Consider the following 288,358-nt stretch of genomic DNA (forward strand, 5'->3'; position numbering starts at 1 on the left):
ACAGAGAAAACATACAAGGAGTTGTGTACATTGTGTACGGGAGCACCTCAAGCCAGACGACGGCATCATCATCTTGAGATACAAGTTTTATACGCACGTTCGATTGGAGGGCCAGTGTGCGGCGGAATTCGTTGCCGACCTGAGACGTCTAGCGGGACCGTGCAAGTTCGGGACGGGATTGGCAGACATGCTGTGGAACTTCTTTGTTATCGGTAATCCTGTGTAAACTTCTGGCAGTGGAGGAGTTGGATTTAAAAAGGGCCATCCAGATCGCTCAATCATGTATGATGACGAACAGGAGTTTAAAGCAAATGTCGGTGAAGAACCGAACCTTGGCAAGTACTATAAATGCGATTGATTCGGCGTTCGGCAGAGCAGCACATGGCAGGGACTATCCAGCTGCGTTCGCGAAACCCGTGGCTGCCCAAAGTCCACCAGCGGGAATGTATCCGACTTCTCCGTGTTGACCTTGTGGGGGAAATCATCGGCACCAGCAGTGCCGATTTAAGCAAAATAGTTGCAAAGGCTGTCTGAGAGTGGGCCATCTCCAGTTCAAGAGTCCGCAGATGAGCAAGCGAGCTGCGACACACCACATGGAGGATGAGAGTCAGATTAGCGCGGATCCGGATACGCAATCCGAGATGCCAGAGGAGGAAGTGTGTGGGCTGTACTCTTTCATAACCAAAAGTAAACCAATTTTGATAAACGTGAAGTTTAACGGGATACTGGTATCGATGGAACTGGACACAGGGGTGAGTCAATCGATGATGAACGAGAGGGCATTTAATAAGCTGTGGGTTACTAAGACTGTGAGGCCCAGGCTGAGTCCTGTTAACACCAAGCTGCGCATATACATCAAAGAACAGATAATGGTGAGTGGCAGTGCACAAATTAATGTGTCACATAATGGTGCGGTTCACGAGATACTGCTGTGGATTGTTCCAGGCAATGGCCCAACACTGCTCGGCAGGAGCTGCTTGGAGAAAATCAGATGCGATTGGAATGACATAAAGGCGTTGTTGTCGGAGGAAGTTACATGTGCCCAAATATTGAGCAACTTCCCCTCGCTGTTCGAACCAGATATCAGCACCTTCACAGGAGCCGAGGTGCCGATCCATGTGGACTCAGATGCAAGACCCGTCCATCATAAAGCTCGGGCAGTGCCGTATATGAGGAGGGAGAAGGTCGAAATTGAACAGGACAGACTCCAGCATGAAGGGATCATATCACCGGTCAAGTTTAATGAATGGGCCAACCCCATTGTTCCTGTGCTGAAAAGTGATGGCACAGTCAGAATCTATGGAGACTACAAGGCTATGATCAACAGGGTTTCGAAACAAGATCAGTACCTGTTACCAAAGGATGATGACTTGTTTGCGACTCTAGCCAGAGGGAAGTCGTTCACAAAACTGGATTGACGTCGGCCTATATGACGCAGGAGTTGGTCGAGACGTCGAAGAGACTTACGTGCATTAACACGCACAAATGACTGTTTATTTACCACAGGTTCCCATTTGGAATTCGCTCGGCTGCAGCAATAATGCAGAGAAATATGGAAAGTCTACTGAAGACGGTTCCCAGACTGTCGTGTTCCAAGATGACATCCTGATCACCGGTCATGACTCCAAGGAACATCTGAACAACCTGGAAGAGGTTCCACTGTGCTTGGACAGAGTGGGACTCAGACTTAAATGCCCGAGGTGCGTCTTCATGGCACTGGAGGTCGAATTCATCGGGAGAAAAATCACCGCTGATGACATCAGACATACTGATGTGAAAACCAAAACCATCAAGAATGCACCCAAGCCGCAGAACATGACGGAGCTGCATTCATTCCTGGGTCCACTCAACTACTTTGGTAACTTCCGACCTAAATTGAGCACCTTACTTGAACCACTGCACATGCTATTGAGAAAAGGCAACAACTGGGTGTGGGGCTCATTGCAAGACAGAGCTTTCCAGAAAGCTAGCAATCTGCTTTGCTCAAACAAGCTGCTGGTACATTATGACCCATGTAAACGTTTAGTTTTGGCCTGTGGCACATCGTCATATGGAATTAGTTGCTATTTACAACAAGCCAATGAGTCGGGGAAACTTCAACCTGTCGCGTATGCATCTAAAAGTTTGTCTAAAGCAGAAAGAGCCGACAGTATGGTAGAAAAAGAAGCTTTAGCGTGTGTGTACGGTGTTAAAAAGATGCATCAATACCTGTTCGGTCTGAGGTTTGAATTAGAGACTGATCACAAGCCGCTCATTTCGTTCTTTTCCGAGAGCAAAGGTATCAATACCAATGCTTCATCCCGCATCCAAAGGTGGACGCTGACATTATCTGCCTATGATTATGTCATTCGCCACAGATCTGGCACAGAGAATTGTGCCGACGCTTTGAGCCGGTTGCCATTGCCCACACCGGAGGTGGAAACGCCACAACCGGAAGATTTAATGTTAACCATGGATGCTTTTGAGAGTGAAGGTACCCCTGTCACGGCTCAACAAGTTAAGACCTGGACCAGCCAGGACCAGATAATATCGGTGGTAAAGGGTTGCATGCTCAAAGGGGATTGGTCTGCCATACCTTAGCAAATGTGCGAGGAAGCCAAACCGTACATTCGTCGCCAGGACGAACTGTCTATTCAAGCAGATTGTATATTGTGGGGCCATCAAGTTGTAATGCCTAAGAAAGAGAGAGAGAAGTTTGTGCATGAGTTACACAGCACACATCCTGGTATAGTGATGATGAAGGCCATTGCCAGGCCCACATATGGTAGCCAGGAATTGATTCTGAGCTGGAAACATGCGTGCATCAGTGCAACACCTGCATGCAGCTCAGTAACGCACCAGCGGAATCGCTGCTGAGTCTGTGGTCATGGCCATCCAAGCCTTGATCCAGGATCCATGTAGATTTTGCAGGTCCCTTCCTGGGCAAGATGATTTTAGTGGTGGTGGATGCTTATACGAAGTGGATAGAATGCATAATCATGTCATCCAATACGTCCACGGCAACCATAGAGAATCTCAATGTCATGTTCGCGACACATGGTCTGCCTGACATAGTGTTGAGCGACAATGACTCGTGCTTCACCAGTCAGGAGTTTCAGGAGTTTGTAAAACTTAACGGCATAAAACATGTAAGTTCAGCACCATTCAAGCCTACGTCCAACGGGCAAGCAGAACACGCAGTACAAATCATCAAGCAAAGCATGAGGAGAGTAACACAAGGGTCACTGCAGACTCGCTTGTCCTGCATACTGCTGAGTTACAGGACAAGACCCCACACACTCACAGGGGTCTCGCCTGCTGAACTCATGATGAAAAGAGTTTTCCAGACCAAGTTATCGCTTGTACACCCGGATTTAAGTAATCATGTTGAATACAGAAGACAGAGTCAACAAGGGTACCACGATCGCGCAATTGTATCACGCAAGATTTCTGTTAATGATCCTGTATATGTGTTGAATTATGGTCAGGGTCCCAAATGGATTGCTGGCACAGTCATGGCCAAGGAGGACAACAGAGTATTTGTTATTAAGCTCAAGAATGGGAAAGCTTGCAAGAAACATTTGGAACAAAAAAAGCTGAGGCATACAGAGGAGCCAGAGCAGTCGGATGAAGAAACCATCGATGACCAACCAACCTACCAGTAGCCTTCAGTAGACTCAAGGGTCATCAGTGAACCCGGAATTTCCATCACGGACTTGTTCAATAAAAATGGACTTGCAATTCCTAACATGGCCACTGCCACCCCCAACAAGTCAGCCATCCAGCCACCAGCCACAACAGACTCCGCACACTCACCCAAGGCCGGAACTGAACTGAGACGGTCAACACGGGAGCATAAATCTGTGAAAGACTGTGATGAGATCTCAGAGGAGGGTATTGTCATGTATGTACATGCTGTTTGTAGCCACCAGATGGTGTCATTGTTGGAGGCCACTGAGCAGCATGCACATGGTGCTGCTCTGGTATAACAGGCCAGCCATTTTGTGAGTCAGACACTTTGGGACTAAATAAAGCACAGCCAAGGTCATACCTTGCTTAGTTAAACAGTACTCAGTTTGAACCTTTATTGCATACATAACATAGGGAACGACAGGCCAGTTAGCTTGACATCAGTCATCGGGAAAATGCTGGCATCCATTGTCAAGGAATTGGTATCAGGGCACTTAGAAAATCATAACATGAATAGGCAGAGTCAATATGGTTTTATGAAAGGGAAATCATGTTTGACAAATTTATTAGAGATTTTGAGGATGTAACTATCAGGGTAGATAATGGGGAATCAGTGGATGTAGTATATTTGGATTTCCAAAAGGCTTTCGATAAGGTGCAACATAAAAGGTTCTTACACAAGATAAGGGATCATGGGATTGGAGGTAATAAATTAGCATGGATAGAGGATTGGTTAACAGACAGAAAACAGAGAGTAGTGATGAACAAGTCTTATTCAGGTTGGCAGGCTGTAACTCATAGGGTGCTGCAAGGATCAGTGCTGGGCCTCAACTTTTTACAATCTATATTAATGATCTAGAGGAAGGGACTGAGTATAATGTATCCATGTTTGCTGATGATCCAAAGCTAGGTGGACAGTAAGCTGTGAGGAGAACACAAAGCATCTGCAAAGGTATATAGATAGACTTAATGAGTCGGCAGTAAGGTGGCAGATGGAGTATAATGTAGGGAAATGAGAGGTTATTCACTTTGGTCGGAAGAATAGAAAGCAGAATATTTTTTAAATGGTGAGAAAATTTTAAACGTTGGTGTTCAGAGAGATTTGGATGTCCTTGTGCAAGAAACACAGAAAGCTAGCATACAGGTACAGCAAGCAATAAAGAAGGCTAATGGCACATTGTCCATTATTGCAAGGGCGTTGGAGTACAAGAGTAAGGAAGTCTTGTGACAATTGTACAAGGCCTTGGCGAGACCACACTTGGCGTACTGTGCACAGTTTTGGTCTCCTTATCTAATGAAGGATATACTTGCCTTGGAGATGGTGCAACAGAGGTTCATTAGATTGATTCCTGGGATGAGAGGGCTCTCTTATGATGACAGATTGTGTAGAATGGGCCTATACACACTGGACTTTAGAAGAATGAGAGGTGATCTCATTGAAACATACAAGATTATGAAGTAGATTGACAGGGTAGATGCTGAGAGGTTGTTTCCCCTGGCTGAAGTGTCTAGAACTAGGGGCACAGTCTCAGGATAAGAGGTAGGCCATTTAAGACAGAGATGAGGAGAAATTTCTTCATCCAGCTAGTTGTGAATTTTTGGAATTCTCTGCCTGTGGATGCTAAGTCTCTGAATATATTCAAGGTTGAGATAGTTAGATTTTTGGAGTCTAGGGGAATCAAGGGATATGGAAGTTGGGCCGGAAACTAGAGTTGAGGTCGATGATCTTATTTAAATGGCGGAGCAGGCTTGAGGGGCCATATGGCCTACTCCTGCTCCTATTTCTTATATTCTTATGTGACTTGTATGGAAAGTGGCTGTGCATATCTAGGTTTTGGACCCACCACAGTACCTAGGCCTTGTTAAATATAGTGCATATTGCAGGAAGTGATTCCACACTGCAGCTGTAATGGTTATCTTTTAAAAACATACTCACTGTGGTCTGCACTCCATATAGCTCAGTCAGAGCACTCAACATACTTGACATCTGCTTTCTTCTAACTAGACATTCAACAATCACCAGTGACACTATATCAACAACAGCTTGCATTTATGTAGCACCTTTAATGTAGTATAAGCATCCTAAGGCTCTTCACATGGGAGGAGTATCAAACAAAATTAGACACTGAGGCATATAAGGAGACATTAGGACAGATGACCAAAAGCTTGGTCAAAAAAATAGGTTTTAAGGAGCAACTTAAAGGAGAAGGGAGAGTTAGAGAGGAGGTGAAGTTTAGGGAGGTAATCCTTGAGCTGAGGCCCTATGCAGCTGAAGGCACGGTTGCCAAAGGTCGAGCGATGAAAACCGGGGATACGCAAGAGGCCCGAATTGGAGGAGCGCAAAGATCTCAGAGTGTTGTAGGGCTGGAGGAGGTTACAGAGATAGGGAGTGGGTGAGACCGTGGAGGCAATGGCATGAACTTTCAAAATTATATTGGATAGGTGGATGAAAGAAAAGGGGTTGGAATTAGGATGGGTAAATGTGATTAGAACTATTTGCTTGCATGGAGGGTAAATGCCAACATTTGCTGGTTGGGGCAAATTGCCTGTTTCCATGTTGGAATTTCTTTGTAAAAAGTGGTGCAATAAGAATTGATAAACAGGCTATCACCATTTAATATCACTTTCAGGATTCTTACCCTCCAAAAGAAGCAGGAAAGGCTAGAACAAATAAGAATACTAATGTTTCCTCATTAAAGCCTCATTAAAGTAATTAGATGGAATTGTGCAGCATTCTGCAGCTGTAATGTCAACTCATGAAACAAGTATTTTATACCAAATCAGTCCTCCAAACTGCTCAGCTGTTCCAGTCAATTCCTGTTGGAAGTCTGGTGCATGTCCCTGGAGATGGAGCACGCGGTGTCCACCGGTACGCTGGCGATCTTCCGTGAGAGGTGGGCGCCAGAGGAACTGGAGTGCATCATCACCCCCAGCAACCAAATTTTAATTTGATCATTTAAGTTTAAAGTTTAATTTGCCAGTTTTAGTGCCCCACCCTCCTTTCAGCCAGGGGGCACTTGTATAATTTCTGTTTTTAGTGCCCTAACAACCCCCCCCCCCCCCAAAAAAGGGCATTGGAAAAAATATAGATTTTGTAGTGTGCAGGGGGCATTTGTTTAAAGTGCACAACTAAAACAGTTGGAAATCTGGTGCAAGTCACAAACACCAGACCCCAGACTCCAGCTAGAGTTTCCAGTGGCTTTGTTTGGGGTTGGAGCTTCTGCCCACCAATATGGAGGGGGAGGGGCATAAGGTGGGGATTCACTGCACAGCTATTAAAAAAAAACTGAATAGTGCAGAGAGCTTTCTGTTTGAAAGTATGAGTGTAGCATGAGCTATATTGCAGTGATCAGCAAGTGCTGCAGTAGAAGTACTAGGGAGGAGTAGGATCACAGGAGCAGAAAAATAAAATACTACGTTCAAAGATCAGCTAATCTAGTTTCACCAAAATGGCAACCTAGCTTTAAATGAACAGCTTGAAAGCTTCGCATTTTCAGCTAATCAAATGTTAGACTACAAATTAATTAATTTATATGAATTGCACAAATTTGTTGAGTGCAGTGCAGCCAGCACATGCACAGAACTCTGTCTCCGAATCTTTCAGTCCTACAGAATTCAGAGTTGAATGCAAAGTCAGCTGTGGCCTACATTTTTGATTCCATGGGTACTGCTGGAGATGAGCTGTACCACACAGAATTAGTCCTTCTGTGTTGAATGTAGATAGCACCCACTGTTAAATCCTTCTCCAGTTGATGGAATATTGCTGGTGGCTGGGCTGCAGGAAACATTCCTATGTTTGTCAGTAACTATCCTTGACATATCTGTATCAGTGCCAGAAGCCTTCTCCTGTGGTTTCATTGCTTTCAGAAGGAACGCCTCCTAGAACTGTTGCTGACAGCTATAATATAATATTTCACAGATTTGCCACTGCTGGAAGGCAACTCCTTCTGATATAACACTGTGGTTGGAAGCTCATTTCTGGGTCAAATAGGACGCCAAAGTTGTAAACAGTCTGGTTCAACCCCAGACATTGGCCAGGGAAAGGGATGGAATTGGTGATGAGGGACTAGAGTTCATGGTGGGGACTAAAGACAATGGATTCGGTCTTCCCAATATTTAATTGGAAGACATTTCTGCTCATTCAATACTGGATGTTGGGCATTCAGCGTGACAAATCAGAGACAGTGGAGGGATAGAGAGTTGAGGTGGTGAGGTAAAGCTGGGTGTCACCAGCGTACATGTGGAACCTGATGTTGTGTAGTCTATCTGACTTCTTCTGTTAATCCCTTCATTCACCATAGGCTTCGCGCCTTCCAGATTTTCCCTTATAAGACCATAACATAAGAATATAAGAATTAGAGCAGGAGTAGGCCATTTGCAGTACTATCTCCACCTTAAATATATTCAATGACCCAGCCTCAACAGCTCTCTGAGGTAGTGAATTCCAAAGAATCACGACCCTCTGAGTGAACAATTTCCTCCACATCTCCATTTTAAATGGGCGACCCCTTATTCTGAAACTATGCCCCCTAGTTCTAGATTCCCACACAAGGGGAAACATCTTATCTGCATCTACCCCATACAGCCCCCTCAGAATCTTATACGATTCAATAAGATCACCTCTCATTCTTCTAAATTTCAATGAATATAGGCCCAATCTGCTTAACCTTTCTTCATAAGACTACCCCTTCATCTCAGGAATCAACCTAGTGAACCTTCTCTGAACTGCCTCCAAAGCAAGTATATCTCTCCTTAAATAAGGAGACCAAAACTTTACATAAGAACATAAGAAATAGGAGCAGGAGTAGGCCATTTGGCCCCTCGAGCCTGCTCTGCCATTCAATAAGATCATGGCTGATCTGATCTTGGCCTCAACTTTACTTCTCTGCCTGCTCCCCATAACCCTTGACTCCCTTATCTTTCAAAAATCTGTCTGGAGCAGTACCCCAGAAATGACCTCACCAACACCCTGTACAGTTGTAGCAAGACTTCCCTACTTTAATACTCCATCCTCCTTGCAATAAAGGCCAACATTCCATTTGCCTTCAAAATTACTTGCTATACTTAAATGCCAACTTTTTGTGTTTCATGTACAAGGACCCCCAGATCCCTCTGGACCGCAGCATTTTGTAGTGTCTCTCCATTTAAATAATAATTTGTTTTATTATTTTTCCTACCAAAGCGGATAACCTCACATTTTCCCACATTATACTCCATCTGCCAATTTTTTGCCCACTCACTAAACTAATCTATATCCCTTTGCAGATTCTTTGTGTTCTCTTCACAACTTGCTTTCCAAACTATCTTGTATCATCAGCAAATGTGGCTATGTTACACACAGGAGGAACTTCTCTCAGAGGGTCGTAAATCTGTGGCGTTCTCTACGCCAGAGAGCTGTGGAGGCTGGGCCATTGAACATATTTCATAATAGGCAGTCCCTCAGAATCAAGGAAGACTTGCTTCCACTCTTAACATGAGTTCTTAGCTGGCTGTACAGACCAATACGAGAACCACAGTCCCTGTCACAGGTGGGACAGATAGTCGTTGAGGGAAGGGGTGGGTGGGACTGATTTGCCACATGCTCTTTCCGCTGCCTGCACTTGATTTCTGCACGCTCTCGGCAATGAGACTTGAGGAGTTTAGCACTCTCCCGGATGCACTTCCTCCACTTAGGGCGGTCTTTGGCCAGGGACTCCCAGGTGTCAATGGGGATGTTGCACTTTATCAGGGAGGCTTTGAGGGTGTCCTTGTAATGTTTCCACTGCCTACCTTTGGCTCGTTTGCCTTGAAGGAATTCCGAGTAGAGCGCTCGCTTTGGGAGCCTCGTGTCTGGCATGCAAACTATGTGGCCAGCCCAGCAGAGTTGATCAAGTGTGGTCAGTGCTTCAATGCTGGGGATGTTGGCCTGGTCGAGGACGCTAACGTCGGTGCGTCTGTCCTCCTAGTGGATTTGTAGGATCTTGCGAAGACATCGTTGGTGGTATTTCTCCAGCGACGTGAGGTATCTACTGTACATGGTTCATGTTTCTGAGCCATACAGGAGGGTAGGTATTACTACAGCCCTATAGACCATGAGCTTGGTAACAGTTTTGAAGTCCGGGTCTTCAATCACGCTTTTCTTCAGGCAGCCGAAGGCTGCACTTGCGCAGTGGAGACGGTGTTGGATCTCGTCATCAATGCCTGCTCATATTGATAGAAGGCTACCGAGGTAAGGGAAGTGGTCCACATTGTCCAGGGCTGCGCCGTGGATCTTGATGACTGGGGGGCAATGTTGTGTGGCGAGGACAGGCTGGTGGAGGACCTTTGTCTTATGGATGGCTAGCGTAAGGCCTTATGCTTTCGTATGCCTCAGTAAATACGTCAACTATGTCCTGGAGTTCAGCCTGTGTGTGCGCAGATGCAGGCATCATCCGCTACTGTAGCTCGACGACAGAGGTTAGGGTGATCTTGGGCCTGGCCTGGAGACGGCGAAGGTTGAACATATTCCCACTGGTTCTGTAGTTTAGTTCCACTCCAGCGGGGAGCTTGTTGACTGTGAGGTGGAGCATGGCAGCGAGGAAGATTGAGGAGAGGTTTGGGGCGATGGCACAGCCCTGCTTGACCCCGGTCTGGACGTGGATTGGGTCTATGATGGATCCGTTGGTAAGGATCATGGCCTGCATGATGTTGTGGAGCAGGCGGAGGATGGTAACGTACTTTTGGGTGCATCAGAAACATATAGATTTTTGAGCGATGTGGGAGTGAAGGGTTATGGGGAGCAGGCAGGGAAGTGGAGCTGAGCCCAAAATCAGATCAATCATAATCTTATTAAATGGCGGAGCAGGCTTGGGGGCCAAATGGCCTACTCCTGCTCCTATTTCTTATGTTCTTATGTTCATCCAATTCATTAATATAGATTGTAAATAGTTGAGGCCCCAGCCCTGATCCCTCTGGTACCCCGCTAGTTACAGTTTGCCAACCTGAAAATTACCCATTTATCCCGACTCTCTGTTTTCTGTTAGTTAGCTAATCCTCTATCAGTGCTAAAATATTACCCCCATCTCTGTGAGCTCTTATCTTGTGCAGTTACCTTTTATGTGGCATCTTTTCAAATGCCTTCTGGAAATCCAAATAAGCTACATCTACTGTTACCCCTTTATCCGCCCTGCTCATTGCATTCTCAAAGAACTCAAGCAAATTTATCAAACATGATTTCCCTTTCATAAAACCATGCTGACTCTGTTTGATTGTATTATGATTTTCTAAATGTCCTGCTATTGCTTCCTTAATAATGGACTCCAGCATTTTCCCAGTGACAGATATTAGGGTAAATGGTCTATAGTTTCCTGCTTTCTGTCTCCCTCCATTCTTGAATAGGTACGTTACATTTGCGGTTTTTCAATTCGCTGGGACCTCCAGGGAATTTTGGTAAATTACAACCAATGCAACCACTATCTAAGCAGCCACTTCTTTTAAGACCCTAGGTTGCAGGACATCATGTCCAAGGGACTTGTCCAACTTTAGTCCCATTAGTTTACCTAGTACTTTTTCTCTAGTGATAGGTTTAAGATCCCCCTTCCTATAGTCCCTTGATTATCTATTATTATTGTGCTACAGTAAACTCCTCAAAGCACTGGAGAAGTACTACCAGCGATGCCACCGCAAGATCCTGGAAATCCATTGGGAGGATAGACACACCAACATCAGTGTTCTTGCTCAGGCCAACATCCCCAGCATTGAAGCACTGACCACACTCGACCAGCTTCGTTGGGTGGGCCACATCGTCAGCATGCACGACATGAGACTCCCTAAGCAAGCGCTCTCCTCGGAACTCCTACACGGCAAGCGAGCTCCAGGTGGGCAGAGGAAACGTTTCAAGGACACCCTCAAATCCTCCTTGATAAATTGCAACATCCCCACTGGGACTGCCCAAAGTGGAGGAAGAGAATCCAGGAGAGCATTGAGCACCTTGGGTCTCGTCGCCGAGAGCATACAGAAACAAAGCGCAGATAGCGGAAGGAGTGTGCGGCAAACCAGACTTCCCACTCATTCTTTCCTTCAACCACTGTCTGCCCCATCTGTTACAGAAATTGTAATTACCGCATTGGACTGTACAGTCACCTGAGAACTCACTTTTAGAGTGGAAGCAAGTCTTTCTCAATTTCGAGGGACTGTCTATGATGATGATGATGATTATTGGGATGCTTTTAGTATCTTCCACCATGAAGACTAATACAAAATACTTGTTGAATGTCTCTGCCATTTCCCTGTTCCCCCTTATTAATTCCCCAGTCTCAACCTCTAAGAGACCAACGTTTACTTTAGTTACTTTCTTCCTTTCTATACACCTGTAGAAGCTCTTACAATCTGTTTTTATATTTCTTGCTAGGTTACACTCATAATCTATCTTCTCCCTTTCTATTTTTTTTGTCATCCTTTGCTGGTTTCTAAAAATTTCCCAATCCTCTGGCCTACCACTAATCTTCACAACATTGTATGCCTTTGTTTCCAATTTGATACCATTCTTAACTTCCACATTTAGCCACGGATGCTTTATCCTTCTCTTAGAGTCTTTCTTCCTCACTAGAATATAACTTTGCTGAGAGTTATGAAATACCTCCTTAAATGTCTGCCACTGCTTTTCTACCATCTTACCATTTAATTTATTTTCCCAGTCCATTTTAGCCAACTCTGTTTTCATATGTGTATAATTGCCTTTATTTAAGTTCAGGACAGTAGTTTGAGATCTGAGTTTCTCACCCTCAAACTGAATCTGAACTTCTATCAAAAGAACATATGAAATAGGACCTGGAGTAGGCCAGTTGGTCCCTCGAGCCTGTTTTTCCATTTAATACGATCATGGCTCATCTGATCCTGGCCTCAACTCCACTTCCTCTCCCGCTCCCCATAACCCTTGACTCCCTTGTCGTTCCAAAATCTTTCATCTCCACCTTCAATATATTCAATGATGCAGCCACCACAGCTATCTGGGGTAGAGAATTTCAGAGATGCACGACCCTCAGTTGAAATTCCTCCTCATTTCAGTTTTAAATGGGTGACCCCTTATTCTGAAACTATGCCCCCTAGTTATAGATTCCCCCAAGAGTGGAAACATCCACTCTGCATTTAACCTGTCAAGCCCCTTCATTATCTTATATGTTTCAATAAGATCACCTCTCACTCTTCTAACCTTCAATGAGTATAGGCCCAACCTGCTCAACATGTCTTCATATGACAACCCCTTCATCTCAGGAATTAACCTTGTAAACCTTCGCTGAACTGCCTCCAATGCAAGTATATCCCTCCTTAAATAAGGAGACTAAAACTGTACAAAATACTTCAGGTGTGGTCTTTACAACACACTGCACATTTGTAGCAGGACTTCCCTACTTTTATACTCCATCCCCCTTATAATAAAGATCAGCATTCCATTTGTCTTCCTGATTACTGGTGCCGATGAATGTCAGATCGCGTGATCGTGAGTCTTCTTCGACTTCATTCTCAACTTGGTCAGGGACAGGCTAGACAGCTGGCAGTTCGAATATCTGAAAGGAGAAATGCAAAATGATTGGGTTGTGGTAAGAGGAGTTGTGAGTGGTGGGAGTGGGTAGAGGGGTGCGGGGTTTGGTGGGGAAGCAAGATATCCATGCATACACCATCAGTAGCTTGTAGGTCAGAAGAGATTGTGGGATAAGGAGAAAGTGGGATGTGAAAAGAAGAATTATGTACGAGCATACTATCATCACCAGCAATGCTTTCCACTTCCCCGCTTGCCACAAACTCTGCCACTGCCCCTCCAATTATTATGAGCCCTGCTTCTGAAATATTTTCTATCAGTCTTTACGGTAGAGGACACTAACAATATTCCAACAGTGGATTGTCAAGGGGCAATAGGGGGGGGAGAGGAACTAAACACAATAACAATCACTAAGGAGGTGGTACTCAGTAAGATAATGGGACTAAAGGCAGATAAATCCCCTGGACCTGATGGCTTGCATCTTAGGGTCTTAAGAGAAGTAACGGCAGGGATTGTGGATGCATTGCATTTTTCCAACATTTCCTGGATTCTGGGGAAGTCCCAACAGATTGGAAAACTGCAAATGTAATGCTCCTGTTTAAAAAAGGAGGCAGACAAAAATTAGGAAACTATTGACCAGTTAGCCCAACATCTGTGGTTGGGAAAATGTTGGAGTCCATTATTAAAGAAGCAGTAGCAGGACATTTGTAAAAGCAAAATTCGGTCAGGCAGAGTCAGCAGGGATTTATGAAGGGGAAGTCATGTTTGACAAATTTGCTGGAGTTCTTTGAGGATGTAACGAACAGGGTGGATAAAGGGGAACCAGTGGATGTGTTGTATTTGGACTTCCAAAAGGCATTTGACAAGGTGCCACATAAAAGGTTACTGCACAAGATAAAAGTTCACGGGGTTGGGGGTAATATTTTAGCATGGATAGAGGATTGACTAACTAACAGAGAACAGAGAGTCGGGATAATTGGTTCATTCTCTGGTTGGCAACCAGTAACCAGTGGGGTGCCGCAGGGATCAGTGCTGGGACCCCAACTATTTACAATGTATATTAACGACTTGGAAGAAGGGACTGAGTGTAACGTAGCCAAGTTTGCTGACGATACAAAGATGGGAGGAAAAGCAATGAGTGAGGAGGACACAAAAAATCTGCAAAAGGACATAGACAGGCTAAGTGAGTGTGCAAAAATTTGGCAGATGGAGTATAATGTTGGAAAGTGTGAGGTCATGCACTTTTGCAGAAAAAAATCAAAGAGCAAGTTATTATTTAAATAGAGAAAGATTGCAAAGTGCCACAGTACAGCGGGACCTGGGGTTCTTGTGCATGAAATACAAAAGGATAGTATGCAGGTACAGCAAGTGATCAGGAAGGCCAATGGTATCTTGGCCTTTATTGCAAAGGAGATGGAGTATAAAAGCAGGGAAGTCTTACTACAGCTATATAAGGTATTGGTGAGGCCACACCTGGAATACTGCGTGCAGTTTTGGTTTCCATATTTATGTAAGGATATACTTGCTTTGGAGGCAATTCAGAGAAGATTCACTAGGTTGATTCCGGGGATGAGGGAGTTGACTTATGATGAAAGGTTGAGTAGGTTGGGCCTCTACTCATTGGAATTCAGAAGAATGAGAGGTGATCTTATCGAGATTTATAAAATTATGAGGGGGCTTGACAGGGTGGATGCAGAGAGGATGTTTCCACTGATGGCGGAGACTAGAACTAGAGGGCATGATCTTAGAATAAGGGGCCGCCCATTTAAAACAGAGATGAGGAGAAATTTCTTCTCTCAGAGGGTTGTCAATCTGTGGAATTCGCTGCCTCAGAGAGTTGTGGACGCTGGAACATTGAACAAATTTAAGACATAAATAAATGGTTTCTTAATCGATAAGGAGATAAGGGGTTATGGGGAGCGGGCAGGGAAGTAGAGCTGAGTCCATGATCAGATCAGCCATGATCTTATTGAATGGCGGAGCAGGCTCGAGGTACCGTATGGTTTACTCCTGTTCCTATTTCTTATGTTCTTGTGTTCTTATGTTCCTCTCGGTCCATGAGGTTGTCAATTCTGATGCCCTCCACCCGTCTGCTGGTGCTTCTCGTGGTTGTGCACCACTTTGGCTGCAAGAGAAAGGAAGGTGTGTGAATGAGTGTGGTGCAATGTGTTTGGGTGATGTACCTGCCATGGTTGAATAGTTGCCAGTGTGCAGATGTGCGATCTGGGCGTGAGTTTTGCAGCAGTGGCAAGTATGTGAGGGTGAAGTGAAACTATGATTGTGAGGTATGAGTGGTGATTGCTGGAATTTGTTGGTTGGTGTGTTATGGGAGTGTGGTGCAATGAGCTGTGTGTGAGACTTGTGGTGCAGATTTTTTTTAATATTCACTCCGGGATGCAGGCATCGCTGGCAAGACCAGCATTTATTGCTCATCCCTAACTGTCCCTGAGAAGGTAGTGGTGAGCTGCCTTCTTGAACCGCTGCAGTCCTTTTGGTGAAGGTAGTCCCACAGTGCTTTTCGGGAGGGAGTTCCAGAATTTTGATCCAGTAATGATGAAGGAATAGCGAAATATTTGCAAGTCAGGATGGTATGTAACTTGGAGAGCAACTTGTAGGGATAGTGTCTCATGCGTCTTCTGCCCTTGTCCTAGTCGTTAGAGTTCGAGGATTTGGGAGTTGCTGCCGAAGAAACAGCAGTAGTAGATGGTGCACACTGCGGGATCATGGGATATGTCATGTAATGATGCATTCAGTCAACTTGACTACTTCTGTGAGGTCATTAAACCTTTCTCAGCATTGGATCCATGTCACTGGGATCATTGCAGTGATGGCTTGAGCAATCTCCTCTCAGATCCTTCTTGTGTTCTGGCTGGAAGCCTCCTGCCGCCCTTTGGATAGAGGACATCATGGTGTCTGTGAACCCCTAGGGCCAAGTCCTCCAGTGCCACATAAGGAAATCTTCTTGCCCCTTCCCTCAGCAGTTGGACCATAGCTGGGAGCAGGTCGGGGAGCGGAAGGAGCAGCACGGTGGCCTTGCCCAGCAGGCTGAGCGGCCCCCGGCCTTCGAGCACCATCGGAGCAGGCCGGGGAGCGGAAGGAGCAGCACGGTGGCCTTGCCTACCAGGCTGAGCGGCCCCCGGCCTGCGAGCACCATCGGAGCAAGCCGGGGAGCGGAAGGAGCAGCACGGTGGCCTTGCCCAGCAGGCTGAGCGGCCCCCGGCCTGCGAGCACCATCGGAGCAGGCCGGGGAGCGGAAGGAGCAGCACGGTGGCCTTGCCCAGCAGGCTGAGCGGCCCCCGGCCTGCGAGCACCATCGGAGCAGGCCGGGGAGCGGAAGGAGCAATGTGGAGGCCCACCACTCCAGGGAGAAGCACATGCTGGAGCAGGAAAACAACAGCAGTGAGAAGGGACGTCATCAAGGTTCAGGTCGGTGATTGGAGCGTGGGCAGAAACAGCAGGAGCGGCAACGTCGGGGTGAAGGAGCGACGAGAGATTGTAGAGGGATGTGATCGGAGCCCAGGAGAGGTGTGAGTTTGGTGCCCAGAAGAGGCGAGGGCCCAGGGGCAGCACGAGCCAGCCCACACTGCGATATGTGTGCGTGCTCGGTCTGTGCAGCAGAGCTGGTCTCCAGTCGTCTTGGCTAATCCTTGCTACTGGGCCAAGACCTAGCTCTGTCAAGCCCGTGTAGTGGCTGGTGTGCAACGGTCACCACACGTTAAAAAAATCCAATCACAGGCATCTTCCACCCTTCAAGATTTAGTTTGGACCTGGAATTTTAAGTCCTTCTTTGAAACACCTGTGAACTTTTTGACGTGGACGCAAGTCATCCTCGATTCGAGGGACTGCCTATGATGATGATGGATGATAGCTTTGTTTAGAATGAAAATTAGGTGCTTCTGCAACAAAGCACCTCTCCTTAAAGTAGCATAGAAAGTTTAGGCCAAACTTTATTGGCTACTAGTTTGCACCCAATATTGGCCCCTCTGTAGATTGTTAAGCAAATCAGCAGTGCTATTTGCGCTGAGATCAGTGCTGAAATCATGTAAATGAGCCAGCAGCATGAATTTTGAGTGCTGTCTGCATCACTTTGAAAGGGTGCAGGCAAAAAGCGCTGGATGATGACCCTGCCTGTTTTCAGGCCTTATCTATACTCTAGACCTCTGTATAAGTACAGAAATTTGGAAATAGCTTCAACAATTAGAACATAAGAATGTAAGAATTAAGGAGTAGGCCATATATGTCATGTATCTTACATTATTATATATAACTATTTCCTAACATGCTATACATGACTGTAATAAGATATGACCTGTAACCACCAGCATACCTTACCACCAGGGGTGCACTTGCAAGAGACAGGTATACAAGGACAGGTCTCAGGCAAGTGCAGCATTCCAGAGCTGTGAAATAAAGGTGCAGGTCCAGAGTGACCTTGACTTCACTACATGCCTGGTGGGAATCTGTACTGAGGGGACAGGACTTTACAGTGGCGACGAGTTACGGGATTACAGAATCCACAGAATGGCGAACAACAGATCAGATGAAAAGTACAATGCGGGAGACAATTGGGAGGACTTTATAGAAAGGCTCCAGCAAAGCTTTGTAACCAAAGACTGGTTAGGTGACGATAAGGCAGACAAGAAAAGAGCCCATCTCTTGATCAGCTGTGGCTCGAAAACATACGCTTTAATGAAGGATCTGTTGGCACCCGAGAAACCAGCAAGCAAGCCGTTTGAAGAATTGAGCACAATGGTAAGAGACCACCTGAAGCCAGCGAGCAGCCTACACATGGCCAGACACAGGTTCTACAACTGCAGACGCTGTGTGGGCCAGAGCATACCCGACTTTGTGGCGGAACTTCGGAGATTGGCTAGTTCATGTGAGTTCTCTGATGAACTGAGGAGAGAAATGCTGAGAGACTTTTTCATTGAAGGAATAGGCCACACAGGCATATTCTGAAAGCTCATAGAGTCCAAGAACCTGACCTTAGAGGCAGCAGCACTGGTTGCACAGACATTCTTGGTAGGGGAAGAAGAAACGAGGTTGATTTACAATGCAGGTACGACAACGAACGAAATATCGGAACAAGAAGTTCACAGCACTAAACAAGCTGCTACCACCACACATAGACAAACCCGGGAGAACAGGCTCTCGACAGCAGGCAGAAGCCATCAAGGGCCACAGGAACGGCCGTTCACACCTCATCAACCCACAATGCGAGCAATCAACTACAAACTGAGAGAAGCTCAAGAGAGATCAGCCAGACGCAGCTCATTTTTTGGGAACACTTTGAACAATGGAACAGGTTTGTGCTGGAGGTGTGGGGGTGGGCACTCATCAAGGGGATGTCGATTTCAGCAGGCTGTTTGCAGAAATTGTGAATATACAGTGCATTTGGCCCGCATGTGCAAAAAAACGGCAGCTCGGCTGGTATACGAATCGGATGGGTTGGAAAGTGGACCAGAGATGGTGGGGACAGTACCCGGGACACCGATGTACAGTGGGTCAACATGATCAATGGCTGCAGCTCCGACAACAGGATCCCTCCTATAATGATGAGGGTCCTACTCAACGGGATATCTGTCAACATGGAGCTGGATACGGGAGCGAGTCAATCTCTCATGGGCGCTCAACAATTTGAACAACTGTGGCCGCATAAAAGAGACAGACCAAAACTCACAAGGGTCGACACCAAACTAAGGATCTATACCAAAGAAATCGTACCAGTCCTCGGCAGCGCCATGCTCTCTGTCACACACAAAGGGACAGTGAACCGACTTCCCCTGTGGATTGTCACCGGAGAACCCCCAGCACTGCTGGGGAGAAGCTGGCTGGCAAAACTAAACTGGAAATGGGATGATGTCCATGCCATGTCATTAGAGGAACGGACCTCCTGCTCAACAGTTATAAAGCGATTTGAACATCTCTTTCAGCCAGGTGTGGGCACTTTCAAAGGGGCCAAAGTCAAAATCTACATCACACAGGATGCTAGATCGGTCCATCACAAGGCCAGAGCTGTACCCTATGTGATGAGGGAAAAGATTGAACATGAACTAGACAGGCTTCTGCGGGAAGGCATTATATCACCTGTGGAATTTAGCGACTGGGCAAGTCCCATCGTCCCAGTCATGAAGCCTGATGGATCCGTACGAATCTGTGGGGACTACAAATTTACCATAAACAGAGTCTCCCTACAGGACCAGTACCCGCTGCCCAGAGCAGAGGACTTATTTGCCACATTGGCTGGAGGTAAACTTTTCTCAAAACTAGACCTCACATCTGTGCATATGACTCATGAATTGACCGAGGAATCCAAGCTACTCACCATCAACACACATCGAGGGCTTTTCATGTACAATCGATGCCCATTCAGCATCAGGTCGGCAGCTGCCATATTCCAGCACAACATGGAGAGTCTGCTCAAGTCCATCCCGGGGACAGTTGTATTTCAAGACGACATACTTATCACGGGCAGGGACACCGACTCCCATCCCCGTAATTTGGAGGAAGTACTAAAGCGGTTGGATCGGGTAGGCCTACGAGTCAAGAAATCCAAGTGCCTGTTTCTCGCACCCGAGGTTGAATTTTTGGGCAGAAGGATTGCCGCTGATGGAATCCGCCCAACAGAGTCCAAAACAGAAGCAATTCGCCTGGCACCTAGGCCCCGGAATGTCTCAGAACTGCGCGCCTTTCTCGGGCTACTCAATTACTTTGGGAACTTTATGCAGAACTTAAGCACGCTGCTGGAGCCTCTCCATGTGCTACTCAGGAAGGGTGCGATTGGTTTTGGGGGGACGCCCAGGAACGTGCCTTCAATAAGGCATGCAACCTTCTGTGTTCCAAAAGTGTTTTGACTTTATTTGACCCAGGTAAAAAGCTCGTTCTCACATGCGATGCGTCAGCGTATGGGGTCAGGTGCGTTTTGCAACAGGTCAATAGTGCAGGCAAATTACAAATTATGCCTCCAGGTCACTTTCGCGGGCGGAGCGTGGGTATGGAATGGTAGAGAAGGAGGCTCTCGCGTGCGAGTACGGTGTCAAAAAGATGCAGCAATACCTTTTCTGGGCCAAGTTCGCATTATAAACTGACCACAAGCCCCTCACATCCCTCCTATCCGAGAGCAAGGGAATAAACGGCAACGCCTCGGCGCGAATTCAACATTGGGCACTCATGCTGGTGTCCTACGACTATACCATAAGGCACAGACCGGGCACAGACAACTGTGCCGACACGCTCAGCAGGCTACCCCTGGCGACCACGGAAGGGTCTGACGAACAGGACTGTGAGATAGTCATGGCAATCAATGCCTTTGAGTCCACAGCTTCACCCATGACGGCTGGCCAAATCAGAGCCTGGACGGCCAGTGACCCCATGTTATCCTAAGTAAAAAGATGTGTCCTAACCGATGACTGGGCAGAGGCTCGCAATGCCTGCCCCGAGGAATTAAAACCCTTTCACAGGCGCATGCATGAGCTATCACTACAAGCAGACTGCCTGATGTGGAGCAGCCGAGTAGTCATGCCTCTGCGAGGCAGAGAGGCATTTGTCCGGGAGCTCCACCGCGAGCACCCGGGGATCGTTCTCATGAAGGCCATAGCCAGATCTCACATCTGGTGGCCTGGTATTGACGCGGACTTGGAGCTCTGCATCCGAAAGTGCACCATTTGTGCCCAACTCAGCAATGCCCCCAGGGAGGCTCCATTGAGCCCCTGGGCCTGGCCTACCAAACCGTGGTCGCGGGTGCATGTAGACTATTCGGGCCCATTCATAGGCAAAATGTTCCTCGTAGTTGTAGATGCATTTTCGAAGTGGATCGAATGCACCATTTTAAACTCGAGCACAACCTCCACCACTGTGGAGAACCTCGCAACCATGTTTGCAATGCACGGAATCCCTGACATATTGGTCAGTGACAATGGTCCATGCTTCACCAGCGCAGAATTCCAAGACTTTATAATTGTCCACGCCATAAATCGCACCGTTCAAGCCGGCCTCCAACGGCCAGGCAGAGAGAGCAGTGCAAATCATTAAAAAAGGCATGCTTAAATCCAAGGTCCCACGCTGCAGGGTCGCCTGTCGCAACTGCTGCTGGCATACAGATCTCGTCTGCATTCATTGACTGGGATCCCCCCCGCGCAACTGTTGATGAAAAGGACTTTAAAAACAAGGCACTCATTAATCCTCCCAGACATGCACAAAATCGTTGAGGCAAAGCGCCGTAAGCTGACTGAGTACCATGACAGAAATTCGAGGGGGAGATGGAATGAGATAGGGGACAAAGTGTTTGTACTAAACTATGGCAGGGGTCCCAAATGGCTTGCAGGGACAGTAACGGGCAAGGAAGGAAACAGGCTACTGGTAGTACAAATGGACAATGGCAAAACCTGCCGGAGGCATGTAGACCAAGTCAAAAGCAGATTTACCAACAACACTGCGGAACCAGAGGCAGACTACAATGTGGAACTCGCACCACACCTGGTGGACAGACAGAGGGAACAACCTGAGGAAAGGGCAATCCTAACAGACAGCCCAGGCGAGTCAACAACAATCACACCAATCTAAACAGACAGCCCAGGCGAGATACCAGCAACCACACTCAAAGAAAAACAGACACCAAGGCAAACAACTGAACCACAACTCAGACGCTCCACGCGAGAGCGTAGACCACCTGAGAGACTGAACCTATAAAGACAATAAAACCTTGGGGGTGGGTGATGTCATGTATCTTACATTATTATATATAACTGTATCCTAACATGCTATACATGACTGTAATAAGATATGACCTGTAACCACCAGCATATCTTACCACCAGGGGTGCACTTGCAAGAGACAGGTATATAAGGACAGGTCTCAGGCAAGTGCAGCATTCCAGTGCTGTGAAATAAAGGTGCAGGTCCAGAGTGACCTTGACTTCACTACATTTACCTCATGTGAATCTGTACTGAGGGGACAGGATTTTACAATATAGCGCATCAAGCCTGTTCCATGATTCAGTAAGATCGTGCCTGAACTTCTACATCAGCTTTACTTTCCTGCCCTGTCCCATATCCCTTTATCCCCGAGAGTCCAAAAATCTATTGATCTCAAGGGGAGAAATTCTCTAGCTTAGCACTACCCGTTAGCATGGCATAATGTCAAGAAAGCTTCCTCCATTTGGGACTTTTTAATAATTTTTTTTGAGAGGCAGTACGGGCTGCAAACTGCAATTTTTCACCGAATTTTGTCTTTAATAGTTCTGAATGCATTTACCCTTTAATTCATAACCTTTTTAATTGCCCACCAGTCATTGCGAACTCCACAGCCTTGCTCCCAGAATCTCTGAGAAGTTGCAATGCCACTCCTGGACAGGAACTTCAGGTCAGATGCCTCCACTAATGCCACCAGGAGGGTGTTACATGGTAAGTTAGTGCTGCACTACAAATCTCCAGCTCCCAGCACAAACTTTTGCCTGCTAGTCCTGCAGCCATTTTCAGCAGCTGTAAGCTTTGTTGCACACCCTCCAAGTCGAGTATAACCTTCCTTACGGAAGGAGACCAAAACTGTACACAATACTCCACCTGTGGCCTCACCAAAGCATTATATAATTGCAGTAAGACTTTCTTACTTTTATACTCCCTCGCAATAACATACCATTTGCCTTCCTAACTGCTTGCTGTACCTGCATGTTAACTTTCTATGATTTGCATACAAGGACACCCAAATCCGTCTGAACACCAACATTTATTAGTCTCTCACCTTCTAAAAAATATTTTGCTTTTCCAATCTTCCTACCAAAGTGGCGAAATTCACATTTCCCCAGCTACAACTTTCTTTCGTGCTCATGTATCTGCCTTGTGCTGCAATTTTACCATATATGCCTTGCTTTTGGTTGCTTCTCATTCCAGACTTTTAGCCAGGTCCTTGGAGTTTTTGAGGCTGACATCACTTTATGATTGACATTGTCGTATGGGCTCCAGCATCATAGTGGTTATGTTACTGTACTATTAATCCAGATGCCTGTATTAATGATTGAGAGACATATGTTCAAATCCAATTACATCATCTGGTGAATTTAAATTCATTTAATTAAATAAGTCTGGAATTAAAAAGCTAGTTTCAGTAGACCATGAAACTACCGTATTATTTGAAAAACCCAACTGGTTCACTAATATCCTTTAGGGAAGGAAAAGCAATGTGGTTGACTCTTAACTGGCCTCTGCAGTTCAAGAAGGTGGCTCACCACTACTTTCTCAAAGGCAATTAGGGATGGGCAAAAAATGTTGGCCTTGCCAATGACACCTACATCCCATGAATAATAAAAAAACAATTGCCATGATTGGCTTCTCGATTCCATGCTTTGGGCGTTGTTTTCAGCTAACAAAAATCTGCACAAGTTTCTTTAGAGGTTAACAGAATTTGCAGGTCTTAAAATTGCACCATCCACCTTTGATTTTAAGAACCTTTTAATATTTGTGAAAATAACTCCAGTGCGCATCCCACGTACATGTGAGTAGCATTCATACAACAAAATAGCAGCGAGTAAACTATTGGCATGCTGAAGTAACGAGATTTGTGGTGTCCTGTTGCATGCTGCACAATCTCACTATCATGAGGGCACAGCCCTTGTCACCAGTCATACAATGACCAACTGAGGAGCAGAAAGAGGAGGAGAAAGAGAAAGAGGAGGAGGAAGAGGTCACCCAAACAGACCTTATCTGGCCAGGCTTTCCATAATCGACTCATCCAGCTGTGATACAAGTAAATGCAACCCCAATTCCACATTCACCAACAGTCCCACACTTTACCTTCCTTTTTGTTACTGACCATCACAGTGTCCACTTGGCCACAATACAAAAATAAAAGCGAACAGGAAATGGGTGAGGTATCTGTGGGCTTGGGGAGTGGGGGGGGCGGGAGGAGGCGAGAAGCGGCCCTGATGGCACTGGGCAATTTAAAGCCAGCAGTTAAAATGGCGGTAGGCACAAACCTATCGTGAATGCAATGGGAAGTGCCAAACCGCCATTTTAACCACTCAGCCACTCCATTTCTACTGGGCCGGCAGGCTTATAATCGGAATTGTGTTTCAAAGCCAAGCAACCCCTTGATTTTGTAAATGGACCTTTATTTGTGATGAAAACGGGCTTTTTTCTAATAAATGAAGAATGTCAGGCTTAAGGGAGGAATAGTCCATTAACCAGAAAAAATAAATGTCGACTGTTTCTCCCTTACTTTATGCTCTCTTTGTTGCCTGAGGTGATCGTTTATATCCAGAAACTTATCCAGAGATGATTTGCAGGCGGCAACCTCAATCAATAATCTGTCGAGGAGCCTTACATTAAGGATGGTGTTTTAACAATGGTGCATTTCTGGGAGATTTTAAATACTGTTCTGGTACAAATGCTTTAAAGTCATTTTGAAATATTAAATCAGGCATCATTGCCTTTAACAGCGGGAACGTTAATTAGAGAAACAATCCATCATACAGTAAATAAAAGACACTTCATAACACCAAAGCCTTGTACAGTAATATTGAAAACACTGGTAATCAAGATACTCAAAAGCTGGGCAAAGATCCAGGCCTGGTCAGTCCTTGACAGAAAATTCATAATTAATAATTGCTTATTCTGAATGTATGAAACCCGTAGCACGAATGAACAGATTCATAAATCTGTTGCTAAATGAGTTGTAACCCTTTCAGTGAATGCTAGTTTCTTCAGCTAAGCTGTAGACCACACTGAGAAATGCAATACAGGTAGTTTCTGTGATGTATCACATGTCAAGTAATTACATTCAAAGGCAAGATAATTCAATTTTATCACACTGAGATAAGATTTGTAGATTCAGAATAAATAGATGATATTTATCATATCTCATTGCTGGCTGTAACATCTGCACAATTGTGCTTACCAGAAAACTCACAAGAAATTAAAATGGGAAATGATTAATGATTATAAAGAAATATATTTGTCCAGTCTGAATGTTAATCATTACATATTCTCTTCAAAGCACATTTAAAAGTTAATTTTTAAATACATTTTTGTGCCTTCTGGAATTTAAATTTTGATACCTTCCAGAAGCCTGTAGATATCAGTAGCCATTGATATATGTGTAGGACACTACTTTGGTAAAAGCTCAAGGACTTTAAGCAATAGCGTAAAACAAGCGATATAGGATCAACCACTCATTATACATCTCAACCGATTTTGATTACGGTTAACTTCAATGGAATTGAAAATCGATAGAGATATACACAGGTAGCTGATTCAATATTGCCCGTTTTACAGTATTACCCACAGTCAAATTTACCCAAAGCTTTCTGTTAGACAAACAATCATACAATGCAGCTCAAAACCTCACTAGTTTCAATAGTTTCAGTCCAATCCCTCAATCATTCACCCGATGGGAATGTACACCTGTACAACATTTCAGGAAAGGACAACATCCATTATCCAAATGTTGCTAGTTTGCTGTAAGATAAGAGGTACAACTCATTTACAGCAGTTCCAGATGAGAAACACCTAGTTTAATTTGAGTAAATCTGGAAAAAGACTTACAACATCCTAGTTTGTGAATCTCAAGATGCTAGAAATCAGTGGAGAATGTGAAAGGGTGCAAAAATGAGTTGTTCAACCAAAAGAGGGAGTTAAGAATCGTTGTGCAGTTGGACAGCAGTGTTATTCTATAATTAATACTTGTGTGATATGAGTATGTGAATTTTGATCCATGTGAAAGTTTGGTACTATTGGAAGTTCAGGCTAATTCCATCTACATTTTTTCAGTTTGACATAAAGGGATGACAATGCCGGTATTCCACATATTGGGCCCAAATTTGGCCAGGAGTTGCTCCGTTTTTTTTGGAGCAACTTAATTATTTTGGAGTATCTTAAAAATCGCAATTCTGCCCATTTAATTTGCGCCAGTATAAGTGAGTTAGTTAGGATTTTTTTTTGTTTAGTTTTTTTTTCAAAAGGGGGCATACCAGCCACCAACGCCTGTTTTGGCCATTTAAGCTAGTTTGGACAGCTAATAATTGCTCCAAATTAACTTAGGCCAGTGTATGTGGTCACTTGTGGCCCACACAGAAAACCCTTGTGGAGAGTTAAGAAATCAGTGCAGGTAAGTACATTTAAAGCACCAAGCACTAAAGCACAAAAATAAGCATTCAATAACAAATAAAAAAAACAAGGAAGCTGAGTGGACCTGCACCTAGCACCAAGACTTACAAAGCACTAAACAAAGCACAAAAAGTAATAAGCAATTGATTAACAAATAAAAAATAGAAGGAAGCCTGCACCTAAAGCACCAAGACCAAAGTAATAAACAATCAATCAAATCAATAACAAATAAAAAATAGAAGTCCTACCAAAACACGGCCTGCTACGTTGATATAATTTGCACTTTCATGGGCAATTTAATCTACAATTGCAATAAAATCAAGCAGATTTGCCCTCAATTATGGAAATGCCAGCATGCTGATAAAACACCTTAATGGCCAACCCTCAAGTACTTTACAATATGTCAACATAATTTCAATTTTACTTACAAATACAGATATTCTGGCAGCTAATCTGGCCGCCGATGAGGGAGCCCATTCGGCCAGGGATAGGGGCAGTGTGCTTCCCACAGCCTGCAGAGCACACTCACAGATTCCGGGGATGAGGAGCTACTGCGCATGCGCGCACACTCTAGAGCGAATGTGCAGAGGTCGCCTCACTCTTTTCAGCGCCGGGACCTGGCTCCGCCCCCGAATCCAGTTGCCACACTGCGCCACCATCGAGAGAGGCTGGGGAGTGACCAAACTCGGCCTGAAGATTTTTGGTGCCCTAATTGTTCTACAAAAGCGCTGCACCTCTGGTGAGTGCGCCAGAAATATGTACTGGCCAAATTTGGGCCCAATGAGTGTAGAGTGCAAAATGTGGACCATCATGGATCCATTGCACTAGGTGTTAGAAAATTGAGCCTCTAAAGCAGAGGAGCCCCATGCTCGTCCAACAATTAGCCACACTTTGCAGCATCGGAGAGGATGAGGGTTTTTGGATCGTACTCTCCAGAATGCAATCATTCAAGACGCAGTGCTCAGCAATTCAGCACATGGATAATTTACAAAGAGCAAAGTGAGTTTGTAGAGTCAGTAGAGGCAAACAAGACTCATTGGTGCAGGGAACACTTGTGTCACCTTAACTGCTCAATAAATACTCAGGGGATGAACTTCCACAGGATTTCTAATGTTTTTCTGCAGTAACTTGGTGGAAAAGCCCTAAATACCCTGGGAAAATGGCATCAATACCATTTATGTCATATTTCCAGAGATTCCGCTGCTCTTCCACTGAAATTACAGCAAATGAGCTCCAAATACCAATTGGTTAATTATGAGGTGCACAGTGACAGCAGCTCAGAGGAGAGCAATATTGCAACTCCATGGGGCAAGGAACTACTCAAGATTCCCGGGGGGGGTGGGTGGGTGATGGTGGTGGTGGTGGGGTGGGGGAGGGGGGAGGTTGGAGAGAGAGAGGCAGAAAGCACAAATAGTGAAGTGATAGTTGTGGGAGATTCTGAGAGGGTGGTAGACAGCACAAATAGGGAAGTGATAGTCATGGGAGATTCTATAGTCAGGGGTATAGATAGATTAAGAGGATTAGAAAATTCAATGTGTCGCTGGTTATATTTTTTGTGACCAGGAGTCCTGAATAGTTTGTTGCCAGCATCAAAAGCACCATGAATGAGTAAAAATAACTACTGGAGAAATGATGGAATACAGCCAAGTGTCATAGTCCGTGTTGGAACCAATAACACAGATAAAGATATGTTTGCGATCTTAGAGAGGGAACTTAGCAATTTATGTGCCAGATTGAAAAACAAGAAATCAAGGCAGATAATCTTCAAATTGCTTCCTGTGCAAAGATATAAAGGATATAGTACAGTTAGGGATATGCCCTAAGAACTGGCACTGTGTGAAACCTGTATAAGCAGCCATGCAGAAAAGGATCTAATGGTTAAAACTTCAGTACCACCCCGTTTTGGAGAGGTAACACTCACAAGGCGTGAAACTTTGTGCCAGGTGCAGAAATCTCGCCTCTCACAAGAAATTGGGGTTACTGCCCCAAAAATGAAGTGGAGCACTAAATCAAGCGGATAGCAGTTTTTTTTTAACAGCAGCACACTTCCCTTTTAACTTTTGCCCCATATGCCTCCAGCCGGCCGCCAAGTATGCATCCCCTGAAGCTGTTGCTGTCATTGCCTGGCACAGCTTCATGGCCAATACCCAATTTAGGGTCCAGAGCGCTAATGGGGCACTGCGCAAGGTGTTGATGTCAGCATCACTGGCGCAGCGGAGTGGGTGCTGTGGGTTATCGCCACTGCTAAATTTAGCGGGAGGCATGAGCGGTGCCGCACCCAGTCACAAAGTGGTTTGCACCCCGTTAGCACCTGCCATGAGACACTAACGGGAGGCACCAATGCCCCGAATTTCTGCGCCTAAGAATTTGGCTATTTGATTTGTAGGGATGCTGGAGGTGGTTGAGCTTTCTGAAATGGTGAATGAATTGGATAAGTTGTTGTGATAGTGAGATTGCAGGGCACTAAAGTAGCACTAAAATCCTTGTGCGGTGATTTGGGTTGGAAATCAGGGGGTGTTTTTTAAATTTTTTTTTTAAAGAATTTAAAAAAATATTTTACAGAGTTATTGCCCTCTGAAGCAGATTTTCTGAGCATTGTGCATGTGGACATGCTGCTGTCCTTTTGAAGAGGGAGCTTATCAGCTTCCTGGGGAAGGACAGAATATTCTGCTTGCAGATGGTGAGTTACTGATTGGTTGAGATATTGGGAGCTTGCGAGTGTTTTGGCCCGCTATCATTGCAGGTCTATGTCCTTTTCCCAAGTGTTGGGTCTGCCTGTGCTTTACAGACCCGACACCAATCGATGGAGAAGCCAAATGAAATTGTTAAGAGCTTGTTAAAAGGTACTTAAACAGCAATTTACCGTGTACTTACAATTTTTTCAGCTTGTTCACGAGGTTCCCTGCGCTCAGGGATCACTTCAGGTTGGGTTTTCAAAGACTCTCCATTAATAGTTGACAGCTGCAAAAGTGGTACAAAAGCTACCATTTGACAGCTGTTCACTTCCCAATCTTAGAAGTTGGAGCCTTCAGGATTTGGAATACACTTTTTAGATTTATGGCGGTTTGAAGTGTTTAGAATAAATATTCACTGTCACCTCCTTAGAACAACCTGTCTCACCATTGACAGATCGCTTCTGTCATCTCAACTTCATCTGCCATCTAGTCTATCAGCTTTGGTTCACTTGAAAAAAATCTCACCTTGGTCCTCAGAATCCCACCACGATCAGCCCCACCACCATCACCACCAGGCACACCAGCAGCACCAACAACATCAACCTTCTCTGCAATCACCTGCTGCTGCTCGGGAAGCCATGGATGGCCTCAGCATGGACAGATTTAGTTCACTTGATGTTGTACACCCTAGCTGCCACAAGATGCGCTAGGTTAGCACCACCCCACACCAACACCATAAAATATTCCTGCAATGCCCAACCCATTCTTTTCACACTCATCACCATTGTGGGGAATACTGTTATGTTGACCATTCATTACAACTCACTAAGCCATTTCCAAAGTTGACAACAAATCTGTTCAAGAAGGCAAAGTGTTGAAAACAAATATTTCAATGTTTGACAACACATCAATAGAAACTTTACATGCCCATTGGCTAAAAGATCCAAGTGCCTACCTTTGTGTGTTGTTAGTTGGGATGATTGGACAAAGATGAGGTTAAGTGTGAGAGGTGGCTAGTGAAAAGGGAAGTTGATAAGGTAGATAGAGAACGAGGGATGGGTGGAGGTACAAGGTATGTTGGTGTGAGTACAGATGTATTACGGAAGGCAGAGTAATGGGGATGTGATGAGTAGTGCAGCAGGATGAGGTTGAGTTTGGCTTTCATTTTGTGATCTACTGAGGTCATTGAATGGCCACCAACCTGACCCCGCCATGCAGCACTGCCCCAAGTCATCAAGATCCACGTCGCGGCCCTGGACAACGTGAACCACTTTCCATACCTCGGGAGCCTATTATCAGCAAGGGCAGACATCAACGACGAGGTTCAACACCACCTCCATGTGCGCCAGCGCAGCCTTCGGACGCCTGAGGAAGAGAGTGTTCGAAGATCAGACACTCAAATCTGGCACCATGCTTATGGTCTACAGGGCTGTAGTGATATTACCCTGCTGTGCGGCTCAGAGACGTGGACCATATACAGTAGACACCTCAAATCGCTGGAGAAATACCACCAATGATGTCTCCGCAACATCCTGCAAATCCATTGGGAGGACAGATGCACCAACGTTAGCGTCCTCAACCAGGCCAACATACCTAGCATCAAAGCACTGACCACACTCGACCAGCTCCGTTGGGCAGGCCAATTTGTTCGCGTGCTTGATACAAGACTCCCAAAGCAAGCGCTCTACTCGGAACTCCTACACGGCAAGCGAGCCCCAGGTGGGAAGAGAAAACGTTGCAAGGACGCTCTCAAAGCCTCTTTGGTATAATGCAACATCCCCACCGACACCTGGAACTCCCTGGCCAAAGACCGCCCTAAGTGGGGGAAGAGCATCCGGAAGGGTGCTGAGTACCTCAAGTCTCGTCGCCGACAGCATGCAGAAAGCAGGGGCAGGCAGTGGAAGGAGCGTGCGGCAAATCAGACTCCCACCCCGCCTTTCCTTTAACGACTGTGTGTCCCATCTGTGACAGGGACTGTAATTCCCGTATTAGACTGTTCAGTCACCTAAGAACTCACTTTTAAAGTGGAAGCAAGTCTTCCTCAATTTCGAGGGACTGCCTATGATGATGATGAATGGTTTGCGCCACTGCAGCCAGGACCTCCTGATGACATCACTGCTTGTGCCCTCCTGTGCAACATGCAAACAGGCAGTTTTGATCTCTTGGGGAGGTCTCTTCCGCCTATTGGAAGGCAAGACAACCTCCCTGCATGCTGTGACTCCCACTATAAGCATATGGAGCGAGTCATGGGAGAGCCTGGGTGCAGCCATGCATCTCTGCGCAGTGCTTGTCAATGTTTGCAGCACCTCAATGCTGCAGAACACTGACAACATAACTGTCAAAATGAATGTGGACATGGTCCCTTTAAGAAAACATCATCAAATCATGTCACCATACCTGCTTCCTTTTAATTTGCCGGAAACCTTGCAGGCCGAGCTTATCAAGCTCCATCAAAGAGTGGGATGGTGCGAGGAGAGGGGTCATCATCTGCCATCTACCTCAGCCGCACTGAGCCCGCCAGGTTATGCTCCCGAGTTTCACCCCAAAATCCGACTTTGAAAATTACACCCCATGCAAAGCATAACATGATTCGGCAGGGTTATGGTTTTATGAAAGGGACATTGTGCTTCGAAATGTATGAGTTTTTTTTAAAGAAGTAACTAGTGTAGATAAAGGGGAACGAGCAGATATTGTATATTTGGATTCCCAAAAGGCATTCGATAAGGTACCACATAAAAGGTTATTACACAAGATAAGGGATCATGGGATTGTAGGTAATGTATTAACATAAGAATATAAGAAATAGGAGCAGGAGTAGGCCACCTGGCCCCTCAAGCCTGCTTCGTCATTTAATAAGATCATGGCTGAACTGGTCAGGGACACAGCTCCACTTCCCTGCCGCTTCCCATAACTCTTTATTCCCTTATCGCTCCAAAATCTGTCTATCTCCACCTTAAATATATTCAATGACCCAGCCTCCACAGCTCTCTGGGGCAGAGAATTCTACAGATTTACAACCCTCAGAAAATAAATTTCTCCTCATCTCCGTTTTAAATGGGTGGCCCCTTATTCTGAGACTATGTCCCCCAGTTTTAATTTCCCCTATGAGTGGAAATATTCTCTCTGCATCCACCTTGTCGAGCCCCCTCATTATCATATATGTTTCGATAAGATCATCTCTCATTCTTCTGAACTCCAATGTATATAGGTCCAACCTACTCAACCTATCTTCATAAGTCAACCCTCTCATCTTCGGAATGAACCTATTGAACCTTTTCTGAACTTCCTCCAATGCAAGTATATCCTTCCTTAAATATGGAGACCAAAACGGAATGCAGTACTCTAGGTGTGGCCTCACCAATACCCTGTACAGTTGTAGCAGGACTTCTCTGCTTTTATACTCTAACCCCCTTGCAATAAAGACCAATATTTTATTTGCCTTCCTGATTACTTGCTGTACCTGCATACAAACTTTTTGTGTTTAATGCACAACGAGCCCCAGGGCCCTCTGTACTGCAGCATTTTGCAATTTTTCTCCATTTAAATTATAATTTGCTTTACTATTTTGTCTGCCAGTGGATAACCTCACATTTTGCCACATTATACTCCATCTGCCAAATTTTTGCTTACTCACTTAGCCTGTCAATATCACTTTGCAGATTTTTTGTGTCCTCCTCACAATTTGCTTTCCCACCCATCTTTGTATCATCAGCAAACTTAGCTACATTACACTCGATCCCTTCATCCAAGTCATTAATATAGATTGTAAATATTTGAGGACCCAGCAACGATCCCTGCGGCACCCCACTAGTCACTGCTTGCCAACTGGAAAATTACCCATTTATCCCGACTCTCTGTTTTCTGTTAGTTCGCCAATCCTCTATCCATGCTAATATATTACCCCCAAACCCGTGAATTTTATCTTGTGCAGTAATCTTTTATGTGGAAGCTTATCGCATGCCTTCTGGAAATCCAAATACATCACATCCACTGGTTCTCCCTTATTCACCCTATTCGTTACATTCTCAACGAACTCCAGCAAATTTGTCAAACATGATTTCCCTTTCATAAAACTCTGCTTGACTCTATTATGCTTTTCCAAATTTGTCAAACATGATTTCATAAGAACATAAGAAATAGGAACAGGAGCAGGCCATAGGGCCCTTCAAGCCTGCTCCACTGTTCAATATCATAGCTGATCTGATCATGGACTCAGCTCCACTTCCTCGCCCACTCCCGATAACCCCTTATTCCCCTTATCATTTAAGAAACTGTCTATGTCTGTCTTAAATTTATTCAATGTCCCAGTTTCAACAGCTCTCTGAGGCAGCGAATTCCACAGATTTACAACCCTCTGAGAGAAGAAATTTCTCCTCATCTCTGTTTTAAATGGGCGGCCCCTTATTCTACGATCATGCCCTCTAGTTCTAGTCTCCCCTCTCAGTGGAAACATCCTCTCTACATCCACCTTGTCAAACCCCCTCATAATCTTATACGTTTTGATAAGATCACCTCTCATTCTTCTTAATTCCAATGAGTAGAGGCCCAACCTACTCAAACTTTCCTCATAAGTCAACCTCCTCATCCCTGGAATCAACCTAATGAACCTTCTCTGAACTGCCTCCAAAGCAAGTATATCCTTTCGTAAATATGGAAACCAAAACTGCATGCAGTATTCCAGGTGTGGCTTCACCAATACCTGATTTCACTTTCATAAAACCACGCCGACTCTGCTTGATTGAATTATGCTTTTCCAAACGTTCCACTACTGCTTCCTTAATAATGGACTCCAGCATTTTCCCAACAACAGATGTTAGACTAACTTGTCTATTGTTTCTTGCTTTTAGTCTGCCTCCTTTTTTAAATAGGGGCGTTACATTTGCCGTTTTCCAATCCGCTGGGACCGCCCCAGAATCCAGGGAATTTTGGTAGATTACAACCAATACATCCAATATCTCTGCAGCCACTTCTTTAAAGACCCTAGAATGTAAGCCATCATGTCCAGGGGGCTTGTCCACCTTTAGTCCTATTATTTTACCGAGTACTACTTCATTAGTGATAGTGATTGTTTCCTCCCTCCCTATAGCCCTTTGATTATCCACTATTGGGATGTTTTTAGTGTCTTCTACTGTGAAATCCGATACGAAATATTTTTTCAACGTCTCTGCTATTTCCCTGTTCTCCATTATTAATTTCCCAATCTCATCCTCTCGGGGACCAACATTTACTTTAGCCACTCTCTTCCTTTTTATGTATTTTAAAGACCCAGCTTAGAGAGCCCTATATAGCCAACGCCACACAGTCAATCTGGCATGCCTTGATGACCCTGAGATGCTCAATGCCCACAGCGCTTGGTCTGCCCTCCAGGCCTGCATAACCAGCGCCTGTGAAAAGACACTTGGATACTCAACCAGAAAACAGCAGGACTGGTTTGATGAAAACAATCAGGAGATCCAAGAGCTAATAGATCGTAAGTGCAGAGCATTTTTGAGCCTCAAGCAAGAACAAAATTCGGGAGCTACAAAGCAATTATACAGACGGCTCAAGACTGAGGTCCAACAAAAAACCCAGGACCAAAAGAACAGGTGGTGAATGGAGAAAGCACATGTGATACAACAACTAGCCAACAGCCACGACATAGGAGGATTCTTCACAGCAGTCAAGGCCACCTACGGTCCAAACTCCCAAGGCCCCACCCCACTCCTGGCAAAGAATGGGAAAACACTCATCAAGGACACAGAGGTTGACAGGGCCCGCTGGAAGGAGCACGTTGAAAATCTCCTCAACCTAGACTCTGCTTTTGACTCGAGTGTTCTGAACTCCATCCCGCAGCATGCAACCCGCCACCACCTCAGTGAAACTCCAACGCTGCACGAGGTAGGTGTAAGTGGTTTTGATCCTCGCACAATTGCTAGACAGACGGTTCGAATCGCCCCTGCCTTACGAAAGTTCTAGACCCGGGAATTATTATTCAGAGTGTAAATGAAATGAGTCACCAACAGCAAAATCATACTTATATTTATTTGGTCTAACATACACTGGCTAAAACATGCACTACGAAATAAAATCACTGTCTCGGTGGGGAATAAAATCCAGGTTACAAACAACATATATACAGTACAGAAATGAGATCTAGTAATTCCCTGGTGGATTCTAACTCCACCACTACCAATGAATTACCCAGTCGAAGCTTTCTCCCTAGAATAGCCCTGAAAAAACCCTGAGCCCTTAGTCTCACCCAGCTTGGGACACTCACGATCATGCTCATCACCACATGCAGCCGGTCTCGATCGCTCTTCTCCTGCGGAACTACGGCTTCCTTCTTGGTGGCGTGAGAGCGAGAAGAAGCCGCTCTCTCTCTTTCTTCCTTTCTTCTTCTTCTCGGACATCGATCTTGGTGGAGTGAGAGCGAGAGGGAGAGACGGCTCTCTCTAGATACAAGCTGCCAGCTACATGCTTCACTCCAAGCTCCAAGCTAAAAATAAAGTTGAAAAGACCCTGTCTCTATGGGAGTCCTGTAACCCCCATCTTTCCCGCCAGTCTTTAAAATCCCTTTGTTTCTAAGCACGGGTACTTAGTCAGTGATGAGCCATCCAACCCATGTGTATTGGGCTTATGGCCCTTAATCAGGGCATTTCTCTCAGTCTTTGCGTTGGGAAACACCCGGTTCCTCCTTGGCTGGCCAGGCTAGTGGGTTCATTGTTCTGCTCTTCTTCTGAGGTGGAGGTGAGAAGTGCTTTTGCATATTAGAGTGGCTTTGTCAGTGCCCCCCCCCCCCTTTCCTGGCCGACAGCTCTTTTGTCAATGGATAACTGACAGTACTTTTGTCACAGCTAACTGCCATGCGTTCTCTGGAGTTTTAACAAAAATAAAATATATAAAATATTCGACAAAGTCCATTCTTTAAACAGAAACTTTCCAATCTCTTCAGTCACCCGTTTGATGCTTTTTCTTTCCCTAAAGCATTACTCGATGAGAGAGCAAAGGCCAAAGTATCCCACAAGTGAAGCTGTTTCCCTATACGTTTTAAAAACTCCAGAACTGTACCCCTTACTGCGTGTCACAGTTTCCTTCTACAGAGTCAAGACAGCAGTGAAAACAGCTTTTTAACACATGGTTGGGTTCCACTCCATGAGACGTTCAAACAAAACACCGCACACATCGCACCGTACAGCATTGACAGGTGGTAAAACATTTCAAAAATTACAACAGCGCACATCGCGCAATACAGAGTGTAAAACTATAACCAGAATATACAATACACTTGCTTACAGAACTTTGGTATGTTACAAGCTTTAGCAGGGAGAAACCATCATCAACATTGTGATGTCTGCAAGTGCTGTAAGCTTGTAATGCTGTAGCTCCATACTGTGGATGTGGACGTATTGTGGACTGCAGTTGCAGAGCTATAATAAACAGACAGGCAGCTTCCAGCAGCTTCCAGACAGAGAGCCTGCTACCTTAAGAGCTGTGTGTGTGTGCTCTGTGAAGATATCACAGTTTGGTGGCGAGATGGGAGATTTTTTGGATGTTTAAAGCTTAAATTTTTGTTGGTGAAGGATTCAGCCAGCCGACAGAAGACTTTGGAAGTTTCTGTCTTTGAAAAAAAAAAGCTACAAAATCCGAGGTAAAAAACAGCACATGGTGTGAACAGTTAGAGATTAAAAATGGCAGGTGTAATCGGATACTTGGGTGAATATAGACACAACCAGGAACGTTTTAAAGTGTTTGTGGATTGGCTAGAAATGTATTTCACTGCAAATAATATAATTGAAGTTCCAGACAATGCAGTCCAGAACAAGGCTGTATTGGAATGGAACAAAGTGATTTTCTTATCAGTGGCAGGTCCGACATTATACAAAACCCTTGTAAATCTGCTTGCACCTGACGAGCCAAAGGACACAATGCTTAAAGAGATTTTAATGAAGCTGGTGCAGCACTATAACCCCAAACCATTAGAAATTGCTGAAAGCTATCGTTTTGGGATACGGAATCAAAAGTTTGATGAAAGTATCAATGATTATAGCATAGCATTAAAAAAACTATCGATGCACTGTAATTTTGTAAACTTAAAAAAACGCGCATTACAGGATTGTTTTGTTTGTGGGGTGAAAAATGATGCGATCAGAAGGAAGTTATTGACAACGGATGACTTGACTTTTGAGATTGCTTGTCAGACAGCGAGGTCGATGAGCATGGCTGAACAATATTCCCGAGAATTAAATAATGATTACGGTCGTCAGTCAACCAAGGTAAATCACCTGCAGGTTCAAAGTAAAAGACGGCCAGGGCAGAAAGACTCAGAAACTGGAAATTCTACCTGAGCGTCGAAGTCGAGCTATAGGTGCCTGGGACAATACATTGCTAAAAGTTGTCCATACGTGAAGGTAGAGTCTTTCTTCTGCAGAAAGACTGGGCATCGTGTGAAGGCATGCCGACTGAAGGGTAAACCAGCTTTTAAAGCTATGAGTCCATCTTTCAAAGCTATGAGCAGTAATCCAAAGAGACTACATGGCTTGGAAGAACAACAACAGGACGAGGAGATGTTAGAATTACACGTCATCAGGAGCACGAGGTTAATGGACAGCGATTCGGAAAGCATCAAAATCCACATAGATGTTGCGGGATTCAAGATACCAATGGACATTGACACGGGTGCCTTCGTGAGTGTAATACCGGAGTCACTGTACCGCGACAAATTGCGTGATTTCGAACTGGAGAAATCCAAGATAGAGCTGCGAGGCTACTCAGGAGAGAAAATTCCTGTAGTAGGCCGTATCACCGTACCGGTGATATATAAAGGTCAATTTCAGAACTTCAGAAGTGAAAGGAGACAAGACTGCTTTCCTAGGAAGAAATTGGTTAAGCTCACTGAAGCTCGATTGGAGTAAGATCTTCTCTGTGGAAGCGAGATTTTCATCAACGGAGGAGGTTATCAAACAGTATCTGAAGGTGTTCTTCGAAACGGGCATTCCGATCCAAGACTTCAAGGTGAGTATCAGGGTACAGAAGGATGCTAGATCAGTTTACCACAAGCCACATTCTGTACCATATGCACTCAAGGAGAAAGTTGAGCAAGAACGAAAAAGACTAGAGACTAAGAACATTATTTGTAAGATAGATGTAATTGGGCTACACCCATTTTGTTGTACCTATGTCTGATGGTAAAGTAAGATTGTGTGGTGATTATAAGGTAACCGTAAACCAGATTCTATAGGGTAATGTCCCAAATACAGAAGATTTGTTCACAACACTGACAGGTGGTCATATCTTCGCAAAACTGGATCTTGCGAATGCCTACTTACAGCTTGAACTAGATGAGGAGTCCAAGTCAAGTTTGACTATAAACACTCATCTAGGCCTATATCAATTTAATAGGCTACCGTTTGGAGTGTCTTCTGCCCCTGCCATATTCCAAGGGGTGATGAACCAGATTTTGCAAGGTATTGAAGGGGTAGCATTATTTGGATGAAATACTAATTTCAGCACTAAATAGGCAAATTCATAATAAGATATTGAATGAAGTCCTCAAACAGCTAGAGAGGTAGAGAGTACAAGTGTCTGCTCATAAGTTTGAGTTATTTAAAAACTCAGTGGAGTACTTAGGATACAGAGTAGACAAAGATGGTTTACATCCAACCATGGAAAATTTGGATGCAATTCGAAATGCACCCACTCCCAGGAATGTCACTGAACTTCATTCATTCTTGGGTCTTTTGAACTATTATGGGAAGTTCCTACCAAATTTGGCTACAGTATTATCCACTGAACGAACTATGAACACTGAAAAAACAGGTCCAGTGGAAGTGGTCAAAAGAATGTGAAACAGCATTCAAGGAGTGTAAAAACAAATTGGTAGAGAGCACCATGTTAGTTCACTATGACATATCGAAAGAGATTAAGCTAGCATGTGATGCCTCTCCGTATGGAGTTGGGGCAGTAATCTCTCATGTATCAAGTAGTGGAGAGGAGAGACCAATTATTTTTGCTTCACGCACTCTCAGTGCCAGTGAAAGAAATTATGCGCAAATTGAAAGGGAAGCTTTGGCATTAATTTTTGGGGTCAAGAAGTTTCACAAATACTTGCATGGTCATAAATTTACCATTGTTACAGAACATAAGCCCCTAACAGCAATCCTCCATCCAAAGTCCCCAGTTCCAACATTAGCTGCAGCCCGAATGCAGAGATGAGCTTTGATTTTGTCAGCATATACATATGATATTGAATACAGGCGATCAGCTGATCACAGTAATGCTGCTGCAATGTCTAGATTGCCTTCCCCATCACAGGTTACACCCAATTGGGAAGAAGTGTTTTATTTTTCATACATTGATGAACTGCCAGTCACTACTGGGGAGATTGGTAGAGCAACCAAACGTGACCCCATGATGTCAAAGGTGTATGAGTGTATTGCAACTGGATGGCCAAACCAGGTAACAGACAAAGATACACATCCATTCTTCATTCGTAGGAATGAATTATCAGTAGATAAAGATTGTATCATGTGGGGTGCAAGAGTGGTTATACCAAAGAAATTCAGGTCCAAATTATTAGAAGACCTCCATGAGCAGCACCTGGGAATGTGCTTGACCAAGAGTTTTGCACACAGTTATTTATGATGGCCAGGTCTTAATAAAGATATAGAGTACATCGTGAGTCATTGTATGACATGTCAATCAGTAAGCAAGCAACCACTACCAATACCATTACAGCCATGGAAATGGCCTCCCAGAGTGTAGCAAAGGCTACATATTGATTTTGCTGAGTTAGATGGACAACAATTGTTCATTGTAATTGATAGCCATTCAAAGTGGGTTGAGGTGTTTCCAATGTGGAAAATAACAACAAGTAAAACATTGGACATTTTACGGAAAATATTTTCTGCTTTTGGTCTCCCTGAAGAAATTGTTTTGGATAATGGACCACAATTTTGTTCCGAAGAATTTGCACAATTCACAAGCAAAAATGGTGTGAAACATACCAAGGTTCCACCATACCACCCTCCTTTGAATGGTGCAGCAGAGCGCACTGTACAAATTGTCAAACAAATGTTAGATCCAAATCCAAGAAACCGACAGTTGTCATTGGATCACAAATTGGTTAATTTTTTGATTACATATTGAAATACTCCTCATACAACTACTGGTAGAACGCCAGCGGAGTTGTTTCTCAAAAGACAGCCACGAACCAGATTCTCATTGTTAAAGCCAAATTTGGCACAGTCTGCAGAAGAGACACAAATTAGACAAAAATAGAATCATGATAAAGGGAGACTAAAAGCGAGAAGAGTGAAATTAAACCAGAAGGTGAGAGTGAAGAACCATCACCATATATGGTTAAAGTGGTTACCCGGAAGAGTGGTGAAGATATGTGGTCCTCGCACATATTTGGTAAAGATGTTTGATAATGGACAGGTTAGGTTTGTTCATATTGATCATATTTTACCTACAGACATGGAAGGAGTTGAAGGTGGGAATGATTCAATTATTTCTGACTCATCAGATAGTTTTTGATATACCAATAGCAAATCCTAAATCCAATGTACTGGAAACAAATTCAGGAGAGAATCAGAATGAAAGTCTGAGTCCAAGTCAGGGAAACAAAGAGCCTGAAGTTAGAGTGAGTGCAAATGAAAATCAAGGAAATTCCATGGAGGAAAATATTCCTGAGGATGAGTCTCAAATGAGTGTGAAAACAACACCATGTTTGGAAGGTTCTGTTCGAAAGCGAAGGTATCCTCTTCAAAACAGAAAACAAGTGGTAAAGTTAAATTTGTAAATATGTATAAAATGAAGTTATTTATGATGTTTGTTATGATGGCTTTTTCATTAAGGAGGGAGAAGTGTGATGTCTGTAAGTGCTGTAAGCTTGTAGTGCTTGTAGCTCCATACTGTGGATGTGGACGTATTGTGTACTGCAGATGCAGAGTTATAATAAACAGACAGGCAGCTTCCGGCAGCTTCCGAGCAGAGAGCCTGCCATCTTAAGAGCTGTGTGTGTGTGCTCTGTGAAGATATCACAAATATAAATCAATTACACCTCTCCGGGTCGATCTAACACCACTTGCCACTGCGCTTGGAGCATCTGGTTCTGTCGCCTGCAGCTGATGTAAAATAAGTAGCCTGCAAGCAACAATTGTATGATAACCAATGCATGGGAACAGACGTGGATCCAGGGAGGAGTCTCTACAGTCAGACCGATGTCCCACCACGGTGGCGAGACTATTCCCTTGATCTCCTCCCTCGTCTCTACTATTTTTTCCTCTAAAATGTAAAATGTTTCTGGGAGAGCTTGACTGCCTTTATTAGCTCAGTGAGTTGTTCCGGCAGAAAAGGAATTGGGTACCTGAAATGCTCCACATAGTCCTGGAGATGCGTGAAGGTGCTGTTCACAGTGAGGTGAATGGTCGAGGGTTCGGGGATGGGAGTAATTCGCTCTTGACCCTCAGCCTTAAATTTGAAACAAAAGCTGCAGTCACTCACCGGACACCACATGTCCTGGCTGTATCGGTAGCGGAGCGCACTTATGGTGACACAGTATGTCCCACCCCCCACGTATGCTACCTGTGGAGGTATGTGATCTGGTGCCATCACTTGCATGATGCAATTGATAGGTTCTGTGCCTGCAGAAGCAAATCTACATTCTGATCGGGCAAAGGCAGTCAAGCGTTGGAGACACAGTATCCGGAGAGGTCAGTGCCTGTCACATGCACTCCTCCACGAATGACCCCGATATTCTCAACCAGTGCTGGCTGGGGTGACCCGCCCATTATCAGCATCCTTACTACAATTCCCATCACTGTATGGTTGGATTGCCCGCAATCTACAGAGACAGGGTAGGCTTCAGAGAATAAACGAAGCTGGCACGGGCTCAACGAATTGCTATACCAGTGCAGCGCGGTGAGATGCTTGTTGCTTATCCATGAAGAGACGCGACCTTGCCTCAGGACCTCCAGGTTGCTGCAGCCCTCGCCCAGCAATCCTGCTCCATACAGCATGCACACCTCATTCCATGCAGCCTGCTCCGAGGCGTTCCTGTCCTCCTGTATTAAATCATTAATAGCTTTAGCATGCCTCTCCAGCTCCGCAATGATCTCCTTTAAATGAATGGCCATTGCCTGGTCCTCATGAAGCTCTGAACTCACCACTGTGTTCTCTTCCCCTACAATCTTACGCAGTTGGTTCTTTAACCCAGTGATCTGCATCTGGAGTTGTACATCATCCATACTATTAACAATACCCATTCCTGTACTGAACGCTGTGGCTACATCATTCCGGGTCCCTCTGCTCTGGCTCCCGGATCCCACACTATTCCCAACATTCAGATCATAAAGCTGTTCTTTATATACATTTCCATCATCCAGTTTATAAAATTCCTGAAACATCACTTTTAACAGAGCTTCACAAAGCTTCTCCGTCTTCTTCGGGCACCACACAGACAGGTAGACTTCAGTCAGGTTCAGGATCACTGATGCCACGGAGTAGTACACGTTGTGAAACAAAGCTTTGTCAGTAGGGATTAACACCAACCCATTCCCTGGACCCCTGGTGGTGGTGGAACACCTATCTACAGTCGTCTGTACCGTTGGGGCTCTGGGCGGGGGCTTCCTGGTGTATGAGATGAGTGCTGTGGCATTGATGGTGTTTGGTGGATTTGAGATCAAACAGACATTTGGACTGAAACCCACACAGAAACAATGTACACTGGGCCTCGAACCCACATAGACGCCGGGCCTCAAACTCATGCAAACAAGACATTGGGCCTCAAACCCATATAGATGCTGGGCCTCGAACCCATGCAGACATGACATGACATGGATCCCTTGTTTCTCCTTCCATCACTTTTCCCAACACAATCTTGCATCTTTGTTACACTCCACGAAATCCTCCTCCACTGAACTGCTACCAGTTTGGTTAGCCCAATCGAAATGTAGATTAAAGTCACCCATGAAAACTGCTGTACCTCGATTGCACGTATCCCTAATTACTTGTTTGACGCTGTCCCCAACCTCACTACTACTGTTTGGTGGACTGTTCACAACTCCCACTAGTGTTTTCTGCCCTTTGGTATTCTGCAGCTCTACCCATACAAAATCCTCATCATCGAAGTTAATGTCCTTCCTTACTATTGCGTTAATTATTAAAGATGACATACTAGCGCATTTGGAAAGCAGTGACAGGATTGGTCCAAGTCAGCATGGATTTATGAAGGGGAAATTATGCTTGACAAGTCTTCTAGAATTTTTTGAGGATGTAACTAGTAGAGTGGACAAGGGAGAACCAGTGGATGTGGTGTATTTGGACTTTCAAAAGGCTTTTGACAAGGTCCCACACAAGAGATTGTTGTACAAAATTAAAGCACATGGCATTGGGATAATGTATTGACGTGAATAGAGAACTGGTTGGCAGATAGGAAGCAGAGAGTCGGGATAAACAGGTTCTTTTCAGAATGGCAGGCAGTGACTTCCTGGTGTATGCCGCAGGGCTCAGTGCTGGGACCCCAGCTATTTACAATATACATCAATGATTTAGAGGAAGGAATTGAGAGTAATATCTCCACTTTTGCAGATGACACTAAGCTAGGTGGTGATGTGAGCTGTGAGGAGGATGCTAAGAGGTTGCAGGGTGACTTGGACAGGTTAGGCGAGTGGGCAAATGCATGGCAGATGCAGTATAATGTGGATAAATGTGAGGTTATCCACTTTGGTGGCAAAAACATGAGGGCAGAATATTATCTGAATGGCCGCAGATTAGGAAAAGGGAAGGTGCAACGAGACCTGGGTGTCATGATACATCAGTCATTGAAAGTTAGCACGCAGGTGCAGCAGACGGTGAAGAAGACCAATGGTATGTTGGCCTTCTTAGCTGGTGGATTTGAGTATAGGAGCAGGAAGGTCTTACTGCAGTTGTACAGGGCCTTGGTGCGACCTCAGCTGGAATATTGTGTTCAGTTTTGGTCTCCTAATCTGAGGAAGGACATTCTTGCTATTGAGGGAGTGCAGCGAAGGTTCACCAGACTGATTCCAGGATGACAGGACTGACGTATGAGGAGAGACTGGATCGACTGGGCCTGTATTCACTGGAGTTTCGAAGAATGAGAGGGGATCATATAAAATTCTGACGGGACTGGACAGGTTAGATGCAGTAAGAATGTTCCCGATGTTGGGGGAGTCCAGAACCAGGGGATCACAGTCTAAGGATAAGGGGTAAGCCATTTAGGACCGAGATGAGGAGAAACTTCTTCACTCAGAGAGTTGTTAACCTGTGGAATTCTCTACCCAGAGAATTGTTGATGCCAGTTTGTTAAATATATTCAAGAGGGAGTTAGATATGGCCCTTATAGCTAAAGGGATCAAAGGGTATGGAGAGAAAGCAGGAAAGGGGTACTGAGGTGAATCATCATCCATGATCTTATTGAATGGTGGTGCAGGCTCGAAGAGCCGATTACTGGAGTTCACACAGCACTGTCCCATGCAGGTGCAAGTTCAGCTACACCTTGAAGTCATTTACCCACCCTGTGCAGAGGGGAGCGGGTAGGTCCGAGGGCCTCCTCGTAGGACTGCTCCTGGGCACGGCCAAGGGTGCCATCAGCCGATCCAGGCAGCGGGTGGTCGAGGGGGTCATTCAGCCTGACTGCCTGCCTCTCTTCTGTGCTTACATCCGGGCCAGGGTGTCCCTAGAGATGGAGCACGCGGTGTCCACTGGTACGCTCGCGGTCTTCCGCGAGAGTTGGGCGCCGGAGGGACTGGAGTGCATTATCACCCCCGGTAACCAAATTTTAATTTGATTTTACATGTTTTAAAGTTTAATTAGTTTTAATTGCCGGGTTTTTAGTGTCCCCCTCCCCTTTTATAGGGGGCACTTGTAAAATATATAATTTTAATGCCCCCCCCAAATATTTTTTAAAAAACACAAAAAAAAACCAAAAAAAAAATTAAAGAGAGGGCAGTTAAAAGTGTCTGAGTGTCCACCAGATTGGGGGGGGGCACTTGATCTAAAGTTTATTTTGTTCGCCCCCCAAAAGAGTTGAAGTCATTTACCAATAAATCAATGACACCTCTCTGGTAATTGCCTACTCCTGCACCTGTTTTCTATGTTTCTATGTTTCTATTGGCTCGAGTCGATCCGATTAAGACAAAAAATGAAAGAAGAATCTTTTGCTCTGTAGGGGCCACCCCCTCACAGGTCCTTCTCCAGTTAATCACATATTTTTCACCTTCAAATCAATTTAGCTCAGTCAACTGTCCTGCCTTTGTGACCTAGATTACTGGAGTTCACACAGCACTGTCCCCATGCAGGTTCAAGTTCAGCTACACCTTGAGGTCATTTACCAAGAAATCAATTACACCTCTCTGGTAATTTCCTGCTTGAAAGAGAAAGAAAAAGAAAAGAACATCCATTGTGGCTTTTCTGTCTGCCCAATGGGTTAATTCATTTTGCTGATTTTCCCTTACTGTTACTGAGGGAAAACAACCACTCAAATATAACTTAAAATATAACTTCAAAATTTTATGAATGCTCAGAATAATTATTTCACTCTTGACAAGTTGTAGCTTTCTGCTTGTACAGAGAGTTACCTTTTTTTTTTAAAAGTTCGACAAACATGCATACTAATACATGGTACCACACATACCAATAGCTTACACATTACAATGGTTCTCACTTTCATGCATAATAGTAGCCTTTTCTCCACTGGTTATATTCTTGAATTGGTCGGAAAATTTTTATATTAAAATACCAAATATATGAGATTGCCTCATGTTTAGAACTAGAGCTTTTTCACCAAATTTAAACCAACCAAAATTCCACCATGGCCATAATGAAAGTTTTGGTTTTCCCAGGCTAATTAACCTCAATAATTCCAAATTAATGCAAACCAATTTCAAAATAACCAGTGCCAGTTGAAAAAAAACTATACAGATACACACACACTTAAAGACAAGTGACAAACCATCCACATGCTTTTAACTTTACCATTCACACTGAAACATCAGAGGTTTTTAGTCCAGCATTCCTCCACCCGTGCCCATAACCTGCTGTAAGGCGGCCACTAAAATTTGTACTGGGTCATCGGCTGTCTTCCTGTGGCTCTGTTTTGCCTCAGCACCCTCGTAACCTGGCTTCCCTCCTTGCAGGAGCCTACGATTCTTGCTCCAGTCTCCCAAATTCCCACAGTTATAACACTCTTGGGATTGACCTGCATTACCTTCCTCTTGTCTCCATTCTTTCTTTTGCCTAACCTCTCCTTTAACTTCATGCACTCTGCTCCCTACTACTACCCCAGCGTCTGACTGTGCCTCGAACTCCCTGAGCTCTGCCTCTAACTTACCAACTTTCTCATCTAGCAATTGGACTTGTCTTTGTTGACAGACGAGCTATATCGCCTTTTCAAAGCTGCGCCTATGCTCCTTGCCCTTTGTCCATTCTGCCGCTGCGTCCATTGGACGCTCAGCACGCAACAAGCCTAGCACACATTTCTTAGTGATGTTAACATTCTTAAATACATATGAAGAAATCCCTTCCTCCATTTGGGATCTTTCACCAGAAGCGCTGTCCATGACAGATTTACACTCCTTTAACCCGTGTCCTGCCGCGGTCACCAGAGATGTAAGCGGTTTTGATCCTCGCCCAATTGCTAGATGGACGGTTCGAATCGCCCCCGCCTTACGAAAGTTCTAGACCTGGGAATTATTATTCAGAGTATAAATGAAATGAGTCACGGTCAGGAATGCTTCGGTGAAAAATCGTACTTAGATTTATTTGGTCTAACATACACTGGCTAAAACATGCACGACTAAACAAAATCACTGTCTCTGTGGAGAAAAAGATCCAGGTTACAAACAACATACATGCAGTACAGAAATGAGATCTAGTAACATGCAGTAATTCCCTGATGGATTCTAACTCCACCCCTACCAATGAATTGCCCAATCAAAGCTTCCTCCCCAGAATAGCCCTGAAAAGTTTCACTTCTGAGAAAACCCTGAGCCCTTAGTCTCACCCAGCTTGGGACACTCGCGACCATGCTCATCACCACATGCAGCCGGTCTCGATCGCTCTTCTCCTGTGGAACTGCGGCTTCCTCCTTGGTGGCTCAAGAGCGAGAGGGAAAAGTAGCAGCTCTCTCTCTCTTCCTTCCTTTCTTACTTTCTTCTCGGACATCGATCTTGGTGGAGCGAGAGCGAGAGGGAGAGACGGCTCTCTCTAGATACAAGCTGCAAGCTACAAGCTTCACTCTAAGCTAAAAATAAAGTGGAAAGTCCCTGTCTTTATGGGAGTCCTGCTACCCCTATCTTTCCCGCCAGTCTTTAAAATCCCTTTGTTTCTAAGCACGGGTACTTAGTCAGTGATGGGCCATCCAACCCATGTGTATTGTGCTGATGGCCCTTAATCTGGGCATCTCTCTCAGTCTTTGTTTTGGGAAAAACCCGGCTCCTCTTTGGCTGGCCAGGCTAGTGGGTTCATTGTTCTGCTCTTCTTCTGAGGTGGAGGTGAGAAATGCTTTTGCATATTAGAGTGGCTTTGTCAGTGGCCCCCCTTCCTGGCCGACAGCTTTTTTGTCAATGGATGACTGACAGTACTTTTGTCACAGCTAACTGCCATGAGTTCTCTGGAGTTTTAACAAAAATAAAATCCACGCAATATTCTCGACTCAGTCTATTCTTTAAATAGAAACTTTGCGAGCTTCTCACAGACAAAGCCATAAAACAGCTCAATAACAAGGCTATGGGTGCAGATGGAATTCCTGCTGAGGCGCTGAAATTTGGCGGAGAGGCACTGTTGGCGCAGATACATGATCTCATCTCTCTCATTTGGAGGGAGGAGAACATGCTGGGAGATCTAAGAGATACAGTGATCGTGACCATTTTTAAAAAGGGGAACAAATCCGACTGCGGTTACTACAGGGGAATCTCCCTGCTATCAACCACTGGGAAGGGTGTCGCTCAAGTCCTCCTCAACCGTCTTCTCCCTGTGGCCGAGGAGCTCCTTGCGGAGTCACAGTGCCGGTTTTGTCCCCTACGAAGAACAACGGACATGATCTTTGCAGCACAACAACTGCAGGAAAAATGCAGGGAGCAGCGCCAGCCCTTATACATGGTCTTTTTTGATCTTACAAAGGCCTTTGACACTGTCGACCGTGAGGGCTTATGGAGCATCCTCCTCCATTTTGGGTGCCCCAAAAAGTTTGTCAACATCCTTTGCCTGCTCCATGACGACACGCAGGCGGTGATCCTTACCAGCGGATCCGTTACAGACCCATTCCACATCCGAACTGGGGTCAGCGCGCCAATCCTTTTCTCAATCTCCCTCGCTGCCATGCTCCACCTCAGTGTCAACAAGCTCGCCGTTGGAGTGGAACTAAATTACAGAACCAGTGGGAAACTGTTTAACTATGCTGTCTCCAGACCAGGTCCAAGATCACCCAAACCTCTGTCGTTGAACTGCAGTACGTGGACGACGCCGGCATCTGCACATTCTGAGGCTGAACTTCAAGATGTATTCACCGAGGCATATGAAAGCATGGGCCTTTCGCTTAATGTTGTGTCCTTAGATGCTCTAGTAATGACTCCACGAGGCAGTGTGTTGTACTTGAACTGTAGTGACCTTAGTCCTTTATTCGTTAACTCCAGAGTGAGGATCACACCTGGTGGCCAGCCTTTTATACTAGGCCAGACACACCTGTACAGGTAAGCTACAAGTCTCCTACTGCTGTGCCTTCTGGTGGCACACCTTGAGTTAGTACCAACAGTAGTCATGTAGGATACATTTACATCACTTTCCCCTGAGCTTTTCGTGCAAATTGCCTCTGCATTGATTATGCTCTGGGCTTAGCTCTATCTGGGCTCTATCTGATTGACCTTTGGCAGGTCATTTCAATCTTGCGTGAGTGGTTGGTGCAGTAGAGTGCTGTTTGTGTGTGTCCCCGACCACTCCATTCTCCACACACCCGCCCCCGCTCCCCCACATATAGATTATGCTGGAGGCTCATAGCATTCATTTACATTCAAGTTCAGGGAAAACGTTACATTTGTGGTTCCGTTGTGAGACCAGTACATTAGACTGGTGAGATGCCTCATTGATGCAGTGACCAGTGCTTGAGGACAAACTAGTTCCAGGGCTGCTGGATTGAGTCCCTGCAGTCTGGTGGCGGCTCAGTGCCTAGTGTTGGCAGTGGGAAACCAACCGGTTGGTTCGAGTTGCCTGCTCTTGGGGCTGTTGCCATGGTCCTTAGTTTCAGGCAGGTTCACAGATGCTGTGACCTTCCTGTCCTTTCTTTGCGACCTGGGTCACTGCTATTTCCTGAGGAGTTATCGCCTAGCAGTGCACAGGGGACTGCTGACTCGCTGGCTTGGGCGTTATTTGGTTTGGGATCTTGGCTAATCCCAGTCCCCTTTGGGGGGACTGTCGCGGGTGACCCTTCATTTCCGGGTCTGGCCTTGGTGGCGATGGGGTCTGGGGACTACGCCTTAACACAGTCTGCTGTTTCAGGCTTGTGGAAGTTGGTGACATTGGGTGTCTGAGAGGTGGAGTCGATCAGGGGCAGGGTATCGATACCGGTGCTGTTGCCCTGCTGAGGTCGCTTGCTCTGCAGTTCGTATGTGTTGGCTGCTTGTAGCCACACTCCATGGTGCATGGCTCTGGTCCCCGGGTCGCAGGCTACAGCATTGGGTAGCTCGCTGGACCTGTGTGCTCCTGATGGGTGCCTGCCCACTGCATTGGCTGTGTGCAGTTGAAATCCTGCATCGCACAACTTTTCCTTACCTATGATGGACGCTCTCTGGGTCCGATCGCGATCGCGATCGTGCGACTTTTCCTCACTGGTTGCATGTGCACAATTCAGATCATCAATTACACATTTTACATAATCACACGCCTTTTCCTCGCTGGTTGCATGGACACAATTCAGATTATCAGTTACATATTTTACATGATCAGTTACACATTTTATCTCTGACTTAGTTACTATTACGTTGCTTGAGTGTGTGGAACTGTCTCTTTAATTGTAGTGGGTTGTAGGCCTCCTTTAAGAGAGCCTTGTTTTCTTTACCCCAATCCACTTCTCCGTTTCGTGCCACGTGTTGCTCCATCAGCGCTGCACCTCGTGGTCTGGCCATGGCCATCTTTTTCTTCAGCGCCTCACCTCGTTGTTTAGGCGCCATCTTTCCTCCTCCTCCGGAGTCCAGCCACTGGAGCCTGGAAGGTGCGTTTGGGTCATCTAGGCTGGATCAGCTCCATGCAGTCATGCTGAGCGGTCTGTGCCTCAGGTGCTGTAAGAGAAATTTGGCATTAGGGGTACCAGCGGGACAAGGGTTAAAGTGCTGGTTCCTGCAATGGCCCATAAGGAGGTAAAAGGCCTCTCTTCGGCCTTGTACCAAGGCTCCAGAAGTTATCAATTCAATAATATTCCGACAGGATACGATGTGAGAACCTAAACAGACATTGATAAGACCTTGCGAAGAGGCTCGAGGTGACTCACAGGCACCAAGGAAATGTATAACAAATTCCGACCTAATGAAGTCATTCTAGTCACGGCCTAAGGTGGTCACGAGGGTCTTGGCCTGTCAATCCAAAGTAGCACTAATAAGGTAGTCCAATTAGAGAAGTAGCACTGATAAGGTAGTTCAATTAGAAATCTAGGGAGGTTTTGTCCGGAAACAGGGGTTTTGAAATGTATAAAAGTTGTATGATTGCGCTGTTCGGGGAGCATCTCCACTCACAGGCGACTGTGATAAGAGGTGTTCCCGGACGTTCGGAATAAAGACCATTATACTTTGCCATCTGTCTCTGTCTGCTAACTTCGAGAATTGCTACGTGGGCTGGGGCGAGCGTCGACTCTCTATATCAGTGGGCCCGCTCATGGGAGAGGAAGCCTTCCCATCTCCCCCTTACAGGTGCCATGCTGGTCTGGTCTCTGGTGCCAGGTCCACCCTCAGGTGAGGGCTTGCTTTGCCTCTGAGCGCAGAGGATATCAATCACTGGAGGGGTGAAGTTTTCCCACTTCCAATGGATCTTCTACATCCACCTGCCAAGCAGCGTTAATCCATCACCTGCAACAATCCACAGAGGTAACATGTGCACCATACCTTTATATTCGCGCTACCAACAACTGGGATGATTTCATCGGTGTAGGTGCTCAGCTTTGCCTGAACCGGGACGAACTTGGGTTGTTCAGCTTGATTGTCCCATAGCCTCTCAAAAGCTTCTTGATTCAATTCATCCCTGACTGGCTCGCCCCCATGTCCACTTCCATGAACACTGGAATGCCATCTCTCTCGACTTCCATCTTCAGTGGGGAACACTTGGTGGTGCAGGTGAACATGCTATGTACCTCCCCGTGGGGCTGAGCTGCCTCTCTGCCTATCGATTCATAATCCGCGCTGGATTCCTAGCCATCTGCAGACTCTTCATCGACACAATGAGTCATATTTTTCTTAAACTTTCACTGGAGGTGGCCCTTTGAGCTGCCGCCTTTGCATACATCGTCTTTAAAGCGGCACTGGTGAGCCCTGTGATTCCCTCCGCAATGCCAGCATGGTGCTACTCGATTAGCCCCCCTCGGCGGACTCTGAGTTAAGGGACTTGTGGGTTTTTAGTCTCGCTTCATTGGGAGGGTTTGCGGTCAACAGTCCAACCTCTAAACGGTGCCACTCTGTGCCCAATACCTGCCGGGTTTGAGTCCTGAGGGTGAATCATCTGCCTGGAGCCGCAGGTCAAGTTCATGAATGACTGGCTCACAGAGATGGCCTTCTGCAGTGTGACTGTGGTATCCGCCAACAGTAGCTTATGAAGAAGGCCCTCATGGCCAATTCCAATGACAAAAATGTCCCACAGTGCTTTGTTGAGGTGGGTGCCGAACTCACATGGTGCCGCCAGCCTCCTGAGGTCTGCGGCGTACTTCGCAATTTCCTGGCCTTCGGACCCTCGGTGGGTATAGAACCGGTGTCTGACTGTGAGGATGCTCTCCTTGGGCTTGAGTTGCTCATGGATCAGGGTTACGAGCTCCTTGTACGTCTTGGTTTTATGTCTTCGCTGGCGCCAGCAAGTCCCTGACGAGGCGATAGACGGTGGGCCCACAACTGGTTAGCAGGATAGCTCTGCGTTTATCATCCAATGTGGCCGGGTCATCTCCTGTCAGGTCATTTGCTGTGAAGAAATGTTCAAGCCTCTCCACAAAGGTGTCCCAATCATCACCATCGACGAACTGCTGCAATGCACCAAGGGTAGCCATTTCCATGTGAAAGTTCGTAATATCATTGCCAATTGTAGTGTCCTTAGCTGCTCCAGTAATGACTCCACGAGGCAGTGTGTTGTCCTTGAACTGTAGTGACCTTAGTCCTTTATTTGTTAACTCCAGAGTGAGGATCACATCTGGTGGCCTGCCTTTTATACCAGGTCAGGCAGACCTGCACAGGTAACCTACGAGTCTCCCACTGCTGTGCCCTCTGTGGCACACCTTGAGATAGTACCAACAGTAGCCATGTAGGATACATGACACTTAACATCCGAAAGAAAAAGGTCCTCTACCAGCTTGTCCTCGCCGCATAGCACTGCCCCCCAGTCATCAAGATTCATGGCACGGCCCTCAACAACGTGGACCACTTCCCATACCTCGGGAGTGTCCTGTCAACAAAGGCAGACATTGATGCGGAGATTCAACATCACCTCCAGTGCGCCAGTGCAGCCTTCGGCCGTCTGTGGAAAAGAGTGTTTGAAGACCAGGCCCTCAAACCTATCAGCAAGCTCATGGTCTACAGGGCTGTAGTACTACCCCACCCTGTATGGATCAGAGGCATGGACGACTTACAGAAGACACATCAAGTCACTGGAGATATATCACCAACGATGTCTCCGCAAGATCCTGCAAAACCCTGTGGAGGACAGACGCATCAACATCAGTGTCCTCACCCAGGCTAACATCCCCAACACTGAAGCACTAAACATACTCGATCAGCTTCGCTGGGCAGGCCACATAGTCCGCATGCCAGACACGAGACTTCGTAAGCAAGCGCTCTATGCGGAGCTCCTTCATGGCAAACGAGCCAAAGGTGGGCAGCGGAAATGTTACAAGGACATCCTTAAAGCCTCCCTGAGGAAGTGCAACATCACCACTGACGCCTGCGTGACCCTGGCCAGAGACTGCCCTAGGTGGAGAAAGTGCATCGGGAGGGGTTGAGCTCTTCAAATCTCAATGCTGCAAGCATGAAGAGATCAGGTGCAGGCAGCGGAAGGAGCGTATGGTAAATCACTGCCACACCCCCCTTCCCCTGACAAATATCTGTTGCACCTGTGACAGGATCTGTGGCTCTCGTGTTAGACTGCTCAGCTAGCAAATAACTCACTTTAGGAGTGGAAGCAAGTCTTCCTCGATTCCAAGGGACTGCCTATGATGAGAAACTCTTACTATCTGTTTTTATATTTCATGCTAGTTTACTTTCATAATCTATCTTTCCTCTCATCATTTTTTTCGTTGTTCTTTGCTGGCTTTTAAAAGTTTCCCAATCGTCTGACCTCCCACTAGTCATGGCCACATTGTATGCCCATATTTTCAATTTGATACCATCCCTTATTTCCTTAGTTAGCCATGGATGGTTATCCCTTCTCTTACAGTCTTTCCTTCTCATTGGGATATATTTTTGTTGCGAGTAATGAAATATCTCCTTAAATGTCTACTACTGTTCATCAACCATAGCATACTTTAATCTATTTTCCCAGTCCACTTTAGCAAACTCCGCCTTCATACCTTTATAGTCTCCTTTATTTAAGCTTAGGACACTGGTTTGAGAACCAACTTTCTCACCCTCAATTCCACCAAGTTATGGTCACTCATTCCTATAGGATCATTTACTATGAGATCATTTTTTAATCTTGTCTCATTACACAGTATCAGATCTAAGATAGCCTGCTCCCTGGTTGATTCCGCAATGTACTTTTCAAGGAAACTACCCCGGATATACTCTATGAACTCTTCCTCAAGGCTACCCTGGCTAATTTTCTTTTTTCCAATCAATATGAAGGTTAAAATCGCCCATGATTATTTCCGTTCCTTTATTTCAAGCCTCCATTATTTCTTGATTTATACTCCGTCCAACAGTGTAGTCACTGTTAGGGGGTCAATAGACTACGCCCACCAGCGACATTTTCTCATTATTCCTCGACTTGGATAGAGGATTGTTTAACAGACAGAAAACTGAGAGTCGGGCTAAACGGGACTTTTTCAAGTTGGCAGACTGTAATTAGTGGGGTACCTGTGAGGAGAACATAAAGCATCTGGAAAGGGATATAGATAGAGTAAATGAGTGAGCAGAAAGGTGGCAGATGGTGGATAATGTAGGGAAATGTGAGGTTATTCACCTTGGTATGAAGAATAGAACAACAGAATGCGCTGATTTTCGGTTGCCTATAGGCTCAGTTAGTGGCCAGAGGGGGTGTTAATGTGAGCTTTAGAGCTTAGGGACCAGGCGCGCAGCTTTTAAGGCCCTGATGGAAATTTAATTAGAGGCCAATTGGAGGCGCAAACCATTAGTGCCTGGCTGCTGCTGATCACTACACTCATGAAGTAATTTTGGTGCAACGTGCACACTTGCACCCCGGTCGCTAAATTCGGTGCTTGTGCCTCGTTGAACGCCAGCCAACAACATCTGGAAAAAAATGCAGGCTTGCTGAGACGTTAACTGGTGGCTTCTTAACGAGATTAGGAAGCCCTCGGTTCAGAGGTCACAGTGAGTGCAATGTTTACAGAAAGCATATTGTGTGAGCTTTCGAGTTTGCAGCAGCAGACAGGTTGAAAATAAGTGATTTTAAAAACTTTAATGGGTGCATTACTATTCCGCACTTTTAAGACTCGTCTTTTCCAGGGATCTGATTCAGAATTCTGTGTATGCGCAATGGTCCACAAAATGTACCGACCAAACTTTCGTTATCGCCCCCCAGCCCCCGCAGTTCTGGTGTGCAATGGCTGATTTATCACCCATTTCAGCTCTTTGAACGATTCTGACAAATTTCTGGGCGGCAGTTCAAACTTTTTCAAGGTGCTAAAAGTACCGCTCCGTCTGGATTAACGCCGCAACAGAGGCGTGACCGAATTTTGTCATGTATTTAACTATCATTGTAACTCATGTATAAGCTGACCTAAGTTGTACACCTTGAGAACATTGACCACAAGGGGGTGAACTTGTGGGAGACACTCCTAACCTGGACTTTCCGGTATAAAAGGGGAAGCTCCACCCACCTTCATCACTTGAGGTCTTGGTAATAAAGGTAACTGATCACAGAGTGACCTTCTCTCAAGTATGGTACTCATGTGCATTTATACTGTATAGTAAGGACATACCATTAGCGATGAGAAACTAGAATTTAAACCACGCGAGCATGGCCACTAGCAGCACAGAAGAGAGGTACTGTGTTAGTGATGACTGGGATGACTTTATTGAGAGACAACAGCAAAGTTTTGTCACTAAGGAATGGTTGGGACAGGATTCGGCCGACAAACGCAGGGCTCATCTCCTGACGGTTTGTGGATCCAGAACGTACTCCCTGATGAAGGACCTTCTAGCGCCAGAGAAGCCGGCGGACAAGACATTCGAAGAGCTCAGTAAGTTGATCGGGGAACACCTTAAACCGGTGAGCAGCATGCACATGGCGAGACACCGGTTTTGCACGCACCGGCGGTGAGAAGGACTAAGCGTTCCAGACTTCATGGTAGATCTCCGGTGACTGGCGAGCCTATGTAAGTTCCCAGATGCATGAAGAGCGGAGATGCTGTGAGACTTTTTTATTGAGGGCACCGGGCATGATGGGGTTTTCAGGAAACTGATTGAGACCAAAGACTTGAGCTTGGAAGCGACGGCTCTGATAGCCCAGACATTTATCTCAGGGGAGGAAGAGGCCAGAACGATGTATGATAAAATATCTTGGCTCAAATGCGGCAAACGACCAGGGAGTCAACATTGGTAACGCGGCACACAGTTCTCTAGGCAGATTATGGCAATCAGACATGCGCCAGCATGTAGTCGAACCCAAAGGGGGAATTCAGTAGAGACAATGACTAGCTGAATGGCGATTCATGCCATCACAATGGACAATGCAGCCAGTAATGGGGCTATCAACACCTGTTAATTGTGCACTTAAGGACAGTTACAGAGACAGTCAGAGACGATCGACTGGTAATGGACCTTTTGTTTCCAACAACGGGGCCTCCAGTTCATGCTGGAGGTGTGGAGGTAAACACCCAGCCAGAGCTTGCAGGTATCAGCAATACACCTGCAGAAATGCAATATAAGCGGTCACTTGGCGCATATGTGCAGGAAGCCTGCAGCCAGGTTGATGTACGAGGAATACAGGCCCGATGTAAGCCCTATGAGGCCATATGAATAATGAGGGAAATCGCTGGAAGCTGTAGTTCAGCGAGTTCATGTGGAGCACATATACAGTTCATATACCAGGACGCCACCGATAATGATGAAAGTGCTCCTCAATGGCATCCCAGTATTAATGGAGCTAGATATGGGGGCCAGACAGTCCCTGATGAGTATCAAATAGTTCAAAAAGTTGTGGGTGTCCAAGGCCAGGAGACCAAAATTATTCCCGATTGATGCACATCTACAGACATATACAAAGGAGATCATTCCGGTGCTAGGCAGCGCCACGGTAGTCATGACCCACAAAGATTCTGAGAACAGGTTGCCACTCTGGATTGTCCCGGGGGACGGTCCCGCACTCCTGGGGAAGAGTTGGCTTGCTGTCATGAAATGGAAATGGGGCGATTTCAATGCAATTTCTTTTGTGGAGTGAGTATATTGCTCACAGGTCCTGGAAAAATTTGACTCATTATTTCAACCTGACATCGGCACTTTCATGGGGGCCAAGGTAGTGATTCACATAAACCCAGACGCCAGGCCAGTGCAGTTCGTGATGCGGGAAAAGATAGATTGCGAGTTGGACCGCCTGCTGAGGGAAGACATCATCTCGCCAGTCGAATTCAGTGATTGGGCGAGCCCGATCGTGCCAGTGCTCAAGGCAGATGGGTTGGTCAGGATATGTGGCGATTACAAACCACCATCAATCACGTGTCACGCCAAGACCAGTACCCATTACTGAGAGTGGAGGACCTCTTTACGACCCTATCCGGTGGCAACATTTTTTTCAAATTGAACCTGACCTCAGCTTACATGACCCAGGAGTTGGCGAGTGAGTTGAAGAAGCTGACCATCATCACAACACACAAGGGGTTGGTTGTTTGAGTATAGCACAAATCCGTTCAGGATTCGTTCGGCCCCCGCGATCTTTCAGCGAAATATGGAAAGCCTCCTCAAATCGATTCCAAAGACGGTGGTTTTTGAAGCCAACATCTTCATCACGGGTCGTGATACTGAAAAACACCTTCACAACCTGGAGGAGGTGCTACGCAGACTGAACCGGATAGGGCTGCAACTGAAAAAGGCGAAATGCGTCTGCTTAGCTCCAGTGGTAGAATTCCTGGGGAGGAGGGTAGCAGCAGACGGGACCAGACCCACTGCATCCAAAACGGAAGCAATCCAGAGAGCACCCAGACCCCGTAACATAACGGAGCTGCATTCGTTCCTGGGGCTCCTGAACTATTTTGGTAACTTTCTTCCTAAATTGAGCACGCTGTTCGAGCTGCTACACATGCTCCTACCGCAAAGGTCACGATTGGGTCTGGGGGGACAGCCAGGAAAGGGCTTTTGATAGAGCACGCAACTTGTTATGCTCCAACAAACTGTTAACGTTATATGACCCGTGTAAGAAACTTGTTCTAATGTGCGATGCGTCGTCCTATGGGGTCGGGTGTGTGTGGCAGCGTGTGAATGCCAATGGTGAGTTATAGCCAGTAGCTTATGCCTCCAGAAGTCTGTCCCAGGCAGAAAGGGGCTACGGGATGGTAGAAAACAAAGCGCTAGCATGTGTATATGCAGTAAAAAAAATGCACAAGTATATGTTTGGCAGGAAATTTTAGCTGGAGACAGATCACAAACCCCTAACATCCCTTTTGGCCGACAACAAAGCCATAAATGCGAATGCATCGGCCCGCATACAGAGGTGGGCACTTACGTTAGCCACCTATGACTACACAATTCGGCACAGACCGGGCACTGAAAACTGCGCTGATGCACTCAGCAGGCTCCCACTCGCCACCACTGATGGGGCAACTGAGCATGATGCTGAGATGGTCATGGCTGTTGAAGCTTTCGAAAACGAAGGCTCACCTGTGACAGCCCGTCAGATTAAAGTCTGGACAAATAAAGACCCGCTACTGTCTTTAGTTAAGAAATGTGTCCTGAATGGGGACTGGGTAGCCACGTACGGGGCATGTCCTGAGGAATTTAAAGCGTTTCATAGGCACAAGGATGAACTCTCGATTCAGGCCGATTGCCTACTGTGGGGAAACCGATTAGTCATGCCCCAGAGGGGCAGAGAGGTGTTTTTCAGAGAACTTCACAATGAGCATGATGAAGGCAATTACCAGGTCACACGTTTGGTGGCTAGGGATAGATGCAGACCTGGAACTTTGTGTTCACAGGTGCAACACGTGTGCTCAGCTGGGCAACGCACCCAGGGAAGCCCCCCTTAGCCCCTGGTCCTGGCCTGCCAAGCCATGGTCATGCATCCATGTGGACTATGCAGGTCCTTTCATGGGAAAAATATTTTTGGTTGTAGTAGACGCCTACTCCAAATGGATTGAGTGTGCCATTTTAAATTCAAGCACATCCTCTGACATGGTAGAACGTCTACTGGCAATGTTCGCCGCCCATGGTCTACCAGATGTCAGCGACAATGACCCGTGCTTCACAAGCACTGAATTCCAGGACTTCATGGCAGACAATGGAATCAACTATATCAGAATGGCACTGTTCAAGCCAGCCTCAAATGGCCAGGCGGAACAAGCAGTGCAGATAATCAAACAGGGCATGCTCAGCATCCAAGGGGGTTCCCTATAAAGCCGCTTATCATGCCTCCTGTTGACCAAAAATCCCGACCACACTTGCTCACAGGAGTTCCACCCGCAGAGCTGCTAATGAAAAGGATGCTCAAAACCAGGTTATCCCTTATACACTCTACTATGAAAGAAATTGTTGAGAGCAGGCATCAGTCACAATGTGCCTACCATGACAGGGCGCGATGTATTGATGTCAATGACCCTGTTTTGTGCTTAATTACACTGCAGGGCCCAAATGGCTTGCAGGCACTGTGATTGCCAAAGAGGTGAATAGGGTTTTGGTAGTTAAACTTACCAATGGACAAATCTGCCGCAAACATGTGGATCAAACTAAAAAGAAAGTTCAGCAACCCCATAGAAGAAGCAGAGGAAGAACACGACGTAGAGTTTACTCCACCACAGGTGACCGAACACCGGAACCAAGTGGAGGAGAGCCCAGTAACTGTGGGCAGTCCGGATAGGCCTGAGGCACCGCAAACAGCAGACACTCAGGCCAGCGCCCAACAACTGGCGTCCCAACTCAGGCGCTCTACAAGGGAGCGTAAACCACCAGAGAGACTTAACCTGTGATCCCAATAAGACTTTGGGGGGGAGGTGATGTCATGTATTCAACTATCATTGTAACCCATGTATAAGCTGACCTAAGTTGTACACCTTGAGAACATTGACCACAAGGGGGTGAACTTGTGGGAGACACTTCTAACCTGGACTTTCAGGTATAAAAGGGGAAGCTCCACCCACCTTCACCACTTGAGGTCTTGGTAATAAAGGTAACTGATCACAGAGTGATCTTCTCTCAAGTGTGGGCCTCGTGTGCATTTATACTGTATCGTAAGGACATATCAAATTTCTCCCACAATATTTATTAAATGTTGGTGTTCAGAGAGATTTGGGTGTCCTTGTGCAAGAAACACAGAAAGCTAGCATACAGTTATTATTCTCTTCTTTTTAGGAAGTCCCCCGGAGTTGAGGATGGCTTTCTTGATTTGTCATATGCTCCTTCTGCTGTTCGTACTTAGCTTCCGTGTCTTCCTGGCAAAGAGATTCGAAGTGTTCGGAGCATTCACGGATGCTTTTCATCCACTTTGAGCAGTCTTGGATCAGGGATTCCCAAGAGTCGGTTGAGGGTGTTACATTTTTTCAAGGAGGCTTTGAGGGTGTCCTTGAAGCATTTTCGCTACCCTCCTGGGGCTCGCCTTCCGTGACATAGCTCAGATTAGAGTGCTTGTTTTGGTGTCTCCTATCAGGCATCATCATCATAGGCAGTCTCTATGATGTTCTCAGGTGATGGTACAGTCCAATACAGGAATTACAGTCTCTGTCACAGGAGGGGCAGACAGTGGTTGAAGGAAGGTGTGGGTGGGGAGTCTGGTTTGCCGCACATTCCTTCCGCTGTCTGCGTTTGATTTCTGCATGCTCTCAGCCTTAAAAGGAGGCTTTGAGGGTGTCCTTGAAATGTTTCCTTTGCCCAATTGGGGCATGCTTGCCATATAGAAGTTCCGAGTAGAGCGCTTGCTTTGGGAGTCTCATGTCGGGCATGCGGTCAATGTGTCCCATCCATCGGAGCTGATCGAGCGTGGTCAATGCCTTGATGCTGGAGATGTTGGCCTGAGAGAGAGTGCTGACAATGGTGCAGAATTTTGTGGAGGTAGCGTTGGTGGTACTTCTCCAGTGCTTTGAGGTGCCTACTATGCATAGTCCATGACTGTGAAGCTTATATGAGGGCAGGTATCACTACTGCTCTGTAGACCATGAGCTTGATGTCGGGTTTGAGATCCTGGTCTTCGAACATTCTTTTCGACAGGCGGCTGAAGGCTTCACTGGCATACTGAAGGTGGTGTTGGACTTCATCATTGATATCTGCTCTTGCTGATAGTAGGCTCCCAAGGTAGGAGAAGTGGTTCACATTGTCTAAGCTCTCATCATCGATCTTGATAATAGGGGAGCAGTACTGTGTGGTGGGGGCAGGTTGGTACAGAATCTTTGTCTTACTGATGTTTAAGATAAGGCCCAGACTGTCTCATGCTTCAGTGAAGGTGTCAACGATGGTTTAGAGTTGGGACTCCGACCTCTCATTCTTCTTAGCTCCAATCATTATAGGCCCATTCTACTCAAACTCTTCTCCTTTGACAACACTCTCATCCCAGGAATCCGTCTAGTGAACCTTTGTTGCAACCCCATTAGGTAAATTTATCTTTCCTTACTCCAACCTCCTTCCAATAAAGGTCAACATATATTTGCCTTCCTAATTTGCTTGATATACCTGCATGCTAACTTTGTTTTTCGTGTAACGAGGACAACCAAATTCTTCTGAACACCAACTCATTGTTTAAATAATAATCAGTTTTTCTATTGTTCCAAACAAAGTGAATGATCTCATATTTCCCCACATTATAATCCAGCTGTCAACTTCTTGCCCACTCAGTTAATTCTGTCTGTCTTCATCTATTTTTAAAGTATGATTGATAAATTCTGTCAAGGATTACAAAAATTCTAGCTCCAATGTCAATTAAGTTATTTTCAACTATTGGGAAATTTGCTGCGTTGCAAATAACTGTTTTTATTATTTAATACATTTTTGAAGTGTGACAGAAATGTATGTTTCGCTTGAAATGCAATGGACTTGAAGTGCATGGTGGATACACCAGTTTTATAACAGAATAGCTAAGCAGATAGAAAGCTGGTTGTTTATTATTTCAATACCTTTTCTTTTGCCCACAATGGCAACAGCCATCAATATTCTTCGACTGGACCATCTAATTTAAACTGAAGTGCAATTGTACATTGGATCTTGAAATGTCGTGTCATTCGATGTAATAAGAACATAAGAACATAAAAAATAGGAGCAGGAGTAGGCCACATGGCACCTCGAGCCTGCTCCATCATTTAAAATGATCACGGCTGATCTGATCATGGACTCGGATCCACTTCACTGTGCACTCCCCATAACCCCTTATTCCCTTATCGGTTAAGAAGCTGTCTATCTCTGTGTTAAATTTATTCAATGACCCAGCTTCCACACCTCTCTGAGGCAGTGAATTCTACAGATTCACAACCCTCTGAATGAAGAAATTCCTTCTCATCTCAGCAGTAAATGGGCAGCCCCTTATTCTAAGATTATGCCCCCTAGTTCTAGTCTCCCCATCAGTGGAAACATCCTCTCTGCATCCACCTTGTCAAGCCCCCTCATAACCTTATATGTTTTGATACGATCACCTCTCATTCTTCTGAATTCCAATGAGTAGAGGCCCAACCTACTCAACCTGTTTTCATAAGTCAACCACCTCATCTCCAGAATCAACCAAGTGAACCTTCTCTGAACTGCCTCCAAAGTATATACTTTTGTAAATATGGAAACCAAAGCTGCACGCAGTAATCCAGGTGTGGCCTCACCAATATTCTGTATAACTGCAGCAAGACTTCCCTGCTTTTATACTCCATCCCCTTTGCAATAAAGGCCAAGATTCCATTGGCCTTCCTGATCATTTGCTGTACCTGCACACTAAGCTTTTATGTTTCATGCACAAATACCCCCAGGTCCCGTTGTACTGCAGCATTTTGCAATTTTTCTCCATTTAAATAATAAATTACTCTTTGATTTTTCCTGCCAAAGTGCATGACCTCACACGTTTCAACATTATACTCCATCTGCCAAATTCTTGCCCATTCACTTTGCCTGTCTATGTCTTTTTGCAGGTTTTGTGTGGCCTCCTCACACATTGCTTTTCCTCCCATCTTTGTATCATCTGCAAACTTAGCTATGTTACACTCGGTCCTTTCTTCAAGTTGTTAATATAGATTGTAAATAGTTCGGGTCCCAGCACTGATCCCTGCGGCACCCCACTAGTTACTGATTGCCAACCCGAGAATGAAAGATTTATCCCTTCTCTCTGTTTTCTGTTAGTTAGCCAATCCTCTACCCATGCTAATATATTACCCCCAACCCCAAACTTTTATCTTGCTCGGTAACCTTTTATGTGGCACCTTGTCAAATGCCTTCTGGAAGTCCAGATACACCACATCCACTAGTTCCCCTTTAACCACTCTGTTCGTTACATCCTCAAAGAATTCCAGCAAATTAGTCAAACATGACTTCCCCTTCATAAATCCATGCTGACTCTGCCTGACCGAATTATGCTTTTCCAAATGTCCTGCTACTGCTTCTTTAATAATGGACTCCAACATTTTCCCAACCACAGATGTTAGGCTAACTTGTCTATAGATTCCTGCTTTTTGTCTGCCTCCTTTTTTAAATAGGGGCATTACATTTGCAGTTTTCCAATCTGCTGGGACCTCCCCAGAATCCAGGGAATTTTGGTAAATTACAACCAATGCATCTACTATCCTGTCGCTACTTCTCTTAAGACCCTAAGATGCAAGCCAGGGGATTTATCTGCCTTTAGTTCAATTATCTTACTGAGTACCACCTCCTTAGTGATTGTGATTGTGTTAATTTCCTACCCCCCTATAGCCCTTTGACTATCCACTGTTGGAATATTGTTATTGTCCTCTACCGTAAAGACTGATACAAAATATTTGTTCAGAGTTTCTGCCATCTCCATGTCCCCCATTACTAATTTCCCGGTCTCGTTCTCTCAGCGACTAACATTTACTTTAGCCACTCTTTTCCTTTTTATATAGCTATAGAAACTCTTGCTATCTGTTTTTATATTTCATGCTAGTTAACTTTCATAGTCTATCTTCCCTTTCTTAATCATTTTTTTTAGTCATTCTTTGCTAGCTTTTAAAAGCTTCCAATCTTCTGTCCTCCCACTAGTTTTGGCCATCTTGCATGCCCTTGTTTTTAATTGGATACCGTCCTTTATTTCTTTAGTTAGCCACGGATGGCTACCTTATCTTTTACACCCTTTCCTTCTCACTGGAATATATTTTTCTTGAGAGATGTGAAATATTTCCTTATTGTACGCCACTGTTCATCCACAGTCCTACACTTTAATATATTTTCCCAGTCCACTTTAGCCAACTCTGCCCTCATACCTTCATAGTCTCCTTTATTTAAGGTTAGTACGCTGGCTTGAAATCTAACTTTCTCACCCTCCATCTGAATTTGAAATTCAACCATGTTATGGTCACTCATTCCAAGGGAATCCTTTACTCGGAGATTGTTTATTAATCCTGTCTCATTACACAGGACCAGATCCAAGATAGCCTGCCCCCTGGTTGGTTCCATTACATACTGCTCAAGGAACCTTTACCTTTCAACAGAGTACATGGAAGTTTCTTTTTTTTTTACTCACGCCACCACCGAATGTCTTCAAGCAGGGCTGGAGGGTCATAGCATCGGCTGTCAGAATCAGCCCTGAGCCTGGACACACCCGGGGAGTGGGAAGGGAGGTGGCCATCGGAAGGCCTCTGCACTGATCCCGGGAAGGGAGATAGCGATCGGAAGACTGCTGCACTGAGCCTGATTAGGGAGGTGACCATCAGAAGGCTTTTGCACTGAGCCCAGCAAGGGAGCTGGTGATTGGAAGGCTTCTGCACTGAGTCTGGGGAAGGAGGAGGCGATCAGAAGGCCTCTGCACTAGGCACAAAACTGCAATGAATTGGGGGCGCGGGGGGTGGGGGGAGGAAAGAAGTCACAATACTGTATCTTGTGTTGCTGCAGATCCGATTTTTCCAATGCTCTCACACAGCACTCCTTCTCACACAACTAGCTCTTTAAAAATGGCCGATTGCCAACCCGAAGCTGTGCTGCACATGCGCGTCCATTGAAATAACGTCAAAAATGCCACTTCTTTTTGTCATGCATGCGTAGAAGATGTGGCATCGCTTTTTCAGCGCAGACAGTAGGCTCCACCCTCCGAGGCGACTGGACATGCTGCGCAGCATCAAATTTGAATTATACATCGGGGAAACTTTGTCAAAATATTTCAGACGCATTTCTGGCCTAGAAAAACGGGTGTAACACTGGCAATACACCAGAAAACGGACTTGAGGAAAATTGAGCCCAGAGTGTGGTACTGTGTCTTATAGTTGAGTGTGCATCATGCCTATGCCAGCTCTCTGAAAGAGCTGCCAAATAAGCCCACTCTCCTACTCTTTCCCCATAGTTCTGAAAATTTTTCCTTTTAAAATATCTACCCAATTCACTTTTGAAAGTTAGTATTTAATCCACCACTCTGTTAGGCAGTGCAATCCAAATCAAAACAACTCACTCAGTAAAAAAAATGTTTTAACCAACTCCACCTGAATTTTTTTCCAATTATTTTACATCTGTGTCCTCTGGTTACCGACCCTCCTGCTAGTGGAAAAAGTTTCTCCCTATCCAATCCATCAAAAGCCCTCATAATTTTGAACACTTCTAATAAATCTCCCCTTAACCTTCTCATTTCCTAGTAGTTGAAAATTACCTCGGGTGCCAAAGCCTTGGTATTTGCAGAGAAGAATTTTGGTAAATGGTTTGTGGAAACAGAATGTACACTGGCACACTGCATTTCTCGTGATCAGAAACTCTACTCTATGTATTTCTCAGTTGTTTGGTTTGGAGATTGGTTTCTGGATGTGTCAGAGACCAAATGTACCAAAAGCAAATACACAAGCATACAGATCAGGAAGGGTCTCGGTTCAATACATCATCTATGCTCAGTTTGCTCATATACCCAAGGCTGGGGAGAAGAAAAATCAACCAAAGGTATGGCTTCTGATTAGTGATCCCAGCTGCAATCTGTTCATGTGTGGGCATCGGATGAGAACAGGATTGCCCTCAGCTGCAATGCCTCAGTGTCATATAGCGTGCCAGCATTCCTTGCCTAATCTCACACATGAATAATGACCACTTGAGTAAGGTATTAATTTCCATGTTGTCCAGTCTGTTAATGGTCAGTGTAATTACATAGTATGAAATGAAAGCAATTATGCACAGTGTTTACTGCTGGTGCATAATTATAAAGTAATTATCTGTACACCTGCGGAGCTATCGCTCCTGTTTTTATGGCATTCCATAATTCATTGACTAATAAACTGGAAAATTTGCTTTGCTGCAATCTAGTACTTGCAGTTTTGCTGATGTAAGGGATTGTGTACAAATAAATGTTTAGCTATTTATGCCGTTGCTGTGGAAACAATCATATTAGGCATGATAACCTGCAGCTCTTACAAGCAAGCTTCATTACATGGTTTGATTAAAATAAGAAGAGCATATTTTTGCTGAAATCCCTGCTGCCAATGTCTATATGTTGGGTATTGCAGGTTTTTCTTCTCTTTGGATACCTTATTCTTTTAACAGCTAAAATAATATCACTAGAGAACTGATGATTCCTTTTCTTTTGTAAAATTAAATTACCCAGCTCTGTGCCATTATTCTTCAGAGATCTTTTGTCCACCGGCTGCTTTCATTTGATGCTCTAGGTTTTTCTTGTAATCTTAGACCTGGCGCTGACAGAGCAGACATTATCTCAACAATTACTCTGTCTTCTATTGTGTAATAAACAGTATTCTTCAACAATAACTTATATTTATATAGCATCTTTTAACATGGTAAAATGTTCGAAAGCGCTTCACAGGAGCATTATAAAACAAAATTTGACACCGAGCACATAAGGAAAGATTATGGCAGATGGCCAACAGCTTGGTCAAAGAGCTGGGTTTTAATGAGTGTCTTAAAGAAGGAAAGAGAGGTAGAGAGGTGGAAAGGTTTAGGGAGAGAATTCCAAAGCGTAGGGCCTTGGCAGCTGAAAGCATGGCTGCCAATGGTTGAGCGATTAAAATCAGGGATTAGAGGAACGCAGATACCTCGGGGGTTTGTGGGGCTGGAGGACATTACAAAGATAGGGAGAGGCGAGGCCACAGTACTTCCGCCACAGCTGACTGACCCTTTAACACACAAAATGGAAAATAGAGCTTATATAATCATAGCTCAATTGCCGAGCCTGCAACAGCACTACTAGTTAGCAAACACCAACTGATACTAATGTTTAGGGCAATTCTGAGTGCCATGGAGCGAATATTAATATTTTTATTAATTCTATGAGCAGTTGATTATAGCCCTGTTGGCAGAGTATCTAAATCTTGATGAAAGTTTGTTTTTATTCAGCATTCGGATTTCCTTATTCCATTGGGAGAAAATGTTCCGTATACAGTGACTATTTAAACAGCTGCTTCTCACCAAAGGTTTGGACATCCAGAGAAAAAAGACAGAAAATCTAAAAGTCCATTCAATGCCAGTCGCAATCAGAATGGAATGATGACATTTTAATAAATGGGTAAACAGCTCCAATCTCTGCCTGGCAAACTCCTATCCCGTCCTTTTCTGCCTGACCCAAGATCCTGTCAAGGAACGATCAGTGTTAATACCAACCAAATGTGCTGAGCTGCATGAAACCCTCAATGTATGTACTTTCAAGTTAAATGCACGATGCAATGTAGCAAGCATTCTGTATTGTATCTTGACCTGATGAAATCTGAAAAATTTGTACAGTGTAAATATATACAGTTACAGAGTTGAAACTCTGCTGTGTGATTTTTGTAATACACTGTTGCTTGAAATATTTATTTTAATTGATCAACAGTTCAATTAAAAGACTAAGAAGAACATTTGAAGGAAACACACTAAAGGGTAGAAATTGACTTGGTTTGCACCTCCCGTTAGCACCTGCGGGGGGCGGTAATGAGGTGCTAAGCAGTTACCGACTGGGTACGGCAAAATCAATGACGCCTGTGAACTTCCCTGGCGGTTTTGCGCTAGCGCTAAGACTTACCACCTCGATCTCTTGCACCCCGTAGATCATGATATCATCTGGTGCGCAGCACCCCGGTAAAGCCCCATATGTAAAGTTCGCTTCTGCCCCCTGTAGCATCGCCTGACATCAAGAACGGCAGCTGCAGGAGGTGTTGTCACCTCGGCTGGCCGCTTGGGGAGTGCTTATTAAAGGCAGTGATGATCAGGTAGGGCAAAATGTATTTATGTCGCCATTCTGGTCCCTCCTGACGTCTTTTGCCCCCGCGATTGCTCAGCCCTGCTTGGGGCTGCTATGCACACAGCATAGGTGCCTTCGCCCAACAGACAGCCTGAAGATTCCTTCAATACAGCATTGGCCTTTCCCTTTATGGGAGGGAAGGAGCCTGTAAAGACAGCAACACTGCACCAAATATTGCTCAGCGCTCTGCTGTTACCGGCCCTCTCACTCCCTTTCCTGCTCTAAGGGAAGTGGTAGCGCTTTATTTAGCGCTCCACTTCCCTCTTGGAGTGCGAAAGCAAAAATACACGGCTGAATCAAATCTTTACTGCCCGGCGATATTTTTGTGCTCCCTGAAAAGTTAGCGCCCCAAATGGGGTGTTATACAATTTCTAGCCCTTTAAAAATGTACAACAGAATTTCAACCACAAAAGAGGCTTTCACACATTTACGGATGAGTGGAGTGTGGTTGGTCGCCCAAGGTGTCAATAAGCCAAATTCACTTATCCCAACAGAATTGTGGTCCAACCAAAGTGTGGTCCTATGATTCTGTCATCAAAAAAGGGGATTGGTTATAATGTACATTCGACTCTAGTGACACAAGCTTAGACATAGAAACATAGAAAATAGGTGCAGGAGTAGGCCATTCGGCCCTTCTAGCCTACACCGCCATTCAATGAGTTCATGGCTGAACATGCAACTTCAGTACCCCATTCCTGCTTTCTCGCCATACCCCTTGATCCCCCTAGTAGTAAGGACTACATCTAACTCCTTTTTGAATATATTTAGTGAATTGGCCTCAACAACTTTCTGTGGTAGAGAATTCCACAAGCTTAAGAAACCCCTATAAAGAAATGCCAAATATAAAAATCCAGTGGGTAAATTTTCAATCCGCTTTGCTTGTCCCATCATCGCAGATTGGGAAATTGGGTGACAACAACTTCGGCCTAATTCTTGCCTAATTCTAATTAGCTCTATTTTGTAGCTGGCAACATGGGTAAGACTGCATTTCTGCACAGTGTGAGGGAGCCTCATTTGAGATCACAGAAATATGTAATTGATTGATGGTGAAATTATCCAGCTTTTCCAACAGGAATTTTGCTGTTTTCTTTGGGTGCTCAATTCAACTGGGTCTAAAGGAAGCTCCATGTATGATGCAGCTCTGTACACAATGTTAAGCTAGCTGTCTTCTAGGTGCCTTAGTACATCGCCCAGGGCAACCATCTTTGAACCCACTTAATGCAGCAGTGCCTCCACATTTTTATACATCAAACACGACTGTATCATTGTTTTAGTTGTGCACTGTTTCCTGTCAACATATTTGCTTGACATTCCATTAGTTTTTGCCAGGCATTTCTTTCTACTTTTAGGAAGGCTAACAGATATTTAACAACTATTTACAACCTTTAGAAAGGCTGGAGCCATTTCTATTGCCTATGTGAACTGTTTCCTTTAAATCTTGGATGCAACTGTGAAGGACTGCCTGTACATGTCGTTGTCAGCATTCCTTTTGTTACGCTCTTGTTTGCAGATACAAACTAGGCCAGAAGCAGCCTGTGCAGCAAAATTAGGGAAATTGTTTACTTGTACCCAAGATCTACACTTTCTATTGATTGCTCATATTCCAGCACATTGAAATAAATTTGCCTGTCCCCAAAGCATTCTTAATGGTACAAAAATAAGGAAGCAACTGCTAAAGGGGTGTTAAATATACAGCTTTGTTTGCATGTCACTAATTACTGATAATACTGCATGTTACAGAACAAGATTATTTATCAATAGCACAAAGGTAATCAAATTCTGCCCTTTGAGTTTTCCATTATTCAGCTTTAAAATGTCATCCCTATCTAAGTCATTGCTACTAAATGTTGCTTTTATTTATTGCTGGGGATCTGCACAAATTGTACATGTGTAAATTCTGTGGTTTATATTTTCTAACAGAAGAATTCAATTAATTACTCTCATTTTGACAATTCAAAGTATATATTTCCTTTCAGAATTTAAATGCAGAAGAAACTTGTTATTGGTAAGATTTGAGATAAAATTAAGCCAAGGTACACAATTTAATGCTGTAATCACAAATGATATGTTATATGGCAGTTCTCTCCTGTGGAATATTTGATGAAAATAGAATACATCAAGAAATCATTGCAAATTAGTCATACTGCTAATTTTATAAAAGCATAAGGCTGGTTTATATTTCAATGAAGTAACATTAAAATGACCAAGGACTTAGGTGTGTTCCACTGGAAATTTTTAGAACTTAATTGAAGTTTAACATTTCATGGTTCACAAACAATATCAAATGTTAAAATATTACCACAAACTATATTTAAGGCAATAAACATTTAAAAATAGTATTAATGCATGCAAGGAAATTGATGCACATGTATAATGTTGTACTTCAAATTTAGGAAAAAGAAGAGACAAAAATAACACCAATGTGAGCTGTGCCTTGCATGACCGGAGACACTTTTATTTTGATTTTACATAATTTTCCCATTTTGTCTTGATTTTGTTGATTTAGTTATTTGCTCTGGTCCTGTGTTTGAGTTATTAGGTCTGAAATTGCTGGAAAGATGGAGAGTTGGTGCAATGCCCAGCACAAAGCCAGAACCTAGTTTCACTGCAATTGCATCCCCTGTAACAAGCTTTACAAATTCTCATTGAATGACAGTGAGCAAATCTTCCATTCATAAATTGGGTTCCTGGAGGAGTTCCAAAATATTCCAATTTTTATGCCCTTGTAATGACTCAAATTGAACTTTCAGTGGCTAAGAGCATAGGCATAGGTTTTGTGGAGGCTCTTGGAAAGGCCCCAGAACTTGCCACTGCAATTTGATTCAAGAGGGAATCAATTACCTATAATGAAAATGCATAATGGCTTCAGAGCTGAAGAAGAATGTATTTTTTTTCTTTGGCCTGTGAAGAACTATGAGATCTTTTTAGTGGAGCAACTGTGGGCTACTCTGTAGTGTGTCAATGAATCAGGGTGTGCATCTCTGATGTGCCCTGAAAGGCGAGCGCTGTCTACCCTACCTACATTAATGACCAAATCCCCACAATTTGGGAATTGACATCTGTATCCTTTGCTGTGGGCAGATGGAAGTTTTGCTCTGCCACATTTCTGCCAGTAGAGCTTGATATGGCCAGGATTTCAACCGCATTGTAATACGACGATAGTTTAAATATGCCGGTAAGCATTTACTGCGTCAATATAAGCCAGATTTTGTCTCACACAAGCTGGCAGAGCAGGAGGATCACAATCACCTGCACCCAGCCCTGAGTCAGATGCAAAGGCCAACAAGTTACAACCAGTCCTTAATGAAAGAGTAGCACACACAAAGGCTTAGTGTGTCCAGGGAGGCAGTAACTGACATATAGCACTTCAGTGATAGCTACAGAGACAGTCTTTAATCAGCACTCCTTTGCTATGACAGTGATTAAACAGATGGCTGATACACTGTTTGGTCGTGTTCATTCCTGCAGCAACATTTTCACAAAGCAGTGCCTAAAATCCCAATGTTAATACTTGTTTTTTAATTGCTTGTTTGATACTCTTATGTTCATTGCCAGTTCTTCTTGTGATAGTTCAATACATTCACTGCATACATATTATAATGTTTGCAAGCTTCAGGAATACAACAACAGATGATGTTTTGATGTCCTGAGCAATCAAACTACAATTTACCTTTACATAGTGCCTTTAACATAGTAAATTGTCCCCAAGCGCTTCACAGGAACATAAACCAAGATTGAGCCAAAGAGGGAGATATTAGGGCAGGTAACCAAAAGCTAGATCAAAGAGGTAGGTTTTAAGGAGTACACACAGGTAGAGAAGTCACAAGGTTTAGGGAGGGAATTCCAAAATTTAGGGTCTTGACAGCTGTAGGCACAACTTCCATCAGTGGAGCGACAAAAATCAGGGATGCGCAAGAGGCTAGAATTGGAGGAGCGCATAGGTCTCGGAGGGTTGTAGGGCTGGAGGAAATTACAGGGATAGGGAGGGGCGAGGCCATGGAAGAACTTGAAAATAAGGATGAGAGTTTTAAAATTGAGGCATTGCCAGTCCTGGATCCAATATTCCACACTGGGTTACATTTGACTTTTGGGCGATCCACTGACAGCTGCAATTTTCCAGCACAAGCCTCATTTATATTGGGCCAATGAACAGTGGAGTAAATAGGTATCCAAATGCAGCTCATCATATTAAAGCTGGCCAATACCATCCACCATCAAGGTAAATGCGGGGCGAGGTCCACAATCATGGTGAGGGCGGGACCTGGGGTGGTGGCAGGGGCCCAGAGGAGCACACCTGCTCTTTCGCCTGTGGAAATTATTGAAATAAGCACAGTATATGCTACAACCATTTCATACTTAAATGACAATCCCAGGATCCCTATTTACATATTAAACAGCTAGGTACTTTGGGCACCCAGTGGTTGGCCCTTTCAAAATGGCACCAGCTGCATCATCAAAGTTAATTGGTCAGGCTGGGGACCCCACTGGAGGTCATTACCATCCTGTTAACACCAGGCAAAACAAGGTCAAATTGTCCCCCACAACAGCAAATGCTAAACGTTATTTACAAAGAATATTAATCAATAAAGAACCAGATAAAACTAATGGATCACAGAAAAAAAGAATAAATATAAAGAGATCTATTGCACTTACATCACACTTTTTTCGACTTCTATAATATTTTTTAATTATGTGATAAATTTGTCATGAGTGTGACCAATTGCAACATGTATAAAACTGTTTTCAAGCCTTTAGCTGTGTGATAGGTACCCAATTTTGTATTATTAATACCATGCCCAGTTTACAGTTGGTTTTGATATACATAAATAGAAATTCCAGTTTGCTTAAGGCATAGAATTAGCATGATGTGTGTAGGCAGGAGGGAGAAATTTGGGCCAGGAATTGATTCCATTGGGGTCCTGCCCATCCCTGACATCATTGAGGAATTCTGATGGAGGGGCTGCAAATATTTCTTCCACCACACTACGCCCACTCCCCAATCACCTACCATCAATGTACCATCACATTTAGAAATGGGCCTCATCAACAAGCCGCTGGCCAGCTGGCTGCCACATACATGCATCTTGAGGCAGCGCACCAGCTTTGGGCCTACAGAGATTGGGAGACCCAGAGACAACCAGGCTGGTACAGGAGGGTGGGGGCATTTTGTGGACACTAAAGGAGGCAGCAGCCATCCAGACTATCTTTGTAGAGCCTGGAGGAGCACCACTGCTCCTCTAGGCCTCACAACACTATGTTTTAAACTTACTTGACAGCTGTGTGACTGTGGGAGGCGACAAGCTCAGTAGCCAGTTTGAATGTCATAGCAGTCCCATCTAATTGATAGGACCTCAATTTGCATATTTCTGGGAGGTTCCTGCCTGAGTAAAGTGGGTGACTCAGCCATCAAGGAAACAGCAATGTTAAAATAGTGACATGGTGGGAAATGTACCATTTGGATTTTAACTCCAATTCCTCATGGTTTTCATCAGGGAGAGGGAGTTAAATATATCCCTATATTTTACAATGAAAAATACTTTGTGGATCCAATAAAATATATGGATGATCTGTAGGAAGACTTAGTGACCTTGGATAAATTTATAAAAATGTTTCTTTGCTTCATTGTGTACTATCAATCAATATATAAACTTCAGTACAACATTAATGTTTAAAAACACACTTTACTCACTCAGCCATAATGTTCAAAAGCATCAATCATCTATTCCTGAAAACAAGTGCTGAGTGCTTCCTTTGTATAATTCAGTTACTCTTTTACTATTTTGCCATTATTGCAATGTTCATATGGCTCCATTACCTTTAATTAAAATATCTCTTGCTTAACTGTTGTGTGTATATTCTGGAAATCAGAGAATTCATTTTGTAAATTATTTCCTATATGATACTTTCTGTATAGTAGTCTCATTGTTTAATAGACAAAATAATGCAATCATTGATATGTAATGTAGCATAATTCCTGGTAAGATGATAGTAGAACATAAGACTCCTCAATGACTGGTATAATGCAAGTGAACTGCCCAGAAAATCTTTCCAATCATTTTTCAGAAAAAGTTTGAAATCTTAGGAAATAAACTCTTTACTCCAAAAGTTGTTATCAATTTAACAACAAGCTCATGTTAACAATAAATCATTAAAAACTTAAGATGAAGATACTGTTTAATTACTGTGATACTTTGGTTAGTGTAGCCACTTCTAATGACAGACTATTCATTTTGATCCCAGCTATTTTTCAAAGTCAGTACCTTCAATAAACAATGGGGGTTAAATTGACTAATCCCCGAAAACAATTAACCCACACCCAATCATTGCGATGCAGGTAGCACATTAAATTTGTGCTATCTGCTGTTTTAAATGATAGCTGCATGCAGACAACTCTACTCACCCTGCTTATTGGCGGCTCGCATCAGAAGGGGGCCCGAAAACACGAGAGGCTAGCACTACTTAAAAACAGCATGCAGCTCCTAAGTTGTATCTTCAAGAAGTGATGTGAGTTTTTTAAAATGAAAATCGGTGCTATGATGCTTTGAGGAATGGCTCAACATGCGAGAGAGTGTGCACCAAGGTATTCTGACAATGCACCGGAGATGCAAGACATGGAGAGAAGGACAGGTATCCTGTGTCCGCCAGGCTGAGGGAAGCAGGAGGCCCTCCAAACATATCTTCAGGAGGTAGTACAAAGAAGTAAGGGAAGAGGTCAATGCCAGGAGTGTTTCTCCAAGATCATGGATGCAGTGCAGGAAGAAGTTTAACTATCTTATACGAGTTATCAAGGTTAGTGGCTTCATCTTCAAATGCCATATATTACCATCTGTACCACTAGCCTCAACCACTGCTCAATTCTCTACATGCCCATCATCCACCTACCAACAATCTTTATCAATCAGTACTCAACCTTTCAAATCATATCATTAAAAGTTGTTGTTCTTTTATATACTTTACCTTACCCTCGCACACTTTGCACAGTTGCAAGCCTTGCACTCACAAGTCACTGCTCACACACATTGGCAGCTATTCAAACTTGTGGGTGTCACTGGCAAGACCAGTATTAATTGCCCATCCTGAATTGCCCTTGAGTGGTGGTGAGCTGCCTTCTTGAACCGCTGCAGTCCGTGTGGTGAAGGGACTCCTACAGTGCTGTTAGTTAGGGACTTCCTGATTTTGACCCAGCGACTATAAAGAAACTCCGATGTATTTCCAAGTCAAGTGGTGTGTAACTTGGAGGGGAATTTCCAGGTGATGGTGTTCCAATGCACCTGCTACCCGTGTCCTTCTAGGTGGTAGAGGTTACGCGTTTGCTAGGTGCTGCTGAAGAAGCCTTGGCGAGTTGCTGCAGTGCATCTTGTAGATGGTACCGCAGCCACGGTGCGTCGGTGGTGGAGGGAGTGAATGTTGAAGGTGGTGGATGGGGTGCCAATCAATCGGGCAGCTTTATCCTGGATGGTATTGAGCTTCTTGAGTGTTGTTGGAGCTGCATTCATCCAGACAAATGAAGCATATTCCATCAGCATTGACTTGTGCCGTGTCATGGTGGAAAGGCTTTGGGAAGTTTGGAGGTGAGACACTCAGCACAGAATACCCAGTCTCTGACCTGCTCTTGTAGCCACAGTATTTATGTGGCTGGTCCAGTTAAGTTTCTGGTGAATGGTGACCCCCCAGGATGTTGATGGTGGGGAATTTGATGATGGTAATTCAACTTTCTCTTGTTGGAGATGGTCATTGCTTGGCACTTATGTGGCACGATTTAGCATTCAATTTCACACCGTAGCCAGAATTTTTGTAATTCTGAGACTGATTTGTTCATTGATTGCAGTCATACTCAACTATAGTCCTCTCAGTTGAACAGGCAGGAGTTTGGTTTAATCTCCTTCCTCTACAAAGCTCAGTTATTTTTACTTGGGTTGCTATCAGCACAATGACATTTCAGAAAGTCTTGTACATTGGGAATGACCCTGAAAGTGAAATGAAAAAATACTTGCTGGGATTTGAATTGGTTCTTTCTAAATGTATTCTTGAAAACTCAGTTTTAGCTAGATTAGTTTTTCCTTTCAAAACAAATGGGTCACGCATGCACTGAGGAACAAAATGTGCTGCACCATCTATGGGGAGGGAGAATTCTTCTGACTTTTCCTCTGTGCCCTCTTCATTATAAACTAATTTGATATTTTGTATTCCATGGCGCAGAGAGGAACTCTTGCGCATTGCGACACCAACGTTCTATCTCCAGCCAACGTGCTTCCCATAAAGACAGAGATTAAATAATGTTCTGTGTGTGTGTAAAATCATTAACTCTGTCCTGGCATGTTATCTGCCATGATGTTAGACGGAGGCTGTGAATTGTTGCTGTTGCTGTTGGGTACAGTTTAAAAAATGGAGAATTTTATAAGAAACCAAAAGGTTTTAAAAGCATGTCCTGATGGAGCTGAAAAGTCTAATCAAATCCAAGGCAGGCTTAACAAAATTATTTGGCATCAATATAATGTATGAGTCAAGGCCAAACAGAGGGTACTATAAGCAAATGTTCTTAATCACAGCATGTTAGTCCAATCTATTCATTACTGAGATCTGGCTCTGCTGACCACTTATCACTTGTTCTGTTCATACTTGCCAATAATGAAAAATATTTACTTGCAAGTGTTTGACACAAAAATAGCATTTTTATTCACTCAATTCTTGAATTACAATTCAGACTTCTTCACAATTCTTTTGACTCATGCTTAAAGTAAACAAAACTTTCATAGGCAAGTCTATGAGCCTAAACCAACCATATCATTGAAGTATGTGAGATAGGTAACACTTAAATCACTGCCATATTTTCCAGAAATAGTATTAGCCACCTGCCCATTGTATCCTCCAGATTTCTGCAAGTCAGTGGAAAATACCACCCTGACACCAGATGAATATTTATTCATTGAGATTCTAGTAAGGATTAAAATTGAACAGAATTAAGGACAAATCAGCAAATTAGGTAGCAATACATCAATTAACTTTCACTGATTTTCTGTGTCTAATGAAACAAATGGTTATCAGATTGTTAAATCTTTTCCAGAATCCTTAAAAGTTTTTTTTTAGAAATGGGTGTTGCTTCATCTATGGGAAATGAAATTGGGTTCAGATCAAAATCTCCTCTACTAAGTCAACTATAAAACATAAAATAACCACATAACTATCATAAACTTTTGCCATAATTATGGCTAACCCCCAAATCCCTACCCCAGCCCTTCAATATTTCTCTACATTCCCACTCTCTTGCCACCACCCCAAACTTGACTCCCTGTTGGATAAGTCAACAACTTTCCTCTGTGCCTCTCTCAGTATTCTTTGAATGGAATGTGTAAGCACTCGATGCTGCCTTCTTAAGAAACATTGGGCTCAAGTTTCGGACTCCCACGAGAACGGCGCACACCGGAGAGCCCCGCCTAATTTGTAGAACAAAAATTGCACCGAATACTTACCTCGCGATTCTCCGATAGCTGTAGGCCCATTTCTAGCTCGGCGCTGCGCAGCAAGAGCTGCTGGAGGTGGAGCTACAGCCCTGCGTCAAAAACAGTGCCGGTAGCTGAGCGCATGCGCAGTGGAGGCTGCGTGCGTGTGCAGTAGCTATCCGCGTCCTGTCTCCGGGCGACGACCCTATCCCTGTCCGAAGGGACGTCGCCCCTATCCCTGGCCGAGTGGCCGGACACATCTTACCTCGTCAGCGGCGGGGCCCGCCTGCCCAGCATCGCGCTGGGGGCTGGCTCCGCCCAAAGAGTTGGCGGCAGCGGTGGCCCGGCATCAACTGCGTGCGGGCCCTGCCCGAAGTCCTCGGCGGGGCCCGGCTTCATCGGCGGCGGTGGGTCCCGCCCACCCTGTCTCTCGCTGGGGGCGGGCCCTGCCCGAAGAGGAGTCATCATCGGCCGGCATCGGCTGCGTGCGGGCCCCGCCCAAAGACCTCGGTGGGGCCCGTTCAGCTTCTTCTCTCCCCCCCGCCCTGTGTTCATCATATTCTCTCCCTCCCCGCCCCGTTCAATTTCTCTCCTCCCCAACCCGTTCATCTTCCTCCCTCCCCCCGTTTATCTTCCCCCTCCCCCTGTTCATCTTCCCCCCTCTGCCCCCCCGTTTATCTTCCCCCTCCCCCGCCATTCATCTTCCCCCCTATCACCTGTTCATCTTCCCCCTCCCCCCCGTTCATCTTCCCTCTCCCCCTTATTCTCTTCCCCCTCCGATCTACTCTGTCCACCCCTCCTCTCTTCTCTCTCCCACCCCCTCCTCTCTTTTGTCTGACCCCCTCCTCTCTTCTCTCTCCAACCCCCTCCTCGCTTCTTTCTCCAACCCCCTCCTCTCATCTCTCTCCCCCCCTCTTCTCTTCTCTCTCCCCTCCTCTCTCTTCTCTCTCCCCCCTCCTCTCTTCTCTCTCCCCCCTCCTCTCTTCTCTCTCCCCCCTCCTCTCTTCTCTCTCCCCCTCCTCTCTTCTCTCTCTCCCACTCCTCTCTTCTCTTTCTCCCCCTCCTCTTTTCTCTCTCCCCCCTCCTCTCTTCTCTCTCCCCCACTCCTCTCTTCTCTCTCCCTCCCCTCCTCTCTTCTCTCTCCCACCCCCTCCTCTCTTCTCTCTCCCACCCCCTCCTCTCTTCTCTCTCCCACCCCCTCCTCTCTTCTCTCTCCCACCCCCTCCTCTCTTCTCTCCCCCACTCTCTTCCCGCCTGCCTCTCATCTCCCTGGTGCTGCAGTAGGTGAGTAGAAATATTTTTTTATTTATTGAGTGATTTTTTATTATGTTTTTTATTTTTGTGATTGATTTATTGGTTGATTAATTGATTTATTTATCATTGATTATTGATGATGGCTCTTTATTTGTAAAAGTGAAGTGTTTATGTTTGTAAACTCACCTTCCCCCCGCCCCCATCCATCTCTCGATCCCTACGCCTGATTTCTAAGTGTAGGCAAGGTTTTTCTAAGCGTAAAAAATCTACACTTACTCTATTCTGAGTTAGTTTGGAGTAAGTTTTCGCTGCCTAAACTTGCAAAACAGGTGTAAGTGGCTGGACATGTCCCTTTTTTGAAAAAGAAAATCTGTTCTAAAATGAAACTATTCAAACTCACTAGAACTAGGGCAAACTAAATGCCGAGAATTGCAATTTCTAAGATGCTCCATTCTAAACTAGTTGCTCCAAAAAATTAGGAGCAAGTCAGGCTGAACCTTGAGATCATAGAAACATAGAAAATAGGAGCAGTAGTAAGCCATTTAGCCCTTCGGGTCTGCATCACCATTCAATATGATCATGGCTGATCCTCCATTTCAACACCATATTCCCGCTTTTTCCCTATATCCCTTGATTCCTTTTGTTTCTAGAAATCTATCGATCTCCCTCTTAAATATACTCAGTGACTTGGCCTCCATAGCCTTCTGTGGTAGAAAATTCCAAAGGTTCACCACATTCTGAGTGAAAAAATTTCTCCTCATAGAAACATAGAAACATAGAAAATAAGTGCAGGAGTAGGCCATTCGGCCCTTCGAGCCTGCACCACCATTCAATATGATCATGGCTGATCATGCAACTTCAGTACCCCATTCCTGCTTTCTCTCCATACCCCTTGATCCCTTTAGCCGTAAGGGCTACATCTAACTCCCTTTTGAATATATCTAACAAACTGGCCTCAACAACTTTCTGTCATAGAGAATTCCACAAGTCGGTCCTAAATTTCCTACCCCGTATCCTGAGACTGTGACCCCTTGTTCTAGACTTCCCAGCCAGGGAAAACGTCTTCCCCACATCCAGTCTATCCAACCCAGTCAGAATTTTATATGTTTCAATGAGATCCCCTCTCATTCTTCTAAACTCTAGTGAATACAGGCCTAGTCGACCCAAACTCTCCCCATATGAGAGTCCTGCCATCCCAGGAATCAGTCTGGTGAACCTTCGCTGCACTCCCTCTATGGTAAGTATATCCTTTCTTAGATAAGGAGACCAAAACTGTACACAATACTCCAGGTGCAGTCTCATCAAGGCCCTGTATAACTGAAGTAAGACATCCTTGCTCCTATACTCAAATCCTCTTACAATGAAGGCCAACATACCATTTGCCTTCCTAACTGTTTGCTGCACCTGCATGTTTGCTTTCAATGACTGGTGTACAAGGACACCCAGGTCCCTCTGTACATTGACACTTTCCAAGCCATCACCATTTAAATAATACGTTGTCCTTATGTTTTTCCTACCAAAGTGGATAACTTCACATTATTCCACATTATACTGCATCTGCCATGTGTTTGCCCACTCACTCAATCTATCTCAATCGCCTTGCAGAATCTTTGCATCCTTCTCACAACTCACAATTCCACCTAGTTTTGTGTCGTCAGCAAACTTGGAAATATTACATTTGGTTCCCTCATCCAAATCATTTATATATATTGTGAATAGCTGGGGCCCAAGCATTGATCCCTGTGGTACCCCACTAGTCACTGCCCGCCACCCCAAAAAAGACCCATTTATTCCCAATCTTTGTTTCCTGTCAGGTAACCAATTTTCAATACATGCCAATATATTTCCCCCAATCCTATGTGCTTTAATTTTGCTCACTAACCTCTTAAAGCACATAGGATTGGGGGAAATATATTGGCATGGATTGAAAATCCAAATACACTACATCCACTGCTTTTCTCTTATCTATTCTATTAGTTATATCTTCAAAAAAACTCCAGTCGGTTTGTCAAACATGATTTTCCTTTCATAAATCCATGTTGACTTTGTTTAATCCCATTGTCAATCTAAGTATTCCGTTATCACATTCTTTATAATCGACTCCAGCATTTTCCCTATGATGTTAGGCTAACCAGTCTGTAGTTCCCTGTTTTCTCTCTCCATCCTTTTTTAAATAATGGGGTTACATTTGCCAATCTCTAATCTGCAGGAACTGTTTCATAATCTATAGAATTTTGGAAAATGACAACCAATGCATCTACTATTTCCATGGCTACCTCTTTTAGTATTCTGGGATGCAGATCATCAGACCCTGGGGATTTATTTGCCTTCAGTCCCATTCATTTCTCCAACACTATTTTCTTACTAATTATAATTTCCTTTAATTCCTCTTGCTCACTAGACCCTTAGTTCGCTAGGATTTCTGGGATGTTATTTGTGTCCTCTTCCATGAAGACAGAACAGAAGTATTTATTTAATTGTTCTGCCATTTCCTTGTTCCACATTACAAATTCACCCATTTCTGTCTATAAAGGACTTACATTTGTCTTCACTAATCTTTTTCTTTTTACATACTTGTGGAAACTTTTGCAGTTGGTTGTTATGTCACTTGCAAGTTTACTCTCATACTCTATTTTGCTCCTCTTAATCAATCTCTTGTTCCTTTTTTGCTGAATTCTAAACTGCTCCCAATCCTCAGGCTTGCTACTTTTTCTGGCAACTTTGTATAACTCCACTTCGGATCTAATACTATCCTTAATTTCTTTTATTAGCCATGGTTGGCCCATTTTTCCTTTTTTTTTATGCCAGAAAGGAATCTATAACTGTTGCAATTCATGCATTTGTTCCTTAAATATTAGCCATTGCCTATTCACTGTCATGCCTTTTAATGAATCTTTCCAATTTATCATAGCCAATTCATTCCTCATACCTTCGTAGTTTCCTTTGTTTAGATTTAGGACCGTAGTTTCAGATTGGACCACTTCACTTTCCATTTTAATAAGAAATTCAATCATGTTATGGTCACTCTTCCCTAAAGGACCCCGCACAACAAGACTGTTAATTAACCACTTCTCATTACACAATACGCAATCTAGGATAGCCAATTCCCGAGTAGGTTCCTCAACATACTGGTCTAAAAAACACACTCCAGAAATTCATCTGCCACAGTATTATTACTAATTTGGTTTGGCCAGCCTATATGTAGATTAAAGTCTCCTATGATTACTGTAGTAGCCACAAAGCCAACTGCCCTATCCTCCTCACCTTAAAATGTATTTATTTGATCAAGCTTTCAGACATCCCTCCTAATATCTTCTTTTTTGGCTTGGTATCAATTTTACACTGCTCTGCAGCACCTTGGTACATGTTCCTATATTAGAGACACTATATAAATGCAAGTTGTTGTTATTATTGATTATCCTGCTCACTGCCCACCACAAAATCGGTTCTCTAGTCACTGATTTCCTCCTCCTCCTTGGCCATTCTCTTGGGCTTAATCAGACTGTTCACAACCTCGATGTCTTTTTTGATCCTGAGCTGATCTTCTGAACCAAAATGCTCTCCGTCACAACTACCACTTGCACCTCAATAATATTTCTCATTTCTACCCCTGTCTGAGCCCATCTGTTGCTCAAACCCTCATTTATGCTTTTGTTGCCTTCAAACTGGCTGCAGGTGTGGTGCCAGAGGATTGGAGGACTGCTAATATTGTACCTTTGTGTAAAAAGGGAGAATGGGATAGTTCGAGTAATTACAGGCCAGTCAGCCTCATCTCGGTGCTGGGAAAGTTATTGAAAAAAGTCCTGAGGGACAGGATAAATCTTCATGGATTAATCAAGGATAGTCAGCATAGATTTGTCAAGGGAAGATCATGTCTGACTAACTTGATTGAATTTTTCGAGGAGGTAACCAGGAGGGTTGATGAGGGCAGCGTGTATGATGTAATGTATATGGATTTTAGCAAAGCTTTTGATTAGGTCCCACTTGGAAGGCTGTTCACAAAAGTAATAGCCCAGGACAAAGTGCCAAGTTGGATGCAAAATTGCCTCAAAGCCAGGAAGCAAAGGGTAATGGTTGATGGATGTTTTTGTAACTGGAAGGCTGTATCCAGCAGAGTTCCGCAGGGTTCAATGCTGGGCCCCTTGCTTTTTGTGATATATATCAATGACTTGGACTTAAAGATTGGGGGTATGATTAAGAAGTTTGCAGATGACACTAAAACAGGCTGTGTGGTAGATAATGAAGAAGAAAGCTGCGGCCTGCAGAAAGATACCAATGTACTGGTCAGGTGGGTAAAACAGTGGCAAATAGAATTTAATCCGGATAAGTGTGAGTTAATGCATTTGGAGAGGTCAAACAAGGCAAGTGACTACACATTAAAAAGTGTAGAGGAACAAAGGGACCTTGGAGTGTAAGTCCACAGATCCCTGAAGGTAGCAGGCCAGGTAGATAAGGTGGTTAAGAAGGCATATGGAATACTTGCCTTTATTATTCAAGGCATGGAATACAAGAGCAAGGAGGTTATGCTTGAACTGCATAAAATATTGGTTAGGCTGCAGCTGGAATACTGTGTGCAGTTCTGGTCACTACATTACAGGAAAAATTTGATTGCTTTGGAAAGGGTGTAGAGGAGATTTACAAGAATGTTGCCAGGACTGGAGAATTTTGGCTATGAGGAAAGATTGAAAATGCTGGGTCTGTTTTCTTTGGAACAGATGAGGCTAAGGGAAGGCCTGATTGAGGTGTATATGATTATGAGTGACCTGGATAGAGCAGATAGGAAGGACCTGTTTCTCTTAGCAGAGGGGTCAACAACCAGGGGGCATAGATTTTAAGTACTTGGGCTGGTTTAGAGGAGATATGAAGCAACATTTCTTCACCCAGAATGTAGTGGGGGCCTGGAACTCACTGACTGAAAGGGTGGTCGAGGCAGGAATCCTCACCACATTTAGAAGATACTTGGATGTGTACTTAAAGTGCCATAACCTCCAGGGCTATGGACCAAGAGCTGGAAACTGGGATTAGGCTGTATGTATTGTGTCTATAAACACTCTAGTAATGACTCCATGACACAAGATATTATACTTGAACTGTGGTGACCTTAGTCCAATTATTACAGCTCCTGAGTGAGGTTACAGCATGGTGAGCTCCCTTTTATACCTGGTTACCTGTCGTGTACAGGTGACCCCTAGGTCTCCACCAGTTGCACCCTCTGGTGGTACAAGCATAGTGTATACAGTGTGAAGGTACATCCAGTAATGTTATGTGACTGTACATTGAGTGTACAGGGTATCAACTTATGTTATACATACACAAAATCACTCTCCCCTTAGTCTTGTACCACTGGCCTTTGCATTGTGTGCTCTGGCCCTAGACTTGAGTGACCAAAGCCCTTGCACCCTGTCTATGCTTTGGCTTGGCTCTCTCCCTGTTGACCCCTGTCCTCATTGCCACAACATTGGGAAGTGGTCAGCAGTGGACGGTTTGAGGTTGCAGTGGGGGTTGCGGGTTCTGGGTGTGATCCATATGTGTCCATGGCTACATACATCTATTTCCCCCCCCCCCCCAATACATAGACCATGTGTGTGGCTCAACACTTGCATACATGTACAGACTGAAGGAACAGAAAAAAAACACATATGATTAATTACATCACTGTTTTGGTTCTGCAGTAGTAGAACAAGTACATTTTTTAGGTAAGGTACATACGTGGTATCACAGTCTTGCCCCTCGGTTGTGTAGGTGCAGGTGGGTGAGGACGCTAGTTCCAGAGTGACCGGACTGTGTCCAGGTTGTCTGATGGCTGCACTGCGCCCCCTGCCAGCTGGGTGGGCTCGGATCGCTCACCTGGCTGAGTCTCAGGGCCGTTGCCGTTGCCTAGTGGTGGGCAGAGCCACAGGAGTGTGTGGTCTACCTTTTCTCCTTTGAGGCGGGAGTTGAGAGAGGCAGTGGCCTATAAAAGGCTCAGCAGTCCGGGGAGCGTCGAGAGACGCGGGAGTCGAGAGAGGCAGCGGCCTATAAAAGGCTCAGCAGTCCGGGGAGCGTCGAGAGAGGCGGGAGTCGAGAGAGGCAGCGGCCTATAAAAGGCTCAGCAGTCCGGGGAGCGTCGAGAGAGGCGGGAGTTGAGAGAGGCAGCGGCCTATAAAAGGCTCAGCAGTCCGGGGAGCGTCGAGAGAGGCGGGAGTTGAGAGAGGCAGCGGCCTATAAAAGGCTCAGCAGTCCGGGGAGCGTCGAGAGAGGCGGGAGTTGAGAGAGGCAGCGGCCTATAAAAGGCTCAGCAGTCCGGGGAGCGTCGAGAGAGGCGGGAGTTGAGAGAGGCAGCGGCCTATAAAAGGCTCAGCAGTCCGGGGAGCGTCGAGAGAGGCGGGAGTTGAGAGAGGCAGCGGCCTATAAAAGGCTCAGCAGTCCGGGGAGCGTCGAGAGAGGCGGGAGTTGAGAGAGGCAGCGGCCTATAAAAGGCTCAGCAGTCCGGGGAGCGTCGAGAGAGGCGGGAGTTGAGAGAGGCAGCGGCCTATAAAAGGCTCAGCAGTCCAGGGAGCGACGAGAGACGCGGGAGTTGAGAGAGGCAGCGGCCTATAAAAGGCTCAGCAGTCCGGGGAGCGTCGAGAGAGGCGTACCGGTGCAGCTCCAGCTGAGAGAAGTCAAAAAAGAAGTAGAAAGAAATCAAAAGGTGACGTCACAGCCAACGTGGTAAGTGATTGGCTGCTGATTGGTGAGTAGTTTTTTTTTTCTTTATTAGTCAGTAACTTTTAACATTGTTGTCGGCAATTTAAGTGTATCTAAGGGTTAAGTCATGGCAGGACAGCTCGGTCACGTGATATGCTCCTCCTGTACCATGTGGGAACACGGGGACAACACCAGTGTCCCTGACGACTACATGTGCGGGAAGTGTGTCCACCTCCTGCTACTGACGGTCCGCGTTGCGGAGTTGGAGCTGAAGGTGGATTCACGCTGGAGCATCCACGATGCTGAGAATGACGTGAGTATCACGTGTAGCGAGTTGGTCTTACCGCAGGAGAAGGGTCCACAGCCAGCGAGGGAATGGAAGACCAGCAGGAAGAGTAGTGCAAGGAAGGTAGTGCAGGGGTCCCCTGTGGTCATCCCACTGCAAAACAGATACACTGCTTTGAGTGCTGTTGAGGGGGATGACTCATCATGTTGAGGGGGATGACTCATCAGGAGTGGGCAGCAGCAGCCAAGTTCATGGCACCGTGGCTGGCTCTGTTGCACAGGAGGGCAGGAAAAAGAGTGGGCGAGCGATAGTGATAGGGGATTCAATTGTAAGGGGAATAGATAGGCGTTTCTGCGGCCGCAGGATGGTATGTTGCCTCCCTGGTGCAAGGGTCAAGGATGTCTCGGAGCGGGTGCAGGACATTCTCAAAAGGGAGGGAGAACAGCCAGTTGTCGTGGTGCACGTTGGTACCAATGACATAGGTAAAAAAAGGGATGAGTTCCTACGAAATGAATTTAAGGAGCTAGGAGCTAAATTAAAAAGTAGGACCTCAAAAGTAGTAATCTCGGGATTGCTACCAGTGCCACGTGCTAGTCAGAGTAGGAATCGCAGGATAGCTCAGATGAATACGTGGCTTGAGCAATGGTGCAGCAGGGAGCGATTCAAATTCCTGGGGCATTGGAACCGGTTCTGGGGGAGGTGGGACCAGTACAATCCGGACGGTCTGCACCTGGGCAGAATCGGAACCAATGTCCTCGGGGGAGTGTTTGCTAGTGCTGTTGGGGAGGAGTTAAACTAATATGGCAGGGGGATGGGAACCAATGCAGGGAGATAGAGGGAAACAAAAAGGAGGCAAAAACAAAAGACAGAAAGCAGATGAGGAAAAGTGGAGGGCAGAGAAACCCAAGGCAAAGAACAAAAAGGGCCATTGTACAGCAAAATTCTAAAAGGACAGAGGGTGTTAAAAAAACAAGCCTAAAGGCTTTGTGTCTTAATGCAAGGAGTATCCGCAATAAGGTGGATGAATTAACTGTGCAAATAGATGTTCACAAATATGATGTGATTGGGATTACGGAGACGTGGCTCCAGGATGATCAGGGCTGGGAACTCAACATCCAGGGGTATTCAACATTCAGGAAGGATAGAATAAAAGGAAAAGGAGGTGGGGTAGCATTGCTTGTTAAGGAGGAGATTAAGGCAATAGTTAGGAAGGACATTAGCTTGGATGATGTGGAATCTATATGGGTAGAGCTGCAGAACACCAAAGGGCAAAAAACGTTAGTGGGATTTGTGTACAGACCTCCAAACAGTAGTAGTGATGTTGGGGAGGGCATCAAACAGGAAATTAGGGGTGCGTGCAATAAAGGTGCAGCAGTTATAATGGGTGACTTTAATATGCACATAGATTGGGCTAACCAAACTGGAAGCAATACGGTGGAGGAGGATTTTCTGGAGTGCATAAGGGATGGTTTTTTAGAGCAATATGTCGAGGAACCAACTAGGGGGGAGGCCATCTTAGACTGGGTGTTATGTAATGAGAGAGGATTAATTAGCAATCTCGTTGTGCGAGGCCCTTTGAGGAAGAGTGACCATAATATGGTGGAATTCTGCATTGGGATGGAGAATGAAACAATTAATTCAGAGACCATGGTCCAGAACTTAAAGAAGGCCAACTTTGAAGGTATGAGGCGTGAATTGGCTGGGATGGATTGGTGAATGATACTTAAGGGGTTGACTGTGGATGGGCAATGGCAAACATTTAGAGACCGCATGGATGAACGACAACAATTGTACATTCCTGCCTGGCATAGAAATAAAAAAGGGAAGGTGGCTCAACCGTGGCTATCAAGGGAAATCTGGGATAGTATTAAAGCCAAGGAAGTGGCATACAAATTGGCCAGAAATAGCAGCGAACCTGGGGACTGGGATAAATTTAGAACTCAGCAGAGGAGGACAAAGGGTTTGATTAGGGCAGGGAAAATGGAGTATGAGAAGAAGCTTGCAGGGAACATTAAGACGGATTGCAAAAGTTTCTATAGATATGTAAAGAGAAAAAGGTTAGTAAAGACAAACGTAGGTCCCCTGCAGTCAGAATCAGGGGAAGTCATAACGGGGAACAAAGAAATGGCGGACCAATTGAACGAGTACTTTGGTTCGGTATTCACGAAGGAGGACACGAACAACCTTTCGGTTATAAAAGGGGTCGTGGGGTCTAGTAAGGAGGAGGAACTGAGGGAAATCCTTATTAGCCGGGAAATTGTGTTGGGGAAATTGATGGGATTGAAGGCCGATAAATCCCCAGGGCCTGATGGACTGCATCCCAGAGTACTTAAGGAGGTTGTGGAAATAGTGGATGCGTTGACAGTCATTTTCCAACATTCCATTTACTCTGGATCAGTTCCTATGGAGTGGAGGGTAGCCAATGTAACCCCACTTTTTAAAAAAGGAGGGAGAGAGAAAACAGGGAATTATAGACCGGTCAGCCTGACATCGGTAGTGGGTAAAATGATGGAATCAATTATTAAGGATGTCATAGCAGTGCATTTGGAAAGAGGTGACATGATAGGTCCAAGTCAGCATGGATTTGTGAAAGGGAAATCATGCTTGACAAATCTTCTGGAATTTTTTGAGGATGTTTCCAGTAGAGTGGATAAGGGAGAACCAGTTGATGTGGTATATTTGGACTTTCAGAAGGCGTTCGACAAGGTCCCACACAAGAGATTGATGTGCAAAGTTAGAGCACATGGGATTGGGGGTAGTGTACTGACATGGATTGAGAACTGGTTGTCATACAGGAAGCCAAGAGTAGGAGTAAATGGGTACTTTTCAGAATGGCAGGCAGTGACTAGTGGGGTACCGCAAGGTTCTGTGCTGGGGCCCCAGCTGTTTACACTGTACATTAATGATTTAGATGAGGGGATTAAATGTAGTATCTCCAAATTTGCGGATGACACTAAGTTGGGTGGCAGTGTGAGCTGCGAGGAGGATGCTGTGAGGCTGCAGAGCGACTTGGATAGGTTAGGTGAGTGGGCAAATGCATGGCAGATGAAGTATAATGTGGATAAATGTGAGGTTATCCACTTTGGTGGTAAAAACAGAGAGACAGACTATTATCTGAATGGTGACAGATTTGGAAAAGGGGAGGTGCAAAGAGACCTGGGTGTCATGGTACATCAGTCATTGAAGGTTGGCATGCAGGTGCAGCAGGCGGTTAAGAAAGCAAATGGCATGTTGGCCTTCATAGCAAGGGGATTTGAGTACAGGGGCAGGGAGGTGTTGCTACAGTTGTACAGGGCATTGGTGAGGCCACACCTGGAGTATTGTGTACAGTTTTGGTCTCCTAACCTGAGGAAGGACATTCTTGCTATTGAGGGAGTGCAGCGAAGGTTCACCAGACTGATTCCCGGGATGGTGGGACTGACCTATCAAGAAAGACTGGATCAACTGGGCTTGTATTCACTGGAGTTCAGAAGAATGAGAGGGGACCTCATAGAAACATTTAAAATCCTGACGGGGTTAGACAGGTTAGATGCAGGAAGAATGTTCCCAATGTTGGGGAAGTCCAGAACCAGAGGTCACAGTCTAAGGATAAGGGGTAAGCCATTTAGGACCGAGATGCGGAGGAACTTCTTCACCCAGAGAGTGGTGAACCTGTGGAATTCTCTACCACAGAAAGTTGTTGAGGCCAATTCACTAAATATATTCAAAAAGGAGTTAGATGAGGTCCTTACTACTAGGGGGATCAAGGGGTATGGCGAGAAAGCAGGAATGGGGTACTGAAGTTGAATGTTCAGCCATGAACTCATTGAATGGCGGTGCAGGCTAGAAGGGCCGAATGGCCTACTCCTGCACCTATTTTCTATGTTTCTATGTTTCTATGTGTCTCCCTGCTGCCCTTCAGTTGTAGTGGGAGCCTGGTCATCCCAGGTCCCATTGGGAGGGCTGGAGGGTGCTAGCCTCTTGCTCCGGTACTGGTCCTGGTGACCAGAGAGGTAGAGCCGATCTGGGGCAGGGTACCAGTAGTGGTGCCTTTGCCATCCACTGATCATTGGCCCTGCAGTTGGTATGCTCCCTCTGTTTGTGGCCACACTCCCTGGGGCACATTGGTCCCAGAGGCACAGGCTACATGATCGGGTAGCCCGCTGGACCTGACTGCTTCCGACGGGAGGTTGCCCTTGGTCTTGTCGGCATACATGTAGAACCCGGCATCGCACATCATTTCTTCATTTACTGTTACAATACATTGGCTCCGACCGCAATCGCCCGACTCAACACGGTTCGTTACATTTACATACATGCATTTGTCAACTACATATTTTCCATGTGTATTACCGGCATTGCTGTACAAAGAGTGAAACTGTCCCTTTAATTTCAATGGGTAGCCGATCCCTTTTAAGAGGGCCTTGCAGTCTTTACCCCAATCCGGTTCACTGCTCAGCGTCATATGTTGTTCCCTCAACGCTGCCCCTTGTGGTCCGGCCGCTGCCATCTGTACTTCAGGCGCTTCATTCACCTCGTGGTGCGGGCGACATCTTCTTTCTCTCCACGAGGTAGGCTGCCGTGATCCTTTTCTCTCCAGGTTCTGCCACAGAAACAGGGAAGCTACCTTCTGCGCCGATCTTCTTCCTCCGGAGTCCTGCCACTGGAGCCTGGAAGGTGAGGTCTGGTCTTTCAGGCTGGATCATCTCGCCGTTGGGTTGAGCAGTCTGTCATCTCCATGCAGTCAAGTTGGGCGGTTGGTTTTTCAGGTGTTGTGCTGGATCCAAATTTGGGGATGCGTAGGACGTCGATTGCCGGGGTCTGGAGGTTTTCCCAGCTCCAACGGATTTGTTTCATCCATCTTCTTCCTAGCAGCATTGGACCATCACCAGCAACGATCCACAAAGGTAACTTGTGCATCGCGCCACAATGGGACACCTGGACATCCACGCTGCCAACGACTGGGATGGTGTCGTTTGTGAAAGTGAGCAGCTTCACTTGGATCAGGATCATTTTAGGTCATTCGATTGGATTGTCCTCGAGTTTCTCAATTCATCAGCAATTGGCTCGTTCCTGTGTCCACCTCCATAGAGATTGGAACACCGTGGATTTCAACTTCCATTTTCAATGGAGAATTCTCGGTGGAGCAGGTAAACACTCCGTACACCTCTTTGTGGGGCTGAGCTGCCACATGGACTCTCTCTTCATCATCGCTGTAGTCCGGATGATCGGCCAATTCTTCAGCGACTCGGTGAGTAAAATTTCTCTTGCACATTCATTGGAGGTGGCCCTTCGTGTTACAGGCTTTGCAAGTATAGTCTTTGTAGCGGCACTGGTGGGCCCTGTGATATCGTCCACAACGCCACCATGGGGTTGGCCGGTTGGCCCCATGTGGTGGACTCAGGTTTGCGGGACTCGGGGTTCTGCTCTCTCCACCCTGAGAGAGACCACTTGCAGCAGCCTTGCCTCTAAAAGGCTCCAGTTGGTTCACAGTACTTGCCGAGTTAGAGTCCTGGGGGTGAGTCATCTGCTTGGAATCGCAGGCCGAGGCCATGAACGCCTGGCTCACGTTAATTGCTTCTGCAGGGTGACTGTGGTGGCTGCCGAAAGCAGCCTGTGGAGAAGGCCCTCGTGGCCGATTCCAATAACAAAGATGTCCCGTAGCACTTCGGTGAGGTGGTTGGCAAAATCACACGGTGCAGCCAATCGTCTGAGGTCTGCAGCATATTTTGCAATTTCTTGGCCTTCAGGCCGCCAGTGTGTGTTGAACCAGTGTCTGGCTGTGAGGATGCTCTCTTTAGGTTTGGGCTGTTCCTGTATCATCGTTATGAGCTCTGCATATGTTTTGGTTGTTGTCTTCTCTGGGGCTAGCAAGTCCCTGACAAGGCCATAAACGGTGGGTCCACAACTGCTGAGCAGGATACCTCTGCGCTTATCAGCCAGCGAGGTCGGTGTGTCTCCCGCCAGGTCGTTTGCAATAAAGAAGTGTTCGAGCCTTTCCACAAAGGCCTCTCAATCTTCCCCTTCAGCACATTGTTGAAAGTTGCCAAGATTAGCCATTTTTCGTGTGGAAATTCGTTATCTCGTCGCCAGTTATTGTGTCTGTAAGCACACTAGTAATGACTCCACGAGGTAAGGTATTGTACTTGAACTGTGGTGACCTTAGTCCATTTATTACAGCTCCTGAGTGAGGGTACAGCATGGTGAGATCCCTTTTATACCTGGTTACCTGTAGTGTACAGGTGACCCCTAGGTCTCCACCAGTTGCACCCTCTGGTGGTATAAGCATAGTGTACACAGTGTGAAGATACATCCAGTAATCTTATGTAACTGTACATTGAGTGTCCAGGGTATAAAGTTATGTTATACATACACAACAGGCAGGATAGCTCTTTGTCAGCCAGCGGGGATATGCTGTGCTGAAATGGTCTCCTTCCGTGCTGCAAATTTCTGTGATGGATCTTTGAAACTCTAATTCCAATGCTCTCCTGGCCTGCTTCTCATCTTCCACCGTCTATTAATTTGAGCTAATCCAAAACTCCGCTGCACATATCCTAACTCTCAGCAAGTCCCATTCACCCATCACACCTGTTCTCACCGAGTTATATTGTCTTCCGTCCCCAAAATGCTCGATTTAAAAATTCTTATCCTTTGTTCCACACCCTACATGGCATTGCCCCTCCTTTTCTTTGTAATCTCCCCCAGCCCTACAACTCTCCAAGAAACTGTGTTCTTGCAACTCTGGCCTATTGTCCATCCTGCACTCCCTTCCCCCTATTATTGGTAGCTGTGCCATCAGATGTCTAGGCACTAAGCTCTGGAATTCCCTCCCTAAATCTCTCCACCTTTCTCTCCTCTTTGAAGACACACTTTACAACCTGCCTCACTTGTCCTAATATCTCCTTCTTTGGCTCGATGTCAATTTTTATTGTTTAATTACACTCTTATGAAACGCCTTAAAACATTTGACTATGTTAAAGGAATTATATAAATGCAAGTTGTTGTTGTTGTTATTGTCCTGGAAGGGAAAATAAAATATTCAGATAATCAAAGGAAGTAAGGAGAGCAAACTTGCAGACAGTTTTCCATATCGCTTGATTTGGAATAAATGGAAAATATAATTGGGCATGTGTCAATTTGTGTGCCGATTCATTTTCACCTGTTTTGTGCTGCCAGAAAAGACCGATTGTACCCTATGGTGTCAGAGAGGGTACTTTACCAAGCTACATAGCATGCGTCAGTAGCCCTCATGATAGTTTCAATGAGCCATTTGGCCCAGACATCCCGCTAAACTGATGTTGAATTTTGAGGCTTATATGTATCTCCATGCTTTAAGTGACACTGAGTATATATGCACAGAATGTATAACTATAGATTTTGAAGGTAAGGTGATAGATAAATAAATACAGTGCAACATTACAACCTTTTAGTCATGCTCTAATATATTAGCCATGATAACTTAATTACAAAATATATATTCCTCACTGTAAACCCAAATTCTAATTATGTTAACAGGAAAATATAAAGTGAAATAAGTAAGAAAAATAAACTTTACAAATCAGTAGGTAGAACATGAGAAAGACCGACTAAAAATATTTTTTAAATTAATTAAATGGACAAAGGGGTAACTAGAAATACTTACTGAATCCCAATGCAACAGTAAGCAATTCTTCCAGTTTTATAATAACAAAACTGTTATCATAGCAGAAGTCATATCCCTTAAGCATGTAAATGAGGTTGAAATTAAAAACAAAGCTGAAAGTGGTTAAAGTGCTAAATGGTGAATTCACTGAGCTCCAGTCCTGGCCAGGGAGTTGTAGTTGAAATGTGTCTGCATTCCCACTGAGAACAGATCCACACTAGGGACATGGGATTAGCCAATTTGCTCTTGAATGATTATGGACAGATAGAAATGAAGAGATGGGAAACTCAATGCATAGGTGCAAGTCTGCAGACAGGTAGTGAACATCCCAGGACCTGACCACATCACCACCTCCCTGCCACCCTACCAATTGATGGCTACTGAAGTAGAGATGGTGCTGTATGAGGTGTCGCATAGCTAATGGTGCTGTGGGGGGGCGGGGAAGACCAGCAGAACAATTACCACAACAACTGAAAAAAACAGAAAAATAATGCAGAAATGATCTTAACACCGCGGAATTTTTTTAAATTATCCCCCTTCTATGAATTTATACACACAAATTATTTCCCAGCAATCTCAGTCGCTTATTAGTCATGGATGTAAACATGATTAAGTATCCTGCATCCTTCAGTAAAACATCAGAAAGACTGAAGACATCGTCTTCTCTCTCCGGCACAAACTCTATACCCCCGCCAGCATTCCCTCCCACTCTCCAGTCACTGTCTCAGGTTGAAGCCGACTGTTCGCAACTTTTGTAAATATCTGACCCTGTGCTGAGCTTCCGATCCTATATTCTCTCGATCAAAGATCCACCTACTTCCAACTCCTTGACATCGTCCATTTGCTGAAAAATCTCTAACCCATGCCTTTCGCGCCTGTAGACTCAACGATTCCAATTTTTTACTGTTGGCTTCTCATCGCCCTACCCCCATAAAAATCAACTCATACAAAACTCTAGTGCTTGTATCCCAATCCACACCAAGTCCTGCTCACCCATCAATCCTGTGCTTGGTGACCTTTGGCTCGTGGTCCCCCAACACCTCCAATTTGCATTATCATCTTCAAATTCATTGGTTTGTCCCTCCCTATCTCTGTTATCCAGGCCTACAACCCTTTGTATCCTCCAATTTGGCCTTTTGTTCAACCCCACTCATTTCCCCCACCGTCCTCTTGGCCCTAAGCCATGAAATTATCTCCGTAAAGCCTCTCCACCTCTCCATCTCTCTCTCCTACTTTAAGGCACTCCTTAAAACTACATTTTTGGGCAAGCATTTTGATATTGCTCTTAATAGTTCAGTGACAATATTTCTCTGATGCTTTCGTGAAGTACCTTGAACTGTTTTTCTTTTTTAAAGGTGCTCGATAAATGCATATGTTGTTGCAGTTGTTGTTGTTGAAGTAATCATCATCATCAAAGGTGGTCCTCGAACGAGGATGACTTGCTTCCATAAGAGTTCACAGATATTTCAATGACGGACCCGATGATCCAGTCCTGAACTCCAATTGAGGGGGTGGAAGATGCATGTGCGTGGATTTTTTTAACGTTTGGTGACCATTGCACATCAGCCACCACAAGGGCTCGACAGAGCTCGGCCTTTATCCAGTGGCAAGGGTTAACCAGGACGGCTGGAGACCAGCTCTGCTGCATGGACCTAGTGCGCACACATATCGCAGTGTGGACAGGCCCGTGCTGCCCCTGGGCCCTCGCCTCTTCTGGGCACCGCACACTCATTCGACGCACCTCTGCCACAATTTCTGGTCATTTACAGCTCCTGTGACAATTCTTTTGTTTCTTTACTTGTCCCATTTCCACCCTTTTGTCTCTCTAATCTCTCCTGCCTTCCACCCGATCACAGACCTTCCCTTTTGTTCTTTCCTCCCCTCCCCCCTTTCCCCACCCCTGCCCTTGCTTAAAACCTGTTACATCTCTAACTTTTTCCAGTTCTGACGAAAGGCCACCAAGCAGAGAGGATGTTTTCATTGACGGGGGAGACCAGCACCAGGGGGGACAATCACAGAACAAATCACCGCCCACTCAAAACTGAGACGAGGAGGAACCCCCCTCTCCCAGAGGGCTGCGAATCTTTGGAACTCGCCGCCCCAGAGAGCCGCAGAATCCGGATCACCAAACAAATCCAAGACAGAAATAGACAGCCTCCCAACCGACAAGGGACGAAGGGGCCACGGGGAGTGGGCAGGAAATTTGACCCGAGTCCACAACCAGACCAGCCACGATCGCACCAAAGTACAGCAAGAAAGGCACTGTCTTGACTAAAAGCTTCTTGTTTCTGATTTTCCTGCCCCTAGAAATATGCAAACAGTGCAAAGTGAGTGCAAATCCAGCGATATGGATGTCCATCAAATTTTCCTTTTGGTTTCATCCAATTTATGTCTAAGTTGGATGAACCCAATTTGAAAATCTGTGTTTATTTGAGTGTTTTGGAAATGTGTGGGCAGTGGGTGAGAGGCAGTCATTGTGCAGTAGCTAATATCACTGCAGCTGTCAACTCTTGATCATCAACAACTTGCATTTACATAGCACCTTCAACATAGAAAAATATCCCAATGCATAAAGAAAGTCATAAAGAAAGAAATGAATACCAAGCCAATGAAGGAACTATTATGAGGAGTGACCAATGACTTGGTCAAAGAGGTGAGATTTAAGCAGGTTCAAAGGAGAAAAGAGAGATGGGAAGGTGTTGGGATTTAGGGAGTAAATTCCAGAGCATGGGTTCTAGGTGGCTCAAGGTATGATTACCAATAGTGAACGAAAGAGAAGGGTGGCCATGAGTGGCCATAATTAGAGGAACAGAGAGTTCAGGAGATGGAGTTGTAATGCTCAAGAAGGTTACAGACTTACGGAGGTGGAGCGGGCAATAAAACAATAGAGGGATGAATGCATGTATTAGTTTATTTAAAGTGTAAAAGAGCACTGAAAGAAATACCAAAATCCTGGAGCATTGAACTGATCAACAAAAACAATAATAACAACAACAACTTGCATTTATATAGCACCTTTAACATAGTAAAACATCCCAAGGCGCTTCACAGAACAAGACAAGACGTAACATTTGATGCAGAGCCACATAAGGAGAAATTAGGACAGGTGACCAAATGCGCGATTAGAGAGATAGGTTTTAAAGAGCGTCTTAAAGGAGGAAAGAGGTAGAGAGGCAGATTTTTAGGCAGTGAAGAGCTTAGGGCCTTGACAACAGAAGGCACAGCCACCAATGGTTGAGCAATTTTAATCAGGTATGCTCAAAAGGGTAGAATTAGAGGAGCGTACATATCTTGGGGGGGGGGGGGTTGTGGGGGTTGGTGGAGATTACAGAGATAGGGGGGAGAGAGACCATGGAGGGATTTGAAAACAAAGATGAGAATTTTAAAATTGAGTCATTTCTTAACCGGGAGCCAATGTAGGTCAGTGAGCACAGGGGTGATGGGTGAGCGAGACTTGGTGCGAGTTAGGACATGAGCAGCCGAGTTGGGGATGACCTCAAGTTTACGTAGGGTAGAATATGGGAGGCCAGCCAGGAGTGTATTAGAAAGTCAAATCCAGAACGAACAAAGGTATAGATGAGAGTTTCAGCAGTGAATGAGCTAAGGTAAGGGCGGAGATGGGTGATGTTTCGAAGGTGGAAATAGGCGGTCTGAGTTCGGGGCACAACAGACATGATCTTTGCAGCACGACAGCTGCAGGAAAAATGCAGGGAGCAGCGCCAGCCCTTATACATGGCCTTCTTTGACCTTACAAAGCCCTTTGACACTGTCAACCGTGAGGGTCTATGGAGCATCCTCCTCCATTTTGGATGCCTCCAATCGTTTGTCAACATCCTTCGTCTGCTCCACGATGACATGCAGGCTGTGATCTTTACCAACAGATCCATTACAGACCCAATCCACGTCCGGACCGTGGTCAAACAGGGCTGCGTCATCACTCCAACCCTCTTCTCAATCTTCCTCGCTGCCATGCTCCACCCCACAGTCAACAAGCTCCCCGCTAGAGTGGACCTGAACTACAGAACCAGTGGGAAGCTGTTTAACCTTCACCGCCTCCAGGCCAGGTCCAAGAACACCCCAACGTCTGTCGTCGAACTACAGAACGCCGATGACACCTGCGTCTGCGCACATTCAGAGGCTGAACTCCAGGATATAGTCAACGTATTTACTGAGGCATATAAAAGCATTGGCCTTACGCGAAACATCCGAAAGGCAAAGGTCCTCCACCAGCCTGTCTTCGCCACACAGCACTGCCCCGCCATCATCAAGATCCACAGTGTGGCCCTCGACAGCATAGAACATTTCCCATACCTCGGGAGCCTCTTATCAATAAAAGCAGACATTGATGAAGAGATTCAACACCACTTCCAGTGCACCAGCGCAGCCTTCAGCCACCTGAGGAAAAGAGTGTTCGAAGACCAGGCCCTCAAATTTATCACCAAGCTCATGGTCTACAGGGCTGTAATAATACCCGCCATCCTCTATGGCTCAGAGGCATGGCCGATATACAGTCGACACCTCAAGTCACTGGAGAAATATCATCAACGATGTCTCCGCAAGATCCTACAAATCCCCTGGGAGGACAATGCACCAACGTTAGCGTCCTCGACCAGGCCAACATCCCCAGCATTGTGGCACTGATCATGCTTGGTCAGCTCCGCTGGGCGGGCCACATTGTCAGCATGCCAGATACGAGACTCCCAAAGCGGGCGCTCTACTTGGAGCTCCTTCATGGCAAATGAGCTAAGGGTAGGCAGAAGAAACATTACAAGGACACCCTCAAAGCCTCCCTGATAAAGTGCGGCATCCCCACCGACACCTGGGAGTCCTTGGCCAGAGACCGCCCTGAGTGATGAAGGTGCATCCAGAAGGGTGCTGAGCACCTTGGGTCTTATCGGTGAGTGCATGCAGAAAACAAGCGCAGGCAGCGGAAGGAATGCCTGACAAACCTGCCCCATCCTCCCTTGCCCTCAACGACTGTCTGTCCCATCTTTGGCAGGGACTGTGGCTCTCGTATTGGATTGTTCAGCCACCAAAGGACTCATTCTAAGAGTGGAAGCAAATCTTCATCGATTCCGAGGGACTGCCTATGATGATGAGTTATACTGCGAATATGTGGTCAGCAGCTCAATTCAGTGTCAAATATGAGACCAAGGTTGCGAACCGCGTGATTCAGCCTCAGACAGAAGTTGGGGAAAGGGATGGAGTCAGTGACTAGGGAACGGAATTTGAGGTGGGGACCGAAAACAATGGCTTCGGTCTTCCCAATATTCAATTGGAAAAAATCTCTGCTCATCCAGAACTGGATGTCAGACAAGCTGAGGGGCCGAGAAAAGTGGTCAGGAGGGAGAGCTGGGTGTTGTCAGTGTACATGTGGAAACTGATGCTGTTTTTTTTTGGATGATGTCACCAAGGAGCAACATGTAGATGAGAAATAGGAGGGGATCAAGAATAGATCTTTGGGGATACCAGAGGTAACAATGCAGGAGCAGGAAGAGAACTGATGAGACATCAGTTACAATTAGTCACTTCAGATAACAGTCATCTGCAGTACTACACCTGTGCAATTGGAGTATGTGGCTTCCCAGAAGTGTTATTTCTATTTTGTGCACAGGCCAATGCATAAAACAATTCCTCCTCAGCTACAGTTTCAGCTCAGAACACTGAAAACATAGAGACTTCGACAACTCTCCAGATTATCCACCCTTATTCTGTGCCTTGATCTAAACTGGACCCACAACATAAAGGATTGACATTGGAATAACTTGATCCTTGGGGGGGAAAGTTAAAATAAAAAAGTTTCTCTGTGCTCAGAAGTTTCATTGTGTGTTACCCGGAGAAGTAATTCTGACTAAGAATGACCTCGATTGGATTAAAACGTCAATTTTTAGAAATTTTAAGGTATTGGTCCAATTCAGAATTTAAAAAAAATGCATTCTTTAAAGATTGCACTGAACTTGTTTAAATTTGGATTCTTGTCTACAATTAATTCTATTCAAACTCCTATATGCAGGATAAATTACATCTAGCTGGGTACACAGATTTCTGACTGCTTTTGAGAGAAGAAAAAAAATTGCATCGCCGTTCTTTGCCGTATCATCCAGCTTAATGACAGAAACATTCTGTTGCTGTTGCTGTTGGTTTCATGCTTCTGTCCATGGAAAATAAGAAGATATGCAACCAGGTGAAGGTGTTTCTAATTATTCTTAACGAGCACAATCTGCGATAACTGGTTTCCTTGATTTTTTGGATAATTTCCTCGGAATTTCATTAGCATAAGCCAGAATGTAAAAGCCAGTGCAAAACAAATGGAAACAATCTGGGCCCGAGGAAAGAGCAGAACACACAACATTGCCATTCTTTAAGTCACTCTTTGTTTTAGTTATCAAAATTACAGGTTTCATAAATCATACTTTATGTACATTAAGCACAGTACGTTTAATGAAATACAATTTTGAGTTTTTTTCTCTCTTCAATGTAACAGTTTCTGATGCTATAAAAAAGCATTCAAAGCTATAGAAAATATATTGCATATCTCAGTAAGAACTATTTTCAATTGCAAAAATCCTATGAAACACCAGAAATAATGGCCTGCATTTTGCAGTCGGCGGCATTCCTATGCAGTACGCTACCGGCATCCAAATAGAATGCGTAGTTACTTGGGCCCCAAGTTTCCACATGATTTGCTCCTGATTTTTAGGAGCAACTGGTGTAGAACGGAGTATCTTAGAAATCGGAATTCTCCACATTTAGTTTTCTGCAGTTCGAGTCAGGTAGAACAGTTTCACTTTGGAACAGAATTTTTTTTTCAAAAGGTGGCGTGTCCGGCCACTGACGCCTGATTTGAAAGTTTCCACAGTGAAAACGTACTCCAAACTAACTTAGAATGGAGTAAGTGAAGATTTTTGTACGCTTGAAAAAACCTTGTCTACACTTGAAAAAATCAGGCGCAGGTTACAAATTAGGCGTCGGGAACGAGGTGCGGGGGGGGGGGGGAGGGGGGTAAGGGAAGTCATTAAATTCTACAATCAATCCTTAGTTATACTTATACAAATATTATACAAATAAATCCAACCTGAATAAAAATTTATAAGCAAAGAAAAGATTAAATAAACCATGTTCCTACCTGTGTGAAAGTGCTTCAGGCAGGCCTTTCAGGCAGCGGTGTAGCGTCAGTGTCTTGACGGCAGGTGCAGGCAGCAAGCAGCCTTCGAGCTGAGCTGCGGTGCTTGAGGCAGGCCTTCATTCCCCGTGAAGTTGCAGCACCCGGACGGACTTGAGGCCATTCGGCCATGGGGTTGCAGCGGCGTCAGTGGCATGCTGGGAGCCGAAGAATGAACACAGGACACACGCAGCTGCAGATTTAAAATTCTTTAGGCCGTTCGGCCACGCTTATGGGGCGGCGTCAGTGGCTCGAAGGCAGCCGAAGAATCAGGAGCGGACGTGAGGCCATTCGGCCATGGGATTGCAGCGGCGTCAGTGGCTGGTCGGGAGCCGAAGAAAGAACAGCAGCAGCCTTCGAGCTGTGAGGGGGACTGACTGAGGCCATTTGGACAGGGAGAGGCAGCCACATCGACATCTTTATATTTAAATTTGCAGAATAGATGCACCACATATTATGCAATGGTTTGCTTCCTCATGCAAGAAATTCTTTGTTCTTGGTGGAAGTTGATCCATTGCAAATTTGAATTGGCACTTTTATTTCTCCAAACACGCAGTCCTTAATTTGCAAGCACCGGTTCTGCAAGTTTAGCAGTGAAAAGCTGAACTCACTGATTTCAGCAGGTGATTTATTCAGCAGTGCTGCTAAAAGCATTCCCTCACACACAGAAATATCAAGAAAATTAAAATACAAGCCTTTGCAGGGGTCCAAGAAACAAATCTTCACTTTTTCTGCAGCACTTTTAAAAATGGCCGAGTGCCAATGTTTACTTCAGATTGCGCGAACACTCCAACGCGCACGCGCAGGGTTGCCGGCACCAAGAAGCCTCATTTCAATTGTACCCGCCCCCTCCTACTTACAAAATCGGCGCGAGTGGTAGGCTCCGCCCCCTGTGCGCCGCGCCAAGCAGACAGAATACCGCAGTTTTTTTCCGCCGCCATTTTCGGCGCAAAAAACAGGCACCCAGCTCTGAGATGCGCCTTTTTCGCCGCGTGTGGAAACTTGGGGCCTTGATGGGGACCCTTCTTTGCGAACCTGCTGGCAAATGCTGCGTGCTGGAAATCAGCATAATGGCCCATGAATCCCAGGGGTGCAGTGTATGCAGAAGTGTACCTGGGATCACATGGGTCAGTGCTCCAATCAGGAAACATAAACAATATGTATTTGGAGAATTGATCTTTGAAGCTTTCTCAGAGAAAGAATGAAAGGAAATAAAAACAGTTAAAGAATAAATGAATCCAAGTAAAAGGAGGCAGATTCCAGTAGTTTAACGGCACTTGGGAGAATCAGGATGAAATTTCGTTAAATTAGCATCAGGTACATTCTCTTTTTTTTTAAAGAAACTCAAATTTCATAACATCCATTAAGTTATTAGATGATTTAGTGTGCATGCCTGTCAATTTGTGCTAATAGTCCACATTTTCTCCAGGTGCCATCCCAAATAAGACACTCAGGAGGCAAAATGGTCCCATGCCCCGTTTGGAGGTGGTAACCTTCTGGGTCAAGGACATTTACCACCTGGACCAGAGGTTCAGTGGAATTTGGCCCTCTGCCCCTCAACAACAATGGAGTGCTATCGGAGTCGTGCCCCCGGGGGCCGTAGAGTGGTGCTGAGTCCTGCGCCATGTTACAGTGCCCAGCAGCCGGCTGGCAACGGCAGCGCTACGAGGATGCTCCGCATAGCACTGATGTGGCAGTTCACCCCTCCCCTTCATTAAAGAGGAGGACTACTGCACGCTCTGCAGTCCCTTTGGTGGCCACCACTGCGCCATTAGGGACACCCTCAACTGAGCCAACAGCCCGGCACCCATAACGGAGTGTCGGGCTGCTGGATGGCGGCCCGGTCAAAGCGAGGACCGCCATTGTCGGTCGACAGAAAAATATGGGAGCCCATGGCGCAAACGGCTTCCCATTTAAGGGATGCCCTGGCATCAGCCAGCACCATTCTCACCACCCGCAGGACAATTTCCCCCACGGATCGCAAAGGGATCGACGCGGAGAGGGGTCGGCGCTACGGCGCTGATGTAATCGCCGTGTGTGTGCCAGCCCAGAGCACAAATTACGGGACATACCACTAATGGCACCACCCTCCCCGGATGCGCTATCGATACCTTCACATGGGTGATAGCATTGGTGTGCACCATTAGCATCCCCCGGAGGCGCTAATGGTGCTATAAAAAAGGGCAATTTTAGCCATGTTCTACAACTTCATATGTTCCTGCATGTCATCTAGCTGAATAAAAATATATATTTTTAATTCCAATATAGTAATAAAGCATCAGCTAAAGATTTTTTTATTGACAGATATACACTTACACTGTGGAAACAGACCCTGCGCTTATTTCCATCAGCTGCAACATTTTTGTTCGTAGTTGCTGGACGTTTTGTGGGCAATTAGCCCAACTCTGCATCAGCAATTAGGTTTTCAACGTTGATCAATTTCGATGTGGATGATCTGTCACGTCAAAATCTGACAAACCGCAAGTTCGGGTGGAAGCAGCAAGAGCAGGAGCGGAAGTAAAAAGAGGAACGCCCCAGGACCCAGCACAGCGTCAGCAGACCTGACCTTGGTGGAAGCAGGAAAAGTAGGAGCTAGCCATCGCAGGGACCAGCGCGAGCCACCCTGAGAAGTTCATAGAACCACAGAGGGTGACAAAACCGACAACCCCGGAATCCCAGGTAGCTGATTGGAACGAGGTCGAGCCCAACGATGGGATCGGGATCCAGGAGAGGTCATCGAGCAACGGAAGGCCGGAGGTAAGCAAGGAGAGGGAGGTCCAGAGGTTGGCGAGGAGAGGGAGGCCCAGAGGTTGGTGAGGCCCGGAGGTCGGCGAGGAGACAGAGACTTGGAGGTCGGCAAGGCTCTGAAATTGGCGAGGAGAGGGAGGCCCGGAGGTTGGTGAGGCCCGGAGGCCGGCGAGGAGACAGAGACTTGGAGGTCGGCAAGGCTCTGAAATTGGCGAGGAGAGGGAGGCCTGGAGGTTGATGAGGAGAGGGAGGCCTGGAGGTCGGCAAGGAGAGGGAAGCTGGATGTTGGCGAGGCCCGGGGGTCGGTAAGGAGAGAGAGGCCCTGAGGTTGGCGAGGAGAGGGAGGCTTGGACGTTGGTGAGGGGAGGAGGACGGGATCAGAGAGGCCCAGAGGTGGGTTTGGGGCCCAGGAGCGGCGATGTCCCAGCCCAGCAAAGGAGCAGCATGGGCCAACAGTGAGGTCATGAGGCTGCCACTGAGTCCTATGAATCCCTGGGAGAGAGGGCCTGCAAGAAGGTGAAAGGAGGACAATAGGAGTATGCGTGTATGTATTATACCCATGTAGTGGAGCCTAGTCTTCAATCGTCTTGGATCCCCTTGCCAATGGACCAAGGCCTTGCTCTGCCAAACCCATGTGGTAGCTGGTGTGCAACAGCCACCCCACATTAAGAAAATTCACGCACAGGTATCTTCCATCCTTCAAAATTAAGTTTGAGACCTGGAATGTCAGGACCCTCATGGACAACCCCAACAGCAACAGACCAGAACATCGCACTGCTATAGTTGCCCAGGAATTCAGCCATTTCGACCTAGATGTCACTGCCCTAAGCGAGACTCGGTGGGCAGGGGAAGGCCAGCTCAAAGAATAAGTTGGTGGTTACACCTTCTTCTGGAAAGGTAAATAGGAAGAAGATCGCTGCCTTCATGGGATAGGTTTTGCCATAAAAAATGAGCTACTGGGCCATCTCAGAGACTCCCCTTGTGGGATAAACAAAAGCCTCATCATTCTTCGACTCACCCTAGTCCGGATCTGTGTGCTACAGCCTTCAGTGTGTATGCCCCAACACTGGAAGCTACAGACGAGACTAAGGAGGAATTCTACTCCAGCCTCGAACAATCTCTGTCCCGAGTCCTAACGTGCGACAAACTGATCCTCCTTGGCGACTTCAACGCCAGAGTTGTAAAGGATGCAGACCTCTGGGGAGGTGTGATCGGCAGAGAGGGGGCTGGGAAAACCAACTCCAATGGTCTTGATCCTGGGTGGGACCTTCCCTTTTATACCTGGAAGCCCAGGTGAGGAGCTCACTCCCTGTGGTCAGGGTGTGCATTACAAGGGTACAGGTACAGTATGCATGAGTTACAGTTACATACTTATAGTCATTGCAAGATGGTGAAATACATGACATCACCTCCCCCCTTAGGTCTTTTAGTTTTAGAGGTTGAGTCTATCGGGTGGTCAGCGCTCTCTCGTGGAGCGCCGCAGTTGTGAATCTGGTGGCTGAGCCTCAGCACGCGTCTCTGTCACTTGAGGTGATTCCGGCCTGTCCAGGCTGGCCGCAGGGACTGTGCATGCTGAGGGCTGTCTTTGTTGCTCGTGCGCTGGCAGTGGTGTGGGTGCTATCTCATCATGCTCTTCTTCCGATTCCTCCGTGTCTGCACTGAACCTTGTCTTTACTTGGTCCAAGTGTTTGCGGCATATCTGCCCATTGTTTAGTCTGACCACCATGATCCTGTTTCCTTCTTTGCCAATTACAGTGCCCTCAAGCCATTTGGGTCCCAAAGCATGGTTAAGAACAAATACCGGGTCATCTATTTCTAGACACCTCCCGCTTGAGCCTCGATCATGGAGCTCGATTTGGGACTGGCACTTGCCCTCAACAATGTCTGCCAGGGCTGGGTGAATGAGGGACAACTGCGTCTTGAGCGTGCATTTCATGAGGAGTTCCGCTGGCGGGACATCCGTGAGCGAGTGTGGGCGGGACCTGTAGGCCAGCAGGAGGCGCGATAGGCGGTACTGAAGGAAGGGTCCTTGGATGCGTAGCATGCCCGGCTTTGACTTGGACCACCCATTCCGCCTGGCCATTGGAGGCCGGCTTGAACGGCGCTGTCCAGACGTGCTTGATCCCATTGCCCGACATAAACTCCTGGAATTCATGGCTGGTGAAACACAGGCCATTAGCGCTGACCAGAATGTCCGGCAAACCGGGGGTCGCAAAAACCCGACGCAGACTCTTCACAGTGATGGATGTCGTGCACGAGTTCAATATGATGCACTCGATCCACTTCGAGTATGCATCGACAACGATCAGGAACATTTTTCCCATGAACGGGCCCGCATAGTCCACGTGAATATGTGACCATGGCCTGGTAGGCCAGGGCCACGGGCTGAGTGGGGCCTCCCTGGGGGCATTGCCCAGCTGGGCACACGTCGTGTACCTGCGAACCCAGTGTTCCAGGTCTGAGTCAATCCCCAGCCACCACACGTGTGACCGGGCAATGGCCTTCATTAACACGATGCCAGGGTGCTCGCTGTGGAGTTCCCTGATGAATGCCTCCCTTCCTTTCTGGGGCATGACTACCCGGCTGCCCCATAACAGGCAGTTGGCTTGGACAGAGAGTTCATCCATCCGTCTCTGAAAAGGCCTGACTTCCTCGGGGCACACCCTGTGTGCGTGCGCCCAGTCCCGTCAGGACACATTTCTTTATCATGGATAGGAGGGGGTCCCTGTTTGTCTAGAGTTTGATCTGTCGGGCTGTGAAAGGGGAGCCTGCAGTGTCAAAGCCTCAACGGCCATGACCATCTCGGCGCTCTACTCCGACGACCCCTCGCTGGTGGCCAGTGGGAGCCTGCTGAGCGCGTCAGCGCAATTTTCGGTGCCTGGCCGGTGCTGTATGGTGTAGTCATACGCAGCCAGCGTAAGGGCCCATCACTGTATGCGAGCTGACGCATTAGCGTTGAGAGCCTTGCTGTCGGACAACAGGGATGTTAACGGCTTGTGGTCCGTCTCTAGCTCGAACCGTCTACCGAAAAGGTACTGGTGCATCTTTTTCATACCGTACACACACGCGAGTGCCTCCTTCTCGACCATGCCGTCTCCACGCTCTGCCTGGGAGAGTGACCCGGAGGCGTAAGTCACCGGTTGAAGTCGGCCGTCATCGTTACCCTGCTGCAACACACACCCAACCCCGTAGGATGATGCATCGCATGTTAAAACCAGTTTTTTACAGGGGTCATACAAAGTCAACAGTTTGTTGGAACACAGCAGGTTCCTCGTCGTATTGAAAGCCCGTTCTTGACAATCCCCCCAAGACCATTCACAACCTTTACGGAGGAGCATATGTAACGGCTCCAACAATGTGCTTAAGTTCGGCAGGAAGTTCCCAAAATAGTTCAAGAGTCCCAGGAATGATCGCATTTCCGACGTGTTGCTGGGCCTGGGCGCCCGGCGAATTGCCTCAGGTTTTGATTCAGTGGGCCGGATCCCATCTGCGGCAACCCTCCTGCCCAGGAACTCGACCTCTGGGGCCAAAAACATGCACTTGGCCTTTTTCAGCTGCAGGCCTACCCGTTCCAATCGGCGTAGCACCTCCTCCAGGTGGCAGAGGTGTTCCTCAGTGTCTCGACCCGTTATAAGGATGTCGTTTCGGAACACGATCATTCCAGGGATGGACTTGAGCAAGCTTACCATCTTTTGCTGAAATATAGCCACTGCCGAACGAATGCCAAATAGGCACCTATTGTGAACAAATAATCCTTTGTGTGTCGTGATGGTGGTCAGAAACTTGGATTCTTCAGCCAGTTCCTGAGTCATGTAGGCCAAAGTGAGGTCCAGCTTTGTGAACAGCCTACCACCTGCCAGCGTGGCAAAAAGGTCCTCCGCTCTAAGGAACGGGTATTGGTCTTGCAGCGACACTCGGCTGATGGTGGCTTTGTAGTCGCCACAAATCCGAACCGAGCCATCTGCTTTGAGGACGGGAACAATGGGACTTGCCCAGTCGCTGAATTAAACGGCCGAAATTATGCCCTCTCTGAGCAGCCAATCCAGTTCACTTTCAATTTTTTCACACATCACGTACGGCACGACTTTGTGGTGCACTGGTCTGGCGTCCGGAGTGATGTGTATCACTACTTTGGTGCCCTTGAACGTTCCGACACCGGGTTGAAAGAGTGACTCGAATTTTTGCAATACCTGCGAGCATGAACTTCACTCCACGGATGAAATGGCGTGCACATCCCCCCATTTCCAATTCATCTCAGCTAGCCAACTCCTCCCCAAGAGCGCGGGGCCATTTCCCGGAACAATCCAGAGTGGCAGCCGGTTCTGTGATCCATTATGCATTACCACCAAGTTTGCACTGCCCAGCACTGGGATGATCTCTTTGGTGTATGTAAGTAGCTGTGTCTCAATGCGTTCCAATTTGGGCCTGCTAGCTCTGTGTGGCCATAGCCTCTCAAATTGTTGGGCGCTCATGAGGGACTGGCTAGCTCCGGTATCCAGCTCCATGTGCACCGGAATGCCATTCAGTAAGACTTTCATCATCATGGGTGTCGTTTTGGTGTATGAGCTGTGGACGTCGGCCACATGAACTCTCTGAACCTCAGCCTCCATGGTAGTTCCCCAGGCCTCATCCTGCAGACCCCTCATCTGGCTCGTCTGTCTCGCAGACTAGCCTCGCTACTGCCTTTTTGCACATCATGGCCAGGTGTCCTTTGACATTACAAATCCTACAGGTCTAAAGTTGGAACCTGCAGATTTTTGCAGTGTGTCTGCCCCCACATCTCCAGCATGAGCTGAGATTGCTGTTAACAAAAGGACTATTCCCAGGCATTCCTCTCTGATGGCCCGTTTGGCTGTTTCTAATCACTCTGATGGAGGGTGTTAATTGTCCCATCACAGGATGCATTGTTCCTCATGATGGCATGAATTGCCGATCCCCTTTCCATTGTCCCTGTTGCAGGCCCACCCTGGCTGCCTGGACGGTGTTGAATTGCCCTTGCCTGCCTGGACTGTGTCGAATTGCCCTTGCCTGCCTGTGGGGTTCTGTGTCCTTTTTACAACATTAACTCCCTGGTTCATCGCAACATTGACACCAGGGCTGTGTGCGTAAATTAGCTTGGTCTCCTCTTCCCCTGCCATGAAGGTCTGAGCTATCAATGCTGCCCCTTCCAAAGTCAAATCCTTAGTCTTTATGAGCTTCCTGAAAATGCCGGCATGATTAATGCCCTCAATGAAAAAGTCCCTTAACATCTCCCCCCTGCAGGCATCAGAGAACTTAGAGACTGGCCAGATGCCGCAGTTCCGCCATGAATTCCGAGCTGTTTTGACCCTCCCGACGCCGGTGAGAGTAGAACCAGTGCCGGGCCATGGGTATGCTACTTGCCAGCTTGAGATGCTCACTGATCAGCTGGCTGAGCTCTTCGAAGGACGTGTCCACTGGCTTTTGGTGTGCGAGCAGGTCTTTCATCAGCGCATACGTCTGTGGACCACAGCTGGTCAGTAGATGCGCCCTCCGCTTGTCAGCCGCTGCCTCTTCCAGCCAGTCCTTTGTGAAAAAGCTATGCTGGAGTCTTTCCACAAAGTCGTCTCAGTCCTCACCCACACAGTAACGTTCCTCTGTGCCTCCGGTGGCCATCCTCGTGGTTCGGTGATTCCCGATTCTCGTTGCCAGAAGTAATGTCTCTGCACCTTGTTACAAACTCACACGAGGCATGGATATATCAGACACGGTCACTCTGTGACCTTCACTTTATTTCCAGGACTGAAGAGTCTTGATCCTGGGTGGGACCTCCCCTTTTATACCTGGAAGCCCAGGTGAGGAGCTCACTTCTTGTTGTCAGGGTGTGCATTACAAGGGTACAGGAGTATGCATGAGTTACAGTTACATACTTAGTCATTGCAAGATGGTGAAATACATGACAGTCCACGTTGTCCAAGGCCGCGCCGTGGATTTTGATGACCAGCGGGTAGTGCTGTGTGGCAAGGTCAGGTTGGTAGAGGAATTTTGTCTTACGGATGTTTAGTGTAAGGCCTATGCTTTCGTACGCCTCGGTGAAATTGTTGACAAGGGCTTGGTCTTCAGCGTCTGAGTGTGCGCAGAAGCAAACGTCCACTGCGTACTGTAGTTCGATGACTGAGGATGGGACGACCTTGGATCTAGCCTGGAGCCAACGAAGGTTGAACAGGTTTCATTGGTTCTATAGTTTAGTTCCACTCCAGCGGGGAGCTTGTTGAGAGTTAGATGGAGCATTGCAGCGAGGAAGATCAAGAGAAGCGTTGGTGCGATGACAGAGCCCTGTTTCACCCTGGTCTGGACGTGGATTGGGTCTGTTGTGGATCCGTTGGTCAGGATCATGGCTTGCATGTCATCGTGGAGCAGGCGGAGGATGGAGCCAAACCTTTGGGGGCGAGCTGAAACGGAGGGGGACGTTCCATAGCCCCTCACGGTTGACGGTGTCAAAGGCCTTTATGAGGTCAAAGAAGGTCATGTACAAGGGTTGGTGCTGTTCCCTGCCTTTCTCTTGTCGTTGAAGATCACCTCCTACTTTCTCGAGCAAGAGAAGCTGCGACAAAGATTATCATTAATTGGAGAGTTGAAGGTTGGGGAGAAGATCATTAATGAAGAAGCTACCCACTTTGGTGGCAAAAACAGGAAGGCAGATTATTATCTGAATGGCGACAGATTAGGAAAAGGGGAGGTACAACGAGACCTGGGTGTCATGGTACATCCGTCATTGAAAGTTGGCATGCAGGTACAGCAGGCGGTGAAGAAGGCAAATGGCATGTTGTCCTTCATAGCGAGAGGATTTGAGTATAGGAGCAGGGAGGTCTTACTGCAGTTGTACAGGGCCTTAGTGAGGCCACACCTTGAATATTGTGTTCAATTTTGGTCTCCTTATCTGAGGAAGGACATTCTTGTTATTGAGGGAGTGCAGCAAAGGTTCACCAGACTGATTCCCGGGACGGCAGGACTGACGTATGAAGAAAGACTGGATCGACTAGGTTTATATTCACTCGAATTTGAAGAATGAGAGGGGATCTCATAGAAACATACAAAATTCTGACGGGATTGGACAGGTTAGATGCAGGAAGAATGTTCACGATGTTGGGGAAGTCCAGAACCAGGGGTCACAGTCTAAGGATAAGGGGTAAGCCCTTTAGGACCGAGATGAGGAGAAACTTCTTCACTCAGAGAATTGTGAACCTGTGGAATTCTGTACCACAGAAAGTTGTTGAGGCCAGTTTGTTAGATATATTCAAAAGGGAGTTAGATGTGGCCCTTACAGCTAAAGGGATCAAGGGTTATGGAGAGAAAGCAGGAATGGGGTACTGAAGTTGTAAAAATGATCAGCCATGATCATATATGAATGGTGGTGCAGGCTCGAAGGGCCGAATGGTGGTGCAGGCTCGAAGGGCCGAATGGCCTACTCCTGCACCTATTTTCTATGTCTATGTTTCTATCATGTCCGATGTACCCCTTAGTTGATGTAATCCGCATTGTGACTCTGGAATAAGCTTTTCAGCCACAGGCAGAAAACGATTGAGGAGGATTCATGCGATGACTTTCCCAGAGGCCGACAGCAGGGAGATTCCTCTGTAGTTGCCGCAGTTGGACTTGTCCCCTTTTTTGAAGATGGTCACGATTACGCCGTAAAACCAGTGTAAAACCAGCATAAGTCACCTTCCACAAAAACAAACTGGCGCAATGAAAAATACCAAAAATGTCCATGCCATTACATCCATTTCTTATTGGCTTAAATAACAACATTTGTGACTTTAGGATGGGATGGTTAATATGAACCAGGAGAAAGTCAAACATCAGAAAATTCTCTTCAGACTGATTGTTCCACTCAGTCAAAATCTATCTGAGCAATTTCAGGTAATTATAATGACAAGTTCCATTTCTGCAGAAAGATAATGGGGGTAATTTTGACTTTGGACAATAGTGTAACATGGCCAGTATCGAATCAGCTGTCCGTTACATGTCTCTCCCCATTTTTATCTCCATTCAATTCAATAGAAATAAAAATCGGAAGAGATGTATAATGAGTGCTGATTCGATATGAGTTATTTTACACTGTTGTCCAAAGACAAAACTATCCATAATGTGATAAAATCATCAGTGGTGTTTTAATAGCTGACAGAGTCCGATCTGTTATAAGAGGATAAAGAAAAAGCAGGAGAAAATTATTATTTGGAATCTCAGCCTGCCAGGAAATTAAAGCAGCAAATGTTATTTGTTTAATCATTTAAGAATAGACAAATTAGAACTCAGACCAGCAAAATAAAAATGTTCAATTTTCTTCTTGCATTGCAGATCACAAGTCACTTCATAACATGGCTCTACATAAATGCAGAACTGGCATGGTGAAGTAAATACATTTTGAATTGGCTGTTGAATGAACTAAGGATGACATGAAGATAAAATCCGTGCCTTAACTTGACACCTTAAGTGCGGTTATCAAAACTAAAATAATGTACATGGGGAACTACATGAAAAGGCATTATATGGTAATCTTTCTTGATAAAGAAAGTGTGCAAGCTTTGACTCAAAAGACAATGCTATCAGGAGAACTAGCAACTGGATTTAGACAAATGTATAAAAGATGTTAAAGCTATTCAATGGGCTCAAATTTTCCCCGGTTATTTGGCAAGTTTTTTTGGCACGTGCCGTTTCTTTTGGCGTATTTATTTTTTCCCAAGTTTCCGCCTGCGATCTGCGTCAGCGTAACTGACTTAGTTACGATATTTCTAGGTCACTTTTTTTTGACGTCATAGTTCCTTCATGTTTGCGCCGTTTTTTATAATTTTTCGCAGTTTTGCCAGCATTTTTTCTCTTAAGTCGGCGTATCTGGCCACTCCCAAAAAACCTTCTAGGCACTTAAAAAAAACAGCGCACATTGACAATTCCGCATAGAAAGACGCCATTGTTTTTAAATCGAAGATTTTGGAGTGAGTCAAGAACACTGTCAAAATCAATAAAAAGTTAAACTTTTTTTAACTGTCAACATAAATGTAAATTTGTTGAGTTTCAGAAGTTTGCTCACTTTTTTACTCACTCACACGCCACCACCGAACATCTTGAAGCAGGGCTGGAGAGTCGTAGCTTTGGCCGTCAGAATTAACCCCATGCCCGGGCACAAGGGCTTGGTATTCAGGTAGAAAACAAGTTGTAAGGGGGGGGGGGTGGGAACAGTGGGGGGGTGCGGGGAGTGAGAAAGCGAGGTGCCGATCGGATGGCTTCGAGCCCGGGGAGCGAGGTGCTGATCAGAAGGCTTCTGAAGACTGCAGTGAGTGAGGGTGGGGGGTGGTGGGGTGGGGGGAGGGAGAAGGGGAGAAGTCACAAGACTGCAATTAGTTAAGCTGGTGGGGGGGGAGAGAGGAGAAGTCACAAGACCTTGGGTGGGGTCCATCCGTACAGACCTTAGGGAGAGAGAACTGCGACCATGTCCTATCTGCTTTCCTGCTGTTTTCAGTTTCTTTCAAAGGTTAAATTTAAGTATTGGGGCAATACTGACAATGCTATGGGCTAGATTTTACACTTTTGTGCAGATCACCCAAAAATGGGCAGTATTTCTGGAGTGTGCAGTAAAAATGGGTTTTCAGCTCGCTGGCTTGTCGCCCATTCTCAAAGCCCCTCGTCTCCATTTTTGAAATTGGGCGTTACCACGAGCGATATGAAATGGGCGGCAGTGTTAAATCTCTCTGACCTTCTGCGGTAAAGTGTCGCTGTCCTTAGCCTTACCCTCTTCCATGAGTGTGGGCCCAGCTTGTGCAGTGGTAATTGCTTTCCTCCAGGCCAGACCCATCAAAGCAACAACCCTCTCTTCCAAGGGTGTCAGTAGGTGCAGGTTTGCCGGGCCTCCTCCTGTTCGAGGTCTTTCCCTTTTATTATGTGCCACCTTTCTCTGCAAAGATGAAAACCTAACTTTTTAAAGAGGATTTCTTTCTGCTGGGTGGGACATACAGATGGTCACATTTACAATTGCAATTTCATTGAATAAATTAAAATATTACTTGCACTAACTACTTGCCTAATGTCCTGCCATTTCTTTTTACACTGGCTTCCAGATCTCGTGGTGGTCACCAATGCACAGTAACCTTCTGCAACTTGGTTCCAGCATTTCTTCATTTCCTTGGTTGGAACTTTTATGTGACCTCTGCTGGTGTTCAGCTCTTGCCATCGATTCTCAATCACAGTAACTAGTGCCTTCACTTCTTCCTGTAAGAAATTGTTGGTCCTTGCATCTTGTACTGCTGCAGCTGCGATTTTTCCAATGCTCTCACACAGCATTTAACTTTCTCACATACATAACTGGCTCTTTAAAAATGGCCGATTGCCAACTCTGATCTGTACTGCGCATGCGCGTCCATTGTAACGACATCAGAAGCGTAACATTCTTTTCCCTGCGCATGCGCATAAGGTGCGGCATTGTTTTTCGGTGCAGACAGCAGGCTCCACCCCCCGACATGGCTGGACACGCTGCGCGATGCCAAATTCGAATTATACATTGGGGAAACATTGCCAATTATTTCTGGTGAATTTTTGGCCTCGAAAAATGGGTGTAACTCTGGCAATACACCAGAAAACGGGCTTGGGGAAAATTGAGCCCATTAATTTGAGACAACTATAAGGAAATCTGTATTGTGACTGATCCTTAAGTAAAAGTAGCAGGTGAAACAGCTCATAGCTGTGAAAAACATGCAGCTTTTGGAACAGATACAATTCAGTGGTCCTCTTTGCCTTCATTTTCCATGATCTACAAACTTAAAATATATTAATTAGACTTCATTACTGGCACATTTCTTTGATCTCAACACAAGTACATGTAATTATATCAATCCTGTAATGCTTGCTATCATAGGTGCAGTTCTTCATCATCAGTGACTTTAGTTTCCCTTGAGAACATGCCTTGTTTTATCAAAAACAATTATAGCAATTATATGATGTACAAATGGATATGCGTTGAGTGAAGCAGGAGCTGCAGGGATCACTGCGGCCTCAGCAGTGCAAACCACAAACACGTGATGATGGAGCTGGGAGGAGCATATGTGTCCCGCTCACCACCCATATTGCTGCTCCATTCCCCCCTTTGAATCTTTGAGGGTCTTGACCGTATCGTAGGACTCCAAGTGAAACCCACAACTGTCTTTCCTGAGGCCAGTCAATGATCATTGAACTAGCGATTCCCAGGCAGTGATGTATGAACTGTGCCGTGAGTCTCTGCCCCTTCTGTGTCAGTGGCTCCACTCTTTACAAGGCCCTATGTATATCTCAACATTCAGCTGGGATCTGGCGAATCCTGGTCCTGGTCTAATTTCTGGCTCTCAGTGGACTCCTGCCAGAGTTACAGTGTGAGTGCACCAGAAGGACCTTGGATTTTCAGTCCCATTTTACATTTACATTACATAGAATACACAGCACAGAAACAGGCCATTCGGCCCAACCAGTCCATGCAGGTGATTATGCTCCACTCAAGTCTCCTCCCACCCTTCCTCATCTCACTCTATCAATATAACCCTCTATTCCCTTCTCCCTCATATGCTAATCTAACTTCCCCTTAAATGCATCTATACTATTTATCTCAACTACTCCCTGTGGTAGTGCGTTCCACTTTGCACCTCTACCCCATTTAAATTATTATTTTCCAAGTGATATGTGACCTCTTTATTTTTCTTACCAAATGTTATACCTTACATTTATCTGTGTTGACATTCATTTTCCAATTATATGCCCATTCTGCAAGTTTATTGATATCTTCTTGCAATTTGGTGCAGTCCTCCTCAGTACTGGCTATCCCCCTCAAATTGGTGTCATTCGCAAACATAGAAATGGTGTTTTTGATTCCATAGTTTAAATTGTTAATATAAATTGATCCCAGAACCGATCCTTGTGAGACCCCACTTCCCACCTTCTGCCACTCTGTATAGCTGTGCTTTACTCTATTCTCTGCTTTCTCTCTTGCAGCCAGCTAGCTATCTATTCTGCTAATTATCCCCTGACTCCACATGCTCTGACTTTATTCATTAGTCTATTATGTGTCAGCTTATTGAAGGCCTTTTGAAAATCTAGCTAAATTACAGCTATTGCATTGTCCTTGTCTATTCTCACTGTTACTTGGAGAATTCAATAAGATTAGTCAAGCAAGACTTTTCCTTTTGAAATACATGTTGCCTATTCATATTATATTTTTGATTTCCAGATGTTTTTCTACTTTTTCCTTAGTAGGGATTCCATTATTTTTCCAACTACCGATGGTAAGTTGACTGGTCTATCGTTTGCTGGACATGTTCTGTCTCCCTTCTTAAATATAGGTGTAATGTTAGCTATCTGCCAGTCCTCTGGCACTACACATTTTTCTAATGAATTATTAAATATTTGTAAATGAGCCTCTGCTATCTCTTTTATAGATTTAAAAAAATGTGCGGATGCAATCCCTCCGGCATAGTTCCTCTTTGCCTCCTTATTTTTTTTTTCACTTTGTTCTTAATCTCTCTTGTCGTGCTCTCCTCTGTTGTCCATATACTTTATGTATGTCTTTTTCTTTGCTCTCAATGTTTCCCTTATGTCTTTATTCATCCATGATCTCTCATTAATATTTTGTTCTTTTTTAGTGGAATATATTTCTCCTGGATTCTGTTGAACACTGTTTTAAATGTTTTCCAATGCTGTTCTACATCATGGTTTGCCCAATATGATAGTCCATTTTATTTTCCCAAGTTTTATTCTCAGCCACTCAAGATCAGCTTTTCTCCAATCTATTATCCTAGTCTTTGTCTTGCTTATGTCTTTCTCAATTATTATCCTAAACCGTATTTTATTATGGTCACTATTGCCTAGATGTTCCCCTACTTTTACTTCTCTTATCTGCTCTGGTTCATTCCCTATTTCTCGATCCAGTAGCAAATCCTCCCCTGTTGGGTTTCTCATACACTGGGTTGGAAAGGAGTCCTGTACATATTGTAGGAACTTCATTTCCTTGTCCTCTTTATCTACCTCTTTTATCCGATTAATACTGGGGTGGATGAAATCCCCCACGATTATTATTCTATGCTTTTTACTCATTTCCCTAATTTGTTTGCATATTTCTTCCTCCTCCTCCTTTCCACTATGAGGTCATCTGTAGACTACCTTTATTAATGTAATTGATCCCTAATTATCTTTTACCTCTATCCATATTAATTCTATTTCTGACTTACTGATGGCCACACCACGTTTTCTACCACTATTATGTTACCTCTAATAAGTACAGCTACTCACCCTTCCCTTTTTTCCCTCTTATCTTTTCTAAATATGTTTACCCTGCAATGTTTAATTTCCAGTCCTGATTTTTCTGCAACCATGTCTCAATAACCCCTACTATATCTGGTTCCTCAAAACGTATTATTGCCTCCAGTTCATTGTTTTACTGCGCACACTATATTCATTTCTCCACAGACAGTTCAAATCATTTTCAATAGCAGTTCCCCTCGCTTTATTTTTAACAATCTTTTTGCACTCCTGAACTATAACTATTATTCCCTGGCCATTAATATCCTCACTTTAGTCTGTCCTATGGTCTCCTTTCCTATTTCATTTATATTTAGGCTTGTTTCATTTCTTATAGATACCTCCCCCATCTTACTAGTTTAAAGCCTTTACCTGCTCCCTATTTACCATTTCCTCTCGGACATTTATCCCATTCAGGTGGAGCCCATCCCAATATTTGGTGCCAGCATCCCAAGAAAAGGAATAAATCATGAATGGTTGATTCAAAAGCGTAAACAAGATGGATCATCATTTTTATTCTGATCCTCGCCATTTGCTGACAGCATACCAGTGAAAAGTTTGCATGTATTTCATTAGTGTGGATGCTGGAAATGTTCAAATGTCATGATTATCATTACATTGCATAATATGATGTCCTTGGGCTAAATTCTGTAGAAATAATTATATAGGTACAGCTACTTATGCTGTTTTTTCTGGAGTTTCTGCAGATCTCCTGCTGAAGTTATGGCAGGAGATCGGACGAAACCTCATGAAAAATCTACCGCTTAATTAATTGTGTATTGAGAAGGATTTGTCTGATCATCAAATGGTTCTGCTTTTTTGTTCAAAGTAAAACAGAAACATATATTTCAGGAGCAACCCTTTGATTCCCTGTTTCAAGCTTAACACACCCTCACACACATGTTGCATGTGCTCTGTGCGAGATTATGTCTCACATGATGTCAGGAGCTATGGTAAAGAACTAGGTTTAAGACTGTTGAACACATTTGGTGACTGAGCTGCAAAACACACCAGCTGGCCGCCTGCTCAGGCAGTGAAGATGCCATCGTGATTTTGAGGCCCAGGCCTCATTTCAATTAAACTGTCGAGCTACGGATGCCAAACAGGGGCCTGAGGCAGCTCGCCAGTTTTGGGCCTAAGGAATGTTGACCATCTGGGATGTCGCTGGCAGCTGTCGGTGAGTTCTCGTGATGGGGGGAACGGGGATGGGGGAGGCTTGCCACGGTATATTTTTGGGGCAAGTAGGAACACTCATGCTCCTTCTGGCCTTGCAAAAATAATTTAAAAGTTACCTTTATAGCGACTCATCAGCTCTATTGTATGTGAAGCCTTTCAGCGAGCACATGGGGCCTGCCAACCAGCATTGTGCTGTGTCTTACTTCGTCTGTATATTATCTTATCGTTTAAATAAATTCAACTATTAGTTGTAGTATAAATATAAAGCTTGGACTATATTGTACTTACTTCCTTTTGAAATTGATTGGAGAATGTGGTAAGCATCTAACATAGCCTCTGGCACAATATACCATAGCTAAGCATAGTAAATTTAACAAAGCGGGAGACTTCAATTGTGCTGATGCAAGAGTAAATAATATTGAGCCCAATCTTGGTCAAAGCCAAGGTCCACCCAAATGCCACCCAAAGGACCGCCGAGAGAACTGGTGGTACTTTGCCAGGAAGATTCCTTTAAAAGATAAGCCCAGTACTGCCCGACGGCAAGATAATTGTCATGTATGTATGCTTGGGGTTACTAGCGACCAGGTGGCACCACTGTTGGAGATCATTGGGTTGTACGCATGTGTGCGGCCCAGGTATAAAAGGCAAGCCATCAAAAGTAATCACTTTTGGGCCCTAATAAAATAGAGCCAGGATTGTACCTGTGTTAGTTTACAGTATTCAGTCTATCGAGTTATTACATACAGAACATTTGGCGACAAGGTAACTTAAGAACCTTCGCATGCAAAAAAGAGCACAATTGGCATTCTGGAGAGATTCGTGGAGGGAGAGGATTGGGCAGATTTTGTAGCTCGCCTGGACCAGTACTTCGTGGCCAACAAAATGGAGGAACCCACTGATGCAGTTAGGCACAGGGCAGTCTTCCTCACGGTTTGCGGTCCAAAAATCCAGGGACTCATAACGAATCTTCTCTCGCCTGCAAGTTGCAGGCAATAGTCCAATGCTGTTCAGCAAGGCTAGAAAAAATCAAACAGAATTGGAACAATATCAAAGCGTTGTCATCGGAAGATGATACTCCATGTGCTCAAGTGCTAACAAGATCCCTTTACTGTTTGAACCAGACGTCGGCTATTTCACAGGAGCCAAGGTGCAGATCCATGTGGACTCGGATGCAAGACCCATCCAACATAAAGCTCAGGTGGTTCCATACATGATGAGGGAGAAGGTCAAAATCGAACTGGACAGACTCCAGTGTGAAGGGGTCATATTACCGGTCAAATTTAACGAATGGGACAGCCCTATTGTTCCTGTGTTGAAGAGTGATGGCACTGTCAGGATTTGTGGAGACTACAAGGTTACGATCAACTGAGTTTCGAAACAGGCTCAATACTCATTACTGAAGGCTGATGACCTGTTTGCAATGCTAGCTGGGGGGAAGTCATTCACTAAGCTGGATTTGACATCGGCCTACATGACACAGGAGCTGGTCGAGCCGTCGAAGAAACTTACGTGCATCGACACTCATAAAGGACTGTTTATCTACATCAGGTGTCCTTTCGGAATTCGCTCGGCTGCAGCCATATTTCAGAGGAACATGGAGAGGCTACAGAAGTCCATTCCTCTAACCGTCGTGTTCCAAGATGACATCCTGGTCACAAGTCGTGACACTGCTGAACATCTGAACAACACAGAAGAGTTTCGATATCGTCTGGACAAAGTGGGATTCAGACTGAAACATTCGAAGTGCATCTTCATGGCACCGGAAGTTGAATTCCTGGGGAGGAAAATTGCTGCTGATGGCATCAGGCATACGGACTCGAAATTCAAGGCCATCAAAAATGCACTCAAGCCTCAGCATGTGACAGAGCTGCGTTCGTTCCTTGGTCTACTCAACTACTTTGGTAATTTCCTACCGAGATTGAGCACTTCATTAGAGCCACTACACATGCTGCTAAGAAAAGGCGACAACTGGGTTTGGGGTGCGTCTCAAGATAGAGCTTTTAAGAAAGCTACTAATCTGCTTTGCTCTAACAAGCTGCAGGTACATTATAGAAACATAGAAAATAGGTGCAGGAGTAGGCCATTCAGCCCTTCTAGCCTGCACCGCCATTCAATGAGTTCATGGCTGAACATGAAACTTCAGTACCCACTTCCTGCTTTCTCGCCATACCCCTTGATCCCCCGAGTAGTAAGGACTTCATCTAACTCCCTTTTGAATATATTTAGTGAATTGGCCTCAACTACTTTCTGTGGTAGAGAATTCCACAGGTTCACCACTCTCTGGGTGAAGAAGTTTCTCCTCATCTCGGTCCTAAATGGCTTACCCCTTATCCTTAGACTGTGACACCTGGTTCTGGACTTCCCCAACATTGGGAACATTCTTCCTGCATCCAACCTGTCCAAACCCGTCAGAATTTTAAACGTTTCTATGAGGTCCCCTCTCACTCTTCTGATCTCCAGTGAATACAAGCCCAGTTGATCCAGTCTTTCTTGTTAGGTCAGTCCCACCATCCCGGGAATCAGTCCGGTGAATCTTCGCTGCACTCCCTCAATAGCAAGAATGTCCTTCCTCAAGTTAGGAGACCAAAACTGTACACAATACTCCAGGTGTGGCCTCACCAAGGCCCTGTACAACTGTAGCAACACCTCCCTGCCCCTGTACTCAAATCCCCTCGCTATGAAGGCCAACATGCCATTTGCTTTCTTAACCGCCTGCTGTACCTGCATGCCAACCTTCAATGACTGATGTACCATGACACCCAGGTCTCATTGCACCTCCCCTTTTCCTAATCTGTCACCATTCAGATAATAGTCTGTCTCTCTGTTTTTACCACCAAAGTGGATAACCTTACATTTATCCACATTATACTTCATCTGCCATGCATTTGCCCACTCACCTCACCGATCCAAATCACTCTGCAGCCTCATAGCATCCTCCTCGCAGCTCACACTGCCACCCAACTTAGTGTCATCCGCAAATTTGGAGATACTACATTTAATCCCCTCGTCTAAATCATTAATGTACAATGTAAACAGCTGGGGCCCCAGCACAGAACCTTGCGGTACCCCACTAGTCACTGCCTGCCATTCTGAAAAGTACCCATTTACTCCTACTCTTTGCTTCCTGTCTGACAACCAGTTCTCAATCCACGTCAGCACACTACCCCCAATCCCATGTGCTTTAACTTTGCACATTAATCTCTTGTGTAGGACCTTGTCGAAAGCCTTCTGAAAGTCCAAATATACCACATCAACTGGTTCTCCCTTGTCCACTTTACTGGAAACATCCTCAAAAAATTCCAGAAGATTTGTCAAGCATGATTTCCCTTTCACAAATCCATGCTGACTTGGACCTATCATGTCACCTCTTTCCAAATGCGCTGCTATGACATCCTTAATAATTGATTCCATAATTTTACCCACTACTGAGGTCAGGCTGACCGGTCTATAATTCCCTGCTTTCTCTCTCCCTCCTTTTTTAAAAAGTGGGGTAACATTGGCTACCCTCCACTCGATAGGAACTGATCCAGAGTCAATGGAATGTTGGAAAATGACTGTCAATGCATCCGCTATTTCCAAGGCCACCTCCTTAAGTACTCTGGGATGCAGTCCATCAGGCCCTGGGGATTTATCGGCCTTCAATCCCATCAATTGCTCCAACACAATTTCCCGACGAATAAAGATTTCCCTCAGTTCCTCCTCCTTACTAGACCCTCTGACCCCTTTTATATACGGAAGGTTGTTTGTGTCCTTCTTAGTGAATTCCGAACCAAAGTACTTGTTCAATTGGTCTGCCATTTCTTTGTTCCCCGTTATGACTTCCCCTGATTCTGACTACAAGGGACCTATGTTTGTCTTTACTAACCTTTTTCTCTTTACATATCTACAGAAACTTTTGCAATCCGCCTTAATGTTCCCTGCAAGCTTCTTCTCGTACTCCATTTTCCCTGCCCTAATCAAACCCTTTGTCCTCATCTGTTGAGTTCTAAATTTCTCCCAGTCCCCGGGTTTGCTGCTATTTCTGGCCAATTTGTATGCCACTTCCTTGGCTTTAATACTATCCCTGATTTCCCTTGATAGCCACGGTTGAGCCACCTTTCCTTTTTTATTTTTACGCCAGACAATAATGTTCAATTGTTGTAGTTCATCCATGCGGTCTCTAAATGTCTGCCATTGCCCATCCACAGTCAACCCCTTAAGTATCATTCGCCAATCTATCCTAGCCAATTCACGCCTCATACCTTCAAAGTTACCCTTCTTTAAGTTCTGGACCACGGTCTCTGAATTAACGGTTTCATTCTCCATCCTAATGCAGAAGTCCACCATATTATGGTCACTCTACCCCAAGGGGCCTCGCACAATGAGATTGCTAATTAATCCTCTCTCATTACACAACACCCAGTCTAAGATGACCTCCCCCCTAGTTGGTTCCTCGACATATTGGTCGAGAAAACCATCCCTTATGCACTCCAGGAAATCCTCCTCCATCGTATTGCTTCCAGTTTGGCTAGCCCAATCTATGTGCATATTAAAGTCACCCATTATAACTGCTGCACCTTTATTGCATGCAGCCCTAATTTCCTGTTTGATGCCCTCCCCAACATCACTACTACTGTTTGGAGGTCTGTACACAACTCCCACTAACGTTTTTTGCCCTTTGGTGTTCTGCAGCTCTACCCATATAGATTCCACATCATCCATGCTAATGCCTTTCCTAACTATTGCATTAATCTCCTCTTTAACCAGCAATGCTACCCCACCTCCTTTTCATTTTAGTCGATCCTTCCTGAATGTTGAATACCCCTGGATGTTGAGTTCCGAGCCCTGATCATCCTGGAGCCACGTCTCCGTAATCCCAATCACATCATATTTTTTAACATCTATTTGCACGGTTAATTCATCCACCTTATTGTGGATACTCCTTGCATTAAGACACAAAGCCTTCAGGCTTGTTTTTTTAACACCCTTTGTCTTTTTAGAATTTTGCTGTACAGTGGCCCTTTTTGTTCTTTGCCTTGGGTTTCTCTGCCCTCCACTTTTCCTCATCTCCTTTCTGTCTTTTGCTTTTGCCTCCTTTTTGTTTCCCTCTATCTCCCTGCATTGGTTCCCATCCCCCTGCCATATTAGTTTAACTCCTCCCCAACAGCACTAGCAAACACTACCCCCTAGGACATTGGTTCCGGTCCTGCCCAGGTGCAGACCATCCGGTTTGTACTGGTCCCACCTCCCCCAGAACCGGTTCCAATGCCCCAGGAATTTGAATCCCTCCCTGCTGCACCACTGCTTAAGCCACGTATTCATCTGCGCTATCCTGCGATTCCTACTCTGATTAGCACGTGGCACTGGTAGCAATCCCGCGATTACTACTTTTGAGGTCCTACTTTTTAATTTAGCTCCTAGCTCCTTAAATTCGTTTCGTAGGACCTCATCCTTTTTTTTACTTATGTCGTTGGTACCAATGTGCACCACGACAACTGGCTGTTCTCCCTCCCTTTTTAGAATGTCCTGCACCCGCTCCGAGACATCCTTGATCCTTGCACCAGGGAGGCAACATACCATCCTGGAGTCTTGGTTGCGGCTGCAGAAACGCCTATCTATTCCCTTCAAAATTGAATCCCCTATCACTATAGCTCTCCCACTCTTTTTCCTGCCCTCCTGTGCAACAGAGCCAGCCACGGTGCCATGAAATTGGCTGCTGCTGCCCTCCCCTGATGAGTCATCCCCCGCAACAGCACTCAAAGCGGTGTATCTGTTTTGCAGGGGGATGACCACAGGGGACCCCTGCACTACCTTCCTTTCACTACTCTTCCTACTGGTCTTCCATTCCCTATCTGGTTGTGGACCCTTCTCCTGCGGTAAGACCAACTCGCTACACGTGCTACTCACGTCATTCTCAGCATCGTGGATGCTCCAGATTGAATCCACCCTCAGCTTCAATTCCACAACGCGGTCCGTCAGGAGCTGGAGGTGGATACACTTCCCGCACACGTAGTCGTCAGGGACACTGGAAGTCTCCCTGAGTTCCCACATGGTACAGGAGGGGCATATCATGTGACTGAGCTCTCCTGCCATGACTTAACCCTTAGATACACTTAAATTGGCAACAACAATGTTAAAAGTTACTCACTGATATAGAAAAGAAAAAAGAAAAGCTACTCACCAATCACTTACCCCTTTGGCTGTAACGTCACCTTTCTGTTTGCATCTCATATTGGCCTGTGATGTTCGTCATATGGAGTTGGCTGTGTGCTGCAACAAGCTAATGAGTCGGGTAAACTAAAAGCTGTTGCATATGCTTTTAAAAGTTTGTCAAAGGCGGAAATAGCCGACAGATTGAAGAAGCATTAGCCTGTATGTATGGAGTTAAAAAGATGCATTAGTAACTGTTTATTGTCCGGTTTTAACTGGAAACAGATCACAAACCACTCATTTCATTGTTTTCGGAAAACAAAGGTATCAATACCAATGCATCGTCCTGCCTCCAGAGGTGGGTGCTGACACTATCTGCCTATGATTATGTCATTCGCCATAGATCTGGCACCGAGAATTGTGCCGATGCACTGAGCCATCTGCCGTTGCCCACACCGGAGGTGGCGATGCCACAACCTGCAGACCTACTGTTAGTTATGGATGCTTTTGAAAGTGAAGGAACTCCTGTCAAGGCTCAACAAGCTAAGACCTGGACCAGCCAGGACCCGATATTATCGGTTGTGAAACGTTGTGACCATAGTGGTGATTAGTCTATCATACAAAAGCAAACGGGTGAGGAGACAAAACCTTTCAACTGTCGCAAAGACAAACTATCCATTTAGTCTGATTGTTTACTGTGGGGGAATCGTGTTGTTATGATTAAGAAAGACAGAGAGAAATTTGTACATGTTCTACATAGCACTCATCCTGGTATTGTCATGATGAAAGCCATTGCCAGGTCTCATGTATGGTGGCCTGGAATTGACTCTGATCTGGAATCATGTGTGCATAAGTGCAACACTTGCATGCACCAGCAGAATCACCGCTGAGGCTGTGGTCATGGCCATCTAAACTATGGTCCAGGATCCACATGGACTTTTCAGGTCTCTTCCTGCTAAAATGGGAGGGATTCAAATTCCTGGGGCATTGGAACCGGTTCTGGGGGAGGTGGGACCAGTACAAACCGGACGGTCTGCACCTGGGCAGGACCGGAACCAATGTCCGAGGGGGAGTGTTTGCTAGTGCTGTTGGGGAGGAGTTAAACTAATAGGGCAGGGGGATGGGAACCAATGCAGGGAGACAGGGAAACAAAAAGGAGACAAAAGCAAAAGACATAAAGGAGATGAGGAAAAGTGGAGGGCAGAGAAACCCAAGTCAAAGAACAAAAAGGGCCACTGTACAGCAAAATTCTAAAAGGACAAAGGGTGTTAAAAAAATAATCCTGAAGGCTTTGTGTCTTAATGCAAGGAGTATCTGTAATAAGGTGGATGAATTAACTGAGCAAATAGATGTTAACAAATATGATGTGATTGGGATTACGGAGACGTGGCTCCAGGATGATCAGGGCTGAGAACTCAACATCCAGGTGTATTCAACATTCAGGATGGATAGAATAAAAGGAAAAGGAGGTGGGGTAGCATTGCTGATTAAAGAGGAGATTAATGCAATAGTTAGGAAGGACATTAGCATGGATGATGTGGAATCTATATGGGTAGAGCTGCAGAACACCAAAGGGCAAAAAACGTTAGTGGGAATTGTGTACAGACCTCCAAACAGTAGTAGTGATGTTGGGGAGGGCATCAAACAGGAAATTAGGGCTGCATGCAATAAAGGTGCAGCAGTTATAATGGGTGACTTTAATATGCACATAGATTGGGATAACCAAACTGGAAGCAATACGGTGGAGGAGGATTTCCTGGAGTGCATAAGGGATGGTTTTCTAGACCAATATGTCGAGGAACCAACTAGGGGGGAGGCCATCTTAGACTGGGTGTTGTGTAATGAGAGAGGATTAATTAGCAATCTCGTTGTGCGAGGCCCCTTGGGGAAGAGTGACCATAATATGGTGGAATTCTGTATTAGGATGGAAAATGAAACAGTTAATTCAAAGACCATTGTCCAGAACTTAAAGAAGGGTAACTTTGAAGGTATGAGGTGTGAATTGGCTAGGATAGATTGGCGAATGATACTTAAGGGGTTGACTGTGGATGGGCAATGGCAGACATTTAGAGACCGCATGGATGAACTACAACAATTGTACATTACTGTCTGGCGTAAAAATAAAAAAGGAAAGGTGGCTCAACCGTGGCTATCAAGGGAAATCAGGGATAGTATTAAAGCCAAGGAAGTGGCATACAAATTGGCCAGAAATAGCAGCGAACCCGGGGACTGGGAGAAATTTAGAACTCAGCAGAGGAGGACAAAGGGTTTGATTAGAGCAGGGAAAATGGAGTACGAGAAGAAGCTTGCAGGGAACATTAAGACGGATTGCAAATGTTTCTGTAGATATGTAAAGAGAAAAAGGTTAGTAAAGACAAACGTAGGTCCCCTGCAGTCAGAATCAGGGGAAGTCATAACGGGGAACAAAGAAATGGCAGACCAATTGAACAAGTACTTTGGTTCGGTATTCACTATGGAGGACACAAACAACCTTCTGGATATAAAAGGGGTCAGAGGGTCTAGTAAGGAGGAGGAACTGAGTGAAATCCTTATTAGTCGGGAAATTGTGTTGGGGAAATTGATGGGATTGAAGGCCGATAAATCCCCAGGGCCTGATGGACTGCATCCCAGAGTATTTAATGAGGTGGCCTTGGAAATAGCGGATGCATTGACAGTCATACTCCAATATTCCATTGATTCTTGATCAGTTCCTATCGAGTGAAGGGTAGCCAATGTAACCCCACTTTTTAAAAAAGGAGGGAGAGAGAAAACAGGAAATTATAGACCGGTCAGCCTGACATCGGTCGTGGATAAAATGATGGAATCAATTATTAAGGATGTCATAGCAGCACATTTGGAAAGAGGTGACATGATAGGTCCAAGTCAGCATGGATTTGTGAAAGGGAAATCATGCTTGACAAATCTTCTGGAATTTTTTGAGGATGTTTCCAGTAAAGTGGACAAGGGAGAACCAGTTGATGTGGTATATTTGGACTTTCAGAAGGCTTTCGACAAGGTCCCACACAAGAGATTAATGTGCAAAGTTAAAGCACATGGGATTGAGGGTAGTGTGCTGATGTGGATTGAGAACTGGTTGTCAGACAGGAAGCAAAGAGTAGGAGTAAATGGGTACTTTTCAGAATGGCAGGCAGTGACTAGTGGGGTACCGCAAGGTTCTGTGCTGGGGCCCCAGCTGTTTACACTGTACATTAATGATTTAGACGAGGGGATTAAATGCAGTATCTCCAAATTTGCGGATGACATTAAGTTGGGTGGCAGTGTGAGCTGCGAGGAGGATGCTATGAGGCTGCAGAGCGATTTGGATAGGTTAGGTGAGTGGGCAAATGCATGGCAGATGAAGTATAATGTGGATAAATGTGAGGTTATCCACTTTGGTGGTAAAAACAGAGAGACAGATTATTATCTGAATGGTGACAGATTAGGAAAAGGGGAGGTGCAACGAGATCTGGGTGTCATGGTACATCAGTCATTAAATGTTGGCATGCAGATACAGCAGGCGGTTAAGAAAGCAAATGGCATGTTGGCCTTCATAGCGAGGGGATTTGAGTCCAGGGGCAGTGAGGTGTTGCTACAGTTGTACAGGGCCTTGGTGAGGCCACACCTGGAGTATTGTGTACAGTTTTGGTCTCCTAACCTGAGGAAGGACATTCTTGCTATTGAGGGAGTGCAGCGAAGGTTCACCAGATTGATTCCCGGGATGGCGGGACTGACCTATCAAGAAAGACTGGATCAACTGGGCTTGTATTCACTGGAGTTCAGAAGAATGAGAGGGGACCTCATAGAAACGTTTAAAATTCTGATGGGTTTATACAGGTTAGACGCAGGAAGAATGTTCCCAATGTTGGGGAAGTCCAGAACCGGGGGTCACAGTCTAAGGATTTAGGACCGAGATGAGGAGAAACTTCTTCACCCAGAGAGTGGTGAACCTGTGGAATTCTCTGCCACAGAAAGTTGTTGAGGCCAATTCACTAAATATATTCAAAAAGGAGTTAGATGAAGTCCTTACTACTAGGGGGATCAAGTGGTATGGCGAGAAAGCAGGAATGGGGTACTGAAGTTGCATGTTCAGCCATGAACTCATTGAATGGCGGTGCGGGCTAGAAGGGCCGAATGGCCTACTCCTGCACCTATTTTCTATGTTTCTATGTTTCTATGTTCTTCGTTGTGGTGGATGCATATACAAGTGGATAGAGTGTATAATCATGTCTACCAGTATATCCACAGTTACCATTGTGAGCCTTTGTGTCATGTTTGCCACTCATGGTCTGCCTGACATCGTTGTCAGCGACAACGGACCTTGCTTCACTAGTCTGGAGTTTCAAGAGTTCATGAAACTCAATGATATCAAACATGTGAGGTCAGCACCATTCAAACCCACATCTCATGATCAAGAAATGTGTGCTTCCAAACCATCAAGCAGAGTATGAAATGTGTAACTCAAGGTTCAATGCAGACTCAACCGTCATGCATATTGCTTCGTTACAGTACAAAATCTCACACGCTTACTGGGGTCTCCCCCTGCTGAACTATTGATGAAGAGAGGTCTTAAGACTAAGCTCTCTCCTGTCCACCCTGACTTAAACGATCATGTTAAATACAGATGTCAAAGTCAGCAGTGGTATCATGATTGTGCTGCTAAGCCACGCGACATTTCTGTTAACGATCCTGTGTATGTACTAAATTATGGTCAAGGTCCCAAATAGATCGCCGGTACTGTTACAGTCAGGGAGGGTAACAGAGTGTTTATCGTCAAGCTCAAGAATGGGCAAACATGCAGGAAACATGTGGATTCGATAAAGCTGCGGCACAGAATGAATTGGAACAGTCTGAGGAAGACACAATCAGTGACCAACCAACCTACCCTCAGTTATCAGAGGACTCCGCTGTCATCAATGAATCTGGACTTTCAATCCCTGACATGGTCATTGCCACTCCCATCAGATCGGCTACCCAGCCTCCAGTCATAACAGACTCAGAACACTCGCCCAAGGCTGGAGTTGAACGGAGACGATCAACTCGGGAGCGGAAAGTCCTGGACTGTCTCAATTTGTAAAAAGACTGTTATTAATATCTTAAAGGGGGATATTGTCATGTATGTATGCTTGGGGTTACTAGCCACCAGGTGGTGCCACTGTCGGAGGTCATTGGGCTGTACGCATGTGTGCGCGGCCCAGGTATAAAAGGCAAGACATCATGTAATGTAATCACTTGGGGCCCGAATAAAGTAGAGCCAGGATTGTACCTGTGTTAGTTTACAGTATTCAGTCTATCGAGTTATTGCGTACATAACAATAATGACTTACGCCGTGATTCTGGGCGGCAGTGGGCGGGAGCTCCCAATCGCGGCAGCACATGCGATCCTCACCAAAGTGCTGCTGAGGATTGAGTCAGGCCCAGGGAGGGGGGAGCACATAGTGATAAAAATTTTCACCAAAAATAAAAACCACTGGAAGACCTTCAGGGGACCCCATATATATAAATCGCTGAAAAATAAATATTAACAGAAGTTCACTAACCATTTTTTGCAGGTCTTCTTACTTACCATTGGGGTTAGATCTGTCTTCACGCAGTGGTCCTTCCCCCTGCTGCTACCGACTCCCGCCCGGAGGAATCATCCCGCTTGGCAGGCAGGAGGACATTTACGTTCGTTGCGCGCCATCACCCCCGTCAGCGGGCGTTTCCCACTGGTCCTCCCCTCCCACTGGTGGGAGGCCTCCACGAAAATGGCACCGAGGGGGACCGCCCAAAAATCTCGGCAGCAGCCATCAGCAGTGGGCAGTAAGGTCACCAATTTTAGGCCCATTGTCTCTGCATAAATGTTACAATTTCATGCATTTCGATTTTTTGTTCAGAATTGTGTAGTAATATGATGCATTGGAAAGAGGGGTCAGTGCCTCCAATTTACCTGGCACCAATGTAAGTGAAACTCACCAATATTACCCCATGAGAATTCCACAGAAATCAATATAACATGCTTAGTCATTTCATCTGACATATATTGAAAAAATAGCAACTGCATTCTTTGTTGAGATAGATAATTGGCAGAGTATGCTCAGTAACAATTTTGAATTTTTACTGTAACTAAATAAATTGCATATTCCTACACACCCATAATTGACCCAATTAGTTTTGTCGGTACACAACTGTAAACAGTTGGCTGCAATGTTTAAACGATATCAGAATTTACAGACTGATATAAATATTGTTAAAAATAGCTTTGACTCCTAAATTGTTACTTTTTGTGTGACAGAAAGTTATTAACTACTAATCGTCCAAATGTCACCCCCAACATGGTTACACCTGGACCAGATGGAAAGCACACTAAGGAATAGATGAGGCTCTGGTTAAATATTTTTCAGAGCTCTATAGTACAGTGGCTATACTTGAGGACTGAAAAATAGCAGATTATTCTTGAGGGAGCTATGCACAAATGGAAACTCTTGACCTCAATGCCCACTGCCAACTGTTTACCTTATAATGAAAACCTGTTAGACTTTAGCCTTGGATTTGCAATTTGTGCATATCTGGGATTTTCATGATTGCTGAAAGAACATGCATTTATAGTGAGCCTTTCACAACCTCAAGGCATTCCAAAGCATTTTACAGCCATCAAAGTACTTTTAAAGTATAGTTACTGTTTTAATGTAGTATATAAGCATTAATGGGGGTTTTCATTGGGCCGAAGTTTCGGGCCGCGCCTAGAATGGCGCAGCCCCGAGCTGGACGCCCGTTTTTCACGCTCAAAAGTGCGCAGGAAAAAAACTGCGAGATTCTCCGGCTCCTCGGAGCTCTTCACCAGCTTGATGCGGCGCGCAGATCACAGCGGGGGGGCGGAGTCAGACACTCGCGCCGATTCTCTAAGCAGTGGGGGACGGGCCTAATTTAAATAAGGCAACGTTGGAGTGTGCGCGCACGCACAGTGTGAAACAAACATTGGCACTCGGCCATTTTTAAAGGGACTAGAGGAAAAGTGAAGATTTGTCTCGTGGACCCTTGGAAAGGTTTGTGATTTAATTTTAGTGATATTTTTGTGTGTGAGGGAGTGCTTTTAGCAGCACTGTTGAATAAATCACGTGCTGAAATCAGTGAGTGCAGCTTTTCACTGGTAAACTTGCAGAAACAGGTGCTGCATTGGTGCATGCAAATTAAGGACTGTGTGTTTTGAGAAATAAGAGTGCCAATTCTTGATCAATGTCCACCAAGAACAAAGAATTTCTTGCATGAGGAAGTGGAGATATTAGTCAACGTAATTGAGCAGTGATGGCAAGAGCTAAATACCAGCAACAGAGGTCGCATAAAAGTGCCACCAAAAGAAATGAAGAAACGCTGGAACCAAGTTGCAGAAGATTACTGCGCAGTGGTACATACCATGATATCTGGAAGCCAGTGTAAAAAGAAATGTCACAACCTTGGTCAAGCAGTTAGTGTAAGTAATATTTTCCATTTTTAATTTAATCGTAATTGAAACCTGGCAATCTGTATGTCCCATCTTGCAGACTGACACACTCTGTAAAAAGTTATATTTTACTCTTTGCAGAAGAAATTGGCCCACAACAAAAGGGAGGCAACTCGGACAGGAGAAGGCGTGCCCAATCTGCATGCACTGATAGCCTTGGAACAAAGGGTAGCTGCTATGATGAGTCGTACATGGAGAAAAGCAATCGGTACAGCACAAGCTGGGCCCGCACGTGAGGAAGAGGGTAAGTCCTGAAAATGCATCGTGGCCCTTTAAATCAACCTGCTGCCTGGCCTGCTATGTGTGAGAGTACTCATGCCACACACCCGGCCCCCTCCCTTGCTGTTAAACATTTGACTGTTCTGATGTATTTTGCAGAACATAATGATGATGATGATGATAATGATGCTGCTGCTGCTGCTGCTGCCAACCCTGAGGATCCTGAGGATACAGAACAAGAATCAGTACAACCAGATGTGGACGAACCAGACTGGATGATGGCAGCGATGACTGAAATGTCTGCAGGGGAGAGCTTCCAAATTAATGTTTATGAGATCCCATCAAGGGGCATCAGAGTTTCAACCTCTAGCATAGGTCTTGATTCCACCTTCCATGGTTTTGATTCTGATGTTGCGGGTCTCAGTGGTGCTGCTGGTATAATGCAGCATTCTACAGTCAGTGCACTACCGTCCGAGCCTGTGCCTCCCTCTCGCATAGGTTCTGGTTCCATCTACTATGGTTTTGATTCCGACGCTGCGGGTCCCAATGCTGCTGCTGATATCATGGAGCAGTTTGCACCCATTCACCCACCATCCCAGCCCACGGCTCACACTCGAGTGCTGTCGTCTGGAACACCAAACATCCCACCATCCCAGCCTGAGCCTCTCCCTCTAGTTCTGCCGTCTGGAACACAGAGCGTCCCACAGTCCCAGCTCGCGCCTCCCTGTGTAGTGGTGCCACGAGGCAGACCCAGGCAGAGGAGAAGGAGATTGGAGACACGCTCTCCTGAGATGCAGCGTGCAACAGATGCAGCTCAGGTTGTGGCATTGGGTATGGAGACCAATGAGCTTACCCGATCACTCATCGGTGACGTCAGTGCAGTGGGTGAAGAGTTGACGGGAGAAATAGCAGTCATGACATGGGAACTTAGGGAGGGAATGTTCGAGGGAGTGCAATCGACGGCACAGGCCGTCAGGGAGGGCATGCAAATGATGACACAGGCCATCAGGGAGGGCCTGGTTGAGGTAGCTGCTGCAATAAGGGCACAGAGCCCGGCTAATCAAATGACACCCCCATGAGGAAGTGAACATTCACTGACATATGGATGAGACATGGTTGCAGCCTTTCTTTGCTGCTTTTGTTCTTGTTCTTGATGTAGCTGTAGTAGCGTTTTTCAAATTGAAATTGTTTTGTAAGTTTTGTAACTTTACAACTTATAAGTGATCTTATGGTTTTTAAGTGATCTTATAGTGTAAATGCTCTCACATTTTGTATCTTATTTAATTTTGCACCTAAAAAGTGATCCTGAAGTTTAAGTGTTTTTCACATTGAAACTGTTTTGTAAGTTTTGTAACTTTACAACATATATGTGATCTCAGGGTTTTCAAGAGATCTTATAGTGTAAATGCTCTCACATTCTGTAACTTATTTAATTTTGCATCTAAAAAGTGATCTTGAAGTTTAAGTGATCTTAAGAGTGTAAGATTTTTCACATTGAGATTGTTTTGTAACTTTTGCAACTTTACAAATTTATAAGTGATCTTAAAGTTTTTAAGTGATCTTCAAGAGTCATATTAAAAAGTATAGTTTGATACAACAAATATTTTATTACAGTGACGTTAACTTTTCTATAAAATATTTTTTCATTAAAACTGTTTCATGTTCCATTAACACAACACAACGTAGGAACAACTGCAAAGAATAAACATGTCCATACGCAATAGTGGTCGCAGAGCCCTCAGGCATCAGTAGTTGAAGTGTTCATGGATGAGCTGCTGGCGCAAGGCTCAAGCAATCGTTGAAGGGGCACGATGGACTGCCCTCCTCCGACCTCATGCTCTGGCATCAGGCACTTGCATGCTTTTCTGATCGTCGTCATCATCCACATCCTGGTCTTCCGTAATACTATCATCATGCACTGGACCCTCACGTAGGTCTTCTGGTTCCACTACCAGCTGCTGCTGCCTCATGATGGCTAAGTTATGAAGCATGCAGCACACAACAGTGAAGTGACCGACAATCTGAGGAGAGTATAACAACTGTCCTCCAGAATGGTCCAGGCATCGGAATCGCTGTTTCAATATGCCAATGGTCCTCTCAATGATGCTGCGCGTCGCAATGTGCGCCATGTTGTATTGACGGCCAGCTTCTGTCCATGCCACGCGTAGGGGCGTCATGAGCCAGGTGGTCAGGCCGTACCCTTTGTCTCCCAGTAGCTATCTCTGCCCTTCTGGCTGCTGCTCAAACATGTCAGATATAACGCTGTCACGTAGAATGATCGCATCGTGGGTGCTGCCAGGTTATCTCGCATCGACTGACATGATGCGCTGCTTGTCATCACACACGAGCTGCACATTGATAGAGTGGAAACCTTTCCTATTTCAATACTGCTCAGATTCCTCCACAGGTGCTCACAAGGCTATGTGGGTACAATCAATGCAGCCTGTACCTTTGGGAAGCCGGCAATCCTGAAGACGCCCACAGCCCTCTCAAGGATCACTTGTGCGGTCATTGGGAAATTGATTAAGTCATTCCTTCGTGCATACAGTGCAGCCATGACCTGGTAAATGCAGCCATGTATTGCACGTTGAGAGATGGCACACACATCTCCAGTTGTAGCCTGAAATGATCCCGAGGCATAGAAAGAAAGTGCAGCTGTTACCTTCACTGTAACAGACAGGGCAGTTGGTGTTCTGCTTCTGGGCTGCAAATCTGCTCTCAGCATATCACAGATCTCAGCGACAACTTCTCTGCGGAAACGCAGCCTTTTGACACAATCAGCCTCGCTCATGTTCAGGTACTAGCGCCTGGCTCGATATTGTCGACATGGGTAAGGTCTCCTACCCATCAACCTACGGGCTATGACGTTCCTGGTGCGGTGAGCTCTAATCAATTCTCTCCTATGCAGTGAATTGCTGGTGAACCATTGCATAATACGTGGTGTTGACAATGCAGCACCCATTCTGCAAATTTAAGTTTAAAAGTGTCTATGTGGCTGCCTCTCCCTGTCCCTGGCAAAATGGTCTCAGTCCCCCTCACAGCTCGAAGGCTGCTTGATTGCTGTGTCTTTGCCTGCCGTCCAGTCACTGATGAGGCCCCTATCGCGTGGCCGAATGACCTCAACCCCCTTCGCAGCTCGAAGGCTGCTTATTGTTTCTTCGGCTGCCGTCCAGCCGCTGATGGAAGGAAGGCCTGCCTGAAGCACCGCAGCTTGAAGGCTGCTTGCTGCCGCTGTTGAGCTGCCATCGAGACACTGACGCCACCCCTGTCTCCAACATGGAAGGCCTGCCTGAAGCACCGCAACTCGAAGGCAGCTGCTGTTTCACACAGGTAGGAACATGGATTATTTAATCTTTTCTTTGCTTATAAATTTTTATTCAGGTTGGATCTTTATTTGTATAAGTATGACTGCTGAATGATTGTAGAATTTAATTACTTCCCTTCCCCCGCTCTTCCCCCCCCCACCCCTCCCCCCCCCCACCGCTCGTTCCCTATGCCTAATTTGTAACCTACGCCTGATTTGTAAATTGTAGGCATGGTTTTTTTCGAGCATACAAAAATCTTCACTTACTCCATTCTAAGTTAGTTTGGAGTAAGTTTTCACTGCCTAAACTTTCAAAACAGGCGTAAGTGGCCGGACACGCTCCCTTTTGAAAAAGAAATTCTGTTCCAAAGTGAAACTGTTCGAACTGACTAGAACTGGAGCAAACTAAATGCCGAGAATTGCAATTTCTAAGATATTCCATTCTAAACCAGTTGCCCCAAAAAAACAGGAGCAACTCAGGCCGAAATTTGGCCCCATTGTTTCTAACATGAAATGATCAGACTGTATCACGTGCACAAATTTAAAAAAAACACAATACTTGATTTGTTAGGTCCTGGGAATCAGCACTGAGCTAATTCTGTGCATTTGTGCCTGATGGTATTTTGCATCAATAGGCAAGCATACCAACATGCTAAAAAAGCTGCTTATTGCACTGGCTAGTGGCAAGAGGAGGTTATTATTCAGATGGCAGATTGCAAGAACCATAAAATAAGCCTCTGCTGCTATGGTTTGCAGGGAGGTAAGGTTGGTTATACTTGTGCGTGCTATCTTGTGATCCTGCTGTCTTCAGTTTGAAAGACATTCTGGTGAAGTAAAAGCGCCTTAATTAGATGACAATTGCATGGTATGGTTGATATAATTTATTTGGGTGTTTAAATAGGCATTAGATAAAAATTTCAGAACTGAAGATTTTAAAGAAATTGAAGACATATTGAATTAATGGCCAGTTAGATGGGTGAATTAAATTCTGGTTTGACAGTAGAAAACAGAAGGCAATGATAAATTGAAAAAAATGTGGTGACTGTTCACTGAAAAATTCCCATCAATGTGAAATTATTGTTAGTAAGACTATCTAATAGCAAGATGCAGGTTGACGGCACTTAATGCCAACATAATTTTTTGTATAAGCCTTGTATCATTCACTGATAGTGACATATTTAGAACAGTGTGTGTAATTCTGACTAATCTACCTTCAAAAGGACATTGATGCATTGGAGGTAGGTAAAGCATTTTGTTGTAGGAAGTGATTTATCATTCAGATCTACTCGGAAACTTGCAATTTCATCTGTGACTTTTTAGACCAAACTATAGTACTCAAATTATACTGTACACAGTAAATGTAAAAAATCACAAGCTTTTCCCTGGGATGTCACATTGTGGCAAATCACGAGTGCTGTAGATGGTTCAGAACAGTGAAAAAGATGATTCCAGGATTTAGGATTCCATAACATGATCAGAAATTTATAGACATAAAGGGGGTGAAATTGCCCCTTTTTATAGCCCTATTAGCGCCTCTGGGGGCCGCTAATGGGGTGCAAGACACTTTTCACTCAGGGGAGGGGGATGCTACCACCTACTGGGAAATTGCCCGGGAGTTTGCGGAGGAGCCGACATGGCAGCTCGGCACACAGGGCCACCACACAACCAGCAATTACGTCATCGCTGTGCGAGCCCGACTCCTCACCACCATGCACTGACCACCTAATGTCCCGCAGGGGAAATTGCCTTCTGGGTCGGGAAGCTGGCCGACATCCGCACTCTGGGCTCTAAATAAAGAGGAGGGTGCTAGTGCCCTGGGCCGCCATCTTTTATTGTCAACTGACTCTCGGATCGTTTCAACAATGGCCGCCCTAGTGTGTTCCTGGCCGTCATCGTGCAGATTGAGTCTTGAGTGCCGGGCTGCAGTCCCAGTCACACACTGCCCTGGTTGCTTAGTAGAGGCCATGAGAAGTCTTGCAGAGTGCGCAGAAGCCCTTTGCTTTAATCGAAGGGGAGGGGCGTTGAAGCACATCAATGCTACATGGAGCATCCACATAGCGCTTCCTTGAGCGTCCCAAGTAATGCCCTGGTTACTGTTCACAAACGACATGGAGTGCGCGAGATTGCCCTCCGCTTCCTTTGAGGGGCGATAAGGGCAATTCTGCAGTGGGGGAGCCAGATGTCCCAGCCCCAGAAGGTTACTGCCCCCAATCGAGTCGCATTTCGACCCCAAAGTTTCTTTATAATGGAAAATAAATAGAGCAATATGAACCAGGACTTTAACTGACACCAAGTCTGGATAATATATATATAAAAGCATGCTACTTAACTTACACTGTGACCACAAAGTCCACATATATAACATCATCATCATCATAGGCAGTCCCTCGGAATCGAGGAAGACTTGTTTCCATTCCCAAAGTGAGTCCTCTGATGGCTGAACAGTCCAAGATAAGAGCCACAGACCCTGTTACAGGTTGGACAGACATTCGTCGAGGGAAGGGGTCGGTAGGGCTGGGTTGCCACGCATTCCTTCCGCTGCCTGTGCTTGACCTCTTCACGCTATTTGCGTTGAGACTTGAAGAGCTCAACGCCCTCTCGGTGCACTTTCTCCACCTCGGGCGGTCTTCGGCCAGGGTCTCCCAGGTGTCAGTGGTGATGTCGCACTTTACCAGGGAGGCTTTGAGGGTGTACTTGTAACATTTCCGCTTCTCATCTTTGGCTCGTTTATCATGAAGGAGCTCCGCATAAAGTCTCGTATCTGGCATGCGAACTATGTGGCCTGCCCAGCAAAGCTGATCGAGTGTGGTCAGTGCTTCAATACTGGGGATGTTAGCCTGGGCAAGGACACTGATGTTGATATGCCTGTCCTCCCAGGGGATTTGCAGGATTTTTCAGAGACATCGTTGGTGATATATCTCCAGCGACTGAGGTGCCTTTTATACATCGTCCATGCCTCAGATCCATACAGGAGGGTGAGTATTACTACAGCCCTGTAGACCATGAGCTTGATGGTAGATTTGAGGGCCTGGTCTTCAAACACTCTTTTCCTCAGGTGGTCAAAGGCTGCACTGGCACACTGGAGTCAATGTTGAATCTCCACATCAATGTCTGCCTTTGTTGATAAGAAGCTCCCGAGATATCGGAAATGGCCCACATTGTCGAGGGCCACTCCGTGATTCTTGATGATTGGAGGGCAGTGCTGTGAGGTGGGGACAGGCTGATGGAGGGCCTTTGTCTTATGGATGTTAAGCGTAAGGCCCATGCTTTCATATGCCTCAGTGAATAAATTGAATATATCCTTTTCAGCCTCAGAATGTGCGCAGACACAGGTGTCGTCCATGTACTGCAGCTCAACGACTGAGGTTGGGGTGATTTTGGACCTGGCCTGGAGGCAACGTAGGTGAAACAGCTTCCCACTGGTTCTGTAGTTTAGTTCCACTCCAGTGGGGAGCTTGTTGATTGTGAGGTGGAACATCCGGTCCGGACATGAATTGGGTCTGCAATGGATCCGTTGGTAAGGGTCACAGCCTGCATGTCGTCATGAAGCAGGCGAAGGATGTTGACAAACTTTTGGGGGCATCCGAAACAGAGGAGGACACTCCATAGACCTTCACAGTTGACAGTCCGACTGCGGCAACTACAGGGGAATCTCCCTGCTATCAACCACTGGGAAAGTTGTCGCTAGAGTTCTCCACAATCATCTTTTTCCTGTGGCCAAGGAGCTCCTCCCGGAATCACAGTGCGGATTTCATCCCCAAGGGACACAACGGACATGATCATACAATTATACGAGGCTGAAATAAGATCTGAGTTTGGGAATGTTTTCCCCACAAATTGTTAATATGTAAAATACATTCCCAAAAAAATCAAATTCATTAATTGAATTGAAAAAAAGAACGGCACATATCTCTGTTTCATTAAAAAGTATAAAGATGTAGGCCGGACTTTTGCCGGTGCTCAGTGGATAGCATTGGTGGTGGGTCTGCAGTGAAATTTGATTTGATTGACAGAGGGTCGGGAACCCGCTGTTAAATTGGGCACACTTGCCTTTCCCAATGTCAAATCTGCCAGCACTGAAGCAGAGAGGAAAATTAGGAGGGAGGATCACATGCTGGCAACAGAGATCACCCAATTTTACCATTCATTTAAATTAATGGAAAGGAAATCAGGAATGCTCCCTTATTGGGATGATCAGACTTCTGACCAGATTTTCTGACCAAATGCAAAAGAAGAAAATCTGCCCCATACACTTCTTATTCGTGTTTAAATTTTGCTTTGCACCACACAGCACTGATAAGGACATAAGAACAAAAGAAATAGGAATAGGAATAGGTCATTTGACCCCTCGAGCCTGCTCTGCCATTTAAAGATCATGGCTAAGCTGATCATGGAATCAGTTCCACCTCCCTGCCCGCTCCCCATAACACTTTATTCCCTTCTCGTTCAAAAATCTATCTCCGTTTTAAATATATTCAGAGACCCAGCCTCCACAGCTCTCTGGGGCAGAGAATTCCACAGATTACAACCCTATAAGAGAAGAAATTCCTACTCATCTCAGTTTTAAATGGGCAGCCCCTTATTCTGCGACCATGCCCGCTAGTTTTAGTTTCTCCTATGAGTGGAAATATTCTCTCTGCATCCACCATGTCGAGCCCCCTCATTATCTTATATGTTTCAATAAGATCTCCTCTCATTCTACTGAACTGCAATGAGTATAAGCCCAATCTAGTCAACATATCTTCATAAGTCAACCCCCTCATCTCCAGAATCAACCTAGTGAACCTTCTCTGAACAGCCCCTAATGCAAGTATATCCTTCTTAAATACGGAGACCAAAACTGTACTCTAGGTGTGGCCTCACCAATACTCTATAGATGTAGCAGGACATTTCTGCTTTTATACTCTATCCCCCTTGCAATAAAGGCTAACATTCCATTTGCCTTCCTGATTACTTGCTGTACATGTAGACTAACTTTTTGTGTTTCATGCACAAGGACCCCCAGGTCCCTCTTTACTGCAGCACTTTGCAATTGTTCTCCATTTAAATTATAATTTGCTTTTCTATTTTTTCTGCCAAAGTGGATAACCTCACATTTTGCCACATTGTACTCCATCTGCCACATTTTTGCCCACTCAATTAGCCTATCTATATCCCTTTGCAGATTTTTTGTGTCCTCCTCACAATTTATTTTCCCACCCATTTTTGTATCAGCAGCAAACTTATGTGGCTAAATTACACTCGGTCCCTTCATCCAAATCATTAATATAGTTTGTTAATAGTTGAGGCCCCAGCAGCAATCCTTGCGGCACACCAGTAGTTACTGTTTGCCAACCGGAATATGACCTGTTTATCCCGACTCTCTGTTTTCAGTTCGTTAGCCAATCCTCAACCCATGCTAATATATTACCCGCAGCCCCCTGAACTTTTATCTTGTGAAGTAACCTTTTATGTGACACCATATCGAATGCCTTCTGGAAATCCAAATACACCACATCCAATGATTCCCCCTTAAATTCCCTGCTCTTAACATCCTCAAAGAACTCCAGAAAATTTGTCAAACGCGATTTCCCTTTCATGAAACCATGCTGACTCTGCTTGATTGAATTATGCTTTTCCCAATGTACTGCTACTGCTTCCTTAATAATGGCCTCCAGCATTTTCCCAACGACAGATGTTAGGCTAACTGGTCTGTAATGTAAGATTGCAAAATTCATGGGAAACCCCCCAGTGTTTGGACTCATTGGAAAGGAAATTCGATTTGCAACTATGTGCCAGAAAGTTTGGGATCCTAAAATGCACATGGAATGAACTACGAGTTTTAGCCAAATTTGGGATTTTACAAGGCAGATTGGGTCCGTGTGAAAAGGGCTGAAAAACTAAGGGACAACTAGCCTCCAAAGAAGCCACTCTTTGGGTATTGAAACTGTCTGGGGTATTGAAACTAAACAAATTCTCTGGAGAATTGTGTAAATTTGAAAACCTTTCTCCCCGAGAGACATTAACATAGCAACAATCAACCCAGAGGTAGCCAGCCATCCCTCGAAGCAGGAAACCCATCCAGCGCATACATAATGTTAAAGGCCCATCCAGCCCACATGGAAAACCCAGGCCTAGGCAGACATCGCAAATACCAAAACTAATTTTCCTGATCAAGAAACAAATTCGACAGATCGACACATCCGAGACATGTTATCATTAATGAGCCCGCCAAAATATAGAAACATAGAAACATAGAAAATAGGTGCAAGAGTAGGCCATTTGGCCATTCGAGCCTACACCACCATTTAATAAGATCATGGCTGATCATTCCCTCAGTACCTCTTTCCTGCTTTCTCTCCATACCCCTTGATCCCCTTAGCTGTCAGGGCCATATCTAACTCCCTCTTGAATATATCCAATGAGCTGGCATCAACAACTCGCTGCGGCAGGAAATGCCACAGGATAACAACTCTCTGAGTCCTAAATGGCCTACCACTTAACCAAAGACTGTGTCCCCTGGTTCTGGAGTTCCCCAACATTGGGAACAATCTACCCGCATCTAACCTGTCCCGTCCCGTCATAATCTTGCATGTTTCTACGAGATCCCCTCTCATCCTTCTCAACTCCAATGTATAAAGGCCCAGTTGATCCAGTCTCTCCTCATATGTCAGTCCAGCCATCCCAGGAATCAGTCTGGTGAACCTTCGCTGCACCCCCTCAATAGCAAGAATGTCCTTCCTCAGATTAGGAGACCAAACTGAACACAATATTCCAGGTGAGGTCTCAGCAAGGCCCTGTACAACTGCAGTAAGACCTCCCTGCTCCTATACTCAAATCCCCTAGCTATGAAGGCCAACATACCCTCTGCCTTATTTACCGCCTGCTGTACCTGTATGCCAACTTTCAATGACCGATGAACCATGACACCCAGGTCTCGTTGCACTTCTCCTTTTCCTAATCTGCCAGCATTCAGATAATATTCTGTCTTTGCGTTTTTGCCCCCAAAGTGGATAACCTCATATTATCCACATTATACTGCATCTGCCTTGCATTTGCCCACTCACCTAACCTGTCCAAGTCACCTGCAGCCTCTTAGCGTCCCCCTCACAGCTCACACCACCACCCAGTTTAGTGTCATCTGTGAACTTGGAGATATTACACTCAATTCCTTCATCCAAATCATTGATGTATATTGTAAAGAGCTGGGGTCCCAGCACTGACTCCTGCGGTACTCCACTAGTCACTGCCTGCCATTCTGAAAAGAGCCAGTTCATCCCGACTTTCTGCTTGCTGTTGGCCAACTAGCTCTCTATCCACGTCAGTATATTACCCCCAATACCATGTGCTTTGATTTTGCACACCAATCTCTTGTATGGGACCTTTTGAAAGTCCAAATACACCACATCCACTGGTTCTCCCTTGTCCACTCTACTAGTTACATTCTCAAAAAATTCTCGAAGATTTGTCAAGCATGATTTCCCCTTCATAAATCCATGCTGACTTGGACTGATCCTGTCACTGCTTTCCAAATGCGCTGCTATTTCATCCTTAATAATTAACATTTTCCACACCACTGATGTCAGGCTAAACGATCTATAATTACCCACTTTCTCTCTCCCTCCCTTTTTAAAATGTGGTGTTACATTAGCTACCCTCCAGTCCATAGGAACTGATCCAGAGTCGATAGACTGTTGGAAAATGATCACCAATGCATTCACTATTTTTAGGGCCACTTCCTTAAGTACTCAGGGATGCAGACTATCAGGCCCTGGGGGTTTATTTGCCATCAATCCCATCAGTTTCCCTAATTAAATTTCCTGACTAATAAGGATTTCCTTCAGTTCCTCCTTCTCGCTAGGCCCTCGGTCCCCTTGTACTTCCGGAAGGTTATTTGTGTCTTCATTTATGAGGACGGAACAAATGTTCAATTGGTCTGTCATTTCTTTGTTCCCCATTATAATTTAACCTGAGTCTGACTGCAAAGGACCTACGTTAGTCTTCACTAATCTTTTTCTCTTCACAAATCTATAGAAGCTTTTGTAGTCAATTTTTATGTTCCCTGCAAGCTTCCTCTCATACTCTATTTTCTCCCTCCAAATTAGACCCTTTCTCCTCCTCTGCTGAATTCTAAATTTCTCCCAGTCTTCAGGTTTGCTGCTTTTTCTGGCCAATATATATGCCTCTTCCTTGGATTTAACACTACCCTTAATTTCCCTTGTTAGCCACAGTTGAGCCACATTCCCCGTTTTATTTTTACTCCAGACAGGGATGTACAATTGCTGAAGTTCATCCATGTGATCTTGTAATGTTTGCCATTGTTTATCCACCGTAAACCCTTTAAGTATCATTTGCCAGTCTATTCTAGCCAATTAACGCCTCAAACCATCGAAGTTACCTGTCCTTAAGTTCAGGACTCTAGTTTCTGAATTAACTGTGTCACTCTCCATCCTAATAAAGAGTTCTACCATGTTATGGTCACTCTTTTCCGAGGGGTCTCGCACAACAAGATTGTTAATTAGTCCCTTCTCATTACACATCACCCAGTCTAGGATGGCCAGCTCCCTGGTTGGTTCCTTGACATATTGGTCTCGAAAACCATCCCTAATACACTCCAGAAAATTCTCCTCCACCGCATTGCTACCAGTTTGGTTAGCCCAATCAATATGCAGATTAACGTCACCAATGATTACTGCTGTACATTTATTGTTTGATGCTGTCCCAAAACTTACTACTACTGTTTGGTGGTCTGCACACAACTCCCACTAGCGTTTTCTGCCCCTTGGTATTCCATAGCTCAACCCATGCCGATTCCACATCATACAAGCTAATGTCCCTCCTTACTATTGCATTAATTTCCTCTTTAACCAGCAAAGCCACCCCGCCTCCTTTTCCTTTCTGTCTATCCTTCCTAAACGTTGGATACCCCTGGATGTTGAGTTCCCAGCCTTGGGCACCCTGGAGCCATGTCTTCCTGATGCCAATTACATCATACCCATTAACTGCTATCTGCGCAGTTAATGTGTCCACCTTATTCCGAATACTCCTCGCATTGAAGCACAGGGCCTTAAGGCTTGCCTTTCTAACACACTTTGCCCCTTTAGAATTTTGCTGTAATGTGGCCCTTTTTGCCCATTCTGCCCGCCACTTTTATTTTTCTTCTTTCTATCTTTTGCTTCTGCTCCCATTCTACTTCCCTCTGTCACCCTGCATAGGTTCCCATCTCCCTGCCATATTAGTTTAACTCCTCCCCAACAGCACGAACAAACATTCCCCCTATGACAAAGAAATATCAAGCCAAAGAATCAGGCCAAAGAAAAAATTAACACAAAGAATCAGGGCTGATTTGGCGCGCAGATTAGAATGGCTTCCAAAGTATAACTGGTGCCCTGTTTTTAACGAGTGAGGAGAGGAAAAGGAGAGAGAACACCGCAGTAGTTTTAATGAGCCTTCCAGAGAGCTTGCTACACAGCCTTCTAAGCAGCTCTTCTGAGCATCAACATCTTCAGTCTCGACGACACTCCTGGGCTACACTGCTCTGCTAACGAAGAAGAAGAACAAACACCATCAATGCAGAGAAAATCTGTTCCAGTAACTTCGGACATCGCCATCGTGGCAGCAAATGACCACAGCCAACGTGGTAACATCGAAACCACCGCGATCAATAAATTCTAAGAACAAAACTCTTCAAGAAGAAACCGAAGCTATGAAAGTTTCCACTCTACAATCTGTTCCTAGCTCCTAACAGGTGAAACATTACCTATAAGAAATTTAAAACCTATTGCTGATGGAAGAAAGGTGGGTACTCACCACATCAGCGGACACCACCCAACTAACGACCACACAGTAAAAAGTCTTCCACGATGTTCGGGGTACGGCAAGCAGAACCTACAGAGTACAGCGAACCCCGAAATCGAGAACCACCGCCAACTGACAATAAAAGGATTGGTGAGCATAGTCCCTGTTTGCCCTAGAGTTCAACCTTGTCAGAGTTAGGCATTGGGAGGTGGGAGATGTATTATTTTCTGTAAACATTTTTGAACGTGTGATAAAGTGTTCTTTATTCTAGTGATTGCTAGCTTTTACACTGTATTTTCTTGTCCTTAATAAAATTGCTGTTCTTTGCACCAAAACCAGTTCTCTCTTGCACTTTGTCACATCTCCAAATAAATCCAAAATCTAGAACCCAGGGATTAGGAGCGATTTGAAACGCTTAGAAGGTCAGAAATGAACCTGACCCCAGATCCACCACCCACTAGAGAATGGCAACGGTGGCAGGACTTTGGTATAAAGGATGTGATGCAGAGAATGCTGTTTTGGAGGAAAGAACCAAGATGGAAAAGAGGATTTCCTTCTATGTGTATAAGAAAGTGAATGTCACTAAGGAATGGGTGCTTGGTCTGTTGCGCGCTGAGCGTCCAGGAGACACTGCGGCCCAGTGGCCTGTCAGCAAAGACCAAAAGGAATCAGTAGAAAAGGCAATTTGGTTGGCCTGCTTCCAACAACAGGTTCAGCTCCTCGACAAGAACTTTGAGTCAATGCAGGCAGAACTATGGAAATGTGCAGAAACATCACATGAAAGGGCTTTGGCAGGAGAAAGGTTATGGGGAGAACTCCCTAAGCTGAAGCATGGAAAGGCGCAGCTTTGGAAAGGTTCAAGAACAGCCAGGACAATTTTCAGTGTCAGGTTACAGAGGCTAAGAATAACGAAAAGGTACTGCAGGAGGAAAATATTCATCTTACCCTTCAAGTAAAAGAGCAGGAGGAGAAGTTATGGGACGTACAGGCAGCCTACAAAGTAGCCAGCACTAATGGGTTTGAGTCGGGAGACCACGGTCCCTGCCAGCAACAAATCAAAATTTTAACCCTTGCTCTGTCCAAGGCCAAAGGCATGGTATGCCTAATAACCCCGGGTGTGGCCCGGGTAAACCTGGAAGAGAAGGAGGAAACTGTTCAACCACCACCTGTGGCGCCGGTGACGATACCGGTTCGGCAGCAGGAGGGGCGAACGAGTTGTGGGGCGGACAGGGATATCGGACCACCACCACCTGGGGCGCCGAGGTTCAGCTCGGTTTGGCAGCAGGGAGAGGTGGGCGAGCCAGAACAGGAAGAGCCAGAGCCGGGGCCGATGTGCCCGGTCCAGCAACAGAAGTTCGGCCCGCCCAACGGCGCTGAGGGTCAGGGGACCCTGGAAAGTCAATTTGTGGTTCCCCACACTACCCAACAGCTTAGGGCTATGAAACGTCACCTGGGAAAGCTCACTCCAAAGGGAGACCCCTCGGTCCACTTTATGGAAGTGGAACAGGCAGGGGATATTAACGGGTGCAATGATGCCGAGATAGCAAAAATGCTCCTCCTCTCACTGGACGGCAAGCTGTACCAGTCCCTCTCTGCCGAGAGCAAATGGGGGCAGAGGATATGTGCTGTCATCCAGGAGGACATTCTAGAAGCCATGGGCTGTAATGACGGGCGTCCCTTCTCCAGAGTGGAGAAGACAGTGCAGCTCAAAGGGAAAACCCCACAGGCTTTCGCAGACAGACTGTAGCCTGTGCCCCAGAGCACCTGTGGTGGGAACCTCAACCGGAATCTCCTAACCTGGGAAGAAAGAACCCACTGGCTCTGAAGCCTGGTGGCAAACAGTTCACCATGAATCAAAGCAAAGGCTGTGGCCTGGTTTGACCCGAGAGATCCCCATTCCACCGAGGAGGGAGTAGTCAGGCAACTGATCCTAGCCTACCGGAATGGCAGGGGGACGGAAGAGCACCACGCAAGGGATGGGTCCATGAAATCAGACCTAATCTGGATAAGAGGGAATGGAGACAGGAGGGGTGAAACCCCTCCGATACGAAATGTACCTGCTTCGGTGCAGGAAGAGTGGGCACTGGAGAAAGGATTGTCGGAATCCATGGAAGAGTAGCGCAGAGAAAGATTCTCCAGCCCCTGCCCAAAAATCGGAGAACAAGAAACCAGTCTCTCCCCACACGTTTGACACATTCATGACTGTGCTCCGAACACTGCTAGATGGCCCAGGGAGGATAGCCGCCGCCACCGGTACCGAAATCCCAACTGCCCCATCCCAGCCAAAACAGTGACTAGGACAGACGCAGCCTGTCCCCTGTGTTCTCTCGAGTACGATGCGTAGGGGAGACCGACCGTTCGGATGTAAGTGGAAAATGTGAAAGGGACTTACCTGCTGGATACTGGTGCATCAAGCTGACCCCGCTGCCTCACCTCTGTCTAATGGGGTCCCCTACAGCTTGGTGGATTTCACAGGTGCTGAGCAGGCTGGCTCATTCTCCGTTCCGCTCTCTATTCGTTTGGGAACACTCCACACCAAGCGGACCTGAGTCCTGATGTAGTGGGAACAGGAAGGGAGGGGGATCCTGGGATCTGACTTCATTCTAGGCCATGGGATCCTAGTGGATTTGAGGAACGACTGTCTTTGGGGGGCAGTATGCACGGGACAGGAGAGAGAGGTGGTGGTTAGCCCAGAAAAATGGGATAAAGGGACAGTGTGCACCATGAAGCCAAAGGATTGTTACGACCTTGAATCACTGGTCAGTAACACTCCGATGGAGTACCAAGTGTATGAGAGAGCACACCTTGCAGTTTTTGCCACTCACAAACACGACTGTGGGAGGATAAATGGGGTCGAGGTTAGCATAGATGGGAACCCCATGACCCGACCGTAGAAACAGTACAACTTCCCCAGGGAGGCGGAGGCAGACATGGAAACAGCCTTGGGTTCTTTGGTTAAACAGCGGGTATTGAGACCGATAGCCACCCATGTGAACTCTCCCTTGTGGCCGGTTAAGAAACCGGACCACTCCTGGAGAGCCACGGTGGCCTATCGGGTACTCAACTGTTACAACCCCGCCTGTGCACCCACGGTTGCTGCCATCGCCGACCTCATTGGAAGTATTCCAGCCTCCGCGACAACTTTCACGGTGCTGGATATTTCCAACTGGTTTTGGTCCATCCCTTTACGAAGAGAAGACCAGTACAAGTTTGCTTTTACCTTTAAAGGCCAGCAATACACTTGGAACTGTCTCCCTCAGGGCTTCCACAACAGCCCCAGTATTTTCCACCAATGTATGGCCAACTGTTTAAAGAACTTCAGTAGACCCCAGCAGTTGGTACAGTATGTAGACGACCTGCTCCTATTCACCGATGAGGGGGAGGAGCATGGCCCACTGCGGGCTGAGCTGCTGGAGCTACTGAAGGAAGAAGGGTTTAAAGTGAATCCCAAGAAGGCTCAGATCGGCCAGAAGGAAGTAAAATTCCTGGGACTGGCTGTGCACGCTGGGGAAAGAGCCATTGACAAAGCCAGAAGGGAAGCAGTGCAGAAGTTACCAGCCCCGAACACAGTAACAGGTGTATGATCATTTCTAGGGCTAACCGGGCACTGCAGAGATTTCATCGAGGATTATGCAGCCACAGCAGCCCCTCTGCTCCGACTCCTACACAAGGGATTGGAGTGGGATTGGGACGAGGGTTGCGAGGCAGCATTTATCCAGCTCAAGAAAATCTGCAGACCGAGCCAGCTCTCGGGGCTATCGATGCGGGTAGAGAGTTCTTCCAGGAGTTGCGGCCAACAGGGACAGTCTGAGTGCAGTTCTGCTCCAGGAGCGGCACGGCCGGCTGAGGCCAGTGGTCTACTCCTCCAGGATACTCACGGACGTGGAGAAGGGATACTCCAACTGTGAGAGGCACCTCCTAGCCACTCACTGGGCTGTGAAAAGATCACTGGTCTTCACACTCCTTACAAACTATACGCCCACCCAAATGCTCCTGGATGAGAGAATCAAGAACGGGACAGTGAGCAGCGCCCTCATTGCGTGCTGGATCCTACTCCTCTCTCAGATGGACCTAAGGGTAAAGTATCTCTGCGAGCCAATGCTCACAGCCAACATGATCTATCCAGGGACAGCCCACCGATGCTCTGGAGAAGCGGTATGGGAAATTAACACAGGATTTCGGGCCGGATTACACCCCACATGCCAAGAAATCTATGTAGACGGTTCAACCACTGTATCTGCGGGTGAACGACTCACAGGTTGCAGACTGTATGTCCCAGAGGCACGCATTGCCATGGCAATTAAACTCCCCAGTACTATGAGTGCCCAGCATGCTGAACAGTCGGCGGTGGTGTATGTGATCACACACCCTGAAGAATTCCCTACTCCGTACGGGATTTGCTCGGACAGTATGTCCACATGTAATTCGTGCACGGAATACCTGGCTACTGGTCCCCTCCCGGATACACATCTGCAGACGGGAGACCCCTGGCAATTAAGCCTTTACTGGAAAAGATCATGGCAGCCATGGGGGAGGAAGGGAAGGTCTATATACAAAAAGTGAAGGCACACTCAACCACTGAACCCCGTAGCGAGGGGAACCAGCAGGCTGACATGTTGGCCAAACAGGGTGCTCGCACGGGCAAGCTCTGGGATCCGTACAACCCAAGCTCCATTGCAGCAGTTAGCGGCAGGACTGGGACAACAGGGAGGGCAGGGGTAGCATTGCCCCCGGACCTGAAAATGGTTCAGACCCAAGACCCCGTCCTCAAAACTATCCTGAACATGCTAGCAAAGGGGGAAAAGGTATATGGCCCGTACGGCACCGCAGCTATTGCCATTAAAGAAGGTATGCTGTTCAGGGGGCAGCAATGGGTAGTACCGCAACAGCACCGGAGAGAATTCCGCCACCTGGCCCACGAGGGTCCAGGAGCAGGACACCTCGGACCTGAAACCACTTGGCAACGGGTGGAACAGGCAGGGTGGTGGCCGGGACTCGGGGAGGATGTCCGCGAGTTCTGCGCCGGCTGTCTGGTGTGCGCTGCCAATAACGCTGACCCCCAGAAAAGGAAGGTGTCTATGGGACCTATCAGGAGGGTAGAGGGACCCTGGCAGTCGATCCAGGTCGATTACATCGGGCCCCTACCCACTGCCCAGGGAGGTTACAAGTACTGCCTAGTGTTGGTGGATGTGTTCACCAAATGGGTGGAAGCCATCCCATGCCGAACAGCCACTGCATTGAGAACAGCTAGGATCCTAGTCAGGAAGGTGTTCTCCCAATGGGGACTACCACAGTACGTGAAGTCTGAACAAGGGAGTCACTTCACCGGACAAGTGATGCAGGAGACACTTAAGGTGCTCGGCATCAAGGGGAAATGGCAAGTCGCCCACAACCTGCAGTCATCCGGGCCTGTGGAGTGTTTAAATCGCACTATCAAAGAAGGGTTGCATAAGGAGATGGGGGACTCACCCAAGAAGTCAGTAGAGGTCTTACCACTGGTCATTATGGGAATCCGGGCCAACCAGTCAAAGAGCATTGGGTACTCCCCGTACGAGCTCATGACCAGTAGAGCCATGTGAATCCCCATCCATGTGTTAGCCCCGGTACTCACGGAAGGTCAGCTCAGGGGAACGAGCTGGGGCAGCTTTGTCAGGAACCTGTTTGAACACCTTAAACAGATTCACTGGCAGGCTGCTAACAACATGGGAAAACAGCATCGGAGCAACCGAATGCTGCTAAAACCCCGCAAACACCACGAATGGGAGATAGGGGACCAGGTTATGATGAGGAACTACGCTCAAGTAGGGGCTTTTGAGGCACTGTACATGGGGCCGTACCACATTGTCAACAAGGCAAGCCCCATGGTCTATGCCATAAAGGTGCCCCGCCGAACAAAGTGGTTCCACATAAACCAGTGTAAACTGTTTTACCCCAGAATAGCAGCTAAGCGTCAGGAACAGCCAGGCAGACCCACAGACTGTACCTAGAGGGGTAGTGGTCCGTGTTACTGGAGGAGCTACCCCCCCAATCATTTGGGACTCGGACGCACCCCCAGTAGTCAGAGCCATGAGGAGGACCATCTGCACGCCACGGCCTAAGACACCGTGGTCACCAGCGCTCCAATTTAAGTGATTCAGCCCCGGGAGGTGGACCAGCCGCAAAGGGGTACCTAAGATCAGGGACCAGCCTGCGAGCAAGGACCCCCAGCCGGTAACCTTGGGCGACAAGGGACCCCCGGAAGAGATCGTGGTGGACCAGCCGCCAATTGAGAGTCCCCAGCCTTGACTATGTAGAAACCTCAGGTAACGAAATGAACCAGGCAGATCCCTCAGGTAATGAAATTAACTTTACAGTCACCCCTAAAGGGACAGTGTGCTTCAGCACTGGAGGGACCGTTCCCCCGATTATGTGGGACTCAGACCCACCTCCGGTCAGGACACTCCGGGTCCTGCGGTACAGGCCGACTTACTGCCGGCCACGCTGGAAACCCAGAGGCCCAAAAAGAAAAGAGAAGAACAGGAGTTAACCTGACCACCCGGAGATGGTTGGCAGATGTATATAAATAGGATGACATGAGTTTAAGTATGTGTAATACGAATCTAGCGTCGTATAGGATTATGAATGTAATCATTCCAGGTCACCACGACCTTAAAGAAACCATGCTTAATGAAGTAGTGAAACGAATACGAAATAGGATAAGAATGGTTTAAAACGAATATGAAATGTAAGAGTTTCGGTCGGCAGTCAGTGTCCGACTAGTGACATGTACCTGGTAGTATTGGGGAAGGTGTGTTAGAGTCCATTTGCGGGTATGAGAAGAATCCACCTGTGCAGCTATTAGAAGAGGCACAGGCCTGGTAATATCCAGGAGTAAGAGGAAGAACCCACCAGTGCAGCTATTAAAGGAAGCACTGGTATAATTCATTTCTTGGGGAAAGGAAAAGACCCCACCTTGTAGGCAGTAAAAGAGGCACTACAAGAACGATAAGAGTAATATGACTAAGAAACAAAAGTTAAAAACAGACATCAGTTCCAAGTTAGGAACTGGAACAAAGACAGCCAGTTGGTAAAAGACTTTATTGTGTTTTCCGAAAAGAAATGAGCTCAAATTGGAACTCGATCACTTTTTGTCGAGCCGGAGAGCTTTTCTTAGGGCTGGACAACCTGTTTTATGTGTCCCGACAGGAAGGAGAACGATATGGAAAGGGTCCTGTTCCTGCTAACCCTGATAGGGATGAGCACTGGTGACTGAGGAGACATGGAAGAACCCCTCATCTATGGGTGCTCGGGAGAGAGAGCACCGATCATGACTGCAGGGGGTGGCACACCGGGTGTGGAAGAGCTCGCCGTTTATGCCCATGAAGGGAGGTGGCCAGGGTGGCTGGGGTCTAATTCCACCCGCTACTCCAGCCAGGAAGGGTTTACCTATGGGGAGGCTTCCGTTCAATGCCCCAGGATACGGGTCGTTGCTGCGCGGGTCAGTGTTACGGAGGGAAAACATGTATGTTTGACTTGTAAAGGACAGATTCCCTTGGGTGGATGGTAGTGGCTCAGGAAGCTGAGTAAGGATGCGGGAGACCAGGAATCTGACTGGGAACGACTCGGTTACGACACGTACCTTAACATCACGGGGACATGGGGAGGAGTGAAGATGTGTCGGAACAAGTGGTGGGTTTCTGAACAGGGAATTTACATCTGCATGTGGGAGTCAGAGAAGATTTGTCCCACAGGCATATCAATCGCCTTCGCCAGGCAATGGGAAGATGATGGGGTGGGATTCCAGCCTACACGGGTGTGCGGTCCCACACTCCCCACTCCCAATTAATGCCACCGAACTTATAGCACGCATTAAGAAACCCCTGCCCACGACCCTGCCAATGCGAACAATAATCGAGAGGTGTCCTACCACCAACAAGGGACCAGGCAATGGATTAGTATTGGTACCAACTGAAAAGGTCTTATACCAGCGGGTACACTATGCAGTAGCTTCAGTTATTTTAAACCTTACCGAGGTGTACTTACCTGACGGGTGCCCGAAGGAAACAGAGCTGCTGTACCAGGTCCTACTCAGAGAAATGTTCAAGAAATGTTATGAGTTAGACTTTGGCAATGTAGACAAAGCAGATCTGTACAGCCTACACGCTCGAGACACCATGGGCACGGGGAGACCAAGAAGGGGAACCTTGAACGACATTTTTACTGCATATAATACAGGATCCTCTATGATAAATAGTATGGATGATATAGAACTGCAAACGCAAATAAATGGTCGAAAGAACCAACCGAGAAAGATCCTAAAAGAGGAAAACACAGTAGTAGGCTCAGAGCTACACGATGACCAGTCTATGATGGTACATTTAAAAGAGATTGTTGCTGAGCTGGAAAAACATGCACAAACAGTGAATGCACTCATACGGGAGGATAGAAATGCTTCAGACCAGGTTGCACAGTATGAGGTTTTTGTGCTGTACGGGGCATGGTTGTTGGGCAAGGGCCGCAATAACCTGGAGGATTTAAAACAAGGTTTAATCCCCCCCGGATCAGCAACAAGCACCTCGCAGCCCTCCACCCATATAGTAATTCACTAAGCCCGTGTCAGCTTCGCCTAGCTTCTGAAGCCTACGCTGTCCCAGTAGATTGCGGGCGTTCTCATCACACCATCATGGGGATAGTACTAAGGATGCCAGTCATGGATGGGACAGCCTGACCCGCACTGGAATACAGGATGGAGAACATTGGAGTCATTCAAGGAGGTGCACACGTTTGTTTCACAGTGGTCCTACCCTATGTTATAAAGTGGGAGCATGCTATGACGGGTACTGACCTCTCCGGGTGCCGGAGCCAGGGTGCACACACAATATTGTGTCCCCAGCACTTGAACGCCTATTCTAAACCACAATGTGGGTTTAAAGCTGCTGGCACACAGCCTATTAACTGTACCATGGAGGTAATGGCACAAGACCATGTCCCTCCACAGGTAACATACATAAGGGGTGGGACATAGTGTGTCACCACCAGTGCGCCCCACTACCATTTACCGGACACCAGAAGTGTCCATGTTGACAGCAGTTTTTGCTTTAAACCTGAGGCAGAAGTTCAAGTGGCCCAGGAACGGATTGTCCCCATTCCTGAACCCTCCACTGTTCACCTCACTGTGAGAGAAAACATCACCAACCTGCAAGATTATGTTGCACATTTTGGCTATGACATTCCCCTCTATCCGAACATCTTACCGCTCTGCTCGAAGCTGTAGTAATCTCAAAAAAGCATTTCTATACTCTAGAACAGAAAACAATCGAGATAGGGAGAAAAATTCTAGAGATCACAATTCCGCCTTGGTGGGACATTTTCAGAAATATAGAAGTTCCTGCCGGGATCAGAATAGCTTCCCACGTTCTGGTTGTCTGTCAACTTGCGATCATTCTTTAATTATGGTGTTTCACTTGTTGAGTGAAAGGCAGAAGCCATCAGGTCAGGCACCAAAGGGTGCTGTACGCTCCCTGGCCAAACTTGGGGATCGCACAGGAAGGGGTAACACCATATTATCATGTTTAATTTGTTTTTGATTTTCACCTGGTGGAAAAACGCAGAGGTCGACTGTTGTAGGAAGTTTGCTTAAAAATGTACCTGTATTTTCAGTAAAACCGGAGTAATGGAGGGGCGTCGGATGGCTTCTATGCTGTAACATAATTTCAATGACTGTATTTGCCTGTAAACTGCATTACATTTCAAAGGGGGTATGCACGTTTAAGTTTTAGTTAGGTAAATACAGGGGAAGGTTGGCTCTCGGGAGTCAGGAATTTTGCTCACCGAGTATGACACTCCAGCATGCAGAGTATTACAGGGGGGAATGTAAGATTGCAAGATTTATGGGAAAACCCCCCAGTGTTTGGACTCATTGGAAAGGAAATTCGATTTGGAACTATCGGCCAGAAAGTTTGGGACCCTAAAATGCACATGGAAGAAATTACGAGTTTTAGCCAAATTTGGGATTTTACAAGGCAGATTGGGTCCGTGTGAAAAGGGCTGAAAAACTAAGGGGCAACTAGTCTTTAAAGAAGCCAGTCTTTGGGTATTGAAACCGTCTGTGGTATTGAAGCTAAACAAATTGTTTGGAGAATTGTGTAAATTCAAAAACCTTTCTTCCCGGGAGATATTAACATAGCAACAATGAAACCAGAGGTAGCCAGCCATCGCTGTAAGCAGGAAACCCATCCAGCGCATACATACTATTAATGGCCCAACCAGCCAGCATGGAAAACCCAGGCCTAGGCAGACATTGCAAATACCAAAACTAATTTTCCCGATCAAGAAACAAATTCGACAGAACGACACATCCAAGACAGGTTATCATTAATGAGCCCGCCAAAATATGTCAAAGAAATATCAAGCCCGCCAAAATTAAGACAAAGAATCGGGGCTGATTTGGCACGCAGATTAGAATGGCTCCCAAAGTATAACTGGGGCCCTGATTTAAAGAGTGAGGAAAGGAAAAGGAAAGAGATCACCGCAGCAGTTTTAACGAGCTTTCCAGAGAGTTTGCTACACAGCCTTCTAAGCAGCTCTTCTGAGCATCAACATCTTCAGCCTCGACGACACTCCTGGGCTACACTGCTCTGCTACCGAAGAAGAAGGAAGAACACCATCAAGGCAGAGAAAAGCAGTTCCAGTAACTTCGGACATCGCCATCTCAGCAGCAACTGACCACAGCCAACGTGGTAACATCGAAACCACCGCGATCGATAAATTCTAAGAACAAAACTCCTCAAAAAGAAACCGAAGATTCAAAAGTTTCCACTCTACAATCTGTTCCTAGCTACCAGCAGGTGAAACATTACCTAAAAGAACTTTAAAACCTATTGCCGACGGAATTTTTAAGAACAGTGAAAAATACCGAACTGAAAAAACTTGACTTACCTGGTCGAGTCAGATCGAAATCGACGATAACGGCGGCATCTTGGAAAACGGAGCTGAGTTAAAGTTGTTGGAGCGAAGGCTGCGTTTAGAGATTACTGAGTTTTGAATTTGTTTTTAAGGATTTAAGGACATTTAAAGACATTTAAGGGCATTTAAGGGCATTTCAGAGCATTTAAGGACATTTTGTCCTTATACTATCTGTGCCATATTTGGTGACTACTTATGCTATCCAGGATAGTCACAGAAGAAGGCTTATTCGACAACCTTGCGTCAATAGCTGATACGTCACCACTTTGCATGAAAGCAGGATAACACGTTTCATCATGGACTACCCATTGTATTCCACCATGTTGACTATTTCCCCTTGTTATTCTGCAAATAAGTTTGGTTTAGTTGAAAAAATAATTAGAACTTTATTAAATATTTGTACACTTGTGCTTAATTTTAATAAAAACTTTTGGTATTATATTAAACTTTTAAATTAATGTCACTTAAATAACAATAATGCAAGCAACCAACCACAACAACACTCGAAGAACAAAAGAACAGCAAAATAACAAGAACAATAGCAGCAAACAAACTTCAGCTGCAGCCACCTCTCCCCCCACCCCCTTATTTTAACTTCGCCGCACCGACTGCCCTTCTCGCACTTGCCCTTGCCATTAGCCTTGCCCATTACCGCAGGCTTAGCCCTATTCCCGGTGAGCCCAAGGTTCTTATTAGTTTGTCGGGTACGGCGCTCCACTTGTTGGGGGACTGACGGAGGAGACGCCAATGGAAACCCTTGAAAATTTTTGGCTGCACAAGGCCCGGCTTTGGAGTCTTCAGCTTGTGGATCAACCTGCACACTGACTGTTGAGGTTGGTCTGTGTTGTGTTCCCGACATAGATGAGACTGCACACAGGAATTTAAAATAACAGTGAACTCAGTCTTTATTAAGACACTCAAGAGTGAGAAAAAGGCCTTAGGGGCCGACTTATATACAGTGCTCCCAAGGGATGCTGGGATCCCTTGGGACTTCAGGAATGCACTTCCTGGTGGCGGAACATGGGAGTGCATGCTTTACAGATACACAACATCACTCTGCCCCAAAGTCAAAGTGAAAACTATTTACAAGGTGAGGCGGTCGGGAGCCTTTCTTTCCCTGATGGATTGCCTCGGTACAAATGTCTGTTCTGGTGTGTTGGCTGTGCCCTCGCTGGGCTGGCATGTTGTTAGCCCTGCAGGGCTGTTGGGTGAGCCTGGCCTTGCTGGGCTGTTGGGGGTGATGGGTTCGATTTCCTGGTCCAGGGTGGTGTCGTTGATCCTTTGGGTGTGTGTTGTGGGCTCTAAAAAGGTGGTGTCTGCTGTGGGTTGTTCAGGGCAGTCTGTGAACCGCAGCCTCGTTTGGTCCAGGTGCTTTCTGCAAATTTGTCCATTGTCTAGTTTGACTACAAACATCCTATTCCCTTCTTTAGCTATCACCATGCCCGCGATCCACTTGGGGCCATGTCCATAGTTTAGCACACACACAGAGTCATTCAGATCAATTTCCCATGGCACAATGGCGTGACCATCGTTTACATTTTGTTGCTGCCGCAAGCTCTCTACCTGATCATGCAGGTTGGGGTGAACCAGCGAGAGTCTGGTTTTAAGTGTCCTTTTCATGAGTAACTCAGCCGGGAGCAACCCTGTGAGTGAGTGGGGTCTTGTGCGATAGCTGAGCAGTACTCGGGACAGGCGGGTTTGGAGTGAGCCTTTGTGACTCGTTTAAGGCTCTGTTTGATTGTTTGTACTGCCCGCTCCACCTGCCCATTGGAGGCTGGTTTAAACAGGGCCGAGGTGACATGTTTGATCCCATTGCGGGTCATGAATTCTTTAAATTCGGCACTGGTGAAACATGGCCCGTTGTCACTGACCAGTATGTCAGGCAGGCCGTGGGTGGAAAACATGGCCCTCAGGCTTTCAATGGTGGCAGTGGCGGTGCTTACCGACATTATTTCACATTCAATCCATTTTGAAAAAGCATCCACCACCACCAGGAACATTTTACCGAGAAACAGGCCCGCATAGTCGACATGGATCCTTGACCATGGTCTGGAGGGCCAGGACCACAAACTTAGTGGTGCCTCTCTGGGCGCGTTGCTCAACTGAGCAATACGCTGCATTGCCATACACAGGACTATAACTCAGAGTTGATACCGGGTCACCATACGTGGGATCTGGCTATTGCTTTCATCATTACTATACCCGGGTGTGTGCTGTGGAGATCCGAGATGAACGTCTCCTGCCCTTTTTGGGTAGCACTATGCGGTTACCCGACAACAGGCAGTCTGCCTGAATGGACAGCTCATCCTTTCGTCGCTGGAGTGGCTTGATTAGCTCTTGCATTTCAACAGGCATGCTGGCCCAGCTCCCATGCAGTACACAGTTTTTTACTCGGAACAGCAGAGGATCTTGGCTGGTCCAAGTCCTGATCTGGCGGGCCGTGACAGGTGATTTATCATTTTCAAATGCTTCCATGACCATCAACAAGTATGCGGGCTGCGCCACCATCAACAATTTCCAGGCTGCGCCATTTCCACCCCCCCGTGGTGGGCAATGGTAGCCGACTGAGAGCATCGCACAGCTCTCGGTGCCTGGCCTGTGGCGGATGGAATAGTTATACGCTAATAGCACGAGTGCCCACCTTTGTATGCGGGCTGAGGCATTAGTATTTAACCCTTGTTTTCAGCAAACAGGGATATGAGGGGCTTGTGATCGGTATTCAGCTCAAATTTGAGGCCAAACAGGTACTGATGCATTTTCTTTACCCCGAACACACACGCTAATGCCTCTTTCTCAATCATGCTATAGGCCCTCTCAGCCTTAGACAAGCTCCTGAAGGCATAGGCGACAGGTTGTAACTTCCCCGCAACGTTGGCTTGTTGTAATACACACCCGACTCTGTACGACGATGCGTCACATGCTAGCACAAGTCTTTTACATGGGTTATACAATACAAGCAGCTTGTTGGAGCATAAAATGTTTCTGGCTTTCTCAAAAGCAATTACTTAGTTTTTTCCCCCATATCCAGTTCTCACCTTTGCGTAATAACACATGTAGGGGCTCTAAACGGGTGCTTAACCCCGGTAGGAAGTTACCAAAATAGTTGAGGAATCCCAGGAACGACCGAAGCTCTGTGACATTCTGTGGCCTGGGTGTGTTTCTGATAGCCTCTGTCTTGGCGTCTGTGGGTCGAATGCCGTCCGCTGCGATCTTTCTCCCCAAAAACTCCATTTCTGTTACCATGAAGACGCATTTTGACCTCTTCAGCCGCAGCCCTAGGCGATCCAGTCACTGGAGGACCTCCTCCAGGTTTTGTAGGTGCTCGACGGTGTCCCGACCCATGACCAATATGTCATCCTGAAAAACCACCATGCGTAATACCAACTTGAGTTGGCTCTCCATGTTTCTCTGGAAGATTGCTGCAGCCGACCGAATTCCAAACGGGCATCTGTTGTAGATGAACAGTCCCTTGTGCGTGTTGATGCAGGTGAGGCCCTTCGAAGACTCCTCCAGCTCCTGCGTCATGTAGGCCGAAGTCAGGTCGAGCTTGGTCAATGTCTTGCCTCCTGCCAGTGTCGCAAACAAGTCGGCTGCCTTAGGTAACGGGTATTGGTCCTGCAGCGAGAAACAATTAATAGTTACTTTATAATCGCCGCAAATCCTGATTGTGCCATCACTTTTGAACAATCGGGCTGGCCCACTTGCTGAATTCCACTGGGGAGATGATGCCCTCGTGTTGCAGCCCATCCAGCTCGATTTCCACTCTCTCCCTCATCATGTGAGGTACCGCTCGTGCCTTGTGGTGAATGGGTCGTGCCTCTGGGACCAAGTGGATCCGCACCTTCGCCCCGGAAAAGTTTCCAATACTAGGCTCAAAAAGGGAAGGAAATTTGTTTAGAACCTGGGTACATGAGGTCTCAACGACATGTGATAGCGCTCCGATGTCATCCCAGTTCCAGCGGATTTTGCCCAGCCAGCTCCTTCCAAGCAGTGTGGGGCCATCACCCAGAACAATCCAGAGTGACAGCTCATGTACCGTGCCCTTGTAGATGACCTTGACGATGGCGCTGCCCAGGACGGTGATAAGCTCTTTGGTGTACATTCTCAGTTTCGTGTGGCTGGGGCTCAGAGCTGGTCTGAGTGCCTTGTTGCACCACAGTCTCTCAAACATCTTTTTACTCATGATGGATTGGCTAGCACCAGTGTCCAGTTCCATGGCTACGGGTAAGCCATTCAGTTTTACATTTTGCATTATAGGTGGACATTTCGTCGAATATGTGTGCACCCCGTGTACTTCAGTATCTGCCTCCTCTCTCTGAGGCTCGAATTTGCTTTGATCCACCATGGACTGATCTTCCTCTGCGACATGATGGTTAGTAGGTTTTGCAGAGTCGTTGGAGTGCCCCATTGTTCCACAGCTCTTGCAAACATATCCTTTGAAGCGGCACGAATAGGCTAAATGGAAGCCTCCACAACATCAACAAGGTGTGAATTGCCTTGCATTCATCCTTTGTTGCGGACTCTGAGTCATCTGGGTCACCTGAGGCATGCTGGCAGTTGCAGACTCATGGGTTCTGCCCTGTACATTTCTGCTCGCAAACACAGTTCCAGTTAATTTATGAACATTGCTAGCACTTGTGTGCTGAGAGATTTGTTTGGTGTTATCACTGGTGGACATAAACGCCTGTGCTATCGCAATGGCCTTACTGAGGGTCGGTGCTTCTACAGTCAAAAGTTTTTGTCGGATAGTCTTGTGGCCAATGCCCAGTACAAAAAAGTCTCTGAGCATTTGCTCCAGGTAGCCATCAAACTCACATTGTCCTGCAAGTCGCCTTAGCTCGGCGACGTAGCTCGCCACTTCCTGACCTTCAGATCGCTGGTACGTGTAGAACCGATACATCGCCATCAGCACACTCTCCCTCGGGTTAAGGTGCTCCCGAACCAGTGTACACAGCTCCTCATACAACTTATCTGTGGGTTTCACCGGAGCCAGAAGATTCTTCATGAGGCTCTATGTCAGTGCCCAGCAGACCGTGAGGAGGACCGTTCTCCTTTTTGCAGTGCTTCCTTCTCCGTCCAGCTCGTTAGTTACAAAGTACTGTTCTAGCTGTTTGACATAGGCTTCCCAGTCCTAACCCTCCGAGAACTTCTCCAGGATGCCCACCGTTTGCTGAATCTTTGCATTGGATTCGTATACTCGTCGCCAGTTGTTGTGTTCCTGACACAGATGAGACTGCACACAGGGAGGTTAAAGTAACAGTGACCTCAATCTTTATTAAGACACTCCAGAGTGAGGAATACAGGCCTTAGGGGCCGGCTTTTATACAGTGCTCCCAAGGGATGCTGAGATCCCTTGGGACTTCAGGGGATGCACTCCCTGGTGGCGGGACTTGGGAGTGCATGCTTTACAGATACACAACAGTCTGAGGATTAAAGTGGCCTCACTCAACACCGTCAATTGCCGCTGGGCAATGACTGCCTCAGTGTTTTCTCGAGTTGCAGTGGCTATCTCAGACATGCCCTCCCTAATGTTAGCAAATAGTACTGCTATGCCTCCCGACATGCCCTCCCTAATTTCACCAGGTAATTGCTGCTATGCTTACCGAGATCCCACCCATGGCCTCAAGTCGCGATTTGGTGAACTGGACGCTCTCCCCAGTCAGTCCGATCAGCTCTACCACCTCCCGTGGAGCCTGCATCTCAGGAGAGCGCTCTTCACATCTTCGCCTCCATACAGATGGGCCTGCTGCAGCCCTGGGTGAGGGTTCCTGCAACCCACAGCGACCCGGGTCCTCAGATGGTGCATAACCGACATATATCCCCTTCTGCGTAGGGGAGGCTAAAACCCATTCTACATCCGAGGCTTCGACTTCCTCCAAATTCAATAACACCCTCGGATCATCCTCCCCCCCACAAAAAAAAACATCAATTGAAGCGTTGTCGTCGTCCTCCTCCTGTGGAGTTTCAGCAGGATGGCTGAGTTGGGTGTCTTGCACTTCTGGAGAGCTGGCGGGGTCTCCATCAGTGGATGTATCTGAAACATCTGCAAAATATAAATGAACAGACGACTGGTTAGCATCAGCGGAGGGGGCAGTGTGACTTGAGTAGGTTCACACAGCGCAGGCTCATTTGAAGACCATAACGAATGATAGTACATCGCATAAACCGAAGCCTAGCCCACAGAATACTTAACATGGAGCCAACCTAAACTGTGGATTTTGCAGGACTTACCCTCTCTCTGGAACCTGGGCTCAGTATCCGCACAGGTGGCCGATCTGGGTGATGCATCAATCAGACCTGCAATCCGACTTTACAGGGCTGTGAGTGGGAGCAGTCTTGCCAGAGCTGTCATCGGTTCTCGGACAACTTGCTCTGCAAAGATGGCAATAGACATTTTTAAGAGAGGGGTCTTCTGCTGTCGTGACACACACAGATAGTCATCAAAGCACTTATACCATACTGTGTCCATTTAATTAAGTGAAGTATATAATGTCCCTTTACTTGTATGTTGTTCATTGCGAAAGCATCGAAGTGCAGTGCATAAAAAAGCAATCTTTATAATGTGTGATGATCAGAAGCATAGCGATACGAAGATGGGTCACATTTACAATTCAAGTAATTGCAGTGCATAAATAAAAAATATTACTTATTCTAACTGTCCCACAAAGGTCATGCCACCTCTTCCTCCACTGCGAAGAGGTTCTCAGAGGACAATTGCTCTGCAATGCGTCGCCAAACTTCAGCCATTGCAGATGGGTGTAGTTTACAAGCACCCTTCTTCCCAATCCAGCCCCATCCTCTCTCTACCGCGCCTATCAGGGTTTCATTTGAATTCTGGCCAAAGTGAAGGAAATCCTTATTAGTCAGGAAATTGTGTACGGGAAATTGATAGGATTGAAAGCCGATAAATCCCCAGGGCCTGATAGTCTGCATCCGAGAGTACTTAAGGAAATGGCCCTAGAAATACTGGCTGAATGGCTGGTCATTTTCCAACCTTCTATAGACTCTGGATCAGATCCTATGGACTGGAGGGTAGCTAATGTAACCCCACTTTTTAAAAAAGGAGGGAGAGAGAAAACGGGGAATTATAGACCAGTTAGCTTGACATCGGTAGTGGGGAAACTGGTGGAATAAATTAATAAAGATGGACTAGCAGCGCATTTGGAAAGCAGTGACAGGATCGGTCCAAGTCAGCATCGATTTATGAAAGGGAAATCATGCTTGACAAATCTTCTAGAATTTTTAGAGGATGTAACGAGTCCAGTGGACAAGGGAGAACCAGTGGATGTGGTGTATTTGGACTTTCAGAAGGCTTTTGACAAGGTCCCACACAAGAGATTAGTGTGCAAAATGGTATTGGGGGTAATGTATTGACATGGATAGAGAACTCGTTGGTAGACAGGAAGCAAAGAGTCGGAATAAACAGGTCCTTTGCAGAATGGCAGGCAGTGACTAGTGGGGTACCGCAAGGTTCAGTGCTGGGACCCCAGCTATTTACAATATACATTAATGATTTAGACGAAGGGATTGAATGTAATATCTCCAAGTTTGCAGATGACACTAAGCTGGGTGGCGGTGTGAGCTGTGAGGAGGACGCTAAGAGGCTGCAGGGTGACTTGGACAGGTTAGGTGAGTGGGCAAATTCATGGCAGATGCAGTATAATGTAGCTAAATGTGAGGTTATCCACTTTGGGGGCAAAAATAGGAAGGCAGAATATTATCTGAACGGTGACAGATTATGAAAAGGGGAGGTGCAACGAGACCTGGGTGCCATGGTACATCAGTCATTGAAAGTTGGCATGCAGGTACAGCAGGCGGTGAAGAAGGCAAATGGCATGTTGGCCTTCATAGCGAGAGGATTTGAGTTTGGAGCAGGGAGGGCTTACTACAGTTGTACAGGGCCTTGGTGAGGCCACACCTTGAATAATGTGTACAGTTTCATCTCCTAATCTGAGGAAGGACATTCTTGCTATTGAGGGAGGGTAGCGAATGTTCACCAGACTGATTCCCGGGATGGCAGGACTGACATATGAAGAAAGACTGGATCGACTAGACTTATATTCACTGGAATTTAGAAGAATGAGAGGAGATCTCATGGAAACATGTAAAATTCTGACAGGTTTGCACAGGTTAGATGCAGAAAGAATGTTCCCGATGTTGGGGAAGTCCAGAACCAGGGGTCACAGTCTAAGGGATAAGCCATTTAGGACCGAGATGAGGAGAAACTTCTTCGCTCAGAGAATTGTGAACCTGTGGAATTCTCTACCGCAAAAAATTGTGGATGCCAGTTCATTCGATATATTCAAAAGGGAGTTAGATGTGGCCCTTATGGTTAATGGGATCAAGGGGTATGGAGAGAAATCAGGAATGGGCAGGAATACAAAAGTTGCAAAAATGATCAGCGATGATCATATTAAATGGTGATGTAGGCTTGAAGGGCTGAATGGCCTACTCCTGCACCTATTTTCTATATTTTTATGTTTCTATGTTCAGATTTAAGCTCCTGATGTTAGAATCTTGCAGCTATGTAGCCACTATGGACCCTTTCCTGCAGTCTGGAGGGGGCATGGCCATGGTTGCATAATCAGCCTGATTGTCTAGCCCTAGGTCATCATCCAGGCCCTCGTCCTCCTCTTCCTCTCTCTCCTGAGGTGGACCATCAGTCCCTTCTGGCAATTCTTGGCCCCTCCTGATAGCCAGATTGTGCAGCATGGAGCAAACGACCACAAATTTAGCTACTTGCTCAGGGTTGTGTTGCAGCTCCCCTCCTGAGTGCTCCAGACATCTAAAGCACTGCTTAAGCACAGTTATTGTTTTCTCGACAGCATTGCGTATGTCTCTGTGACTCTGGTTGTATCGCTTCTCGGCGTCGGTGTGTGTGTCATGCAGTGGTGTCATCAGCAAGTTGGCTAGGCCATATCGGTTGCCACCCAGCATCCTGCATTCTTCTTGTGGCTGACTCTTAAACATGTCAGAGACAATACTCTCAAACAGGATGTGAGCCTCCTCGAAGCTGCCTGGACATTTGGCATTCACTGCCATTTTTATCTGGTTGTGTTCAACAACTAATTGGACCTTCAGGGAGTGAAATCCTTTTTTGTTATGAAAAAGCTCTAGGTGCCGAGAAGGTGCCCGCATGGTGATGTGAGTACATTGTTTTGTTCCCTGCACGCTGGGCAACTTAGCAATCTGGTAGAATCCTCTAGCCCTTGCAGCCTGAGCCTCCGTGGCCATGGGGAAGCTGATAAAGTCCATCCTACGCACGTACTGGGCCTCCGTGACCTGTCTAATGCAGTGATGTGTGGCGTGGTGAGACAGTGGGGAAATGTCGACCGTGGAGGCCTGAAAGGAACCGGACGTGTAGAATGACAGTGCCGCGGTGACCTTGACCTCAACGGACACTGATGTCCTGATGGCAGGCTGCATATCTAGCCTGATGAGCTCGCATATTTCATTCATCAACACCTTGTGGAAGCGCAGTCTCCAAAGGCAGGTGTGCTTGGACACGTCGAGGTAAGACCTCGTCTCCCTGTATGTGCGGGGTGTGTATAGTCTGGACCTCCTCCTCATTCTGGCACATCTAAGATTGGGCACATAATGATGTGCATTAGACGTTGTGCCATTTGCACTCTGCAGCTTCAGCGTGTTAATTGATGCAGGCTGAGAAATGGCTGGCCCTATTCCAATGAAAGTATAATAGCGATTGTTCACAGCAATAATTTCCACACTAAAAGACACCTACAGTAAACCCCAATCATCCGGAGTCTGAAAAGATATCTGTTGAGATGGTCACTTCACCTGAGAAGAACTCCAGAGTCTATCCAAATTCCCCGAAGTTAAGGCAGCCTTTTCAATGAAGTGGCCTGTGATTTGAAAAATGGCGTCCACATCTCTGTGATTTGTTCAGAACAGTTCCACTTTTACAGAGCGGTGTTTTGGGCAAGTGATATTGTGAGCGAGATATGTGTGAGGTGGTGAAAGTGAGGCTGGGTGAACTCCTGTGCGTTAGTTTCGGCATATATGATCTTTACAACAAAAAAAAGTGGGCTGTCGGTATTATTTTTTCCTGGTGTTACATCCGTGGCAAAAGTAACGCTCGCCGATAAGTCTCCAAAAAATGGGCGTCAGTTTTAATTTTGTGGCTAAATGGGTGTTATACCTCATTGAAGTGGTAAAATGGACGTTAAGTGGGCATTATGTATGCAAAAATAATGGAAAATCGAGCCCTAAAACTCCTATTTACTATTCTAAAATCCCTTCAGTAGCACAATGGGCATGTCACAACCCTGTCTTTTAACCTTCTGTACAACAGAGAAGAAATAATTTGTTTTTTTCAATGCATAATATCATACACTCAGCCTGCCCCAAATGTTTCACAACCAATTAAATACTTTCAAAGTCCACATTACTGTTGTTAGATAGATAAATTCAGCAGCCATCTTGCACATAGCAAACCTGCATAAAGATGATTGTGCAGTTCATGGTATTTAGTAATGTTGTTTAAGGGAGACATGCTTGTCAGGACATCATGAGACTTCCCTGGTATTCTTCAAAGCGAGCCATATGACATTTTACATCCATTTGAACCATCAGAACAGGCAAACCTCTCAACCAAAAGACTGCAGGGGTTGATTTGGTAAAAACCCTGATTAACCCTCGCCGGCTCATTGCGATGCAGACAGCACGTTAAATGAATGCTGTCTGCTGTATTAAATCATTGTTGCATACAGCCACCGCTACCTGCACTGTTCTTTAGCTACATGCCTCAGCAGGAGATCCGAGTGGTCTGTGCTGCTTAAAGCTAACCTGCACCTCTAAAACGGGGACATGCATTGTGGCTGCAAGAAGTTCTGACTGTCCTTTGAAAACAGAATCTGCACTGTGATACTTTGAGGAATGGATGAACATGCGAGAGAGTGAACACCGAGGCTTTCTGTCAATGCTCTGGAGGTCTAATCAAGATGTGCAGAGAAGGCGAGACATCCTGTATCTGCAGGGGAGTGGGTGACGAGGGTGGCAGGAGGCTTTTAAGTATATGCTCAGAAGACAATGGGAAGAAGTAGTGGTTGAATTCAATGCCAGGAGTGTAGTTCAAAGAACATGGATGCAGAGTGCGAAGAAGCTTAATGATCTAATACGAATTGTCAAGCTGAGGGAGTTAAATCTTCTGATAGCACATCCTACCAACTGCAACACCAACCTCATCTACTGCTCAATTCACTATACCCCCAATCACCCAGCTACCAACAATCTTTATCAATCAGTATTAAACCCTTCAATTCATATGCTTTACCTCACTCTCACATACTTAGCACTGTTACAAGCCTCACATCCACATATCACAGCTCACACACTGATAGCTATTAATCCATGACAGTCATTTCAGCTAAACAGATTGCAGGACTTTCATTGACACCACTGGTTACTGAACCTTGTAGTCAAGGCCTAGAATAACTAATAGTTACAGTTTGATGTTGAATTTCCTTCTGAGTTCTGTCACCTTCTCAAGGTCCTTTAAGCCATGTTTCTTGAAGGAGAAGGTGGCACACAACAAGAGGCAGCAGGAATGAAATGGAGCAGGACAACGTAACTGCATGTTTTAACCCCCATGGAGGAGACAGTACTGGCCATCATGGGAAGTGGCATTGATGTGGATGTGGCTACTGGTGGGACTGGAGGGATGGATGATGAGGGTGTCTGCATACCTAATCCTCCTTTTCTCTTCTCACTTCTCCCTCATCCCACAATCTCTTCTGACTCACAAGCTGCAGATTATGTAAGCATGCACTTCTTACTTTCTCCTCCCTCCTCACCACAACCCAAAACTTGTCACTTTTTCATTTCAGATACCTATTCCTCAAAGTATCACAGAGTGGATTCTGTTTTCAAAGGATTCTCAGAACTTCTTGCAGCCATAATGTATCTCCTCTTTTCGAGGTGCAGATTGTCTTAAAGCAGCCCGAGCCACTCAGGTCCCCTGCTGAGGCATGTAGCGAATGACTTGTCCTTTTTTTATTTCAATAACCTTCTCAATCAGAAGAGGAAGAGGAATAAGGCATGCACAGAGATTAGAGTCCATCCTGTCCAACATGGAATGGGTGGCCACCTCCATCAGCACGCCTGTGGAGCCCAGCAATATGCAGCATCTGATGGCCCATATTACCACTTCCATTGCAGCTCAAGCAGTTTCCATCACAGGTCTGAGTGTTGCAGTGGAAGCTCAGATTGCTGCTGTTGTGAACATGGATACCGTTGTTCTTAGGGGCTTCCAGGGCATCAAAGCAGTCCATTAATCTGTTCTCCAACAGATCAGTAACACTCTCCAACAATCTGGAGCATCCGTGATGCTGAGGATGCTGTGAATAGCACGTTAAGTGAGTTGTTCATACTGCAGGTAAAGGTTACACAAACAGATAGGGGATGGGTGACCAACAGGAAGAGCAGTGGAAGGAAGGTAGTGCAGGGGTTCCCTGCAGTCAGCCCCCTCCAAAACAGATACACCGTTTTGGGTGCTGTTGGGGGAGGGCAGCAGCAGCCAAGTTCATGGCACCGTGGGTGGCTCTGCTGCACAGGAGGGCAGGAAAAAGAATGGGAGAACTATAGTGGCAGGGGATTCAATTGTTGGGGGAATAGATAGACATTTCTGCAGACGCAATCGAGACTCCAGGATGGTATGTTGCCTCCCTGGTGCAAGGGTCAAGGATGTCTCAGAGCGGCTGCAGGATATTTTGGAGGGGGAGGGTGAACAGCCAGTTGTCGTGGTGCATATAGGTACCAACGATATCGGTAAAAAACGGGATGAGGTCCGACAAGCCGAATTTATGAAGCTCGGAGTTAAATTAAAAAGTAGGACCTCAAAGGTAGTATTCTCAGGATTGCTACCAGTGCCACGTGCTAGTCAGAGCAGGAATCGCAGGATAGCTCAGATGAATACGTGGCTTGAAGAGTGGTGCAGAAGGGAGGGATTCAAATTCCTGGGACATTGGAACCGGTTCTGGGGGAGGTGGGACCAGTACAAACTGGATGGTCTGCACCTGGGCAGGACCGGAACCAATGTCCTCGGGGGAGTGTTGCGAGTGCTGTTGGGGAGGGGTTAAACTAATATGGCAGGGGGATGCGAACCTATGCAGGTAGACAGAGGGAAGTAGAATGGGGGCAGAAGCAAAAGATAGATAGAAGGGCAGAGAAAGCCAAGGCAAAATCAAAAAGGGCCACATTACAGCAAAATTGTAAAGGGGCAAATTGTGTTAAAAAGACAAGCCTGAAGGCTCTGTGCCTCAATGCGAGGAGTATTCACAGAAATATAGAAATATAGAAAATAGGTGCAGGAGTAGGCAACTCGGCCCTTCGAGCCTGCACCGCATTCAATAAGATCATGGCTGATCCTTCCCTCAGTAACCCTTTTCTGCTTTCTCTCAATACCCCTTGATCCCCTTAGCCATAAGGGTCATATCTAACTCACTCTTGAATATATCCAATGAACTGGCATCAATAAAATCTCTGCGGCAGGGAATTCCACAGGTTAACAACTCTCTGAGTGAAGAAGTTTCTCCTCATCTCAGTTCTAAATGGCCTGCCCCTTATCCTAAGACTGTGTCCCCTGGTTCTGGACTTCCCCAACATCGGGAACATTCTTCCCGTATCTAACCTGTCCAGTCCCGTCAGAATCTTATATGTTTCTATGCGAACCCCTCTCATCCTTCTGAACGCCAGTGTATAAAGGCCCAGTTGATCCAGTCTCTCCTCATATGTCAGTCCAGCCATCCCTGGAATCAGTCTGGTGAACCTTCGCTGCATTCCCTCAATAACAAGAACGTCCTTCCTCAGATTAGGAGACCAAAACTGAACACAATATTTCAGGTGAGGCCTCACCAAGACTTTGTACAACTGCAGTAAGGCTTCCCGGCACCTGTACTCAAATCCCCTTGCTATGAAGGCCAACATACCATTTGCTTTCTTCACCGCCTGCTGTACCTGCATGCCAACTTTCAATGACTGATGAACTATGACACCCAGGTCTCGCTGCACCTCCCCTTTTCCTAATCTGCCACCATTCAGATAATATTCTGCCTTCGTGTTTTTGCCCCCAAAGTGGATAACTTCACATTTATCCACGTTATATATACTGCATCTGCCATGTATTTGTCCACTCACTTAACCTGTCCAAGTCACCCTGCAGCCTTTAGCGCCCTCCTCACAGCTCACACCGCCACCCAGTTTCATGTCATCTGCAAACTTGGAGATATTACACTCAATTCCATCATTTAAACCATTAATATACATTGTAAAGTGCTGGGGTCCCAGCACTGAGCTCTGCGGCACCCCACTAGTACTCTATTTTCCCCTCTTAATTAAATCCTTTGCCCTCCTCTGCTGAATTCTAAATTTCTCCCAGTCCACAGGTTTGCTGCTTTTTCTGACTAATTTATATGCCTCTTCCTTGGATTGTGAGAAGTTCATCCATATGATCTTTAAAAGTTTGCCATTGTCTATCCACCGTCAACCCTTTAAGCATCATTTGCCAGTCTAATCTAGCCAATTCGCGCCTCATACCTTCAAACTTATCTTTCCTTAAGTTCAGGACCTTAGTTTCTGAATTAACTTTGTCAATCTCCATCTTAATAAAGAATTTTACCGTATTATGGTCACTCTTCCCCAAGGGGCCTCACACAACAAGATTGCTAATTAGTCCCTACTCATGACACATCACCCAGTCTAGGATGGCCAGCTCTCTGGTTGGTTCCTCGACATATTGGTCTAGAAAACCATCCCTAATAGACTCCAGGAAATCCTCCTCCACCGCATTGCTACCAGTTAGGTTAGCTCAATCTATACGTAAATTACGTCCATGATAAATGCTGTACCTTTATTGCACACATCCCTTATTTCTTGTTTGATGCTGTCCCCAACCTCACTACTACTGTTTGGTGGTCTGTACACAACTCCCACTAGTGTTTTCTGCCCTTTGGTATTCCTTGGCTCCACCCATACCGATTCCACAACATCCAAGCTAATGTCCTTCCTTACAATTGCAATAATTTCCTCTTTAACCAGCAACGCCACCCCGCCTCCTTTTCCTATCTGTCTATCCTTCGTAAATGCTGAAGACCCTTGGATGTTGTGTTCCCAGCCTTGGTCACCCTGGAGCCATGTCTCCGTGATGCCAATCACATCGTATCTGTTAACTGCTATCTGCGCAGTTAATTCGTCCATCTTGTTCCGAATACTCCTCACATTGAGGCACAGAGCCTTCAGGCTTGTCTTAACACACTTTGCCCCTTTAGAATTTTGCTGTAATGTGGCCTTTTTTGTTTTTTGCCTTGGGTTTCTTTGCCCTCCACTTTTACTACTCTCCTTTCTATCTTTTGCTTCTGGCTCCATTTTATTTCCTTCTGTCTCCTTGCATAGGTTCCCATCCCCCTGCCATATTGTTTAACTCCTCCCCAACAGAACTAGCAAACACTCCCCAAAGGACATTGGTTCCGGTCCTGCCCAGGTGCAGACCATCTGGTTTGCACTGATCCCACCTCGCCCAGTACCGGTTACAATGCCCCAGGAATTTGAATTCCTCCCTTCTGTACCACTGCTCAAGTCACGTATTCATTGAGCTATCCTGCGATTCCTACTCTGACTGGCACATGGCACTGGTAGCAATCCTGAGATTACTACTTTTGAGGTCCTACTTTTTAATTTAACTCCTAGCTCCCTAAATTCGTCTCGTAGGACCTCATCCCGTTTTTTACCTATGTCGTTGGTACCTATATGCACCACAACAACTGGCTGTTCGCCCTCCCTTTTCAGAAAGTCCTGCACCCGCTCCAAGACATCCTTGTCCCTTGCACCAGGGAGACAACATACCATCCTGGAGTCTCGGTTGTGGCCACAGAAACGCCTATCTATTCCCCATACTATCGAATCCCCTATTACTCTCGCTCTCCCACTCTTTTTCCTGCCCTCCTGTGCAGCAGAGCCACTCACGGTGCCATGAACTTGGCTGCTGCTGCTCTCCCCTGATGAGTCATCCCCCTCAACAGTACCCAAAGCGGTGTATCTGTTTTTCAGGGGGATGACCGCAGTGGACCCCTGCACTACCTTCCTTGCACTACTCTTCCTGTTGGTCTTCCATTCCCTATCTGGCTCTGTACCCTTTACCTGTGGTAAGACCAACTCACGAAACGTGCTATTCACGTCATTCTCAGCATCGTGCATGCTCCAGAGTGAATCTACCCGCAGCTCCACTTCCGCAAAGCGGTCCGTCAGGAGCTGGAGGCGGATACACTTCCCGCACACGTAGTCGTTAGGCACACCGGAAGCATCCCTGACTTACCACATAGTACAGGAGGAGCATAACACGTGTCCGAGCTGTCCTGCCATGACTTAACCCTTAGATAAACTTAAATTGGCAATAACAATGCTAAAGGTTACTTACTGATATAAGAAAAAAGAAAAAAGAAAAAAGAAAAACTACTTACCAATCACCAGCCAATCACTTACCCCCTTGGTTGTGACTTCACCTTTCGATTTCTTACTACTTCTTTTTTGCCTTCTCACCCTGCTGCAGCTGCACCAGCTGGCCTCGCCGAAGACCCCGGAGTCATGCTGCTCCGAGTTCCTGCCTCCTCGACTGACTGCTCGAACTGCTCGACTCCCGCTGGCATTTATAGGCCTCTCCGAAGACCCCGGAGTCGCACTGCTCCGAGCTCCCGCCTCCTCGACTGACTGCTCGAACTGCTCGACTCCCGCTGGCATTTATAGGCCTCGCCGAAGACCCCGGAGTCATGCTGCTCCGAGCTCCTGCCTCCTCGACTGACTGCTCGAACTGCTCGACTCCCGCTGGCATTTATAGGCCTCTCCGAAGACCCCGGAGTCGCACTGCTCCGAGCTCCCGCCTCCTCGACTGACTGCTCGAACTGTGCGATTCCCGCTCGATTCGTAATAAGGTGGATGAATTAACTGCACAGGCAGCAATTGATAAATATGATATAATTGACGTCATGGAGACATGGCTCCTGGGTGACCAAGGCTGGGAATTCAACATCCAAGGGTATTCCACATTCAGGAAGGATAGACAGAAAAGAAAAGGAGGTGGGGTAGCGTTGCTATTTAAAGAGAGAATTAACGCAAAAGTAAGGAAGGACATTAGCTTGGATGAGGTGGAATATGTATCGGCGGAGCTGCGGAATACCAAAGGGCAGAAAACGCAAGGGGTAGATGTGTACAGACCACCAAACAGTAGTAGTGAGGTTGGGGTCAGAATCAAACAAGAAATTAGGGACATGTGCAATAAAGGTACAGCAATTATCATGGGTGATTTTAATCTACATAAAGATTGGGTTAACCAAACTGGTAGCAATACGGTGGAGGAGGATTTCCTGGAGTGTATTCGGGATGGTTTCCTAGACCAATATGTCGAGGAACCAACTAGAGGGCTGGCCATCCTAGACTGGGTGATGTGTAATGAGAAGGGACTAATTAGCAATCTTGTTGTGCGAGGCCCCATGGGGAAGAGTGACCATAATATGATAGAATTCTTTTTTAAGTTGGAGAGTGACACAGTTAATTCACAGACTAGGGTCCTGAACTTAAGGAAAGGTAACTTCGATGGTATAAGATGTGAATTGGCTAGAATAGACTGGCGAATGATACCTAAAAGTTTGACAGCGGATAGGCAATGGCAAACATTTAAATATCACATGGATGAACTTCAACAATTGTACATCTCTAACTGGAGTAAAAATAAAATGGGGAAGGTGGTTCAACCGTGGCTAACAAGGAAAATGAAGGATAGTGTTATATCCAAGGAAGAGGCATATAAATTGGCCAGAAAAAGCAGCAAACCTGTGGACTGGGAGAAATTTACAATTCAGCACAGGAGGACAAGGGTTTAATTATGAGGGGGAAAATAGAGTATGAGAGGAAGCTTGCTGGGAACATAAAAACTGACTGCAAAAGCTCCTATATATATGTGAAGAGAAAAAGATTCAGGTGATTTTATAATGGAGAACAAGGAAATGGCAGACCAGTTGAACAAATACTTTGGTTCTGTCTTCACAAAGGAAGACAAAAATGACCTTCCAGAAATACTAAGGGACCGAGGGTCTAGTGAGAAGGACGAACTGAAAGAAATCCTTATTCGGCGTGAAGTTGTGCTGGGGAAATTGATGGGATTGAAGGCTGATAAATCCCTGAGGCCTGATAGTCTACATTCCAGAGTACTTAAGGAAGTGGCCCTAGAAATAGTGAATGCATTGGTGATCATTTTCCAACAGTCTATCGACTCTGGATCAGTTCCTATGGACTGAAGGGTAGCTAATGTTACACAACTTTTAAAAAAAGGAGGGAGAGAGAAAACGTGTAATTATAGGTTGGTTAGCCTAACATCAGTAGTTGGGAAAATGTTGGAATCAATTATTAACGATGAAATAGTAACGCATTTGGAAAGCAGTGACAGGATCAGTCCAAGTCAGCATGAATTTATGAAAGAGATAAATTTACCAAAGTGAATAAGCTCACATTTATCCGCATTATACTGCATCTGCCGTGCATTTGCCTACTCACCGAACCTGTCCAAGTCACCCTACAACCTCTTACTTTCCTCCTCACAGTTCACACCGCCACCCAGCTTAGTGGCATCTGCAAACTTGGAGATATTACACTCAATTCCTTCATCTAAATCATTGATGTATATTGTAAATAGCTGGGGTCCCAGCACTATGTCCTGCGGCACCCCACTAGTCACTGCCTGCCATTCTGAAAAGGACTCGTTTATCCCGACTCTCTGCTTCCTGTCTGCCGACCAGTTTTCTATCCATGTCAGTACATTACCTCCAATACCATGTGCTTTAATTTTGCACACCAATCTCTTGCATGGGATCTTGTCAAAGGCCTTTTGAAAATCCAAATACACCACATCCACTGGTTCGCCCTTGTCCACTCTACCAGTTACATCTTCAAAAAATTCTCGAAGATTTGTCAAGCATGATTTCCCTTTTATAAATCCATGCTGACTTGAACCAATCCTGTCAGTGCTTTCCAAATGTGCTGCTATTTGATCTTTACTAATTGATTCCAACATTTTCCCCACTACAGATGTCAGGCTAACCTGTCTATAATTACCTGTTTTCTCTCTCGCTCCTTTTTTCAAAAGTGGGGTTACATTAACTACTCTCCAGTCCATAGGAACTGATCTAGATTCGATAGACTGTTGGAAAATGATCACCAATGCATTCACTATTTCTAGGGCCACTTCCTTAAGTACTCTGGAATGTAGACTATCAGGCCTCAGGGATTTATCAGCCTTCAATCCCATCAATTTCCCCAGCACAACTTCACGCCGAATAAGTATTTCCTTCAGTTCCTCCTTCTCACTAGACCCTCGGTCCCCTAGTATTTCCGGAAGGTTATTTGTGTTTTCTTTCGTGAAGACAGAACCAAAGTATTTGTTCAACTGGTCTGCCATTTCTTTGTTCCCCATTATAAATTCACCTGAATCTGACTGCAAGGGACCTACATTTGTCTTCACTAATCCTTTTCTTTTCTCATATCTATAGAAGCTCATGCAGTCAGTTTTTATGTTCCCAGCAAGCTTCCTCTCATACTGTATTTTCCACCTCCTAATTAAATCCTTTGTCCTCCTCTGCTGAATTCTAAATTTTTCCCAGTCCTCAGGTTTGCTGCTTTTTCTGGCCAATTTATATGCCTCTTCCTTGGATTTAACACTGTCCTTTATTTCCCTAGTTCGCCACGGTTGAGCCACCTTCCCTGTTTTATTTTTACTCCAGACAAGTATGTACAAATATTGAAGTTCATCCATGTGACCTTTAAATGTTTGCCATTGGCTATCCACCGTCAACCTTTTAAGTATCATTTGCCAGTCTATTCTAGCCAATTCATGTCTCATACCATCGAAGTTACCTCCCCTTAAGTTCAGGACCCAATTCTCTGAATTAACTTTGTCACTCTCCATTTAACTTAGAATTCTACCATATTATGGTCATTCTTCTCCAAGGGGCCTCACACAACAAAATTGCTAATTAGTCCTTTCTCAGTACACATCACCCAGTCATGGATGGCCAGCCCTCTAGTTGGTTCCTCGGAATATTGGTCTGGAAAACCATCCCTAATGCACTCCAGGAAATCCTCCTTGTTGTGTATCTGTAAAGCATGCACTCCCATGTTCCGCCACCAGGGAGGTCATCCCCTGAACTCCCAAGCGATCACAGCATTGGGAGCACTGTATATAAGCCGACCCCTAACGCCTGTTCCTCACTCTGGAGTGTCTTATTAAAGACTGAGGTCACTGTTACTTTAACTTCCCTGTGTGCAGCCTCATCTGTGTTAGGAACACAATAACTGGTGACGAGAATATAAATCCAACGCAAAGATGCAGCAAACTGTGGGCATTCTGGAGAAGTTCTCGGAGGGTGAAGACTGGGAAGTCGAACGGCTAGACCAGTACTTTGTAGCCAACGAGCTGGACGGAGAAGGAAGCGCTGCAAAAAGGAGAGCGGTCCTTCTCACAGTCTGCAGGGCACCGACCTACAGCCTCATGAAGAATCTTCTGGCTCCGGTGAAGCCCACAGATAAATCGTATGAGGAGCTGTGTACACTGGTTCGGGAGCATCTTAACCCGAGGGCGAGGTATCGGCTCTACACGTGTCAGCGATCTGAAGGTCAGGAAGTGGCGAGCTACGTCGCCGAGCTAAGGCGATTTGCAGGACAATGTATATTTGATGGCTACCTGAAGCAAATGCTCAGAGACTTTTTTGTACTGGGCATTGGCCACGAGACCATCCAATGAAAACTTTTGACTCTAGAGACACTGACCCTCAGTAAGGCCATTGCGATAGCACAGGCGTTTATGTCCACCAGTGAAAACACCAAACAAATCTCTCAGCACACAAGTGCTAGCTGGCAATGTTCATAAATTAACTGGAACTGTGTTTGCAAGCAGAAATGTAGAGGGCAGAACCAATGAGTCTGCAACTGTCAACAGGCCTGAGGTGACCCAGATGACTTAGAGTCCCCAACAAAGGATGAATGCAAGGCAATTCACACCTTGTTTGCGTTGTGGAGGCTTCCATTCAGCCGATTCAGGTCGCTTCAAAGGGTATGTTTGCAAGAGCAATGGAACAATGGGGCACCTTCAACGAGGTTGCAAACAAGCTGCAAGTTCTTCAAAACCTGCTAACCACCACATGGCAGAGGAAGATTGGTCCATGGGGGATCAAAGCAATTTCGAGCCTCAGAGAGAGGAGGCAGATGCTGAAGTACATGGGGTGCACACATTTTCGACGAAGTGTCCACCTATAATGCTAAATGTAAAATTGAATGGCTTATCTGCAGCCATGGAACTGGACACTGGTGCTAGCCAATCCCTCATGAGTAAAAAGATGTTTGAGAGACTGTGGTGCAACAAGGCATTCAGACCAGACCTGAGCCCCGTCCACACGAAACTGAGAATGTACACCAAAGAGCTTATCACTGTCCTGGGCAGCGCCATGATCAAGGTCACCTACGAGGGCACGGTTCACGAAATGGCATTCTGGAATGTCCCGGGCGATGGCCCCACACTGCTTGGAAGGAGCTGGCTGGGCAAAATCCGCTGGAACTGAGATGACATCCGAGCGCTATCACATGTCGATGAGGCCTCATGTACCCAGGTTCTTAACAAATTTCCTTCCATTTTTGAGCCATGCATTGGAAACTTTTCCGGGGCGAATGTGTGGATCCACTTGGTCCCAGAGGCACGACCCATTCACCACAAGGAGTGAGCGGTACCCCACATGATGAGGGAGAGAGTGGAAATCAAACTGGACAGGCTGCAATGCGAGGGCATCATCTCCCCAGTGGGATTCAGCGAGTGGACCTGCACAATTGTGCCAGTACTCAAAACTGATGACACGGTCAGGATTTGCGGCGATTATAAAGTAATTATTAATCATTTCTCGCTACAGGACCAATACCCGCTACCTAAGGCAGACGACCTATTTGCGACGCTGGCAGGAGGCAAGACATTCACCAAACTCGACCTAACTTCTGCCTACATGACACAGGAGCTGGAGGAGTCTTCGAAGGGCCTCACCTGCATCAACACGCACAACGGACTGTTTATCTACAACAGATGCCCGTTTGGAATTCGGTCGGCTGCAACGATCTTCCAAAGAAACATGGAGGCCCTACTCAAGTTGGTACTACACACGGTGATATTTCGGGACGACATATTGGTCATGGGTCGGGACACTACCGAGCACCTACAAAGCCTGGAGGAGGTCCTCCAGCGACTGGATCGCGTAGGGCTGCGGCTGAAGGGGTCGAAATGCGTCTTCATGGCAACAGAAGTAGAGATTTTGGGGAGAAAGGTCATGGCGGATGACAATCGGCCCACAGATGCCAAGACAGAGGCTATTGGCAACGCACCCAGGCCACAGAACGTCACAGAGCTGCGGTCGTTCCTGGGAATCCTCAACTATTTTGTTAACTTGCTAACAGGGTTAAGCACCCTTTTAGAGCCCTGACATGTGTTATTGCACAAAGGTGAGAACTGCATATGGGGGAAAAAACCAAGTAATTGCTTTTGAGAAAGCCAGAAACATTTTATGCCTCAACAAGCTGCTTGTATTGTATAACCCGTGTAAAAGACTTGTGCTAGCATGTGACGCGTCGTCGTACGGAGTCGGGTATGTATTACAACAAGCTAACGTTGCGGGGATGTTGCAACCTGTCGCCTATGCTTCCAGGAGCTTGTCTCAGGCTGAAAGTGCCGACAGCATGATTGAGAAAGAGGCATTAGCGTGTGTGTTCGGGGTAAAGAAAATGCATCATCAGTACCTGTTTGGCCTCAAATTTGAGCTAGAAACCGATCACAAGCCCCTCACATCCCTGATTGCTGAAAACAAGGGGATAAATACTAATGCCTCAGCCTGCATACAAAGGTGGGCACTTGTGCTATCAGCATATAACTATACCATCCGCCACAGGCCAGGCACCGAGAACTGTGCGGATGCTGTCAATCGGCTACCATTGCCCACCACGGGGGTGGAAATGGCGCAGCCTGCAAACTTGTTGATGGTGGTGCAGCCCGCAGACTTGTTGATGGCCATGGAAGCATTGGAAAATGATTAATCACCTGTCACGGCCCGCCAGATTAGGACTTGTACCAGCCAAGATCCTCTGCTGTCCCTAGTAAAAAACTGTGCACTGCATGGGAGCTGGGCCAGCATCCCCGTTGAAATGCAAGAGCCAATCAAGCCATTCCAGTGGCAAAAGGACGAGCTGTCCATTCAGGCAGACTGCCTGCTGTGGGGTAACCACGTAGTGCTACCCAAAAAGGGCAGTGAGACGTTCATCTCGGATCTCCACACCACACACCCGGGTATAGTATTGATGAAAGCGCTAGTCAGATCCCAAGTGTAGTGGCCCGGTATCGACTCTGACTTAGAGTCCTGTGTACAGCAATGCAGCATATGTGCTCAGTTGAACAACGCGCCCAGAGAGGCACCACTAAGTTTGTGGTCCTGGCCCTCCAGACCATGGTCGAGGATCCATGTCGACTATGCGGGCCCATTTCTCGGTAAAATGTTCCTGGTGGTAGTGGATGCTTTTTCAAAATGGATTGAATGTGAAATAATGTCAGGAAGCACTGCCACCGCCACCATTGAAAGCCTGAGGGCCATGTTTGCAACCCACGGCCTGCCTGACATACTGGTCAGTGACAACGGGCCATGTTTCACCAGTGCCGAATTTAAAGAATTCATGCCCCGCAATGGGATCAAACATGTCACCTCGGCCCCGTTTAAACCAGCCTCTAATGAGCAGGCAGAGCGGGCAGTACAAACAATCAGACAGAGCCTTAAACGAGTCAGAGAAGGCTCACTTCAAACCCACCTGTCCTGAGTACTGCTCAGCTACCGCACAAGACCTCACTTGCTCACAGGGGTGCCCCCGGCTGAGCTACTAATGAAAAAGACTCTCGCTGGTTCACCCCAAACTGCATGATCAGGTAGAGAGCAGGCGGCAGCAACAAAATGTAAATGATGGTCGCGCCACCGTGTCACGGGAAATTGATCTGAATGACCCTGTGTAAGTGCTAAACTATGGACATGATCCCAAGTGGATCACGGGCACGGTGATAGGTAAAGAAGGGAATAGGGTGTTTGTAGTCAAATTAGACAATGGACAAATTTGCAGAAAGCTCCTGGACCAAACGAGGCTGCAGTTCACAGAATGCCCTGAACAACCCACAGCAGACACCACCTTTTTCGAGCCCACAACACAGACCCAAAGGATCAACGACACCACGCCGGATCAGGAAATCAAACCCATCATGCCCAACAACCCAGCAAGGCCAGGCTCACCCCGCAGCCCTGCAGGGCCAACAACACACCAGCCCAGCGAGGGCTCAGCCAACACACCAGAAAAGACATTTGTACTGAGGCGGTCCACCAGGGAAAGAAAGGCTCCCGACTGCCTTACCTTGTAAATAGTTTTCACTTTGACTTTGCGGGCGAGTGATGTTGTGTATCTGTAAAGCATGCACTCCTGCCACCAGGGAGCTCATCCTCTGAAGTTCCAAGGGATCCCAGCATCCCTTGGGAGCACTGTATATAAACCGGCCCCTAAGGCCTGTTCCTGAATCTGGAGTGTCTTATTAAAGACTGAGGTCACTGTTACTTTAACCTCCCTGTGTGCAGCCTCATCTGTGTTAGGAACACAATACTCTTCCACCGTATTGCTACCAGTTTGGTTAGCCCAATCTATATGTAGATTAAAGTCACCCATGATAACTGCTGTACCTTTATTGCACGCATCCCTAATTTCTTGTTTGATGCCATCCCCAACCTCACTACTACTGTTTGGTGGTCTGTACACAACTCCCACTCGCATTTTCTACCCTTTGGTATTCTGCAGCTCCACCGATACAGATTCCACATCATCCAAGCTAATGTCCTTCCTTACTATTGCATTAATTTCCTCTTTAACCAGCAACACTACCCTACTTCTTTTTCCTTTCTGTCTATCCTTCCTGAATGTTGAATACCCCTGGATATTGAATTCCCAGCCTTGGTCACGCTGGAGCCATGTCTCCGTGATGCCAATTATATCATATTCATTCATTGCTGTCTGTGCAGTAAATTTGTCCACCTTATTACGAATACTCCTCACATTGAGGCACAGAGCCTTCAGGCTTGTCTTTTTAACACACTTTGCCACCAGTGCATGGTAGACACCTTAAAGGGTTTCAGCAGACCCCAGCAGTTGGTGCAGTATGTGGACGATTTGCTTTTGTTCTCCAATGAAGGGGAGGAGTATGATCTGCGGCTGGCTGAATTGCTGGAGCTGCTGAGAGAGATTGGGTTCACGGTCAATCCTAAAAAAGCTCAGATCAGTCAGAGGGAAGTAAAATTCCTCGGGCTGACCATAAGGGATGGGGAAAGGGCTATAGATGAGGCCAAACGGAAGGCGGTACAGTAGTTACCAGCCCCACGACTGTGACTGGGGTGAGATCCTTCCTGGGGATCACGGGGTACTGCAGGGATTTTATTGAGGATTTCACCACCACGGCAGCCCCTCTGCTTCTGCTCCTCCACATGGGAGTTGGATGGGATTGGGATGGGGACTGCATGGCAACGTTTAATCACTTCAAGGGAGACCTGCAGACAGCACCCGTATTAGAGGCAATTAATGGTGGGGAGGACTTCTTCTTGGAAGTAGCAGCCAGCAGGGACAGTTTGAGCGCGGTGCTGTTCCAGGAGTGGCACGGCAAGCTGAGACCCGTGGTGTACTCGTCAAGAGTCCTCACGGATTTGGAACAGGGATATTCCACTTGTGAGAGGCATCTCCAAGCCACGCATTGGGCCATAAAGCGCTCACAGCTCTTTAGAGGAGCGTCCCTGATTGTTCTACTAACCCACCATACCCCAACTCAGATGCTATTAGATGGGAGGTAAAATGACAGCAGGGTGAGCAGTCCTCGCCTTGCCCGCTGGACTTTATTGCTCTCACAATTGCATCTGAGAGTCCAAGGCCTGAGTGAGCCCAAGTTGGCCGCCAACATGACCTACACAGGGATGGTCCACAAATGTATAGTGGAAGGGGAATGGGATGTGGGCATGGGATTCCAGGCCGGGTTACATCCAACGGGCTGCGAGAGCTACGTCGACGGGTCTAGCTCGGTAGTGAATGGGGAGCGTTTCACCGGGTGCGGGATTTATGACCCTATGGCTGGGATAGCAAGGGCCATTAAACTCCCGAGCACCCTGAGCGCCCAGCACGCCAAACTGTCGGCAGTGGTGTGAATCGTTACCCACGCCTCCGAGTTCCCGGCCCCATACACCATCTCCTCAGATTCCATGTAATTCATGTACCGAATACTTGGCCATCTGGGCTCGTCGCAGTTTCACATCTGCAGATGGGAAGCCCTTAGCATCAGCACCATTGCTGAGAAAGGTCTTAGAGGCCACAGGGACCCCAGAATATCATTACATCCACAAAGTAAAGGCTCACTCGAAGACAGAGCCCAGAGTGGAACGCAACCAAAAGACAGACGAGTTAGCAAAGGAGGAAGCCAGGGAAAGAGTTTATTGGGATCCATACGGGTCCAGCGACAAAGGGGGAACACCAGGGAGTGCAGGGGTAGCATTGGCCCCAAACTTGAGGCAAATGCAGATGCAGGATCCCGTCCTCAAGATCGTCCTGGATCAGCTGGCTAAGGGCAAAAAGGTGGAAACTTTGTTCAGGGTAGCGGGCATCACCGTAAAGCAGGGAATGCTCTTTAAGGGGGATTGGTAGATAGTTCCCGAGGTGCACCAGAGGGAATTCCTCCAGTTGGCCCACGGAGACCCAGGAGCGGGACACCCAGAGCCGGAGACTACCTGGCAAAGGGTAGAACAGGCAGGGTGGTGGCCGCAACTGAGGGAGAATGTCCGCGATTTTTGCGCAGACTGTCTGGTATGTGTGACGACGAACCCCGATCCGCAACATAGGAAGATTCCCTTGGGGCAAACGAGAAGGGTAGAGGAAGCATAGCAGTCAGTACCGGTCGGTTATATCAGGCCATTGCCCACCACAAATGGGGATTACAAGTGCTGTTTGGTCCTAGTAGATGTGTTCTCCAAGTGGGTGGAAGCCTTTCCTTGCCGATCAGTAACGGTGTTGGCTACAGCAAGGATTTTGGTAAGGGAAGTATTCGCCAGGTGGGACTGCCACAGATCATGGAGTCCGACCAAGGGAGCCACTTCACGGGGCAAGTCATGCAGGCCACCTTGAAGGTTCTGGGGATAGAGGGTAAATGGCATGTGGCTCACAACCTACAGTCATCGGGGGTTGTGGAGTGACTTAATCGGACCATCAAAGAAAGGCTGCAGAAGGAAATCGAACAGTCCCTGAAAAGGTGGGATGAGGTCCAACCGTAGTGTTGGTGGGGGTCCGAGCCAGCCTCTCCAGGAGCACAGGGTACTCCCCGCATGAGCACATGACCGGGAGGGTCATGCGCACATCCACCTATGTTCTGGCACCAGTTCTCACCAAAGGTCAAGTGAGAGAAGTAGACCGGGATAAGTTTATCAAGAATCTGTCCGAGAGGTTGAAACAGATTCATTGGCAGGCAGCCAGTAACATGGGGAAGCAGCACCGGAGTAATCGGTTGCTGCTCGAGCCCCAGAGAACGCACGAGTGGAAGGTCGGGGACCAGGTGATGGTCTGAAACTATGCTCATATAGGGACGTTTGAGCCACTATATATGGGACCTTACAGTATAGTGGATAAGGCAAGCCCCATGGTTTACAAGGTTAAACTTCCAAGGCACACAAAGTGGTTCCATGTGAACCAGTGTAAGTTGTTTAATCCAGGGGAAAGGGTAAGGAAGGAAAGAAACACCAGGGCGCTGTAAACAGCATGGTGGACACAGGTCTTCCTCCCATAGTTTGGGACAGCGAGGATCCTGTGGTGGGGGCTGTGAGAAGGAGCAGCAGGATCCCATGACCAAGGACGCGTGGACACCTCCTTACATGCTGACCAGGAGCTGTAAAAGGCCCAGGCAAGAGGCGCTCTAACAGGGCCACCTGACGGCACGGATGGTATTGTACATAGATTTCTTTTAATGTGTTTTGGTTAGTTGTGATGAAACCAGACCTGTGGAGGTAGACCCTCTCACAGCAAGGTGCTTGTTAGTTTTGTTTTGCAGGAAGCTGAGGACGGAATGGATACAGCCCTGAGACTGAGTCTGATTTGGATGTTGGCCGGAATGTGGCACAGCAGGAGAGGAGACACCGAGTTGTCCTTCCTCTACGGCTGTACTGGGGGGAACGGACCCACCATGACACAGGGGCGCAGGGGACACAGACGGGATTGCAGCCTACTTCCACGAGGGAAGGTGGCCAGAGTGGCTGGGATAAAATCCGACGAAATAATCCAGCCACGCCGGGTTCACATACGGGGAGGCTGCCACACCGTGTCCCAGACTGAAGGTCACAGCCATATGGGTTAGGGTGACCGAGGGCAAGCGCATATGCTTGAAGTGCAAGGGACACATTCCCCTAGGATGGTGGTGGTGGCTCAGGAAATTGAGTCAGAACATGGGAAACCAGACAGCGGACTGGGAGAGACTAGGGAACGATACGTATTGACAGAGTATGGGGACACGGGGGGGAGTGGAAGTGTCCGGGGACAAGTGGTGGTGGATGAACAGGAAATTTATGTGTGTATGTGGGGGTCGGAACGGATCTGCTCAGTGGGTATGTCGATTGCCTATTCGAGGCAGGACACCGGGGCTGGGATCAGATGGGATCGGAGTATGGACTCCTGCGTAATCCCAGACCCTCCCAACACAATAAATTCCATGGTGCTTGTTGCACACGAGAGGAAGCCCCTGCCCACAGCCCGACCGGTACAGGCGACAGAAATTAGGTATCCCACCACCGCACCAGGCCCAGGGAATGGTTTCGTTTTAGTTCCAACCGGGAAGGTTTTATTCCAGGAGATGCATTACACGGTCGCATCGATGATTTTAAACTTAACCGGGGTACATCTGCCCAAGTGGTGTCCAAAAGAAACTAAGCAGCTGTATGAGGTGCTCATTAAAGAAATGTTCCGCCAGTTCTTTGATCTCAGTTATGGGGATGTGAGTCAGGAAAAGTTGTATGACATGGGAGTGTACGATAACATTGGTCTGGGGAGGCAGAGGTGAGGGATGCTCTATGATGTCGCTACGGCGTTTAGCACGGGGACATCTATAAAAGCCGTTGAGCTCTCGCAGAAACATTATTTTACATTGGAACAGACAAACTGGAACTTAGGGGAGGAAATTAAAGGGATAAATTCCCCGCCCTGGTGGGACCTTGGTTTGAATGTAGAAGTTCCTCCGTGGGTCCAGATTTGCTCGCACTCTCTTGTAATTGTACAGTTTCCCATTGTAATGTATTTGTTGCGGATGTCTTGCAAAAGGCGAAGCAAGACGCTCCCAAGTCAGTGGGAGGCCTCGGTTAAAGGTTGAACCTGAATGTTTTCTCTGTAAATATGTTGTACGAATGTGTTTCGTTTTGTATTTTAAGGGATGTATTCGGGGTGTTAGAAGTAAATTTTATAGGGTTGGTTGGACCACGGGCTCTTTTCACCAGCGAACGTTTGATATTCCAGAAGGATTCTTGAAATATCATAGGGGCAGCTGTAAGATTCGGCGAAAACACTTTTTGGACTTTTTGGACATTGCTACTATATTCACTGTACAGCAGAAGAGCTGGCTGGGGCAGGTTCAAACATGTTTAACTTGAATGCACATCAGCTGGGTGGGAATGAGAATGGCTGAAACCAGGAACATCATGGTTGGTGGATGCCTTTTGTCATGAAATTGGAACCCATCAGTGAGACATTAAATAAAGTGGTCGGGGTTTCAGGCCATCGAAAGCCAAAGGAACGCTATTTCACCACAGACTCGTCAGAGCCACACATCGAGACACAGCCCAGTTGACAAAGGAACAGGCACAGACTTGAGTTGGCTTTTCAGTTGGACAGCCTCAGGGGAAAGGACAGTTGGATTTTTGGCGCGAAGAAGAAGCAGTCATGCAGGTATAAGAGAATGGCATTTGCAGCCAGCTCTCTCTCTCTCTCTCTCCTGTTCTACGCCTGCTTGCAACACACAAGGGCTAAGCACTCCATCTGGGACGGAGAGAAGAAACATGAGAGAGCCTCGCTACTTCGACTGGGAAGCTAACCTTGAGACTGGACTTGAATACCACAGATTGGTAGGGACCTAGAAGATACGTCTCATCGGGAGAAGCAACGAGTAAGCTGGAGGGGTAATTGGTAAGCATTTATCCCAGCCTACACATCTATTGGACAGATTTCAGTGGTGCAATTTTGAATCTGAGCAAAAGTGTTTTAGACATGGGTATTTTGCTTTAGGGGCCTGTTTAGACAGAACAGACTGTGTTTTGTACTGTGTTTGTTTGTATTACACTGCCAGGGTGTGTTTTTACTGGGTGCAGGTGTGTTTTAACTTGAATAAAAGCTTTGCGATGGTGGAGACCGAAAAGATCTGTCGATGCCTGTATATTACTGTTCACGACTATAATTCTGGTGTCTAGCACTATTATAAGAGGGGTGATTCGAAACCACCAGGGGCAAAACTGTTATGTCTCAAATAAAGCAATGTGGCTGAGTACTGTAGACTTGAGTAAGTGTGAACTTAGTCTCTTTATTCTGACTCCAGTGTGCTGGCACAGCATGGGAAGCCTGCTTATATGCAGTGCTCCCAAGGGATGCTGGGATCCCTTGGGACTCCAACAGATGCACCCTCTGGTGCCGGTAGCATGCTGGGTACAAGGTGTTGCATACATAACATCACTACCCCCCCCCAAAGTCAATAGTACATTATTTACAGGGTGAGACGATCTGGGGCTTTCCACTCCCAAGTCGATCATCTCAGTACAAACACAGGTGCAGGCGAGTTGGTTGGACCTTCGCTGGGCTGCTGCGCAGCTGGCCTTGCTGGGCTGCTGGGGATGATGAGTTCTGCTTCGTGGTCAATGGTGATGTCAGTTGCCACTTGTGTGTGTATCAGAGGGTCGAAGTTGGTGGTGTCCTCTTCAGGTTGCTCGTGGCTTTCTGTGAATCGCAGTTTGGTTTGGTCCAAATGCTTTCTGCAAGTTAGTCCATTTGCAAGTTTGACCTCAAACACCCTACTCCCTTCTTTAGCTACGACAGTGCCAACAAGCCATTTGGGACCATGTCTATAGTTGAGTACAAATACAGGGTCATTGATGTCAATATCGAGTGACAAATTTGTGAAATCATGGAACATGCTTTGTTGATGCCACCTGCCTTCGACATGATCATGGAGATCAGGGTGGACTAGAGAGAGCCTTGTTTTGAGTGTCCTTTTCATGAGCAGTTCGGCAGGGGGAAAACCGGTGAGCGTGTGGTGTCTTGTGCGGTAGCTGAGCAGCACTCGGGACAGGCGGGTCTGCAGGGAGCCTTCAGACACGCGTTTCAAGCTTTGCTTGATGGTATGGGCTGTCAGTTCTGCCTGGCCATTAGATGCAGGCTTGAACGGGGTAGATGTGACATGCTTGATCCCATTGTGGGTCATGAATTCCTTGAATTCAGCGCTGGTGAAGCACGGCCCATTGACGCTGATATGGACATCAGGCAGGCCGTGTGTGGCAAACATGGCTTGTAGGCTTTCGATGGTGGCAGTGGACGTGCTTACAGAAATTAATACACACTCAATCCATTTTGAATAAGCATCCACAACAACCAAAAACATTTCACCTAGAAACGGGCCAGCAAAGTCAACGTGGATCCTAGACCATGGTTTGGAGGGCCATGACCAAAAACTTAGTGGTGCCTCCCTGGGTGCATTGCTCAATTGAGAGCAAGTGTTGCATTGGCCCATGCAAGACTCCAAATCTGAGTCGATGCCAGGCCACCACACATGGGATCTGGCTATAGCTTTCATCATTACTATGCCTGGGTGGGTACTATGTAGGTAGCGTATGAATGTTTCCCTGCCTTTCTTAGGCAAAACCATGCGATTAACCCACAAAAGACAGTCCACCTGTATGGACATTTTGTCTTTGCGCCGCTGGAACGGCTTGATCTCTTCATGCATCTCCGCTGGGACGCAAGACCAGCTCCCATGGAGGACACAGTTTTTTACAAGGGACAGTAAAAGATCCTGGCTGGTCCAGGTCCTGATCTAGCGGGCCATAATGGGAGACTTTTTGTTTTCAAATGCATCCATCACCAAGAGCAAGTCTGCAGGCTGTGCCATTTCCATCCCGGTGGTGGGCAATGGTAGCCGACTGAGGGCATTAGCGCAGCTCTCTGTGCCTGGCTTGTGATGAATTACATAGTTATATGCAGACAGCGTGAGCGCCCATCTTTGGATGCGAGCAGAGGCATTGGTATTAATATCTTTGCTCTCTGAGAATAGCGATATGAGCGGCTTGTGGTCAGTTTCTAACTCAAACTTAAGCCCAAGCAGATACTGGTGCATTTTGTTCACCCTGTAAATGCATGCCAGAGCTTCTTTTTCAATCATGCTGAAGGCCCTTTAGGCCTTGGACAAACTCCTGGATGCATAAGCGACTGGTTGCAATGTTCCCAATTCGTTTGCTTGTTGTAACACATCCGACCCCGTACGAAGACTCATCGCAACTAGCACCCGTTTACAGGTGTCATACAGAGCAAGCAGTTTGTTGGAACATAACAGATTTCTGGCTTTCTCAAAAGCAGTGTCTTGTGATTTTCCCCATACCCAGTCATCTCCCTTGCGTAGCAGCACATGTAGGCATTCTAGCAAGGTGCTTAAGCCGGATAGGAAATTACCAAAATAATTGAGGAGTCCCAGGAACGACCACAGTTCTGTCACGTTCAGTGGTCTCGACGCGTTCTCGATGGCCTCCGTCTTGGCGTCGGCGGGTCTGATGCCACCTGCTGCCATTCTTCTCCCTAAGAACTCGACCTCTGGTGCCAGGAAAACACACTTCGTGCATTTTAACCTGAGTCCCACACCATCTAGCCGACTTAGAACCTCTTCTAGGTTCTGCAAGTGCTCGATGCTGTTCCGACCTGTGATCAATGTCATCCTGGAAAACAACGATGCATGGAACCGACTTTGCCAGACTTTCCATTTCCTTTGAAAAATAGCCGCGGCCAATTGAATTCCAAATGGGCATCTATTGTAGATGAACAGACCTTTGTGCATGTTGATGTGGGTGAGGCCTTTCAAAAATTCCGCCAGCTCCTGCGTCATGTAGGTCGAGGTCAGTTCCAACTTGGTGAACGTCTTCCCTCCTGCCAGCGTCGCAAATGCATCGGCAAGTGATCCGCCTTGGGTAGCGGGTACCGGTCCTGCAGCGAAAAGCGGTTAATCGTTACTTTATAGTCCCCGCAAATGCTGACTGTGCCATCGCCCTTGAGAACCGGAACAATCGGACTGGCCCACTCGTTGAACTCCACCAGCGCGATGATACCCTCTCATTGCAGCCTGTCCAGCTCGATCTCTACTTTCTCTCGCATCATGTATGGCATCGCACGTGCCTTGTGATGGATGGGTAATGTACCGGGAAGCAAGTGGATCTGCACCTTCGCTCCAGAGAAATTTCCGATGCCTGGCTCAAACAACGACGGGAACTTGCTCAAAACCTGGGCACATGAGACATCGTCGACAGACGAAAGCATTCAGATGTCGTCCCAGTTCCAGCGAATTTTTCACAGCCAGCTTCTGCTGATCAGAGTGGGGCTATCGCCTGGTACAATCCATAGTGGTAGGTCGTGCACTGCTCCATCATAGGAGACTCTTACTGCTGCACTGCCAATTACAGGGATCAGCTCTTTAGTGTTAGTTCTCTGCTTGGTATGAATAGGGCTCAGTTTGGGCCTTTGTGCCTTGTTGAACCACAGCCTCTCGAATGCCGTTTTGCTCATGATAGACTGAATCGCACCCATGTCCAATTCCATGGATACTGGAATTCCGTTCAGTTCAACTTTTAACAGGATCGGTGGACATTTCATGGTGACGTTGTGTACCCCGTACAGTTCTGCCTCCGCGGTTCGAGTCTCGAGTTCAGTTTGATCCGCCATGCATCGGTCTTCCTCTGCAACGTAGTGGTTTGCAGGGTTTGCAAATCGTCTGCACATTCGCTGGAGGTATCCCATTGTTCCACAGCCTTTGCATGCATAGTATTTGAAGCGGCATTGATGGGCTCGATGATCACCTCCGCAGTGCCAACAAGGTGTTTAATTGCCTCGCATTCACACTTGATGGCGGACTCTGAATCATCTGTGGTCATGCAGCTGCAGGCATATCCGTTCTGCCATGTGCATTACTGCCTGTAAATGACATTACTTTGTGTACAGTACTTGCCGATGCATTTTTATGCTGCAAAATTTGTTTGGTGTTATCGCTGGTGGACATAAATTCCTGGGCTATCATTATGGCTTTGCTCAGGTTCAGTGTTTCAACAGTCAATAGTTTGCAAAGGAGAACCTCATGGTCAATGCCAAGCACAAAAAAGTCTCTTAGCATTTGCTCCAGGAATCCACTGAATTCGCAATGTCCTGCAAGCGCCTTAGTTCGGTGACGAATCTCGCCACTTCCTGGCCTTCAATCCGTTGACATGTATAACATCGATACCTTGGCATCAGAACGCTCTCCTTTGGATTTAGGTGCTCCCGGACCAGCATACACAGTTCTTCCTGATTTCACCGAGCAAGAAGATTCTTCATGATGCCACAGGTTGTTGCCCCGCAGACGGTGAGGAGGATTGCCCTTCATTTGGCAGCGTTCTCATTCCCTTACAGCTCGTTGGCCATGAAGTATTGGTTGAGTCACTCCACGAAGGCTTCCCAATCATCACCTTCTGAGAATTTCTACAGGATACAGCATTTTCGCATGATGGCTCATTATTGTCGCCAGTTGTTATGTCTCAAATAAAGCAATGTGGCTGAGTACTGTAGACTTGAGTAAGTTTGACCTTAGTCTCTTTATTCCGACTTCAGAGTGCTGGCACAGCATGGGAGGCCTGCTTATATGCAGTGCTCCCAAGGGATAGAAACATAGAAAAATAGAAACCTAGAAACATAGAAAATAGCTGCAGAATTAGGCCATTCGGCCCTTCGAGCCTGCACCACCATTCAATAAGATCATGGCTGATCATCCACCTCAGTACCCCTTTCCTGCTTTCTCTCCATACCCCTTGATCCCTTTAGCTGTAAGGGCCATATCTAACTCCCTCTTGAATATATCCAATGAACTGGCATCAACAACTCTCTGCGGTAAAGAATTCCACAGGTTAACAACTCTCTGAGTGAAGAAGTTTCTCCTCATCTCAGTCCAAAGTGGCCTACCCCTTATCCTAAGACTCTGTCCCCTGGTTCTGGATTCCCCCATCATCGGGAAAATTCTTCCCGCATCTAACCTGTCTAGTCCCGTCAGAATCTTACAAGTTTATATGCGATCCCCTCTCATCCTTCTAAACTCCAGTGTATAAAGACCCAGTTGATCCAGTCTTTCCTCATATGTCAGTCCCGCCATCCCGGGAATCAGTCTGGTGAACATTCGCTGCACTCGCTCAATAGCAAGAACGTCCTTCCACAGATTAGGAGACCAAAACTGAACACAATATTCCGGGTGAGGCCTCACTAAGACTCTGTACAACTGCAGTAAGACCTCCCTGCTCCTTTACTCAAAACCCCTAGCTATGAAGGCCAACATATCATTTGCCTTCTTCACCGCCTGCTGTACCTGCATGCCAACTTTCAATGACTGATGAACCATGACACCCAGGTCTCGTTGCACCTCCCCCTTTCCTAATCTTCCACCATTCAGATATTATTCTGCCTTCATCTTTTTGCCCCCAAAGTGGATAACCTCACATTTATCCACATTATACTGCATCTGTCCTCCGCACAGCTCACACTGCCACCCAGTTTAGTGTCAGCTGCAAACTTGGAGATATTACACTCAATTCCTTCATCTAAATCATTGATGTATATTGTAAATAACTGGGGTCCCAGCACTAAGCCCATGGGCACTCCACTAGTAACTACCTGCCATTCTGAAAAAGACCTGTTTACCTGACTCTCTGTTTCCTGTCTGCCAACCATTTCTCTATCCATGTCAGTACATTACGCCCAATATCATGTGCTTTGATTTTGCACACCAACCTCTTGTGTGGGACCTTGTCAAAAGCCTTTTGAAAGTCCAAATACACCACATCCACTGGTTCTCCCTTGTCCATTCTACTAGTTACATCCTCAAAAAATTCCAGAAAATTTGTCAAGCATGATTTCCCTTTCATAAATACATGCTGATTGGACCGATCCTGTCACTGCTTTCCAAATGCGCTGCTATTTCATCTTTAATAGCTGATTCCAACATTTCCCCACTACTGATGTCAGGCTACTGGTCTATAATTACCCGTTTCCTCGGTTCACTCCTCTTTTTAAACAGTGGTGTTTCATTAGCCACCCTCCAGTCCATAGGAACTGATCCAAAATCAATAGACTGTTGGAAAATGATCCCAATGCATCCACTATTTCTATGGCCACTTCCTTAATTACTCTGGGATGCAGACTATCAGGCCCCGGGGATTTATCGGCCTTCAATCCCATCAATTTCCATAACACACTTTCCAGCTTTAGAAGGATATCCTTCAGTTACTCCTTCTCACTCGACTCTTGGTCTCCTAGTATTTCCGAAAGATTATTTGTGTCTTCCTTTGTGAAAATAGAACCAAGTATTTGTTTAACTGGTCTGCCATTTCTTTGTTCCCCATTATAATTTCACCTGAATCTGACTGCAAGGGACCTACGTTTGTTTTCACTAATCTTTTTCTCTTCACATATCTATAGAAGTTTTTGCAATCAGTCTTTATGTTTCCAGCAAGCTTCCTCTCATACCCCCTCCTAATTAAACCCTTTGTCCTCCTCTGCTGTATTACAAAATTCTCCCAGTCCTCAGGTTTGCTGCTTTTTCTGGCCAATTTATATGCCTCTTCCTTGGATTTAACACTATCCTTAATTTCCCTCGTTAGCCATGGTTGAGCCACCTTCCCAGTTTTATTTTTACTGTACAATTGTTGAAGTTCATCCATGTGATCTTTAAATGTTTGCCATTGATTATCCACCGTCAACCCTTTAAATATCCTTTGCTAGTCTATACTATCTAATTCACACCTCATACCATCGAAGTTACCTTTCTCCAAGTTCAGGACTCTAGTCTCTGAATTAACTGTGTCACTCTCCATTTTAATAAAGAATTCTACCATATTATGGTCACTCTTCCCCAAGGAGCCTCACACAACAAGATTGTTAATTCGTCCTTTCTCATTACACATCATCCAGTTTAGGTTGACCAGCTCTCGAGTTGGTTCCTCGACATTTTGGTCGAGAAAACCATCCTTAATACACTCCAGGAAATTCTCCTCCACTGCATTGCTACCAGTTTGGTTAGCCCAGTAAATATGTAGATTAAGGTCGCCCATGATAACTGCTGTACCTTTATTGCCCGCATCCCTAATTTCTTGTTTGATGCTGGCCCCATCCTCATTACTACTGGTTGGTGGTCTGTACACAACTCCCACTCTCGTTTTCTGCCCTTTGGTATTCCGTAGCTCCATCCATACAGATTCCACATCAGCCAAGCTAATGTCCTTCCTTACTATTGCATTAATTTCCTCTTAACCAGCAACGCCACCCCGCCTTTTTTCCTCTCTGTCTATCCTTTATAAATGTTGAATACCCCTAGATTTGAGTTCCCAGCCTTGGTCACCCTGGAGCCATGTCTCCGTGACGCCAATTACATCATATCCGTTAACTGCTATCTGCGCAGTTAATTCATCCACCTTATTCCGAATACTCCTCGCATTGAGGAACAGAGCCTTCAGGCTTGTCATTTCAACACCCTTTACCCCTTTAGGATTTTGCTGTAATGTGGTCCTTTTTGCTTTTTGCCTTGGGTTTCTCTGCCCTCCACTTTTATTTTTCTTCTTTCTACCTTTTGCTTCTGCCTCTATTTTACTTCCCTCTGTCTCCCATGCATCGGTTCCCATCCCCCTGCCATATTAGTTTAACCCCTCCCCAACAGTACTCGCAAACACTCCCCCTAGGACATTGGTTCTGGTCCTGCCCAGGTGCAGACCATCCGGTTTGTACTGGTCCCACCTCCCCCAGAACCGGATCCAATGTCCCAGGAATTTGAATACCTTCCTTCTGCACCACTCCTCAAGCCACGTATTCATCTGAGCTCTCCTGCAATTCCTACTCTGACTCGCACCTGACACTGGTAGCAATCCTGAGTTTACTACTTTTGAGGTCCTACTTTTTAATTTAGCTCCTAGCTCCCTAAATTCGACTTGTAGGACCTCATCCCATTTTTTACCTATATCTTTGGTACCTATATGCACCACGACAACTGCCTGTTTACCCTCCCCCTTCACAATGCCCACACCCACTCCGAGACATCCTTGAACCTTGGACCAGGGAGGCAACATACCATCCTGGAGTCTTGGTTGCGGCTGCAGAAACGTCTATCTATTCCCCTTACAATAGAATCCCCTACCACTATAGCTCTCCAACTCTTTTGCCTGCCCTCCTGTGCAGCAGAACCACCCACAGTGCCATGGACTTGGCTGCTGCTGCCCTCTCCTGATGAGTCATCCCACTCAACAGTACCTAAACCAGTGCATCTCTTTTGCAGGGGGCTGACCGCAGGGGACCCCTGCACTACCTTCCTTCTACTGCTCTTCCTGTTGGTAACCCATCCGCTACCTGGCTGTGTAATCTTTACCTGCGCTAAGACTAACTCACTAAACGTGCTATTCACGTCATTCTCAGCATCATGGATGATCCAGAGTGAATCTACCTGCAGCTCCAGTGCCGCAATGAGGTCTGTCAGGAGCTACAGCCGGATACACTTCCCATATATATAGTCATCAGGGACACTGGAAGTGTCCCTGACTTCCCACATAGTACAGGAGGATGCTGGGATCCCTTGGGATGCCAACAGATGCGTCCTCTGGTGGCGGTAGCATGCTGTTTACAAGGTGTTGCATTCATAGCAAAAACCATTTACATAAAATATCTCTTGTTATTCTACAATTTTGATGTGAGTGAGAATCTAGATTTGCATAGCATATAGACAAGGAAAGCAAAATTTAAATTTCATTACAGACCATTGAAATATTGCTGTCCACTGCACATCACGTCATCCTTCAAATTCCTCTATAAAGTGATGGACATGAGTTTATTGACAGCAATTCCCTATAAATGGTTTCCCTTAGGAGTTTTCGATGCACCTCCACATTACAATAGTTCTCGACCTGGAAGTGATTACTGTACTGAACAGATGAATGAGTCACAGACAAATACCTCGGTCTCAACCTTTATTAAAGCTACCGCAACACAGCAAAACTACAAGAAAACACAGTGATTTTGTAGTACAATCCAATACCCTGGCATGCCTAAACCACCCTATCGCGAAGTACCAAACTTCTAAACCTCTGCTCGGATCCACAGTGTACCCCTGAATCTGTACCGACCAGCTGGGAGTACCCTATGGTCCTTGCAGCAAAACCTCCCCACTAAAACCCTTCTAAGGCTTAGTTGGGAGAACACACGACACCTCCACATACAGTGGCTGTGATCTTAAAAATGCGTGGGCAGGATGGCTTACTCACTGCTTCTCCTCATGAAAACGTCTCTTCTGGTTCCGTACTGTCTATAGTTTCTTCTCTCCATCCCAGATGGAGTGTTCGGTCTTTGTAGAGGTGAAGCAAGCGAGAGCAAAAGAGAGAGCGCTATGGCCATGCGGCCACCTTTTATATCCAAAATCTGTTTGCCTTTTCTGGCCAAATAAAGTTTTTTCCTTGTTTCGAGGATCCTGTTTCTTCGCTTCGTCTGGCCCAATAAAGTTTTCCTTCTTTCAAGGTTTCTATCTGAGTGGCCCATGTGTATTCCAGTGATGGCTGGGTGATGGGGTTTCGCTTCCAACTGGTCTGGGGCTGAATGGCTTTCTATTGTTCTGGTTTCCTGTCTCTCAGGGTTATCTCATTCCATTTATTGGCTTGATCACTGACCATATCAGATTGCTTAACAATGGACCCTCCACCTTTGCCCATTACCTGTGATGAGTTGCCTTATCCTGGCCATTGTAAAGTCCCAGACCACCTCGGGTGTGGATTTCGAGTACAGCGTGGAAAAGTACCTGGGCCCCTCCCACAACAGGCTGCCAGCTTTTTGCTGCAGTGAGAAATGTTAAAACGCAATGTCCAGATATCCAACAATCCTTGGGAAGCTGATGCTTACAGTCCCCACTATGATATTTCAACAGTCCTTCTAGAAAATATCAACGTCCGCTGGTGAGCAAGTATCATGGTTCCCAACTAATCCTGTCCTTTTATTTTAAAAATACCCTGAATATACGTGCCCGAAATACAACCGTGCACCACACTGTTACCATATATATACAGAAAGTTACATTCAAGGTTCATTAACTACAGCCTCCCAGTGACTACGGAGCGCCTGACTTCTCTTTTTACAAGAAATACACAACAGGTACATCACAATCAAAAACTGTACAATGACGAGCGCATGTGAACATATCCGGATCCACGGAGGAACCTCCACATTTATACCAAGGTCCCATCAGTGTGGGGAAGTTATCCCTTTAATTCTTTCCCCTGTGTCCCAGTTTTTCTGTTCCAGTGTGAAATAATGTTTTTGGGATAGCTCGACGGCCTTTAATAACGTTGTTAGATGTTCCAGCAGAAAAGGAATCTGATACCCAAACTGGGTAATTTACTGTTGCAGGTTCAGGATCATGTCGTTTACCGTAATGTGTACCGTGGATGGTTCTGGAATCAGAATAATACATTCCTGTGCCAATTGAAGTTCGGCGTTTGGTTTGAAGCAGAAAGTGCTATCGCTGACTGGACACCAAGTGTCCCGGTTCACTCGATAACGGTCCACACTCGTGGTTACATAGTATGTCCCATTGCCCACATATGCTACCTGACGTGGAATGTGGCTCTGGGCCCTCACCTCCATGGTGCAATTGATAGGCTCTCGACTCTCGGATTCAAAACCGCACTCTGGCCGATCGAACGCGTTCAAATGCTGGGTACACAATATGACGTCTGCACCCTTGCTCTGGCACCCCTTGAGGTCAGTGCCAGTCATGGCATGCTCCCACTTGGTAACAAACAGTGGGACAGCATGATACCACATGTGCACCCCTTCCCATATGACCCCAATGTTCTCCACCCTTTATACCGGCACTGGTTGTGATGTCCCGCCCATTACCGGCATATGCAACACTATCCCCATGATTGCGAGGTTGGACCGACCGCAATCCACTGAGACTGGGTAGGCTTTGGAGGCTAGACCGAGCTGACACGGGCTCATCGAATTACTGTACAGGCTGAATGCTGCGAGGTGCCAGTTGCTGATCCATGACGGGACGCGACCTTGCTGGAGGTCCTCTAAATTACTGCGCCCCTCGCTCAGCAACCAGGCACCGTACAGCACGCACACTTCGTTTCGTGGTGCCTGCGGCGAGGCATTCCTGTCCTCCCATATTAATGAATTTACAGTCTTTGCATGTGTCTCCAGCTCTGCGATAACCTCCTTTAAATGGACAGTCATTGTCTGGTCCTCCTCTAACTCCGAACCTACCACCGCGTTCCCTCCCCCAGGATTTTCCGCAGCTGGTCCTTTGAACCACTGATCTGCATTTGCAGCTGCACGTTGTCCATGCTGTTGATGAGAGATGTACCCGCGCTAAACGTCGTAGCGACATTGAGCACCCCTTGCCTCTGCCTCCCCAGACCAATGTTTTAATACACTCACATATCGTACAATCTTTCCCGACTCACATCGCCATAACGGAGTTCAAAGAACTGGCGGAACATTTCTTTCATGATTGCCTCATATAGCTGCTCAATTTCTTTTGGACACCACTCGGGCAGATGTACGCCTGTTAGGTTTAAAATGACCGATGCGACCGCGTAATGCACTCCCTGGAATAAAACCTTTCCTGTCGGGATGAAAATTAAACCATTCCCTGGGCCTGGTGTGTTGGCTGGACATCTAACTTCTGTCATCTGCACCGGTGGGGCTATGGGCAGGTGCTTCCTCTTGTGTGCGACAAGTTCAATGGCAATTATTGTGTTGGGAGGGTCTGGGATAATGCAGGAGCCCATACTCGGATGCCATCTGATCCCAGCCCCGGCGCCCTGCCATTGCCGCGAAAAGGCAATCGACACACCTGCTGGGCAGACCCGCTCTGACACCCACATACACACATAAATTCCCTGGTCCTCCTTCCACCACTTGACCCAGCACACTTCCACTCCCCTCTGTGTCCATGTGATTTGTCACTACGTATCATTCCCCAGTCGTTCCCAGTCCGCTGTCTGGTTCCCTGTGTCCTGACTCAATTTTCTGAGCCATCACCACCGTCCCAGAGGAATGTGTCCTTGCACTTCAAGCATACGCGCTTGCCCTTGGTCACCCTAACCCGTGTGGCTGTGACCTTCAGTCTGCGACACGGTATGGAAGCCTCCCCTTATGTGAACCCAGCGTGACTAGAGTATTTCATCAAATTCGACCCCAGCCACCCTGGCCACCTTCCCTCGTGGAAGTAAGCTGCCGTCACATCCATGTCCCCTGTCCTACCTCCCTGTGTCATGGTGGGTCCGTTCCCCCCGTTGAGGAAGGACAACTCGGTGTCCCCCCTCCTGCTGTACCCTGTTCTGGCCAAGCTCCAATGAACGATTACCAGGGTTGTCTCCAGCTTTCTCTCGGCATCCTGTGAAGATACAAAGAAACAACAACCTTTCTGTGAGAGGGTATACCTCCACAGGTCTGGCTTCATCAAAACACACTCTGTAAAAACACAAAACTGAGAAAGAAACTATATCTACCGCCACCCGTCTCTGGGTGGCAATGTTAGGTCTCTATGACCCTGGGCCTTTTACATCTCCTCAGCAGTGTGTAAGGAGGCGACCATGGTGCTCTCAGCCATGGAATCCTGCTACTCCCCCTAAGCACCACCACTACGGGCTCCTCACTGCCCCAAACTATGGGAGGAAGACCGGCGCCCACCATGCTGTTTACAGCACCTTGGTGCTTCTTTCTGTTTCTCGCACTTTCTCCCGGGTTAAACAACTTGCACTGGTTCACATGGAACCATTTTGTGCGCTTCAGATGCTTCACCGCGTACACCATGGGACTGGCCTCATCTACGATGCTGCAGGGTCTCATATACAAAGGCTAAAATGTGCCCACCCGAGCTTAATTGTGGACCATGACCTGATCCCCTACCTTCCACTCGTGGGTTCTCCGGGGCTCGAGCAGCAACCGATTGCTCCGGTGCTGCTTCCCCATGTTGCTGGTAGCGTGCCAATGAATCTGTTTCAAGTGCTCGAACAGATTCTTGACAAACTTGTCCCGGTTTACCTCTCTCACCTGCGCTAGAACAAGGATGGGCGTACGCATGACCCTACCGGTTATGAGCTCATGCGGGGAATACCCTGTGCTTCTGGAGAGGATGGCTCGGACCTCCATCAGGTCAAACGGCAGGACCTCAACCCACTTTTTAGGGGACTGTCCTGTTTCTTTCTGCAGCTTTTCTTTGATGGTCCGATTAAGTCGCTCCACAACCTCCGATGACTGTGGGTTAAGAGGCACATGCCATTTTCTTTCTATCCCTAGCACTTTCAAGGTAGCCTGCATAACCTGCCCTGTGAAGTGGCTCCCCTGGTCGGACTCCATGATCTGCGGCAGTCCCCACCTAGAGAAAACTTCCCTTGACAAGATCTTTGCCGTTGCTAACGCCGTGGCTAATCGGCAAGGGAAGGCAAGAGAAAACACCCACTAGGACCAAACAGTAATTGTAACCTCTGTTGAAAAAAGGGGCCCAGTTATACGATTTCAGTGGTTCTAATCTTGGCGCCAAATCTGTTCAGAATTCTTTGTTTAAATTTGGCGGGCTTGGCTCTTCTTTGTAATATTTTGACGGGCTTGTTAAAAGTTGGGTGGGCTCATGTTTGAAAACTGTTTCCTGATGGAAATATTAGTTTGGTAATTGCAATGTCCTTTTGTGCTTAGTTTTTCGCATACAGATTGGATTGGGCCTCTTTGTGATATATATGCTGAAACGGGTTTACCAGATCCATGTTGATGGGTAGCTATCTCTGAGCGATTTTGTAACGTTAATGTCTCTTGTGGAGAAGGATTCGCGAATACCTATTTCTCCAGACAGTTTACTTTAGTCCTCATCACCCAGACAATTCTAATAATGAAGTTGTCTCCTATTAGTTTTTTAGGCCCACCCACAGCCTTGAATTTGTCTTTTAAAATCCAAAATTCGATTAAAGCTTGTAGTTTCTTCCATCAGCACTTTAGGGTTCTAAACTTTTCGGTCGATAGTCCCAAATTAAATTTCCTTTCCAATGAACCCAAATGCAGGGGGTGCTTCTTGTGACTTTTGCACGCCCCTGTTGACACTCCACACTCTTGAGTGTCAATCAAGGTAAGTAACATTTCTGCTCCCAAGAGTCAACCTTCCCTGCATTTATTCTAGCTAAACATTACCATGTATCCCCCGTTGAAATGTAATGAAATTTACAGACGAATACAGTCATTACAATTCAGTTATAGCATAGACGGGGTGCCCCTCCTTTACTCGATTTTCTTTTTTTCCAGTAAAGTAACGGTATACAGTCAAACACAACTTTAAGTAAAATACAGTGAAAGCACATAGTAACACATTCTCAAGTAACATAAAAGTCCATAGTTAAACACATTTTAAGTTCAGTAAAATAAAGGTACATAGTCAAAACATTTAAGTAACACTCTTACAACACTCGCGATGTTGCAGTTTACAGCAGGCAAAATCAAATAAGAATTAAACATGGTACTATGGTGTCACCCGTCCTTGCTCGATTCCCAAGTTCGGCCAAGGAGCGTAGAGCACCCTTTGGTGCCTGACCTGACGGCCTCTGCATTTCACTCAGCAAGTGAGACACCATAAGTAAAGAATAATTGCAAGTTAATAGATAACTAAAGTATGGGAAGCGATTCGGATCCGGACTGGAATTCTATATTTCTGAAAAGGTCCCACCAAGGCGGAATGGTGATCTCGAGAATCTTTTTCCCTAACTCAATTGTTTTTTGTTCTAGAGTATAGAAGTGTTTTTGTGAGATAATTACAGCTTTTAGCAGAGCAGTAAAATGTTTGGGTAGAGGGGGAATTGCATAGCCAAAATGTACAACATAATCCTGCAGGTTTGGAATGCTTTCCTTCACAGTGAGGTGGACAGTGGAGGGTTCAGGAATGGGGACAATCTGTTCCTGGGCCACTTGAACTGATGCCTCAGGTTTGAAACAAAAACTGCTGTCACTTACCGGACACCAGAAGTGTCCATGTTGGTAGTGGGGCGCACTGGTGGTGACACACTATGTCCCACCCCCTATGTATGTTACCTGTGGAGGGACCTGGTCTTGTGCCATTACCTCCATGGTACAGTTAATAGGCTGTGCACCAGCAGCTTTAAACCCACACTGTGACTTTGAATGGGCACTCAAGTACTGGGGACACAGTATTACGTGTGCACCCCGGCTCCGGCACCTGGAGAGGTCAGTACCCGTTACAGCGTGCTCCCACTTTATGACATAGGGTGGGACCGCTGCAAAACGAATGTGTGCACCTCCATGAATAACTCCAATGTTCTCCACCCAGTATACCGGTGCGGGTCGGGCTGTTCCACTCATGACCGGCATCCTTAGTACGATTCCCATAATGGTGTGGTTAGATTTCCCACAGTCTACTGGGACAGGGTAGGCTTCAGAGGCTAGGTGGAGCTGGCACGGGCTTAGTGAATTGCTGCATGGGTGTAGGGCTGCGAGGTGCTTGTTCCTGATCCAAGAGGGGACTATACCTTGTTTTAAATCCTGCAGGTTGTTGCAGCCCTTGTCCAACAATTATGCCCCATATAGTACGCACACCTTGTTCTGTGCAGCCTGGTCCGAAGCGTTTCTATCCTCCCGTATGAGTGCATTCACTGTCTGTGCATGTTTTTCCAGCTCAGCCACTATTTCATTTAAATGGACAGTCATAGCCTGGTCCTCGTGTAGTTCTGAACCTACTATGGTGTTCTCTTGTTTCAGGATTTTACTCAATTGGTTCTTCAGACCCTTTATCTGTTTTTGCAGTTCTATGTCATCTCGGCTATTTATTACAGAGGATGCTGTATTGTAGGTAGTGAAAACATCCTTTATGATTCCCCTTCTAGATCTCCCCGAGCCGATGGTGTCCCTAGCGCTTGGAGTGTATAGGTCTGCTTTATCTACATTTCCAAGTCTAACTCATAAAATTTCCTGAACATGTCTCTAAGTAGGGCCTGGTATAGCAGCTCTGTTTCCTTCGGACACCATGCAGGTAGGTGTACCTCGGTAAGGTTTAATATTACTGAAGCTACTGCATAATGTATCCCCTGGTATAACATCTTTTCGGTCGGTACCAATACTAATCCGTTCCCAGGTCCCTTGGTGGTGGTAGGACACCTTTCTATTACTGTGCGTATTGGTGGGGTTGTGGGCAGGGGTTTCTTAATATGTGCTCTTAGTTCGGTGGCATTAATTGGGATTGGGGAGTGTGGGACCGCGCACCTATGTAGGCTAGAATCCCACCCCATCCCTTCCCCTTCATCTTACCATTGCCTGGCGAAGACGATCGATATGCTTGCGGGACAAATACTCTCTGATGCCCACATGCAAACATAAATTCCTTGTTCAGATTCCCACCATTTGTCACACACACTTTTACTCCTCCCCGTGTCCCCATGATGGTGCGGTACGTATCATTACCGAGTCTTTCCCAGTCCGATTCCTGGTCCCATGCGTCATTGCTGAGTTTTCTGAGCCACCACCATCTTCCCAGGGGAATGTTTCCTTTGCAAGTCAAACACACATGTTTTCCCTCTGTAACACTGACTCGGGCAGCGATGATCCGCATCCGGGGGCATGGAACTGAGGCCTCCCCGTAGGTAAAACCTTGCTGGCTGGAGTAGTGGGTAGAATTAGATCCCAGCCACCCTGGCCATCTTCCCTCGTAGGCGTAAACAGCGAGTTCTTCCATGCCTCGGGTGCCACCCCCAGTGGTTACGATCAGTGCTCTTCCTCCTGAACACCTATAAATGAGAGATTCTTCCACGTCTCCTCGTCTCCTCGGTCGCTGCTGCTCATCCCTATCACGGTGAGCAGAATAATGTGGATAAATGTGAGGTTATCCATTTTGGGGGCAAAAACACGAAGGCAGAATATTATCTGAATGGAGGCAGACTAGGAAAAGGGTAGGTGCAACGAGAGCTGGGTGTCATGGTTCATCAGTCACTGAAAGTTGGCATGCAGGTACAGCAGGCGGTAAAGAAGGAAAATGGTATGTTGGCCTTCATAGCTAGGGGATTTGAATATAGAAGCAGGGAAGCCTTACTGCAGTTGTACAGGGCCTTAGTGAGGCCTCACCTGGAATATTGTGTTCAGTTTTGGTCTCCTAGTCTGAGGAAGGACCTTCTTGTTATTGAGGGAGTGCAGCGAAGGTTTACCAGACTGATTCCAGGGATGGCTGGGCTGTCATATGAGGAGAGACTGGATCAACTGGGCCTTTATTCACTGGAGTTTAGAAGGATGAGAGGGGATCTCATAGAAACATATAAGATTCTGACGGGACTGGAGAGGATAGATGCGGGAAGAATGTCCCCGATGTTGGGGAAGTCCAGAACCAGGGGACATAGTTTTAGGATAAGGGGTAGGCCATTTAGGACTGAGATGTGGAGAAACTTCTTCACTCAGAGAGTTGTTAACCTGTGGAATTCCCTGCCGCAGAGAGTTGTTGATGCCAGTTCACTGGCTATACTCAAGAGGGAGTTAGATATGGCCCTTACGGTTAAGAGGATCAAGGGGAATGGAAAGAAAGCAGGAAAGGGGTACTGAAGGAATGATCAGCCATGATCTTATTGAATGGCAGTGCAGGCTCGAAGGGCCGAATGGCCTACTCCTGCACCTATTTTCTATGTTTCTATGTTTCTATGAACAGGAATAGGTTCCTTCTCATGCTGCTCTGTTTCCTGTAGGGGCACATAAAACAGATTGTCTAGCCCTGAGAAAGTTCTCTGGCTTGACAAAGGTGACCGAGTTCCAAATTGGGCTCATAGTCTTTAATTGACTGGCTGTCTTATTCAGTTCCTTGTGGACTGATGTCTGCTGCTAACTTTTATCTCACAGCCGTTTTACTCTTATTGCACCGGTGCTTCCTTAATAGACATACCGGTAGGTTCTTCTTACTCCCGGGTGTTACCCGGCCTGTGCCTCTTTTAATAGCTGCACAGGTAGATTCTTTTCCTTACCGCAGTTAATTAATACACATATACTTATCATTGCACAGATAATTTTACACTACTCTAAATTACTCACTAAACATTTTTAAATTCATATCGTATCATATATGTACATCTGCCACCCGTCTCCGGGTGGCCAGGTTAATTCCTGCCTTCTTTCTTTCTTCTTCTTCAGCTGGGTGTCCAGCAAGGTCGGTAATAGGTCGGCCTGCACTGCCGGACCTGGAGTGTCCTGACCGGATGTGGGTTTGAGTCCCACACTATTGGGGGAACGTCCCCTCCGGTGCTACAGCACACCGCTCCTTTGGGGATGGATGCCTGGTTCCTTTCTTCCCCTGGGAGCTCTGCCTGGTTTGTTTCTTCCCCTGTGGGTTCTGCCTGGTTGAGGGCTATGGGCTGGGGACTCTCACTTGGTGGCTGGTCCACCGCTATCTCTTCTGGGGGTCCCATGTTGCCCGAGACTACCGGCTGGGTGTCCCTGTTCGCGGGCTGGTCTCTGACCTTCGGTGCACTTTTGCGGCTGGTCCCTTTCCCGGGGCTGAACTATTTAAATTGGAGCGCTGGTGACCATGGTGTCTTTGGCCGTGGTGTGCGGCAAATCCTTCTTAAGGCTCCGGCTGCTGGGGGTGCGTCTAAGTCCCAAATGATTGGGGGGAACAGCTCCTCCAGTAACACAGTCCACCGCCCCTCTAGGTACAGTCTGTGGGTCTGCCACGTCCCCTGTGGGATTTCCACAGTCGGGAGTTGTTGGCTGGGGGTCCCTGTCTTTAGCACGGTTTACAGGTTTTGGCTGTCCCTTATGTTTAGCTGCAGCCCCTGGGTTGAAAAGTTTGCACTGATTTATGTGGAACCACTTTGTTCGGCGGGGCAATTTTATGACATAGACCATGGGGCTTGCCTTGTCGATAATGTGGTACGGTCCCATGTACAGTGCCTCAAACACCCCTACTCTAGTTCCTCACCATGACCTGGTCCCCTATCTCCCAGTCGTGGTGCTTGCAGGGCTCTAGCAGCAGTCGGTTGCTCCGATGCTGTTATCCCATGTTGTTCGCAGCCTGCCAGTGAATCGGTTTAAGGTGTTCAAACAGATTCCTGACAAAGCTGTCCCGGTTCGCTTCCCTAAGCTGACCTTCCGTGAGTACCGGGGCTAACACATGGGTGGGGATTCGCATGGGTCTGCCGGTCATGAGTTCGTATGGGGAGTACCCCGTGCTCTTTGACTGGCTGGCCCAGATCCCCATGAGGACCAGTGATAGGACCTCTACCCACCTCTTGGGTGAGTCCCCTAACTCTTTGCGCAGCCTTTCTTTGATGGTGCGGTTTAAACGCTCCACAGGCCCGGATGACTGCGGATTGTGGGCGACATGCTATTTTCCTTTGATGCCGAGTACCTTAAGGGTCTCCTGCATCACCTTCCCAGTGAAGTGAGTCCCTTGGTCGGATTCCACATATTGTAGAGGTCCCCATCGGGAGAACACCTCTCTGACCAGGATCCTAGCTGTTCCCAGGGCAGTGGCTGTTCGGCATGGGACGGCTTCCACCCATTTGTTGAATATGTCCACCAAGACTTGGCAGTACTTGTAGCGTCCCTGGGCAGTGGGTAGGGGCCTGGTGTAATCGATTTGGATTGACTGCCAGGGTCCCTCTACCCTCCTGATATGTCCTATAGAGACCTTTCTTTTCTGGGGGTCGGGATTGTTGGCCGCGCACACCAGACAGCTAGCATAGAACTCGCGGACATCTTCCCTGAGTCCTGGCCACCACCCTGCCTGTTCCATCCGTTGCTAAGTGGGCTCAGGTCCAGCGTGTCCTGCTCCTGGACCCTCGTGGGCCAGCTGGAGGAATTCTCTCCGGTGTTGTTGTGGTACTACCCATTGCTCCCTGCTGAACAGCATGCCTTCTTTAATGGCAATTGCTGCGGTGCCGTACTGGCCGTCTATCCTTTCTCCTTTAGCTAGTGTGTTCAGGACAATTTTGAGGATGGGGTCTTGGGTCTGAACCATTTTTAGGTGCAGGGGCAAAGCTATCCCTGCCTTCCCTGCCATCCCCACCCTGCCCCTGACTGCTGCTGTGCGGGCACCTTGCTTGGCTAACATGTCAGCCTGCTGTTTTCCCTTGCTACGGGGTTCAGTGGTGGAATGTGCCTTCACCTTATGTACATAGATATTCCCTTCCTCCCCTATGGCTTTCATGATCTTTCCCAGTAGGGGCTTAATCTCCAGGGGTCTCCCATCTGCGGTATCCGCAGCGGGACCAGATAGCCAGGTATTCCGTAAACAAATTGCATGTGAACATACTGTCCGAGCAAATCTTGTATGGGGTAGGGAATTCTTCGGGGTGTGTGACTACGTACACCACCGCAGACAGTTCAGTGTGCTGGGCACGCATAGTACTGGGGAGTTTAATGGCCAGGGCAATGCCTGCCTCAGTGTCATAAACTCCGCAGCCTGTGAGTCGTTCACCCGCAGATACTATGCTTGAATCGTCCACATAGATCTCTCGGCCTGTGTGGTGTAAGGGGTTCTCCGGGGAGTGTTGTTGTGCCTTGGGTGTTTCTCTCTGGGCTTCTGCCCTCACAGCTTATGCCTGGCCTGTGAGGTACCCTGAGTGCTGCAAGAGCACCCCTGGAGAGACTGTATCCACAGCTTATGAAGGGGGTTTTGAGACTCGTGCGTCCCCACAGCTTATGCCTAGCCTGTGAGGCACCTGTGAGTGTCAAACACTCCTAACCCCTTCTTCCCTAGCCTGTGACACACAGTTGAGCGTTTTCGAGGCGCTCCTAGCTTCCCTTACACTGTTCTGACATAAGACTCACGATCAGGAGATGTAATACAATAGAACTGAGACAAGGTGATTCCAAGAGGAACTTAGGCTTCCAATTTATTTGACAAGGTATATCTCAACAGACAGCAAAACACCAACAAAACAATCCCCCTAAATCCCACTAAACGGACACAACAAAAACTTTTACACAAGTTTAGCAGTACAATGCCCAACCTCCCACCTTTCCTGTCCTAACTGAGTTGGGAGTTCTGGGGACCAGAGGTTATACTCACTACTGTGCCTTCTGCAGTCTGGTGATTTGTTTCTTCTATCTTCGGTGTCTTCGGACACTGGTTTTCCTTCAGTGTCGAGAGGCTTGCTGGTTGTTGAATCACGAGAGCAGAGAGCCACACACACTGGGTCAGAAACCCCTTTTTATAGCCAGGTTATCCAGTCCGCCTCTTGTGCTGAAATCGATCCTTCCCATTGGTGGGCTTTGTGATTTTGAAAAATGCAGCAGTTTTAGATTATTGCGGGTTTTTTCCACTGATGTTAACCTACTCAAAGTTTGAGTAGGTGTTGATTGCGTTGGCCTCCTGTAACCATTGTGTAGGCCCTTGGGTTGTTTTGGGTTCCCTAGTTTTCTGAAGGTCTGCATAATTTCCCTCCAATTCAGTTTTCTCTAACCTATTCAAGGTTTGAGTTTGGGTTGATTGGGTTGGCCACCTGAAGCCATTGTGTAGGCCCTTGGTTTGTGTTCGGTTCCCCAGTTTTCTGAAGGTCTGCATAATTTCCTTCCATAGTGTAAACATGGGGAAGACAATAGCTCGATAATGGCGATGAATTAGTCCCACAGTTTTCGAGCAAGTGCTCTCCCATTGGTTTGAAAGCCCCATGCTTCGGGCTGACTCTGTCCCACCATTGGCCCTCCGATGTCCTCCCCTGTCCAATTACTGCTCTGCCAAGGTCAAACGGTTTCAATTCACATTGCAGCACAGACAGATCCCACAGCCCTTTTCCTTCTGGTAAAATGAGAGGTTTTTTGTCCTCCCCTACAGTGGTGTAACACAGCCCAAAAGCCTATGTCAATTTCCCATACCCCTTCAATGGAACACCAGTGGGCCGTCCCTGGATAAATCATGTTGGCTGCAAGTCTTGGCTCGCAGAGACCCTTTTCGCTTAGGTCCATTTGGGAGAGGAGCAAGGTCCAGCGAGCAATGCAGGCACTGCTTACTGTCCCGTCCTTAATTCTCCCATCCAGGAGCATTTGGGTGGGCGTATGGTGGGTAAGGACTGTGATAGGCGACCCCCCCATGAAGATCAGTGATCTTTTCACAGCCCAGTGAGTGGCTAGGAGGTGCCGCTCACAGTTGGAGTATCCCTTCTCCACGTCCGTGAGTATCCTGAAGGAATAGACCACTGGTCTCAGCCGGCCGTGCCGCACTTGGAGCAGTACTGCGCTCAGGCTGTCTCCACTGGCTGCTATCTCCAGAAAAAACTATTTACCCCCATCTATGGCCCTGAGAGCTGGCACGGTCTGCAGGTCTTTCTTGAGTTGGATAAATGCTGCCTTGCAACCTTTGTCCCATTCCCACTCCACTCCCTTGTGTAGGAGTCGGAGCAGAGGGGCCGCTGTGGCTGCATAATCCTCAGTGAAATCTCTGCAATACCTGGTCAGCCCTAGAAAAGATCTTACTCCTGTTACTGTGTTAGGGGCTGGTAACTTCTGCACTGCTTCCCTTCTAGCTTTGTCAATGGCTCTTTCCCCAGCACGCACAGCCAGTCCCAGGAATTTTACTTCATTCAGACCAATCTATGCCTTCTTGGGGTTTACTTTAAACCCCTCTTCTTTCAGCAGCTACAGCCGTTCAGCCAGCAGTGGGCCATGCTTCTCCCCCTCATCGGTGAACAGGAGCAGGTCATCCACATACTGTACAAGCTGCTCGGGTCTGCTAAAGTTCTTTAAACAGTTGGCCATACACTGATGGAAAATACTGGAGCTGTTGTGGAAACCCTGAGGGAGACAGTTCCAAGTGTATTGCTGCCTTTTAAAGGTAAAAGCAACTTGTACTGATCTTCCCTTCTTAAAGGTATGGACCAGAACCCGTTGGAAATATCCAGCACTGTGAAGGTGGTGGCGGAGTCTGGGATACTTCCAATGAGGTCGGTGCACAGGCGGGGATGTTACGGTTGAGTACTCGATAGTCCACCGTGGCTCTCCAGGAGTTGTCCGGTTTCTTAACCGGCCACAATGGAGAGTTCACATTGGTAGCTATCGGTCTCAATAGCCCCTGTTTAACCAGCGAACCCAAGGCTGTTTCCATGTCTGCTTCCGCCTCCCTGGGGAAGTTGTACTGTTTCTGTGGTCGGGTCATGGGGTCCTCATCTATGCTAATCTCGGCCCCGTTTTTTCTCCCACAGTCGTGTTTGTGAGTGGCAAAAACTGCAAGGTTTTTCCTCACATATTCTTGGTATTCTATCGGAGTGTTACTGACCAGTGATTCAAGGTCGTAACCCTCCTTTGGTTTAATGGTGCATACCGTCCCTTTTCCCTGTTTTACCGGGATAACCATCATCTCACTCTCCTGTCCCGTGCAGACTGACCCCCAAAGACAGTGGTTTCTTAAACACACAAGGATCCCATGGCCTAGGATGAAGTCAGCCCCTAGGATCCCATAACAGGCTGCCAGATTTTTTTCTGCAGTGAGAAATATTAAAACACAATGTCCAGATATCAAACAATCCTTGGGGAGCCGATGCTTACAGTCCCCCCTATGATATTTCAAGAGTCCTTCTAAAACATATCAATGTCCGCTGGTGAGCAAGCATCGTGGTTCCTAACTAATCCTATCCTTTTTACTTTTACAACCCCCTGAATATACGTGTCGGAAATACAACCGTGCACCATACTTTTACCATATATATAGAGAAAGTTACATTCAAGGTTACATTGCTGTTGTGCTCACTGAGGAAAGAAGAGCCATGTTGTCTGAAAGGAAATCAAGAATACTGCAGTGTATTACTTAAACTATTTGGAGGTCAATAACAAGAGTTTGAAATTTGTCATTGAAAGTGGCAATTGGCAGATCAGCAAAGTTAAGTAAATGATCTTTCCTCATAATTTGCTATCTTTTTCCCATTTGAAGGTTTAGTATCAATATTTATTACATGTTTTTTGCATGTTCAGACAAGGACATGTCTAATACCTGTAGACTTGGCAGAATGCTAACATTAAAAGTAGACATTGACATATAACATGTCCTCATGCAGCTAGATGTCAAATAATGCTAAATGTTGGCACCATGTCAATGTGCATGAAAGCCTGGCTGCAGTACAGGCTACACATAAACTTTGCTCCGAAATGGAGAAAGGAAAAATCATTTGTTCAATATAAAGTCATGTTTTTTCTAGATTAATAATATTCATTTACTCTTAAATGGAGCCATAATAAATCAACTTTAAAATGAAATATTGCTTGCATAGAGAAATTGGGGCCTGTGTCCTTTTTGCCAAATAATCAAGGGAAAAACAATACAATTATTGTTGCCATTAATTTAATTTGTTTTCCTCTGCTATCTACAAAACCTGCAGTAAATGACACTAATGTGGAGAAAGAAAATCATTTTCCCATCTGCAACCCATATAAACTGCAAAATATTCAAGAACAGGTTGAAGAGTTAAAATGATTTGTTTAATAACTCCATTCGGGTCAGATGATATCAATACCATAGAAGAGGGAACATCTGGCAAGGTGGACAGAGAGGTACGTGATAGCGAGCAGACAGATGGCAGATGAGTGAAAATTGATTATACCTCAAAAATTGAATGTACACTTTATTCACTATTTTCATTAAATCAAATTGGCAACAAGTACTGATAAAATCCCGAGGCAATTAAAATGACATTACTCCAGGAGTGCTATGAAAAGAGATACCACATGGTACGCATAGCTTTTTGACATCTGCCAGAGCAATTAAATCCATCAATTTAAAAGCTTACATTTGAAGGAAACAGCATATAGTTAGTCTGGACCTTACTGATATTTTGCCTTCTAACGGCATATTTGTTGGTGGTTAAAGGTCTCATCACAAAATGGTTCTTTCCAATTGTATATAAATGCAGTTATGACAAAGCTTGTGGATTAAATGATTTTATCAATACAAATGTCCAAATTTCCCATTGGAAATGATAATTGTTAAAAAATTAGAGCAGTTATCTGAGAGATTTTCTGTAAACACTAAGGGCCTGAAATTCATCAGGATGTAAGGTCCGCCCATTTCTCAGCGGCATTCCGGTGGTGCATGGTTTAAAACCGCCGGAATACCGCCGAGCCCGAAGACCGCGAGTTTCGTCAAAATGTTTTCGCCAGTATGTAAGTGGTCTGTGAGCGGTGTGCATTGCGCGGTATGCAGCATTATTGTCGATCAAGATCGACTTTCTTCTCGATGGACAATGCAGCACTGCACTGCGCATGCGAAAATAATTTTTTTGCTGTTTTTTTACAGATGCATTTCCTTCATGATTTCGGGGGTCAGGGGTCACCTGCACATGCACAGAGAGTTGGAGTTGAGGGAGAGAGAATGAGAAGGAGCAGCAAAGTATTCGAGGGTTAGATGCTTTCATCAGAGATTCCAGAGTCAAATAATATTAATAACAAATAATAATATAATATCAATAATAATAATAATAGGTATTTTATAAATAAAAAATCATATAATAAATATAAATGTAATAGAAATACTGAAAAAGAAGTCGAAGCGCAGGAACATCAAGATGGAAGGGAGGTTGAGGGCGCCTGCCTTCGATGAAATGGAGCTATCTGCCCTGCTGGAGAATATCACGGAGAGATACTCTGACTTAACGAAGGGTGGTCGTGGAAAGCCCCCCGCAAAGTTGTACAACAAAAGAAGGGACGAGACTGGGGAGGCTGTCTCCTACACAAGTACTATGGTATGTGTCATGTATTCAACTATTATTGTAACCCATGTATAAGCTGACCTAAGTTGTACACCTTGAGAACATTGACCACAAGTGGGTGAACTTGTGGGAGACACTCCTAACCTGGACTTTCAGGTATAAAAGGGGAAGCTCCACCCACCTTCATCACTTGAGGTCTTGGTAATAAAGGTAACTGGTTACAGAGTGACCTTCTCTCAAGTATGGGCCTCGTGTGCATTTATACTGTATGGTAAGGACATATCATTGGCGACGAGAAACTGGGATTTAAACCATACGAGCATGGCCACTAGTAGCACAGAAGAGAGGTACTGTGCTGGTGATGATTGGGACAACTTTATTGAGTGACTACAGCAAAGGTTTGTCACTAAGGAATGGTTGGGACAGGATTTGGCCGACAAACGCAGGGCTCATCTCCTGACGGTTTGTAGATCCAGAACGTACTCCCTGATGAAGGACCTTCTAGCACCAGAGAAGCCGGCGGACAAGACGTTTGAAGAGCTCAGTAAGTTGATCGGGAAACACCTTAAACCAGCGAGCAGCATGCACATGGCGAGACACTGGTTTTACACGCGGCGAGAAGGGCAAAGCATTCCTTACTTTGTGGCAGATCTCCGGCGACTGGCGAGCCGATGTAAGTTCCCAGATGCATGCAGAGCAGAGATGATGCGAGACTTTTTTATTGAGGTCATCGGGCACTCTGGGATTTTCAGGAAACTGATTGAGACCAATGACTTGAGCTTGGAAGCGACGGCTCTGATAGCCCAGACATTTATCTCAGGGGAGGAAGAGACCAGAATGATGTATGACAAAATATCTTGGCTCAAATGCGGCAAACGACCAGGGAGTCAACATTGCTAACGCGGCGCACAGTTCTCTAGGCAAACAAGGGCAATCGGACATGCCCCAGCATGTAGTCAAACCAAAAGGGGGAATTCAACAGAGACAATAGCCAGCTGAACAGCGATTCATGCCATCTCAATGGACAATGCGGCCAGTAATGGGGCCATCAATACCTGTTAATGGTGCGCTTAAGGACAGTTACAGAGACAGAGACGATCGACTGGTAATGGACTTTTTGTTTCCAACAATGGGGCCTCCAGCTCATGCTGGAGGTGTGGAGGCAAACACCCAGCCAGAGCTTGCAGTTTTCAGCAATATACCTGCAGAAACTGCAACATCAGCGGTCACTTGGCGCGTATCTGCAGTAAGCCTGCAGCCAGGTTGATGTATGAGGAGAACGGGCACAATGTAAGCCCCACGAGGCCAAATGAATACTGGGGGAAATCGCTGGAAGCTGAAGTTCAGCGAGTTCATGTGGAGCACATATACAGTTCATATACTAGGACGCCACCGATAATGATGAAAGTGCTCCTCAATGGCATCCCAGTATTAATGGAGCTAGACACGGGGGCCAGCCAGTCCCTGATGAGTATCAAACAGTTCGAAACGTTGTGGGTGTCCAAGGCCAGGGGGCCAAAATTATTGCCGATTGACCCACAGCTATGGACATATACAAATGAGATCATTCCGGTGCGAGGCAGCACCACGGTAGTCGTGACCCACAAAGATTCCGAGAACAGGTTGCCACTCTGGATTGTCCCAGGGTACGGTCCCGCACTACTGGGGAGGAGTTGGCTTGCTGTCATGAACTGGAAATGTGGCAATTTCAATTCAATTTCTTCTGTGGAGCGAGTAACATGCTCACAGTTTCTGGACAAATTTGACTCATTATTTCAACCTGGCATCGGCACTTTCATGGGGGCCAAGGTAGTGATTCACATGAACCCGGACGTCAGGCCAGTACACCACAAGGCCAGAGCGGTGCCATACGTGATGCGGGAAAAAATAGAATGCGAATTGAACCGCCTGCTGAGGGACGGCATCATCTCGCCAGTCGAATTCAGTGACTGGGCAAGCCCGATCGTGCCAGTGCTCAAGGCAGATGGGTCAGTCAGGATATGTGGCAATTACAAGGCCACCATCAATCGGGTGTCACTCTAAGACCAGTACCCGCTACCGAGAGTGGAGGACCTCTTCGCAACGCTATCGGTGGCAAACTTTTTTCAAAATTGGATCTGACCTCAGCTTATATGACCCAGGAGCTGGCGAGTGAGTCGAAGAAGCTGACCATCATCATGACACACAAGGGGTTGTTTGAGTATAACAGATGTCCGTTCGGGATTCGTTCGGCCGCCACGATCTTTCAGCTAAATATGGAATGCCGACTCAAGTCGATTCCAAGGACGGTGGTTTTTCAAGACGACATCCTCATCACGGTTTGCGATACTGAAGAACACCTTCACAACCTGGAGGAGGTGCTAAGCAGACTGGACCGGGTAGGGCTGCAACTGAAAAAGGCAAAGTGCGTCTTCTTAGCTCTAGAGGTAGAATTCCTGGGGAGGAGGGTAGCAGCAGACGGGATCAGACCCACTGCATTCAAAACGGTAGCGACCGAGAGAGCACCCAGACCCCGTAACACGATGGAGCTGCGTTCGTTCCTGGAGCTCCTGAATTATTTTGGTAACTTTCTTCCCAAATTGAGCACGCTGTTAGAACCGCTACACGTGCTCCTACACAAAGGTCACAATTGGGTCTGGGGGGACAACCAGGAAAGGGCTTTTGATAGAGCACGCAACTTGTTATGTTCCAACAAACTGTTAACGTCATATGACCCGTGTAAGAAACTTGTTCTAATGTGCGATGCGTCGTCCTATGGGGTCAGATGTGTGTTGCAGCATGTGAATGCCAATGGTCAGTTGCAGCCAGTAGCTTATGCCTCCAGAAGTCTGTCCCAGACAGAAAAGGGCTACGGGATGATAGAAAAGGAAGCGCTAGCATGTGTATATGCAGTAAAAAATATGCACCAGTACCTGTTTGGCAGGAAATTTTAGCTGGAGACAGATCACAAACCCCTAACATCCCTTTTGGCCAACAACAAGGCCATAAATGTGAATGCATTGGCCCGCTTACAGAGGTGGGCACTTACATTAGCCGCCTATGACTATACAATTCGGCACAGACCGGGCACTGTAAACTGTGCCGATGCACTCAGCAGGCTCCCACTAGCCACCACTGATGGGGCAACTGAGCATGATGCTGAGATGGTCATGGCTGTTGAAGCTTGTGAACGCAAAGGCTCACCTGTGGCAGCCCGTCAGATTAAAGTCTGGACAAATAAAGACCCGCTACTGTCTTTAGTTAAGAAATGTGTCCTGAATGGGGACTGGGCCGCCACGTACGGGGCATGCCCTGAGGAATTTAAACCGTTTCATAGGCGCAAAGATGAATGATTCCGGCCGATTGCCTACTGTGGGAAAACTGAGTAGTCATGTCCCAGAGGGGTAGAGTGGTGTTTATCAGAGAACTTCACAATGAGCACCCGGGCAATGTCATGATGAAGGCAATTGCCAGATCACACGTTTGGTGGCCAGGGATAGATGCAGACATGGATCTTTGTGTTGGCAGGTGCAACACGTGTGCTCAGCTGGGCAACGCACCCAGGGAAGCCCCCCTTAGCCCCTGGTCCTGGCCCACCAAGCCATGGTCATGCATCCATGTTGACTACGCAGGTCCTTTCATGGGAAAAATATTTTTGGTTGCAGTAGACGCCTGCTCCAAATGGATTTAGTGTGCCATTTTAAATTCAAGCACATCCTCTGCCACGGTAAAAAGTCTACGGGCAATGTTTGCCATTCATGGTCTATTGGATATCTTGGTCAGTGACAATGGCCCGTGCTTCACAAGCACTGAATTCCAGGACTGCATGGCAGGCAATGGAATCAACCATGTCAGAACGGCACCGTTCAAGCCGGCCTCAAATGGCCAGGTGGAACGAGCAGTGCAGATAATCAAACAGGGGATGCTCAGAATCCAAGCAGGTACCCTACAAAGCCACTTATCATGCCTCCTGTTGGCCAATAGATCCCGACCACACTCACTCACAGGGGTTCCACCCGCAGAGCTGCTAATGAAAAGGATGATCAAAACCAGGTTATTCTTTATACACCCTACTATGAATGAAATCGTTGAGAGCAGGTGTCAGTCACAATGTGACTACCATGACAGGAATGCGAGGGTGCGATGTATTAATGTCAATGACCCTGTCTTTGTCCTTAATTACGCTGCAGAGCCCAAATGGCTTGCAGGCACTGTGGTTGCCAAAGAGGGGAATATGGTTTTGGTAGTTAAACTTACCAATAGACAAATCTGCCGCATACACATGGATCAACTAAAAGGAGGTTCAGCAACCCCATAGAAGAAGCAGAGGAAGAACACGACAGGTGACCAAACACCGGAAACAAGTGGAGGAGTGCCCAGTCACTGTGGGCAGTCCAGAGAGGCCTGAGGCACCGCAAACAGCAGACACTCAGGCCAGTGCCCAACAACCGGAGCCCCAACTCAGGCGCTCTACAAGGGAGCGTAAACCACCAGAGAGACTTAACCTGTGATCCCAATAAGACTTTGGGAGGGGGTTGATGTCATGTATTCAACTATCATTGTATTCCATGTATCAGCTGACCAAAGTTGTACACCTTGAGAACATTGACCACAAGGGGTTGAACTTGTGGAGACACTCCTAACCTGGACTTTCAGGTATAAAAGGGGAAGCTCCACCCACCTTCATCACTTGAGGTCCTGGTAATAAAGGTAACTGATCACAGAGTGACCTTCTCTCAAGTATGGGCCTCGTGTGCATTTATACTGTATAGTGAGGACATATCAGTATGCATCGGGGAAAGGTGTTGTAAGAGGTGGAATGACCTGGTGAGGGTATCAAGAGTAAGTAATTAGTTTATTTATGCACCCCCCATGTGCCATGTACCATGTTTATGTAGGTTCAGTGTCACACAGATGATGTTATTTTTCCCAAGATTACAGTGATGTATTTGTGATTTCAGGCAATGACAAGCGTATCAACACAGTGTTTTGATGTGTGTGTGTGTGTGAACTTGTGTGTGCACGATGTTAAATGGATTGAAGATTTTTACTTTCATTTACTTTACTTTCTGCAGAAGAAGACATCTGCAATAGCAGTGGATCAGCGGCGTACAGGGAGAGGATCCCTAATGCAAGAACCCTTGACAGAGGTTGAGATCAATGCCCTGTTGCTGGTCAGGGATAGCAACCATGCCACCACCGGCTTTGTAGCTGACCCACCCACACAGGATGGTCAGTTCAATACAACCCTCGGTCTGTGTTGCGGTCGTGTAATGTCATGTAATGTAATTGTAACTGTAATATTGGCATCATGTAATGTAAGTTTATTGCAATGTAATGTTGGGCTCATGAGATGTACGCAATGTTGGAGGCATGTAACGCAATACATAAGTATATGTATTGTCTGTCTGCGATATGTAATGTAGTAATGCAACAGTGGTGGACATTTAAGTAAAACTGTGCTACGTCACTGTACTATGTACTCATGTAACCCTGACCCCTCCCCTGGTGCCAAGCATTTTTAAATGTTGTTTTGTACTTCCAGACTCGGACAATTGAGACCAGATCTCCGCAGAGAGACCAGATGACAGACCCACTGCCTGCACCTCTGGCATCACCCAGCCCTCTCCTGACTTCACCACTGGCAAAGATAATGAAGAGGAAGAGGAAAAGGAAGAGCCACTGATCCTGCAGCCGATGGAGGTGAGGGTGGAGACAGAGGAGTATATAACAGTTAAATGTGGGCCAGCTGGAACATCCATCATCACCAACTCTATATTCAGGGGATTCCCCCATGCCTCGTTGGATTCTGCGGGACCAAACGGTGCACAGCAAGGCACCCCCAGTGTTGCAGCGTCTTTACCGCAGCGACGGAAAATGGCGCAGAAAATGTCCATTGCTGCATGACAGATAGGCACGTACCAGGACATGGTGCGTCTGTCACAGGCCAGCGTTGAAATAGGGTGAGAGCTGCTCACTCCCATGGCTACAATAGCCAGAAACATTGCGGAGCTATCAGAACGATAGTTGGAGGATAGGTCGCGTCTGATCACCGCGATGGAGCGAACCGCCGACTCCGTCGATGCTATGCGGCAATCGACGGGATCGGGACATGGCGCGTAATCCCCCCGTGCCATAGTAGTTGGGTCGACAGCACCTGAGAATGGGGAGCTGCCAGCAGCTCTCAGCCCTGAAGCCGTGCCTTCTGGATCACAAGCTTCTCCTGAGGCCCCATTCATTGTGCCTGCAATGTCTGACCCTCAACGACAGCAACAGCACTCGGGCTGCAGTGCTGCATGCCAGGGGCACTGGGAAAGGGAAGTGTTATATTCATAATAAATGGTAAAACTGAGTACTGTGTGTAATGAGCAAGTGTGACCTTAGCCCCTTTATTAAGGTTTCAGAGTGCAGGTACCTCGTGGGTGAGCTGCTTATATATTGTGCTCCCAAGGGATGCTGGGATCCCTTGGGACTACAGCAGGTGGGCTCTCTGGTGGTCAGATGTAATGCAAGTTACAAAGGGTTAAATACATAACATCACTCCTCCGTGAAGTCAACAGTACACTTATTTACAAGGTGAGATGATTTGGGGCTTTGCGCTCCTTTGTTGATCGTCTCGGTACAAATGCTGGTTTGGGTGGGTTGGTCAGTTCTTCACTAGGCTGTTGGGCAGCTGGCCTTGCCGGGCTGCTGGGGATGATGAATTTGGTTTCGCGGTCAACTATGATGTCAGTTGCCACTTGTATGTGTGTGTTGGAAGGTCAAAGTTGGTGGTGTCCTCTTCGGGTTGTTCGTAGCTGTTGGTGAACCGCAATTTGATTTGGTCCAAAAGTTTTCTGTGCATTTGTCCATTGGTCAGTTTGACCTGAAACACCCTACTCCCCTCTTTGGCTGTGACCGTGCCAGTGAGCCATTTGGGACCATGCCCATAATTGAGCACAAAAGCAGGATCATTGATCTTAATATCGCGTGACAAATTTGCACAGTCATGGTACATACTTTGATGATGGCGCTTGCCCTCCACTTGATCATGGAAATCAGGTGGACAATAGCGAGTCTTGTTTTAAGCACCCTTTTCATGAGCAGTTCAGCTGGGGGAATCCCGGTGAGTGAGTGGGGTCTGGTGTGTTAGCTGAACAGCACTCGGGACAACCGGGTCTGCAGGGAGCCTTCCGACACACGTTTCAAGCTTTGCTTGATGGTCTAAACTGCCCGTTCTGCCTGGCTGTTGGATGCGGGCTTGAACGGGGCAGATGTGTCATGTTTGATCCAGTTGTGGGTCATGAACTCCTTGAATTCAACACTGGTGAAGCACGGCCCATTGTCGCTGACAAGGACATCAGGCAAGCCATGCGTGGCAAACATGGCTCGTAGCCTTTCAATGGTGGCCGTGGATGTGCTTACAGACATTATTGCACATTCAATCCATTTTGAGTCAGCGTCCACGATAACCAAAAACATTTTGCCTAGGAATGGGCCCGCATAGTCTACATGGATCCTTGAACACTGTTTGAATGACCACGACCACAAACTTAGAGGTGCCTCTCTGGGTGCATTGCTCAGCTGAGAGCAAGTGTTGCACTGGTGCACACATGACTCTAAATCTGAGTCGATGCCAGGCCACCACACATGAGATCTGGCTATGGCTTCCATCATTGTGATGCCTGGGTGGGTGTTTTGCAGTCCAAAAATAAATGTTTCTCTGCCTTTCTTGAGCAAGACCACGCGATTGGCCCACAAAAGACAGCCTGCAAGGACAACTCATCTTTGCGTCTGTGGAACGGCTTAATCGCTTCCTGCATCTCCACTGGGACATCGGACCAGCTTCCATGGAGGACACAGTTTTTTACCAAGGACAGTAAAGGGATCCTGGCTGGTCCAGATCCTGATATGGCCGGCCGTAACAGGGGACTTCTCGTTCTCAAATGCCTCCATGACCATGAGCAAGTCCGCTGGTTGTGCCATTTCCACCCGGTGGTGGGCAATGGTAGCTGACTGAGAGCATCTGCATTGTTCTTTGTGCCCGGTCTTTGGCAGATTACATAGTGGTATGCCGACAGCGTGAGCACCCATCTTTGGATGTGGGCAGAGGCATTGGTAATTAATCCCTTTGCTCTCTGAGAATAGCGATATGAGCAGCTTGTGGTCAGTTTCAAACTCGAACTTGAGGCCAAATAAGTACTAGTGCATTTTTTTCCCCTGTAAACACACGCCAGAGCCTCTTTTTCAACCATGCTGTAGGCCCTTTCGGCCTTGGACAAACTCTTGAATGCATATGCAACCGGTTGCAAAATCCCCGAATCATTAGCCTGTTGTAACACACACCCGACCCCGTATGATGACGCATCGCAAGCTAACACTAATCGTTTTCATGGATTATACAGGACAAGCAGTTTTTTAGACCACAATAAATTTCTGGATTTCTTAAAGGCAGCCTCTTGTGAATTCCCCCATACTCAGTTGTCTCCTTGCGCAGTAGCGCATGTTGGAGTTTTAGCAGGGTGCTTAACCCAGGTAGGAAATTACCGAAATAATAAAGGAGTCCCAGGAACGACCGCAGCTCCGTCATGTTCTGTGGTCGCGGCGCATTCTTGATGGCCTCCGTCTTTGTGTCGGTGGGTCTGATGCCGTCTGCTGCGATTCTCCTTCCTAAGAATTCGACGTCCTGTGCCAGGAAAACACACTTCGAGTGTTTCAACCTGAGCCCCACGCGATCCAACCGACTAAGAACATTCTCCAGATTCTTCAAGTGCTCCATGGTGTCGCGACCTGTAACTAATACGTCATCCTGGAAGACCACTGTGCAAGGAACCGACATTAGCAGGCTCTCCATGTTCCACTGGCAGATCGCCACAGCCGACCGAATCCCGAACGGGCACCGGTTGTAGATAAACAGACCTTTGTGCGTGTTGATGCAGATGAGGCCTTTCTCATCTGCTCCTGGGTCATGTAGGCCAAGGTCAGGTCCAGCTTGGTGAACGTCTTCCCTCCAGCCAGGGTCGCAAATAGGTCGTCTGCCTAGGGTAGTGGGTACTGGTCCTGCAGCGAAAAACGGTTAATCGTTATTTTATAGTTCCTGCAAATTCTAACCGTACCATCCTCCTTGAGTACCAGGACAATCGTACTGGCCCAGTCATTGAATTCCACCGGCGCAATGATGCCTTCACGTTGCAGCCTGTCCGGCTCAAATTCCACTTTTTCACGCATCATGTGCGGTACCGCCCAAGCCTTGTGGTGGATGGGTCGCGTACAAGGAACCAAATGGATCAGCACTTTTGTCCCCGAGAAGCTTCCAATGCCTGGCTCAAATAACTATGGGAACTTGTTTAGAACCTGGGTATAAGAGGCATGGTCAACGGATGAAAGCGCTTGGATGTCATCCTAGTTCCAGCGGATTTTCCCCAGCCAGCTTCTGCCAAACAACGTGAGGCCATTCCCTGGCACAATCCACAGCAGGAGTTCGTGTACTGCTCCATCATAGGAGACTTTGACTTCTGCATTGCCAACTACAGGGATTAGTTCCTTGGTGTAAGTCCTTAGTTTAGTGTGAATGGGGCTGAGCTTGGGCCTGTGTGCCTTGTTGCCCCACAGCCTGTCGAAGGCCTTTTTACTCATTATGGATTGACTTGACCCCGTGTCCAGCTCCATAGATACTGGAATGCCATTCAGTTCAAATTTCAACATTATTGGTGTGAATTTCGTCGTGAATGTGTGTACCCCGTACGCTTCTGCCTCCTCCGTACTAGTTTCCAACTCAGTCTGATCCACTGTGGATCAATCTTCCTCTGCAACATGGTGGTTTGCAGGGTTTGCAGCTCACCTGCACATTCGTTGGAGGTGTCCCATTGTTCTGCAACCATTGCACGCATAGTGCTTAAAGCGGTATTGATGGGGCCGATGGTCACCTCTGCATTAACAGATGATGGCGGACTCTGGGTCAATTGAGGTCGGGCTACAGCAACCCGCGTGTACACTCTGCCATGTACATTTCTGCTCAAAACCGACATTACTTTATGCATAGTACTGGCCGAAACTTCTTTGTTCTGCAAAATCTGCTTGATGTTGTCTCTGGTGAACATAAATGCCTGGGGTATCGTTATGGCTTTACTCAGATTCAAAGTTTCTACAGTCAACAGTTTGCGAAAGATTGTCTCATGTCCGATGCCCAGTACAAAAAAGTCTCTGAGAATTTGTTCCAGGAATCCCTCAAACTCACAATGTCCTGCGAGGTGCCTTAATTCGGCGACATAGCTCGCTACTTCCTGGTCTTCCAATTGTTGACACGTGTAGAACCAATATATCGCCATCCAAAGCCTTAGGATTTAGGTGCTCCCGGACCAGCGTACACAATTCTTCGTAGGATTTTTCTGTTTGTTTTGCCAGGGCCAGGAGCTTCTTCATTGCCATAGGTTGTTGCCCCTCAGACCGTTAGGAGGATCGCCCTTCATTTGGTGGCGTTCTCATTGGCCACAAAGTATTGGTCGAGTCTCTTCACAAAGGGCTCCCAATCGTCCCCTTCTGAGAATTTCTCCAGGATGCCGACTGTTCTTTGCATTTTCGCCTGGTTGTTCGTTACCTCGTCGCCAATTGTTGTACTCATAGTAAATAGTGAGACTGAGTACTGTGTGTAATGAGCAAGTGTGACCTTAGCTCCTTTATTAAGGGTCCAGAGTGCAGGTACCTCGTGGCTGGCCAGCTCAGATTCTGTGCTCTCAAGGGATGCTGGGATCCCTTGGGACTCCAACAGGTGGGCCTTCTGGTGGTCAGGTGTAATGCACGTTACAAAGGGTTAAATACATAACAGGAAGGGCAGGAGAAAAAAAGGGGGGTGATTCTGAATGGTACGGGAGTACGTGGTCAAGGTCGAGGACACTAAAGGGTGCTTTGTTGACTCGTCAATTGTTCATTGTTAATTTAAAATAGTTGAAGTTTGATTTTTTAAAGTTTATGTCAAGTTGTTAAAGTTGTTGCAGTTTTTCAAAGATATTGTTATAAGTTTTGCAAAGTTTTACAATTGTTCTATATTTTTTACATTTTTACATAAACGTTTCAATTGAATTTAAACACTCTTATACTGTGTCAAACCTTTGGGCTAACAGTCATCAGGGTCCCATACACTGTGTGCAGGAAAAGATGAAACGCAGCTCTCTACAATCAAGCACAATATTAATTTATGAGCTGCTGACGTAACAATTATGCAGTGGCACACACTCTGCGTGCCCTCCGCTGTGGTTTTGGGGGGAGGCGGGGGCTGGTGCCATGGCTTCATCTGGAAGCTCCTCCTCCTCCTCATTTTCCTCTTCTTCCTCCTCCGTCTCCTGCACTCTCTCCTCAGGTGGTCCCGCAGTCCCCTGTGGCAATTCCTGTCCCAGCATGAGTGCTAAATTATGCAACATGCAGCACACCACTGTGAACTGAGGAAACTGCTCAGGGTAGTATTGCAGCCTGCCTCCTGAGTGGTGCAAACATCGAAAGCACTGCTTCAGCATTCTGATTATCATTTCGATATTATTACGTGTGGTTTTATGGCTCTTATTAGATTGTTGCTCGGCTTTTGTCTGAGGGGTGTCAAGAGCCAGGTGGCGAGGCCGTACCCTTTGTCCCCCAGCATCCAGCATTTACCTTGTGTCTCAGACTTCAACAGGTCAGACACAGTGCTCTCACACAAGATGTGTGCATCATGGATGCTCCCTGGAAAATTGGAATTCACTGCCATTATGCGCTGCGTATGGTCGCAGATGAGCTGCACATTGAGGGAGTGGAATCCCTTACAGTTTCGGTACATTTCCGCCTCCTGAAATGGTGCTTGCAGGACAATATGGGTTGAATCAATAGCACCCTGCACCTTGGGGAAGCTGGTGGCAATGCATGCAAACCCCAAAGCCCTCTCACTCTGTGCCTCCCTGATCATTGGGAAGTTTATAAATTCCATCCGGCATGCATACCGTGCTTCAGTTACCTGTCGAATGCAGCGATGCGTAGCATGCTGAGAAATACAGCCTGTGTCCCCAGCTGATGACTGAAAAGAGCCGGATGCATAAAAGGAAAGTGCCACAGTCACCTTCATCTCAACAGAGAGTGCAGTAATGTTGGTGGTACTGGGCTGCAGGTCTGCCTTAATGAGCTGGCAAATCCCATTGATCAACTCTTTTTGGAAGCGCAGCCTTCGAACGCACTGTCGATCGGTCAGGTACAAATATGAGCGCTTCTCCCTGAAACTGCTTTCGGGTTAAAGCCTCCTCATCCTCATCAGTCTGCGATCTTCTCCAATACCCTGATAATTGTGCTCAATAACCATTCTCCCATCTAGATCCTGCATTAGACAAGTAGTCAGCAATACAGGCTGAGATAGTACAGGCCCCATTCTTTTTAAATCTCTAGAATCACCACAAATATCCTGAGATAAACTCAAATTAATTTTCAATGAAAAAAATATTAACAGATGCTTTCTATCATAATAATGGACTCTGTAGCAATAATAAATACCTTTCCCACTGTAAATCGCACTGTAAAATCACTGTTCACCTCAGAAATACTGAAGTGCTGCTTTTGCTGACTGTTCCTATAGTGTATGGAGAAAGAGTCAGATTGAACATTGTGAGCTCAAAATAAGGTATGACCATAGTCTTTTATTGCAGGTTTCCAGAGCATCTCTCCAACCTGTGAAGCCTCCTTAAATACCCCTTGGGACACCAGGGGATGAGCTCTCTGGTGGCCTTACAGAGTAAATGCAAGTTTACATATATAACAACACACCTCCGCCCAAAGTCAATAGTGTAACTATTTACAATGTGAGTCGATCTGGGGCCCTTCTTGCCTTGATTGATCATCTCGGTGTGAAAGCTGGTATTGTTGCATCATTTGTTGGGCCCTCGCTGGGCTGCTGTGCAGCTGGCCTTGCTGGGCTGCCTGGTGTGTTGGGCCCTGCTGTGCTGCTGTGGATGACCTGCTTCATGGTCAACCGTGGTGCCAGTTGCCACTGGTGTGTATGTCGGGGGATCAAAAAAGGTAGGGTCCAAGTTGGGTTGCTCAGGATAGTCAGTGAATCCGTGGTCCAAGTGTTTCTGATGAATGAATCCATTTGAAAATTTGACCCGAAACACCCTGCTCCCCTCTTTGCCCACGACAGTGCCGGGAAGTCACTTGGGACCTTGTCCATAATTTAGTACAAATATAGAATCATTGATTTCAATCTCGCATGACATATTTGCGCTATCATGGTATGCACTTTGTTGAAGCCGCCTGCTCTCTACCTGTTCATGTGGATCAGCGTGAACTAATGAGACCCTTGTCTTAAGTGCTCTTTTCATGAGCAGTTCAGCAGGTGGGATCCCAGTGAATGAGTGGGGTCTTGTGCGATAGCTAAGCAGGACTCGGGATAGGCGAGCCTGCAGTGAGCCTTCAGTTACCATCTTCAAGCCTTGCTTGATGGCTTGCATTGCTCTCTCTGCCTGACCATTGGACGCTGGTTTAAACAGGGAAAATGTGACATGTTTGATCCCGTTACGGGTCATGAATTCTTTGAACTCCGCACTGGTAAAACATGACCCGTTGTCGCTCACCAGGACATCGGGTAGGCCGTGTGTGGCAAACATGGCCCGCAGGCTTTCAGTAGTGGCAGCGGATGTGCTAGCCAACATTATCTCACATTCAATCTTCTTGGAATACGCATCTACAACCACAAGGTACATTTTACCAAAGAATGGGCCTGCATAGTCGACGTGTACAGTAGACAATAGTTTGGAAGGCCAAGACCATAAACTTAGCGGCGCCTCCCTGGGTGCATTGCTTAACTGCGAGCATGTATTACATCTGTGAACGCATCGATACCGGGCGACCACACGTGGGATCTGGCTATTGCTTTCATCATTACGATGCCTGGGTGGGTACTGTGGAGGTCATTGATGAAGGTGTCTCTGCCCTTCTTGCGGACCACTACTCCATTGCCCCACGGAAGACAGTCTGCCTGTCTAGAAATTTCATCTTTGTGCCGCTGGAACGGCTTTATCTCTTCCTGCATTTCCACTGGGACATTGGACCAGCTCCCAACAAGTACACAGCTCTTGACTAGAGATAATAAGGGGTCTTGGCTTGTCCAGGTTTTGATCTGCCGGACAGTGACGGGTGATTGCTCACTCTCAAATGCTTCCATACCCAGGCTAGATCTGCGGGTTGTGCCATTTCCACCCCCATGGTGGGCAATGGCAGCCTACTGAGAGCATCAGCACAGTTTTCTGTGCCTGGCCTGTGGTGGATGGCGTAGTTGTATGCAGACAACGTGAACGCCCATCTCTGGATGCGGATCGATGCGTTGGTATTTATCGCTTTACTCTCATAGAATAGGGATATAAGTGGCTTATGGTCAGTTTCCAATTTGAATTTTAGCCCAAACAGGTATTGATACATTTTCTTTACCCCATAGACACACGCTGACGCTTCTTTCTCAATCATGCTGTAGGCTCTCTCAGCCTTAGATAGACTCCTGGATGCATAAGCAACCGGTTGCAGTTTCCCGAAATCATTAGCTTGTTGCAATACACACCCGAAGCCATATGACGACGCATCACATGCTAGTACCAAACGCTTACATAGATCATACAACATAAACAATTTGTTCGCGCATTTTCTCGCTTTTACAAAGGCATTTTCGTGCCTTTTGCCCCAAACCCATTCATCCCCTTTTCGTAGTAAGACATGTAGTGGTTCTAACAGTGTGCTGAGACCCGGTAAGAAGTTACCAAAGTAGTTCAGGCATCCCACAAACGACCGCAGCTCCGTCACGTTCTGTAGCCTCGGTGCGTTCTCGATTGCCTCCATCTTCACGTTGGTGGGCCTGATGCCGTCCACCGCACTCCTCCTTCCCAGGAACTCCACTTCAGCCGCCAGGAAAATGCACTTCGAGCATTTTAACCTGAGCCCCACGCAGTTGAGTCAACTAAGAACCTCCTCCAGGTTCTGCAGATGCTCGACTGAATTCCGACCTGTAATCAAGATGTCGTCCTGGAAGACCACGGTGTATGGGACCGACTTCAGTAAGCTTTCCATGTTGCTCTGGAATATCGCTGCTGTTGATCAGATTCCAAATGGACATCTGTTATAAACAAAAAGACCTTTTTGTGTATTGATGCAAGTGAGGGCCTTCGATGATTTCTCCAGTTTCTGAGTTATGTCGGCTGAAGACAGATCCAGCTTCGTGAATGTCTTTCCTCCCACCAGCATTGCAAAGAGGTCGCTGGCCTTTGGTAATGGGTATTGATCCTGCAGGGAGAAACGATTGACAGTTACTTTGTAATCACCACAGATTCTGACGGTGCCATCTTCCTTGAGGACTGGGACGATAGGACTGGCCCACTCATTGAAATCAATCAGGGAAATGATGCCCTCTCTTTGCAGCCGATCTAGCTCGATCTCTACCCTTTCTCTCATCATGTGCGGTACTGCTCTCGCCTTGTGATGAATGGGTCGCGCTCTCGGAATTAGGTGGATCTGCACACTGACACTGGAGTTGAGAAGGTTGAGAGGGGATCTCATAAAACATATAAAATTCTGACGGGGCTGGACAGGTTAGATGCAGCAAGAATGTCCCTGATGTTGGGGAAGTCCAGAACCAGGGGACACAGTCTTAGGATAAGGGGTAGGCCATTTAGGACTGAGATGAGAAACTTCTTCACTCAGAGTTGTTAACCTGTGGAATTCCCTGCCGCATAGAATTGTAAATGCCAGTTCATTGGATATATTCAAGAGGGAGTTAGATATGGCCCTTATGGCTAAGGGGATCAAGGGGAATGGAGAGAAAGCAAGAAAGGGGTACTGAGGGAATGATTAGCCATGATCTTATTGAATGGCGGTGCAGGCTCGAAGGGCCAAATGGCCTACTCCTGCACCTATTTTCTATGTTTCTATGTTTCTAAGTTGGACACAAGAGTCTTTCAAACCAATTAAAGTCGAGATGAGAATGAACAGAAACAGCAATATTGCTAATCAAGCCTACATTTAAAAGGAATACTTTCAGCTTAGGATCCTTCTTGTAGTCCAATATTTCAAAAGATTCTTTTCTGTTTCAATCATCTTAGAGCATTTTCAGCGAATGGACCATTTTCCCCATGAATAAAGGTCAGGTCACATTGTTCAACGCTTGCAGAGGTGAACACTGCCCAGGTCTAACAATGTTCCTCACTGCAATCAATTTTATCCTGGAATTTTACACAGACTTATTCTACACTAATTGCTATCTCCTCAGAGAGTGGAATGTCGCCACAAAGATCTGATTAGCTCGAAACATAAAAACATAGAAACATAGGAAATAGGTGCAGGAGTAGGCAATTCGGCCCTTCGAGCCTGCACTGCTATTCAATGAGCTCATGGCTGAACATGCAACATCAGTACCCCATTCCTGCTTTCTCACCATACCCCTTGATCCCCCTGGTAGTAAGGACTACATCTAACTCCTTTTTGAATAAATTTAGTGAATTGGCCTCAACAACTTTCTATGGTAGAAAATTCCACAGGTTCACCACTCTCTGGGTGAAGAAGTTTCTCCTCATCTCGGTCCTAAATGGCTTACCCCTTATCCTTAGACTGTGACCCCTGGTTCTGGACTTCCCCAACATTGGGAACATTCTTCCTGCATCTAACCTGTCTAAACCCGTCAGAATTTTAAACGTTTCTATGAGATCCCCTCTCATTCTTCTGAACTCAGTGAATACAAGCCAAATTGATCCAGTCTTTCTTGATATGTCAGTCCCGCCATCCTGGGAATCAGACTGGTGAACCTTCGCTGCACGCAATAGCAAGAATGTCCTTCCTCAACTTAAGAGACCAAAACTGTACACAATACTCCAGGTGTGGCCTCACCAAGGCCCTGTACAATTGTAGTAACACCTCCCTGCCCCTGTACTCAAATCCCCTCGCTATGAAGGCCAACATGCCATTTGCTTTCTTAACCGCCTGCTGTACCTGCATGCCAACCTTCAATGACTGATGTACCATGACACCCAGGTCTCGTTGCACCTCCCCTTTTCCTAATCTGTCACCATTCAAATAATAGTCTGTCTCTCTGTTTTTACCACCAAAGTGGAGAACCTCACATTTAGCCACATTATACTTCATCTTTCATGCAGTTGCCCACTCACCTAACCTATCCAAGTCACTCTGCAGCCTCATAGCATCCTCCTCGCAGCTCACACTGCCACCCGACTTAGTGTCATCTGCAAATTTGGAGATACTACATTTAATCCCCTCGTCTAAATCATTAATGTACAGTGTAAACAGCTGGGGCCCCAGCACAGAACCTTGCGGTACCCCACTAGTCACTGCCTGCCATTCTGAAAAGTACCCATTTACTCCTACTCTTTGCTTCCTGTCTGCCAACCAGTTCTCAATCCACGTCAGCACACTACCCCCAATCCCATGTGCTTAAACTTTGCACATTAATCTCTTGTGTGGGACCTTGTCGAAAGCCTTCTGAAAGTCCAAATACATCACATCAACTGGTTCTCCCTTGTCCACTCTACTGGAAACATCCTGAAAAAATTCTAGAATAATGCAAAATATTTACAATGTTTACAATTCATACATGATGGGCAAGATTTTAATCTTCACGGCATGGTCGTTAATCCAGCTGAGCGCTCTTTATAAAATCCATCCGATTTTTAGTTTGTTGATTTCTGGAGATAGTGTTTGGCATTAACCATAATTTTCCATTTGGAAAATGGAATTAGTCCTAAAGGTTTGGAGGACACACATTTTGACACCATGTTACACTCCTGTTCAAGAGAGATAAAGGTTAGTTCGTCTTACCTTGGTTTCAGGAAAGCTTCTGCGACTCAGGACTCGATTGTAACTCCAAGGCGGGAACACAGCGAAGTGAGCAGCTGGCCTGTCAGGAGCAGTAGCAGGGAGGCTCAGCAGATTTCCTTGCTATAGGCTGTTTGTCACATTCCTGACTAAAACAACCGAGATGTTGAAAGAAAGCAACTGCCCAGCTGTTAAAATCGGGTGGCATGAGGGTACCGCCAAGAAACCTGGGGAGCAGTCCCCAGCACAAAGTAAGTACTTGAGGAGGGGATTCCTGCTTTGGGTGGTGGGGGGAGTCTGGGGCTAGGGAGGGCCTCCAACATGGAAATTGAGAAACAAATTAAAATATATGTTGCTGGGCCTCTTCTGACCCTGATTGCTGTTCTTGGCAGGTTATACCGGGCAGGGAAGCCACCACTGCTTCCCTACTCACATTTCAGGTTCACTTAGCAGATTTTGAATATTTGGGCTCCAATGGCACTAGCGGACACTGATCTGCATATTTATAGAGTATCTCACTGGCTTTGGGTGGGTCTCCTTTCTGCCTGCAGATCAAAATCGCAGTCGGTCAGATCGGGGCGGAAAAGGGTATAGGCAAGTCCCTTGTTCTATTTTAAGTGCACCTCTCCTAGTTTTTTCATGGTGTGGGGAGTTAAAATTGACCACCAGCTTTCTAAGTCCGTTAAAATTGAGGCAGCCATCACCGAATTATGCAAGGCAAGGCCCTCCCTTTCATTGGAACAGATTCCTTGTGCATGCAAAATGTGTGCAGGGATGCAGATCTGGAAGCTAACTGGCTGCAAGTCAGAACATTGAGCCAGCCAGCAGCTTTTAAAGGGCTTCTACTTAGAATCATAGAATTGTAGAATCATAGAATGGTTACAATACGGAAGAATGCCATTCGGCCTGTCAAGCCCGCGCTGGCTCTCTGCAAGATCACTTCAGCTAGTTCCAGTTCCCTGCCCTTTCCCCGTAGCCTTGAAATTTTTTTTTCCTTCATGTACTTACCAACTCCTTTTTAAAAGACGTGATTGAGTCTGCCTCCACCTCCCTTTCAGGCAGTGCATTCCAGATCCTAACCACTCGCTGCGTAAAAAAGATTTTTCTTTGTCGCCTTTGGTTCTTTTGCCAATCAGCTTAAATCTGTGTCCTCTGGTTCTCGACCCTTCTGCCAAGGAGAATAGTTGCTCGCTATCTACTCTGACAGGACCCCTAATGATTTTGTATGCATCTATCAAATGTCCACTCACTCTTCTCTGCTCAAGGGAGAACAAACCCAGCTTCTCCAGTCTATCCGTGTAACTGAAGTCCCTCATCCCTGGAAACATTTTCATAAATCTTTTCTGCACCCTCTCTGAGGCCTTCACATCCTTCCTAAAGTGTGATGAACAGTATTGGACACAATACTCCAGTTGAGGCCAAACCAGTGTTTTAAGAACAGAGGAACATAAGAAATAGGAGCAGGAGTAGGACATTTGGCCCCTCGAGCCTGCTCCGCCATTCACTATCATGGCTGATCTGATCATGGATTCAGCTCCACTTTCCTGCTCGCTCCCCATAACCCTTTACTCCCTTATCACTCAAAAATCTGTCCACCTATGCCTTAAATATATTCACTGACCCAGCTTCCACAGCTCTCTGGGCAGAGAATTCCATAGATTTACAACCCTCTGACAGAAGAAATTTCTCCTCATCTCAGTTTTAAATGGGCGGCCCCTTATTCTAAGACTATGTCTCCTAGTTTTAGTCTCCCCTATGAGTGGAAATATCCTCTCTACATCCACCTTGTCGAGCCCCTTCATTCTCTTATATGTTTCGATAAGATCACCTCTCATTCTTCTGAACTCCAATGTGTATAGGCCCAACCTACTCAACCTATCCTCATAAGTCTACCCCCTCATCTCTGGAATCAACCTAATGAACCTTCTCTGAACAGTCTCCAATGCAAACACGTTTTATATAGGGTTCATCATAATGTCCATGCATTTGTACTCTATACTTCTATTTATGAAGCCCAGGATCATGTAAACTTTTTAAACCATTTTCTCAACCTGCCCTGCCACCTTCAACGATTTGTGTATATGTACCCCCAGGTTTCTCTAGTCATGCACCCCCGTTAGGATTATACCCTTTAGTTTAAATTTCCTCTCCTCATTCTTTCTACCAAAATGTATCACTTTGTACTTTACTGCATTAAAGTTCATCTGCCACGTGTCCGCCCATTCCACCAGTCAATTTATGTCCTCTTGAAGTCTATCACTATCCTTCTAACTGTTCACGATATTTCCAAGTTTTGTGCCATCGGCAAGTTTTGAAAATGTGCCCTGTACACCCCCATCCAAGTCATTAATATATATCAATAAAAGCAGTGGTCTTAGAACCAACCCCTGGGGAACATCACTGTATACCTTCCTTCAGTCCGAAAAACAACCATTCACCACTACTCTGTTTCCTGTTGTTAGCCAATTTCATATCCATAAGAACATAAGAAATAAGAGGAGGAGTACCATAAGGCCCCTCCAGCTTACTCTTCCAGTATCCTTTTTATTCCATGGTCTTCAACTTTGCTGGCAAACCTATAATGTGGCACTTTGGTGAAAGCCTTTTGGAAATCCATGTACACCACATCAACCGCATTGCTCTCATCAAATCTCTCTGTTACCTCATCAAAAAACTCGATTATGTGGTTAAACATGATGTGCCTTTAACAAATCCATGCTGGCTTTCCTTAATTAATCCACAATTGTCCAAGTGACTGTTAATTTTGTCCCTGATTATTGTTTCTAAAAGCTTCCCCACTACAGAGGTTAAACTCACTGGTCTGTAGTTGCACCACCCCAATTTCTAAGGAGGATTGGAAGATTATGGCCAGTACCTCCGCGATTTCTCACTTCACTTCCCTCATTGTCCTAAGGTGCATCCCATCCAGTCCTGGTGACTTATCTACTTTAACCAATCGTTGGAGTACCTCCTTTTTATCAATTTGTTATCCTATCCAGTATCTCCTCTACTCCTCCTTCACCATGTCTATGGTAGCATCTTCTTCCTTGGTGAAGTCAGATGCAAAATACTCATTTAGCACCTTAACCATACCTTCTAACTCCATGCGCAGGTCTCCATTTTGGTTTCTAGTCAGTCCTGCCTCTCCTCTTACTAACTGTTTACTATTTATATGCCGACAGAAGATCTTTGATTACTTTTTATGTTAGCTGCCATTCTATTCTCATGCCCTCTCTTTGTCCCTCTTATTTTCTTTTTCACTTCTCCTCTGAAATTTCTATATTTAGCCTGATTCGCAGATGAGTTCTTGATGTGACATCTGTCATACATGCTCTTTTTCGACTTCATCTTATTCTCCATCTGTTTCGTCATCCAGGAAGCTCTGACTTAAGATGCACTGCCTTTCCCCCCCGAGTGGGAATGTACCTCGACTATACCCGAACTACTTTCTCTTTAATGGCAGCCCATTGTTCGATTACAGTTTTGCCTGCCAATCTTTGATGCCAATTTACCAGGGCCAGATCCATTCTCATCCCACTGAAATTGGCCTTCGTCCAATTATGTATTTTTACACTAGATTGCTCCCTGGTCTTTTTCCATAGCTAATCTAAACCTTATGGTACTATGAGACTGTTCCCTAAATGTTCACCTATGGCACTTGCTCCACTTGACCTACCTCATTTCCCAGAACCAGATACAGCAATGCTTCCTTCCTCATTGGGCCAGAAACATATTGATCGAGAAAGTTCTCCTGAACACATTTCAGAAATTCTTCCCCCTCTCTGCCCTTTACACTATTACTATCCAAGTCTATATTAGGATAGTTGAGGTCCCCATTATCATTACTCTGTAGTTCTTGCATCTCTGTATTTTTTCTGCAAATTTGCTCCTCCATATGTCTCCCATTAGTTGATGGCCTATAGAATACACCTGGTAGTTTAATGGCACTTCTATTATTTCTTAACTCTAGCCATATAGATTCTGTCCTTGACCCCTCCAGGACTATAACATTCTCCTTAACCAATACTGCCAAGCCACCTCCTATATTTCCTTCCATATCTTTCCTGGACACCTTTTATCCAAGAATATTTCATACCCAATCCTGCATTTTTGAGCCAGATCTCCATTATTGCCATGACATCATATTCCTATGTAGCTATTCGTGCCTGCAACTCACCAACCTTGTTTACTATGTTTCATTCGTTCACATACATAAATTGTAAACCTCTATCAGACTATCCTGTGTTCTCTCTTAGCCTGACCATCTCTCCCAAACCTTTGTACCCTTTGTTTCTCCTTTTTAATACTATATCCTGGTGCCCATAACCCTGCCAACTTAGTTTAACTCCCCCAACAGCACTAGCAAACCTTCCCTTGAGGGTTTGGTAGCTTAAAGGAAAGTTTCCTGCAATTGTTCTGCTAAAGGCGACAACAGATTTGGTAGCATCATGCGTGTAATAAAGACTCTCAATTTCAGTAAAAAGTTATTGACGGGATGGCCCTGTTTGGTCCAGAAGCCTGCCCACCTGTAAATCTCATGTGAAAACTGCATTGATAGAGAACATTGAACAGGTGAATACAGTCTCCCAGGACCACTGGATCTTGGAGCAGGCACACAAGAAGTTCAGTAGCATCAGAAGTTCCAATGTAATAGTACAGACCTTTGAATAAATATGGGCTCTTCATTTATACAAGGCATGGGTCCATCATCTGCTGCACCCTAAGGGAAATAACCTGCAAGGCATGCATGGAGTATTTACACAGACATTTCCTCATGCAATATAAGCTGCATGACAGTAGCTGGGCACGGGAAAAAGTACCATGTACAGGCAACTCTCGATTATCCAAGACCCTCAGGGATCGGGCTATTCCAGGTAAACGATTTTGCCGCTAGGGCGAGTGCACGTACTTGCCGAGAATGTTTGGGTCCCAAATTTATACAGTACTTTGATGCTTTTCTGCTTCTGTGCACCCCAGGATGGGATTGTCCACCTATTCATTTTAATATAAAGTGAAGAGACCCATGTTATACTGTGTCTACATTTTCTTAAAATGGCCAGTCTAAAGGCTTCAACCGCTGGAGGTCGAACGAGACTCAGCTTTACTTACCCCAGAGGCAGCACCCTCAGTGATGCTCCAGACTGCACAAGAGCACATTCACCAAGATCAGAAAACGGAAAGACGGCAGGGAAGGAAGGAAGAGTTGGATCAATCTGTTGCCCCTCTGAACTTGCTTCCAGCGTGATGATCTAAAAGAGCGGGGTTGGGAGCAATGCCTTCGATCTGATAACGTGAGGATGGGTCGCAGTACGAGCGGACAGACTGTCCAGGTCCGAGTTCATTTGATAGCTCTACAAGGATTCCTTTAAGGTCGAGACAGCATTAAACTTTATTATAAAATAAAGCCCTTCCTCTGTGTGCAGTGATAATGCTGTGTGTCAGCGCAGGACTGTGTGTTGGGGTGGGTTTAATGGTCATGTGCAGCTGTAAACAGGACAGAATCACAGTTTTTAAAAGTGCCGTTGCCACGGGCTCTCCGTTAGCTCCGTGTACGGATAATCGTGAGTTGTCTGTACATGTAAGTGGTTTTGCCCTTGGTGGTTTTGAATTATCCCTCTCACACCAGTTCGAGACACCGGAATTATAGTCATGAACAGTAATATACAGTCATAGACAGGTCTTTCAGTCTCAACCGTCAAAATGTTTTTATTCAAGTTAAAGCACACACCTGCACCCAGTAAAAACACACCCTGGTGGTGTAAAACAAACAAACACAGTACAACAGACAACTCAAGCCCATCTGAACAGGCCCCTAACACAAAGTACCCACATCTAAAACACCCCTGCTTGGATTCAAAAGTACCACCGGATCTGTCCAACAGAATTGCGCGTACGCTTATGATCCTTGCAAAAACCTCTCCACTAAAACCCCTAAGGCTTGGTTGGGACACATGACACCCTTTCACACTATGCTGTGGTTTGAAGATGTGTGGTCTGGGATAAATGCTCACCAATTACCCCTCTGGCTTACTCGCTGCTTCTCCCGATGAGGCGTATCTCCTGGATCTGTACCAATCTGTGGTATTCAAGTCCAGTCTCAAGGTCAGCTTCCCAGTTGAAGTAGCGAGGTTCTCTTTGCTCATAGATGGTGTTTCTTCTCTCCGTCCCAGACGGAGTGCTCAGTCCTAGTGCGTTGAATGACACAAGCAAGCATAGGAGAGGGGAGAGAGAGAGCGATGGCTGCAACTGCTGTCTCTTATACTTGCAAAAAATGCTTCTTCTCGTGCCAAAAGTTCAACTATCCTCTCGCCTGAGGCTGTGCAACTGAAAAGCAAAATCAAGACTTTGGCCTGTTCCTTTGTCAACTGGGCTGAACCTCGATGTGTGGCCCTGACAAGTCTGTGGTCGAATAGCTTTCCTTTGTCTTTTGATGGCCTGAACACTGGCCACTTTACTTAATGTCTCACTGATTGCAAGACAAAGGGCCTGTCCATCAAACATTCCTGCCATTGATTCCTTGTCCACCTGATGTGTATTCCTGTGGGGCATGTATGGACCTGTCCCAAGTCAATGCAGTCTGCTCTCTGTAGCAACAGAAAATGTGATCAAGCAATGTCCAAAAGTCCAAAAATCTACGCCGATGTTTCGCCGAATTCTTACATAGATAGCAGTCCACCAGTCACCTGCAAAAAAAGCATTCGTAGGAAATACATCATGCAATCTAATCTGAGAATGCCTGGCAGAGGGAGGGAGGTTACACAGGATGGTGTGGTGCTGGTCATTTACATTTAAATTTAACATTTAACAGAACCTTTTCAGCTCAGGTAGTTCAGTGAATGACAGTTGCCATCAAAATGGCCATAAGTCCTATCTATTGTGCCTTGCATGCAGCAGAAACCACCATGTGGTAAGAATGTACTGTCTGCCCATATTGCCCCTGGGGTGACATGTGATCATGAATGATCTGACCCAAATCAAGTGCTTGATGTTGGGAGTCTGATTTTCTAACCTGAGCCACTGGAGAGGCTGCATGTTTTCTGTGGAACCTCGGTAAATAGAGGCTCGAGTTTCCATAATACAGGATGAAACTAATGTACACTTGGAAAGGCTTGGGCTAATTAGAAGTAGTAGTCAACACATATTTATAAGGAGCATGTTGTGCTTGACCAATTGATTGTTTGAGAAAATCACAGAGTGTATAAATAAAAGGAATGTGATTAACGTAATATTTATGGATTTTCATAAGGCACTTGATAAGCTGCCAGACAAGGAACTTGCTATAGAGACTGTGGGACATAGTATTAAAGGGCATGCAGCCACACAGATGGTTCCCGGGATGGCAGGACTAACATATGAAGAAAGACTGGATCAACTAGGCTTATATTCACTGGAATTTAGAAGAATGAGAGGGGATCTCATAGAAACATATAAAATTCTGACGGGATTAGACAGATTAGATGCAGGAAGAATGTTCCCACTGTTGGGGAAGTCCGGAACCAGGGGTCACAGTCTAAGGATAAGGGGTAAGCCATTTAGGAACGAGATGAGGAGAAACTTCTTCACTCAGTGAATTGTGAACCTGTGGAATTCTCTACCACAGGAAGGTGTTGAGACCAGTTCGTTAGATATATTCAAAAGGGAGTTAGATATGGCCCTTATGGCTAAAGGGATCAAGGGCTATGGATAGAAAGCAGGAATGGGGTACTGAGGTTGCATGATCAACCATGATAAAATTGAATGGTGGTGCAGGCACAAAGGGCCGAATGGCCTACTCCTGCACCTATTTTCTATGTTTCTATGTTTGGGGGATTAAAGAGTATGGGGAAATTGATGTTTTTCAGGTTGGTAAACTAGGCTAGTGATGTGCCTGACAGATCTGTGCTGGGATCTCTTATGTTTTTCATTTATGTTAACTATTTGTGTTATATATGTAAACTTGTATTTACTCTGTACAGCCACCAGAGGGCTTATCTCCTGGAGTCCCAAGGGATCCCATAATCCCTTGGGAGCACAGGTATTTAAGGAGGCTTCACAGGTTGGAGAAGCACTCTGGAGACCTGCAATAAAAGATTAAGGTCACACTTTACTTTGAGCTCACAGTGTTCAGTCTGACTCTTCCTCCATACACAACAACTGGCGACAAGATACAGATAGCGAACCCAAAGATGCAGAGAACAGTGGGCATCCTGGAAAATTCTCGGAGAGAGATGATTGGAGAACTTTTGTGGAGCAACTCGACTAATACTTCATGGCTAATGAGCTAGATGGGGAAGAGAGCACTGCCAAACGAAGGGAAAGCCTCCTCACCATCTGTGGGGCACCAACATATGGCCTCATACTCTACTCACTCCAGCGAAACCCACGGAGAAATCGTACGACGATTTGTGCACACTGGTCCGAGAGCACTTGAGCCCGAAGGAAAGCGTTCTGATGGCGAGGTACCGGTTCTACACCTACAAAAGGTCTGAAGGCCAGGAAGTGGCGAGTTATGTCGCCGAACTAAGACGCCTTGCAGGACATTGTGAATTTGAAGGACATTTGGAACACATGCTCCGAGACTTTTTCGTACTTGACATTGGCCACGAAACCATACTTCGCAAACTTTTGACTGTAGAGACCCCAACCTTGAGTAAGGCCATAGCGATAGCCCAGGCGTTCATTGCCACCAGTGACAATATGAAGCAAATCTCTCAGCACACAAGTGCTGCTACAAATACTGTGAACAAAGTGATGTTGTTTGCAAATCGTAACGTACAGTGCAGGTCACACATACCTGCAGCTACACGTCCGCAGATGTCTCAGAGTCCACCATCAAAGGTGATGGATGCAAGGTCATTAACACCTTGTTTGCGCTGCGGGGGTGATCACCGTTTCCATTCATGCCGATTCAAAGAGTACTTTTTCAAGGGCTGTGGAACAATGGGACACCTCCAACGGGTGTGCAGGCAAGCTGCAAAGCCTGATAAACTTGCAAACCACCATGTTGCAGAGGAGGACCATGACGAACCAGAGCCTCAGATCGAGGAGGCAGAGGTACATGGGGTGCACACATACACCACGAATTGTCCCCCAATAATGCTGAATGTTGAACTAAATGGACTCCCGGTGTCAATGGAGCTGGACACGGGCGCGAGCCAGTCCATCATGGGCAAAAAGACTTTTGAAAGGTTGTGGTGCAACAAGGCCTCAAGGCCAGTCTTAACTCGAGTTCGCACGAAACTAAGATCTTACACGAAAAAACTGATACCTGTAATCGGCAGTGCTATCGTAAAGGTCACCTACGATGGAGCGGTGCACAAGCTACCACTCTGCGTGGTACCGTGCGAAGATCACATGCTGCTCGGCATGAGCTGGCTGGGAAAGATACGCTGGAATTGGGACGACGTCCGAGCGCTTTCGCCCGCTGGCGATACTTCGTGTGCCCAGGTCTTAAACAAATTTCCTTCGCTGTTCGAACTAGGCATTGGGAAATTCCAAGGAGCAAAAGTGCAGATCCACCTAATTCCGGGGGTGCGACCCATCCATCACAAGGCGAGAGCAGTACTGTACATGATGAGAGAAAGGGTAGAGATCGAGCTAGACCAGCTGCAAAGAGAGGGCATCATTTCACCGATTGAGCTCAACAAGTGGGCCAGTCCTATTGTCCCAGTCCTAAAGGGAGACGGCATCATCAGAATATGTGGTGATTACAAAGTAACTATCAATCGTTTCTCCCTGCAGCACCAATACCCACTACCAAATGCCGATGACCTCTTTGTAACGCTGGTGGGAGGAAAGACATTCATGAAGCTGGATCTGACTTCAGCCTACATGATGCAGGAACTGGCGGAATCATTGAAGGCCCTCACTTGCATTAACACGCACAAAGGCCTTTTTGTTTAAAACAGATGCCCGTTTAGAATCTGATCGGTGGCGGCGATATTCCAGAGAAACATGGAAAGTTTATTGAAGTCAGTCCCGCACACTGTGGTCTTCCAGGATGACAACTTGGTCACAGGTCGGAACACATTCGAGCATCTGCAGAACCTGGAGGAGAATCTTAGTTGATTCAACCGCGTGGGGCTCATTTAAAACGCTCGAAGTGCGTTTTACTGGCGTCTGAAGTGAAGTTCCTGGGAAGGAGGATTGCGCCGGACGGCATCAGGCCCACCAATGTGAAGATGGAGGCAATCGAGAACACACAAAGGCCACAGAACGTGATGGAGCTGCGATCGTTTCTGGGACTCCTGAACTACTTTGGTAACTTCTTACCTGGTCTCAGCACACTGTTAGAACCACTGCATGAAATATTATGAAAAGGGGATGAATGGGTTTGGGGCAAAAGCCAAGAAAATGCCTTTGTAAAAGCGAGGAAATTTGTTTTGCTCAAACAAATTGCTTGTGTTGCATGATCTATGTAAGCGTTTGGCACTAGCATGTGATGCGTCGTCATATGGTGTCGGGTGTGTATTGCAACAAGCTAATGATTTCGGGAACCTGCAACCGGTTGCTTATACATCCAGGTGTCTGTCTAAGGCTGAAAGAGCCTGCAGCATGATTGAGAAAGAAGCATTAGTGTGTGTTTATGGGGTAAAGAAAATGCATCAATAACAGTTTGGACTAAAATTCAAATTGTAAACTGACCATAAGCTACTTACATCCCTGTTCTCCGAGAGTAAAGCGATAAATACCAATGCATCGGCCCACATCCAGAGATGGGCGCTCACATTGTCCGCATACAACTATGCCATGTGCTGCAGGCCAGGCACAGAAAACTGCGCCGATGCTCTCAGTAGCCTGCCATTGCTCACCACGGGGGTGGAAATGGAACAGCCCGCAGAACTAGCCATGCTTATGGAAGCATTTGAGAGTGAGCAATCACCCGTCACTGCCCAGCATATCAAAACCTAGACAAGCCAGGACCCCTTATTATCTCTAGTCAAAAGCTGTGTGCTTCACGGGAGCTGGTCCAGTGTCCCACTGGAAATGCAGGAAGAGATGAAGCCATTCCAGCGGCGCAAAGATGAAATGTCTATACAGGCAGACTGCTTCTGTGGGGCAATCGAGTATTGGTTCCCAAGAAGGGCAGAGACACCTTCATCAATGACCTCCACAGTACCCGCCCAGGCATCGTAATGATGAAAGCAATAGCCAGATCCCACGTGTGGTCGCCCGATATCAATGCGGACTTAGGGTCCTGCATTCACAGATGTAATACATGCTCGCAGTTAAGCAATGTACCAAGGGAGGCGCCGTTAAGTTTATGGTCTTGGCCCTCCAAACCGTGGTCTAGTGTACATGTCGGCTATGCAGGCCCGTTCTTGGGTAAAATTTTCCTTATGGTTGTAGACGCGTACTCTAAGTGGATTGAGTGTGAGATAATGTTCGCTGCCACTACCGAAAGCCTGCGGGCCATGTTTGCCACACACGGCCTAACTGATGTCCTGGTGAGCGACACGGGCCATGTTTTACCAGTGCTGAGTTCAAAGAATTCATGACCCCTAACGGGATCAAACATGTCGCATTTGCCCCAGCGTCCAATGGTCAGGCAGAGAGAGCAATGCAAACCATCAAGCAAGGCTTGAATAGGGTAACTGATGGCTCACTGCAGACTCGCCTATCCCGAGTCCTGCTTAGTTACCGCACGAGACCCCACTCAGTCACTGGGATCCCACCTGCTGAACTGCTCATGAAAAGAGCACTTAAGACAAGGCTCTCGTTAGTTCACTCTGATCTGCATGAAGAGGTAGAGAGCAGGCGGCTTCAACAAAATGCATAACATGATAGCGCTAATGTGTCACTTGAGATTGAAATCAATGATCCTGTATTTATATTAAATTATGGACAAGGTCCCAAGGTGCTTCTCGGCACTGTCTTGGCCAAAGCGGGGAGCAGGGTGTTTTGGGTCAAACTTTCAAATGGACTCATTCACTGGGAGCCCTTGGACCAAATCAAACTCAGATTCACGGACTATTCTGAGCAACCCACCTTGGAACCTACTTTTTTTGATCCCCAAACTTCCACACCAGTGGCAACCGGCATCACAGTTGACCACGAAGCAGAACCCATCATCCACAGCAACCCAGCAGGGCCCAACACACCAGGCAGCCCAGCAAGGCCAGCTGCACAGCAGCCCAGCAAGGACCCAACAAATAATTCAACAACACCAGCTTTCACACCAAAATGATCAACCAGGGCAAAGGCCCCAGATCGACTCACATTGTAAATAGTTACACTATTGACTTTGGGGGGGGGGGGGAGTGTTGTTATATATGTAAACTTGTATTTACTCTGTACAGCCACCAGAGAGCTCATCCTCTGGAGTCCCAAGCGACCCCATAATCCCTTGGGAGCACAGGTATTTAAGGAGGCTTCACAGGTTGGAGAGGCACTCTGGAGACTTGCAATAAAAGACTAAGGTCACACTTTACTTTGAGCTCACAGTGTTCATTCTGACTCTTTCTCCATACACAACAATTTGGACATAGGTAAGTTGCTGATAATACCAAATTAGGAAACACAGCAAACTGAGGAAAAATATAGAAGATTGTAGGAGGGTTGAATGGGAAGGGGAGCAATGAGATAAAAGTGTAGCTACCTCTCCTGCTACTCTTTGTGATTCCTACTGAAGCAGGTGCTGGTGGGTGTTACCACCTTAATGCAGCAGTGGACAGCATAGCAACTGTGTCAGGTGATTTCTTACTGTTGGTGCCTGGAAGGACTCTGTACAACGTTCCCTCTAAGTTGCGTGCCTTGCAGCTTTCTGCTGGTCCTGCACAGACTGAGACCAGCTTTTCTAATGTTAAATTTCACGCACCGCTAAACTTTGAATGGGTTAAAGAGGCAGCACCCCTGCCACCAAAAAAAAAAATAAGGGGAACATTAACCCTGCACCATAAATATTTACAGCAGTGGTGATCTTCACAGCCAGTGGCAATGCAGAGCAGAAGATTGAGGGACGTTCAACCATCTGAGCCTCAGTACCTATATGGACCATTTCTCTGATAGGTCCAGACACCCAAGTCTGTTGCAGAGATTTGTTACTTTGGGTAGTTTATTATTGGAGTAATGCACATCCTGTGTCCACTGTATCCTCAAACTGCCCATATCCTTGAGTTCCTTCTGTATTATTTAATAACCTACAGCGGCTGCACCCCTGCTGTGGAGATTAAAACGCTGCTGTACGATTCAATTCTGTCAGCCATCTGTTAAATCATTTGACATTTTCCCTTCCTTTGCAAAACTAACTCGTGGGTTTGACTGCAAACATTGAAATCATTCTTTATGTGTTCCCACTGAGCAACACTGCAAGAGTTTATCTTGCTTGCCATGTAAATGGCTTTAACAGCTCTTAATAAACATTAATTTCTCTTTTTATGTTGGATAATTTTCCCAAATATGTTTGAGCATTTTGGTATAAACAGACGAAAACTCTGACCCCACTTTCAGTCATTAATGCTCGTCTGTTTACTTATATCTAATTTTAAATTCATCCCTACACACAAAGCAAAATATAACAAAAAAAGCCCTAACAACAAATGTTTAATCTTTTATTAAAAAGGCATCTTTTGTGAAAGTTGAAAGTCATTGTATGGGCAGGTTAATACACTCAAAAGCTCAGTAGCCTATTGTTAGACTGTCAGCAATAAAATTAGTATGCTTTCCACCTAACCATTATTACTGTACGTACTGACACAGTCCAGCTGCACCTGCGATAACAAGTATCCAACACTTGGGATGCAGCCAGCAAGCTACTTAAATGGTGGCAGCAGCATGTAGATCACCAATCCAGCTACTCACAGCACAAACTCATAACTTAGGGAGCTGGGCACAGACATAAATCACATTTTCCTATGAAGCCCCACAGGTGCTTATCTTCTTCTGTTATTGGCCGTGTGACAGTGCCACACACACAGACCCGCACAACATAGAGAGACACAGGGAGTAAAATTCAACTTCGGCGGAGGTGCAAAGTGGGCAGTAATGGATCGGCAGCCCATTAAACACCATATCCGATTTTCATTTTCATTGCTGTCACTCAAAAGGACAATTGAGCAGGGTGTATAACAGGTGTACTATCCATTACCGTGTACTTTGCTGCCATCCCTGTCCCCCACCGCCCTGCCAAATATGAAAGTAACACTCATAGATATACAGACATAGACCAACAGGTATGGATTCTTCCCACTAAGGGGCACAACGGAAATGGATCTTCATCGCGCAACAATTCCAAGAAAAATGCAGTGAGCAGCATCAACCTCTGTACATGCCTTTCTTTGACCTCACAAAGGCCTTCCATTGTCCTCAAAAATTCGACATCATCCTCCGCCTGTTTCATGATAACGTGCAAGTCGAGATTCTTACCAATGGATTCACCACAGACCAATACAAGTGTATACCGAGGTCAAGCAAGGCTGTGTCATCGCACCAACGCTCTTCTCAATCTTCCTCGCTGCAATGCTTCATCTCACCCTTAACAAGCTCCCCACTGGTGTGGAGTGAATCTACAGGACAAGTGAGAAATAGTTCTGCCTCCGACACCTCCAGTCCAGATCCAAGGTGGTTCCTGTTATGTGTGTTAACTGGATTTTACCTGCCACCGGAGGGCGCGACTGTCGGAGTCCTAATGGTCACTGGCAGACACATGCAAGCCATGTATATAATGTTGGCAGCCATATTGAATCCTCACTTTGAGAAAAAATAAACTGGAGTAAGGTCAAGCCTGAACTAGCTCACTGTACTTAGCCTCGTGGATTTATTCGACACTTAACAATTGGCGACGAGTTAAATATACAAACTTTCACGCAACCATGTCTGTTGGAATTTTGGAGAGATTCATGGAAGGAGAAGACTGGGAGGATTTCACTGATTGCCTCGAACAGTACTTCGTAGCCAATGGATTGGAAGGAACCGATAACGCAATTAAGCGCAGGGCGGTTCTCCTCACCGTTTGTGAGTCAAACTTTTATGGCCTTATCAAGAATCTACTCTCACTGACTCGATCAACGGTTAAGACTTACGAAGAATTGTGTACGCTGGTTCAGAAGCACTGTAAACCGAAGGAAAGCATCATCATGGCGAGGTATAGTTTCTATACGCACAATCGCTCCGAGGGCCAGGATGTGGCGGTATTTGTCACCGACTTGAGACGTCTCACTGGGCCGTGCAACTTGGGAGCTGCGTTGGAGGAAATGCTGCGGGACTTTTACATGCTTGGCATTGGCCACGAGGTCATCCTTCGAAAGCTGCTGGCTGCTGAATCTCCAGACCTGAGCAGGGCCATCACGATCGCCCAGGCATGCATGTCCACGGACGAAAAATTGAAACAGATATCTTCCCAGCATCGAAACTCACCAGCAAGTACTGTGCATAAAATAATATTGTCGGCAGGCAGAGCTGTACAAGACAGGGCCTACTTGACCACGTTTGTACGACCTGTAACTGCTCAAAGTCCGCCATCGGGGGTGAATCAAATCTCGCCTTGTTGGCGTTGCAGGGGCTATCACCGGGCCCATCAATGCCGATTCAAGCAATATATGTGTGCAAAGGCTGTGCAACAATTGGGCACCTTCACCGAATGTGTCCTCAACTGAGGAAGCATGCTGCGACACACCACATGGCTGAGGTTGATCAATTCAGCATGGATCAAGCGGCACAGGCAACTCAACCCGAGGTACAGGATAAAGAAGTGCATGGGGTACATTCTTTTACCAAAAGTCCTCTAATAATGCTGGAAGTTAAATTAAATGGGGCTCCAGTATCCATGGGATTGGACACAGTTGCAATCTGTCAATAATGAGCCAGAGGGCTTTCGAAAAGCTGTGGGACACAAAGGCAAAAAGACCCAAACTGAGCTCAATCAGTGCGAAGCTGTGTACCTACACCAAAGAGCCCATACCAGTCATTGGCAGCGCAGCTGTAAAGATATCGTACGATGGAGCTATGCATGATTTATTGTGGTGGATCATTCCAGGCAATGGCCCAACTCTGTTTGGCAGGAGTTGGCTTGAGAAAATTAAATGGAACTGGAACGATATTAAAGCCTTATCATCAGTGATGACGCTTCATGTGCTCTAGTGCTGAGCAAGTTTCCCTCGTTGTTCGAACCAGGCATCGGCAACTTCACGGGAGCCAAAGTGCAGATCCACCTTCAAAACCCGGTTTCAAAACCCGTCCATCACAAGGCTCGGGCGGTTCCATACATGATGAGGGAGAAGGTCGAGATTGAACTGGACAGACTTCAATGGGAAGGAATCATATCACCAGTTGAGTTCAGTGAATGGGCCAGACCAATTGTCCCAGTGTTGAAAAATTATGGCACAGTCAGGATCAGCGGCAACTACAAGGTAATGATCAACCGAGTCTCGATGCAGGATCATAGAAACATAGAAACATAGAAAATAGGTGCAGGAGTAGGCCATTTGAGCCTTCAAGCCTGCACCACCATTCAATAAGATCATGGCTGATCATTCACCTCAGTACCCCTTTCCTGCTTTCTCTCCATACACCTTGATCCCTTTAGCCGTAAGGGCCAAATCCAACTCCCTCTTGAATATATGTAATGAACTGGCATCAACATATCTCTGCCAAAGAAATTTCCACAGGTTAACAACTCTCTGAGTGAAGAAGTTTCTTTTCATCTCGGGCCTTAGTGGCTTACCCCTTATCCTTAGTCTGTGACCCCTGGTTCTGGACTCCCGCAACATCGGGAACATTCTTCCTGCATCTAACCTGTCCAGTCCATCAGAATTTTATATGTTTCTATGAGATCCGTACCCGTTACCCAAGGCTGATGACCTGTTTGCAATGCTAGCGGGGGGGATTTCGTTCACCAAATTGGAACTAACCTCCGCTTACATGACACAGGAGCTGGTTGAATCTTCGAAAAAACTGACGTGCATCAACACGCATAAAGGATTGTTTATATACCACAGATGCCCTTTCGGAATTCTCTCGGCGGCAGCCATATTTCAGAGAAACATGGAGAGTTTGCTGAAGTCCATCGCGAGAACCGTCGTTTTCCAAGATGACATCCTGATCACCGGTCGCGACGCCACCGAACACCAGCATAACCTGGAGGAGGCTCTACGTTGTCTGGACAGAGTGGGATTCAGGCTAAAATGCTCCAAATGTATTTTCATGGCACCAGAAGTCAAATTCCTGGGGAGAAAGATTGCAGCAGACGGCATCAGGCCTACTGACTCGAAAACAGAGGCCATCAAGAATGCACCCAGACCCCAAAGTATGACGGAGCTGCGTTCATTCCTCGGTCTTCTCAACTATTTTGGTAACTTTCTACCTAGTTTGAGAACATTGCTAGAGCCCTTGTACATGTTACTGAGTAAGAGTAATGACTGGGTTGGGGGAAAATCTCAAGACAGAGCCGTTGAGAAGGCCAGGAACCTGCTATGTTCCAATAAATTACTGGTACACTATGTTAGTGCTGACCTGTGACGCCTCATCATATAGGATCGGTTGTGTGCTCCAGCAATCCAATGTATCGGGCAAACTCCAATCAGTGGCATACACTTCCAGAAGTCTGTCTAAGGCTGAAAGAGCGTATAGTATGGGAGAGAAAGAGTCTTTAGCATGTGTATATGAGGTTAGGAAAATGCACCAATACCTGTTTGGGCTTTCGTTAGAGCTTTAAACAGACCACAAGCCGCTCATTTCATTGTCTTCTGAGATTAAAGGTATAAACACCAATGCCTTGTCCCACATCCAAAGATGGGCACTGACATTATCCGCTTATGATTATGTCATCTGTCACAGACCAGACACTGAAAACTGTGCTGATGCGCTTAGCCGGCTACCATTGCCCACAACCAGGGTTGAAATGCCGCAACCGGCAGACTTGCTGCTGGTCATGGATGCCTTCGAAAGCGAGGGGTCACCCGTCACGGTTTGTAAAATTAGGACCTGGACCAACCAGGATCCTGTACTGTCAAGCGTAAAAAGGTGTGTCCTAAATGGAAACTGGTCTGCCATTCCCAGGGAAATGCAGGATGAAATTTAAGCCTTCTAGCCACCGCAAAGATGAATTGTCTATTCAGTCTGATTGTCTGTTGTGGGGTAATCATGTTGTTATGCCAAAAAAAGGCAGGGAAACTTTTGTGCGAGATTTACACAGTACACATATCGACATTGTCATGATGAAGGCCATTGCCTGGTCGCACGTTTGGTGGCCCGGCATTGACTCGGACTTGGAGTCATTTGTGCATCAGTGCAACACTTGCATGCAACTGAGTAATGCACCTGTGGAGGCTCCGCTGAGTTTGTGGTCATGGCCATCCAAACCGTGGTCAAGGATCCACATAGACTTTGCCGTCCCCTTTCTCGGCAAAATGTTTTTAGTGGTAGTGGATGCTTACTCCAAATGGATTGAATGCATAATCATGTCATCCAGCATGTCCACAGCCACTATTGAAAGCCTCTGGGCCATATTCGCCACCCATGGCCTGCCTGACGTCCTTGTCAGCGACAAAGAACAGTGTTTCACCAGTCTGGAGTTCCACGAGTTTATGACCCGTAATGGCATCCCTACAGACCCGCTTGTCCCGCATTCTATTCAGTTACCGGACGAGACCCCACACGCTCACTGGGGTCCCTCCTGCCGAGCTTTTAATGAAGAGCGACCTCAAAACCAGGCTCTTGATAACCAGGGAGTAGTAACTGTATGGAGGGGGCAGGTTGCTAGGGGACCTTTGTCTTACTGATGTTTAATGTGAAGCCCAGACTCACATACGCTTCAATGAAGGTGTCCATGATGGTTTGGAGTTCGGACTCTGAGCGTGCACAAATGAAAGCATCACCTGCATACTGTAATTCATCGATAGAGGTTGGAACTGTTAAGTATCGAATAACTTGATGAGGCCAGTACACTCAAATCTCAATGATCATGTCGAAATCAGAAGGCAACAGCAGCAATAGAACCACAATCACGTGGCTGTATCACGTGACATTGCTGTTCATAACCCTGTGTTTGTCCTGAATTACGGTCATGGACCAAAGTAGGTTGCTGGCAAGGTTTTGGCCAAGGAGGGGAACAGGGTGTTTGTAGTCAAACTGTTAAATGGCCAAACATGCAAGAGGCACATTGACCAAACCAAACTGCGATTCACAGACAATCCAGAACAAATTGAAGATGACATCATCACAACCAACCAACACATATCCAACCATCAGTTGATCCTTGTGTCATTCACGAAGGTGAATCTACCATCCTCGATAGTACTGACAGACCGACTGCTCCACAATGCAGCAAAGGCCCTACTAACTCACCCAAGCTTGGGTTTGAACTGAAAAGATCAACCAGGGAGTGGAAGGCCCCGGACCGTCTCAATTTGTAAATACAACCTGTACCAAGGACTTTGGGGGGAATGACGTTATGTATGTTAATTGGGTTTTACCTGCCATCGGAGGGCGCAACTGTTGGAGTCCTAATGGTCACTGGCAGACACGTGCAAGCCATGTATATAATGTTGGCAGCCATGTTGAATCCTCACTTTGAAAATAAATAAACTGGAGTAAGGTCATGCCTGAACTAGCTCACCGTACTTAGCCTCATCGAGTTATTCGATACTTAACAGTTCCAACCTCTATCGATGAATTATAGTATGCAGATGATGCTTTCATTTGTGTACACTCAGAGTCCGAACTCCAAACCATCATGGACACCTTCATTGAAGCATATGTGAGTCTGGGCTTCACATTAAACATCAGTAAGACAAAGGTCCCCTATCAACCTGCCCCCTCCACACAGTTACTATTCCCTGGTTATCAAGATCCACAATGAGACCTTGGACAATATGGACCACTTCCCATACCTTGAAAGCCTACTATCAGCAAGGGCAGACATCGATGTCAAAGTCCAACACCACCTTCATTGTGCCAATGCAGCCTTCGCCGACTGAGGTCTACAGAGCAGTGGTGATACCCACCCTCCTTTATTCTTCAGAGACATAGGGCTAGATTTTACACATTTTTGGCATGCATAACGTCCACTTTACATCCATTTTACCGCTGAATTTAGGTATAGCACCTAGATATCACCCATTTAGCCACAAAATGGAAACTGATGCCCATTATTCGGAAACTTATCGGCGAGCATTACTTTCCCCATGGTACTTAATGGCGGAAATAAATAATTCCGCCCGCCCACTTTTTTGGGGCAGAATCATCAGAATGGGCGACACCAACGCCCATAATATCGGCCAGCGATACATTCCACATGTAATTAACGCCGAGATTCAATAATACCGACCGCCCACTTCATTTTGTCGTAAAGATCACATTTGCCGAAACTAACACCCAGGAGATCCCTCAGCGTCACTTTCACCACCTCGCACACATCTCGCCCAAAACATCGCTCGCCCAAAAAATCACTTGAAATGGGGCCTATCCTTTCTCGCCCTCTCTTGATGACCACTTACATGCTGCAGGCTCGAGATGGCAAAAGGTACGCTCGACAGCATCATGTGGTCAATGTAAGACATGACAGACTGATGAGGAGGACCAGATGTTACATCCCCCTCCCCCCAAGTACAGCGAGAAGCAGTCTTACCTCAACTTGCTCGACACCATCTGCCTTCGAGACTGCACTTCCACAAAGAGGTTATCAGTGAGATACGGTTGGTGACAAAGGATATGGCCTCGTCACCTGGCTGATGACGCCCCTGCATGACACCCACACCGAAGCCGAGAAGCAATACAATGAGAGCCACAGAGCCACTCGCAATATCATGGAGAAAGCTATTGGAGTGCTTAAGCTGCACTTTAGATGCCTGGACCACTCAGGAGGCGAGCTCCAATACCATCCTGAGCAGATTGTTCAATTCGTGGTGGTGTGCTCTATGCTGCACAACTTGGCAATCAGGAGGGGACAAGATTTGCCAGAAGGGTGTGAGCGAGAGAGGAAGAGGAGGACGAGGAGGTGGGCGCTGACCTTGGGCCACACAATTAGGCTGATGCTGAAGACATACCCGCGCCCTCCTGTAGACCGCATCAAAAGGCCCGTGTTGGCATCATAGCTGCGAGACTCTTACGTTAGGAGCTCATAAATGAGTGCTTTGCCTGAAAGAACGTTGGTGGTATTTACAAGGCTGACACACTGGTGGGTATGTAGGTGATACATCAATGGTGGGCATCACTTTCGTGACAGTTAAAGTTTAAGTTGATTGAAGTTAAGTGTAATTATATCCTTTGATGTTAAGGAATCACCAGTGTGCAGCTATCTGAGCCAATGCACATCAAGGTTATGTTAAATAAAAAATATTTAAACCGAACATTTGTCTGAAATCATAAGTATATCTGTAAAAACAAATCCTTCCCCCACCCCCACTTCTCCTCCCCACCTCTACCCCTTCTCCTTCCCCTCATGACTCCAAGCCACCTGGCCAAAGAGCTCCTCAGGAGATGCTTCAATGGGGGTGGTGGTGATGACGGCCGAACCGCCGCTTGGATGGATACAGGAGAGGAAGGTCCCAAGGTGGGAATGTGCTCTGAGCCAGAAGCAAGATGTTGCTCCTGGCTCTCATGTTTGGTTGGCAATGTGGGTGTGGCACCTTGGGGTGCAGTGCCATGCCCCGGGACCACTGGGAGCCCTCTGCCACCAGTGTTCCTGGCTAACAGCTCCAGTGGCTCCTCCATCCCTTCCATGTTATATCTTATTTGTTGGACAAAAACTCGGTGACAACTATGTACTTGGTGCTTAGTAGGCTTTTTGCTACTGGTGAATCTCCGTCGTGCCTCCCACAACAGCCAAACAAGCACAGACCACACCCACAGACGCTTTCAATCCCTCTCTGCTCCCTCTCTCTCTCTATCTCCTCTTCTGCGCATGTAATGATGACACCATACCTCCTGAATTGCAGGAAACGAGTCTTGCCATGCCATTACTAAGGACGGCAACACTTTATGGCAGAAGGTCAGAGAGATTTAACGCTAATGCCAGTTTTTGATTGCTCGTGGTAACGCCCAATATTTAAAAAGGAGACTAGGGGCTTTGAGAATGGCCGACAAGCCAGCGATCTGAAAACCCATTTTTACTGCCCATGTCGTAAATACCGCATCTTTTTGGGTGATCTGTACAAAAGTGCAAAATCTAGCCCATGGACTAAGTACAGTGAACACCTCAAAGCACTGGAGAAGTACCACCAACGCTGCCTCCTCAAAATCCTGCAAATTCATTGGCAAGATAGGTGCAGCAAATTCAACATTCTCTCTCAGGCCAACATCCCCAGCATCGAGGCATTGATCACGCCCGACCAGCTCCGGTGGGTGGGCCACATTGTCCGCATGCCTGATGCTAGACTCCCGAAACAAGCACTCTACTCCAAGCTACATCACGGCAGGTGAATCCCAGGAGGACAGAGAAAACACTTCAAAGGCACCCTCAAAGCCTCCTTGAAACAATGCAACTTCTCCACCGACTCTTGGGAATCACTGGCCCAAGTCAGCTCAAATTGGAAGAGGAGCATCTGAGAAGGAACCGAACACTTTGAGTCTCTTCACCGGGAGCACGCGGAAGCCAAATACAAAAAGCAGAGGAGCATAAGACAATCAAGCATCCCATCCACCCATCCCTCCAACCACCGTCTGCCCCACCTGTAACAGAGACTCTAGGTCCTGCATTGGTCTCACCAGTCACCTGAGAACTTAGTTTAATTTGAGGAAGCAAGTCATTCTCAACTCCGGGGGATTGCCGAAGAAGAAGGGATACATATGGATATTATGCAAAAGCAGTTAAATAATGTCTCTCTGTATTAATTATGGGACCAGTTAGTAACAGAGCAAAAAATATTTATTGATTCTCTCTACAGATATTGCCTGATCCGCTGAGATTTCCAGCATTTTCTGTTTTTATTGCAGATTCCAGCATCCGCAGTCTTTTGCTTTTGTAAAGTTGATTTTCTGATGTTTGTGCTGGCATTAATTTTTGAAAATTCAACTTGTATTTGTAGACGTTAATCATTTCCATGTTCAGTTTACTGGTCACAAATTGTGACTGAAGTCGTCAATCTCTTTTCGGTATACTTAACCATTATAGTAGCAATATTGTTTTTTAACAACCAATCTTGCTTTGTTCAAAACACAACATGTTAAGGAAGTCCAGACAAATATAGTAAGTGGCATGGTTTCTATATACTCAGCTGAAGCTACAGTAGGTAATGAGGTACTCCTTTATAAAAAATATCTTTACACTAAATCTTGTCTCTGCACCTGTTTTGCTTGAATTGTTCATTTCATCATCATTAATACCAGAAAGCTGTATTATTTTCATTTTTTTTCTTGTATTATGAAATGCTAACTTTGAACAGTATGAGGTTCAAGCTTACTTAATTTTGCCGGTACTTTCCTATCTCATACAGCATTTCCTTATTACATTTTACAAGCCATTGCTTCCATGCTGATCTTTTCTTCCATGCTGGAACTTATTCCAATAATAATCTATATTGGACCATTATTGAAAAAAAAGATTGTCAGTGCAAGGTAAGAGATCTTTGCCTGCAAGCATGCTGCCCCTACTTTACCCACTTCAGCAGTGTGCTGAAGATAGAGGATAAATAGATATTAGGTACACTATGAAACTGGGCTTGTCCTGACACTGGGAGAGGAGAGGGTCATCCATTGCGCGGTAGCGGTCAGAGGCCAGCACCAGTTTCATGGTTCCGTCACATTTCATCCCATATCTGAGCTGCTCATTGATCGGGGAGGGTGTGGAATTCGGTGTCTCTTTTAGATAGCTGAGCCAGGATAGGTAAGTAACAGGGGTGGAGGAGGGTAGGATGATTGTTGTGGGGGCAGAAAGAGCATTAATAATTCTCCTGGCCCCATGTAAGTCAATGAAAACCCTTTTAAAAAGTGTTCTGGTGCGACCTGCAGCAGTCTTTTTAAGGATGAGGCTGCAATATGTCCAGCGCCACTAGGCAGAGAGCACGCCGTGCGCATCTGGCCCACTGATACGATAAAACTACATTGGGATCCTAATGGCATCACACGACCCTGATTTACAATGGATAATGTCGCTCCCACCTGTTTCCAGCAGGAGGCTGGGTTAGGGTTATCAATTTCAAGACTCCCAAAATGGTTGTCCTGGATATCAGCAGGAATGGGGCATGACTCATGCACTCCCACTTTCAGCACAGTACTATCCATACCCAGCCGAATACAGGGAGTAAAATTGTCTCCTGTGTTTGAGAGCAGGTGCAGATGCTCTTCATGGAGAAAACTCATTACCAAAACATAACATGGATCAAAGTGTTTTGGTGTATAGAGAAATGTTTTAAAGTGGATTGTTTCTGCTGCACTCCAAAATCACTTCAATCTACGGCATACTGTTAATTGAATGTATTTTTTGTTCATAGAATGGAGGGGCTTTTCATAGTGAGCCTTGAGTGGTACACCAGTTCTGTCAATTGTTTCTGCAACCTTTGTGAATCCAGCCACAAATTACAACTTATCCAGCACTCTGTGAACGACACCTTGAATGCACATTGCCCACGCTCCCAGTATTCCATCCTCCCCAAACTCCACTGGCTTCCCATAGACCAAAAGATTAGTTATAAAACCTTTGTGCTCATGTTCAAATATTTAAAAAGACAGCTTTCGCAGACAACTGGCAAATGTCTGAAAATTATGACTTGTCTAGAGGATACACAGCAGAAGCTTTGAGTGAGACTCACTTGATAGCTCATGAGTGTTAATGTCTTAAGTGGGTTATAAAAAAGAGAATAAATAGGTATTTGTGTTCCTGCTTTTCCACCACGTGCCTGTGATTTTTAATAAAGTGAGTGTAGTAGAACAAAATATTACAGATATTTCTGTGACCCACTGGTGAAACATTGAGGGGCATTTTAACGCCCAAGAACGGGTAGGTTGGGGTCAGATGGGAAGTAAAAATAGTGTATTATTGAAGCGTGACCACAACCCGGTTCCAGCACGCCCACTTCTGGGTTTCATTGAGGCACGTTTGGTTACGGCGCGTAACCAGCTCGTTAGAGTCAGCGCGTTCATGGATTCAGACCAGTCGGCAATTAACACAGCTGTCAACATCATTAACACATTGTAATGAGGCGAAAAAAATCACAAAAAAAACACAAAAAAAAAAGGGCAATTGAAAAGTGGCTGGAGTGTCCCCCAGATTAGGGGCACTTGATTTAATGTTAATTATGTTTTACTCCTAAAGAGTTGTAATGAGGCGATTTTCAATTGAATTAAACAAGGATTTGAATTTAATGCCTCCAGCGTGGAGTTCCCATGGCTCGGGAAACTCGTCAGTGAAAAGGAACCAAGTTTAAGGTGCACAACATGTGGGTTTTGAAAGTTCAGAACGCCTGATCTCAGTAAAGGCTCAGTGCTTGCAGTTGCTTTGTTAGTTCCCGCTAACAAATGTTTTTCAGAGAATACTTATAAGCATAGATATTTTTGAGCAGTTTGCAGCCTTTCAAACAGATATCAGCTGGATGGGATAGGGCAGGTGGAGAGCGCCATGGAAGTTCTGGACAGTGCATCGAACATGGAAGACCACCACAATCCACAGCGGCGACATCATGCTGTGGTGGGATCAGTAGGTGCATAGACAAGATGTAAACAATAGAGATTTGCACAGGAGACAGTTGCATAGGAGAGAGGTCCACACGAGAGATTTGCAAAAGAGAGAGCTGCATAGGAGAATGGAGCACAAGATAGATGTGCACAGGAGAGAGGGGCACAGGAGAGAGGGACACAGGAGAGAGGGGTGCACAGGAGAGTGGTGCACAGGAGAGTGGTGCACAGGAGAGAGAGGCACAGGAGAGAGGGGCACAGGAGATATGGGCACAACAGAGAGGAGCACAAGAGAGATGGGCACAACAGAGAAGGGCACAGGAGGGAGGTGTACGGGAGAGATGTGCACAGGAGAGAGGGGCACAGGAAAGAGCTGCATTGGAGAGAGGGGCACAGGAGAAAGTGTACACGAGAGAGGTAGAGAACAGCGAAGTGGAGAACAAAAGAGAGGTAAGCAACAGAGGTGCCGAATTGCAAGATGCACTACCCACTTGGAAGGAACTCAATTTCCTCGAGCTTTAAGAACAGCAGTGCTTCCACAGGTTCAGATAGACACAGCAGATGGTCGCTGACTTCTGAAGCCTCGTTCAAGAAGAGCTTTTCCATGCTGGATCTGGTGGCCATGCGTTGCCTGTTGCCATCAAATACATAATAGCTAACATGACTGGGCAATTGCATTTGGCTCTCTTGCTGGCTTCCCACAGGTACAGGGTGTCAACAATTGCATGCACATTTTTTGTATATTCGTTCAAGGGATGTGGGTGTCACTGGCAAGGCCAGAATTTATTGCCCATCCCTAATTGTCCCTGAGAGGGTGGTGTTATGCCAACATTTCAGTGGGCAGTTTAGAGTCAACCACATTGCTGTGGGTCTGGAGTCACAGATAGGCCAGACTGGGTAAGGATGGAAGATTTCCATCCCTAAAGGACATTAGTGAACCATCGCAGCAACCAGGATTTTTTTTTATCAATCGCAAGGGATATTATTTCATCAATGCGCAGCTGGTATGCAACCACAAGAAGAGGCTCATGCAGGTCTGCGACAAATTCCCTGTGAGCTGTCTTGATACATTCATACTGTGGCAGTCCAACATTCCAGATCTTTTCCTTCCAGAAAACAGACTTAAGGGCTGGCTCGTAGAAAGCAAGGGATATCCCCTTCAAACTTGGCTCAAATTACAAGTGAAGAATCCCACCAATGAGGCACCAGCGCACTACTACGTTAGCTACATGACCACCAGGTATGTCATTGAGCAAGCATTTGGCATGTTGAAGATGCCTCAATAGGTCAATAGATGCCCTTCAGTATTCACCAGTAATGATATCCAGAGTCATGCTAGTGTGCTGTGACCTGCACAACTTTGTGCAGCAGAAAGGATTGTAGGTGGAGGAGGACCAAAGTGCACATCAGACATCTTCTGATGAGGAAAACATTGAAGAAGAGGAAGAGCAAGAACATTAGGATGGGGCACCAATCGCCAGACCAGCCATGCACATTGCTGCCCAGGATGCCAGGGATGTCCTCATAAATCGAAATTTCAGTTAGTTATTCCAACTGTAACAATTGAAAGCCACCATCACAAACCCCCATCACCCCCACACCTTACCCTCCCATTGCACAAAACAGTCCTTCAAACACACATACACCATTGCACATCCGCCCAATGGGTCTCCTCATGTATTGAGGTTCAATACGAAACAAGTTAACGGCGAGATGGCACTCGAGATACAATAATGGGAAAGATGATGGCAATCAATACATTTTATGTGGCTTTATAAATAAAGGGAACTTTAAAACATAACATTTTGTCAAAACACCTATGTGTATTACAATTGTTTTAACTTATGCTTTATACTGCTTCTACTTGGTTCATCCCATGTGGCATCAGCAGAAGTAGAAGCAGGCTGCTCAGATGAGATATTTTGGCCAATGACCTCTGTGTTTTTGGAACCCCGAAGAGACCCACCAAAGACTGCTCCACCTGCATCTGTGCAGGGTCAGACTCAGCCATCAGGAAACAAGGAAACAAGGAAACATATTGGGTACTGGCTGAGTGGGGACAATGTGTGTGAAGTGGGAACATTTGGAGTGGAGTTTCCACTTCCATATCCCCTTTCAATATCATCCCTCTCCTAGCCCAGCACCCCATTCCTCCTACCACTCTGCTGCAGACCAGCTTGGTGGAGATCAGTGACGTGTTGTCAGGCCATGGATAAGGTATCTGTCATCCTATTTAAGGCAGCAGTCATGCTATCATTCAAACTTTGCACATAGTCATGGTCATGGCCTGTAGGAACTCATTAGAGTTGTGCTTGTACTTCCATGGAGGTGGACTCTCTCTCCATGCCAGATGGTCTCACAAATACCCACGCCACCAATCCACGACAATAGGATTTGGACTCGTCCATCCTCCCTACTATTGTGGAGTGTGCATGGCACGTCTGTCAGTACCTGGAAAGCTGCTGATGGACCTCTAGCATTTTCCTTCTCAGTGATAAGCTTCAGGGGGTAGAAATTCAGCCCCGCCAGAAACGGGGTGCACCTTCCGTTTTTGATAAGTCCTGGCCACTGCGGTGGATCTGGGGCATCTCTTGCTAAATTCAGCTCTTTAGCATTTTTTTTCTAGCGGGGAGCAATCAGTCATAATGGGGGTGGAAGTGGTAGTCATGCGGAGAAGATCGGTCATAAGAGGGGCAGAAGTAGGGGCAGGGCGAAGTGTCCGATACTGCCAGTCATCAGAGTAGCAGCAACAGGGGGAAAGTGGGGACTGTCGGAAGAACCACCAAAGAGACTTTCATGAGTGGTGGCCGCTGTTTTCCCCTGGTAACAGGCCTTATCGGGAGGCTGAATTTCACCCCGCTGGTTTCAGCATCTGTGTCCAGCTGAACATTGCTTGGAGAGAATTGTGTCCTCCCAATGCAGACACTGCACAGCTGTCCCTGCCACCAGGGTCTGCTTGTGCTCACGTGTGAATTGTGAAACACCAGGTGAAAACGCAACAAACTCACTAACTGGACTCACCGAAGTGCGAGTATTTGCACTGGTGCATGGCTGTTCATCCTGTAATGGTTTACTCTCTGAATGAATGAGGTCCTATGAGGAATCTTCCTCACGCATGTGGAACAACTGTTTCCATATGCATGAAGGCCCTAGAAGACAAAAGAAATGATTATGATAATCACCAGACTCAGTCTTTGCATAGTTCAGCAATTGATAAAAATAAATGTGTGCCAGAGCTGCTTTTAATTCTATCACCAACCATCTGCGAGTTCCCGGTCTCTTCATCTCCGATTGAGAGGGATGTGCCACTTTTCTCCAAGGTATCCTCCTCTGCATCTGTGAGCTGCACAAGTTGTGGTGGCCCACCTCCAATCTGCTTCCTCTTCCTTGCGATTTGCACTCTCTTCTCCAACAAGGGGCAGAATGAGTGAATGAAGGTGAGGTATTCACCAGATGAATGCAGTACATTCAGTGAGGGTGACGATGAGACCGATGCATCACATTGCCTAACAATTGGGGTGAGTGACAGCACTGGATGGCTGGATGAAGAGGTGAGAAAGTGCATAGAAAGTGAAGGCTGGGTGCTGCAGAAACTTAAGTGGGTGTGAGGAGTGATGTGAAATGAAAGAGGGGGGAGCCATTTACACAGCAGGATGTAGGTGAATCAGCAAAAGTACTAACTTTTCCTGCACTGCTTTCTGCACTGCATTCAAGGCAGGAGCAAAACGCTCCTGCTGCTCACCTCCTCAGCTACCTCCATGCCTTCTTCCTAATAGCCACATGTTTCATCCTTCCATTTTTTTGGAAAAAGTAGCTCCCTCCTGCTTCTGATTGCACCCAACAGTAATTCAAGAGAAGTATCACTTAATCTGGGTGTTCTTTGTGAATCCATCTTCATCATCATCATCTCATCGGCAGTCCCTCGAAATCGAGAAAGACTTGCCTCCACTCTAAAAGTGTGTTCTAAGGTGGCTGAGCAGTCCAATATGGGAATTACAGTCTGTCACAGGTGGGACAGACAGTGGTTGAAAGAAAAGGTGGGTGGGGAGTCTGGTTTTCCACACGCTCCTTCCACTGTCTGCGTTTGGTTTCTGCATGCTCTCGACGACGAGTTTTGAGGTGCTCAGCGCCTTCCCAGATGCTCTTCCTCCACTTTGGGCAGTCTTGGGTCAGGGATTCCAAGGTGCCAGTGAAGGTGTTGTACTTCATCAAGGAGGATTTGAGGGTGTCCTTGAAATGTTTCCTCTGCCCACCTGGGGCTCGCTTGCCATGTAGGAGTTTCGAGTAGAGCACTTGCTTTGGAAGTCTCGTGTCGTGCATGTGGCCCGTCCAGCGGAGCTGGTCGAGTGTGGTCAGTGCTTCGATGATGGCAATGTTGGCCTGATCGAGAACACTGACGTTGGTGCATCTATCCTCCCAGTGGATTTGCAGGATCTTGCGGAGGCAGCACTGGTGGTACTTCTCCAGCGCTTTGAGGTGTCTACTGTATATGGTCCACATCTCTGAGCCATATAGGAGGGCGGGTATCAATACTGTCCTGTAGACCATAAGCTTGGTGCCAGATTTGAGGGCCTGGTCTTCAAACACTCTCTTCCTCAGGCGACTAAAAGTTGCACTGGCACACTGCAGGCGGTGCTGGAATCCATCCTAAACACCTCCTGGCTTCTCCAAATTCTATTTCTGCAATGGTCCCTTAAATAATAGAACTTAGATCACATCATGTGGATGGCATCACATGCACTGCGCAGCTTGGAGACGTGAAACCTGGAAGAAAATAATTATTGATTCAATCAAGTTGAAATCAGAAAATCTTACTTGTTCACTTTACTTCTGGATTTCACACCTGGTCGAACCCACCGTTGCATTAAAATGGGGGTCATTATCTCTGACTATGTTGGTCCCAACTATTATAGCTAGCAGTCAAACTTGTAGATTTGTTTTATCTTAGTCAGAATAGTTAATTTCTATTGGAGTCAATGTAAATAAAAATTGGGAGATGTAAATTCGGCTGCCAATTTATTATCATCCATTTTACATTATCGTACAATGTCAAAATTGAAGGAGTGCAAATTGAGCAGATTTCGAGGATGGGAAGCTAACTTGACCAAGTGTGAGATGCGAAGGAACTGGAAGGGGAGGGGAAGACGGAAGAAAGGGGAAGGGAAGGGCAGAAGAGGAGTGGGAGGACAAGCGAGTGGAGGGGAAAGAGTGTGTGGGAAGGATGGATTGCCAGAGAAGGGAAGGGAACTTGGAATGGGGATGAGGTAAGAGGAAGAGATAAGAGGGGTGAAGAGCAGGAGCACAGGAGGAAGAGGAAGGAGATGTAGATAATGAGGGTTATGAGGGGAAAAGGAGACAGGGACAGTTACAGGGAGGGAAGAGGGAGCGGTAGAGTGTTGAAGAGTTGAGAGAGAGTGGGAGATAGAAGAGGAGCTAGTTCAAGTAATTGATCTGAGCGGGCAAAAACCTTAAATGGTCTGAGTGGATGGTAAAAGGGTGATAACTATTCACAGTGGGTTTAAATTGCTAATGGTTCTCAGCGGAGGGGTGGGATGACTGGTAAATGATCTCAGTGAGGGGACCAATGGATGTAGAGAACTGCAGCTGGGAAGATAGCCAAATAGTGACATCAGAGGAACATAGGAAAGGAGTAGGCCATTCAAACTCTCAAACCCATTCTGTCATTCTATTAGATCATGGCTAATCTGCACCTCAACTCCATTGTATCCTATCATATCTCCCACATTGGGTGTTCGAGTGAGGTTTGTGGACTTGAATCCGCCTTAACTGAAACACAAAAATACACTATCTCTCATAGAGATTATTTTTATGTAACCATTAAATAAAAAACGCAATTAGATCTGTCCTGGCAGCTTCAAGTGCCCAGTTGACCAAACCGACAATGACTCAAACTCTGTTGAATCTTTAGATGTCTTCTTTCCATTAGACTAGGACCCATCTGTCCTAGCTGACTGCAGTGCAGCAGCTAGATATTCTTAGATTCTTATATTTTTTGTGTCCACACTTCCTTCATGAATCTCACATGCACATCTCAATGATTGGTTCCTTCAGGCATGCCTATGCCACTTGTTGTTCATGGTTGGTTCTGAGTTTAGTGAGGTTACTTCATCATACATGTCACTTTTTGCTACCTAGTGGTGTCTTATCTCAAGCCTGAACCGTTCTGCTGATCCCAAGGCATCCCAAGATTTGTCCTTGGTTACTAGCTGCCTTTGTCTGACAGATAATGTCTGTTAATGTTCCTCTATATTCCAGTTTCTCTGGCTTGCGGTTGATATGGTTTAGCCATCTTTAAAGCTCTTTTTGTTGTTGAGGATGTTTAAACAGATTTTCCCTTTATTGTTTACCCACCTTTGCTCAATATTCCTTGACACCTTGCCTAATTAAAATCTGTTGATCTCAGACTTGAAAATTTCAATTGACCCAGCATCAACAACCTTTTGGGGAGGGAGTTCCAGATTTTCACTGCCATTTGTATGAAAATGTGCTTCTTGATTCCACTTTAAATGACCCCTTCTAATTAATAAGTAATAAGTAATTTTGTTCTGAATTCCCCCACCAGAGGAAATCATTTCTCTACCATGTCAAATCCTTTTTATAATTTTAAATACCTTGATTAGATTACCCTTCAACCTTCAAATCTCATGGGAATACAAATCAGGTTTATGCAATCTGTCCTCATACCTCTGGTATTGTTTTGGTGAATCTGCACTGTGTACTCCTCTAAAACCAACGTATCATTCCTGAGGCGTGGTGTTCAAAACTGAATGCAGTACTCTAGATGGAGTCCAGACTAAGGCTCGGTACAACTGAAGCATCACTTCCTCAGTTTGGAATTCCAATCTCCTTGAGATAAAGGCTAATATTCCATTTGCCTTTTTGATTATTTTTGTTCCTGTGCAATAACTGTTAGTGATCTATACACACGAAGACCCAAACCTCTTTGCTCCTTCACAGCTCCTAGTCTCTCACCATAAAAACAAAATTCTGATTTGTCTTTTTCATACAAATTGCTACTTATGTGTGATAATCTGGCCATAAGGAATTCCTCAGACAGTGTACAGAAATATTTCAAGATATGGGCCTGGTGTGTGAGCCTTAGGGAATTAAAAGATAGGCTGTAACATTGCAACTCACTGTCAGTGAGTAGTGATATTTGGAAGGATGGTACAAAGGGAAAGGTGACTGTATAAATCATGTTGCAATGAGGAAAATAATTGATTAAAAGCACTGATATCTCCATTATTTTATTGTAAAAAAATCTTCACAATTATTGAACCCACATACATTTCATCCTAACCTTGAGATTTTGTGCTAAAGGTGGACATATTGCAACCCTATGGCTTTGTGATGCAACTGTATGCTTACACTCATGTCGACTCTGAGGGTCAAAATACAGTAGTGTGCTTCAGTTAATAGCAAATCAGGTTTATGCTCAAAGTAAAAAATGCTCTTTGGAAGAGTGATCATAGCACGGTTGAATTTCAAATTCAGTTTGAGAGTGCGAAAGTTGTGTCTCAAACTAGTGTCTTGAACTTAAATAAAGGCAATTACAAAGGTATGAAGGCAGAGTTGGCTAACGTGGACTAGGAAACTAGATTAAAGGGTAAGACAGTAGATAAGCAGTGGCAGATATTTCATAACTCTCAGCAAAGATATATTCCAGTGAGAAAGAAAGACTCTAAGAGAAGGAAGAACCATCCATGGTGAACTAAGGAGACAAAGGATGGTATTAAATTGAAAACAAAGGCAAACAATGTTGCGAAGGTTAGTGGTAGGTCAGACGATTGGGAAATGTTTAGAAACCAGAAACGGATGACTAAAACGATAATAAAGAGAGAGAGGATAGATTATGAGAGTAAACTAGCAAAAAATATTAAAACAGACTTCTACAGGTATATTAAAAGCAAGAGAGTAGCTAAAACAAATGTTGGTCCCTTAGATGAGGAGACTGGGGAATTAATAACAGGAATCAGGTAAATAGCTGAGACTTTGAACAAATATTTTGTATCGGTCTTCACGGTAGAAGACACTAAAAGCTCCCAATAATAGATAATCAAGGGGCTATAGGGAGGGGAAAACTTAAAGCAATCACTATCACTAGAGAAAAAAGTACTAGGTAAAATAATGGGACTAAAGATGGACAAGTCCCTTGGACCAGATGGCCTGCATCATAGGGTCTTAAAGGAAATTACTGCAGAGATAGTGGATGCATTGGTTGTAATCAACCAAAATTCCCTGGATTCTGCAGAGGTCCCAGCAAATTTGAAAACCGCAAATGTAACGCCTCTATTTAGGAAAGGAGGGAGATAGAAAACAGGAAATTATAGAACAGTTAGGCTAACATTTGTCATTGGGAGAATGCTGGAGTCTATTATTAAGGAAGTAGTTGCAGGATACTTATAAAATTATAATAGTCAAGCAGATTCAACATGGTTTTATGAAAGGGAAATCGTGTTTGACAAATTTGCTGGAGTTCGTTGAGGATGTAACAAGCAGGGTGGATAAAGGGGAACCAGTAGATGCCATGTATTTGGATTTCCAGAAGGCATTCGACAAGGTGCCACATAGAAGGTTACTGCACTAGATAAGAGCTTACAGGGTTGGGGGTAACATATTAGCATAGATTCTGGGTTGGCTAACTGACAGAAAACAGAGAGTCAGGATAAATGGGTCATTTTCAGATTGGCAAACTGTAACTAGTGGGGTGCCACAGGGATCAGTGATGGGGCTTCAACTATTTACAATCTATATTAATGACTTGGAAGAAGGGACCGAGTGTAATGTATTGAAATTTGCTGATGATACAAAGATAGGTGGGAAACCAAGTTGTGAGGAGGACGCAAAGAATGTGAATAGGGATCTAGATAGGCTAGGTAAATGGGCAAAAATTTGGCAGATGGAGTATAATGTGAGAAAATATGAAGTTATCCACTTTGGTAGGAAAAATAAAAAAGCAAATTATTATTTAAATGGAAAGAAAATACAAAATGCTGCAGTACAGAGGGATCTGGGGGTCATTGTACATAAAACACAAAAAGTTAGCATGCAGGTACAGCAAGTAATTGGGAACTGAAATGGAATGTTGGCCTTTATTGCAAGGGGGAATGTAATATCAAAGTAGGGAAGTCCTGCTACAACTGTACAGGGTGTGGGTGAGACCAACCTGCAGTACTGCACACAATTTTAGTCTCCTTAGCCTAAGTTAGTTTGGACTAACTTTTAGCTGGTTAAACTTGCTTAAGTGGCCAAAACATCCATAAGTGGCCGGTAATGCCCACTTTTGAAAAAAAAACTCAACTAAAAAAAAAGGACTATAACCTCACTTACACTGGAGCAAATTAAATAGGTAGAATTGCGATTTTTAAGATACTCCAAAAAAATCTAGTTGCTCCAAAAAAAACAGAGCAACTCCTGGGCAATCTTGGGCCCTGTATTCCTACTTTGTCAATGTGTTTTACCATGTGACTCATTAAAGGTGACAAAGTAAAAACAGCAAGCACATAGCCACTACAAGATACCTGAATTCTGCATTTTCTCAGATGCTCGGAGTCTGCTTTGGCACTGATTGATGTAGATTCCTTTCTTCTATGTCTGTTCAATGGCAGTGGCTCATTGCAAAAGGAACGATTTTATAAGATGGATAAGCTTGCAATTGCCTTGGATTCTGAGCCTGGAAAGGGCATCTTGTGCCAGCCTGCACTACATGCCCTTTCTAACCCTGCCTTTTATATTCAGAACAAATAAAGAGGAATGGCCAAGGGGATATTTAGTTGGAGATAATTTGCAATTCCTTTTGCTAACACTCACAGCTGGCCAGTGGGGAGCAGCTTCAAAAAAGTGGGAATAGTTGCAGGAATGAAACACCATGAAATAAACAATGACATTGCTGATTCAACAGGCAGCTACTTTATGCAACTATCTATGGAGACTCATATCTGAGGAACAGAAACCAACAGGGCTAAATAGACAAAACATGCAGCAGCCATTTTACACTGATACTGAGACTTTATCATGCTGCAATGACCTCGTTAACTTTTTTTGAGGCCTTAATGAGATTAGAGCAAGCCTGGTACGCTTTGCCAATGCATTATCCCAGTCTATGTGCAATGAATGCACAGCTGACCTCATCTCTCATTAATGTAAGTGTAAGCCACGGACATCCATTAGAATCCTCACCCCATTCGAATCAGCAGTATGAGTATTGCATACCTACCCCATACATCCAATTAGAATTCAGGAATTTTTAAATCTCCAGCATTCCCTCACCCAACTTTTATGTGCCAGAATTCTACCTCTTAGAAGCTGAAGCCCCAGAATAAAAATGTGAGGTTTTGGTGGGGTCAGGAGTGTGCTCTGCTTAATATATTGAACCAAATCTTCCAGGAAAAATAGTGCTGTGTTAATGACGCACTCTTATTAATGCACAATTCGTTCAGTAATTTCAGGGGATGAAGAGTTACACCATGAGTTACAAATCTCCAGAACTTGCTGATTTTCGCCATACTACTATTTGCCTCACACAAATTACATCTCGCTCTGAGCCTCACCGTTATTTTTATGAACTTGCTTGATTTACACATTAAAGGCCCATTAAACTTGCCACAGAAAATTAGGGCTCATAATTAACAGCATAAGTAGACTGTTAATGATAATTGTTAATGCAATGCCAATCAATCACTTTGGCTCAGAAAAGGAAGAACTTAATTTGTTGAGTCTCATTCCTGCATGTAGTATATTGTTGTTAAAGAATTAAAACATTTTAAATTTCAATTAAAAAAAAAATTGTCTTTTCCTTTCTGTCTGTTTTCTCTCTCTCTTAATCCAATCTTTCTTTTCTTCTCTTTATTTCTCTTTCAGAACCTGATTTGACTCGAATTCACTCTCCTTCTCTATTGTTCCTCTGTTTCTTTCGGCAATCCTTAAATCTCATTGATCAAGGTGATACACCGTTCCCTCGCTATACCATTATTAGCTAGCACTTCCAGCAGGTTACGGCGTAAATTATATTTGGGTTGAAGGGTGCAGAGAAAGGTCTGAGCACATGCACCACGGGATGCCCCACTCCATCAAATTTTGGTCAATAGTGGTGCCATTCTCTCTTGGAGCCTCTCACTGACCAAATCTCTCTATGTAGACACTGATGACTTTTCAGTTACTAAATCCAGTTCAAATCTGGACACAAACGTAAAAGCAGTTTATTGATAAAGTGTGAGCAGATTAGGAATATCAATCGGTACAAGATTTGTTCACAAGATACTTACAAATAAGGAAGACCATTTAACCCATCATGAGACACCCATCCAGAATACCCTACCTTTTCCCCATTGATGCATTAAATACTTCTTAAACCAGCACAAAAGATGGAGAAATTTCAAATTCAAATTACATCAAGCACAGATCAAATTTCTGCGATCTTTTGCGATAGTTTAAAGAAAAAAATGCACTACAAACTGGTCTCGCCCTCAAAACTGAGCATGCCACCAGATTGAATTCACCAGCATTGCAAGTTTACGCTAATATCACCTTTGAGGAGGGTCTTAAAACTAAACCTTTTTTTTGGCGCAAGGACACACATAGGCACATTTTAAAATCTGATGGGCTGGATTTTCCATTGCATCTCCGCCCAGGTTCTTGGCGGTATTGGTCGGTTTGGGCGGAAAACCACCCAGTGAAAATTTCCAGAAAGAGTTCCGCCGGCGTTTCGAAATACGGCTGGGGAGCGGACCACTGGTGTGCAACGTCCAAAAACCGCTATCGCCTGTGTTTTGACTCAGCGGTAACCCGTAGATAAATAGAAAAAAAATGCCCACCAGAAACAGCGGGAGCTGGGCGGTAGGTAAGTAGCCCTGCAAACAAAAGTAAGTTAAAGATTTTCAATAACTATTTTTAAATTCCTTTACAGCGATTAAGTTGAAAAGGGCCCTGAGAATGTTTTCTGATTTTTATTTTATGTTTTTTGGTAAAAATATTTTTTTGTTTTTCCCCCCTCCAAGGCACAACCCACAGCCTTGGTCTAAATTTTAGTAATTACTGCCCATTTTGTTTACGAACTGCCCAATCGGCCCAAGATCGCATTTTCTGCCGAGAATCGGGGTGAAAGGTCCATTTTTTTTGCCGGGCAGAATTTTTTCCTTTTTTTGTGGAACTTTTCACCCGCGGTAATTTAAAAATCTTAGCGGTGTTTTGGGCGGCAATCCGGCGCTAGCGGATTTTTTTGAAATTCTAGCACTTTGAATATTATTATTTTTTAATTTATTAATAAACTGACTACTGTAAGGTGCACCAATATAACTAGTAAATGTTCTGTATAGCTTTCTAAAGTCATTTTCAGTTATTTAAAATCGGGTTACTCATAGGAGATAGACTAGACACTAATTAAAATGCTTACTTTTTGTGTTAAACTCAGTAGTATTAATAAAGCTCTACGAGGTGACCACTCTTCACTATGTCAAGGAATATTTTTTAAAGCACAACATTTAAAAAAAATAATTATCTAAAAAACTGTCCAATTTCACTGGTTCATGGCAAATTTTACGTTCGCCAATATGCAAATGAGTTTGAGCTGAGGCTTTCGGAAAGAAAACACTTCTCTGAACTAGCACAATTTTGGCACAATTTGCGCCCGAATCACTGATTGTCCCCAAAGTAGAAACTCTACCCCATTATATTTAAGTATTTTTAAATTTCTAGGCAGCCTCCTTTGATTCCATTGCTCCTCCTAGTTTGGTATTCTTTGCAAATTTTACCAATTAGCATTTTGGGATAATCTGAGGACAGTCTTTTTATATAAAACACTTCAGATGCAAAATTCCAGTGCTTAGCGCCACGAATTAAGGCGGTTTCTGGAAAAAAATGGCAGCTGCCTTGCTTCCGCCAACTTCGAGTGTGTACTGCACTGATCACTGTCTTGGGAAGGACGATAGTGCAGCCGTTGCCTGGATGCGGCGGAAGAATTTAAATGAGGCAGCTAATGACATCAATCTAGTTCAAGTTGTAAGTAGGCATTTGTAAGATCCAACTTTGAGAAGATCTGACCACCTGTCAGCATTGTGAACAAATCCTTTACATTTGGTAATGTATTGGGAATATTACGCTCTAGAACTTGGTTTATGGTTACTTTATAATCACCACACAACCTTAAATTACCATCGTACAACACAATGGGTGTAGCCTAATTACGTAGATCTATCTTAGAGATAATGTTCTCAGTCTCTCATCTTTTGAGATCTTGCTGAACTCTCATCTTGAATGCATATGGTATGGGACGTGGCTTGCAGTAAACTGGTCTAGTGCCCTGACAATCGCCTTGAAGCCTTGGATCGGACTGCCTGTTTCACAGAACACCTTCGGATACTTCTTGATGACATAATTCTTTGATGCAAATCTTGTTTCAACACGAAAAATCTCACTCCAATCCAGCTTGAGAGATCCGAACCAATTTCTTTCTAGTAAGGCAGGCTTGTCTCCTGTCACAACTAAGAGATGCAAGCTCTGAAATTGATCCTTGTATTTCACCGGTATGATGATACAACCGACCACAGGAATGATCTCTCCTGAGTAGCCTCGCATCTCTATCTGGGATTTCTGCAATGGGAAATCAAACAAGTTGTTGACATATAGCGATTCCAGTACTACGCTCATGGATGCATCAGTGTCGATTTCCATGCGTATCTTGGTTCGTACAACATCTACTTGGATGATGATACTTTTTGAATCGCTGTTAGATATCCTCGTGCTCCTGATGATGTGTAGCTCTAAAACCTGTTGCTTTTCTTCCAAGCTATGTAGTCTCTGGGGATTTCTATTTATCGCCTTGAAAGTTGGTTTACTCTTCAGTCGGCATGCCTTTGCAAGATGCCCAGTTTTCCTGCAGAAGAAACACTCTGCCTTCATATATGGACAACTTTGAGCAATGTTTTGTCCCAGACACTGATAGTATGACTTCAATGCGCTGTTATCATTCCAATCACTGAGACCTTGGGGCCCAACTGCCTTTTACTTTTAACCTACAGGTGATTCACCTTGGTTGTCTAACGACTGGAAATGGTACAAAATTCTCGGAAGTATTGGTCGGCCATGTCCATTGACATAGCTGTCTGACAAGCTAAATCAAAAGTCAAGTTGAGAGTTGTCAATAACTTTTTTCTGATTGCTTCATTTTCCATCCCACAAACAATGCGGTCAAGCAATGCTCGGGCCTGAAAGTTTCCAAAATGACGTGAATGGATAGCTTTTTTAATGCTACAATGTACTCACTGATGCTTTAATCGGTTAACTGATCTTGTATTCTTAAAGGATAATTTTCAGCAATTTCCAGGGGCTCAGAAACTTACTTAGAATCTCCATAAGTAATGTATCCTTTGGCTTGATGGGAACAAGCACATTTTTCAGTGTTTCATAAACTTCGGGGCCTGCTTCAGTCACGAAAATAGCCCGTTTTCTTTCCAACACCACCCATTACGGTTTTCATCATTGGGAATTTCGCTGATACTATTCGGTGTGAAAAACATTTCTAGCCATTCCACATACGCTCTGAATGTCCCACGATCATGTTGAAACACCCCCCAAGTGCCCTATTATTCCCATGCTCCTTCGCAGTGACAAGAGGCTTTCCAACCTGCTTGCCATTGCACCAAGCATTTCTGTGTACATGCCCATCACCCTTCTTCTGAAGGCAGGCCTATCGAAGTCTTCATCTGAGTCCTGTACAGCAGAACTCATGTGCGAACTCATCCTCTGGGGAGCTGGCACCTTTACCCTGACCTGACTGCTGCCCACTCATGCCCGGTGATTCACCACGTGCAGATCCTGCCTCCATACTACCCACTAAACTTCGCACAGTGCCATTTTCTGATCTGGTGTCTGGAGGTACACAGAAGAAGACAAGTCTTTTACCCGAAGGGGGGCCGGATGACTTCCAGGCAGAATGCCAGAAGGCAGTGGAAGCAGATAGCACAAGTCATCAGTGCCACCTGTGTTGCCCCCAGGGCCTGGATCCAGTGTTGCAAGAAGTATAATGGTCTTACACAAGTGGTCAAGGTGAGTGAATGCATGTTCTAATGACATATCCCACCAACTGCACCACTAGCCTCACGCACTGTTCAATGCACCATCACTCACCTACCAACACCGCCTCTTCTTCTTCATCCTCCTCCTTTGCTAGGTCGGGAACAGACTGGGCTGCTGGCAAATCTTGGATGTCCAAAAGGAGAAAGGCACAAGAGTCAGGTTGTGGTGATGGAAGAGGGGAAAGCAAGATTTGCGTGTTGGCCAGCACGGAGACGATGGGCCGAAATGGCCTCCCTCCATGCTGTAAACTTCTATGATTCTATGATTCTATGACATTTTCCATGTTACCTGCACAATTTTGATCATGTGTAGGCACATCATGTGTCGCACTTCCTGCGCCTGTTTTCGGGTGCAATCCAATTTCACCCTCTATCTTTTCGAGCATGCCAAAGATTTATACTTGGTAGTTTGGTTGTTTATTTTAATGGCCACCAGTTAAAATGCAGAGTGGACTTGATTTTCCTGCAGGTAGTTCTGTGAAATATGAAACCATAGGGGTAATATTGACTTTGGGTGATAGTGTAAAAGGGTGGTATCAATTCAGCTGGCCACTATACATCTCTCCATATTTTCATTTCCATTGATTTCAAAATCAGCAGAGATGTATAACGTGCAGCTAAATTGATATTGCCTGTTTTACACTGTCAACCAAAGTCAGAATTACCCTCCACCCTCAGTGCAAATGAGAGAAAACTGGTCAACAAGAACATGGCTGTAATAATGTTGCTTTCACATTTGTCAAACAGCTAACTTGTTCCTTAACTACTATCAGAGAGAAAAAAAAGAAAGAACTTGTATTTATATAGCACCTTTTATAACCTTAGGATATCCCAAAGAGCTTAATGGCTTATGAAGTAATTTTGAGATGCAGTTACTGTTGTAAAATAGGGAAATGCAGCAGCTAATTTGTACATTGAGGTAAATGACCAGATAATCTGTTCTCGTGATGTTAGTTGAGGGATAAATACAAGCCAAAGCACCCTGACATATGGGCCTTTACGCCCACCTGAGAGGACAGATGTGGCCTCAGTTTAAAATCTCATCCAAAGAGGGCACCTCCAACAGTGCAGTAACTTAGTACAGCACAGAAATGTCAGCCTGGATTCCACGTATAAGTTTCTTGAATAGGATTTGACTCATCGGTCAGAGGTTTACTATTGAGCCAAGCTTGGCTTCATAAACAACAATAGGTTTGGCGAGGCAGCTCTGGAACATATAATATTTCTTTATAATGCTTCATGAAAATGTTGAAAATTCAGATTTACTTAGAAATCAATCAATCACTTGCTCAGGACGTGAGTGGATTTTACAGTCCTTATATTATAAGAGCCAGGGAAGTGGGATCAAGCTGCTCTATTAACACTGAAGAACCTGTCTATGTAAGGACCACAATATATGGGTGTAATGTATAAGAACATAAGAACATAATAATTAGGAACAGGAGTAGGCCATCTAGCCCCTCGAGCCTGCTCCGCCATTCAATAAGATCATGGCTGAACTGGCCGTGGACTCAGCTCCACTTACCCGCCCTCTCCCCGTAACCCTTAATTCCCTTATTGGTTAAAAATCTATCTATCTGTGATTTGAAAACATTCAATGAGCTAGCCTCAGCTGCTTCCTTGGGCAGAGAATTCCACAGATTCACAACCCTCTGGGAGAAGAAATTCCTTCTCAACTCGGTTTTAAATTGGCTTCCTGTATTTTGAGGCTGTGCCCCCTACTTCTAGTCTCCCCTACCAGTGGAAACAACCTCTCTGTCTCTATCTTGTCTATCCCTTTCATGATTTTAAATGTTTCTATAAGATCACCCCTCATCCTTCTGAACTTCAACGAGTAAAGACCCAGTCTACTCAATCTATCATCATAAGGTAACACCCTCATCTCTGGAATCAGCCTAGTGAATCATCTCTGTACCCCCTCCAAAGCCAGTATATCCTTCCTTAAGTAAGGTGACCAAAACTGCACGCAGTACTCCAGGTGCGGCCTTACCAATACCGTATACAGTTGCAGCAGGACCTCCCTGCTTTTGTACTCCATCCCTCTCGCAATGAAGGCCAACATTCCATTCGCCTTCCTGATTACCTGCTGCACCTGCAAACTAACTTTTTGGGATTCATGCACAAGGACCCCCAGGTCCCTCTGCACCGCAGCATGTTGTAATTTCTCCCCATTCAAATAATATTCCCTTTTACTGTTTTTTTTCCCAAGGTGGATGACCTCACACTTTCCGACATTGTATTCCATCTGCCAAACCTTAGCCCATTCGCTTAACCTATCCAAATCTTTTTGCAGCCTCTCTGTGTCCTCTACACAACCCGCTTTCCCACTAATCTTTGTGTCATCTGCAAATTTTGTTGCACTACACTCTGTCCCCTCTTCCAAGTCATCTATATATATTGTAAACAGTTGTGGTCCCAGCACCGATCCCTGTGGCACACCACTAACCACAGATTTCAAACCCGAAAAGGACCCATTTATTCCGACTCTCTGCTTTCTGTTCGCCAGCCAATTCTCTATCCATGCTAATACATTTCCTCTGACTCCGCGTACCTCTATCTTCTGCAGTAACCTTTTGTGTGGCACCTTATCGAATGCCTTTTGGAAATCTAAATACACCACATCCATCGGTACACCTCTATCCACCATGCTCATTATATCCTCAAAGAATTCCAGTAAGTTAGTTAAACATGATTTCCCCTTCATGAATCCATGCTGCGTCTGCTTGATTGCACTATTCCTATCTAGATGTCCCGCTATTTCTTCCTTAATGATAGTTTCAAGCATTTTCCCCACTACGGATGTTAAACTAACCGGTCTATAGTTACCTGCCTTTTGTCTGCCCCCTTTTTTAAACAGAGGCGTTACATTAGCTGCTTTCCAATCCGATGGTACCTCCCCAGAGTCCGGAGAATTTTGGTAGATTATAACTAATGCATCTGCTATAACTTCCGCCATCTCTTTTAATATCCTGGGATGCATTTCATCAGGACCAGGGGACTTGTCTACCTTGAGTCTCATTAGCCTGTCCAGCACTACCCCCCTAGTCATAGTGATTGTCTCAAGGACCTCCCTTCCCACATTCCCGTGACCAGCAATTTTTGGCATGGTTTTTGTGTCTTCCACTGTGAAGATCGAAGCAAAATAATTGTTTAATGTCTCAGCCATTTCCACATTTCCCATTATTAAATCCCCCTTCCCATCTTCTAAGGGACCAACATTTACTTTAGTCACTCTTTTCTGTTTTATATATCTGTAAAAGCTTTTACTATCTGTTTTTATGTTTTACACAAGTTTACCTTCGTAATCTGTCTTTCCTTTCTTTATTGCTTTCTTAGTCATTCTTTGTTGTTGTTTAAAATTTTCCCAATCCTCTAGTTTCCCACTAACCTTGGCCACCTTATACAGATTGGTCTTTGATTTGATACTCTCCTTTATTTCCTTAGTTATCCACGTCGGGTTATCCCTTCTCTTACAGCCCTTCTTTTTCACTGGAATATATTTTTGTTGCGCACTATGAAAGAGCTCCTTAAAAGTCCTCCACTGTTCCTCAATTGTGCCACCATTTAGTCTGTGTTTCCAGTCTACTTTAGCCAACTCTGCCCTCATCCCACTGTAGTCCCCTTTGTTTAAGCATAGTACGCTCGTTTCTGACACAACTTCCTCACCCTCAATCTGTATTACAAATTCAACCATACTGTGATCACTCATTCCGAGAGGATCTTTTACTTAGGATATCGTTTATTTTTCCTGTCTCATTACACAGGACCAGATCTAAGATAGCTTGCTCCCTTGTAGGTTCTGTAACATACTGTTCTAATTAATAATCCTGTCTGCACTTGTGAGTATGTTCAATGGTTTGTAGAGCTGTTGCACGCCATACGGGGGCTGCCTGTTTTTTTACCAAGAACTCATCAGGGTCTGGAACAGAGTCACCACCAAGCACAGTTCTCCCCCGTCTGGAGTGGCGGCTGTCCTTCAGGAGCCACTGCTCAGGAATCCGTCCCTCCACGACCACAGTTTTAGGTGGCAGGCTGATGAGAGGGCTGTATTTGGCAAGGTAACCAGGGTCAGGAACCTGCTCGACGGCGGAGGAGCGGGTTAGATGATGCCAGAAGAGCTGGCACGGCGCCTATCCTTGGCCGACGTCCGGCGCACGGCCAATGCCATCGAATCGCTAAAAACAGCACTGGGTCCTGACTCAGTTAGGGGTGTTGAGGATGCTCAAGCACGTGGGGCGATCCTGTTCGAGCTGACCCCCGTCCCAACGCAATTCCTCATTGGCGCCAAGCTCCAAATCCTCCCTTGGGAGCTGGCGCCTCACAACTTGAGCCTCCTCCGGGAAATCCCCTCCCTGCCTTTCAGTTCTGCATGGAGGGGATTGCTGTATGGGCTGATCTTGCACACTCTCCACCTTGCCATCCTCGTCTGCTGTCCGGACACGGCATGGCGCACCATCTTGCCGTGCGGAGGAGGTGGGTATCCCCAATGGAATGCTCTCTACGCGGGAGTCCTCCCTCTATTTATCGGGGACTTGGCCTGGAGGGTGTTGCACGGAGCAGTCCAGTGCAATAAGTTTTTAAGTCGGTTCAAGGGCTCCCAGGCCGCCTGTAATTTCAGCGGTCTAGAGGAGTCCGTGTTCCACGTGTTTATTAAGTGTGCAAGATTGCAGCCCCTCTTCCAATATTTGAAGGGGCTGCTCCTCAAATTCTGGTTGCACCAGTCCCACACACCTGAGCTTTGGGCACCCTGTGCGGAGGGGAGCGGGTAGGTCCAAGGGCCTCCTCGTAGGACTGCTCCTGGGCACGGCCAAGGGGGCCATCAGTCGGTCCAGGCAGCGGGCGGTCGCGGGGGTCGTTCAGCCCGACTGCCTGCCTTTCTTCCGCGGTTACATCTGAGCCAGGGTGTCCTTGGAGATGGAGCATGCGGTGTCCACCGGTACGCTCGCAACCTTCCGCGAGAGGTGGGCACCGGAGGGACTGGAGTGCATCATCACCCCTGGCAACCAAATTTAAATTTGATCCTTAATGTTTAAACTTTAATTTGTCTCTGTTAGTTGGTTTTAGTGCCCCCCCCCACACTTTTAGCCAGGGGGCACTTGTATAATTTGTGTATTTTGGTGTCCTCAAAAAAAAAGAAAAACAAGGGGCACTTGAAAAGTTTTTGGAGTGTGCCCCCCTCCGCCCCAATCAGGGGACACTTGTTTAATGTTCACAACTAAAATAGTTGTAGAGCTGTTGCATTGCCATGCGAGGGCTGCCTGTCTTTTACCAAGAACTCATCAGGATCTGGCACAGAGTCGCCACCAAGCACAGTTCACCCCCATCTGGAGTGGCGGCTGTCCTTCAGGAGCCACTGCTCAGGTATCCGTACCTCGAAGAGCACGGTTTTAGGTGGCAGGCGGACGAGAGGGCTGTGGCTGGTGAGGTGACCAGGGTCAGGGACCTGCTCGATGGTGGAGGAGCGGGCTGGATGGTGCCAGAGGAGCTGGCACGACGCCTAACCTGGGCCGGCGTCAGGCACACGGCCAATGCCATCGAGTGGCTAAAAACAGCACTGGGCCCTGACTCCGTTAGGGTGTTGAGGATGCTCAAGCACATGGAGCGATCCTGACTGAACTGATCCCCATACGGACGGAATTCCTCATCGACGCCAAGCCCGAAAACCTCTCTTGGGAGCCGGCACCTCGCAACTTGAGCCTTCTCCGGGAAATCCACTCCATGCCTTTCAGTTCTGCGCGGAGGGGATTCCTGTATGGGCTGCTCTTGAACATTCTCCACTTTGACATCCTTGTCTGCTGTCCAGACACGCCATGGTGCACCATCTTGCCATCCGGAGGAGGCGGAGGTACCCAATGGTGTGCTCTCTATGCAGGAGTCCTCCCTTTATTTATTGGGGACTTGGCCTGGAGGGTGTTGCACGGAGCAGTCCTGGACTCCCAGGCCACCTATAATTTCTGCATTCTAGAGGAGTCCATGTTCCACGTCTATGTTGTATGTGTGAGGTTGCGGCCCCTCTTCCAATATTTGAAGGGGCTGCTCCTCAAATTTTGGTTGCACCCTCCCCTCCGACCTGCCCGCTCCCCTCCACACACCTGACATTTGGGCACCCTGTGCAGATGGGAGCAGGCAGGTCGGAAGGCCTCCTCATAGGACTGCTCCTGTGCATGGCCAAGGTGACCATTAACCGGTCCAGGCAGCAGGCAGTCGAGGGGGTCGTTCAGCCCGTGTGCCTGCCTCTCTTCCGCGGTAACATCCAAGCCAGGGTGTCCCTGGAGATGGAGCACACGATGTCCAATGGTATGCTCGCGACTGGAGTGCCTCATCATTCCCGGCAACCAAATTTTAATTTGAATTAAGTTGATGATCAAAATTTAATTTGTTTATTTGTTGGTTTCATTGACCCCTTTAATAAGGGGGCATTTGATTGATGGTTTCAACTAAAATAGTTGCAGACCTGTTGATTGTGCCCTTAAAAAGGGGGCACTTGATTTTAAAGTTTTACAAAAATAGTTGTAGAGCTGTTGCATTGTGAGTTACTTAGCCAGTCACATGATATTCACAATCCTCAATAAAACCCCAATGAGTTGAGTCTAGGTCATCCACGATGAGGTATGCAGTTGTGAGCTGAGTGGAAGAATTGATAAAGTGTAGTGTGATTGTTAAACCTTTGTCAATAAACCAACGAGTTCTTAATAGCAATGTGTTTCCATGAATTCTTAAGCAAAGAACCCATGAAGCAAATACATTACAATGAGGTCCCATTGTTTCAGTATATGACATTTGCTTGCAGAACATTAAAGCAGTGAAATTCAACACCTTATCGCCAGTAGTTAAGGCAAGTTTTGAAACAAAATGGTGACCACTTTCGCTTCCGCCCACATCTGGTGCAGCCTGCATTGTTTGCCATCTTGATGAGTGTGATAGTGTGGGTGGGACATGTGTGTGGTGGCAATATGCAGAGTCAGAAGATTGTGACATTAGTCAGTGTATAACGCTAAACTAACGCACAACCTGCCATTCTGGATGTCGCTGCACCATTCAACAGCCTCTCCTAAACACAGACAGCTGACCATGCATTCAGCTGCACTAGGGATTGCCCCACCACCGCTATTTAAAGGGAAACATGCAACTTGCAGGTAAGTTGATTATTTCTCTTGGACTGCCTCTTGCAGAGTTTGTATGAATATTGGGTTTCTGGAAGACATTTATAAAGTTGTTAAAGTGTGCAGGGAGTGCTGCTGGCTGTTGGAAAGGCACTGGCTGCTACTGGAAGGCCTCTGGGTTACACCACAGTCATGGAGGCTCTAGTCACTGGCCCCCTCACACTGCAGCATGACAGGGAGATGGAGCAGAGGCAGCAAACGTGAGGACAAGGTGTTTGCAGAGGGAGGAAGAGGAGAGGCAAGTGGGCTCTCAGCAGGTTGCCTTACTCACCTAGAGCCTTAAGGCACCACTTCTTCTACCTGCACTTAAGCCAGGAGCAGGGTATTTGAGGCTCCGCTTCACAAAGGATGTGCGAACATAAGAACTTAAGAACTTGAGAATTAGGAGCAGGAGCCTGCTCCATCTTTCAATAAGATCATGGCAGATCTTTGACCTTAACTCCACTTTCCCGCCTGATCCATATATCCCTTGATTCCACTAGAGTCCAAAAATCTACCTATTTCAGCCTTGAATATATTCAACGATGCAGCATTCAGGGCCCTCTGCGATAGAGAATTTCAAAGATTCGCAATCCTCTGAATAAAGAAATTCCTCATCATCTCATTTGTAAATGGCCAACCCCTTATCCTGAGGCTATGCCCCCTGGCACTATGTCACAGAACTGAGGCATGCATTGGAACCAGGTCTGCAGCACTAGAGCAGAGCGATGACAGTGTTGCCAGTGGCCCTCAAGGTGACTGTGGCCCTTAAATTTTTTGCCAGCGGATCATTCCGAACGTAACAGGTGACATAGTAAACATCTCGTAGTTCAGCATTTTTTGCTGCATCTGGAAGTTCACAGATGCTCTGTACTCTAGGAGAGGGAACTTCATTGTCAAATAGAGAGAGAAGCAGGGGAAGTGCGCACATGGTTTTGCCAGGATATCAGGCTTCCCCATGGTGCAGGGTGCCATCGACTGCACACACATGCTTTGTGGGCATCGCATATCAATCCTGTGATTTGGTGTAATCCCAAAGGATAACACTCATTTATGTGCAGTTGGTGTGTGGCCATGCCCAGCATATCATGATGGTGAATGCCCGATATCCTGGCAGTTGTCATGATGTCTTCATCCTGCGCCAGTCTGCTGTGCCAGCAATCTTCCAGCCACCACATCGAACACAAGGGCGGCTGCTCAGAGACAAGAGCTATCCGCTCTACACCTGGCTGATGGTTCCCCGCCACAACCCCACCACTCCTGCCTAGCAATCATATAATGAGAGTCATGCTGCCAAGAGGAAACTCATTAAGCGGACCATCAGGCTGCTAAACCAAATGTTAGACTGCTGTGCCCCATTCCACACTGGTAATGAGTTTGGCAACGGGAGAGACCATGATCAAGATGGTGGTTCTCCCAGGACGAGGCTAGCCCATTGCAACGCAGCACTGACACCCCGACCTGTGAGGGAGCATCACACCGGCAGCGGGCATAAAAGAGCGAGCAAAGGCCCCTGCAGGAGCAGCGCGAGCAGGTAAAAGAGGATGACAAAGGAGAACAGGGCAACTACATTCGTTGTCACAGGAAGGCAGGGAAGCGAGTTTTTCTCTCTCTTTACTTGCTTTAAATTAAGGACCTTAGATTAGGGTCCGGAATTGATAACTAAAAACTAAATCTAATTAATTAAATACATTAGAGATGGCAGGACAGGCGATGTGCTTCTGCTGTTGCATGTGGGAGCTAGTTGACCACATTGAGGTCCATCACGACCACATCTGCAGCAAGTGTCTGCAGCTCGAGGAACTTCGACTCCATGTTGATGAGCTAGAGTCCAAGCTCCAGACACTATGACACATCAGGGAGGGGTAGAGTTACCTGGATGCTGTGTTCCAGGAGGCAGTCACAAACCTGTGATTAATTAATTCAAACTTGGTCCATGGTCAGGGACAAGAGGGTGTGACTATAAGTGAGACAAATACGAGGACTCAGGAGATAGTGATGGAGGTGCCTCAGCCCTTGCTCTTGTTCAACAGGTTCGAGGCTCTTACTCCCTGTGTGGACGAGAGCAGGGATTGCAGGGAGGATGAGCAAACTAACTGTGGTACAGAGGGCCATTCAAGTGGGGGGGAGTAAAAAGAAACATTGTAGTGGTAAGGGACAGTATCATTAGGGGGGATACATACAGTTCTGTGCAGCTGAGAGCATGAGTCCCGCAGGCTGTGTTGTATGCCCGCTGCCAGGGTTAAGGATATCTCCTCAGGGCTGGAGAGGAACTTGGAGTGGGAGGGAGAAGATCCAGTTGTCGTGGTCCATATATAGGTACCGACGACATAGATAGGACAAAGAAAGAGGTTCTGCTGAGAGAGTATGAGCAGCTAGGGGCCAAATTAAAAAAGCAGAACCACAAAGGTAATAATCTCTGGATTACTACCTGAGCCACGAGCAAATTTGCATCGGGTAAATAAGATCAGAGAGACACGTGGCTCAAAGACTGGTGTGGGAGAAATGGGTTTTTGTTCATGGGACACTGGCACCAGTACTGGGGTAAGAGGGAGCTGTTCCATTGGGACGGGCTCCACTTAGACTGTGCTGGGACTAGGGTCCTGGCGAATCAAATAACTAGGGCTGTAGAGAGGGCTTTAAAACTAATTAGTGGAGGGGAAGGTTCAGGTGAGTGAAAATTAAAAAAGTCAAACAATAAGGAGAATGCAATAGAGCAGGGTAGCACTGGGGGAAATGAAAACCAGAGCGTGCCAGGAAGGGACAGAATGTACAAACATAAAGGTGAATCAGAAAGTGGGGTTGAATCAGGAAAAAATGGTAAAAAAACAAATTTAAAAGCTCATTGTCAAAATGCACATAGCATTCATATCAAAATAGATGAGTTGACGGCACAAATAGATATAAATGGTTATGATCTGACAGCCATTACAGAGACGTGGTTGCAAGGTGACCAGGACTGGGAATTAAATATTCAGGAGTATTTGACAATTCGGAAGGACAGACAGAAAGGAAAAGTAGGTGGGGTAGCTCTATTGAAACAGGATGAAATCAGTGCATTGGTGAGAAACGATATTGGCTCAGAGGATCAAGATGTTGAATCAGTTCGCGTGGAGATAAGGAATAATAAGGGGGAAAGTCTCTGATGGGCATCATCTATAGGCCCCCTAACATAGCTACACTGTTGGACAGATTATAAATCAAGAAATAGTGGAGGCTTGTCATAAAAGAACGGCAATAATCATGGACGATTTTAACTTTCATATTGATTGGACAAAACAAATTGGCCAGGGTAGCCTTGAGGAAGAGTTCATAGAGTATATCCAGGATAGTTTCCTTGAACAGTATGTTTCAGAACCAACCAGGGAGCAGGCTATCTTAGATCTAGTACTGTGGAATGAGAAAGGATTAATAAATGATCTCCTAGTAAAGGATCCTCCAGGAATAAGTGACCATAATATGGTTGAATTCCAAATTCAATTGGAGGTTGAGAATGTTGGTTCTCAAACCAGCATCCTCAGCTTAAATAAAGGAGACTACAAAGATATGAGGGCAGAGTTGGCGAAAGTGGAATGGGAAAATAGATTAAAGTATGGGACGGTTGATGAGCAGTGACAGACATTTAAGGAGATATTTCATAATTCGCAACAAAAATATATCCCAATGAGAAGGAAAGACTGTTAGAGAAGGGATAACCATTGGTGGCTAACTAAGGAAATAAGGGATGGTATCAACTTGAAAACAAGGGCATACAATTTGGCCAAGACTAGCAGGAGGCCAGAAGATTGGGAAGCTTTTAAAAGCCAGCAAAGAACGACTAAAAAAATGATAAAGAGTGGAAAGATAGATAATGAAAGTAAACTAGCACGAAATATAAAAACAGATAGTAAGAGTTTCTACAGGTACATAAAAAGGAAAAGAGTGGCTAAAGCAAATGTTGGTCCCCTAGAGGATGAGACTGGGGAACTAGTAATGGGGAACAGGGAAATGGCAGAGACGTTGAACAAATATTTTGTATCAGTCTTCAAGGTAGAAGATACTAACATCCCAAGGTGGATAATCAAGCGGCTATAAGGAGGAAGGAACTTAATACAATCACTATCACGAATGACGTAGTATTCGGTAAAATAATGGGACTAAAGGTGGACAAGTCGCCTGAACCTGATGGCTTATATCCGAGGGTCTTAAAATAAGTGGCTGCAGAGATAGCGGATGCATTGGTTGTCATCTACCAAAATTCCCTGGATTTTGGGCGGTTCCAGCAGATTGGAAAACCGCAACTGAAATGCCCCTATTTAAAAAAGGAGGTAGATAAAAAGCAGGAAACTATAGACAAGTTAGCCGAATATTTGTCATTGGGTAAATGCTGGAGTCCATTATTAAGGGAGTAGTAGCGGGACATTTGGAAAAGCATGATTCAATCAAGCAGAGTCAGAATGGTTTTATGAAAGAGAAATCATAATTGATAAATTTGCTGGAGTTCTTTGAGGATGTGACGAGCAGGGTGGATAATGAGGAACCAGTGAATGTGGTGCATTTGGATTTCCAGAAGGCATTTGATAAGATGCCACATAAGAGGTAACTGCTAAAGATAAAAGCTCACAAGGTTGGGGGTAATATATTAGCATGAATAGAGGATTGGCTAACTAACAGAAAACAGAGTCAGGATAAATGGATCATTTTCCGGTTGGCAAACATTGACTAGTAGGGTGCCGCAGGGATCGGTGCTAGGTCCTCAACTATTTACAATCTATTTTAATGACATGAATGAAGGGACTGAATGTAATGTAGCCAAGTTTTCTGATGATACAAAGACGGGTGGGAAAGCAAATTGTGGGGAGGACACAAAAAATGGGTCTATACTCATTGGAGTTCAGAAGAATGAGAAGTGATCTTATTGAAACACATAAGATAATGAGGGGGCTAGACAAGGTGGATGCAGAGAAGATATTTCCACTCATAGAGGAAACTAAAACTAGGGGACCTACCCTCAGAATAAGGGGTCGTGCATTTAAAACCGAGATGAGGAGGAATCTCTTCTCTCAGAGGGTTGTAAATCTATAGAATTCTCTGCCCTCGAGAGCTGTGGAGGCTGGGGCATAATTAGGGCGGAGATAGACAGATTTTTGAGTGATAAGGGAGTAAAGGGTTATGGGGAGCGAGCAGGGAAGTGGAGCTGAGTCCATGGTCAGATCAGCCATGATCTTATTGAATGGCAGAGCAGGCTCGAGGGGCCAAAAGGCCTACTCCTGCTCCTATTTCTTATGTTCTTATGTGGCAGCAAACAGAGCCTGCATGAGAACACTCTGAGCTTGTGCTGCAATGGAAGTGCAGACATCGTCCATCAGATCCTGCATCATGTTTAGGTCCACAAGTGCACAAAGGAGTTGCCAATCCTGTTGTGTATGGAGAAAGAGTCAGAAGGAACACTGTGAGTTCAAAGTAAAGTGTGACCGTAGTCTTTTATTGCCAGTCTCCAGAGTGCCTCTCCAACCTATGAAGCGTCCTTAAATACCTGTTCTCCCAAGGGATTATGCGATCCCTTGGGACTCCAGGGGATGAGCCCTCTGGTGGCTGTACAGTGTAAATACAAGTATACATATATAACAACACTCCACCCCAAAGTCAATTGTGTAACTATTTAAAATGTGAGTCGATCTGAGGCTCTTCTTGCCCTGGTTGATTGTCTCGGTATGAAAGCTGGTGTTGTTGAATCATTTGTTGGGCCCTTGCTGGGCTACTGTGCAGCTGGCCTTGCTGGGCTGCCTGGTGTGTTGTGCCCTGCTGGCTGCTGTGGATGATGGGTTCTGCTTCGTGGTCAACCATGGTGCCGGTTGCCACTGGTGTGTATGTTGGGGGATCAAAAAAGGTAGGGTCCAAGGTGGGTTGCTCAGAATAGTCCGTGAATCTGAGCTTGATTTGGTCCAAGTGTTTCCGGTGAATGAGTCCATTTGAAAGTTTCACCCAAAACAACCTGCTCCCCTCTTTGGAAACAACGGTGCCTGGAAGCCAATTGGGACTTTGACCATAATTTAATACAAATACAGGATCACTGATTTCAATCTCGCGTGACATATTTGCGCTATCATGATATGCACTTTGTTGAAGCCGCCTGCTCTCTACCTGTTCATGTAGATCATGGTGAACTAACGAGAGCCTTGTCTTAAGTGCTCTTTTCATGAGCAGTTCAGCAGGCGGGATCCCAGTAAGCAAGTGGGGTCTCGTGCGGTAGCTAAGCAGGACTCGGGATAGGCGAGTCTGCAGCGAGCCTTCAGTTACCCTCTTCAAGCCTTGCTTGATGGTTTGCACTGCTCTCTCTGCCTGATCATTGGATGCTGGTTTAAACGGGGCAGATGTGACATGTTTGATCTCGTTTCGGATCATGAATTCTTTGAACTCAGCACTGGTAAAACATGGTCCGTTGTTGCTCACCAGGACATCGGGTAGACCATGTGTGGCAAACATGGCCCGCAGGCTTTTCAGTAGTTTCAGTGTACATGTTAGATGACATTATCTCACATTCAATCCACGTGGAGTACGCGTCTACAACCTACAAGGAACATTTTACCCAAGAATGGGTCTGCATAGTCGACGTGTACACTTGACCACGGTTTGGAGGGCCAAGACCATAAACTTAGCAGCGCCTCCCTATGTACGTTGCTTAACTGCGAGCATGTATTACATCTGTGAACGCAGGACTCTAAGTCCGCATTGATACCGGCAACCACACGTGGGATCTGGCTATCGCTTTCATCATTACAAAGCCTGGGTGGGTACTGTGGAGGTCATTGATGAAGGTGTCTCTGCCCTTCTTGGGGACCACTACTTGATTGCCCTACAGAAGGCAGTCTAACTGTACAGACATTTCCTCTTTGCGCCACTGGAATGGCTTTATCTCTTCCTGCATTTCCACTGGGACACTGGACCAGCTCCTGTGAAGCACACAGATTTTGACTAGAGATAATAAGGGGTCCTGGCTTGTCCAGATTTTGATCTGCCGGGCAGTGACAGGTGATTGCTCACTTTCAAATGCTTCCATAAACATGGCTAGATTTGCGGGCTGTGCCATTTCCACCCCCGTTATAGGCAATGACAGCCTACTGAGAGCATCGGCGCAGTTTTCTATGCCTGGCCTATGGCGGATGGCATAATTGTATGCGGACAACGTGAACGCCCATCTCTGGATGCGGGCCAAGGCGCTGGTATTTATATCTTTACTCTCGGAGAACAGCAATACAAGTGGCTTATAGTCAGTTTCCAATTCGAATTTTAGCCCAAACAGGTATTGATGCATTATTTTTACCCCATAGACACACGCTAACGCTTCTTTCTCAATCATGCTGTAGGCTCTCTCAGCCTTAGACAGAGTCCTGGATGCATAAGCAACCGGTTGCAGTTTCCAGAAATCATTAGCTTGTTGTAATACACACCCGATGCCATATGGCGATGCATCACATGCTCGTACCAAACGCTTACATGGATCATACAACACAAGCAATTTGTTTGAGCATAACAATTTTCTCGCTTTTACAAAGGCATTTTCTTGGCTTTTTCCCCAAACCCATTTGTCCCCTTTTCGTAGTAAGACATGCAGTGGTTCTAACAGTGTGCTGAGACCCAGTAAGAAGCAATCAAAGTAGTTCAGGAGTTCCAGAAAAGACCGCACGTCACGTACTGTCACGTACTGTGGCCTTGGTGCGTTCTCGATTGCCTCCGTCTTCGCGTTGGTAGGCCTGATGCCATCCACCGCAATCCTTCTTCCCAGGAACTCCACTTCAGGCGCCAGGAAAACACACTTCGAATGTTTTAACCTGAGCCCCATGTGGTTAAGTCGACTAAGAACCCCCTCCAGGTTCTGCAGACGCTCGACTGTGTTCCGACCTGTGACTAAGATATCATCCTGGAAGAGCACGGTGTGCTGGACTGACTTCACTAAGCTTTCCATGTTTCTCTGGAATATTGCCGCTGCTGATCAGATTCCAAATGGGCATCTGTTATAAACAAAAATGTCTTTGTGCGTGTTATAAACAAAAATGTCTTTGTGCGTGTTGATGCAGATGAGAGCCTTTGATTATTCCTCCAGTTCCTGCGTCATGTAGAAACATAGGGTCCAAGTTTCCACAGGATAAAAAACGGGTGCCCCTCCGAGCTGGGCGCCCGTTTTTCGCGCCTAAAACGGCGCCAGAAAAAAAACGCGCTATTCTCAAGCGCTTTGCAGCTCCTTGTCTGTTTGGCGCGGTGCCTAGGGGGGCGGAGCCTACACTCGCGCCGATTTTGTAAGTGGGAGGGGGCGGGTACTATTTAAATTAGTTTTTTTCCTGCCGGCAACGCTGCGCGTGCGCGTTGGAGCGTTCGCGCATGCTAAGTGTGAAAAAAACATTGGCACTCGGCCATTTTTGTAGTTCTTTGTAGCTGTTTAATTTTTGAACATTTTTTAATAAAAGCACATTGCCATCAGCACATCACCACTGAGGCTTCCCTTCTCACTGTCTCCTTCCCCTCCCTCCCCTCCATGGCAACAAACCACTATCTCCTTCCCCTCCCTCCCCTCCATGGCAACAAACCACTATCTCCTTCCCCTCCCTCCCCTCCGCGGCAACAAACCGTTGTCTCCTTCCCCTCCCTCCCCTCCGGGGCAACAAACCGCTGTCTCCTTCCCCTCCCTCCCCTCCGGGGCAACAAACCGCTGTCTCCTTCCCCTCCCTCCCCTCCGCGGCGGCAAACGGCGGTTTCCTTCCCCACCCCCCGTGGCAACGAACGATGGCTGAAGCACTTTCATACAGGTAGGAAGATGGTTTATTTAATCTTTTCTTTGCTTATAAATGTTTATTCAGGTTGGATTTATTTGTATAATATTTGTATAAGTATAAATAAGGATTGATTGTAGAATTTAATGAGTTCCCTTCCCCCCCTCCCCCCCCGCCCCCACCTCGTTCTGGGCACCTAATTTGTAACCTGCGCCTGATTTTTTAATGTGTAGAACAGGTTTTTTCAGTTCTACAAAAATCTTCACTTGCTCCATTCTACTTTAGTTTGGAGTACGTTTTCACTGTGGAAACTTTGAAATCAGGCATCAGTGGCCGGACACGCCCCCTTTTGAAGAAAAAATTCTGTTCCAAAGTAGAACTGTTCTACCTGACTGGAACTGCAGAAAAAAAAATGTGGAGAATTGCGATTTCTAAGGTAGTCTGTTCTCCACCAGTTGCTCCTAAAAATCAGGCGCAAATCATGTGGAAACTTGGGCCCATAGAAACATAGAAAATAGGTGCAGGAGTAGGCCATTTGGCCCTTCAAACCTGCACCGCCATTCAATAAGATCATGGCTGATCTTTCCCTCAGTACCCCTTTCCTGCTTTCTCTCCATACCCCTTGATCCCCTTGGCCGTAAGGGCCATATCAAACTCCATCTGAATATATCCAATGAACTGGCATCAACAACTCTCTGCGGCAGGGAATTCCACAGGTTAACAACTCTCTGAGTGAAGAAGTTTCTCCTCATATCAGTTCTAAATGGTCTACCCCTTATCCTAAGACTGTGTCCTCTGGTCCTGGACTTCCTCAACATCGGGAACATTCTAACCACATCTAAACTGTCCCATCCCGTCAGAATCTTATATGATTCTATGAGATCCCCTCTCATCCTTCTGAACTCCAATGTATAAAGGCCCAGTTGATCCAGTCTCCCCTCATATGTCAGTCCTGCCATCCCTGGAATCTGGTGAACCTTCGCTGCACTCCCTCAATAGCAAGAACGTCCTTCCTCAGATTAGGAAAACAAAGCTGAACACAATATTCCAGGTGAGGCCTCACCAAGACCCTGTACAACTGCAGTAAGACCTCCCTGTTCCTATACTCAAATCCACTAGCTATGAAGGCCAACATACCATTTTCCTTCTTCACCGCCTGTTGTACCTGTATGCCAACTTTCAATGACTGATGAACCATGACACCCAGGTCTCGTTGCACCTCCCCTTTTCCTAATCTGCCGCCATTCAGATAATATTCTGTCCTCGCGTTTTTGCCCGCAAAGTGGATAACCTCACATTTATCCACATTATACTGCATCTGCCATGCATTTGCCCACTCACCTAACCTGTCCAAGTCAACATGCAGCCTTCTAGCATCCCCCTCACAGCTCACACCACCACCCAGATTAGTGTCATCTGCAAACTTGGAGATATTACACTCAATTCCTTCATCCAAATCATTGATGTATATTGTAAAGAGTTGGGGTCCCAGCACTAAACTCTGCGGTACTCCACAAGTCACTGCCTGTCATTCTGAAAAGGACCCGTTTATCCCGACTCTCTGCTTCCTGTCTGCCAACCAGTTCTCTATCCATGTCAGTATATTACCCCCAATGTGCTTTGATTTTGCACACCAATCTCTCGTGTGGGACCTTGTCAAAAGCCTTTTGAAAGTTCATATAAATCACATCCACTGATTCTCTCTTGTTCACTCTACTAGTTACATCCTCAAAAAATTCCAGAAGATTCGTCACGCGTGATTTCCCTTTCATAAATCCATGCTGACTCGATCCGATCCTGTCACTGCTTTCCAAATGCGCTGCTATTTCATCCTTAATGATTGATTCCAACATTTTCCCCACGACTGATGTCAGGCTAACCGGTCTATAATTAGTGGCTTTCTCTCTCCCTTCCTTTTTAAAAAGGGTTGTTACATTAGATACCCTCCAGTCCATAGGAACTGATCCAGAGTCGATAGACTGTTGGAAAATGATCACCAATGTATCCACTATTTCTAGAGCCACTTCCTTAAGTACTCTGGGATGCAGACTATCAGGCCCTGGGGATTTATTGGCCTTCAATCCCATCAATTTCCCTAATACAATTTCCCGCCAAATAAGGATATCCTTCAGTTCCTCCTGCTCACTAGATCCTCAGTCCCCTAGTACTTCCGCAAGGTTATATGTGTCTTCCTTCGTGAAAACAGAACCAAAGTACTTGTTCAATTGGTCTGCCATTTCTTTGTTCCACATTATAAATTCACCTGAATCCGACTGCAAGGGACCTATGATTGTCTTCACTAATCTTTTTCTCTTCACATATCTATAGAAGCTTTTGCAGTCAGTTTTTACGTTCCCGGCAAGCTTCTTCTTGTACTCTATTTTCCCCCTCTTAATTAAACCCTTTGTCCTCCTCTGCTGAATTCTAAATTTCTCCCAGTCCTCAGGTTTGTTGCTTTTTCTGGCCAATTTATATGCCTCTTGCTTGGATTTAACACTATCCTTAATTTCCCTTTTTAGCCACAGTTGAGCCAACTTCCCCGTTTTATTTTTACTCCAGACAGGGATATACAATTGCTGAATTTCATCCATGTAATCTTTAAATGTTTGCCATTGACTATACACCGTCAACCCTTTAAGTATCATTTGCCAGTCTATTCTAGCCAATCCACACCTCAAACCATCGAAGTTACCTTT

Source organism: Pristiophorus japonicus, chromosome 1 (genome assembly GCF_044704955.1).
Source record: "Pristiophorus japonicus isolate sPriJap1 chromosome 1, sPriJap1.hap1, whole genome shotgun sequence".
Lineage (NCBI taxonomy): Eukaryota > Metazoa > Chordata > Chondrichthyes > Pristiophoridae > Pristiophorus > Pristiophorus japonicus.